General features: G+C 40.9%; 2 protein-coding genes and 1 long non-coding RNA gene across 5 annotated transcripts in view; 2 read left to right on the forward strand and 1 right to left on the reverse strand.

The window, feature by feature from the left end:
* The window catches only part of LOC136312286 (uncharacterized), a 23,307-nt gene extending 5,816 nt beyond the window's left edge, over positions 1-17,491 (reverse strand). The window contains exons 1-3 of one of the 2 annotated variants that reach the window (XR_010726918.1): positions 17,360-17,491; positions 7,857-7,934; positions 1,441-1,586 (exon numbers count right to left, since the gene is read on the reverse strand). This is a non-coding gene — a long non-coding RNA (uncharacterized lncRNA). Of the gene's footprint in view, positions 1-1,440; positions 1,587-7,856; positions 7,935-17,359 lie in introns of those variants that run through there. The other variant, XR_010726919.1, reaches the window with a different exon arrangement.
* Positions 17,492-36,902: 19,411 nt separating this feature from the next.
* Positions 36,903-178,871, forward strand: SAMSN1 (SAM domain, SH3 domain and nuclear localization signals 1). 2 transcript variants are annotated; one of them, XM_066241572.1, is made up of 13 exons: positions 36,903-36,961; positions 43,953-44,084; positions 62,763-62,800; positions 65,526-65,563; positions 69,142-69,228; positions 98,958-99,310; positions 148,537-148,608; positions 152,605-152,754; positions 157,375-157,504; positions 159,983-160,134; positions 163,205-163,411; positions 165,319-165,469; positions 178,013-178,871. In XM_066241572.1, the coding sequence occupies exons 1-13, from the start codon at positions 36,938-36,940 to the stop codon at positions 178,213-178,215; spliced, it is 1,737 nt and encodes a 578-aa protein (XP_066097669.1). In that variant the 5' UTR covers positions 36,903-36,937; the 3' UTR covers positions 178,216-178,871. The 2 variants fall into 2 exon arrangements, with proteins under 2 accessions (XP_066097669.1, XP_066097670.1); XM_066241573.1 differs by lacking the exons at positions 36,903-36,961; positions 43,953-44,084; positions 62,763-62,800; ... (1 more) ...; positions 69,142-69,228; positions 98,958-99,310 and adding an exon at positions 128,082-128,201.
* Positions 178,872-268,485: 89,614 nt separating this feature from the next.
* HSPA13 (heat shock protein family A (Hsp70) member 13) lies at positions 268,486-283,667 on the forward strand. The gene is made up of 5 exons (XM_066241072.1): positions 268,486-268,607; positions 272,964-273,304; positions 275,711-275,924; positions 279,501-279,668; positions 280,662-283,667. The coding sequence occupies exons 1-5, from the start codon at positions 268,583-268,585 to the stop codon at positions 281,327-281,329; spliced, it is 1,416 nt and encodes a 471-aa protein (XP_066097169.1). The 5' UTR covers positions 268,486-268,582; the 3' UTR covers positions 281,330-283,667.
* Positions 283,668-288,358: the final 4,691 nt, after the last annotated feature.

Here is a 288,358-nt window from a genome sequence, read left to right on the forward strand (position 1 = left end):
CAAGATTGCGCTCAAACGGGATGAGCCTACGCTCAAGCCAGCGACCTTGAGGTTTCCAACCTGCGACCTCAGCATCCCAGGTCAACACTCTATCCACTGAGCCACACTAGTCAGGGTGAGACATGTAATCCTTAACACCTAAGGTAAGTGTGGATAGCAAGAGGAACATAAGTCTTAGGAAATTATATTCATTTTCTCTTTCCATTATATATCTCATGTTTCAATTGTTTTTTCACCATGGTCAAATTTTAAGATTCATGTTCTATTGGTCAAGATGAAGGCTAGGTGCGGTGGGGTGGGGTGGTCATCTTCTGTTTTATGTCAGGCTTATATCTCTACTTGGACAGATTTCAAGCCCATTGGTTTGGATGCTCGGCCTATAGATTTATTTGACCTTAAATAATAGTTTGAGAAACTCTAATGTTGCTGACGAGGCTTACAATGATGACTCAAAGAAAAACCTATTTGTTTCTCTCTATTTGCTTCTTTGCTCATCATTCCTTCTGTTGGATTAGTGAGCAGAAGAAATGGTAGAACTACAAGGGAATAGTTTAATGGGGATAATGCAGACATTAGAGAATGATTAACAGTCATTTCACCTACGTGGAAGCTAAGCTGCTTATTTTGGTAGAATGAAACAAATGATTTTGGAATGATGAACAAAATAAGACAGGAAAAAAAATAGAAAAAGGCAGAGACTTGATTCTCTTTGGGTTACAAACCACATGAGATATAAATGTAAATTCTCCCCCAAATTTACATACTTACCATTATTAAATGTTAAACCTCAGCTAGGCTCTGGCAGACAACTGGCTCAGAACATAAAAACCATAGTGCTTAAACGCCAGCCATCCTACTCGGTTAAAAGGCAGTTTATGTGATGTGTACTTTTCTTGAATTATTCTATCCTACAACTCAGTGCTTAACAATAGCATTTCAGTAAAGCTCAAACTATCTTCCATAACTAATATATCAGACAAGTCACTTTAAATTCTGAAAGCTTCAAATTACAATGTAAAATAAAGAAAATTTATTTGTTCATTCATTCATTCATTCCGCGTATATTTAACTTCTATATCGAGCCGCCATCTTCGATGTTGTGAGACGTGCAAAGGGATTTTGTTCCACAGCAGCTAGGCAAGGACACATCTATTCAAAATAAGTTTGTTACTACCCAGGGGCTTTGGCTTTTTCACCACTTAAGCTAAGTTGAGACCTGCCTTACTTTCTGGACAGTAACTACGGTAGCTTTCTGAAAGAACTTCCAATATTATCCAACTACCTTTCCCTATATGCTTTGTGGGAGAAGGGGAACCCCCCTTCCATCCTTTGTTATTTTGGGGGTAGGCTGATTGAATAAGCAAATCTACAGATTAACAAGAGAAAATCAAGTTTAATTTTGTGCACATGGGAATTCTGCATACATGAGAATTTGGAGACTCTATATACATAAAAGATATGAAGACAAGAGAGAAAATACGGTATATATGACATTCTGAGCTAAGGATGAGGGGAGGCGCCTTCAGCTTCAGATGATCATCACAGGACCCCAAGAAGAGCAGATGTTCCGTAATTAGTTGCTTGCCCTGCCATATAGATTAAGTAAAAAAAAAAAAGTCATCTCCATTAATCTCTTACTAATTCAAATTCTTCTAATTCAGTTTCCTTAGGTAGTTAAAGGGGAGGAGCAGAGGTTTTCCTGAGCCCACAGCACCTTGAGCAGATCTTGGTTGTCTTTACCACAGTATGCTCAGCACACCACAGAGGGACATCTTGGGGTGACTCATTCTGAACTCTATGGCTTCCTTGCCTCCGATTAGGGCTAGACCAGTGGTAGTCAACCTGGTCCCTACCGCCCACTAGTGGGCGTTCCAGCTTTCATGGTGGGGGGTAGCGGAGCAACCAAAGTATAAATAAAAAGATAGATTTAACTACAGTAAGTTGTTTTATAAAGATTTATTCTGCCAAACTTAGCGAAAATCCTACATAAAGTATTTGTTACGTAATTATTATTATATGCTTTAACTTGCTGTAACTCTGCTTTATAAATTTTATAAAGTAAAGTTACTTCCCTACTTTATAAATCACCATTACTGTGGAACCGGTGGGCAGTTAGAAAATTTTACTACTAACATATACAAAAGTGGGCGGTAGGTATAAAAAAGTTGACTCCCCCTGGGCTAGATGGACTTTGAGAACTTCTTTGACAGCACTGTAGACCTCCCTAACACAGCAGTCCACTTGGTTAGCTCTGCTCCATGTTTACCCCACTCTGACCTGTGGTTTTGAAGAACACAAAGAGGATGCTCTAGAACGTTGGTAATATGAGAGATGTTCCTTTCTAGGAAGGTTCAAGGTTGTTCTTGAACTTTAAACCATTGTTGAAAACAAACAAACAACTGTGGCCCATGGACTAGTACCATGGGCATCACTTGAAAGTCTCTCAGAAAAGCAAGATCTCAGGTGCACATTAGATGTGATGAATCAGCATCTGCATTCACAAGCACAGTGAGGTTTGAGAAGCACTATAATAAACTACTGAAAGCAAAATGCACTGAAGGAGTCCAATATTTTTAATTTGAGTTCAGATTAATTAAGGCAAAGTTGATCAGAGGCTGGTTTAATGAAGTCCTATGTTCAATAGCATACAAGCAATTTAGGATAGGAATTATATTTCTCAACAATGTATTCCAAATGACCAGAAGAGTTCTGACACGCACTAAATAGGGTATGTTGGATGACTTTACGTGTGCTGCCTAGCACCAACCTTAGCATTCTCTCTACACTCACTAGGATATGCTTGTGAACCAGAGATCTGCAGATAGAAATTTTGTATTTCAACCTCCATTTCTCAATGCCTAAAGATCTATTACTTTCAATCTGCTAAGTTCTTATATACATGCATTCCATTCAGTCAACCTGTAATATGTATTGAGCTCTACAACTATTTCTGTTGCCAGCAAGTTAAAATTAAAGAATGAAAAGAGATTTTCCTTGTCCCCAGGCCATTTATAGACTAGTTCACTAATATATATATATATGATATATATATAAAAGAAGGATATTTAAAGTACAATAGGAATGTCGAAAAATAAATTTTTTCTGAAATATATCAAGAATGGCTTCACAGAAGCAATGTTTAAATTGAGACTTGATGAATGAGTATGGGGACATTTAAGGGAATTCTCGGTAAAGAAATTGAGGTATAAAAGGTCTTACAAATTAACTTATTTTTGGTATTTATGCAGAACGGATCATGGACAAATCCTTGCATGGCTTACCAACGGGTTTGTTGTATATCATTGAGCAGACTATGGAAGTCATTGAAAAATTTTAAGCAGAATGAGCTATCATCAGATGTATATTTTAGAAAGTGTGGGGAGTGAGGATTAATGATTACAACTAGAATCAGGGAGACTGATTAGCATATGGCAATAATCGACATCAGAAATAATGAAAACACAGACTATGCCAGTGACAATTGGAATGGAAAAAAGAAAAAGAGGAGGAATATTCTCAGGGCAGTCTAAGGCTGAGTAAGATTGTGATGTTGCCTATATTCATTCATCTTGGGCAAAGTGAGAGTGAACTGTTATTGGCAGAATTATTTTCACTGGTGTAATAAATAATTATTTGTCAGAACCAATGGCCTTCTGAAGATCAGAGCTCTGTTTGGTTTAAGAATATAGAAGATAATTTAATCAAGAATTTTAGAGTCAACACAAAATAGAGAGAGGCCTCTGCTAACCTCGATGAAAATCTAGATAGAGAAGTGATCCTGAAATGTACTGTTAGGCTAGCCAATAACGTGAGAATTGGCGTTGAGTTGTGACTGCTTTATTTTCTTTTATGAGAAGAGTAAATATGAACAAGACTTTCCTTACATATAAGTGGCTTTCAGGGGTAGTCAAACTTTTTATAAAAACTGCCCACTTTTGCAGTGCTGGTCAACCTGGTCCCTACTGCCCACTAGTGGGCGTTCCAGCTTTCATGGTGGGCCAGTCGTGGCGCCATTTGGTTGCTCTGCTACCACCCACCATGAAAGCTGAAACGCCCACTAGTGGGCGGTAGGGACCAGGTTGACCAGCACTGCAAAAGTGGGCGGTTTTTATAAAAAGTTTGACTACCCCTGGAAGGAATGACTTCAAAATCATCTCGTCCCTGTTCTTACTGGTGTCAAAAATTCTCATCGTTGTAGAAGAGGCGTGCATTTGTGGGGGAAATAATTGCCTGTGTCAGGAGAAGGCAGTAATGATAATCTTGGATTGTTGAGACACAACAGAGTCAGGGAAGGTGAGGTCAGATCTCACTCAGAATTAACAAAATGTACATGATTATGAGGAACTCTTTCTCTGTATTTCTAATGAGACAGTGTTTAATTAGAGGGTAGTTAGTCACATTAAGGCTTAATGGAGGTTTAATTCGGAGCTTCTCAAATGTTAATGGTCTTATAGGAGTCAGGTGATTTTATTAAAATTCAGATTCCGATTCAGTAGGTTTGAAATGGAACTCATCTCAACGAGAGCTATATTGCTAACAACTTCCAGGTGATGTCATGCTGCAACACTGGTTTAAAACAAAACACTAGAAAGTGAAGAGTATAGTGACCAGAAGTTATCAAATGAATTACTTCTCAGGTCTCTGCAGGATTAAACACTGGGCAGGTAACTTGGGGTGAGACTGGGGGTGGTGTGGGTAGAAATATTTATTTGCCTTTCTATTTCCTTTACATAAGGGATGCCTCTGATGCCATCCATCCACATGGCAAAGAGAAACTGTTTCCTTTGAGCGATGCTTTGTTTCTATGACCATTGCCAACGGGTTATGTAGGGCAGACTTGTCATCGTGCCCTCACAGAAGCCTTCCGTGTTCTGAGAGCGGGGTCTAGTCTAATGGCACAGTTAGCTAATCTTACTGTGCATACTGGTGTGTAAACACCGTGCCTCAGGGTGGTTTTAAAAGGATCTGCAGCCACAGAGATGCACGATTCCACCTAAGTGTAAGAGAATAAAAACCGAGAGAAACTATTTACAAAAGTAAGATAAAGACCCGGAGGGTGATTTAATAGCATTTCCATCTCAGAAATACCTCGTTCTACCTCGTTTAATAGCACACTACCACATATATAAGAAGACTAATCACATGTATAGCACTGCGTTTTATAAGCATACGTTCATATTCAAAGACATGGAACCAACACCCTAGAATGTGGGAGAGGATGGCGTGAAGGAAGAGAGAGAAGCCATGAAACCAGAGAAGCCTTGCATGGTCTATAATCTGAGATCCCAATTGAAAAGGCTCCGTGGGGTCGATTATGCCTTCAATAATGTGTGTGCATCGGGACGGGGCTCTAAAAGGTCCTGGGGTGAGTTAGACACCCAAGGCTGAGAGCCTTTCCAAGCCTTTAGCAGAGGAACCCACTGTCTAAAGAACAAAGCTGAAGACATTATGTACAGGCAACAGGACACTTTGAGGTACAATTAGATAATTGGCACTGGCTGTATTTATCATTGTCTCTTCTTGTATAAAAAAAATAGTGGTTTATTTTAAATGAAAGATTAAAATTTTACTAAATGTTAAAAACACTTGGCACAACCACCGTGCTAACAAGTGAAAATTTCGTCTGGCTTGAATTCAACCTATAAAAACTCTCTTACTTATTGTTTCGGTAGAACAGTTTATCTGGATCACCCTTAATTAGTTATTTTCTATTCTAAATAGATTAAAAATATGTGACCACATTATATGACTTGGCTTGGAAAATTAAGCCCATGGCTCTGTTCCCACTCTATAGAAAGTCCCTGAACTTGTTCCACAGACAGACAAGACTGGTATAAAAAGAGGATTAAAACTGTTTCTGTATCCTCAACTTTATCAGGGATAACACAGAAGTCTCCATTATTCATAGAGCCCAGAGAGTTCTAAAGCATTAATAATTCTTCTGGCTTCTATGTTACAAAAGCTAGAAAAAATATATTTCAAAACCAATCACCAAATCCAACCATGATGCAAAACACTGTATTGCAGTTTTTCTTGGTACGGTCTGTGCTGAATGAATAAAATGGGATGTGCCCCTGGCAGGCTGGTGTCCAACAAGCTTCATAATAGAATTGTATCCAAAGGGGTTAAACTAAGCTTTTGGAGAAACACATTGCTTTGCAAGAAAGGAAGGATCTATCTTTGATGTGTAAATATATTTTTTTCTTTTGTATTTGTTAGGATGATTAAGTTAAGGCATTAGCTTTTGCAAGAAAAAAGTTGTTAGCTGCTGCTTCCATCCTATGTGTGTATGGTTTTGTTTGTTTGCCTGCAATGTTCCTGGAGTTATTTCGCCATCCCTTGTCGTTCATCCAGAACTGCTTTTAAGAGCTGAGTTCAAACAGGGCTTACGGCTTTGCAGCTGGCCCCAGGCAGCCTGTCAAGAAGGAAAATTTATTGTTCACTCACCTGCAATCCCCCCCCCCACATTTTCCTTCTCATTCCTTCCATTCTAGCCTTCAGGGCATAGCTGGGGTAAAGGGTCTACTCTCCCTTATTTTCTATGCGAAATCAAAGGTTTATTATAAGGGGAAAAAAAGCTATTTCTATCAGCATCCATATAATAAGCTAGTTAACACACAGCATCTCCTAAAATGAAGTTAATACTTGGCAAATCTACTATATTTTCTTCAGAGATACTTATGCCTATTGTATAATAGTGGATTGCAATCATGCTTTATATATTATCAGTAAATTAATAGTGTAAGAAATCTGCCAAAAAAACCCAGGTTAAAACAAGTATTCAATGCAAACACTAAAAAATCAATATGCAAGATGAAAATAAAACATCATCATTTGTAGAATACAGAAAATGTGATGACAGCCTGACCAGATGGTGATACAGTGGATGAAGCATCAGCCGGGGATGCTCAGGACCCAGATTCAAAACCCCAAGGTTGCTGGCTTGAGTGCAGGCTCACCCAGCTTGAGCGCAGACTCACTGGCTTGAGCATGGGATCATAGATACAATCCCATGGTCGCTAGCTTGAGCCCAAAGGTCACTCACTGGCTTGAGCCCAAAGTCACTGGCTCGAGCAAGGGGTCACCACTAGCTTGGCTGCAGCTACCCCTGAGCCATCAAGGCACATATGAGAAAGCCATCAATGAACAACTAAGGTGTTGCATTGAAGAATTGATGCTTCTCCTCTTCCTCCCTTCCTGACTGTCTGTCCTATCTGTTTCTCTCTCTCTCTCTCTCTCTAAAAATAATGTGATAACAGAAAATTAAAGTGGGTAACATGAATATCTTTCCTCCCTCCATGTCTCTCTCTCTCTCCCTCTTTCCCTCCATTCTTTTTGAAATCCTCAAAGTATCAAAGAGAAAAGAACAGCCAGAGTAATACAAAAAGGATCAAAAGAAGTTGAGTTTTAGATCCAGTAGTCACGGAGGGAATTGACCAGTGGCAGAACTGGTTTTAGGTGACTGGACTTTGGATACTGTCCTGGATTCTAAGAGCCTGGTCAGAGACCCTCTTGTCTTAGAATCACTTGCCAACTTCTGTGATGTAGAGATGCCTGAGCCCGGCCACAGACTTCCGAATCAGAGTAGCTGGATGTTGGGTATTTATCGAGTTTCAACCAGGATCCTTATGTACGTCATAGTTTAAAACCCTTTTCGTGATTGACTCCAGAATCAATTGGCCTTGTGTGATTGGCAGCGTGTAAGGCTAACGGTCTTCCTTTTTTTTTTTTTTTTGCATTGTTATGTTCAGAAAATGTCGTGTTGCTTTACAAAATATCAGACCACTGTTCACCTGTTCTTAAGTTATGTTCACGAAAACTTTTCAAGAACTAGAGAGGTGCAATTTAGCTCTTACCGTAGGGTTCTTAATTTTATAAATTCGTCCCCATTTTTTTTTGTCATAGTCCTTAAGTCAGCTATCAAGTATCAGCTCCTAAAAAACAAATACAAAATATGTTGACAAACAAAGCTAAGTTTATTCATCTAATAGAGTAAGGGAGGACACTGCTTTAGTGCATCTTACTAGTGCGTCAGGAAGGCAGGTGTTAGAAGAGGATATTTATTTATAGGGTTTGGAGTCTGGGTTTTAGGGGACCTTAAGGTCAGTGGTTCAAGGTGCGAAACTGATTGGGTCTGTGCAACATTGATGACACAATAATATTGGTGGGCTTAAGAGGTCAGGGTCTTTTAGTGAATCTTTATACATAAACTGAAGTTTGAAAAGTGAGGTGTTTGCCCACATGAGCTATTTATTGTCCTGATAGGAGAGGAATGTATTTGCCTAGACAGGTTGGTCTGCAGGATTTTTTTTCTAAAGCAAACAGTAAAGTTATTTACTGATTTGTAATTTTATCTGCTTAGGCAAAAATTTCCTGCAAGAGATAGCTAACTTACATTAATATGGATAGCTTCAGTTTGCAATAGTAATTGCTAGACTCTGTTACAAGAGGTGGTCTTAGTTTTCAAAACAAGGAGAATAAGAGAGACTGTTCCTAGGATCTTTTTGATCCTAATTCTTGAATAAATCCATTCAAAATGTATTAATTAAACATGCAGCAAAATAGAAATGTGTCAGGCACATGTACTGTATTGCCACACACTATGCATGGCAAAAGTTAATAATTAATCACAACATTCCTTCCCAATCATTTTTTCTTTTAAGTGAGAGTAGGTGAGACAGACTCCCACATGTGCCCTGACTGGGATCTACCTGGAAACCCCTGTCCAGGGCTGCTATTTTTTTTAGCACCTGAGGTGGAGGTTCCACAGAGCCATCCTCAGTGAGCAGGACTGATGCGCTCTAATCAATCAAGCTATGGCTGTGGGAGGGAAGAGATGGCCACATTCCCTGTGCACCATGACTGAGAATTGAACCCAGGACTTCCATACATTAGGCTGATGCTGTACCACTGAGCCAACTGGCCAGAGCCCCCACTCATTCTTAACTCAGCCTCATGATCTTTTTCAAAGTAGCACGTAAGACAATCATTTTTAGTGCATCAGAGCAGTCACTCAGATTGCACCCTGAGGGACTGTGCATTTGGGGCATAGGAAGGTGAATAAGGCATACCTTATGTTGAAGGAGTACCCTGGGAACGTTGCTATGTGTTTGTTTCATGCAAATTGTACATGAATATGAGTAGTATAAAGTAAGCCCAAATGGGGAGCTGGTGGCTTTTGTAAGTAATCTTCAAGGTGAGAACAAAGTATATGACACTTATGTGACAGTCAGTGGGGAATGACTGAACCAAGAGAAGCTGCGAATGAAAGAATTACGACTGCGGAATATGAAGATGACTCCTCTAGAAGTAGACAAGAGGTTCTGTCAAGGCAGAAAAGTATATCAGAGACTATTACAGGAATTTTGTGAAGAACGTAATTTAAAATGGATTAGGTCAGTGATAGGTAGATGGACAGGAAGGGGTGGGCAAGAAGAACATGGTACAGACATGGAATTGAGGAGGTGTGACCCAAGTGGTTGGTTGTAGGGAAGCCATCAGGGGAGAGGAAAGACATGAGTTTAAAACATACACATTTTGTACTTTGAACAACAAAACTTTTAAACAGCAAAGATTGTTAAACTTTGAACAACAAAGATGAACAGTGTTAGTCAAAATGCAATACTCATGAGGAGGGAGATTTGAGAGAGAGTCAACCTTTGCAGTGACTATCTTATTCCTGTCCACTTAATTTATCTTCCTTTGGGAAGTTCCTTGGTCTTTTCTCCATGTGACTTTTCATGGAACAAAACTTCAGACCCCGTCCCTCTTGACCACAGTGACGGCACATATCCCACACTAGACCAATTATTGGTACTCCACTGGGAATTCGATTCTTCCTATGGAACACGCAGGAGTGAAAGCTGGTAGGGACTGAGTCTTCAGACAGCAATGTGTGCCTGGAGGGACTTAGTATGCGTTAATGCCATCACGTCCTCTGAGATACTCTGGGTCTTATTCTTCTGCGATGTGGTTGTTCCTTTGAATCCGTGAACGCTTTCATGAGAACGAAAGCTAACACAGTTCCCGGTACCAGTGCTAGGGAATTCTGAGAGCCAGCCAATGTGGCCTACTAGCTGTTCTGGGACATACTGTGCCTGAAGATAAAGATTGTGAACCAATTAAATTCAGGACTAACATTTTGCTCATCAAGATTCATTTCAAAGCCCGTGCTTCACTGTGCTGACTTCATCTAAACTATTATGCTATAAATCCTGCCAAAATAGTTCCCTGCCTTGCTAACTTGCTTTACAATCCCTATATCCGGGCCTTAAAATCCTATCAATGTAGACCTTCTCTAGCACAGTAGGTCTAATAAACTTAGCTTTGTTTGACCAACATGTCTTTCTGGTAGTCTTTTTGGGGAGCCAAAAGTCAACATTAGTAAAAAACCAACAAATCTAGTTTAATTGTTTGAATAAATTAGATAGAACGAAATTCTGTTGCCTGCAAGTAAAAGTTGCTAATTACATCATGCATTATCATAGATGCTCAATTTGTTTACGACCTGTCTCATAACATTAGACTGTCAATTTCTGGAAGGCAAACATTTGTCCTATTGGGGGGCTGATGCTCAGTAATGTAAAATGTAAAGAAAGAAACTCTTTGTTCCATCCCTTGTCTCTGGGTCTCTACCAGATTGCCTTAACGAAAGCAGATCTCCAATATGTGTTTTTTGACAATAGTTGTATCTAGTGTGTTAATTCTATAAGGATCAGGAACTTTCAGATAAAATGCTGCAGTAGAGATTGTTGGGGCATCATCCATTTTTCTCTTGGATCCTCTTTTCATTTCAGCAGAAGGCAGGCCAACTCCTAAATCACACCCTTATCATCTTTGCTGTAGGACTGCCCTTGGGAAACGGTTGCAGAGACAGCCCTTAACTGATAACTAGCGAACATCGAACATCGAAGACTGACTGGCCAGGGGAATTCCGTGTGTCTCAGGGGGTGAAATTGTAGCCACCCACCATAGCCACTGGCTTAATAATGCACCCTTTATTGGTAGCCTTTTTTTCTATCACCTCTCCACCTCCCTCCAATAAGGGGCAGGTTATACACAAAAATGACTTTCCTCAGACGTGCATGATCATGGCCATGATTTAGTTGTAACCTTTTTACATGCGGGTGATAGAAATTGATTTTGCTCCAAGTATCTAAATATGAGAGATTTATTGGTGAGTTGTTGGTGATGACTCTCTCTAAGTTTGCATGTAACCCTTGCCTCAAGGTCTACTTTTAGAGAGAACACAAACCCTAATGACACCATGGACTTCTTATGAAAGCACGTTATGTTCATCCTCTCATTGGTAGAATAGTTCCCAGAGTTGGACTAAGGATAACTTTTGGTGAAGTTTTCTCTCCCAGATTGTGCACTCCTGGCAAGAATGGTGTCTGATTTGTCTTTGTCTGTGGAGTATTTAGTACGGTGCATGTCACACTAAGTGTCTGCTGAATGAATCACAATGGTCTAAGTATGCTGGTGGTAGGGCCTGAGAATGTCAGACTATGACAGTGCTAGCAGACTAAACTTGAACCGCCATGCTGAGGGATGAGAGAGGTATTTGTTCAGTCAGTGTTCTAGCCAATCCTTACCTCGAAGCCGTGACTGACACTCAGGCAACACGCACTAGGATGGCGAGACGACCAGTTGTCCATGGTTCTTGTTCATTCTAATGCTCGTTTTCTTTGTTCTGAATGATATCTACCCATCAGATACATCTCCTACCTGTTAAATATTTTCATATCATCCTCTTTACAACCATTGTTATTGATCAACTTTTTTATTTCAGATGTGCTTGAACCTTACTGTTGGAATCTAAAGAGAAAGTTCTCATATTCTTTCATGTTTCTTACTGAAATGCTTCAGTTCTTTAGCATTTCAATGAGATAGTCTTGGCCCAAATCAATCCCTATAGCGTATGAACTATATTTGTTTTCCTTCTCAAGAATTACATTTCTTATCCTCTACTGATTGTCCTGGCCTACTGCCAGGCTACTCTGTGCCCTGGGTAACACAGCAATAAATTTTAGTTTTGGTTGATGCTGTAGAATGTTACTTATGATAAACTGGGAAGTTCTAAGTCAGTGATTAAAACCAATCAAATTAGAAAATAATGTTTTATTTATCTACTATATGTAAAGCACTGTAAAGGTAGCCCAGGGGATATACAAGAATTTCAACAATAATCTCTGCCTTCTAAATATGTATGATTCCGAGTCCATTATGGTACATAGTATTTATAGAGAGCCTCAAGTAAGAAATGTAACCTTTGTGCCTCATTTACTCATATGTAAAACAAGGAGAGTGACTACTATGCAGGTTTGATGTAAAATTTTAAACACACAAATGCTCCCTAACATATAATAGGCATTCAAAAAATGGCAACTGTAATAATCAGAAATCTAATTGCAAGGCTGAAATGTAAAAGGCACCTACTAGATAGCAAAAGGCAGTATAAATTTTTCACATGGACAGGTTATTGTGAATTCAGGGGAGGTAGCCATTCTGGGCTAGAGAAATCTAGGGAAGCTTTTTGGAGTAAGTGGGATTAGAATTGTATCTTGAGAAAGGAGTAGACTTTGAACAACCCGCTCACTGTCTTAAGATAAGGCAGTGCACACTGTACTGGTATGACCCGGACAGGTGTCCTGATCACACGGTATTAGGCTTCAGGGCTCCCGGCCTAGGGCCCAGGGCTAAGACAATCGATGACTTCTCTCCCTGACCATGAAGAGATCAGATGGAGGAGGTTCAACTTTGGTTGTGATTATAGTGCCATGAAGGTTAAAAATGAGATTGTAATGTTCTAACTTTAACAGGAAGGGTAGGGGCAGAGTCTGAGAACTTTGCTGATGGGGACATGGCTTATTCAAAGGTGAGATGAATATGTTCAACCTCTACTTTTTGAGTATCTACATTTCTCTCTTTCCACTCCTCCTTAGAATGAGCATACAGAGAGTTGTCAAAATGAATGTTAAACATCCCTTGCTTTCTTATTTTAAAATAAGGTATGATATCATACCTATTATACAGATGAAGAATTGCTTTCCAACATTTCTGCCCATTTAATGCAGGACTCTCATTTTCTCCTGCCTTGATGGTAGTTATTAGTTAAAAAATGGTACGCTATGTCATTCTTTAATGGAACGGAAAAAATAATTTCTATTTTCTATGCTTTATTTGTCTTAAAATTTACCATATTTTTAAGCAACTACGTTCATAGCGTCAACTCTGTGAGAGAAAATTAGAAATGAGGGTAATGTAAAAGAAATTTTTTTAGAGTTATTCTTAAAATCATCATGTGCTATGTAGAGATGAAGGTGTTCACTGCAGTCCCCGGGCTCATTTTTGTTCCCGGGCGAAACCAATGCCTTCCTTGAGTTATAGGTATAAAGCCATTATCTCCCCGGAGCACCTTGGAAAGGAGATGTCTAATCTCAATAATGTGACTTTCCACATTAAATAAATCCCCCCTGTTCAGTGGTTCTGCATTCTTAAGAAATGTCTTATGCTTCCCCCACATTCACCTTTTCTAATCTCAAAAAAGAGTCTCAAAGAAATGTGAATTTTTACTAACCAGAATTGATTTTGTTGGTTTCTACTTGGTATTGGTATTCTTCATCCCATTGTGTGTGTGTGTGTGTGTGTGTGTGTGTGTGTGTGTGTGTAATGATTGAGTAACTTCGAGAGAATCAGTTGACTTGCCGAAGGTTTACTGTAGAAACATAGAGACTTCACTCCCCATCTCTTTCCTTTTTTTTAAACTCTCCATTTCCTATACTAATGTACATGCTTTTTAAAAAGAAGCTCAATAACCTGGTGAACAAAGTAGAAGCAGATGCACGGACACGGAACAGAGGGGCAGCTGTCAGAGGGGAGGGGCGTGATTAGACGGGATGGAAGAAGGTGAAGGAATTAGCCAAGCACTTATATACACAACGCACAGACACAGACAACAGGGTGCAGGCCAGGGGAGCAGGGGTGGAGCAGGGGGAGCAGGGGTGGAGCAGGGGGAGCAGGGGTGGAGGTCGGGGGGAGCAGGGGTGGAGCAGGGGGAGCAGGGGTGGAGGTCGGGGAGCAGAGGTGGAAGTCAGGGGGAGCAGGGGTGGAGGTGGGGGGAGCAGGGGTGGAGGTCAGGGGGAGCAGGGGTGGAGCAGGGGTGGAGGTCGGGGGAGCAGGGGAGGAGGCCGGGGGAGCAGGGGTGGAGCAGGGGGAGCAGGGATAAAGGTCGAGGGAGCAGGGGTGGAGGTCGGGGGAAGCAGGGGTGAAGGTCGGGGGAGCAGGGGTAAAGGTCGAGGGAGCAGGGGTGGAAGTCGGGGGAGCAGGGGTGGAGGTCGGGGGAAGCAGGGGTGAAGGTCGGGGGAGCAGGGGTAAAGGTCGAGGGAGCAGGGGTGGAGGTCGGGGGAGAGGGGTGGAGGCCGAGGGAGCAGGGGTGGAGGTCGGGGGGAGCAGGGGTGAAGGTCGGGGGAGCAGGGGTGGAGCAGGGGGAGCAGGGGTGGAGGTCAGGGGGAGCAGGGGTGGAGGTCTGGGAGAGCAGGGGTGGAGGCAGGGGGAGCAGGGGTGCAGGTCGGGGGAGCGGGGTGGAGGCAGGGGGAGCAGGGGTGGAGGTCTGGGGAGCAGGGGTGGAGGCAGGGGGAGCAGGGGTGAAGGTCGGGGGAGCGGGGTGGAGGCAGGGGGAGCAGGGGTGGAGGTCGAGGGAGCAGGGGTGGAAGTTGGGGGGAGCAGGGGTGAAGGTCGGGGGAGCAGGGATGGGGCAGGGGGAGCAGGGGTGGAGGTCGGGGGGAGCAGGGGTGGAGGTCGGGGGAGCAGGGATGGAGCAGGGGGAGCAGGGGTGGAGCAGGGGGAGCAGGGGAGGAGGCCGGTGGAGCATGGGTGGAGGTCGGGGGGAGCAGGGGTGAAGGCCGGGGGGAGCAGGGGTGGAGGTCGGGGTAGGGGGCAGAGGCGGGAAATAGGGGTAGAGTGAGACTTTGCTCGGGGTGCAGGGTGCACCACGCGGTCTGTAGATGCTGTTCTGTTGAATGGCACACGTGAAACCCGTACGGTTTGATGAACTGTGTCATCCCGAGCAGTTAAAAATAAATTCAAAATATTAAAAAGATATTAATAAATAAAGCCAATTAGCCTAATACACCTTCTGTAATCAACACACCTCTGAGGCACACGGCTCAGTCGACGCCTGAGAGGGTATTTAACTAGGATTTTGCCTCTGCTTCTCGGATGAGCGATGCTAGAGGAGCATCCTGCCGAGGCTTATTGACCGTTCCAGATCTGTTCTACGGCTTTCCACTAGTTCTACGCTAATAACGATGTGTCGCCTGGCGTGCGCAGGAAAATTTCTGACGAAAATCTGTTCAATTTCTGCATCAACCTTGCATCTCTTCCCTTATACTTGAGTGAGACGTAGACCAAGGACTACAGGGAATGCTCGCTTAGGCAGGCAGGAAGTAAAGAGACAATTGTTTTGTTTTTTCTGTAAATGTCACTCCGGGTGACTTTTGCTCTCTTCACCCAGTACGTACACCCCTCCCCACTCCCGGAGCATACTACATCTTCAATGGAACAAATAAATATTGATTGGGGAAAAAAGGAAAACTACACGTTCACATTAGTGCCCTCAAACAATTCTTGCTTTATTAAATGACAGTAAGTTTTATTTTTATTTTACTTATGAACCTCTTTCTTGTTACGGAGAGGCATATCATTCACACACGTAGACACATAGAAATAATATAAGAAATAAAATATTCTTAAATATTTAAATTTGGATTTTTTTTAGACACAAGTCTTGTATAAATGTCGTACACCTTATTTCATATTTTAACTGAGATATGAAATTATCCAGAGACAAAGTTCCTGAGAGTCAGAATTTCAGAGCCAGAAGTGATCATCAATATTATTTAGTCTAACTCTCTGAATCAGGACGAAGGACTCTAGTTACAACCAGCACTTCTAAAGCCCGTATTTTCAGTAAACTATAAAACAATCATTCTCTCCCTTTAATCACTGTCAAAATAATACCCTCCATAAACACAGCTTTACAAAGCATTAAACGTTTAACACTGAAGGGCTTTAACCAATTGGCATGATCATTTTTTGCCCACACATCACTCTGGTGCTTACTAGCTGCATGTCAGCTCTGCTTGGGAACTATTAATGCAGATTTCTTCATGTTTCCTGACATGCTGTTCTTCTATGGATACAGCTAAAAATTGTGCTTCTCTTAGCTACCGTGCCAGGTTTCCGGAGGGGTCAGCTGTGACCTCACACGCCTCCCTGGCTTAGACACATCAGTCTAGCTCTGTCTGCATACTTTCTATTTTCTTACCTAATTGATGTGAGCGGCACCTGGCACTCTGGTTTTACCTCGTCCTCTTTAGACCCACAGGCTATTTCAGCTTATAAAGGTCATGTCTTATTTTAGGTGGTTTCAGCTAATTCAGAGCCATCAGAAAATGCATTAGAGAGCAGATTCCCTCAAGATGGTACCTGCATCGTGACTAGACTTCCCATGGATTCAGTCACATTGGTGAGAAGTCAGTCCACTCAGTTGTTGGGCTTTCTTTTTTTTTTTAAATGAAACATTATTTTTTGTGTGTGTCACTTTTCAATAATTGTGCTGAACTGTTATTGAAAAAAAATAATATTGTAGAAAGGTCTGACATAGGTGAAATGACACCAGAATTTTGACTGCTAGGGTCAGAAATAGCCACGAGAAGAACCTCGCCTTGGGAATGACTGCGAGCAGTTTTACAATCCCCTGCTAGTGTTGATTGAAATCACATTTCTTCAGTCTGTTGGTGAGCACCATAAGCCATGTTGAACAGGATGAAAAGATGTATATATTTTGGTCACGATATTGTGTCTGTTTCCTCCTCCAACCCAGCAAGTTTGTTGTCGTAATAGAAAAAGAATATTTTTATAGCTCTTAGAACTTGGTGTTTGAAAGCTTTTCTTAATTAGGTTCAATCGTTTTTAATAGAAGCCACATGGTCCACAGAAAACTGTAGTGACTAACTTAAGCATGAGAGAAAGTAACATTCTTTTCAATAATGAACAGCTACCTACAGGTCCCATGCATTATGGAGGGCGGGGGGGGGGGGGGAGAAGACCAGATTTAATCAGAGGATTCAGGAAGGAGGGTTGATGAGAGAGATTAATCAAAGTAGAGCATGGTCATAAGGGACAAGATCAGATGATTCAGTCCCAGAAGTGAGTAAGAGAAAAGGAAGCAGAGGTTGGGGGGGCAGGGTGACATGGTGGAGAAAGTCACACACACACGGTGGTAGTCAGATGTCAAACCTCATTTAAAAAGTTGTCCAAAACATCTCTAATGAGCTGGAAACAATGTGCAACTCACCTGGGTAAGAGGTTCTTTTGCATAAATTCAAACCCAGGCCAGGCCGCTCCACGGGTCTTCAGAGAAATGACAGCCACTGGGGTGAGTCCTCGCCAAGGCGAGCTGTGTTCACAGACTCGCCTCCACCACGCAACTTCAGCAGTCGGGACTCAGATGCGGTTACCCTGCTTCTTTGAGATAACACCGAATTGGCGTCATCTCCATATTGCCACTAATAACTGCTGCAGAAGATATTCGAATTACAGAAAGAATGAAATGAAAACGACACTGAACAATGCAGCACAGTTTATTTTTATTTTTTATTTTTTTAAGTGTCAGGATCCAGCAAGGCTGGGGGCCAGAATCAGCGAGCAGGGAAAGGATTTGATGGAAATCTGTATTTCTCTGCCAAAGGAGTTAACCACACTGAGCCTCCGAAGCCATCTGTATATGTGGAATGACCTTGGCAGAAGTAGAGCACATTATTTGTTCCCGGGGAGGAAGAGTTTTTCCTTTTCTCTTCTTTGTGTGTGTGTTTAAATCAGGTGACACGATCTCCTGCAGAGGGGGCGGGGCCTCACGTTTCCTGCCAAGAGCTCTTGGGCATCTGATAAAACGTTGTAAACGTCTTTCAAATTTTTGATGTAAGTTTGTTCTCCGTGGCTGCTTTAAATTTAATGGGTTAATAAAACAGGTCATTAGACCTCAACTGTTTTTTTGTTTTGTTTTGTTTTTTAGTTTTCTTTCTCCAATTGAAAGTGGCAGGAGTGATCTTCTGCAATAATTGTTTTGATTATGTCACTCTCTTTAAATAACTTTAAAAGAACTCCTTGTTTTAATTTGCTTCGAAATAAAGCGTCCTGAGCCTCCCTTCCGCGCGTCCTGTGCCTGGTCCTCCCGTTCTGTTCCGCACTGTGCTCTCCTCCCTTCTGCAGAGGACGCGACCTCTGCCCTCGCCCTTCCCTCCTTGTTTCCTGCTGGGACATTTCTTCCCGTCCTCGCTCACACCCCTTCCCACTAAACTGGGTCACTGACTTCTGTCCCAGCTTTGTTTAAGTTTTAGAACTTTATAGCCACTGCCTTCTGTCGTGTGTGTGCACCTGTTCCTGATACTATCTTTAATTCCTATGCAGCTGTGGTTTCCTCTTCTCCACCAATAGTTTATAAGTTGCTTAAGGAATGGAAAACTGTTCTCTCTCTCTCTCTCTCCCTCTCTCTCTCTCTCTCTATCACCTCAGTGCAAAGCTTATCAATGTCAGCTGATCACCGGTTGCATTTACATACCAGTAAACCTCATGCCCCTGCTCTACATGCTCCAACTTGGGCCAGCTGTATTACTTTGTTCACAGATTAATCTTTGCCCTTTTCTATTTCTTCAAGTTTTTATCTCAAGTCTTAACATGTCTCCCTTGGCAATAACAACGCGAGCGACTCCTCTGAGTACGCAGGAGGTGGTGCAAGTGCGTCAGGGCCTGGCCGGACAGCCTGAGGGTGTTAGATACCAGCAAAAACCACAACTCTCCTGTCTTCCATCCGCCCAGTGGTCACCTGGCTCTGTGTTGACGTGCGTGGTAGATTCTTACATCCTCATCGGTAGCCCGTGTGTCGGTTACATTCTTTATAAAATAAACTTCCAGAAGTATCAGTTTTCTCGTGCTTTATTTGTATTGTGCAATTTCTAGGGTAGTGCCATCTTCTCAGTCTCTCTTAGTGACTTACTGATGAAAGATCAACCACCTAACACATTTTCTTTAACAAGTGTTTCCAAGGCGAGCAAGCAAACAATCAAACAAACAAAAACCGCATCGTCAATGATGGCGTTCTGCACGACCTCACTGGGGCCTTGGCCACCATCTCGGTTCTCGCGGAGAGAGCCAGGTTTACTGGCGCAAGGTCCCCTGAGAGCAGAGGCGGGAGCCCACGAGGCCCTTCCTTTAAAAAAGAACGATTTCAGCTCAAATGTGGATCTGTGGGCACGCGGAATAGCCACTTCTGGTCTGACTTGTCCCAGGCTGACCCCACACGACCCTTTGTTGGAAGCCCGCCCCTCCAGGACCCGCACAGGCCATGTGGTTTCTCTGCGGCCACCCTGTCCCTTGGGGCGTGAGCCTCACTCTGATATCCCCGGGCTCGGTTCAGATATTTGGAAACAAGCGAATTACAGACTTAAAGATGTATTGACTGACTGCCTATTCCAAGAGGCCACAGATTTTTCATTGTGCTGGAAATGTCTAATTGGGATTTCTCTAACACACCTCCTAACAGCAAAAATAGCCGATACTTGAGAGAGCGAGGATGGCCCATCAGACTCCTGCTCGGAAGTCGGACGATGATTCTCACTAAGAAATTAAAGTTACAGTGCTGGAGGGGTCCCCGTGGCGTGTGAGTTAGAGAGCACTCGGAAGAGAGCTCTGTGAGGTGTGTGCGGGAGTGGGTGGGGAGTGTGGGGGACATCATGAAAAAAGATGACAAATGGATCTAGACTAGTATTTATATATTTTTTTTAATTTTTAAAAATGTTATTTTATTTTTCTTCAATTTTTAAAATTTTTATTTAGACAAATTTAACAGGGTTTTTTCTTTCATTTTTATGTATTGAATTGTGTGTGTGTGAGAGAGACAGACAAGAACATTAATCTGTCCCTGTATGTGCCCGGACCAGGAACCAAACCAATGACCTCCGTGGTTTGGACAGTGCTCTAACCAGCCCAGCTATCAGGCCAGGGCAGTATTGATATTTTTACTGTGAGCAGCATGTGCAGCTGCCTCCCTCGGATTCAGCGGGGCTGGGGCAGCCCCCTCAGGGGCTTGCAGTCAGGGACCCGCCCTCTTAGCAAGCTGGCAGCCCTGATTCTCAGGCTCCGCGAGGTAGGAGGGGCCTGTCTCCTCATACTCCCTGCCCAGATGTAGGAGTAAGTAAGCCGGACCTCTTCCAGAATTCCCAGTTATAACAACAAAGAGAGCGAACAGTCACGCATTCCTACAGCGTTCCTTCTACCTGTGAAACCTGAGGACTGCGTTTTTATGGTGGTCACTTTTAGCTACTTTCAATAGAAACACAATTTCTTATCAATCAAATTATTCTAAATAATTGATTTAAAATGCTGTAGCTCTCGCCGTCAGAAAGTTTTGAAAAGTTACTTGCTTAAGCCAGTCTAGGATGCGTTGGCAGAACCTGTGGGCAAAGCTGTGTCCTGATGTTTATTTAAGGGTCCCCGGACCTCCCAGCCCTGCCTCTGCTCTTGTGTCAAAACTCCTCTAATGAGGGACACAAAGGAGGATGCTAAGCTCGTAGTCAAGAGAAATGGGTTTACTCTGTGGCTCCAATACCAAATCAATTATGTGGCTGAATCAAGCTCCTTAAACTCTCATTGAGTTTCTTTATCTGAAAAAAAAATTGATAGATATAGATGATAGGAGGATTTTAGGAGCTCTGATAGTTTTTCCAGTCCTCTTTCCATAATTCACTTAATTCTCTGTGAATTGCGCTTCAAGATGGGAACGGAGGTGTTCGTTGGCAGAAAGAGAGAGCGAATGGGAGCGGTCTTGGATGAGTTGCTCATGAGTGTTGGAGCAGGGGTCTGAGCAGCGCCCCTTAGATCTAGCGAGATGTCCATTTAGGGTTGAGGAAACGAAAGCTTGGAGAATGTCAGCACCTACTCATAGTCAAGCCTGTAGTAAGTGCGCAATGCCAGTTTGGAATCTGTGTCTGAATTATATAAATCCTTGTGCTTTGAAATGGCTTTTTCTTCCCTTTTCACGAATGGCTCCTCTATTGACCTCAGGATGAGTATAAGTTGAGGAGTAGTATTTTGTGTGATGCTGTTTCTGTGGCAGGATAGATCCCAGCTTAACAAAAACTCTGGATAAAAAAAAAAAAAATCAGTAGAAATAAACAGGGGTCCTAAAAGTTTTGCCTGCGTTAGTCATTTTGAGGGTCTGTTGAAATACAAATTTCTGGACCCAACCCACAGAATTTCAGTTTTAGTTCTGTCTAGGGTGGTGAGAGGATTTGCATTTTAAACAAGTTTTCGGGTGATGCCACGCTGCTGGTCAGTGATTTTCAGAGCCAGAGGCACATTGGAATCACCTGTAGGAGATTTCAAACTTCTTGGGTCCAGTGTGTTTTCATTAGTCTTGGCTGGGTCCGAGCCTCTCCCGGCTCTAACACCCCCCTGCCCCAGGTCATGCTAAGGCACAGAGAGGATCCGGTGGCACTGCTCGGCACTCTCCCTGTGCAATATCAATATTCTCCTTAGTCAACGTCCAGTATTTGATCTGGTTAGCATGGAGACAGGAGACTGATTAAATACAAGTTAAAATTAAGATCTTGGCCAGTTCCTAAAACAGCAGGTATGATGCTGTTTATCGACAGGGGATGCCAGCCAAGTGGGCGCCAGTGTCTTCTACTGCAGGTTCTCTGTCCTTTCTGTTACACCTCAAAGGGCCTGAGAGTCCATACACTAGCTCAAAGGAGGCTTCCCAACATGCAAATGAGGTCACTCATTGAAAAAATTTATTTTTACTTCATGGGCCAGTTTTTGTCAAATTGATGGTTTTGACTTCCAGAGGTTATGCTGACCCCTGTGCTCTGACAGTAGTAATAAGTGGACAAGTTTATCACTCCCAGAGACTCTTCCTTAATACGATCCCAGAGCCCCTTGCTATGGTGGCATTCGATGTTTGCAGAACCTTCACTCTCATGCATTTAACAGGGTGCCCCTAATCCATCTTCCTCTTGACAGATACAGACTGCTGCCATCATCAGCGAAAGGCTACGGTCAGCCCCCGGTAGGTGGCGCTGCCCCGGACTCATGAGTCCCATTTGGGCTGTGACTATTATGTTGTAGGAGTGTGGGGGTGGGAGGTGGGGAGAGGGCTGGTTAGTTTTTTTTTCCAACATTTTCTATTGTTGCAATTTTCTTAATATGTTTATAAAAGCGAGTGCTTCCAAAAGACAAAGTTATAATTTGAGGCTCTATACAATGTTTTAACTCTTTCAATGAAACTCTTCTCATAACGTCTCATAAGCCCAGCGCTTGGCTTTCATACCTTTGGATTTTACTCGTATATGCGGGAGCTCACTTCGTTCAACAAGGTAAATCTGTACAGCAGACAACTTCATTACCCATGACTGTAGAAGGCCTTAGTCGCTTAAAATAAACTGCTTTACATTTGTGGTGGTGTGACCTGGATTGACTCCTCTGGTTCAAACAGCTTATTTAGTAGCATAGACAAGCGTGCACCCCGCAGGAAGGTGTCCACGGTTGTAGGATCCATCGGCATACAGCTCACAGTGGGGACTCAAGGGAAGGGTTGGTTATTACCTATGGGCATGTCTGGATGGGCGCAAATCACCAGCAAAGAGGAGAAGGGCATTCCAGAGGCGCCTAGACCCGAAGTGCACAATACATATCACACAAGATAAAAGTTTTTCATGATGGTGTGAGCCTCATGTTCAAGAGAACGGCGAGGTGGGAAGCCACGGAAGCCAGGGTGGACAGCTGTGCAGTACAGAGAGCAAACGGCATCCGTGCGCCGTGTGTAGCAGGTGCTGTCAGGATCTCACCCACATCGCTGGTACCTTCACCAGCTCACTGTGCTCCAGTGCCAACTTCGGGGTGTGCCCGGGAGCCTCGTGGGGTATGTAGGTCATTCTGGCCACTTGCAGCAGGCAGGCCAGAAGTGCCAAGGGGAGTGAGACCACCCCTACCTCCCAGGAGCAGACCGACTGGACACACAGCAGATGCACACACACACCGGCAAACTTTCCCCTCCTGTGGGAGAAGATGCCAGTTTTCCGGCACTGCCCGAGTATCCCAGTAGGATTAAGCTCCAGTCACCTCGTGCTCCTGTGTCTGTATCAGTTGCCCACTCCCTCTCTCACTGTTTGCTATTCCTTGTCCTCCCAACTAAGCAATGAGGGCCTGCTCCCGGGAAATGTAAGCTAGAACAACATGCTATGGAGCGCTAGGAAGGAGTTCAAAGGTTCTAGACCAGGGGTCAGGAACTTATGGCTCATGAGCTCTTTGGATGGCTGCATCTGGCTCGCAGACAAATCTTTAATAAAAAAAAAATGTTAAAAATATAAAACATTCTCATGTATTACAATCCATTCATTTCCTACCACTCATGTTCATGGTTGCGGGTGGCTGGAGCCAATCACAGCTGTCCTCCGGGACAACACCAAATTTTTATTGGATAATGCGTAACATACACGGGTCGTTGTATGGCTCTCACAAAATTACATTTTAAAATATGTGGCGTTCATGGCTCTCTCAGCCAGATATTTCCAGACCCCTGTTCTAGACGGAAGTAATTTTGAGAGGTCACACTGACCGCAGATGGCTAGGTGAAGTGCAGGTGGACGAGAGGAGACCAGTGAGGAGAGAACAGACGGAGCCTAGGGAGACACTGAGGACCGAATGGGGACGGGGGCGTGAGGGTGGCATGAAGGGGCACCAGAGAGCGGTGAGGGCGGTCGACCAGGAGCTGGAGAGTTGAGGCCCCAGGGAAGGTGGAGAGGGAGTGGTCAGAGGAAGAGCTGCAGACCAGGAGAAGGGGTCATCCATTCCTGCAGGGGGGCAGCTGTCAACTGTGGTAACAGCCACAGAGAGGTGACATCGCTGTGGCTACTGGATTGAGAAACTCTGAGTCATGAATAACCTTCCACACTTTCTTTAGAATGATAGGGACAATTTTTTTTATCATTATATCAATATATATATTTTTTTAATTTTTAAATTTTGTTTAGAAAATTTTGGCCATAGAGAACAATTTAGGAATTTGACACCAACGGCAAGAAATGTAAAAGCAGAAGTAAACGAATGGGACTGTATCAAACTAAAAAGCTTCTGCACAGCAGAAGAAACTGGCAACAAAACAAACAGGCAGCCAACTAAATGGGAGATGATACTTGCAAACAACAGCTCCAATAAGGGGTTAATATCTAACACACATAAAGAACACACAAAGCTCAGCAACAAACAAAATTCTGACTGTGGCAGATTGCAGAAAAAAAATTGAAGGGACCAAGTTATTATAAACCAAGCTTTGGGAGAACTTGACTGTGAAAGAAAGAAAAAGAGAGTGATGCTGAGTGGAAATCAGACTTAAAGATAGAGAGAGGTTGTTCTTTTTATTTATTTTTAATGTTTTAATTAAATTTATTGGGGTGATATTGATTAATAAAATTATACAGGTTTAAGGTGCACAACTCTACAATACATGGTCTGTGGATTGTGTTGTGTGCTCAGCACCCCAAGTCACGTCTCTTTTCATCACCGTCCATCCCCTCCCCCTCCCCCCTCCTCATCTCCACCTACCCTTTCCCTCCTGCAGTCCTCACACTGTTGTCTGTCTATAGGGTTTTTTTTTCGTTGCTTAATCCTTTTACCTTTCTCAGCCATCCCCCCACCCCCTTCCCCTCTGACAGCTGCCAGTCTGTCCTCTGAATCCATGACTCTGTTTCTATTTTGTTTTCTCATTTATTTTGTTCATTAGATTCTACAGATAAGGGAAATCATATGGAACTTGCTATCGCCGACCGCCTTATTTCACTTAGAATAATGCTGCTCTCCAGATCCATCCATGCTGTTGCAAAAGGTAAGGTTTCCTTCTTTTTTATGGCCAAGTAGCATTCCATCGGGTAGATGGACCACAGCGTTTTTATCCACTCATCCACTGATGGCGCCTTCCGCTGTTTCCCAATGTTGACTATTGTGACTAATGCTGCAATGAACATATGGGCGCATATATTCTTTTGAATTAGTGCTTCTGGAGTGCGTTTCTGAAAGCAGGATTGGTGTGACTTGATGTATAGACCACTGCTCACGTAGAGTGAAATGGCTGGAAATGCATCGGTTCGTAGTGTGAGGTCGTGGCTCTACCAGAGATGCCGGGAGGGGGTGAAGTCATGAGCAAAGCCAGGAGTTGATCCTGACATTGTCAAGTTAAAGAGAAATTGTTCCCACACTAGAGGAATGGAGGGGTGAAGGAAGTCAGGAAGTTAGGGAGAAGGATGTAGTATCCAATGTTTTTTCTTTGTTGTGAGAGGCATTCTTGAAAAGTCAGGTTTGCGAAGAAAAAGCGTTTGCTGCAGATACAACCCTGCCTCTCAGCTGTGTGTTCCAGCAACGGAAGGGGGTAAATATAACCGAGGACTGGGAGAGAGAAAAATGGGAGGGGAGGGAGGGGAGCCAGTTTGGGAAGTGGATCTCTAAAGTTTATGCTGCTATTGATTTTCAAGCATTTTTTGGAAGCAAATGGGTAAAAGAACACAAAGAAAACGAGCTTATTTTCTAAAATGCAATTTTTATTCTGTTTTGCAGTTTCCCCTTGCTAACGTCATCTAAATTGTACGAGTTTCTATTTTGAAAATACAAAGACTGCATCATGTGTGTGAATTACTACTCATCCTCCTAGCAGTAAACAAGTCAATAAATGCTCTGGGTTTTAGTGAAGCAGATTACTACTTCTTCACACCAATTTACTAACGTCTCTAAGTCCTACCTAAGATCTGTCTACTGATCAGTCTAACACCGGCCCCTTCCCTGCAGAAAAAAACAAAAACAAAAAACCCCAGATCCCTCGACACCAATCCTAAAAACAGCTCTGCCTGACCTCTGTCTGCTCTGTACAGACTTCGCAGGCGTTAGGTTTTCAGATCTTCTTTTTTTTTGGTTTCTAATTTCCTAACGTCCAAGAGACAGCTGTCTGAGGCCCAAGGACTAAGACAATGAGCATGCAGACCTCAAGGAAATGGTTTTCTCACGGCCACAGCCCCGTTTAGTTCTGAGCATTTCCTCATTCTTGTCTGACCGTGGAACCTCATAAGCTTCAATGCGTGCTAAATTCAGACGTGTTTTCATGGGGGGTGGGGGGTGGTCAGGGTTACGTTCTTCAGCCTGCTTCAAGCAAAGCAAGATCTAATCTAAGAATCTTTAGATTCTAGTAGTTGGACATTTCAACTGTGTATTCTATAGGAAAAAACAAACAAACAAACACAAAGCTTACTGAATTTGTAAACAGAACCAATAGAAAATAGCTCCCCTCCTTCCTAGAAGACTTATTCTTATTTCTGGGCAACAGCACTTTGTATTTTAGCCATTGTTTCCTCATCAGTCTGAGCAGTTCCTCATCAGTCTGCGGTTGGGGGTTCTAACATGAGTGTGCTACTTCTCTGCCTGTTGAGACAGGAAGCGCCTTTGACTGGTTGACGGACCTCTTTTCTTAGAATCTGCTTGGCTAAAGTTTGGGCTTGATAAAATCAATTGAATCTTTATGGTCCAAGTGAAATAGAAGATGAAGCAATTAACCACTTAATTTAAACTATGTTAACAGTCAATCCAAGTAATTTGAACATTGGGCACTTTCACACCCTGAATTATTGATGAAGACAGATCTATAAAGTAGAACGTTGGTGCTGAGCCAACACCACGCTGGGTCATTTAGGACATAAAATGGACAGTTCAGTTGCTAACATTTGTATTTTTAATCTCTCCGGATGGCTTATATTAGTGTTGTCAAATAGCTAAACTAGCCATTTTCAATCTTTTCTGACTTGCAATACTACGATGTTTAATTTTATGACATCCTCTTTCCCTTCTGTATTCTATACAGCACCTTTGCCCTTTAATAAGTGACTTTATACTTAGCTAAGCAACTGCCTGCCGATTTTCTTGTACATTTCTTTTTCTTGAGTTACCTAAAACCCCTCCAACGTTGCCTGAAAGGCAGTTTTGGAAATCATTGCATTAGCAGAAGCGGATTGGAAAGAGTCCCAGGAAATAGCTGGTCCTAGCCCTTATTTTAGAAATAAGGAAACTGAGGTCAAGAGAGGTGAACTGACTTGCCTAAAGTCATACTGGTTACCGTTAAAAAATAGTTACAATCGTACTTGCCACTTGTGTCTGTGTCTCCTGCAAAGTGACTTTGAAGCCTCTCTTATTAAAAGCCAGCATGGACTTCCTCGCCCCTTGAATCTGGGCTTCCCTGGTGACCTCATTTGGCTGATAGAACGCAGGAGACATCAGGGGCCGGTCCTGCAGCAATAGATAACTAATAAATAATTTATGTTACTACACTTAAAAAAAAAACAAAACACTCCCTCGCCTGACCTGTGGTGGCACAGTGGATAAAACGTTGACCTGGAACGCCGAGGTGGTCAGTTCAAAGCCCCGGGCTTGCCCGGTCAAGGCATATATGACAAGCAAGCAATGAACAACTAAAAGTGCAGCAGCTATGAGCTGAGACTTCTCACCCCCCACCCCCACCCCCTCCCTCTGTAAAATCAATAAATAAAATCTTAAAAATAAAAAGCTCTCAAGAATGTTCTAGAAAATCAGTAGTACTCAGAGGTTTGCTTTCTCCCTCAACTCCTGTTCCAGCTATTTGGTAGATTTTCAAATATTTTCTTTCTTTGCTTGTATCATGTGTCATTTCTTTTACGTCTTCTTCCTCACAGAGCTTCCTGAACGTGTTGTTTCCACTCCCGTTTTTGAGTTGTTAGGAACGTCTTCAGCCGAAGTGGAATTTTTTTACATAGTAAAATATGTTACTTTGTGCCACAAAGTTTTAATCCACTTAACAGCTTCCAGCAGGATTGTTTGGCAGGCAGGGGTGCTCTCAGCTGTTCGGCTCTGTCCCTACCAGCAGGCAGGTTGCAGCAAGCCAGTTACTCTTGGAAAGAATTTCTAAAGAAGCTTTAACCAAGAGCGAGGTCCGCTTTGCTGTGCTCGATAAATCTCCGGTTTTTGTCACCTAAGCCGTGCACGTTAGCTTATGATATTATCATATTTGTGGCCTGAAAAGAAGAATATTATCTGAAATTTTCTATTTGTTTTGGATATCTGCTCATTCTTAGCGAAGGGGAAGTAGGATGTAATAAAATGTGTGCTGCATTTTATAATTGGAGGCCTGAGTTCAAATTCTAGATCATCTACCCTTTAGTTGTATCACCTCGGGTAATTCACTTACCTCCTCTTAAGCCCAATTTCCTAATCACTTAGGTTTTTTTTTTTCTTTTTGGGGGGAAGGGTAAGACGAAGCAGGTAAAGCATTTTGTAAGCTACAGACTCCAACGAGCTCTACACATTTTCAGTTGCCTGTTGGACATTCTCTGCTGGGTGCCCCGTGTCCAAACCCATCTCAACATGCAGCACCTAAGCTTTTGTTTTTCTCCTGACTTCCCGAATTCTGTTAAATAGTACTACTGTTTTGCCAGTAGTTTGGGTTTCAAATTTCCGAATAAGTTTTTGATGGCTTTCTCTCGTTTATTCTAACAAGCCACTCATTTATTTACTAATGTATGCATTCAGCCAAAGCTTATCAAACACCGGTTCTCTTCCTGGCTGTCGCACACCCTCCCTTAGCGGTCCCGGTCCTGTCTCCAACCAGACTGTGCTCCGTCTTCTCTCTGTTTCAAGTTCTGCTCTTCTGGTGTAGAGATCCATCTTGCTCTGTCCGCCTAGAGACCTTGACCGGATCTTATCACTTCTCTCCTGTCTTCTCTGCAGCCCCGGACCCTCTCGTCTGGTGAGAAGACCACCTTATTCCTACTCTGGGCCCCTTAGGACCTCCCCCCGTCACCTTCTAGGAAACAGCTGGGCCACTAAGCCAAATTGTCCCGTCTCCATCTCCCCGGTGGAAGAAGAGACTCAGATGCTCTGAGGGACACTGAGAGTGTTATAAACATGGCTTCCTCATTTATAAAATGACAGGGATACTGACCACCTCTCCAGGTCATGATGACACTAGATAACAAACAGGACCGGCATAGAGGGAGAGAAACCCCCAACCTGAGAGATCGTCCGGGAGACCTGGTCACAGTTCCCTGACACTGGGCACAACACGCCTCACGTGGCAATTCAAAATAACAGCAGCTTAGACTCTAATTAGAGAGATGAGAGTAGTGTTTAATAAAATGTGTGTCTATGGATGAAATATGCAACGCAGTGCAGGTGACTGACTACAAAGGTGAAGACTATGAAATAGAGTTCCTCGTGGAAGATGAGCAGAATAGCGTCCTTTAAAGAAACACATAAAATTGGCAGGAAGAGGGCAGGAGAAGATTTTGAATGTGGAGGATCACGTAGAAAAATACCTGGGAACAAAATGAAGTGTGACACTGTGGTTCTAGTCTGATACACGGAGAGGGTGTGTTTTAGGGTAAGAGGGTCTGTTTAGAGAAGAAAAGTGGTGTCAGTTACTGTGGGTTTTTAAAAAATTATTGGGATGACATTGATCAGTGACTGCAGACTTTTACATTTTAACCAAACAGAAATATTCATACGAGTCAACGTTTCTAATATCATCCAGATGTTATTTGCAATAAAAGCTAGGCATTCTGTTGTGTCGTTCTTAAATAAAGTTAGGAACTTAATGAATTTGTAAAGCCTTGATAGTATATGAAATACATGGTGTCTAAACCCACTTTCAATGACATTATTTTAAATCTAAAACAGTATTTGTGGAGGGGAAATTTGGCTGCGTTTAGCCACCATCCTCCCAGGGAGGTTCCCTGGGCTTTATTTATGAACATGGATCGCACTCCCTCTCTGGGTGGTTCGAGACAGAAAATCTCAAATGCGAAATCTTCGGGTCTGTCTCATCCACGGCCAGCAGTTTTTACAAATGAGGAGTGGAGAGAGGGTGGTCAAATGTCTTTCACAAGGTCTTATTTAGCCAGCGCTAGCATGAGACAAACTTCTCCCCAGGTTTTCAGTCTCATGCTTGAAAAAGCGCACATCCCGAAGGACCTGGAATAGCCATTACGGACAAAGAGCAAAGCTGGAGTGCGTCCACCACCAGAGAGCCAGGCTTGCACTCAAGCCATGGTAATTAAGGAAGTGTAACCCTGGCACAGAGCTAGGCTGGTGAGACGTGGTAGAGATCCCAGAAACCCGCCCACACTGAAACCGTGCATGTGCAGGGCTGCCGCTGCACTTCGGAAGAGAGTCCATGGTCTTCTCAATAAATAGTGCTGGGTCTACTGGATAGAGAGATGAAAAAAAAAAAAAAAAGATCCTTGACTCCTACCTCACACCAAAACCAGAAATTAATTTGAGATGACTCACAGACCTTGCATATAACAGCTAAGTCAATTGAGCTTCTAGAATAAAACATGGAGAATATATTCATTTGAAATAAGTAAAGAGTTGGCTCTGGCTGGTGGTTCAGTGGATAGAGTGTCGGTCTGGTGTACAGACACCCTGGGTTGGATTATTGGTCAGGGCACACGGGAGAAGCAACCATCTGCTTCTTCCTCCTACCCTATCCCCCTTCACTACATCTTTCTCTCCCACAGCCAGTGGCTTGATGGGTTAAAGTGTGGCTCAGGTGCTGAGAATAGCTTGGTTGGTCCAAGTATGTCAGCCTCAGATGCTAAAAACAGCTCAGTACTCGAGCATCAGCCCCAGATGGGTTGCCAAGAGGATCCTGGTCAGCACTATCTCCCCTCTTCTCACCTAAAAGAATAAAATTAAAATTAAATTTAAAAAAATTAGATTTACCTCTAGCTAACTTAAAAGGCTTTTCCTCTTCACAACCCTAATTGCATTTTCTGGGCTCTGAGGTACCCGTTATGAGTATCATGAGCTACTAGAGGATTAGATATCCTCCAGACTAGAACTTCCCATGTGGTGCATGGTGACATTCTTATACGCAAGGAACAGTTATATCATCTCCTTGGAGCTCAAAGAAGGGAGGGAAACGTGGAAGGGCCTCAGGAAAATAATTCCATAGGTATTTTTCCTGCCGCTGTGTGAAAACTGCTGAGAAAGACTGTTATGGGGATGAAGAAGCTGAAAACTTTCTGAGTTAGAAAGTTCCTTAGTTCTGAGGCGAGGTATAGGGTCCAGACCTTGCGGTTTTTGTTCTGATGCACTTTGGCCACGACACACTTCCTTCCTTCTTTTCAAGACAGACAGTAAAATTTAATGGCTGCTCTTGGTATGCACTTTAATTGGAACAAATGACCAAACTAATTTATAATAACAGTTTGCTAAATTCTCCTTGCAATTATTTTTTTTACGTACATTGGTATCAATTTAAACAAAAAGGCTTTTGTTTTTGTTTTTGTTTCCAGGTGAGAGGAGGAGAGATAGTGAGGCAGACTCCCACATGCACCCTGACCAGGTTCCACCCAGCAACCCTGTCTGGGGCTGATGCCTGAGTACCAAACTATTTTTAGTGCCTGAGGCTGATGTGCTCCAACTGAGCTATCCTCAGCACCTGAGGCCATGCTCAAATCAATTGAGCTACTGGCTGAAGGAGGGGAAGAGAGAGAGAAGAGAAAGAGGAAGGTGATTGGAGAGAAGCAAATGGTCACTTCTCCTGTGTGCCCTGACTGGGAACCAAACCCAGGACGTCCATATGCCAGGCTGACACTCCATCCATTGAGCCACCGACTAGGGCATAAAAAGCCTTTAACATAGATTCAATCATCACTTTTTTTTAATATAGAAGTAGAAATTGGCAAGCATAAAAGTTAAGTGACTTGTCAAAATTTCATAGTAAGTTGTTGAATTAAAATGCAGGTCGCCCTGGCTCAAAGTGTATGCTCTTTGTACACTAGCATAATAACTACTTATTGGAATGACAAGTAGTGGTCAGCTTACCACGTACAGAAATTCTGTCTGCAGAAAAAATAGACATTCTCAACATTTGAGAAGAGAAGCAAACGAGGGGAGGCCCTTGGGAAATTCTCCGTGCTGGCCAGGGCCTGTTCTCGTCTTTGTATCAGCAAAGGCTTGGAGGAGTGGGTGTCTGGGTGTAATGTAAACCCCCAAGAGACCTTCACAAAAAAGAATCTTAGGATATTTGCTTGTTTATATTCCTTGTACCAGACACAGGAGTCAGAAAACCTTCATGGTGAAGAATAAAGACACATTTTTACAAGGATTTTAAAGTTAGATACTGAGTATTATCTTTAGATTCCCCCAGTAGCCACCTCCTCCCTAATGGAAGGAGTCCTTGTAACAAAAGTATCCCTGACCCCAATTGGACTACTGGTAGGAGAAATAAATTCTTAAATCGTTACACATACACAGGGCTGGATATGTAAGAAATAACTGGTTTCCTAAAACAAGCAAACGAGAAAGAACAGTTGGCATACCATGGCCCATAGATCTGGCCTTTCAGAAACTATTGAAATAAGTTGGGTTTCCGTAGACGAATGGCTGATTCTGCATCCGAGGAGAAAAATACACCAGATGAGCCATGGACATCCTGTTGTGCTAGAATTCAAACAGCTCAGAGGACAATAACCTGTTCTTTGCTAGAACACATTTACTGAAAGTCTCTTAATAGCCAAGACAGGACACATTGTGCATCGAAAAGAATATGAAAGAATTCACCGAAGTATATTGTATATATAAAAATCTATGAACTTATAATGTCATAAAAAAAGAGAAAGAAAAAGAAGAGGAATAGGGAGGGAAAAAAGAGGAGAAGTGGGAAGAAAAGTGATAATTCATTAGATAGCATTGAAAAAATAACGAGAGCACTAACTCCTGACCCTGAAATTGTCACGTGTCCTTGTCTTTTCCTCGCTGTACTGTCCTTTAGGTTAACCACAGCGCTACTTGATGAGAAAATTTTTTACTTTTCAAAATTCTCCTACTAATTAATGTGGAATGACCTACCATCAAAAACTATTTTGTAGCTTTTAATGAAATATTTAGTTTAAGTAATCAATAGACGAAACTATCTTGATATCAGCAAAACTGAGAAATATTGACTGCCCCCTGATAGGATACCACAGAGTATCCAGCATCACCTATAAAATGCTCTTGTAAAAAGTTGACTCAGAACCTAATCAATTTTTGTTTGTAGAAAGAAAGCTGATTTCCATTTATAGCAAACACCAGACATAGAAGAGTAAGTTAACACCGAAAGAAGCCACCGAAAATTCTGAATGTGATACACTCTTACAGGACTTAATATCTGCAATAAGTTAGTGGCAAGGAAGAAAATGAAAGAGAGATAGGGGAGAGAGAGAGAAAGTAAGTCTAGACTAGAAAGACTTAAGAGCCACAGTAACCAAATGTGACATGTCCTTTTTTCTTTAGATGGTGATTCAAATGGAGCAAACAAAAAGACACTATTTTATAAAGATCATTGGGGAATTTAATTACAGAAAGTTCTTCCACTATTGTATCTTGTCACGTAACAAAGCACTCCAGAACTTAGTCCCTTAAAACAACAGTAGTTTATTTTTTCACCATTTCACCATGAGGCCAGGCCTCTTGGGGACAGCATTCTGCTCCGTCGGCATAACCAAGGAGGCTCGCCCGAGACCTGAGCATTGATTTCTGCCATGGCCTCACCCGAGTGGACACACTGGTGCCGGCCGTCGATGTGGGGAGCAGCTGGCACTGTCCCAGGAGCCCTCAGATGTTTTTAATTAGGACTTTTCATGTGCTGTTTGGGCTTCCTCACAACGGGACGGTTGGGTTCCCAGTAGGAGGAAATAGAAGCTGCCAGTCCTCTGAGAAGCTAAGCTTGTATCTACCACAATAATTCTTCTGCCATAGTCCATTCACCGGTGTAGTCACAGCTTCTGCCCACATTCCAGGGACTGCAAGCTCGGCTCTGTCTCCCATCGGGGAGTGAAGGGGGGTATTTGACGTTATCAAGGAATTAATTATAAGTGTTATAATTAGTGGTTATCTAAGCAAATGTGAAAAATGTTAGAGATAAAAAGTGAAGTGTGTAAGACAGAAGTGATATGATATCGGGGGTTTAAAGTCCTTAAGTCGTAAAGAAACATAAAGATAAAATGAGGTAGATGAAGCAAACTGTGCAATATCTTGATAACATTTGAATATAGGTGATGGTAATGTGGAGGGATTATGGATTCTATTTTTGAGTATGTATAAAAATTTACTTGATTTTTTTAAAAAATATTAGGATTTAAGCCAATAATATAGCTTCTAAAAAAGGTTATAAGGAAGAGATTTGAAGTTTTTAGTTCATTTGGTTTTGATTTTGATCAAGTTTTAATATTACATCTTCTCAAAATATATCTTAACTAATAGTCCCTGAAAGTACTAAGTTGGGGAAGTATGCAGAAATAGAGGAAGGTACAGGGCTGCTAAAGTTGGTGGGAGGAATCACAGAAAGGCAGGCAAATATGAGGGCTGTGTGACATCGGTCATGACATCGGTCATGACATTGGTGGGAACCTAAGGCATTGAGCCTCTGGGCCCCCTTTCTGACCACGGAGGGAAGGGGAGGCCACTGCAGACAGTGATCGTGACTCTGCCTTGACTGGCCCTCTGCAGCGGTGCCAACAATCAGCAGCCCACAAACCAAATTCGTACGTGAGCAGAAGAACTCTTCTGGAGTAAACACTCTCAGTCTTGTCTGTTACCTGGAAACCAAAGCATTCTTAACTGAGGACACTCTCAAAGCAGAAGTTGTCTCTGTTAACTCCCCAGGTTTTTAACAAAATTTTTTTTTTGTTTTATTTGTCTTAATGTGTCTTGAATTTATTGGAGTGACATTAGCTAATAAAATTATATAGGTTTCAGGTATACAATTCTATAACACATCCTCTGTACATTGTATAGTGTGTTCACCACCCCAAGTCAAGTCTCCTTCCATCACCGTTTATCCATCCTTAATTTTCGTCTACTTCCTCCCACCCCCTTCCCTTCTGCTAATCATCCTACTCTTGTCTGTGTCTATGAGTTTTCTTTTTTGTCTAACCCCTTCTTTGTTTTCACCCAGACCCCAAACCCATGCCCCAGCAGCTGTCAGTCTGTTCTCTGTATCTATAAGTTCTTTTTTTATTTTGTTCATTAGATTTCACATATGAGTGGAATCGTATGGTACTTGTCTTTCTCTGACTGGCTTATTTCACTTAGCATAATGCTCCCCAGGTCCATCCGTGCTGTCGCAAAGCGTAAGAACACTTTCTTTTTTTTTTATAACTGAGTAGTATTCCATTGTGTAAATGTATCATGGCTTTTTTTTCTTATCCACTCATCTACTGATGGATACTGGGCTGCTTCAAATTTTGGCGATTGTAAATAATGCTGCAGTGAACAGAGGGGTGCATACAATCTTTCGAATTAGTGTTTTGGGTTTCTTTGGCTATATTCCCAGAAGTAGAATATATAATTAAAGAACAAAGGACAACTGTAGATGCCCTTTCCAAGGGAAATAGAAATCAATGTTATTTAAAGGAAAAATAAAGCCAGGACTGGCTGAAGGAGAAACAGATTTGCAAGATCTAAGTTTAATTATCCAGCAACTCCATTTTGAGATATGTACTCAAAAGAATAAAGAGCAGAGACACAAATAGATTATTTGTATACACGGATTCATGGCAGCATTAATCAAAATAGCTAAAAGGCAGAAGGAACCCAAATGTTTCTCATCATAATGAAGAGATAAACAAAATGAAACAAAATGCAGTATTTATACATACAATAAATATCATTCAGCTTTAAACAGAAGGAAATTCTAACACAGTCTATAACATGGGTGAAGGCATTATCTTAAGTAAAATAAGCAAACCCCAAAGGGCAAGTATAATATGATTCCATTTACATGAAGTACCTGTGATAGTGAAATTCAGGGACACAGAAAGTAGAGTGGTTGTTGCCAGGGGATGGGGAAGGGAGGAATGGGGAGTTAGTGTTCAATAGTTATAGTGTTTCAGTTTTGCAAGATGAAAAAGTTCTGGGGATGGGTGGTAGTGACAGTGACGGCTGGGCAACAGGATGAATACACTCAATGCCGCAAAACTGTATAGTGAGAAATGGTTAAATGGTAAATTTTATGTTACATATACTTTACCACCATAAAAAATGTGCTTATTGCACAGTATCTTGCTATATAAAAGATTCAACATTTGCATTTTGTTTCCCTTTTTACTGAATTTGTTGGGGTGATGCTGGTGAACACAATTGTGCAGGTTTCAGGCGTCTGTTTCTACAACACACCTCTGTGCACCGTATTGTGTGTCCTCCCCTCCCCAAGTCCAGTCTTCGCACATCACTGTTTATCTCCACATACCACGTGCAGATACGCCAGTACTTTCATTCTCACCAATGAAATCAAAGTTGGTTTTGCATCTCATTTGCATAATAAAACAACTTTCTTGGACTTGTCATTTGCTTTTCTGATGCTTTTTAATAAAAAGATGAAATACTTTTTTTCCATCATTTTATATTCATTTTGAAATATCCCCTAATTTTTGTGAGCAATATATGTATATATATAGCATATATATATATATATGGTTTGCTTTATATTTCTAATTTAGTTAGCTAAGTCTATAGTTATGCAGTTTTCACTGCATTTTCCGTCCAGATTTTGGGAATATTTTCACCACCTTTGAATCTGTCTCCACAGATCATGGTAAGTCCCATTCTTTCATTCTATTAGTCAGGGTTTCTCATTGATTTAGGAAACTGTTCAGTAAAGACCGACCTTATTCGATAATGGCTTTGGAATCCCCCGGATTATGGTGGGATTTTGCTTTGTAATAATCTCCCAGGAGAACTGTCCAGACAGCTGTGAAGACCAGGGAGAGCTACGAGGGACGATCATATTTTTCAAAGCAGCAACGGACTGAAGTGGACCAAAATGAATCTCTTCTGCTTTTCACTGGTAAGTTTCCTTACATGCACCATTTACAGTCTCAGTTTTTGAAACTCTTAATTACTTGAATAGATTAAATTCTATAAAGGATTGCAGTCCCCACTTCCTGTCATGCATATGCCTGTGTAGAAGCAAATCAGGACAGTTTTAAAGAATAGCATTCTTCAGTCACTTATACCATTAAAAATATTGCGTCAACTAAAAGGAACAAAATTAGGGCATATCTTCAACTTCCTATGTGGCGATATTAATACATTCAGGGTCTGGTAAGAAAGTCCAAAAAAGAAAAAGGAAAAAGGATAAAAGTGCATAAGCCAACACTATGCAGAGGCAAGTAATTTACAAAAAAGAAAAAATTATGTTTATCTATAACAATTACTGGTTGTTTAACATTTTGATGCTGGATTTGTATCATAAGTAAACAGCGTTTTTGAGTATTTTTTTTGTTATGACTACAAGAACAATTGTTGCAAAATATGCTGCATTTGGGTTGCTCGCCTTGCTTTGAGGCATCCTAAGAATCAAAGTTTTTTCTTTATTATTTGAGTAATGAATTCCATTCAATGCTGGCTTGCTTAAACCACCTTGGAGGCAGCTGTCTGAGTTTCACAACACTGTCAGTGCGAGGTACAGCAGATTACTCCAGACCCGCAGATGTGCTCACTCAAGGGTAGAAGCACCTCTCAACTATTTTACATTTTTTACATTATCACTCTTTTATTTTTCCCCCCATTTAGCCTGAAGTCGATCAGTGAGGGTTAGCCGGTAGTCAGACCTGGAGATGCTTTGTTATTCTAACCGGCCATTGTGACCATCTGCTAAAAGCTAGAAATGGGTTTCAAAAATAATTTTATTCATTTCTATCTGTGTCTACAGCGGGGCCTTATGCCTCTTCATCGGGATTTTCAAGATGTTGGTGGAGGATCCCTGTCATTTGGGGAAATAAAATGGTTGAAGTTAATGTTCGTTTTCTTTCCAAATTGCAAACAAGATTAACATGCAGGGCTGGAGATGGTGCCGACATAGGTTGTAATGCCTAAGCAGGAGGCATTTTTAAGCCAAGCGGGATTCGACTTTAGCACATTTTGAAGAAGAAAAAGATGCGATTGTGCATGGTGTCAGGCTGAATCCAGCTCAGGGCACCTCTACTGCCCCAATTTAATTTACGAAACAACTGCCAGGGCTCCACTCTGCTTTGTGTCAGATACGTCCGCCTGGAGAAATCCCGTTGTGACTCTGGTGGTGGTGTGCATTCTTCTCTCGTTGATCTAAGAGCACTGTACGGGGTTGTGTATGAATGTACTTCCCAAGGAAAAAGAGTAGCAGCAGAGGCGGGGGCGTCCTGAAGTCGCCCTGAATGCTACTGTCATCAGTGTGCTAATGTTTCTATAACAGAGTGCTGCTCGGCATAGCGTGGCCTATGTCTGTCATCCACTACCAAAGACATATAACCGTGTAATGAGCATGGCTGTCTTTGTAATATAAGGACAGGAACAAATACTCCAAAAAGGACTGCTTCAAAGCCATGCCTCGTAGACTTCATTTGACTGTAACTCTTTTCTTTCTTCTAAAATTATCCTTAAAAAAATTACTTGCTCAGAAATGGATTGGATTGGATTAAACCATCATGAGCACTGAATTCATTTGTTCAAGCATCCCAAAATGTATATATTAGCCAAATCACATTTTTTCAAATAAGAAAATGTCTATAAGGGCCTTGAAAACAACCATCTCGGGTGCTATTTACTCCTTCCTGTAGACTAAATGAATCAAGTCACTTGGTGCGTGGGTCCTCAGCCAGGGTGTTATGACACCCCACTGTGAGAAGAGGGTGGGATTACAGCTTTTCCCAGAAATTGTGCATAATCCAAAGCATGTTTTATTGTTGCCTGGATGAATGTGAAAAATATGGGACTGCATTTTAAAAAAGAGATTAAAAATCACCGATTTAGTGGAAAGAAGGATTGTGGAACTATAAAGTGGAGGTATATATAAATATATTGACCTTTACATCGTCAGGAAGGAGGTGATTTTAGATATTAAGTGTCACATAAAGATTATCACTAAGGAAAGCCAGGGAAAGAGTTGAACGGTCTTCTATTTAAGTGTAGTGGGGAATTGTAAATCTTTTAGTAAATGTGGTTTTTAAGAGAAATATAAGGCAAACTTAATGAACTATTCATTCCAAACCAAGAATCCTATAAATAATCCATTAAAAGTGATTGCTATTATTTTGGATCTATAACCTCGAAATGGGCACTATCTTTCGAAAGGGAAGCAAGAATGTCCTTTTATGTATGCCATTCTGACTCCAGAATTGTTCTCAGAGTCTCACATGGTGATAAGGCTCTTAGAAAGCCTGTTCATTAGAAGCAAGAGGGTTTTCTTGTTGAGATCACCATATCGTTCTTGAGTTGAAGGTTACCCATCAATTATCTCTGCACCATTTCTTCAGCAATTTGCGATGCTGCCCCTCTCTTTATTTGAACTCTCTGTCACTGCCCCACTGGGTTAGCTCTGCCCCTGTCCTCGTACCCGCTCTCTTCCACACCTATTATGATCATTCCAGTGCCAAGTAGATGCCTCACTCAGAAGAATACTTCTCCTTGCCCTTCTTCAAAATTTTGACTGTTCAAGTCTTCTATGCAAATTTAGGATCATCTGGTCAAGTGATGGAAAAATCTTTGATGGGATTTTGATTAAGACAGATTTGATTTTTTTTTATATCTTCTTTACTAAAAATCAGTTTCATCATGGGGTGTAGTTCTTCTACCCCAAACATGTGTAGCTCGTCATTTCATATTTTTCATAGCCTTTAATGATGTTTTTATATGTTCTCTATAAAATTTTTGCACACCTTTTGCTAAATTTATTGGTAGGGCGGGTCTAAGAATTTTAGTGACTGTAGTGATTATTGTTTTCTTGATTAGTTTTGCTGACTTAAAGGTACATTATTAATATTCAGATATTGGCATTATAAGTAGTTTTACAGAATTTTAAGAATGCTGGTGTCAGTGGTTGTTTGTTTTTCAGTTTTTATTTGTAGATAATCTGTTTTACTCTTCTTTAGCAACTTTTCAACTTCTCCCTCTGTTCTATAACATTGATAAAAGAATACTATATTGGCAGGCACCCTAGTCTTCTTTCTAATGTTCCTGTAATCACTTCTGCTTGAGTCTTCCAGAGCTTTTTATTTTTCTAATATAATTGTTTTAGATTTTATTGATTTGAGAGAGGAGAGAGAGAGAGAGAGAGAGAGAGAGAGAAAGAGAGTCGGGAGGGAGGAGCAGGAAGCATTAGCTCTCATATGTGCCTTGACCGGGCAAGCTCAGTGTCCTAGGTTGATGTTTTATCCACTGTGTCAACACAGGTCAGGCCCAGAGGTTTTTGATAAATAAATCTACTGAGGTTAAGGAAGTCCTGTCTTTACAATTCACTAAGATTTTTATCATAAACAATAAAGTTTTCAGATGCTTTAGACCAGTGGTCGGCAAACCGGGGCTCGTGAGCCACAGGCGGCTCTTTGGCCCCTTGAGTGTGGCTCTTCCACGAAATACCACGTGCCGGCGGGCAGGTAGGCGCTGGGGTGTCCGTAGGTCAGGCCACGGGGAGACTCCAGGCAGGATACACAGAGCGGGGGAGGTGCGCGATTCATGCAGGAGTTGAGTGAGCATGTGGAACACACCAGCCCAGGTTTGCCGACCACTGCCTTAGACTACGTATTAAAACATTAAACTTTCTCTCTTATATTTTAATGTGTATTTAACCGTTGAAGCATCTCTATATTCATAGATTAAATACTGCTTGACTATGGTCTATTTTTTGACATACACTATTAAATTTAATTTTGTTATCATTATATTTAGGATTTTAAAAAATTGTGTTATAAATAAATTTGGTCTATAGCTTTCTTGAATTGACAAGGAAATTCTGTCATTTGATTTTTCTAGAACTCCTCGTAATCCTCCTTTTAGTATTTCCATAGGCCCTCCACACTTCTACCTGAATGTTCCGTGTGTTTTCTATTTACTGTCCTTGTATTCCACACCTGTAATGAAAACTCAGCATTTTCTAATTCTTTTGAGCAGTCTACAGTTTATCCCAGGTTTTAATTAGTTCTATCAATTTCTTTCTTTTTTTTTTTTACTGAGATGACGTTGATTAATAAAATGACGTAGGTGTCTGGCGTGACTTTCCATAATCACCATCTAGACACGGCACTAAGTGTTCACCGTCCGTCACCATTTATTCCCGTTACTCTCTTCCACCCCACCCCACCCCTTCCCTCCCGTAATCACCGCACTGTAGTCCCTGGCAACGAGCCCTTCGGTCCTTTGTTTAATCTCTTCACCCAGCCCTCCACCTCCGACCGACAGCTGTCAGTCTGTTCTCTGTATCCATGAGTCTGTTCCACTTTTATAAAGTTCATTTTGTTCATTTTAAAGACTTTTTACATTGTTTTTTGGGTTTTTTTTTTTTTACAATTTTATGGTTCTTGTTCTATTTTTGCTTATTTTGTTTTCATTATAGATGATTTATTCTTAATTGGAGTTTGTTTTTCATTTGGCTCTGTGAAGATAAATATTCTTAAAGTATTTCTCCATCCAGTTGAGGATTTTAACTTCATCTGGAATAAGATGGCTCATTTTTAATTTTTTTTTCTTTTTATTTATTCATTTTAGAGAGGGGGGAGAGAGAGAGAGAGAAAGAAAGAGAGAAGGGGAGAGGAGCAGGAAGCATCAACTCCCATGTGTGCCTTGACCAGGCAAGTGCAGGGTTTCAAACCGGCGACCTCAGCGTTCCAGGTCGACGCTTTATCCACTGCACTACCACAGGTTAGGCAGATGGCTCGTTTTTAGACTGTCAATTCTTCTGGCTCTCATTCTTTCATTTGATCCTTTCATGTGTCTTGGCTAATGTTGCATGATAGCGATTTTTCTCTTCTCTCTCTTTCTTCTGGTGTCTCTGACCCTCCTCTCCCTCTCTTCCCCCAAGCTCCACTCTCTCTCACTCTCTTTTTCTCTCCCTTCTGACCTTTTCCTGTTCCTCCATCCAGTTGGGAGGCAAAATCTCAGGTCTGCCTGTGGCTTCAGTGTAGAATCAAGGCTTGTACTGCTGGTCCAGAGAGCTCACCCCTTGGGGATATTTGGCGTCTTACTCATCTAATCCTGGAACCAGCTGAGTTTGTTCAGATTCTGATGTGCTGGCTGATATGTTTAATTTTGCTTTTCTGATCTGCAGTTTCTTAAAAGCAAGGGCCTCAACAATTACTGGAGGGAGCTTTTTATCAGCGTCCTTTCATCATGAGTGCTGTTGTAGCCCCTGGAATTCAGCAGGAAGTTTGCTTCATGTGGAGGATGTGCATCTAATGCATGTTACCCACAAGGCCCCAGTCAGGTCCGTGTTTCCTGTGTGAGAGAGGGCGTCTCACAGGTCCAAAGCTCACCTCTCCTCACCACTTTTTGTTAGGTTTTTGGGTTCTCTACATTTTTATGTATTTTAGAAGGCTCATGTTTTAGGTCTTAACTGGATCTTTTTAATTGTCCTAATAAGTTGCCATGTGTTTGGAGCAAGTTACTTAAGATTGCTGATTGTAGAGTATATTTGTTGAAACTTCTAAAGGTAGACAATGCAAAAGCAATTAATCTTCACTTTGTATTTTAAAATGGTCTCATTTTTTAAAAGTATATTCTAAGTGCAGCACTATAGTTTTTTTTTTACTCATTGTTTCAAGCAAGAACACTTTTTCATAATCCAAGAAGCATTTGTATTGATGACAGCATTATCAGCATCACCAGTTACCATGCCTAGAAACTTTCTATATACTTAGTATCTATGTCTCTCCCTGAAGGCTGTTTCTAGATGATGCCATAATTTTCATCTCAAAACAATAAAATTTAACAATTCAATTCAGTTAATAAGTTTGCTTTCCAAATACAATGATTCACAATATAGTTCACAATGGTTTTAGATACATTTTAAAACCAGGAGCAGCACGGTCCTTTGCAGAAATGACTACATTAGGTTATTTGGGAATAGCGGTGCTTGCAGCGCTGGTGGACAGTCCATTCCTGTGAGCGAACTCGTCGCGAGGGCCCAAGGCAATGTGTATCATCTTAAGTGTTTTACATGCTCTACCTGCCGGAATCGCCTGGTCCCGGGAGATCGGTTTCACTACATCAATGGCAGTTTATTTTGTGAACATGATAGACCTACAGCTCTCATCAATGACCATTTGAATTCACTTCAGAGCCATCCACTACTGTCAGACCAGAAGGTCCACTAAAAGGTCAGAGTCATGCAGAATGCATGCCTTCATCTCAGATTTTGTTCATCACAGGTGGGTCCCATGTGTCCTCAGTAGACAAGTCACCGTTGTAGCTAGCACCAGTGCCGGCCAGCTCCATGCCATTGCACCTTATAAAATTCATTGTTTCATAAAAGATTAAAAAATAAATAAAAAACATTATATTTAATATGAAAACTGTAAACCTTAATATTAATGCCTTCAGTGGACTTGTGAACCACTTTTGCTGTTCCAAGTACCTATGGTGCTCATTTGACCCTGACAGTTCCTCTGCCGGGTGAGAAACTGCTAAGGACAACAGAGTGTGTTTCTCCTAGAAGGGCAGAGCACTGACTAGAAGGATCTATGTATCTGAGACCTGACACCCAACACAATTGGTATCCAAATAGACCTTTATTTAGTATCTTAAACTTGATGTCTTCATTATGCTTCTTGAGAGATTGCCTCATTTTGTGCATGACTCTCCAACACTTAAGAGTCTGGTGTGAATTTCTGGCTCTGAAATAAGTGTTGAGAATACGATTCTTCACTGTCTTGTTCACTGTTGAAAAGTGGCATGCCATAAGCTCTTAATCTCTATGCCTTGGATAATTTAGATTGGGTACTATATAGAGGTAAGTCAATAGGTTAAGTGACTTTTCAAGGAAAATTATAATTTTGTTAGTTCTTGACTCATATATCGCTTTCTTGCAGGAGGGCTCTATGGACAGCTTGTATGAGCCAGTCCCAGAGCAACATGCTGACCAAGAAAGCAGCTCTGGTAGAACCGGTTCGTTCATCTCGTCGTTGAAAGAGAGTAGAAGAGCACCCGACAATCCCTTCATGGTGAGTGAAGCCGAGCTGAGGAGCTCGCCTTGTCTGTTATAGATTTAGAATCACTTGCTTGGTGATAGCTGTTCATGCAGCAGAAATTCATTGTTTTTGCAAGTCTCTATTTACTTTTAGTTTCTGGTTTTCTCTTTGCTGTCTCTTTCGTGAATTTGGCTTATTGATATAAACTACTGTGTATAGAGTATGCATTAATTACATAAGATAACTCAATCTTCAAAAACGATGTTATTACAAAGAAATAATTAGAATCTTTTCTCAATGAGGGAATTGCAGGAGAGAAAAGCAAAATAACTTGCTAAAGGCTATAAACTACTGAGTGTTAAAGCCGGTAATTAAATATATGTATATATCTGCATCAGTAGTTTATTAGTAGTTTACAGGCAAGCCAGGTCTTCGGGGTGGGTACTGCCTGGGATTTGTAGCACTTGCCAATTGCCGTGGTGTAAAAGCTCCTATCATGCTCAATTTCAAGCTCCCACTGATTTAATAACAGGCTTACAGCATCTGAATATTTAATTGTTCATTATCTCTGGTGCTGACTCCAGCACAGCACTAGCTGCTTTAAAGTCTGTGCTAACCACTTACTGAGCTGCTTACTAAACTTATGAACACACACAATCAACTTACAAAACGTGAGTGTTGCTAGAAGGCAACAATGCAAATAGTTCTTATAAGTTATCTTTATAATTACTAGATAGAGTTCTTCGTGCTCTGCAAAACTGGCCTTGTCTTTATTGAACAGTACTTGCTGCCTTCTCAGTCAGTTGTGCCATACTTACATTAACCCCGTACTGTTAACTTATTTTGCTTTGATTGTGGTTAGGAAAATTCAAAGCATCCTACGTCTGCTGCAAATAATGAATTTCTCTATAGTTATAGATTTAGATGTCAGCTTCTACCCTTCTAATCACACTGCCTTAATAAGAGCACAAAAATGAATATTGACTATCATTTATTCAGTGCCGCTTTTTGTAAGGCACTGTACTAGGTGATGCTATATATGAAATTATTTATATTGATCTTTACAAGAACTTTAAAAAGATTTAAAAAATATGGCCCTGGCTGGTTGACTCAGCGGTACAGCATCAGCCTAGTGTGTGGAAGTCCCAGGTTCGATTCCCGGCCAGGGCACACAGGAGAAGTAACCATCTGCTTCTCCAACCTTCCCCCTCTCCTTTCTCTCTATCTCTTTCTTTCCCTCCCACAGCCAAGACTCCATTGGAGCAAGGGTGACCCGGGCACTGAGGATGGCTCCATGGCCTCTGCTTTAGGCGCTAAAATGGCTCTGGTTGCAACCTAGCAACCCTCAGAAGGGCAGAGCATCGCCCCCTGGTGGGCTTGCTGGGTGGATGTGGGTTGGGCGCATGTGGGAGTCTGTCTCTCTTCCTCTTGCTTCTCACTTTAGAAAAATAATAAAAAAAAGATTTGAAAATATTAAGAAAGGTTAAGGTAAGGTAATTTCCAGTTAAATAAAAAAGACCTAGATTCAAACCTGCATCTTTTTTTTTTTAATCCAGAGAAAGGGTTATAGTAATATAGCTTTGAGTTTTATACCTACCTCATACCTACCTATTTTACTTTTTGGAGACTTTCAACACTTCTTATTTACATATAGCTTACAGAACATTTCAGTTTCCCAGAAAATTAGATAAACTAAAAAGCACCGTAATGTTAGAAAATGAGTTCAATCTTAAGTCTCAGTAAGTAAAACTAATCTAAAAAGATTTTTAGTGCAGTAGAAAGTCTTCCCTTAATTTGATACCCTTTTCAATATCCATTAAGGTGTTGATGTTGATAGAAACGCTTAAGAGAAAGCAACAATCTATTTTACATATTAATGTGAGATAGAGAGATAATATTCATTTACATAGAGACTGTCAATTGACATTGCAAAATATTTATAAGCATTTTTAGTCTATAATTAAAGAGAAAAATGGAATAAACTGAAGAGCCTGAAGATAGCTCTTTAAATGTGTGAGTTTAATAACGATGCATGAAATGTAAACAAATTCATGGCCAACTAGTCTGCTAGAATTTTCATCAGACTATACTTATATTGCAAAAGTAGATGAGAATAATAAAAACATATTTTAAATTGCTACAGCTATCTTTTTCTATATATAGATAAATATATGTATATATTTCACTATACATACCTCATTACAAATCTCATGTATATAGATGTCTCAATATTTAATTAAAACTATATGCACATATACAACATAAATGCATGTGTGTGTGTATTTTTGTCTTTTATATCTTTCACCTTTTTCACTCGGCCTCCCATCCTCTTTGATAGCTGTCAGTCTGTTCTCTGTATCTATGATTTATATATAAATATATAATTACTACAACCATGATTCCACTGTTTAATTTTTTAATTATATCAACCTTATCATATTATCATTAGTACTTATTTTATTATTAATAAAAGTGATTCTAGGCCCTGGCCGGTTGGCTCAGCGGTGGAGCGTTGGCCTGGCGTGCGGGGGCACCCGGGTTCGATTTCCGGCCAGGGCACATAGGAGAAGCGCCCATTTGCTTCTCCACCCCCCCTCCTTCCTCTCTGTCTCTCTCTTCCCCTCCCGCAGCCAAGGCTCCACTGGAGCGGGGATGGCCCAGGCGCTGGGGATGGCTCCTTGGCCTCTGCCCCAGGCGCTAGAGTGGCTCTGGTCGCGGCAGAGCGACGCCCCAGAGGGGCAGAGCATCGCCCCCTGGTGGGCAGAGCGTCGCCCCTGGTGGGCGTGCCAGGTGGATCCCGGTCGGGCGCATGCGGGAGTCTGTCTGACTGTCTCTCTCCGTTTCCAGCTTTAGAAGAATACAAAAAAAAAGTGATTCTACAATTTGGATAAAATAAATTCTATCTTTTCATAATGAGATTTATTGATTTAGAACTTTCCTGACTTTCCCTCTAAGCTTTTGAAGAATGAATGCTTCTTTTTTCTCTGAGTATTTTCACCTTTTTTTTTCTAATTCAAGGACAGAATGTTTTGAACCAGTTTTTACCATATCAGAAAATGCTTATTTTTTTTTTAGATTTATAATGTGGAAATACTATAAAGAGACCCCTAGAGTTAACAAAATTATGCCTCGTAGTCTCAGTCCTCTACCTGAAAGTACTTGTAACCTGCCCTGAGCGGAGAAGTGCTCCCAATCTCAAACTCTTTGGAATCAGTCTGCCAGCCTGTCCAGTTGTTACACCAGAAATTACACTGCAGACTCAGAAATTACACTGCAGACTGAAAATAATGTCATTTGCTACATCATGCATTGAAAAGAAAAATCAAAATGAGGAAAGTGCCCTAGGTTTCTTGGCATCCCTTAAACATATTTTATTTTTGCGTATTTTGGGGAGTTTTACTGTATGAAAGACACTCTTCTAAGCAAGGAGGGAAGTTACATAGAAAAGCATAAGCTGATTCAGTGTAGACCGATGGGCACAATCAAAGGCAGAAGAGGTATTGACAGAAAGTTTATTGGGGTATTTTAAATAAGGAACGTCAGAAACACCCAGCTTGCTTTTTTTTTTTTTTTTTTTTATTTTTATTAAGCTGGAAACGGGGAGAGACAGCCAGACAGACTCCCGCATGCGTCCAACCGGGATCCACCCAGCACGCCCACCAGGGGCGAAGCTCTGCCCACCAGGGGGCAATGCTCTGCCCCTCCGGGGTGTCGCTCTGCCGCGACCAGAGCCACTCTAGCGCCTGGGGCAGAGGCCAAGGAGCCATCCCCAGCACCCGGGCCATCTTTGCTCCAATGGAGCCTTGGCTGAGGGAGGGGAAGAGAGAGACAGAGAGGAAGGAGGGGGCGGGTGGAGAAGCAGATGGGCGCTTCTCCTATGTGCCCTGACCGGGAATCGAACCCGGGTCCCCCGCACGCCAGGCTGACGCTCTACCGCTGAGCCAACCGGCCAGGGCCTCCAGCTTGCTTTTTAACTGCAGTTCCAGGAAGGCAGGTAATGGAAGAGAGGTCCAAAGAGAAATCTATTCAAAATACAAGACTTGTTCACATTTTGTAAAGAGGAATAATAAGTGATCCACTTGTAGTATATAGTATATAGCAAAGCCAGAGAATTTTGGAGGACTAGAATGAAAAGACAAAAAAAAAAAAAAAAGTTAACGTTTTATAGAGTGAACAATCTCACGAGTAAACAAATATGCTGAAAGAAAATGTACTAATATACTAGCCTAAGCAACGATTGGCTGCTTCCTTATTGTATTATTAAAATGTAGGCTGTTATGCCTGACCAGATGGTGGCGTAGTGGATAGAGTGTCGGACTGGGACGCGGAGGACCCAGGTTTGAGACCCCGAGGTTGCCAGCTTGAGCGCGGGCTCATCTGGTTTGAGCACAAGCTCACCAGCTTGGTCCCAAGGTCACTGGCTTGAGCAAGAGGTTACTCGGTCTGCTGAAGGCTCTCAGTCAAGACACATATGAGAAAGCAATCAATGAACAACTAAGGTGCCGCAACAAAAAACTGATGATTGATGCTTCTCATCTCTCTCTGTTCTTGTCTGTCTGTCCCTATCTGTCCCTTGCTCTGACTCTCTCTCTCTGTCTCTGAAAAAAATAAAAATAAAAAAATAAAATAAAATATAGGCTGTTATTAGTTGGTTCTATATCTGTGTTAGTACCCCTTTATAATGGCTGAAGCTCATAAGAGATCTTGACTTCGAAATAGAGTGAGAACATAAACTGTTTGCACCTGTGCCAATTTGGGGTTAACTAGATCATTCCTGAATGATCTGGTCTGTCGTCTATAATGATTGAAGCAAGCAAATAATTGTCAATTTTCCACTTCATTTTGTGTCTCATAAATTAAACGGATAAGAAAGTTGAGTCTTAGCCCTGGCCGGTTGGCTCAGCGGTAGAGCGTCGGCCTAGCGTGCGGAGGACCCGGGTTTGATTCCCGGCCAGGGCACACAGGAGAAGCGCCCATTTGCTTCTCCACCCTTCCGCCGCGCTTTCCCTCTCTGTCTCTCTCTTCCCCTCCCGCAGCCAAGGCTCCATTGGAGCAAAGATGGCCCGGGCGCTGGGGATGGCTCTGTGGCCTCTGCCCCAGGTGCTAGATTGGCTCTGGTCGCAACATGGCGACGCCCAGGATGGGCAGAGCATCGCCCCCTGGTGGGCAGAGCGTCACCCCTGGTGGGCGTGCCAAGTGGATCCCGGTCAGGTGCATGCGGGAGTCTGTCTGACTGTCTCTCCCTGTTTCCAGCTTCAGAAAAATGAAAAAAAAAAAAGAAAAAAGAAAGTTGAGTCTTTTCAAAAATGAGCTGAAATGTGGGCATGGTCAGTGTCCCTATTACGTATGTGTTGCGCATGTGATTTATAATATTGCACAAATATTTATTCAGCAAGTATTTGTAAGCTAGTGAATGGATCAGTGAAGTTTCCTTAATCAAGCTAAAGAAATGGAGAATGTACGACGAGGTGTCTAAAAGCATGAGCTCTGGAGTTGAGCGTTAGATATGAATTCTTATTTTAGCTCTGCCACTTACCAGCTATTTGACCTGGGAAATTTGCTCAAATTCTCTAGGCCTTAGTGTTCTCTGTGGAATGGGGAGAACAGTAGTCTGTGTGAGTTCAGCCAGTTTCGATGGCAGGGGAGAGACCGTCGCCTTGCTAGCCTAGGCAGGGAAGATAGACAGAACTTATGGACCCGCAGGAGGATAGTGTATCACACTTGTACTGAGACTCCAGCCTGCAGCCTGAGGCAGCCTGTATCTGTCCGGCCCAAGAGGTCAGAACAGGTAACTACAACTTTTGCACTTAAAAAACTTGTTTAAAAACAAAAACAAAAATAAACATACAGTGCCATAGAAACTGTAGGTGACCCTACAGAGCCTGAAATATTTTCACCTGGCTTTTCACAGAAAATGTTTCCTGACCCCTGCTCTAAGCTGTGTCACACAAAGGCGCCAGTCAAATTCTTGAAAAGTGACCAGTCAAAAACGCAGATGGCAATAAGGGTAAAATATGAGCCATATTTTAAAGGACTTGGTGTGAATAAAAGAGTATAAAACAGGTTCATAAATATTTTTATATTACTTGTTTAAGTAGTAATGTTTGAGAGGTATTAGTTTAAATGGAATTTCACCCGCCCTTTCACATGGACGGGACTGTGGCCTCCAGATGTTGTGTGGAGGCCTGTGATCTCCTAACCTGCGATGTGTCTGTTATCCAGGCTTCAGGATGGTGGCAGGGGGGTCAGCCTTTCGGCCTCCAATAGAGAGTGGCACACCAAGAAGAAATGAGGATATGTTAAGTGTTAACCTGCGATGTCCACCATCCTTTCCTCTCAGGGTCTTTTCACCCATGGTGTCAATTTTTTTCTAGGAAAAAAAAAAAAAGAGGAGAGAGAGAGCAGCAGCTTTGCACCTCGGAGCTTTTCTACAGTGATCAGAGAGGCAAGCTGGCTTTCTGAAGGTGGCCCGTCTTTGTCTCTATACAAAATAATTTGTATCAACTCGACCTCAGGCTTACAGTTTTATGGTAGCATTTAAACTGAGTTAGCCTGTCTGGTGGTGGCTAACACCACCATCACAGTAGATAGCGCAACCCACCCAGGGAGGACACGGAGGGCCCCCAGCTGGAAACCCTGAGGTCACCAGCGAGAGCGTGGGCTTGTCGGTTTGAATGAGGGGTTGGCAGCTTGAGTGCAGGGTCGCCGGCTTGAGTGCTGAATCATCGACGTGGTCCCAAGGTCACTGGCTTGAGCCCAAGGTTACTGGCTTGAAGCCCAAGGTCATTGGCTTGAGTTCAAGGTCGCTGGCTTGAGTAAGGAGTCACTGCACCCCCCCCATCAAGGCACATATAAGAAGCAATCAACACACAACTAAAGTGAAGCAACTCTGAGTTGATGCTTCTTATCTCTTTCCTCCCCCCCTTTCTTCCTGTTTCTCTTTCTAAAAATCAAAAAAGAATTAAACAACATGAATATGTAAAATGGGCTTATTATAAGAAGTTTTCTGCAATATTTGGGCCTTATAAAGTGATGATAAATAAAAACTTTTAATTTTTTTTCCAGTTGAGATGGAGACAAATGACAAAAGAAATATTCTAACACTGTTAGTTAGAAAATGAATCACATGCAAACAGGTTGTTATAAAAAGACTTGGCTGTAACCTCTGACAGTCATTCTCAAAAGTGGCTGGACTTGAGGCTCTCCTAAAGGTACAGATATCCAGACCCACTGTGGACCTCCTCCCTCAGCAAGGAGGAGCTAAGGTACCCCTGTCCTGTAGAAATACAATGCCATCCACAGGTGCAATTATACATTTTCTAGTGATCACAAAGAAATGCTTATAAAAGAGGAACAGGTGAAATGATTTTTAATAACATCTTGCATTTAAGCCAGTTCATCCAGAATATTATCATATCGACATATAATGCATATAAAACATCAAGGAGATATTAGATTTTTTAAAATATTTTTGTTTTTAAACAAAGATTTTGAAATCTGCTGTGGGTTGCATACATCTCAATTCAGATGCTAAAGTTTCAGTGATTAAAGTAAAATGCAGTCGTAGTGAAACAATAAAAATTGTGTATTGTTTTACTCAACTTGAGTTTTTGATTAAATTAAATTAAAATTTAGTTCCTCGGTCACACCAGCCATATGCCAGTTGTTCCATAGCCACGGAAGGGCTAGTGAAGGATTCTGTACCGGACCGTGTAGGATGAGAGGCTTGGGGTTACCTGTGAGGTGGAGCCATCAACAATCCAGACAACATTACACTGCACTTGCCATGGAAGTATAGATATTGAGGCATAAAAATACTTGATAAACATAGAGATGCATACTTTTAGAAAGAAACAAGGCCATAGGGAACAATGTCTTAACCAATGAGGAAGCTGAGATTAGTGACTCATCAGAGGAGCCAGATGGAGTCAAGACAGGAGATCTTGTTTTCCAAATGCAATCTGGCTTCTTGGTTATTGTTGTGTTTTGCCTCTCTGCCATAGCACGTGTACGTTTGTGTTTGTGAGTTGTGTGCATGTGTGTGTAGGTAAGAGTTCAAGAGAGTAGGACAGAGGTACGTTTATTGAGAGATTAGAAGTGAGGAGGGAAAGACCGGAGAATCAAGATTTTGTCTTTATAATAGATACACTAAAATACAATCTGCTGATACAGGGGACACAGTGAAAAGCACCACGGAGACGGGCAATGCACTTCATAGACTCGAGTCTTCTCTCCTGTTCCCCAGGCAGCTGAGGACTGTGTGTCCTTGAGGATGGGACTCAATGTCTCTGACCCTAAGTTTTCTGAGAACTAGAATAGAGATAGAAACGACTGTCTCTTGGTTTGTAGTGAGGATCAAATGTTATCACACAAGTTAAGTACCTGGCATAAGACATGTTCATGTTGACTTTCCTGCCTTCTGCAACCTATCACACCAGAGCAGAGTGGAGAGTGGTCCTTTAACTTAACAGCCTCCATTGAATGACTTTACGTCAAATGCTCATGGAGCTTGGATATAGTTTTAAAATCACTGCTCAAAATCATTTGTAAGCAACGTTCCTTACCTAAAAAACGTTGATTTTCATTGAGTTGGACAAGAAGAAGTAACAGGATTTATTGTTGATGTGCATTAAAAAACTCAAGTGGTTAATGTACACAAATTGCCTCAAACCATGAACACCCCGGCTGAGTGCCATTTTTGACATTAGCCCTATATTCCTGCCATGTGTAGACAGCAGTAACAAGAAAATCTACCACAGTGGCTCTTATTTGCCTAATTCACGTTTGAGGGTATTTTCTGGGTCCAATTTAACTGAAACTGTTTTAAAATACTCGTTTAATTATTTTATATACTCACTCATCGACCTTCTGCACTGATTAGAAGCACCAGGAGAAATCAATGACATTGTTTCCAGCTACCAGATGCAGTGAGAGAGGAAGATCGCAGATCTAGGCATAGCTATAAAGACAGGTGATCCTCTATGTGTCTAACAGCTGGTTTGAGCTCAGTACCAACGAGGCCGAGGTCAGGGCTTTAATCCCTTCATGGCCAGTTATGTTTGCTGTGTTCCACCACCACCGGCGGCGGCCGTGACCCCAGCCCACTGCCTTGGTTCTGCCTATTCTTGATCATTACGGAATCTGGGCTGGAGGAGAAGGAGGCACCAGCACAGAACTATTTATTACCCACGGTAAAAAGAGCAACTCCAGGGAAGGGCAGCCCTGTTTGCCAGTGGTTCACGCCCGTGAAGATTTTCCTTTGCTACGAGCACACTTCGGGCCACCAGCACGATTCTCAGCTTTCAACTTAGGATAACTCACGGGGCGGAGGAAGAGCACTAAGAGCAAAAGCTGAGCGTCTGCCCCAGCTTTGCTCCTAAACAGTGCTGACGAAGCGACTACCCTGGTCTGTACCTCGGTTCCCACCTTTCTGAGACAACAGGGTTAGACGAGGTGATCTCTTAAATGGTTCCGGTAATACAGTTTAAAGTATTTGGAATGAGAGTGTTGTCTAATGTACAAGAATACTATTATTCCTTTCTGAGTTACAGAAGACAGTCCTGTCGGATGGCCTCTCGTGGACCGTGCTCTGCTAGTCAGGGTTCTTTAGAGACGGAACTGAGAGGCTGCGGACCCACAGAGAGAGAAATGAGAGGAAGGTGCTCACGCGGTGATGGAGGCTAGGACGTCTGAGACTGGCAGGGCAGGCCAGTGGTCTGGAGACCCAGCGAAGGGTGATGTTGTAACTCGAGTCCAAAGGCAGACTAAAGGCAGTGCTCCCTCTCCCTGGGGGACTCCAGTCTTCTTGTTTTAAGACCTTCAACTGATAGGATAAAACCATCCCCGTTATGGATGGCAATCTGCTTCTCTCAGAGTCTACCAATGTGAGTGTTCACCTCATCTCAAAAACACCTGTACAGCCACATCTAGGCTGCCGTTTGGCCAAATATCTGGGCACCGTGGCCTAGCCAAGTCGACACACATCTAGCTATCACGTCGGCCTCCTGGCATGTATGTCCTTGTGCAGTTCCCAGCTTTGTGTGCCGCTTGGTTCCTGTAGGATCTGGCAGAAGTGGTAGAAAGTGACTTCCGTAATTAGTCTACAAAAGCCTGTGACTTCTGTCTTGCTAACACAGTCTGTCCGTCGTCTTTCTGGCTTGAACATCATGATGAAACAAGAGCCCATCTAGACAAGCCCGTGTGGCAGAGAGCAGAGAGCAGCTCTCAGCTGACAGACAGCAAGGATCTGAGGCCTTCATTCCCACAGCCTGCAAAACACGTCTCCTAACAGCCACTGGCTGAGCTCAGAAGGGGACCCTCTCCCCGGCCCCAGCAAGCCTTGGATGGGGCCGCCCACCTTTCCACGGACAGCTGGGTTGCAACTCTGTGAGAGACTCATCTGAGTCCTGCCCGTATGCTTGACCCACAGTAACCGTGAAGTCATAAATGTGCATTGCTTTAAGATACTACATCTTGGAGTAATTTGTTGTACAGCAACAGATAACTAATCTAGGAACTAAAATTAATTAGACAAGTTATCGACTGGGCTATCTGCAGGTAACCAAATCCATGCTTGCTAATTTAAGCAGAAAGGATATATTACAGGTTAAATAGAGCTCAGAGTTGTTGTGAGGATGAAGTCAGATACTGCAGCTAAGCTTGCAGGGATCGCTCTGAGAAAGCACGCCACAGAACTGGCACCCGGGGAGCTGCTGCTCCTGTCCCACTCAGGTAGTGGCCAAGGCTGTGAGCCGTCATCAGAACAGCAGATTCCAGAGCCATGCGGTCTCTGCTGAGACTTGTTACATTAAAGAATGGATACCCATCCCTTGTCTTTTCCTATAGGTTAGTAAGTTTTGTATTAATCAATGTCTTCAGTTGGTGCATGTGATGGATAGGACCTAAACCACACATCTTATTCTAGTAACAAGGAAAGTCCACCTCTCTCTCTCTCTCTCTCTCTCTCTCTCTCTCTCCCCCCTTCCTTTCCCTTCCCTTCCCTTCCCTTCCCTTCCCTTCCCTTCCCTTCCCTTCCCTTCCCTTCTTTCCCTTCTCTTTCCTTCCTTTCTTCCATCCATCCATCTTTCCTTCCTTCCTTTCTTCCTTCCCCCTTCTTTCTTCTTTCCCTTCCCTTCCCTTCTTTCCCTTCCCTTTCCTTCCTTCTTTCCATCCATCCATCTTTCCTTCCTTCCTTTCTTCCTTCCCCCTTCTTTCTTCTTTCCCTTCCCTTCCCTCCCCTCCCTGCCCCTCCCTCTCCCTTTTCTTCTCTACCTTTTTCCTTACTCTCTTTCCTTGCTTTCTTTGTCCTTCTCTTTCTCCCTTCTTCTAAGCATTCATTTTAGGACCAGTGAATTACAGATGTTGGGTACAACAAGAAATATGAATACCCAAAATGTGTATAGAGTAACATAGGTAACTATAAAATTAAATACTATATTATAAGTGTCAACCTCAACCTCCATAAGAATTCTCAGGAGAAACTTCAAAACAATAGTGTACTAGTCAGGAACACACTATAAAGATTCCAGCTTTGAAATTTACCAGTGATGTGATTTTGGACAAGTTCCTCAAAGTCTTCCAGCTGTTATCTCTTCTCCTATAAAAGACAAAAAAACAGTCTGTTAGTCTTCTTTATAATTTGAGAATAAAAGTTGACAATGTAATTAACATTATTAGGACAATGCTAACACAACATGAACAATCACTAATAGGTGTTCTCTCTAAGAACATAACTGTGGTTTGTGGGTTAACGGTGTAAGTTCCATGGAAAAGATAAGATTTAGGCTGCTCTTGAAGAGGAAGAAGTAGAGATATTTGCATTGCTCACTGTCCTAGCATCTTTCACAAAAGCCCTTAAAAAGCACTTAGAGCCAAATGTCTTATAAATGGACAAAGGAGTACATTGAAAGGTGATAAGTCATCTTAGAATAGGTGAGTAATAATAAAAAAGGCAAGGCAGGTGGCTCCCAGGTTGATATTCTAACCACTCACCTGCATTTCTTACTTGTCTCCAAACTATTAAAATTGGGATTTTTTTTTTTGTTCTGTCTCCACATTCGCGTCAGCATCGACATAGCCATTAATAACAGAGACACTAAAGGGAGAAAAGGAGATTAACCATGGCCCCCCATCAGCTAGGTCTTCATCAAACAATGAACTACAAGAGTCCGTGTCAGAACAGTGCGGGTAATCTTTACCTTGACTTCTAGATGGTAAAATGTCTCATAACAAGCTGACATATAAAACATAGATTACCTTCATTAAAAGGACTGTGCTTTCCTTTCATTCTTTTTTTTTTTTTTCTTTTTGCCCATTAGAGCCATGATTGCTCATAGCTGTTCTTCTGCCACCAAGTCATATGTGAACATTCTCTGGTGGTCTTAATTAGTTTCCTCCCATAAATAGAGACGTACATTAAAGCAAAATGAAAGCAATAAAGATTAAGGTTAGCTGTGTCCCGTTGTCTTGGTTGTTCCCTAAACTTATGACACAATTACTCACTGACCCTAACGAAAGCCATGGTTATCTCTTTCATCACGTTGTAAAGAAAAAGCTGTAAAAGCCCAAAAGCCCGTTCCCATTCGAATCTTCTCTTGAAAGCTTTCGTCATTCCTACGGACTTTGGATCGAAACATTGTGTGGATAAGGACCACTGATTGTTTCTACTGGAAGAGAGTGTAAGGTATTTGTTCAACAACCTTTATTCTATAAATGTAGAGAGTGAGGTTCTGAGACGGTTCTTGGATTTTCCCCAGTTTTGTTGCAGACTCGGGAAAGCAAGCCAGTTTCTGGAGGGCCAGTTCGGTGTCGTTCCATTGTAAGGTTGGGATTTCATGTTTTTATCCATCCTATTTCCTATCGTGCTTCTTGCAAGTCTGTTTGGCTCATGTTCCATTTGAAGCTATGAGGATTCAGTAAGATAATGATATAAGTGGTAGGAAACATGACATTTAATAAAGATTAGTTGTCATTCCCCATTCTAAAGCCTGGTGTAATTGTAATTTAATAAATCACAACACACTTAAGGATATTTAAGAAAGTTCTCTATTTCAAGAAATCTGGAAGGAGCATTTTTGAAAAGGAAGAATCTTTTACAGTGCAAAAAGACATCCCCTAGGTAACTTGTTTCGTCATCCTGGATATTTATAGTGTTGTGAGAAGAGTGTGTTAGTTCAGGATTGATAGAAAACTCATCCTACTCATAGTCAAATGGCAAAGTTACATGCTGCTTACCAGCTCTGACCCTGATGGATTAGATACGGTATCTGTGCCTTCTCCAGGCGCTTACAAGCAATACAATCTGCCATGAGATGATGAGGTGTGTGGGGATGCCAAAAACCACCTGCTTCTCTTGCAGAAACCAGAATGCATTAGCTGTATAGGGCTGTTACTCTTTGACAGGAGCTGGGCAGGCTGGCCAGAAAGTCTACCCTTCCCATCGGGATGAGTCAATCAATGTTGCTTCTTCTTCTTTGCTGCATTCTCATGGGAGAGAGGACGGATGAAATCTGTTTTCCCTGAGAACCATAGCATCATTACTATAATATACGAGGGTCCTCCAATGTGCAGACTGTCATCTAAATTCAATGATTCTTGAAGTGCCCATTCTAATTAAATGGGATTTCATAAATTACTGGGCAGGCTTTGATGATGCTGATGGCATCCACAAAATGATTCACATTTTTAAAACACAGCGATGCACTGGTATACACTTGTCTTCAAATGATGCTAAGTTGTTAGTGCTCTGATCAGGCTGTGCTTTCTGAGTTGTTGGGTTAGCAACGGCGTACCATGTTACACTTGCTCTGCACGTTCGTAGCCACTCTGTCTTCTGGCCAAGAAGGCTCGCATGGGAGATCTCTGACCCAGAAGGCAGATTTTTTTTCTGCACCTGCGTTATCAAGTATAGAAGGAGTGTTCTGTACTAGTTAAGATCTCAGGCGTAAAAGCCCAATGTGACCACTTGCTAGTAATAAGACTTTAGGCAAGAATCTCGACGTTCTGTGCCACAGTGTGCTCATCGGAAAGTGAATGATGACTGTAATTATCAACCATATGGAATTGTTGTGAGGTTTAAATTATTTAGCACATGCAAAAGAACTTAGAACTGTATCTGATAATGCCAGGATGCTTTGTCATTGTTACCGTGCAAATGTGTTCAATCAAAAAATTAGAAAAGCTGTGCCCTGGCTGGTTGGTTCAGTGGTAGAGTGTTGGTCCAGCATGTGGATGTCCTGGGTTCGATTCCCTGTCAGGGCACACAAGAGAAGCGACCATCTGCTTCTCCACTCTCTCCTCCCTCTCCTTTCTCTTGTATTTCTCTATCTCTCTCTTCCCCTCCTGCAACCAAGGCTCACTGGAGCAAGTTGGCCTGGGTGCTGAAGATGGCTCCATGGCCTCCATCTCAGGTGCTAAAACGGCTCCAGTTGCAATGGAGTAACACGTCAAATGGGCAGAGCATCTTTCCCTAGTGGGCTTACTGGATGGACCCCAGTCGGAGCAAATGTGGGGGTCCGTCTCTCTGCCTCCTTGCTTCTCACTTAAGAAAAATACAAAAAAAATTTGAGAAAAACTGTAAGTTTTAAAGTCTTGTCATTTTTAGCAACTTGCTTTTATCAGTTGGGCTCAGACTAGCTATCTTTATTAATATTTCTCTTGCTGTGTGATCTGTTTGATAACTCAGGAGACTTATTCCCAGGCTTTTTCCTCCACACAACCAGGTGTAGGGGCAGGGTAGAACTCATGGGTGGTGGGACTCTTTTACAAGGGTGGTGTGACTCTTTTACAAGGGTGATGTTTCATTATCCAACTACATAAACTTCCTCCATGTTTTCAGTGCACAGCTGATGGGTGTGTGCATAACTTTTCATCTCTCTGGTGGCTTTCGTAATTAAGTAAAGTAGACACTGAAAACTGAGTCTATTAACTTTGAAGTGTGATAATCAATGTTCTTGCCAGATGTCCATTACAATTGTTTTTACAAAAGGACCTCAACTCCCATGTCTTTGTCGGATATCTGGGGCAGGGGAACCTAACTGAAGCCTAGGAATCTAAGAAACGTTGAGCACAGGCTCATTCAGCTTGGAGGCGGCATTCTTAGAACCAGTGGACTTTAATATTAGTAACGCCATTTTAGTTATGAAAGAAATATTTATTCTTGCAAATGAATAGAATTCAATATCAGAATTCTATGTACTATTAATGAATAAAAAGTAATCAAATGAGGCCCTGGCTGGTTGGCTCAGCGGTAGAGTGTCGGCCTGGCGTGCGGGGGACCTGGGTTCGATTCCCGGCCAGGGCACATAGGAGAAGCGCCCATTTGCTTCTCCACCCCCCCCTCCTTCTTCTCTGTCTCTCTCTTCCCCTCCCACAGCCAAGGCTCCATTGGAGCAAAGATGCCCAGGCGCTGGGGATGGCTCCTTGGCCTCTGCCCCAGGTGCTAGAGTGGCTCTGGTCACGGCAGAGCGACGCCTTGGAGGGGCAGAGCATCGCCCCCTGGTGGGCAGAGCGTAGCCCCTGGTGGGCGTGCCGGGTGGATCCCGGTCGGGCGCATGCGGGAGTCTGTCTGTCTCTCCCCGTTTCTAGCTTCAGAAAAATACAAAAAAAAGAAAGAAAAAAAGTAATCAAATGAAAAATACCATCTATTATTATCTTCAATGTATTTGGAATCACATAAGGATTTTATAAAGCTCATTTCATCTTCAGAGTTAAGAAAATAACGCAGACCAGAAGGATCCTAAGATCAGCAGTCATTGATGATAGATACTTGAGGGGAAAGGTTGCTTGTCATTCTTCTTTGCATGTGAACAGCGTCTTAATAGTAGATACTCAGCAAATCTTTGTTGAATGAACTGTGAGTGCATGAAAGAATGAATCATATAATTCTGAAGGAATAGATTAGAATGAATAAAATGACTAGCATTTAGTAAAGCACTCTACACGTGACCTTAGACAAGTCAGTTTACTAGTTGGGACCTTGGATTATTCATTTGCAACTCAAAGGTCAGATCCCATGGGTTCTACTGTCTTAAAAATTCACCATGGGATTTACAGCATAATTTCCTGCCAATCAATTTTCTCTGGCACAAAAATACCTTTCATGTTTCCATTAGCACGGCAACGACGTCTGACATGCTCACGTCATTTTTCCTTTTGACTTTGTGAATGGAAAGTAAGATTTAAAAACCAATAACACATTGAGGTGGTGAACACATCATACATTATATAGATGATGTATTAGGGAATTGTATATCTGAAACTGATATAAATTTTTTATTTTTTTATTTATTTTTTTCCTGAAGCTGGAAACGGAGAGAGACAGTCAGACAGACTCCCGCATGCGCCCGACTGGGGTCCACCCGGCACGCCCACCAGGGGCTATGCTCTGCCCACCAGGGGGCAATGCTCTGCCCCTTCCGGGTGTCGCTCTGCCGTGACCAGAGCCACTCTAGCGCCTAGGGCAGAGGCCAAGGAGCCATCCCCAGCGCCCGGGCCATCTTTGCTCCAATGGAGCCTTGGCTGCGGGAGGGGAAGAGAGAGACAGAGAGGAAGGAGGTGGGGGTGGAGAAGCAAATGGGCGCTTCTCCTATGTGCCCTGGCCGGGAATTGAACCCGAGTCCCCCGCACGCCAGGCTGACGCTCTACCGCTGAGCCAACCGGCCAGGGCCTGAAACTGATATAATTTTATTAACCAATGTCACTGCAATAAATTCAATAAAAATTTTAAATTAATTGATTAATTTAATAAAACCAATAATGCAGGAAACAGGTACATATTAGACTCAATCCCAAAAGAGAGTCAACTGCAACCACTGCATGAAAAGAGGCGGCATTTAGCATCCAACACTGCTCTCTTATTTAAATGTCATCTTCTTTCTTTGTTTCTAATTGCTTTTTAATTTGACCTTGTTTCGTGATTATGTGAAAATGCTTTGTTCCTAGAGCTTGCTCTTATCTACTTGAAAAGTAACGCAGGTTGGGCATACTCGTTAGTTTCTCTTGGCCCATTCATAATAATTTGCCTACATTTCATTTTTTATTTTGCTAATAATTGCCGGGGGTTAAAATTAAATTAAGTCACCAACTCCCTAGTGAATGAAAGGTAAGACTAATGATTAGTGCTTGATTTAGGAGATAATGAAACGAAGGCTAACAGGAGCAAGTTTTGCCTGGTATTTATGGCAAGTGTCAAGTTAATGGACTAGGCAGAATTATTTCATTGCCTATTTCAAATGGGAATCTTCTTTTTGGAGTTCAGAATAACACACACACACACATATACACACAGATGTGGTCCTAAAAAAAAGAAGCTATAGATAGTCTTTCTTTGACTTGCGCCCCGCCCTATAAACAAATAACCTAGGGTCTGACGTCTAAACGACCTCCTACTCTACTTATGGAAGCAGAAGTCAGAATTTAAAAGCAAGTACTTGAATTCTGGTACAAACAGTACTAAAAATTGCTTAACCAGTTCCGTAGTAATCTACAACTTGGAGCAACGCCCAAGGAGCAGACCTATATTATTCTAGTTAAGTCAATCTTGCCGTTTGAGTAACCCTTTCCCTCCACAGAGTCACACTTCAGACAAGCGTCTCATAGGCTTGCCTCCTCCTTCCCTCTTGCCGGAAGCAGGTGGTCCACAGGTATTTTAATTTTACAAAGCTGATTTCTCAAGTTCTGGAATTGATTGCTTCAGCCTATGGGGTTTTCAGTGATGCTCCTGAACTAGAGAATTCAAATTGTCCTTGAGAGTCAAACCTTGATGAAAAGCACTATTCAGGTGAGAGAATTGACCCTGTCCATTGTCATACAAAGGAAAAGTTGTCCTGAGTTTGACAAGGCTAATCCTGTAAAACATTAGAATAATAAAATCAATTTTCTTTTTTTCTGATTTTCATTCACCATTCCTCCCAGGTTTTACAGTATGTTTTTCTCCCTATGCAGAATTTTGGCCTCAATATTTTTTACAATAAAAATTCCTGCCATGCCAATAAACTTCTCCAGAACATGGTCTGTTGACTATCATATGGTGGATGTTCAAAAAGCACTTTGAACATCAAAAACAGAAGTGGTTTTTAAATGAAGGAGTAAATAAATGATAACTGGAGAATCTGAAACTTTTAAAGGTGCCAAGAAAGAGCGTAAGTTCCTTTAGAGATGGTGAGAGAGGCAACATATTCTTCCCCCCAAAATATAGGTTATTTTATGCAATGGTCAGTGCTCTGAATAAAAAGACCAGGAGAATCACTGGTGTATTTTAACACATCTGGGATATTGTGATATTCCATCTTCCTCAAAGGAAGGTACTTTATAATGTAATTAACTTATTTGATATGCATCTCTCCCCTTGGTTTTGATGGGTTGATGGGAGTTGGAAAGTTGTAATTATGAGGATTTAATTGCATAATTTTTTATTTAAAAGACTTGTTTTATTAACTGGCCAGGACTTAGAATAAAGCAAACCCCTAGTGAATGAAAGAAGCATTCTACAGTTCCCACCATTACCAAGAGAAAAGGAGAAAAAATAAAAACTTGAACCAAGATTCTATGATCTATTACTAGAACACAAGGCGAAACACTTGACATTTTACTAAGAGGAGGCGGCACAAAAAACTACATTTGGATTATATATCTGAAGATGAACTAAACTAGAATTCCTTTTCCGCTCTTTTGAGGTAGTATTGTTTTATTACTTTTTATTTTATTTTATAGGAAGTTTCTAATTTGGAGAATGCAACACCAAAAAGAAAGTAAGTACTAATTGCTTTGAAATATTTATGTTCTCTTCACTCTATAATGTTGAAAGGAATATTTTAGTGGTTTTTCTGTCAAAGTGGTTTTTTTTTTAATAGTCACGTATAAATCTAGGGATATTTTACCCTGTTCCCCTTTATCTGTTTACGCCGATGCATGAGAAACCTGTGTTGTGACATTTCCGTAGTCCAGGATGTAGAAGTTGTACGAGTTAAATTTTCTGAAAAAGAACCGTGTTTAAACGAGCCTCAGATTAAAGTAGGAGCCTACTTGGAAACGTGGGTTTTATCAGCGACCGATTAATCTTCTGAAGCGTTCTTCTCATCCAAATAAAAATGTGTTTGCAAAGAGATTTGGGTTATTTAGGTCAGCCCTGGCTTTCTGTGCCTGCAGATGGGGCTCTCAGGGGACGTGACCCACACATGTAACGAAGGTAACAAGATTTTAAATGGCCAGTCGGAAATCCGTAGGGGCAAAACGTTGGTTTATGGGGAAATTTCCAGCGTGGGTGCTGATGATATGAAAGAATGGCTTCCTCACCCTCGAGATCGGTCTGAGACCAAGTTGTTAATATGTTAAGTTCCCTTTGGATGCTGTCAGCCACCCCCTCTCTCCACCTTCCCCCCAAAGCCCTTGCTTCCTCGCCCCCCCACCCCAGCATTCTTTCCCCCCTTTCCTGCGCAAAGCTTTCTATACCCCAGTAAGGATAGAAAATGGATCCATAGTAAGTTGGTAACTGCGTGATTAACGACGTAGAGCACCTGCCAGGCAAAGGCAGTTGTATTTTCAGCCACAGTTAACTACTGAAACTACAGCGGCATTTCAAACCTGCGCTGGAGTAAAAGAAACTGCCCCACTCCCCACTCCAGGGCTCTTCTCAGTCTTAAAAATCACTCCAATTATGTAGCTGTTGATTCTGCCGACAGAGAAGGAACTCACTGATCCCCCATGAAAAGCTTAAACAAAACGCACAGGTGTTGGTTTATGGTCGATGTTTCTACAGATTGGAGAATGCCACACACGGAGAGGAGAGGCCGAGGAGAGTGGGTGAGAGGGGAAGTGCCTGGTGCTGACCCAATTAGGATTTTTCCAACATAAACCAAATCCATTACTGCTCCAGATCCCAACTAATTTCAGAAAATGAATTCTTTTGAGTTTCTCGTTTTTTTTAATGCTCACTACTCCTTTGAAGGGAATAGCATTTCCGGTTGTTAGGCACCCACCTCACTTTACAATGTTGCAAGTAGCTTTTGTGAGAACACTTGATATTGGCCGAGAAAGGTCCTAAACATTTTGCATTAAAAATTTCTTTTAATCCAAATAAAATGATTAAGAAAAGAAGAAACATTATTGATGCAGGGGGTTTGCTTGCAACCCTAAACTTAAACAGATTAAAAAAAAAAACTGAGCTTGGCTTTAACTTAGTGACTACTAAGATTATAAAAATAATAGAAACCTCTTAAGCTATAACAAAGTTAATTATAGGTACAGGAGATGTGAGTGTTCACCCAACACCTAAACTGATTAACAGAGTCAAGCCAGCATAGTCCTGCCTTCTGGTTTTCAGACCTTCTATTGTGGAAAACTTCAGCGTTACACAGAGGAGATCATTCCGAACTCACATCGCCAAGCTTGAATACATATCAACTTATAGTCAATCTTACTCCATCTCTACCCCTTTCATTCCCCACTCCCCCAGCCCACACTAGGTTTTTTAAAAGCAGATCCTAGACCTATATTCTTATGTTTCAATATATATCTTTAAAACACAAGAATTTTTTTAAAAAGTGACCACAGTACCACTAACTGCACTAGCACAAAATAAGAAAAATCGCTTCATATCACCAAAAATATAGTCAATGTTAAAATATCTCTGATAGCCTCAAGTAATTTTTCATAGTTAATTTGAATCAAAATCCAAACAAGTTATATACATTGTATTTGGTTCGTGTTTCTTAATTTGCATATCTCTTTTTCTGTTTATTGGAAACTGGATTGTTTGTTCTGAGGAACTTTTCGTGTTTTAAAATTGTGCTGATTGCATTCTTGTATTTTTTTTTAAAGTGTGTTCTTTTAATCTCCCCATTTCCTGTAAATTTTTAGTTAGATCTCAAGGCTTGATAAGATTCAAGTTTACATGTCTATATAAATAGGTCATCAGTGACTATGTACTTCCTGTTGCATTACACTGAAAGCCCTATATCTTGTCGTCTCTATTTTTATGACTGAAATTGCTTAGTGGGTTCAGATGGTATCAGATTGAATCATTCGGCTCAAAGTCACACATCAGCTTTTCAGTTAAAAGCTTTGATAGAAATTGGTGATTTTTTTTCTAGATCTACTGTGCAATAGTATTAAATTTGCATCAGTCTGTATTTATTGAACATAATTATTTGAAGAAGAGCTTTTCCTAACTGTTTGATTTCTTGAGATATATTCATGTAGAAATGGCCCATTTGGGGGGAGAGGGTGGTGTTTAATGAATGTTAGTTTCTTCATATAGCACAGAAATTTCCAAGCCGAGATTAAATTTGTATTAATTGTGCTTTGTCAATTTGGGTCAGAAATATACAGGACCATATGTAGACCTTAGTTAGAAATGGAATTTATTTCTCTTCTTAAAGATTTTGCACATGTGTCTATATGATTTAGTTTCTGCTTTATTAAAATACTACTATTTATTAACTATAGACTTAAATATTGTTTATTTTATTCTTCTAGGTCAATCCGGAGATCTGTATCTGAAAACAAAGGATTCGGTTAGTAATTTATAAGATTACTAATGCAGATGATACGGTCTGTTTCCATGGAAGTTCTTTTCGCATGTACTGCTGTAAGCAACAATAAGTGATTCATGAAAATTAAATTGAGTTTTGTCTTTGAATTTTATAGAAAAAAAATCTCTAAAAGGGGAATGTGATTCCATTCTTACTTTAAATGGCTAAGTAAATAAATCATTGATTTATTCAGAATAATTTTCTTTTATATTAAAAAATCATTCTCTTTGGTGGTTCCCAACCGTAGATTGGTTGATCATGGTCAAGATGACCTCTTAGATGTCTTTTCAGATTTTTAAATCTAGGAGTGAATTTAAAAAAAACTACTTAAATTATGAAAGACTCTTATAGAGCATTTCAAACATCAAAACTTTTCTTTTTTTAAACTATGTCTTGGTTTCAGGTGTACAGCTTAGTGATTAGATAATCATAAGTTTACATAGTGTTTCCCTTGATATTTCTAGTGCCCCAACTGACACCATACATAGTCGTCAAAGTATTACTGACTATATTTCCTATGCTTAACTCACTTCCAAGTGTCTGTATTGTCACTACCAATCTGTGCTTCCTACTTCCCCCACCTCTTTCCTCCGCGTCCCCCACCCCTCTCCCCTCTGGCAATGGCCAGTTTGCTCTCTGTATCTCTGTTTAAATTTTGCTTATTTCTTTAGATTCCACATGTAAGTGAAACCACATAGTATTTGTCTTTTTTTTTGACTGACTTATTACACTAAGTAAAATACTTTCTAGATCCACCCCATGCTATTGCATGTTAAGATTTTGCTCTGGCCGGTTGGCTCAGTGGTAGAGCGTCGGCCTGGCATACAGGAGTCCCGGGTTCGATTCCCAGCCAGGGCACACAGGAGAAGCGCCCGTCTGCTTCTCCACCCCTCCCCCTCTCCTTCCTCTCTATCTCTCTTCCACTCCCGCAGCCAAGGCTCCACTGGAGCAAAGTTTGCCCGGGCGCTGGGGATGGCTCTGTGGCCTCTGCCTCAGGCGCTAGAATGGCTCTGGTTGCAACAGAGCGACACCAGATGCGCAGAGCATCGCCCCCCGGTGGGCATGCCGGGTGGATCCCCGTTGGGTGTATGCGGGAGTGTCTGACTGCCTCCCCATTTCCAGCTTCAGAAAAATACAAAAAAAGAAAAAAGAAAAGAAAAAGAAAAAGAAAAAGAATTTGTTCATTGTTATGGCCGAGAAATATTCCCTTGTGTAAATGTACCACAGCTTTATTATCCACTCATCTATAGATGGACACTTGGGTTGGTTGTTATTGTAAATAATGCTGCAATAAACATAGGGATGTCTATATTCTTTCAAATTAGAATTTTGGATTTCTTTGGATAAATTCCTAGAAGTGGAATCACTGAGCTGTAAGGCAGGCCCATTATTATTGTTTTGAGGAAACTCTATACTGCTTTCCACAGTGGCTGCCCCAATCTGCATTCCCACCAACAAGGCACGAGGGTTCCTCTTTCTCTACACCCTCCCCAACACTTGTTTTTTGTAAATTTATTGATGGTAGTCATTCTGACAGGTGTGAGGTGATAACTTATTTCGGCTTAATTTGCATCTCTCTGAGGATTAGTGACGTTGAAGATTGTTTCATATATCTATTGGCCTTCCATATGTTATGTTTGGAGAAGTGTCTATTGACATCCTTTGCTCATTTTTAAATTACATTGTTTGGTTTTTGGAGTTGTATAGTATGAATTTTTTATAAATCTTGGATATTAACTCCTTGTCAGATATATCACTGGCACATATGTTCTCTAATTTAGTAGGTTATTTCCATGTTTTTGATGGTTCCCTTTTGCTGTGAAAAAACTTTTTTTTTAATGTAATCTTATCTATTTTTTCTTTTGTTTCCCTTGCTTGAAGAGACATATCAGAAAAAAATATTGCTTTAAGAAATGTCTAAGATTTTACTGCCTATGTTTTTATTTTCCCTAAGATAATTATGGTTTCAAGTCTTACCTTTAAGTCTCTAATCCATTTGAGTTTATTCTTGTATAAGGTATAAGGAGGAATACTTTCATTTTTTAGTACATATCTGTCCAATTTTCCCAGCCCCATTCATTAAATAGACTGTCTGAATCTCTTTGTATGTTTTTTGCCTTCTTTGTCAAATATTAATTGACCATATATAATGTATATGTGAGATTATTTCTGGACTCTGTATTCTGTTTCATTGATATATGTGTCTCTTTTAATGTCAGTACCATGCCATTTTGATTACTATGGCTCTGAAGTATAGTTTAAGTTTTTGTAATTACAGTACCCATAGTAGTAATAAAGGTAATTGATTTATATTTTAAATCTGAAGTAAATCTCTAATTATACTAATTACTTTTGAAAGCTAATGGATGTCTAACCTTCCTTTACAGAATATAAAGTGACAGTAATTATAAAACATTCATAGCAAAACATCTAAATTATTCAGTCAATAATTCATTATTTTATGCAGTTTGTCAAACTTGGGGATATCCTTTTTCCTTTCTTTCTTCCATACAGAGCTTAGGAGCCAGAGGTTCAAACTATGTCCCTTCTTTTAAAAACCGGTCTCCAGGATATTGATGAAAAGCTTATTTAGAGCAAGGTGATGATTAGCAATTGAGGCATCTTCCAAGGGTGTCTGCATGTAGTCAGGTCTGGTATTCTGCCAGTGGTTACATCGATAAGGGCTGGGTCCAAGCTCATTAGTGAAGGACCTGTGGGAAATTACTTGTTAAATATTTTAAGTACCAGCCCTGATTTGAACACCGTGTACTCCTAAAGAACTAAGGCAGCATTTTATTTTCCATCTAGGTCCATTCTCATAACATGCTATTCAGTCTGTGCACAAAATGGTGTAGATGTTTCCACCCTAACATAATTTTCGATGATCAGCTACTTTTTCTATAACCAAATAGAGTAAATAGTAACTTTAAAAATAGCACAGCACACTGAGTTTGTTTCCCTTTGATTGCATTATTTAAAATTTACTTATCAGTGTTATGATATATGCAAAATGATTAGTCTTTGCTTAAGTAGATTGGAAGTGAAACCAAATTCTTCATTTCTGTGCAGTTCTGTTCCTCACGACATGTCCAGGGCCTGCGTTGGGTGTTGGGAAGACAAGACAGAAGAGCCAACCCTGGTTCTTCCATTCAAGGGTCTTGAATCTGTCACAGCTCCATGTTTTTTCAACGCAATCATATTGTTAAAAACAATAAGGAATGTGGAGGTGGAGGGTGAGGGTACTTAAACTTTTTGCATAAAAATAAATGTTTATTGACTCAATAAAAATACTCTAAAGAATAAGGTAGTTGTAAGCTATCAAAATTTCTTCCAGTAGCATCACTCTGCCATATATACTTGGGTGCTTATGTAGTTTATGCAAATAAATGGGAGCCCAGAGGACACCTGGGGGTGTTCACCAGGGACTAGAACTCCCTGGAATGAACTACAGACCTCCCGTGTCATATCACCAAGTTACCACAATGTGCTGAACTTGCTTTGATTTGAAATTTCTTACGCTTATTGTGAATTCTGCTAACCAATCTTCTACTTTGCTGTAGAAAGGAAAACAGTCAATGACACAACCTGGCAAGAATCCAGCAAGCTTGAGACTGATTCCCACATCAGAAGGCTCTGTCAGCTAAAAGGTAATTGCTAAATTTAGTTCCGCTGACTTTGCATTTTCCCGAAGTAGTTTAAAGGGCAGGTAAGAAAATTTACATCTTTCTCCACTAAAATGAGCAGGGTATTGTGGTCTACTTAAAAAGAAAGCCAAATAGATAGAATTGTATATTATTAATAGGGTGTATACGTGTATGTGTAGATACACAGACATGCAGAAAGGAAGTGGAATCTAATTCAGTTACCTGTTGAGACAAAGACTCAAGTGCAAATAATATTTGAAAGTCTTTAATGCCTAAAATAATTTAAAAATGTGTTAAAGAGAAAAAAGCTCTAAAAATAACATGTATATTAAAGTTGTTGTAGTTCAATTTTCTTTAAACATTTAAGAGAAATAACATTGATCACCAATGCAAAATTACATACCATTTTATACTTTTAAATTTTCCCAAAGCAAATTAGCAAGCAGATGTAAAATATTCGTTCATAACAAACAACTTTAAAATTAAAATTACTTAACAAATGACTTTAAAATTAAAATTACTTAAGAGTTCACAAAGATGCACAACAAAATAAGAAATTGATTTAATTAGTAGTTTCTCTTCAATTTTACTCAAACAGGAAATATTTGTTTATATCAGTTATTGAATATTTAAGAGTTTCTGATTTTTAATCAAGAAAGGTATTTTAGTATCTTGCGACAAAGGGAATTATGGTATATATTTATATCTGTTCATATTTTGCCTTCTGTTTGGTTGTTTTTTGTTGGGCTTTTTTTTGGCAGACCTCTTCGCTTTACAGAGTATTTATTAAAATAATCCTTTTCCCTTGGAATAAATTTATTTTATCTTAGATTATATAATATTTTGATGAATAGTTTTAACTGAATTTTAAAATAGTTATAATTTTCACTATTATAACAATAAATAATGAAACAACTTGAGAATTGTTTCAGATACTTTTTTTTATTACAATATGAGAAATGTTCTAATAAGGTCATGTTTTAATTTGGCTCTCCCTTCTCCTCATGTGTGTCAGCTGTCTTCACTCACACCCTCAGTGAGTGAGTCAGACATCCGTCCGTCCATTCCTTTAATAAACATACCAGTTTTAGATTATTGTATATTGATCTATGGATAAAGGATGTATCATTTATTATAGATTATTTTTAGTTATAAGTTTGGTGACAAATCTCTTCGAGGACTCTAATTACTAAAACTGCTTTTCTGTGGACTATGTTTAAAAAGTTATACATAATAAGCAAGTAATTCTATTATAAGTAGTCTGATGAAATGGTGTAAAATCTTGAACCTCAGGTGCGGCGTTTAGGATCCGGAGCCTCTGTTTTATCAAAGAAGGAAGAAAGTCTTTACAGAATCCTTGTCAGCTCTGGTGTTTCTCAGATTCTTGAGTGACCCTGTGTTTGCTCTGTGTGTGTGTGTGTGTGTGTGCGCGCGCGCGCGCGCATAGCTAACATTTCGGCAGTAACAGCTGAGTCACAGACAATTCCTAAGGATTAATGCTATGCTAGGAACAGTCGATGGCTCGAGACCCAAGCCCTGTTGCCACTGTAAATTATAGGGAGACAATTAGCCAGGGAGGGGAGGCCACAAGCAGTGGACTGGAATTTTATGGGTATAATAGCTTTATTTGGAAAGCTCAGAGTATTTCTAAGCAATTAGTGCCCTACATATCAACCCACAATATTTCTTTCTCATTTTAAACAGTTTTTTTTTTTAGCTGTTAATTGCATAATTCCTTAAGAGTGGTTTTCTATGCCTGCAGATAGGCAGTCTAAGAAGTTCAGTGAGATGAAGGGCGGAAGGGGCATTATTGCTGTCATCCACCCCCCTATTTAGGGGAATGAATGGAAGGAGAGACATATACTCCTAAGGAATCCGCTGCCATCTCTGAGACCAAAACAAAAACAAAAACAAAAAACAAAACAAAATGTTTCTTTCAATTTCAAATTCAAAATGGTATTTCCCCATGACGCCTATTATACTAACAACACTGAGGTCCTAAAGAATACTGGAGCCTGATGAAAGACATTTCCACAGGCTATGCTTAGACAAGGATTCGCGCCTAGGTCTTTTAATTAATGGAGAAATTCACGGAGTTTGGCAACATGACTGGGTTTTATCAGATAAGACAAAATTCATCAAACAGGTTGAGTGCCAGACCCGTAACATATGTAGTTTATGTAGTCCATTTCCTTCTAAACATTTTTAATCTCAAATTATATCTTTGCTATTAAAAAAGACAACATCTGTCAGATAAATGTAAGGTAAATCGTGTGTTTTGGAATGTATAACTGGAAAATTGGCATCATTTAAGATTTAAGGGAAATTAATCTGTAATCCATATTCATCGTATTTTCAGCATATAAGCAGGAAAAATACGCATAATATTCATCTTAGTAGATTGAAATCAATTTAAAAATATTGACATTTATTTTGGCCTTCATTTTATGGAAAATAAAGCCTGAACACAACAGTCTTTGAGCCTGTAAATTGGAATATACCTAAGATCAAGTTATGATTTAAGTAAACATAGCTTTAAAAACAGGGTTTTCATATTTTATAACAGAAAATACAAGGAATAGAAACAAAGCAAAATTTTTAAAAAAAAAATTAAAAAGGAAACAGAACATGTTTGGAGATGGAGAGAGTCTTCAAACAATGTGACTGCAAGAGACTGTTCATAAACTCTAAAATATGCAAAAACATCAACCTGTTAACGAAGGCAACAGGGTCTGAACGAGGTCAGGAAACATGTTAGTAATGAAAAGCGTATTAACTTCAGCCATACTGCTGCAAAATAAATCTTCTTTACGTGAGGTTTTGATGAGATTCATTACAGTACACTAGTAGAGAAGAAAAGTTGTTAGGATTTTCCAGTTCAACATTGAAAGTGTCAATGGTTCGAAGCCTTCTTTCCTGTATTCTACTCAATATTATTATTTGGCTAACTTCGTCAGAGTGAGCATATACATATTTGTGCTAAATTTTTCCAGACATTATTCTTTTACATTATTGGATTTATATCCTCACTTTCAAGATGACCGATGTATAAAGTCACAAGTTTACTTACTATTCTGCTTTGTTTTAATAATTGTTTCCCAAAAGCACGTGACTTAACGTCTTGTTAGACTGGCTAATGCAGAGAGGAGTCCTGTTTCACACCTGAAGTCTGCTCCAGACCTGGGAATGAGCCCCCCCACCACCACTCCCCGGGGCAGAAGCAGCCACTGAGCAGGCCTCTTTTATTTCCAAGGGAAGCTTTCAGAATCGAATGAGGACACTCAGAGCTCTAGTGTTTCATACAAATGAATCTTGGGATTAGTTCCATTCATTAGGGGCATCCTTACTAGGAATATAGTCACCTGAGTATGGTCAGAAGTATCTCTGTTAGTATAACCTAGAAACTGCTTAGAAATATCGTTTTTTGTTTGTTTGTTTGTTTTTGTGTGGATGTTGGTTGTTTTTTGTTGTTGTTGTTTTGTTTACTTAATTTCATTCTTTCCTGCATCTGCTTTCGAAGGGCAGTTGGAGTCTAAATGTCTCTGTGATGTGGTGTATTTGGATGTCCACTCTTATTTGTGACCAGTTGTGCCTTTTATGAACGTTCTGACAATCTATCACTATAAGCAAATCACCCCCAAACCTAATGACATCCAACAACGTTTTATTCCCCTCGTGGATGTGGGGCATCGGGAATTCAAACAGGGCAGTGCTTCACGATGTCTGCGGCTTCCTCTGGGAAGACTTGAATGGCTGAGGAGGACTTCAATGCCTGTTGGCTGGAATCACCTAGAGGCTTCTTCGCCTACACCTTTTGTCTTGTACTCATTCTGGGAAAATTAAAGGCTATGCTCAGCTAGGACTGTCCACTGGAGAACATGTTCCTTCTCCATTTGACTTAAACTCCCCTCAGGCTGAGGGCTAGGTTTGAAGAGGGAGGGAGAAGAGAGGGAGCCTCACACATCACACAGGGAGGTGGCTGAAGAGGACCACCCCAAAACATCAAGGAGAAGATGAAGGCTTCGTGTCACCTAGACTTGGAGTTCACAACTTCTCCTGTGACCAGCGAGTCACTAGGCCAGCTGCATGTAATAAGAGGAGAGTTGAACTCCATTTCTTGATGGAAGAGTGCCAAGGTCACATTGCAGAATACGGGGTGTGAGACGTCTTTAAAAAGTACTATTGCGTATTATCTAATTCAGCCGTTCCAACTTTGTTGCTACTTGGTAGCAAACTGTTTCTGCCTTTAAAAATGTTCTCTTGTAAGATAATATTTGGGAGACTACAGATTAATAAAAATGTTATAAGAGCACAAAATAAGTCGGTAATCGTTGTAAAATGTCATTTTCCTGGTGGCCCTTCCTTAGTCCAAAACCCTCAAAGCTTCTTTGTTTGTTATAGAAGATGCCTCAACAAGAGAAGTGAAGGCAAAATTTAATGAATGGGACTACATCAGACTAAGAAGTTTTTGCTCAGCAAGAGAAACTGATAACAAAATAAACAGAAAGCCAACTAAATGGGAAATGATATTTTCAAACAACAGCTCAGATAAGGGCCTAATATCCAAAATAAACAAAGAACTCATAAAACTCAACAACAAACAAACAAACAATCCAATAAAAAAATGGGAAGAGGACATGAACAGACACTTCTCCCAGGAAGAAATACAAATGGCCAACAGATATATGAAAAGATGCTCATCTTCTTTAGTTATTAGGGAAATGCAAATCAAAACGGCAATGAGATACCACCTCACACCTGTTAGATTAGCTATTATTAACAAGACAGGTAATAGCAAATGTTGGAGAGGCTGTGGAGAAAAAGGAACCCTCATACACTGTTGGTGGGAATGTAAAGTAGTACAACCATTATGGAAGAAAGTATGGTGGTTCCTCAAAAAACTGAAAATAGAACTACCTTATGACCCAGCAATCCCTCTACTGGGTATATACCCCAAAAACTCAGAAACATTGATACATAAAGACACATGCAGCCCCATGTTCATTGCAGCATTGTTCACAGTGGCCAGGACATGGAAACAACCAAAAAACCCATCAATAGATGACTGGATAAAGAAGATGTGGCACATATACACTATGGAATACTACTCAGCCATAAGAAATGATGACATCAGATCATTTACAGCAAAATGGTGGGATCTTGATAACATTATACGAAGTGAAATAAGTAAATCAGAAAAAACCAGGAACTGCATTATTCCATACGTAGGTGGGACATAAAAGTGAAACTAAGAGACATTAATAAGAGTGTGGTGGTTACGGGGGGAGGAGGGAGAGGGAGAGGGAAAGGGGGAGGGGGAGGGGCACAAAGAAAACTAGATAGAAGGTGACAGAGGACAATCTGACTTTGGGTGATGGGTATGCAACATAATTGAACAACAAGATAACCTGGACTTGTTATCTTTGAATATATGTATCCTGATTTATTGATGTCGCCCCATTAAAAAAATAAAATTATTTAAAAAAAAAAAAAGAAGATGCCTCAAATTGGTAGCTCTATAATGGAATTTATTCTGAGAAAAAGCTTATTTAGCCCGTTCATATTTTTAAAATTAGGAAATTCTACACTAAAATACATATATTTACACTCTTTTGGAAAAGAAGCAAGAGGGATGTGGACAGTCCTAGACTCAAAGTCTGAGGTGATGTCAGGAGAGAGAGCCGGAAGCTGGGCTGCCCCTTCACAGCGGCTGTCCTTCACCTCGCCATCAGCCTCCCTAGTCTCCCTGACAGAATTCCCCACATTGGTTTAGCGGGTGATGTCCAAATTTCACCTAGCACTCAAGGCCCGTCTTTCCTTCCTCTTCCAGCCCTACCCCCTCCTATGCTATCTTCCGAATTGCCTGCTGCAGGCCCACCTCGATCTCTAAACCTAATTACACACGTTCTACTAATTCCACACCAGAGGCCACTGTTCATGGCACTGCCATGATGTGTACTTTTACTTTTTCTCCAACCTTTGCCAATCATATCTATTTTTCAAGTGTCCATCAATCGGGTCCTGACTCTTCCACTGGTGCTCTGGGTCATAGTGACCCCTCCCCACAATAACACCTGAATTCCGCATTTCACTGCCTTGCATTGTTGTGTACGGGGCATGAATGCATTGTGCATATCCCTCAACTGCTTCCAGGTTGTAGAGAAGAAGGGACCACTTCACTGATTTATTTTCTGGTGCCCAGAAGAATAATTAGAGAGGAAGCTCTCTAAGACTCATGTTCAAGGAATCAAAAAAGAAAAGAGATGGAAAGGAATAAAGAAATGGAGGAAATAGTTGTGTTTTTTTTTGAATATAGTAAATAATAATAATAATAATAAATCTATAAAACTCTGCTTTTATCATCCTGTCACTGTGATGGAAGTTATTACTTCAAAGAGCCAGTTCACAAAGCTAGCTCATTTTAAAATTTAATTATTTTTTAGAATTCTTTAATGGGTTGTTCTGTTTTTAAATATTAAGTAATTAATGTAAATAACTCTGAGGCTGAGCTGTGGATTTTTTTTATTTATTAAATTTAATGCAGTGACATTGATAAATCAGGGTACATATGTTGAGAGAAAACATCTCTAGATTATTTTGACATTTGATTGTGCTGTATACCCCTCCCCCTGAGCTGTGGATTTAACATATCTTTTTTTTTTTTTTTTTTGTATTTTTCTGAAGTGGGAAGCAGGGGTGGGGGACAGACAGACAGACTTCCACATGCACCCAACTGGGATCCACCCAGCATGTCCACCAGGGGCTATGCTCTGTCCCTCTGGGGCGTTGCTCCATTGCAACTGGAGCCACTCTAGCACCTGAGTCAGAGGCTATGTAGAACCGTCCTTAGCAGCTGGGCCAACTTTGCTTCAATGGAGCTTTGGCTGCGGGAGGAGAAGAGAGAGACAGAGAGAAAGGAGAGGGGGAAGGGGGAAGAAGCAGCTGGGTGCTTCTCCTGTGTGCCCTGGCTGGGGCCAACCGGCCAAGGCCTTAACATATCTTTTAATCATTAGCTATGATGGGGATTTGGAGAAAAACTCGCACTTATTTTTTTTTACTGAACATGAAAGGTAGACTTTACCAACCCCTTCCTCCCCGACAGTGTGTGAGAATAAGGAATAGTGAAAAACTGAAGTAACAACTGCAAGTAAAAAGTTGTCAAGGTGAAAGGGGAAAACAAAGGCCTGATGGCTGAGTGATTGTGTGGTTTCCTCACCTATCGACTCTGCTGTGTGGATTGAGTGACCCTTCCAGCCCCACCCTCTTGGAGCATGCTCTGCCTTCAAGACTTAAATACATAAAGCCCCTTTCACAGGGCTTGTGAGGGTAATGCTACTACTACCTTGTGAAAGTTTTCATTTAGCTGCAGGTAACTAGATGCCACATCCCAAAGCTCTGACTGAGGCACAGACAGAACAAACTTCAGCATGCATAATTCGTGCTGAGAAGACGTGAACCAGCAAAGCTCAATATGATGTAAGGGGTTGGAAGGTGGTTTAGCAGAAACTGGTGAGGTGGTAACTTCAGGGAATGATAGCGTTGTGGAGTTAGAGGAGGCTGTCGTATGTATGTGCTACTCTTTTATTATCTACAGGGAAACTGAGTCCCAGAGAGGTTCCCTGGCTATGGTAGGTACACAGCTGATCAGTGGCATCCTTCATTTTTATTTTGTTTAATTTCTATTTTACAATTATATATTTGCAAGAATAACATTTTAATGAATACGAACACTTACGACGATCTAGCCAATAGAGTATCTTAATAGACTATGAATATTAAATTACACTCATACTTCTTCAATCCTATAATTTCTTATAACCCATATATAACATTAATCTATTTTAGATCTAAATGAAGATGATTTGCTTTTGAGTAACAATATACATACTCTTCAAGGAGAAAAACTAAAAGGCATTTCCTGTGAGGCAATGTGAATCATCAACATTTACCTGGTGTTTTGTGAAAGCCTTCTTTCCATTGAGCTGTGTCGTATGCTAGAGTCCTGTACAATAATACTTTCGCAATCTTGTAGCTGTTTTGTATTTAGTGACTGGGTTCTTTTGTAATTGACATGCTTATGTCCCTGTGGATTGGAATATAAATGAAATAATCAAATGATGACTTGAGTTAGTAAACCACTTTGATTATGCAAAACATCCCGCGAGATAGCCTTTTGATAAGTAACGCTGAGCCTGTTAGATTCATACACTGGGATTTTCCCTGACAAGACCTATGCTAAGTGCTTTAGAGCTATCCGGAAATTTGGGGAGAGGTGGCGTATGAAAACATACAGTGTGATTTCTGACATATTCCCTTTAAAATCGCCTTAATCGGCCCAGAAGTTCAAGCAATTAGGAGTGTCTGAACTGTGGGTCCCCCTAAGAATAATAAATAATAAAAATAATAATAGCAATATAACATTAATAGCCAAATAGTTCTGTTCACCCTGCAACAAAATATAGCGTAGGCTCAACTCAGGCATTATACTGATTTTTGATATTTTTCTGACACCTATAGGGTTCTCTTAATCATTCTGATGGTTTTATTGGACAGTTTAGAACTGACCTTCATTGGTGCCATACACGGGCTAACAGATAGGGTATATAGCGAACGAATTGTGAGGGGCTGATGTGGTGGGGGAGGGAGCTCAATGCAGCCTGGTTTCTGAGGCTGTCAAAGACCCCCACGAATTAAACAGTGGGCCACAACTTTTGATCCACCAGTTTCTGCTGGCCTTCCTGCAACATCCGGAGTGACAGAACAGGGCTGTGAAGCTGGCTACACCTGGCTGAATATCCCCTGATCACCGCAGCCGGGGGGTTCTCTGGCCGAGCACGGTTCAGAACTCTGTGGACAGACAGCTCCACCTGAACCTTAGCTTGCCCCTTAGTAGCTATGTGGCTTCCGGCAATTTCCTTCATCTCTCTCTCTGCCTCCATTAACATCAGCTGCAAAACCAGCATATAACGAATGTACATCTCTTGACTGTCATGAGAACTAAGGGAGATTCTTGATTTAAAGCAGTCGGCATTGAGGAAATGCTTTAAAAAATTCAATTGTACACTATTTCAAAAGAATATATGCACCCCCTGCCATGTTCATTACAGTGTTATTTACAATAGCCAAGATCTAGAAATAGCCCAAGTGCCCATTAATAGAGGGGTGGATTAAAAAAAACCCCACAAAACTGTGGTACATTTACACAATGGAATATTACTTGGCTATAGAAAAGAAGGAGATCTCACCCTTTGTGACAGCATTACGCTAGTGAAATAAGTCAGTCAGAGAAAGAAAAATACCGTGAGATCTCACCTATACGTGGAATCTAATGAACACAATAAACTGACGAACAAAGTGGAAACTGAGGCACAGACACATGGAGTAGACGGACGGCTGTCAGAGGGGAAGGAGACTGGATGAAAGAAGGTAAAGAGATTAGCCCAAACACATTTATACAGAACACACAGACACGGGCAACAGGACGGCACCAGCCGAAGGGAAGGGGGGGAGGGGCGGAGGGAAGTGGGAAGAGGGTCAGGGAGACACGTGACAGACAGAGGCTTTGCCCGGGGCAGAGGGTGCATGCTGCAGTGTGTAGATGGTGTTATATTGAGTTGTGCACCGGAAACCTTTATAGTTTGGCGAACCAGGTCGTCCAATAAATTAAAAATAAATTTGAAAAAAATCAATTGTTCTCTCTTCTCTTCCCCTCCCCTCCCCCTTCTTCCTTCTCTTAACTCTTTGTAAGGCCTTGTGACACTTTCTCAAGCACAGCTGGTAACCTACCTGGGAAATATGCAGTCTCATTTTCTTAAACTCAGATGAGGCCTCAGATAGAGTATCTCAGCGAAACCCTGTCTGGCAGCCAGGGGAAAATAACAGCTGGTTCATAGGGAGAGCCCCCCAGACATACGTTTTACCAAGAGAAACCCTTCTATAGGCTTTCCGTAGAAAAATAGGACAATCTCTTAAAAGTAAGAAAAAAAATATGGAAAGTTCTTAGAAGAAAAGGATTAAAGACCAATCTTGCCTCTAACACCAATCTTTCTGGACATTTTAATTGGCCAAGGAATGATCCTTCTAGAATGGTAATCGTTCAGTTGAGCTATGTAGTTTGTCACTAAAGACGAGCTGAAGAAGTTCATACTCGCTGACAGATAGGCAGGCGCTCTCTAATCTGGAAATCTTTATTTGGAAGTAGGGGGTGCTTTCATCTATTTTAATTTCTTCCTTTTTCATTCATGGGAGGCATTCAGTTGAACTTAGCTACTTAACAAACACTTTTTCTGTACGACAGAATACTTGGGTGTAAGTGTTATTTAGTAGTAGGAAGTGCTACGCAAATTATTAACATGAACTCCCCGTGACCGAGGAAAAGTAGAAGCAGAGAACCCCTGGAGAGGTGGGACGCAGAGGGAATCATTGCTCAGAGGAGCCAATCCGATCGGAACGGGAAGCAGGCCTGTCAAACGCGTCACAGCGGACCTACGCGCTGACTGGGGCCTCGCTCACCACGTGAGCACAGGACTCATCAGAGCGGCGTCTCTCCCCGTGTGACCCGGGCTCCTTCCGTATGAGAATCCATCGGAAGGCTTATCAAAAACGCAGACTTCTGAGCCACGCTTCTGTCCAACTCAACTGTCATGACTGCAGCCCAGGAACTGGTATTGTTGTAAAAGTTTCCGGGAGATGCTGAGTTATAGGAACCATGAGACTGTTCGGGATCAGACGTGTAGTGGACATTTGTCTTACAGGCACGACACCCCCTGCGTCTCACTCGACGAGCCTGGTACGTCTCAAGTCTGTTCTGGAAGGACAACAGCCTCCTGGAAAAACTGACCTTGACGTTTGTTCCATATCGTTCATTCCTTATTGAACTTTTAAAAACAGTGTGAAGGTAGAAAGAGTTAAAATAAAGAAAAACATAATGACAGTAAATATTTTCACATGGCTGACCATTGTACTGAAAATTATTAACATGGAGTCAAGTTCCTAAGATGGAAAACATGTTACTACCATGTGGCCATACCTACAAAACAGATTTGGAATAATAAAAAACATTTAGCATAAAAAATTAGTTATCGACTCAATTCCCAGTCAGAAACACTCAGCCTGTTTCCTTCATGTTCCCGAAAGGGGAAGAGAGATCTTAGGCACAGGAGAAGGTACGGGGACACAGTGGCAGAGGCGGTCGGAGATGTTGGTGGGATGCTTTCTCACATACCAGCTTTGCTCCGTGAGTATTTCTGACCCCTTATCCAGGAATAATCTTGTGGAAAATCAGGCTCGCGGGAGAAGGGCTGGGTGGGGGGGGGGGGGAGCTTGCGGCAAAGCGGACTGTGGGTACCGTAATCGTCATACCGACCACACACAGCGTCGCAGGGTAACTGGACGCTCACCACCGATTTCTGTATCCTTGTTCGCGTTTGTTCTCCCTGGCGGCACTCGGCTGATGGCTCAGACCTTGTGTAGCGTCTTGAAAAGGGTATAAAATATGCAGTCATACAGACTTTGCGCTGATGTATTTTCAAAAGCGGTGCATGCCTCATTTCTCGCGTAAATTTTTAGGTTGCTTTCAGCCTTCAGAGCGTCATCCATATTCATGAGAGAAAAGAGGGAGAACATTTATTACTCTCAGTGCTGGTGGTACGGAGCGCTGTCAAACACGCCCACCCACAGCTGCACCAACGTTTTCTCTCCGAGCGGCCTCTTCCCGGTGGGAGGAAGTGTTGCAGAGTGACCATTTTAAAAAATGTATATATGTATGCATTTTTATATCCTTATATATATTACATTTATACACACATGCGTATATATCATATAGATACATACATACATACATACATACAAAATAAGCCTACGTTCCCTTCCATGGCAGATATTAAAGTCCTAAGGATTAGATCACTCCACACCCATTTCAATCAATTTCTTTTTTGGTGCTTTTTTCTGTGGGAATTGTCATTTATGAATCTGAATTCTCAGCCTCTACTATTGTTTGGGGTAGTCAAGTGAGCCAGTTCTGACCAATAAAGTGTCAAAAATGTCTACTGGGAACTTTGTCCTCTGAAAACAAAAACCAAACTGAAAGAAAACACAAAGAATTATGAGGAGAAAGCTTTGTGCTTTGTCCTTCCTGCCTGAAGCTGGGACGTGATGCCCGGAGAGGTAGCAGCTCTCTTGTCACCATAAGGATGACAGGCACGTGTTGAGGACAGCAGAACTGGCCAACGCGGGCCGCCCGATTCCTCCATGACATGCTTGAGTAACTGCTCCAGCATCAAGCTGCCTGTTCCTGGAATTCGCACTGTGGGGAAATGGAAGCCTTTACCTGTTTCACCCACTGTTGTTGGGGTTCTCTGTTTCTCAAAGCCGAACGTCGTAACCGATAACTGTATTTTTAGTTCCTTTTGTTAATGCTGACCTCTAACTGCTGCAAGACGGGCATACACCACACCAGGCTCACAGAGTTGGATGGTGTCTAGACGCAGCTCTGGCTGTGAAACCTAGGTTAGCCCCCTTCGGTTCTTATGCGGTGGAATCAGCATCAGGAGCTGAGAGTTAGTCATTCGGTCCTTAAGCTGAGAACCAGATTAATAACGAATAAGCTATGGGCTCCAGGCGTAGTTAATGTCGTCTCCACAACACACCGTGCTGGGACAGGTGTGCAGAGCGGATCGCAGTGGGGACTTCCTGCTGTTTATGCGATTACCTGAGGTCATGATACCAGGTGACCGGGGAAGAACTCCAAGGTCAGTCTGGGATCTGTCAACAAGCAGGAAAGGCAGGACCCTTATAGGTTTCATCAAATTTTGGGTGGTCCTAAATAATCTATAAGGCAGGGGGGGGAAAGAAGGTTACAATGATGGATTGTCCACCAAAACATAATATAAAGATGAACTGATAATAGTGTGCATTGTTCTTATTTTCCAGTACTTTCGTATCCATTATGTAACTTTAGCTACTGTTTTAGTTACCTCTGGCTGCATGACAAATTACTCCCAAGTGGAGGGGCGTAAGACAACAAACTCGTACTGTCTCACAGCTTCTCTGAGTTAGGAGTCTGGGAGCGGTGTAGCCGAGGGTCCCATCTCAGTGTTAGGCTGCAATCAAAATGTCATCGAGAGGCTACCTACGCCTGAAGTATCTGTTTCCAAACTCGCTCTCATGGTTGTAGGCAGGAGGCCCCACAGCTTGGTGGGAGCTGGTCGGCAGCATCAGTCTCCTCATTACGTTGGTCCTTTCTGGGGTCACTTGAGTGTCCATATCACAGGGCATTTGGCTACCCCCAGAGTGCGAGATTCAAGACAGAATAAGAAGCAAACCATAGTGCCTTTAAGATCAATTCTCAGAAGTCCTACACCATTACTTCCACCATATTTTATTTGTTAGAAGCAAGTTATTAAATCCAGCTTATATAAGGGGAGGGGCACAATGGCCCACCTTTTGAAGAGAGCAGGATATAACAATTTGTGGATATATTTTAAAAACCACCAGAGCTACCTAATTTTGAGGTTATAGATGGAGGAGTTTTCCTACAAAAACAGGATTATAAGTCATTTTACAGGGAGACAGAATATAGAGTTCTATTTGTGAGATAGAAGAAGAATGTAATATCTCTCTCTCTCTCTACTTTTTTTTAACATAAGACTTTAAAGAATGGCTTTAGTTGGTGTTAAAAGAACACTGAATGGCAGTATGAGTACTTTTTCTTTGGCTCTGGTTAAAATGAAATTAAAATCAGACTAGACTTTCTGATTTCAGTGTACAAAGTCTCTCTCTCTCTCTCCTTTTCAAGCAAGCAAAAGAGATTAAACAACATTCTATTTTAACCTTTAGTTATTTCACAGAAAAGGAAATGTCTGATGTCAATGAATACATTTTGTAAATAAGTTAGAGACTGACTAGCCAAATTATAACTCCAAACACAAGGAGATATTTCTCCTTCTTGATTGCCTTAAAAGGCTGATAGGAATTATTTGGGTATTTAGCATTATTCTGGTTTTTAAAGAAATTATAGAATATTTTTAAATGTCTAGTAAACATGTTATGGAAACTCATACTATGCCAGGCGTCTTTAAAACATAACACACACCTGAAAATGTATTTTAAGAATCCACGTCTTATACCCAGCGGTCAGATAGAACCCAGTCACTCAGTACTAGCCTTAGTCACGTCAGCTGCTTGATCCCTGTCTACTTCCTGCCACTCGGTCTGTCGCTGGAACTTGTGGGACTTCTTGGCTTTGGACTCTATAGTGACCAAACCTGCTTTACCTTCATGTGAGTCATCTCCTGATCTCAAACTTATTATTTTATACTCTCTGAGCCTTACCTTCCTTATGTATAAAATAATGATAAAAACTCATGATTGGGGCACAGAGAACTAGATAGAGGGTGACGGAGGACAATCTGACTTTGGGTGAGGGGTTTGCAACATAATTTGATGACAAAATAACCTAGACATGTTTTCTTTGAATATATGTACCCTGATTTATTAATGTCATCCCATTACCATTAATAAAAATTTATTAAAAAAAAAAACAAAAACTCATGATTGTTATAAATATTAAATGAAACAGTACACACACACACACACAACTCCCAGAAGATGTTCAATGAACATTCATGTTCTTTCTCTAAACTCCTCTTAATTCCATTGTAGGCCTTTCCCACAACAGTAAAAAATTAAATTTCCTTCATTTCTCTGCTCTGAGTTCCATCAAATACCCTTTGCTATAGTCTTGGAATTCCCTTAGAAATGGAATTGGATGCCAGGGACAGGGATTTTTCAAAAGAAGTGGAAGTTGACAGTAAGAAGCTTACACTGATGGATATCAAATGTTATGAAAAGTGTCCTATGCTGAGACTAGAGATATTACCCAACGCCAATGTATATTTGATTTGAGTTTAAATATACATTTGATGGTCAGGGCTTCAAAAATGGATGCCCATTATATATCCAATAATGAAGGCTACGAGGGACTAAGAAATAGACTGTTTCCCAAACCATTTCCAGACTCTAAATCTCCTTCTGCCAAACTTCTGCTGAGATTTGGACCGAGAGTTGGGATTGAGGTAAGGAGGGATGGGGAATGAGTCACCACATATATATAGTTTATATATGTACATACATGTAAGCATATACTTGTCTTTGTATACAAAGGTGAAGTCACTCATGAAAATAAGTGTACTTTTATAATGTGATATTATTATAATTGAGAAAATGGATCTCTTCCCAATTATTTTGGTAGCTTTGTGGAGGTTTAGTGTTTTTTTTTTATTGTATTTTAATGTTAACATCAATTATTTCTTTTCCTTTTCTAATGTTTGAATGTAGGAGTCTATCTCACTGGCAAAGACATGGTAAGCCTACTGCCCAAGACACAGAAGGAAGTTTCTCCCCAGATACTTCTATATTGAAGAGGATTTCCATTTCTTTCCCAATGATTTGGATGCCATGAGCATTGTTTTCTACAGTTCTCCATTACCCTTGTGGTCATTTACCACACAGAAGTGTTTCTAAAGAACATAAGGACTTTCGCTTATTGAGACATTTCCTGACCTAAGAGCAGCATATATCATTTCCTTCAAAAAAAGGATGAGTTTTTATGTAATTTTTTTTAAAAATAACATTTTCCCCTGAGATACGGAAAACTTTATACTGCTTAAAGTGTACCTTCCTTGTGTGTCCACTCTTTAGTGGTATTAAAATCCTGAGATCACATTAATTACTCTCCTTTCTTGTTGAGCTGTTGCTAAACAGAGGTTCACGGGATAGACGTGTTTTAGAAGGAAGGGAAAATTCCCAGGACAATGATGCACTTCAGTAAGTAATCGTATTAGGGGCTTGAAGAACCCATGGGCCCTCTTTGCCATTTTTTTTTTTTACACTGGCTTTTCGAGCCGTGAAAGCTACATTGCACACCTTTTTTGGATTATTTTTCAAAACAAAATATTAATGGGCAGATTTTGTGGCAAATAACTACCTTTAACAAACTATGTTTCTTTATGTAGGCAGTCTATTTCTTATTCCCTAGCACCCTCCATTATTGGGTGTGTAATGGGCATCCATTTTTGAAGCCCTGAGCATCACTGAGAGAGCTCCATTCATGGCCTTCTCATTCCAAAGATAATTAGCATGCTAATATCTAAGTTTCTGTAATAGTCTTCTGAACAGTAGTTTTTTTTTTATTTATTTGTTTGTTTTGCTTAAGAGATAATAGCTATGCTAGAGAAGAAGAGGAAATAGAAAGGTACTATTTAAATGTTAGTTCTCGTCCCTGAAAAATGATTGCACTCTATCCTGGCTGTTTCCCGTGCCTTCTCAGGTTTAATAACTAGTTAAGTATCAAAAAGCTGTGGGAAAACCAGCTGAATCTCAATGAATGCCAAAGAGACTTCCAGTTCAAAATAAAGCTATGCATTTGGGAGTACCAGCAAAGAACTTCATTAAGAACAGAAGTCAGAGAAATAAATTGAGAGACCTGTAGCCACCTCTGACTCTGCCCTGGCGCTACTAAATTCACAGTCTCGTGTCTCAGTTTCTTCGTTTTTAAAAAAGTAAGATATCGGACGAGTTGATTACAAAGACTTCCTTAAACTCTAATACTCTGTGATGAAGAGCAGCTCATTCCCACTTTTTCCGGTATACTTTGCTGAGGCCCGAGAGCTTATGTAAAGTAATAAAAGGCTATCTTTACTAAGTTCAATGCCCTTACGTTTAGTTAGGAAACAATGGTATCGCGTGCTTCAACTCCTTGTTTTATAGACGTGTAGAGCAATGAAGTGCCTCGTTCAAGTTCACGTGACTAATCATAGATCAGAGCATCACAACCTCACAGTCACTGGTCTGCAGACTAGGGCTGGTTTATTAAACCAGATGTTCCTGACACTTTCGGTTGATTTCTTGTGTAGATTAAATTATCATTCCAAGATACAATGGTTATATATCTTTCTGTGTGATTTCTTATACCCATAGTTCCTTGTATTGCTAGGAATCTAATAGGTACTTCAGAAAAGTTGTTTTTCGGGTGTTTTTTTTTTTTTTTTTTACCAGCTCTTTAAGTTCCTATCGTTTAATGTTTTGGTCAGCTGGAAGTGTGCCCAAAGAAAGAAATGTTCTAACTGGTTCTAGAAACCTCAGAAATTCAGAGCCGAGGATCTCACACAAGAAGTCAGAACGATGTTGCTTCTGTGGCCTTTCCCCCTTAAACCAACACGGTCCCGTCTGCATCGCTGACTTGAGTCATCGTGGCAGCTTCCGACTGGTCTGGCAGGGTCTCTGCCTTAAAGGACTGGCCCCAATGGATTCGGACCAGTGAGCAAAGAACGTTCTTGGCTCTCCACACAGAAGTGGAGAGAGATGGCTGCTGATTTGCAAGCTCTTGTGCCGTGGGAAATAGACCCTGTTTGGCACGTTGTTTCAAGACCAGAATCACGTATCCCCAAATCTGCTTGGGAAGAAGGAGAAAGAGCTAGGAACTTGTATCAGGACTCGAGTGCGTGACTTGCATTTATATAGTGGGATAAGACCGTCATAACAAGCTTTGTTAGACATGCTACATCACACTGCATAGCTGTTCGAATGCCAGCTAGGCCCCTGGGTGGGTGCATTTTCTTTCCTCACCTGACCTGATGCAGTCTTTCTCTCATGTGAATAATATTTTATTTGTACTTCTTATATGACATATGTTAACCTTATCCTCCAAGGGTATTTTTGACCAACTGTCCAGATCACATGTATTTATTGATTATATTAGAGAACAGGTTTGCGATGTGCAAAACACCACTGAAAGCCCAAAGAGCTCAATTGTTTTTTTAAGTAGAGAAGGGGAGATAAGAGAGACTGACTCCTGCATGCACCCCGACTAGGATCCACCTGGCAATGCCCGTCTGGGGCCCATGTTCGAATCGACCGAGCATCCTCAGTGCCTGGGCCGACTCTGGGACCAACCGAGCCACTGGTAAGGGAGGGGAAAGGAGAGGGCCGGGGAGAGGGAGGGGGAGAGAAGTAGATGGTCGCTTCTCGTGTGTGCCCTGACCAGGGATCGAACCTGGGACCTCTGCACACTGGACCGATGCTTTATCCACTGAACCAAATGGCCAGGGCCAAAGTTCATTTACTAGTGGAGGTGGTAAGCACAGAAATAGATTACTATTTATTTATTTAATTAATTTTTTTTTTTTTTTTTTTTTGCGACAGAGACAGAGAGAGGAATAGCTAGGGACAGACAGGCAAGAAGGGAGAGAGATGAGAAGAGAGTCTTCGTTATGACACCTTAGTTGTTCACTGATTGCTTTCTCATATGTGCCTTGACCGGGCAGCTACAGCAGAGCGAGTGACCCCCTGCTCAAGCCAGTGACCTTGCCTATGATCTATGGTCAAGCCAGTGACCCCGCCCTCCAGCTGGTGAGCCCATGCTTAAGCTGGATGAGCCCGTGCTCAAGCTGGCAACCTCAGGGTTTCGAACCTGGGGCCTCCACATCCCAGTCGGATGCTCTATCCACTGAGCAACTGCCTGGTCAGGCAAGATTACTATTTTTTTTTAATCACTCATATTAAGCAATGAGTATCACTACAAGGCAGATAAAGTATCTTATTCTTCTTGCATCTCCCACAAATTAGTTGCTGCTAAAATGGAAGTTGAATAAATAAATAAATAAATATAAGTCTTCTAGGAGAATATAGTCTATTTCATTAATTAATTCACTCAATTGCCTGTTCATTTCATAACAGTTTTATTGTGCCCAGCCCTATTTTAAGTGCAGGTCCAGCCTTAGTTAACTTTCGATTTCTATCACTGAAAAGAAAATTTGTAATTATATATAAAAATATTTAATATATCAACATGGAGCTTTTCCACCAATTATTTCTACAATCAATATTTTATTTTCGTGAGTTACTTTCTTTTTTTTTTTTTAATAAATTTTTATTAATGGTAATGGGATGACATTAATAAATCAGGGTACATATATTCAAAGAAAACATGTCTAGGTTATTTTATCATCAAATTATGTTGCAAACCCCTCGCCCAAAGTCAGATTGTCCTCCGCCACCCTCTATCTAGTTCTCTGTGCCCCTCCCCCTCCCCCTAACTCTCTCCCTCCCTCCCATGTCCTCCCTCCCCCCCCACCCTTGGTAACCACCACACTCTTGTCCATGTCTCTTAGTCTCATTTTTATGTTCCACCAATGTATGGAATCATGTAGTTCTTGTTTTTTTCTGATTTGCTTATTTCACTCCTTATAATGTTATCAAGATCCCACCATTTTGCTGTAAATGATCTGATGTCATCATTTCTTATGGCTGAGTAGTATTCCATAGTGTATATGTGCCACATCTTCTTTATCCAGTCTTCTATTGAAGGGCTTTTTGGTTGTTTCCATGTCTTGGCCACTGTGAACAGTGCTGCAATGAACATGGGGCTACATGTGTCTTCACGTATCAATGTTTCTGAGGTTTTGGGGTATATACCCAGTAGAGGGATTGCTGGGTCATAAGGTAGTTCTATTTTCAGTTTTTTGAGGAACCACCATACTTTCCTCCATAATGGTTGTACTACTTTACAGTCCCACCAACAGTGAATGAGGGTTCCTTTTTCTCCACAGCCTCTCCAACATTTGCTATTACCCGTCTTGTTGATAATAGCTAATCTAACAGGAGTGAGGTGGTATCTCATTGTAGTTTTGATTTGCATTTCTCTAATAACTAATGAAACTGAGCATCTTTTCGTGAGTTACTTTCAAAGTGTCTTTTTAGTTGTAGTTCCAAGGAAACCATACAAGAAACTTCTGACATGAAGCCTTTTTGTTTTTATGTCTTCTCATTGATCGGTCTGGTTCATAATCCTCTTGGTTTTACTACTGTCCATTGAGTTACTAAATGTGGATTGGTGATTGTGACCTCCTAAATTATTTTTTTAGAATACATTTAGGGTCATGAATAGAGAGCAGTCTCTTACATTGAAGAGAATGGAAATGCAGTTTGGGGGGTTTCATCTCACCATTTAGAGCTAATTATTTTTGTTTTAACCATGAAAATAAGTTTCTCTATTTTATACAGTCTCTAGGATACTTTTTATTTAAACCAATTTACAGTAGAAACACTGGGTATATTGGTCCTCTTTGCCAGAAATAGATTTTAAAACAACCACCTGTATTTTAAACACATTTTTTTTAAATTATAGAATTTCTCCCGATTATAAGAATAACATAACTTCATTGGAGAAAACTTGTAAAATGCAGAGAGAATGTACAGAAATTCAAGAAAACTTAAGAGTGATGTTTACATATTTTATAAACTTATATTCTGATTTTCACTTAATAGTGTATTTTGAGCATAAAAATATATTTCTAAAGCCCCAAGAATTGGTAAATTTTCAGTAACTAATTGAAGAGTCATAAAAATGAGGGAGCTCAGAGAAAACTATCAATGCAAAACACATGAAACCATCTGCAGTTTCACTTAATGGTGTTCATGATAGCTTTCTTTGAAAATAAACCAAGCTATTAATTTTTTTAAAATCTTCATTTCCTCTGTTGAAGAAATGATGTAAATAGGCATCAGGTGATCACACTTTTCCTATTTGAGTACTTGTTAAAAGGTCACCAGAGAAGAAACTTTCCTAAGTCAGAAATCAGGAACCAGAAAAGGGGAAATTATTTTACTAACTCTATCACATTTCTTGCCAACTTCCATTTCATTAGTGGGAGAAAAAGAACGCGATACAAAAAGTTAGGTAGTCTGAATTTAGTTTCCGTAGCTTAGGTTTTCCCCACGGAAAGGGAAAGGATAAAACTGAAAGAGATTTAAATTCCCTTGCAATGAAATCTATATATATGTATGTATGTACTAAAAATGATATATATGACGATTCCCGGCCAGGGCACACAGGAGAAGCGTCCATTTGCTTCTCCACCCCTCCGCCGCGCCTTCCTCTCTGTCTCTCTCTTCCCCTCTCGCAGCCGAGGCTCCATTGGAGCAAAGATGGCCGGGGCGCTGGGGATGGCTCTGTGGCCTCTGCCCCAGGCGCTAGAGTAGCTCTGGTGGCAACATGGCGACGCCCAGGATGGGCAGAGCATCGCCCCCTGGTGGGCAGAGCATCGCCCCCTGGTGGGCGTGCTGGGTGGATCCCGGAGGGGCGCATGCGGGAGTCTGACTGTCTCTCCCTGTTTCCAGCTTCAGAAAAAAAAATGCAAAAAAAATTTAAAAAATGATATATATGTATGTATATTATAAATATATTACTTAGATATAAAGAAAATATATATAAAATCATATAACGGACACACATATTCCTATGAATGTGAGCATGTCCACCTGATGCCTATCTTCTCTTGTAAGAACCATATTTGACTGACAAACCGAAACCCTGAGTTTGATTGGTCTTGATATTCCTGACACTTGAAGATAACTAGTAACTATGCTGGCGTCTAGAAATCTTACGAGACAGAACATTGGATTGGATTAATAGTCAGAATACTTGATTCTCATCTTAGCTCTGTTATTAATGAATTTTCTTTTCTTGAATAAGCCGCTTAGCTTCTCTGTATTTTTTTTCATTTTTATAATAGGCTAGTAGACTAGATGTCCAGTAAGTTTTATCCCAGCATATAAAATATGATTGTAGGACTAATTTAGTTCAATCATTCATTGATACTGTTTTTCAAAAATTATTCTATGACCTTAATAGTCAGGCAAAGTGTCAGAACATGAAATGTATTTACCCAACACTTTCAAAAAAAATTTTTATATTATTTAAGGAATGCGAGCAAAATGAACTAAAAGATATGTATAGATATATATAAAATATATATATTACAGACACATAAAATATTTAATTTGTATTCATATATTATATCATTATTTATATGGAGAAAAGTATTCTAAATACAATAATGTTATCCCATCTCATTTCTCAATTTCTAATCTCACTTTTTAGCATTATTACATTTCAAAGATTTAGAAAGATTTTTACCAAATCAATTCCTCATTTATTTATTCATATATTAATTACATATCACAATTTCCAGTCATTCCTATGGAGTACCAGATTTTAACAATGTTGTAGGTGATCATGACACCTATTATAGAAGAAGGACATTAACCAATGATGACACAGAGATATCAATCTGAAATTGGGGTAAAAGCCAAGAAGGCAAAGAAGCAGGACCTAATTTGAATTTAGGAGTCACGAAGTAATCTCTCTGAAAAAATAACGACATTCAGGTTAAAGCTCCAGGGTCATGTAGAAATTAACCAGGTCAGGAAAATGAGAATTAGGGTTCCAAGCAGGGGAATAGCATACACAAAGCCACTGAGAAAGGAAAGAGCTCCAGAAATTGGGAATCTAAAAGTCTGCACCTTGTGTGCCTGAGGAGAGCCTCATAGACCCAGCTACGCAGTTTGGATTTTACTTAAAGAACCCAGGGAAATTTTGCAGCAGCTTACGGGAAAGAGTCCCATCACCAGCTTACATCTTTTAGAGAAAATTCTGACAATATATTGTCAATCAACTGATGAAGAGCAAAGGGAAAAGAAAACCAATAAAGAAGAGAGACTTGGCAATACTTTCACTAACAATGGAAATGGAGAAAGAGAAACAGAGACCGACTTAAAATACATTTTGGAGAATAAGCCCAACTCAATAATGGCATAAATATAAGTAAACAAAGGAGAGGTAGGCGGCAAAGGTGGTAATCTAACTTATGGGTTGAGCATTGGGAGGAAGAAGATGGCATTCATGAATTGAAGAAGACCAGGTGAGAATCATTTCTATTTAGTCTCTATTTCTTTTTTTGAGAGAGACAGGAACATCAAGCTGTTCTTGTATGTGGCTTGACCAGGGCTCGAATCAGCAACCTCTGTGCTCTGGGACAATGTTCTAACCAACTGAGCTATCAAATCAAGGCTTAGTTTTATTTTATTTTTAGAACCAAAGAGAGGAAGAGAGGGAGAGGAGAGGGGGAAGGGAAGCACTCATTTGTTGTTCCACTCTGTCATACATTCATTGGTTGCTTCCCGTGTGTGTCCTGACCAGATCTAACTGCAACCTTGTCATTTCTGGACAACACTCTTAACCAACGGAGCTAATGAGCAAGCGCCGAGTTCAGTCTTGATGGTTCTTCTAAATCATTTTAAATACAAAGCTGGGTATGTGAGTTTGAAGCTCTGAAGAGAGCCTTGGATAAATAATTAGCAATCATCATCATCTAAGTCAGGGGTCCCCAAACTTTTTACACAGGGGGCCAGTTCACTGTCCCTCAGACCGTTGGAGGGCCAGACTATAAAAAGAACTATGCACAAATCCCCATGCACACTGCACATATCTTATGTTAAAGTAAAAAACAAAACGGGAACAAATACAATATTTAAAATAAAGAACAAGTAAATTTAAATCAACAAACTGACCAGTATTTCAATGGGAACTATGCTCCTCTCACTGACCACCAATGAAAGAGGTGCCCCTTCCGGAAGTGCGGCGGGGGCCGGATAAATGGCCTCAGGGGGCCGCATGTGGCCCGCAGGCAGTAGTTTGGGGACCCCTGATCTAAGTGATATTAAAGCCAGTGTGTGTGTGTGTGGGGAGGGTGAGATACTGTGTGGAGATGAGAACTATGGTGATATTAGACAAGGGTCCACAGCTAGTCCTATAGGAATTTAAACGTTCTACTTGGAGAGACAAAGAGGTGTCAGTCAGCATATAGAAGTTAGAGAAAGACAGTCAGAAAAGATGAAAGGAAACCCAGGAACGTGGCATCACAGAAGCCAAGAAAAGGAAGTTTCCTGAAGGTCATTATGGTCAATATTGCCAGGTGGTAACAGAGTTTAGAAATGGTTCAATGGGTCACAAAAGCAATTTAAACGGAATAGTAGAGACAAAGCTGATTGATGAGTAAATGAGGTGGGTTGAAAGGATGAGAAATTAAAGGAATTAAATGAAAAGGAGCATACTATAGAGTTAACTTTTTAGAGACCCATGCTTAGGAAAGGGAATAGAAAGAGTGGTAAATGGTGGAAAAGATGGATGAGATTAGAGCTTGGCGAATGCTATTGGGAAAAGTCTTTTAAAAAGGAAGATGATCAAAATGCAATAAAGCCTAACAAGGTGGTGGCACAGTGGGTAGAGCATCGGACTGAAACGCACAGGACCCAGCTTCGAAACCGCAAGGTTGTTGGCTTGAGAGTAGGCTCACCAGCTTGAGCGTGAGGTTGCTGGCTTGAGTGTGGGATCATAGACATGACCCCATGGTCACTGGCTTGACCCCAAAGGTTGCTGGCTTGAGCAAGGAAATGCGGAAATGCTTGCTCTGCTGTAGTCCCCAACCCCCGTCAAGGCACATATGAGAAAGCAATCAATAAACAACTAAGGAGGCCGCAATGAAGAATTGATGCTTCTCATCTCTCTCCCTTCCTGCTGGTCTGTCCCTCTCTCTCACTAAAAAATAAAATAAAATAAAATAAAATAAAATAAAATAAAATAAAATAAAATAAAGAAGGAAGATGAATAAGAATATAGAGCACGTTGTGTCATTCCTCTGATTGAAATAAAACGCATATTCCTCAGCCTGCATTACAACTTTTGTACCAGCCCCTGTCTTCTTCCAGGGCTTTTCTTCCCTCTGCTATTCCCCTGGATAACTCTTTTCTGACAATCCTGTCTCAGGTGCAATGTCCTTCCTGACCAACCATATACTGACCAAACCACCTCCTAATGTCCACAGGTCTGGTTCCTTCTTATCATTCCGTCCTCAGTTTCAGTATCCTCAGTGACACCCGAGATCACCCTCCGTAAATTAGCTACATCACCCCCACATTCCTACCCAGTTACCCTGCTGATTCTTAGCATCGCACTTCTCATGTCTCATTTTCTTATTTATGTACTTGTTTACATGTTTATGATATGTTAATCCCTCTAGAATGTAGACTCTATGAAAGCAGAAATCTCATTTTACTTACCAATGCCATTTCCCCAGAATGTTGGAGAGTGATTGGCATATAGTACATGCTCAATAAAAGTTTGTTGCTTGGTTGAATTAAAAGCTTAATTTATATGTCACTCTTCTTTCCAAGAAGATTATTGAATGTCTAGACATTAACGTCTCAATCTAGACATGAAAAGGGACATTATTATAAATTTTAATCGAATTCAATATAAATATACAAGTAACAAACTGTAAATAAAATTATTATTTAAAAATATTCTGGAGGAGTTCTCTTCAATAGATAATGATTTTATATCTCTTATAATAATATTTACCTCTGTCATCCCTGGTAAATAATACCTAATAGCAAGAGAAGATTACCCAGAAAGTACCAAATCTAGTATCAAAGTTAACTCTGAACATCCCACTTAGTAAATAAAACACATGTGTGAAATCCAGACTGTGTTCACATTCAGCAAACATTTATTAAGCTATTCATTACCATTAGACACATGGGATTCGAAAATTAATAAAATACAGTAGACTGATATCTATGAATTCAGAGAAAGTAAATGAAGATACAAAAGTTAACAATACGGTGCTTTAAATAAAGCTATTATAGAGTTTAAACAATAATGGGTCAGTTTGTTTGAACATCTCTGGGACATCAGGTCTCACTCATCTGAATTTAAACAGTATACAAGCGCTTCTATCTCTCCGAGAAACAAATCATTAATATGAAGTTCAGTTGCCTGGACTATAACCCCTTTCCTTAAATCAAGTGAGAGTCTTCTTCACTAAAAAACAGAGAAAGAGAGGCTATATTTTGTGGCAATGCTTCAATGAAGCAGTTAAGTTTTTACTGTAACAAGAGGAGGTTGTCCTACGGAGAGAGGCATAGCAAAGAAAAATATCGTCTTCAATGATTATGCAACGTCAGCTTATTCTTTCAGGAAGGCACTAAAGATTAGAAAATGGCTTTTCCTCAGCTTATGGGGTGTATAAAACCAAGTAACTCAGAAAGCACTGAAAAGGAATGCTGGAGAAAATACTACAAAAATAAACAGCAATAGAAATCGTATTGAACCTAGCATGACCTTTGGAAAGGGAAAGAGAATTTTGCATATTTAGGAATATCTTACGGTCCTTTCTGAAAGATTAAAGTGATCGCAACATTTTCTCATTTACTTAATGCAAACAGGCATGGCTTGCTCTGACAAAACATCACATTTCCTACTTACAGGCTATTATGGAGAGATAGAAGAACATCAGGTCTATACTGGTCCCTCAAAGTCCTTCTTCAAGACCAGGAATAAGAGTTAGAAACAAGGATTGGAAATGTTCGCACACCAGAGATCTTTTTCTCTCCAAACGTTTCTTTGGGCGAATAGGCTCCCTTAAAGGACTGTAAAACACTACTATAAACATGTCTCACTCAAACGTTAATGAGGAAACAAATCACTCGCCTTTTGAAAATTGCTATGTCTATCTGGATGTTATCTGTCAGCTGTTCGGCAGAACGAATGAGGCAGAAGCAGGTGGAGAAATATTTGTGTCCAGAGCTTTCTGGCTGAAAAAGAAGCATCCCTCTATATATTATTACTTCACATACAACAGAATAGAACTATTTTTTACCAATTAGTATAAAATTTAACACATAAAATATCAATATCCAAACTATTTTGCAATCATCAAGATTGAGATTTTTAAAAAATAAGTAAATAACACTATAATGAACATAAGGATGCATATATTCTTTTGAGTTAGTGTTTTGGGATGCTTAAGATATAATCCCAGGAGCAGGGTTGCTGAGTCAAAAGGCAGTTTCATTTTTTTTTTCTCTTACATTTTTTTTTTAATTTTTATTTTATTTATTCATTTTAGAGAGGAGAGAGAGAGGGGGAGAGAGAGAGAGAGAGAAGAGAGAGACAGGGGGAGGAACTGGGAAGCGTCAACTCCCATATGTGCCTTGACCAGGCAAGCCCAGGGTTTCGAACCGGCGACCTCAGCATTTCCAGGTCGATGCTTTATCCACTGCGCCACCACAAGTCAGGCCTCTCTTCTTTTTTTTTTTTTTTTTTTTTTGAGGTAGCTCCATACTGCTTCCCACAATGGCTGCAGCAGTCTGCATCCCACCCACAGTGCAGCGTTATTTACAATAGTCAAGATCAGAAAGCGGCCCGAGTGCCCATCAGTAGATGAACTAGAATACAACTGTGGCTGCATCTTGCTTTGCTCACTGTGTATCTTCTAGAGGGCAAGTGGCTACGTAATTAAAATATATTGAAAAATGAGACCTCGTGTTGTTATTTTTTTATACTATTTCACAGTGAACAGGAGTAAATTATTTATAGATGGTGTGGCATTAAACCCATTTTGCTGCATTTTGAGGTAAAAAAAAAATGGTGAAAACTTCCCAGCCTTAGTATGACCAGCAAGTTATAATCTATTTTATAAGTCTGAACGCCCTAAATTGTGGTGTGCCTTCAAGATATTGTTTAAGTTGCCTGAGGGTCCAGGTTTTAAGGGTACATGATTAATTTCCCCCTATTTATGACCTCTAACCATTTTACATTTAATCTTTTGTGAAGAATAGTTTGTCTTTACCTTGAGCTGTGTTTGGACTAGGTCATAAACTCAAGTGGTGACCCTGTGGAATCAATGGGGACATTAAAGAGACTCCAAAAACTGGTTTGGACCAAAAAAACCCAGAGTTCCGAGTCTGGATGAGATGAAACCTCCATTAGTAAATCTCTGTAATCAAATACTCAATGAGCTGCTGAACATTCTTTGGGGTAGAATTGGGGTAGCATCTATTAATGAAGGCCATTATTATAAGGCCTTAAAATAACCATTAAACATTGAGTTTACTTTTAATGGTCACGTTATATGTGAAAGATAGCATCATCCTATTTCTAAATTTCACCTTTTCCTAGACCCTACCCCATTTCTCCTTCCCTTCGGACCAGAGGGGTAGAGAGAGAAAGCTCTTGGGGGGTGACCAGCGAGAGGGGTGGGTCAGCAGTGACCACTCGTGGGTCAGCAGTGACCACCCTTTCTAGTTGTTGGCCATAGAAAACAGTCTTTTCTGTTTTCATGTGAGTGAGGCAAATTGAAATATCATGATATGCACCTTTGATTTTAATTTATTAATAATTCCCTATTAATCATACTCTTTACACTAGTTAAACATCTGAATATAAAAAAAATCAATGACACGGTGCAATGCACTTTGAGTAATATATATTTTTATTTCCTGTAACTGTTTTACATGTTACTAGAATTTTCATAAGACCTTTTACCACATGTAAATATAGGCCTCATTAATCAACCTTATAGCATTAAAGAAATATCTTTTCCTTTTGTTTTCTCAGTCTTGTTCTTACTTTTCCAAAATATTTCATTGTGAGACATACTACATGCATAAATCTCTTTGCAGATTAATATACTAAAATAGAAAATTTGAGAATACAATAGGATTTCAGTCTATAGCCACTGAGATTTCATTCTTTTAATTAAGGAAAAGATTTCATTTGCTTCTTTGTGTTGCTCTTTTTCACACATGACCTCTAAAAATAAAAATATTTAAGAACAGAAGCACACCATATGATGCTTAAAAAATGTAGGGAATTTTTGAAACTGTAATGTTTCTCAAATATCATTCAGCATACTATTTGCATGTGGCTTTCAGTCATGCTAATCAAACTTACTTTAATCATTAAATATGGTTTAAACCCTGACCTGTAATGGCACAGTAGATAAAGTGTCGACCTGGAATGCTGAGGTCGCTGGTTCAAAACCCTGGGCTTGCCTGGTCAAGGCATCTACGAGAAGCAACGATGAGTTGATGCTTCCCGCTCCACCTCACCATTCCTGCCTTCCTCTCTCCCTCTCCCTCTCCCCTCTTTCTACATCAATAAATAAAATCTTAAAAAATACATGGTTTAAGCCTTGGCCAGTTGGCTCAGTGGTAGAGCGTCGGCCTGGCGTGCAGGAGTCCTGGGTTCGATTCCCGGCCAGGGCACACAGGAGAAGTGCCCATCTGCTTCTCCACCCCTCCCCCTCTCCTTCCTCTCTGTCTCTCTCTTCCCCTCCCATAGCAAGGCTCCATTGGAGCAAAGATGGCCCGGGCACTGGGGATGGCTCTGTGGCCTCTGCCTCAGGCGCTAGAATGGCTCTGATTGCGGCAGAGCGACGCCCTGGATGGGCAGAGCATCGCCCCCTGGTAGGTATGCCGGGTGGATCCTGGTCGGGCACATGCAGAAGTCTGTCTGACTGCCTCCCCGTTTCCAGCTTCAGAAAAATGGAAAACAAAAACAAAAAACAAAAACTGTAAGGTAAATCTGTTTTTACAAAACAATTCATTTAATATACAAAATACTTACTCTTTAAAAAATATTATTGTAAATTATTTTCTTGAATTAAATGACTTTCTGGCTTATCCCCTGGTGTTCATTTATTTCTATTAACCCTTTGAGCAGTAGGAACATTCATCCATGTCCTCATGCCTCCTGACCATCAAGAGTATGACCATACATGTGTAAGGCAATATTAAAAAAAAAAGGCAAATATATATTCTTCTTGTTTCCCTAAATTGGTTATCAAACAAACATGATTTTAAGTTAATAAAACTGGAACTGGAACTAATTTCATTTTTTGAAGAAAAAAAAAAAACTCACTCCCAGGGGTCAGCAAGCATGAAATCAACTCACTATTCAAAAGGTTATATAAAAGAAAGTATAATATTTATAATTCGTACATATATAAAATAATTACTGGCTTATTTTTTCACTTTTCTTTATCACACAGAAGATGAAGATACAACATTGATTTCTTGTATGAAATTAGTCACATCTCAAGAAAAGAAAGTCAGTAATGTTCGCACAAGGAAGAAGGAGGGAACGGAGGATATTCTGGATGCGCTTTCTGCATCCCTGGGTAGAGACAATACTTCACCTGGCTGCACGTTGGCAGAAACGTGGTCTCACAATGAAGGCGCAGCTCAAACGTGCAACAGTTGGAAGCCTTTTCCAGAAAACACAGTCTGGACATGTGTTGATTTTGAAATCGCCCAAGTTGGACCCTGGGACAAGTGTTTACGCTGTAATCACTACCCACGCCTCTACTCTTCTCCTATAGATATGGATCTCCCTCATTCGTGGGTAAGTTCGTCAACTGCGGAAATGTACCGTCTTATCTGCAGGTCTGTACTGGCAGGAAAGGAACAGATAACGAAAGTGCTAATCAGTCAAGTGGATCAGTGTCAGGAAAGCTCGCAGAGCTCAAGTTGTCTTTCCAAAGAGCAATGCCACTCGTGTGATGTTTGCTATCATGTTATTATTGCGTGTAATCCTCTGTGTTCCAGGAAACTACTGCCTAATATTTTCCAACCATGTCTTTTTTTTAATTGAAGGAAGTCTTTGGATGCTGATTCAGATTTTTTTTTAAAAAGAAATGCATTGAATTGTCTAAATTACTACTGTGGTCATAACGTTTCACTAACAAATAATTAATAATTTATTTTTTAAAAGTTTAATACTTTACTAATTTAAATGAGCATTTTCTTTGGGCTGCCAGTCTTTTAAGCACTTTACATATATGATATTATTTCATTTAAATCTCACAACAACCCTGTCAGGTACATAGTGTTCTTCTAATATTAATTTCCCCCTGTTTTACAATGAAGAAGAAATGAGGCACAGAAATGTTAGTAACAGGTTCGAGGTTACAGAACTCACACGAAGTGAAGCTAAGATCTAGAACCTACAGTCTTATGCTAGGCGTCTTGCTTTTAGCTAACACATTGTGCTGCTTCCCATATACTAAGCTGGGCCCTATGGCCCTGATGGTACAAGAGAAAGAATATAAACTCTAAAGTTAAGCAAATTTGGGTTGTGTCCAAACTATGCTATCGAAACCTTTCCATCTTAATTTTCTCAATTGTAAAATGGAAATAGGAATATTAAACTCAAGAGGTAATTAAGAAACTAAAATAAAAGAATCCAACTATGCTGGGACTTGCCTGCCTAATTATTCTTTAGTTTGATTGTCAGTTACGGAAAGCCGCATTGTTACCTTTATTTTTTCTACAGTCTATGATCTTTTGTGATTGTGGTTACCACAATAAATGGAACAACCCTGTGTATGCAGGAACCTGACTCCACGCCATTTCGCTTTAAGAATCAGCGTCTCATTAGACAAAGGCTGTGTTTCATGGTGCATTTGAGATCTCTGAAGAGGCTCATTCTCTCTTGGAGTCGTTTTAAGATTTGTGTCCTAAGTTAGGTCTTTGCAGACCAGAGCTAAAGGGATCTGTGTTCGACGTGCCACATTGAAGATAGCAGGTATTTAGCAGCATCCCTGGCACTGATGAAACTATCTGACATCCATTATTTTTAGAAACGTCTGGTCCCCCGCTTTCTTAGTCTCATCTTCTCTTCTGGGGCTGCGGGCTTCGCAGCTTCTGGGGGCAGGTTCGTAGAGAGCAGCTGCTAATGGAATTGGGAACTACTGAAGACCCTCGCTGACGGCTTCAGAATCAGGATCAGGGCTAATGACTCCTTGGAAAGTGGCAAAGAAAGTGTGTAACAATCTAAACACAAATATTTAGACTTTATTTCAAGAATAAAAATCTGGACCCCTTGACTGAGCCCATCTGGATTTCAGCGGTCTGGTCTCAGTCTAGCTGTTCCACTGAATTCACTACTTGTTCTTGTAGCTTCCTTTGCTGGACTGCCAAACTGAAAGATTTGCTCTCCTTAATGACTGTGTTGCACTTTTCTGCCTCTCTGTGTTGGCCTCTGCTTGGTATCGTCTTCTCTCCTTTAAAACCAATACCCCTATTCCTTGAGACTCAGATAGAGTATTCTGTCCCCCAGAAAGCCTTCCTGGATCGTGCCAGAGAGTAGCAATATCTCCTTCCTTTAAACTTCTCGATCACTTACGGGCATGATTCTCTCTCTATATTAGGCACCGTGTGCCAGTCACAATATTAGGCACTGGGGATACAGAGTTAGACAGTACGTACGCTGCCCCTGTCTTCATGGGGCTCCGTGAACTTCACCTTGGAATTGAATGAGTTGAACATTTGTTGATTTGCCATGAGTAATTTATCTTCACATCCTCTATAATCCCTAGAACGTTCAGGGCTTTTCCTAAATATATATATTCGAGTAACATCTGCTGACAAAAGGAGTGGAATTTTAAAAATCAATAGATTTTGTTTTCACAGGTCTAGATAAAACATTTCTTGTCATCCTTCTCACTGTTCTTATATTAACCCAATCCTACATAAACTCAGCTATTATGTGTATGTGTTTGTCTTGAATGTATATATTTAGGAATATATATAATAGTTATGCTTTTCTTTAGGTAGTTCTGTCTACTTTAATATATAACTCAATAATTGAGTTTTATCTGCAGATGGTCAAACATATCTGCAGAATGCAAAGAATTTCAGAGGATAATGTTCGGTGTCTGTGACTGAAAAACCTCAGTGGATTTGGAGAGAGGGTTCAAGAGCATGTTAGAATTAGGTTGGTTTTATAAACATCATGAGGCCACTTACACTGAGGGATTTGAAACATTGAGCAAAAAGAGTTGAGTGAATACAAATAATTATTTTTATATTCTACACATATGTTCTATAATAATAAGTGAAAATATCCAGTTTCATTTTTAGCATAACTGTTTTTTTGTGTGTGTACGTGTGGCAACTGCAGAGTTATTGTTCGGGTTATACTTTAACTTTCATCCTAAAGAAGGTAGAGAGGGCAGATAGTGTTGAAGGAAAAATGTGCTTCTAAATGAGTGTTACTTACTTACTCTCAATGACAGGTAGTCAGAGGTGATGTTTTTCCTATTTTAAAGGGTAAAAGTGTGACTAGACTGTTTAAAAAAAATGTACTAACATATGCAGATATGTTGGAGCTGGTCTGAAAACCCACATTTCAGGGAAATAAAACCAATCTACAGACACACTCATTTCCCCTTGGCATCAGGAATTTCAGCACTAGTAGGTCCCAGTGCCTTTAACCCCACTGCCAGATCAGGGTTCTGAACCTTGTCTTCCAGGAAGTCCTCACTTGCGTAGATATGGCTGCACGCTGAGCCCACTATGGACCCACACTCTCGAGGCTGGTCCTAAGTGGGCCACACTAACACCAGCTCTGACATTACCAGCAGAACTCACTGGAGCAATCTCTTCACCCTCTTTAACCCACTAATTCCAATTCTGCACATGGGTTTCACACCCTACCCGTCCTTTTTCCTCTGAATGACTTTGCATACTGAAAACACTGCATATGTTAAAAAGCTTCTCAATACCTACCATGCAGGGCTGTTGGGAAAATTAAATAAAATGGGGTCAGGACTCACTCGGTAGCAGGTAATAATTATACTAAAATCAAAGAAGCCAGAGGCTTGTGCTGGGCTTGGAAAGAAGCGATATTTTATTCACTTGAGATACACCATAAACAAACTGAATCCAGACGGAGAAACGATTTATTTGTGAAGGGTTCTTCACAGAAGTCAACAGGGGAGGAACGAGACACACACAGATGTTTAATGTGTGGTTTAGTTGTTTAAAAGGTCTATGGGGTTTAGAGAGTGGGGAAAGACATGTGGCTGTGGAAATGATATAAATTGAAAATGCAGAAAGTGAGATTTATGAAAGGATATACTCCACAACAGAAATGTGAGAGAAAAAGCTACTTAAGGACATGGGTCTTTTCTAATGTCCGTTGAGTGGTGTTGAGAGGGGATTTCAGATGTATTCTTAAGAAAATGTAACATTGGAGGTAACCAAAAATAATATTTGAAGCCAAGTGTTTAGAACCAATTTACAAGAGTAATTCAAGTGTACTTACGAAGCTCTGCATGCTAAGAGCTTGAAACACCTTAACAAAAAGAAGAATGTGAACCACAGGTTCGGCTGGGAGAAAAGGCAAGAATGAAGAAAGTTTGTGTGCTGCACCGATGAGGCCTTCCTTTAATACAATATCATGATATAGTATGATGATAAACATATTTTTCAAAATCTAGAACAAGTTTTCAGATTTGTAAATAGGATAAACAAATTGTCTTTATAATGTTAAAAAGTACAGATAATCTTGGCATGCAAAAAAAGAACAACTATCCATTTCTCCCTTTAAATGTCTAGGATATTTTAAAATCTATTTTATAAAAAGTAGTGTGATATATTTATAAAGTGATAATAACAAAAGTCTTTCAGGAAGATGGAAAGTCAAAGGCCTGAGAGAACAAAACAGAGACCCAAGTGTATATAAGAATTCAATTGCAGGAGAGATAGAAAATTGATGAGAATAAAAAACCAAGTTACATTTAAAAAATCAAAGAAAAACGAATCACAAAGTGAGAAAATAAACAAAGCTCCACTTAATGCATTTTAAAGGGCATAAGATAAGGATACTAAGAGTGAAAATTGAAGGTCTTATTGGGGGATTTACATGAACTTGTCAAAATTGTGCCTAAAGAGAAAGTGTGGAGGATGAAAACTTTCTTTACGGAACTATTTCAGTGAGAGGGACAGGATATGTGCTAATGTCAACCAAGAAATGAAGGAACAAAGATTTTACAATCAATCTTTCAATGCAAATGGGGAGTAGTTGATGCTCTACTTGTTAACGTAGGTCTTGGGACAAGTAGTCCCAAGTAGACCCACTTCTAAGTGGTATAAGAAGTTTAGCTCCGCCCAGGAAAACTACCGATCTATGGGAGAGAGAGAGGCGGCAAAACCAGGATAAGCTATTGGTGCCTGTTGTCTATTTTGTGTCTTGATTGTCAACCTTGGCAATCTCTCCCAGATTCTCTGACCCCCGTCTATGTCCTTCAGTCAACATGACACGTCGTTATCAAATTAAGCTTCCATATTAATTTACTTGACTAATCTACCTGATTAATGCTGCTTGATTCAATGATTCCAAAGCTCAAACCTAATAATGTTACTGCTCTGCTCACAAACCTTTTCAACGTCTCCCCATCACTTACGGCACCAAATGCACACACTCACATAATCTGTCCTCTTGCTACATAGATGCCCCCAAGTCTCTTTTACACACGCGCTGCTGTCGGCGAACTGATCCCATCCTTCCGCCAAACATGGTGAGTTTCTCCCACGTTCATCGCTTTGTTTTCACTGTTTCCTCATTTTAACCTTTCATTTTCTCTACGTATATGACAGACGAGAATTTAAAAGTGTAGACAAATGAGTAAGAATTCATATTATACACTTTGAAGAAATATATGAAAGAAATGAGGATTGAGAGAACCAGTGAAAAGAGTGAGAAGACACATGATTTAGAAAAAAGAACGAAATTAATTTCATAGATTGAATTGTCATTTTCTTTGTATATTGGTGATGTTATACACCCGCTAAGAAACTTCTGTGGTCCCATTGATGGAGGTATTTATTTCTGGCCTACTGAATAAGACATACCAAGATGACTGTTACATAACCACCCAAAGGAAGATGTACTGGGAACCATCAATCAATAATTCTTCATAATTTAACATGTTCTTATTCAACTTGGACAACAAAATCCATTTGTTAGAAGAGCTTAAAATTTTATCTACTTACATTGGAATTATGGTGAGATAGAAAGAAAACAAGTTTGAATGAACAGATTTGGACAACTTGTGAAAAGAATGGCAGAGTGAATAATAATCTGGACTGAGAAATTCAAAAAAGAAAATGAAAATGGGATAGAAAAATATCAAAATAAATCTCTACTTACTAAACTCTGTACTGAAATTAGTGAACTTTAGAATAATATTCTAAAGATGATTTTAAGAGCCTGAATGAGAACAAGTAGGAATATTTTACGTGACAAATGTTTAATTTTATCCAGTATGTTTGACGAAAGAAGAATTAACGATGCAATAGAAGAATTTGAAAATAGCAGATGCTGCAATAGTTCATTCATTCTTTCATCCACTCATTCATCAACTCATTAGCAAATTCATGTCCAGTGCCACATGAACCACCCAATCTATTATTGTGGGAGCTTATAGGTATTTGTGTGAGCAGATAGACAATCTACCATTTTACACTTATAATAAGAATGTATGAGGTCTTATTACAAAGAAAAGGTAAAAAGAACAAATAACCAATTCTTAGTATAAAATTTTATTAGGATGAAAAACACATTGCACTTGTATACAAAATAACCCAAGAAAAGATCTGGCTAGATATACAAAAGTATTTTATAGTTAAAATAAAAAGCTTATAGAAGAAACAATTATAAGAGATATTAGTGTAAAATAGCAGATTTTTGGAAATTGCTTAGGATGAGCATGAGGAAAGGAAGTTGTAAATGTGTATAAAATGTTTAAATATACTTCCTAATAAAATCTTTAAAGATAAAATGAAAGAAATGTAATTTCTCTGTGTAAATTAGTATTCTGAAAGCCTAGGATTAAAGAGTATTATTCAATTAGACTTTTGAGGCAGAGAAATGTAGAATGCAAACCATTCTAATACTTGGGTTGGTGTTTGACTTTTCCTAATTACAGAAATCATATGTATATCAGTGAGAAGAATAGATTGTGATCTAGTGCTAGAATTGCTACAGAAACTAAGAATCCCTTGCCTTTATGAATTGCCCTAAACCTTTTGCTCCTCTTCTCTCTGTACTTTTTGTTTTTGTTTTGTTTTATCTGTACTTGTTTATTCAAGGGCATCAAATTAAGGGGGAAGTTGAATTGGTACTCTACAACAAAATCCTTCTAAAGCCATTATAAATAGTTGTTATTTAGAATAGTTCTCGTGATAACGATAAGACTCAGGATAATCAATTATAACTACATTTTGGCTCGCACAAGAAAGTTGAAATTTGTTTCACTGGGTCTTTCAGTGGAAGGAGGAAGACAATGAATGTCAATCTGAAAGGGGTTTATCTATGCTCATTGATCATGGGAGAACTAAAGCTTCTACTGACTTAAAGCCTGATTCTTTTGCATGATTCTACAAAATAAAGCAAATCACCAAAGCTGAACATAGACCTTTGGAAGGAGGAAATTCTTTTTAAATATATTTTTTATAGATTTTTATTTATTCATTTTTAGAGAGACAGGAGAGAGAGAGAGAGAAGGGGAGGAGCAAGAAGCATCAACTTCCATATGTGCCTTGACCAGGCAAGTCCCGGGTTTCGAACTGGCAACCTCAGTGTTCCAGGTTGACGCTTTATTTCACTGCGCCACCACAGGTCAGGTGAATGAGAGAATTTTGAATGTTACAACATTTTGTGTAATGAGGCTTAGAGAAAAAAGTGTTGGTAAAAATTTTATTTTGGTGGCAGAAAAATAGCTCATAATTCAAGTAATGCTAAGTGTGTTAAAAACAAAGTCATATTTGAGTGTGTAGCATGGTGTGTCAGAGGTTGTGTTATACAACAAAGGAGCATCAATCAGAGCCAGGAGAGTCAATCAAGTGCGAGCTCAACTGTCGTCACTTACTAAGATCTCTTTGGGTCAGGTTGCTTAATCATCACAGTCTTTTGTAGCCTCATCTTTAGAATGAGGGACAGCTACCAATGATATTTAAGGTTCTTTGTCTCTTCAATACTTTGGGCTATAAAAACACACGGAGGAAGAAAAATTCCATGAGCAAATAAAGATTAGTACATAAAGATTTTCGTTCAGCATTTCCAAAGCATCTCTTTTCTCACTCTTCAGTAGACCGTGTTGACCTTATTCTTCATTACTTTCTTTACATGAGCTATTTTTAGGTTTGGGGTTTGTTTTTTTCCTGACCAGTTGCACTTCCTTTATCCTGCCTACTTTCTCTCTTCCTCGTCTTCTGAATCAGCAATGATACAGCTAAATACAGTTTGGCTTTGAATACAGCTAGGTCTTCTGGCCATAAAAAATTTCCCCTTGAATCAAAACATTTCCAATTCCTATCTCAGGCACCAAGAAATTCCCTGTCACTCAAAAAGAAGTACTGAAAAATCATTTGAATGCCATTTCAGAGGACTAAACTTTGCTTTGCAAAATGGGCGGGTAAAGTTTAAGATTGTAGAAGAAGGCAGGAGAAGAGAGGCTGAGGCGTGTGAAGAAGTCTGGGTTGGAGAGAGACATCCTCTCTTGCTGCTTGCTGTCACCCACCACACACACACACACACACACACACACACACACACACACACACACTAGGTGCCACCCTGAATGGTTCAGACCTTTGGCATCTTGTTCTGATCATGCAGAGATGCTGATATAATGATAATCATGGCCTCCTTTGACTTAACACTAGCTCTATTTTAGTTGCTGCCCTTGTGCTACAATTCAGAAAGGTAGTATTACTTTCCTCATTTTAATGATAAAAATCTGAAGCTCTGAGAGGTTACATAATTTATGCAACAGAAGTGGTGAGCTAGATTTTTAAGTCCAAATCTACGAGTCCAGAATTTTCCCGTAAAAATCATAGCTTTGTCACTTGTGAGACTAGGCTAGTAGCGTATCTGTACTTTTCTTATCTGTAAAAAATAAAGACATTCAGTTCCTAATTTGAAATGAGAAATGAAATGATGCCTGGGACAGTGTCAACTCAAGATACAGACTCAATAGTTCAATAAATGGAGTCCCTGACTTCTCGGTGCAATGTATCCTGTCTCACATTTTATCTTATACTAGCTCTGTAAGTTGGTCAGAACATTACTGACATTTTAAAAACGGAGAAATTGAAGCATAAGAAGATTAAGCGGTATAATACGTCACTTAATTCCTGAGGTCTCACTACAGATGATGGCAGAGATGGTATTCAATATTAGCCTCCTAACTCTTTGCCCAGACTTTTTTCTATCACTAAAGTGTCTTTAAATTTTTCACCTAAAAGATAAACACAACAGTATAGAAGTGAGATGCAGGGTAGAAACTACGTGAGTGTTGGAGCCAAATGAGCCTGATCTTCAATGGTAGCCTCACCGCTTACTCTCTGAGTGACTATTGGATTACTCGATTTCTCTGAGTTTCAGTTTCTTGCCTACTAGGTGGACATAATAAGGATTCTATTGTGGAGTTCTTGTAAGAATTGGATATAAAGTATTTAACCGACACCCAGTTGGAACTTAATGAAGAAGAGCTACTGTTTCTGGTAGCAAAATTACTATTGAATTCCAATTTATCATGACTTAGTCCTTATTCAGTGAACAACAGCATAGTGTCTATCGTATATCAGGTGTGGTGCTGGGCTTTGGGGGCCAAAAAGATGATTAAGACACCTACTTGTCATTAGGGTGCCCCCATCAACAATTCTCAGCATCTCTGTATTGTCTGAGATATTGCATTAAATGCACATCACTGGTTTTCACAAATTTTTAAGAATTAAAAAATATAGGTTGCCGGCCCTGGCCAGTTTGCTCAGTGATAGATCGTCGGTCTGGAGTGCGGGAGTCCCAGGTTTTATTCCCAGCCAGGGCACACAGGAGAAGCGCCCATCTGCTTCTCCACCCCTCCCCCTCTCCTTCCTCTCTGTCTCTCTCTTCCCCTTCTGCAGCCAAGGCTCCATTGGAGCAAAGTTAGCCCGGGTGCTGAGGATGGCTCCATGGCCTCTGCCTCAGGCACTAGAATGGCTCTGGTTGCAACGGAGAGACGCCCCAGATGGGCAGAACATCGCCCCCTGGTGGACATGCCAGGTGGATCCTGGTCGGGCGCATGCGGGAGTCTGTCTGACTGCCTCCCCATTTCCAACTTCAGAAAAATACAAAAATAAAAATAAAAATTATATATATATAATATATATATATAATTTTATCATATATATATATTATATATATATGATGCCTAATTTTCTTCCTGGAGATTTAAAAAAAACAATTAGAACTAACTAGGTCAAATATTCATAGTTAGGATAGGATAAGATACTGCTCTTAGCTTCCTGGATGCATGCTAGTGACCCCACACCTGTGCATCTCTGAGCCATGTGGAGAGAAAGAAGGTGGCACTAGGGGACCCTGTGCTGGGCTCACCGTCGCCCTCTGTAAGCTTCCAATTTATCATAATGATTACTTCCCAAGTTAGCGGAGTCTTACCTATGTAAAATGATTTTATCTTTTTAAAACTCCTTTCATATATTTCATCATAGACAGATCAAATATTAATTTTATAATATTTTATTTCAGAGTCAGAGTATATAACTCTCAGGCATAACACAGCTTTTTCAGAAGAGAACAAAAACATTAAAGAAAGAAATTCATGTTTCCTCTTCTTCCTGGGAAGTAGTAAAGCAACTAGTTGAATTTCCCCTAAAAACACTTATCAATATTTAGTATAAGATCTTTATGCATTTCACAGTTCCCCGCTGTTAAATACAACCAATCGCACCAATGAATAACTGAATTGGTGATATACCTAAGACCTCACTGCAGCTCACCACAAGCCCAAGTCAAACTGAAGACCACGTCTCACCCACAGAAAAAGATGTTTAGCCGAGGCACAAAATGGATTAAATTCAGGAACTCATTTATTCATTCACTTAACAATTTTTTGGGGGGTATTTACAATGTTCCAGTGAAGGAGGATAAAATATCGGGCAGAAACAGAGACTGTGAATCTCGTAGCCCAAGGAGGGACAAAGATAGAAATAACCACACAAATAAACATGAAATGATACTTTAGTAAGAGCTGTGAAAGCTACGTGGTTCCAGGAGGGCCTATAATAGGCAGATCTGATTTCGTCAGGAAACACTTTCAGGTGTGAGGATGTCTGAGCTCAAGTCTGATTTAAAAGTAGGAGTAAGCAGCCAAAGCTAGGTCAGAATGGCTGGAGGAGAATGCAGGGAGATGGAGTATAAGGAAGGTCTGAGGAAGGAGTCAGACCACGGTGGCCTCATAGGTTATGCAAAGTTGTATTGTGTGTCTCCTAGAAGCGGTGGGAAGCTATATAATTGTTGTGAGCCAATGGCTTGGGTTTTTTTTTGTTTGATGTGGGTATTTGATACATGCTTACATTTAAATTTTCAAAAGATCATTTTCCATACAGGGACGAGACTAGATCAGAGGGGACAGATCGATGCAAGGTGGCTTGAAGTATGGTAGGAGAAAGTTGAATGAATTAATTAAAACCTCTGAGGCTCAGAGACTTCTGTCCTCAACATGCACATTTCTTCAAATGAAATAAATGTCAGTTCTGAAGTCATCTTTTGTGATGTAAACCAAAAAAAGTCCCGTTCCCTTTAAGATATATAGTCACTGACGACAGCAGAAAGTGACACAATGACCTGACTTCACATTCCAGGTCTGTCCTTTAATTTTTAAAACTTCGAAGCTCACAGCCCCCACAGTGGCTTAATGGAATCATTACCAGTGGATAAGGACATGTCATCCATTTGCCTCCCCTGACTCCACTTGGACATAGGCCACTGTTTCGACAAAGAGTGGCTTGGAGCCATGCAAGGTTTCAAAGGAAATTGGCCTTTCAGAGGGGATACGAACAGATAATGCATATTGCCACCATAAAAATCTCTAATGAATATTAAGGGTGGCTTTCATTTGTGATGATTGAAATGAACTCATAAATTCTCTCTCTAGGATGCGGGAATCTTTTCCTCCCCGCAGAGGGATTTAATGGATTTTGCGGCATTCTGAATGATTTGGCAAGAAATCAGAGGTACCCGCGCAGTCATCCGCAAAGGGCACTTCGTTTCTTGCGTGTGGTAGTCACCACCACAAAATATTTTCTCTAAGAAGCCGGAGTGATTGATGCAACCCGCTGCCAGTCATGACAAGGCGTCAACTGAAAACCTAGAAAAAGAAGTGGTTAAAGACACCGCAGCTTTAAAAACACATTTGGCTTTTAGAGTAGGGTTATTTCCTTTTAGAAAATGAGATCGGCCCGCCACCTGCAAGAAATTTAGATCAGTTGTTTGTGGCAAAGGGACATCATATTTTGAGGCCACTGGGAGCTCCTACTGCTCTCTGTACGGAGTGGATTAAATTGTTCCCACACAGTGATAAATATATCACAAAGAGCCATAACAGGAATACAGTATGTTGTAGCAGTTAATGGTAGAACTTCCAGTTAAAACAGTATTCTTCGAGTTTCTTTGGCCGGTTCTCATTTTATGTGTGCTATTTTTGATAAGTTAAGTTTTCACATCATTTGAATCAATACCTCCCAACGCTCTATAGGATTGAAGAGGAAAATTATAGGCAAGAGTTCCAGGGAGCTTTGCTAGCTGTGTGGGCCTGGTTAACATTCTGAAAAGTGCAAAAATAATCTATGAACACAGCAGATGAGGATTAAGATGAAAAAACACACTGTCAGCTCTAAACATTTTCTATACTTGGAAGGAAAATGAAGAAATAACCCAAAGCAGCAATTACCCCAAAAGCATTCCGATTCTTCAATAGAATGTGGCAAAGAAATCTTTTCAGAGAAGGTAATTCTTAATGATAGACATTTAACACGAAGTATAAAGAGTTGTGGTTAATTCTGCATTGTTGGGGGAGTGTGTTCCTTTTTGGAATGAATCCATGAGACTGCTACTTATTTTATGAGTTTGACACTCTGAAGCAAGTTAGCTCAAATGTTTTGCATCCTTTTTATATGAAGATATTATTACTATAATTTTAGACACTGAATTCTTCTTTGACACTGGACAGCAGAACCTGATTCAGTGGGGAAATTTCTCTGAGTGTAGACTTGGCCCTCAATGGGGTTTCCCTTGGATGGGAAACTTCTTTGTTCCTGAAGATGCTGGGTTGGAGGACAAACCAGATGGTATAGGTTAAATTTCCTTAGCTGTAGAATAAATAGATAAGACTAGATGAGCATGAGACCCTTTTCCGGGATAAATATTCAAGTGTGAAAGAATAAAAAGCAGTTGCAGATTATATTAAACCATCTTCTGGAGGGATAGGAGGACCTGATTCCCATGAAAACATTTCCAAACTCAGAGCCTTACATTTTAAACTATAAAATGGTGAACACCTTTCATTACCTGCTTGTAAGGCCGGGGCACAGCCCTCGTGGCCGTGCACAGGCAGGTTTGGGTTCTCATTGGATCCGGGCAGATGGCAAAGAAACAGTGGAGCCATAAAATGGTGGACCATTCCTTTATTAAAGTCTCACACTGGCCGACGAGCAAACACGCAGGGCTCCCAAAGCCACTGACACATATGTGGAACTCTGGTTCCACAACCAGGAGAATTTTCTCCGGTTCCTCCTAGAATCAGAGGCCCCACCAGTCTCAGTAGGGCTCCCAAAGCCCCTCAGCTCTGGTTCCCCATCTGCACACCTTCTCCCTTCTTTGCCCAAACTGCCTTCTTCAACACCTTGCATTCTCTCTGATCTCCCTGCAAAATGTGGCTTCTTTTTTCTTCTCTTCTCTCTTTTCAAAGGTTTCTGGCCTGAACACCTCTCCTCCAGCACACATTAGCAAAACAATGGCCCTTCCCAAGCAGGAAGGTAATTTGCACTTTCACAGACCACATATACCTGGTGCTGCCCAGCCCTCAATGCAAACAGTAAGCGAGCAAACATAAAAATCATATTTTACAAACTTACTTGACCAACACTGCCTTTATCATAATTAGACGAGAGGCAATGTGCCGTGTTCTGGCTTGGTGTCTTGTCATTGCACACTTACCAAAGCACGGTGCTGCTTGGGTGTGCAATGCCAACATGGTTCTATTAGTGCAAAGCCAACATGGTTCTATTAATGAGGGGTAACTAGGGAGTTCATTCACTCTAGATGAGAGTCAGAGGCCTTCAGAAGACTGCAAATGTGAAGGAAAGCAATGACATTGGAAGACGGAATTCCAACACACCTGATGACCCCAGATAAAACAACCTTTGTTTCACAATTTTGTTAGAATATTATGTTCTAAAACTGTACTTGTCAATTTGTGGACTCCACGAGCCAACTCCAATGTAATCATCTAAGGCACTTGTTACTAAGGGCTGCCTGCTCCAGACGTACCCAATCAGAATTTCTAGAACGGACGTTCTTTTATAAGCTCCTTAGGCAATTTTTTTATGCTCACTAAAGTTTGAGAATCACCTGTGAACCAAAGGAAACAATTCATTATTCCCTGATTTTTCAATTTTACCTCCAGCTATCCAGAAGTCTTCTTGAGAACCTCCGATATTAAATAACTTGTGAAAGTGATATATATATATATACACACACACACAGATATACACACACATACATATATACATGTATATATATGTATATATCACTTTCACAAGTTATTTAATCCAACAAATACAGCAACCATATAAAGTAGATAATTCAATTTTCCAAATGTAGCCACAAAGCTTTGGGGATTGACAAAACTGCCCAAGCTGGGATTTTAGTCAGTCTTGTGAATTTCATTTCAATAAGACAGTCAACCACCTGAAGGACCTGACGCTGACCACATAGCAGGGGGATGCACTGGGCAGCCCTCGGGAATTCTCAGGACTCACGGCCCTTACCGTCAGCCTGTATGACAGTGGACAGAGCTGCGAATGGGAGCCGCTGAGGACAAATCCCCAGAGGTAGTTTTGTGCTTTCCAACCTGACTTGGTTAAAACACTCTTCACAGAGTGCTTGGGGCTTTTAATAAATTATGGACTAGAAAAATCCCCAAACTGCTAGACCACTTACCATACATCTTCCAGACTTTCCCAAATGCGTTTGAATATAAATAGCTCCGAGGATTATAATAACATAATCATTATTTTTTATAGTAACTGTGGAAATGGAATTTGATTTTCTTTTGTGGGCCATTGTTGAGTTCTTTCAAGCTTAACATCCAAGCTGGATTAAAATCCATTCATTTGATGCATTTGTTCAACTTTCTCCAATTTATGGGTGCCTCCTTTATTGTCTACGGGGCCATTTTCCAACCCTCTCTTTTGCTAACTCTTTGTTAGTAAGGATAGTTTACTGGATTGTCTTCCTGTAGTTCTAGCAGCCCTGGACCTCTCTGACAACACTCTGTGAGAACTGAGGGCCTTAATATAGTGTTCTACCCAATCACTGAGGAGCGAAAGACAACCCTTCTGTCAAAGAGTCAATGAAAATGCACGGTTTTGATAATTATGCAGCCCAATTACTTTAGTAAGAGTTTCCAAGAGTTCCATGGTCATAAACACTGTATCTTAACATATTTGAGCCAAACTCATGTGTTTGAAAGGGACCTCAAAGGAAAGTGAGTGTGTGTGTGTGCGCAAACACATTTCTTTGAATCAGATAACATTAAAGTAACTCAAAAAAAATGTAAAAAGGGTTTCATTTTATTTTCCATGGCCAAACTTCCTCTATCTTTATTCTAAATCAGTAATTTTTAAGTGGCTTTATGTGGTGGTAGCCATATATGATGAAATAGATTTCTAAAAGTATTCCTTTAAGTGTCAGAATAGGTTGTGGGAAATAAAGATCATTGGTGTTAAATGGTAAAAAACAAACAAACAAATAAATAAATAAGAAAGAAAGAAAACTGATGATTTTGAAGTATTTTTGTTAAAAGGCTCTTGGAAATTGCGTACTTCCCTCCTGCAATGTGCTCTTCCTAACAAGCCGCACACCTGGGATGTCCTCATTCGCCACACCCAGGAAATTGGATGGGTGCGTTGATTGGGCATAAACTTAGTTCAGATGAAAGTGATGAAGAGTCTCCTTTAAACAAAACACAACTGAATCGAAACTTAAATTCAGGTGTGGGAAGTGCAGTGCAAATGTGGTTACCACCCTTGTCAACCAAAGCACCAGCTTGGCCTGTGTACCTGTGCAAACTGTTTAAAAGAGAAGGTTGAGTCTTCACCAGTAACACAAACAGAACTAATGAGAAAGTCAGTCTGCATATGTGAAATTGGATGTGCATAAACTATGACATATGTCTCTTTTCTTCCCACTGTCTACACACATACCCCTCTCCCACACCACCCCCCCGGCAAGAAAACACAGTGCATTGGCTTGCCTTTTGAAATTGTGCAAAATTACCAATTACCAATATGTAGTCATCAACTATAAATATATAGTAAATCCCTAGTGTTCACAGGACATTAGAGCATTTTTAGTGTGGCTAGCACCGTGCTTACCCTGATATTTAGAAGTTGATGCAGCACGGTATAAAGAGAAGGCCACTGGACTTTTAAGGAATAAAATCCCGAGTTTAAATTTGGAATCATGGGATACATAGTCACATTATTGTCTGATCCACAGTTGTTTTCTCTGTGTGGCAGGGAAAACAGAGCCTTTCTCCTAGTCTTGGTGTGAGGAGGGTAGGAGATCTCTTATGAAAGTTCCTTAGCTCTCCACCTGGCACATCGAGCTGGTGGCCAGGAACCCCAAGGACCAATGTTAAAAAGGAAGCAACGCTCATATTTTAGAAGGCTGCATCTCAAAACCCACATGGCACTTCCATAGTCGGCTGTAAATGCAGCATTGTTTTGAGCTCATTGACTTGCTTTCTGAACTTGAAGACCGTCGCTAACATTCTCAGTGTAGCTCCTAAATGTCGTTATCAGTAGAGTCATGAGAATAGATATTTTCCATACCCCTTTGAGAAGTTCTGCATGATAAGTCACAAATCGAAAGGTGCTTTCCTCTCCTCTTTACACGCCCTCTGGTGTGTCCTTTCTGTTTTTCTCGCCCTCCTTTCCACTCAGTTTCAATTACTTCTCCAGTGGCTTTCAAATTCCTTCCAAGTCTGCACCCTGTCTGGGAAGTGTGTGCTACAACTTCTCCAGGGTTAGTTCTGAGTTAGCCTCCTCTGCCTTCAGTTTCCTTATCTGACTGCTACTGAAAAAGCCTCTTGTTGGGGTCTTAGAAGGAAGTGACATGTGTTGAGACCTTGGAAAAGAAGGACAAAATACCTAGAAAGTGGGTGGGGGGGGAAGGGAAGAAACCAACAGAAAGGGAGGGGGCGATGGTGAGAAGGTGGTGTATTCTCTAGTGATCAAAAATTTATATGTACAACTGACTGCTAAAGAAAATGAGTGAGAGTGCTTTTGGTTTGCAGTTCTCTGCCTAATTTGCTTGTGAGTTCTGTTCTGCACAGAGGGTTTGATCGCGCGGTACGGTTGAGTCAGACAAGACTGGGCTCAACTCTTGACAACTTGTTAGTTTTCTCACTTTAGACAAACTTAGCTGTTTTGTGCCTCTATTTCCTCTTTGTAGAACAAGAGACAGTCATGTTTTATTCAATTGTGAAGGGAATTAAGTGAGATGCAGTTATCATAAGTGAGATAGCAGGTTATCAATAAATGTTTGCTCATTTTCCTCTTCCAAGAGATCGCTCTTCCTGTCTCATTCTATACTAGTGAACTAGACTGAGGATGAGAGTGTGGGCAATGCTGACTCTTAACGTATACGCTCTCTTCTCTGTCTATATATCCACATAACTCCTCCTTCAGTCAAGGTTTTGGAAATATCTAAGTTTTTCTCTTAGGTTATCTGATTTGAAACCGATTGCATGGGTTTAGAGCTAGCCCTCTTCTTCTTTCTGAAGTCTAGATCGTTACTGCAAGTCAGACATGTTTTAAATGGAGATATATTTTAATGCTAGGCACCTAGAAAAACCTTAAGACGGTGTTTGGAAGAAAGAGTGGGACAATGAATGTATGCCAATAGGGAAGGATACCTAACTCGGCCACCCGGTGTGAATCTAGGGCATTTTGGGGGGTATTTTTGCTATTATTCCACATTGTGCCTATACTACTTGTTCAGTCTTTTCCTATTTTGGAAATTCTGCCATTACTGACACACAAATGTGAGCTGCAGAGAGACAAGGTGCCCCTCTGTCAATGTCCACGTCCATGACCTCTCCCAAATATTTCACACCTGTCCTTCCTCGTAGAAAGTGTGTTTTGCAGGGTAAAAATTACCATACAATGCTGATGAAGGCCTCTCATGGGTCACTTTGTAGGAATCACTAAATACAGAACCCTGGTTGTGTGTGTAACCGCAGCTCAGTCACTGTGGAAGAAGTTCCCAGGACACAGTGTGACGCTACCCGTGCACACAGACCAAGGGGTGCAGGCTCTCCTCGGCTGCCCTTCGCATCTCGGCTCTCTTACAGCAAGCCTCTTCCACGCTCTGAGCCTTAACTCTCCCCAACCAATGTTATGACTTTATAGATCTGTGTCTGAGACATCTGAATACTGAGTGGTAGACACAAGTGTTTCCTTTTTATTTAGGAATAATCCTAACTTAATAATCTCATTAACTTTTTAATTTGTTATACTGTGTACTTTATGTTTAAAACAAAGGGAAGTCATTTTAATTTCTTCTTCAACCTAATATGATTTTTAGAAACATCACACTCTCAGAGTTATGCCATAAAATGAACATTCTTGTAACATTGTCAGTTATGATTTTCAGTAAACTAGATGAAGGAGGTACTGAGACATGTTTCAGGTTCATTAAATTATTTACTCACACATGCAAGCATATGTGTGTCAGGAGGTTCTGATGAAATGCAGAATAGGAAGCCAATGTCTGAATGGTGTCTTCTCGCTCCCTAGTGAATTCTGTCACTTTAGTAAAGATACATCACTTGTAAAGTGTGTGCATTTGTGTTGCTTGAAATACTGAAAACGTACTCATCGTCTGTATATATAATAGGATCTGTTTAAACTATTTAAGATTAGAAACATCCAAAGAGTCTGCAGCCTTAGAGTGTCAGAGGCTTGAACGCTGCCTACCCCAATTAGAATGAAGCCATTTGCTTGCATGAAAGCTGCCAATTATCATCACAATTCATGACATTTCTAGGAAATACACTTAACCAAAGTAACAGCTGTCCCCTCGTGTCCTTCGTATTGATCGAAGTAATAGTTTGTTGCTTAACAAGTTTTTCACTTGTCTGGGAATAGATATTTCAAGATACAGATATAAACCTGTTTTTCAAATTAAGATAAAAAGATCAAGGAAAAATATTCTGGGAACTCAAATGGTTTGCTACTGGAAAATTAATTTTATTCATTTCATGACTCTGAGACTTTCAATTTATTTTTCTTAATTAATATCAGAATATCAATATCAAAAACATTTAAATTGCTTGTATCTTATTAGTACTGCCTTTTTTTTTTTTTGACATTCCCATCACTAAATAAGGTAGTCTGGCCAGATTAAAATCGAAAGGTCTGCCCCTTCTTTATCCAGGAAGCATGCAGCAGGAGAGCTCTGATAGAATGTTCTGGACCAAACTGAGAGGAAGGGATGAGTGATCTTTTCTCCATCCTTTCTGTTTGTTTCATAGACGAGGAGAGACTGAGGAGTGGGCAGGAAGTCTTGGAAGTTTTACAGATTCTCTCCACTCGCCCTCTGCAGCCACAGCCTTTTATCTAACACGCCAATCTGGTCTTGCTGCTCTTTTTTTCTTTTTTGTGACAGAGACAGAGAGAGGGACAGACAGGAAGAGAGAGATGAGAAGCGTCAATTTTTTGTTGTGGCACCTTAGTTGTTCATTGATTGCTTTTTCATATGTGCCTTGACCAGGGGTCTACAGCAGAGTAAGTGACCCTTTGCTCAAGCCAGCGACCTTGGACTCAAGCTGGAGAGCTGTGCTCAAATCAGATGAGCCTGTGTGTAAGCTGGCGACCTTAAAGTTTTGAACCTGGGTCCTCCGCATCCCAGTCCAAAGCTCTATCCACTGCACGACTGTCTGGTCAGGCTGTTCTTGCTGCTCTCTTGCTCTGGCAACCGTCCTTCCATAGTCCCCATTCCACACAAATGTCTACTCCCATTTCGTTTAAACCCACTCTACTGAGCAGGGTGTATTTGTTTACTAGGGCAACCATAATAAAGCACATAAACAAGGGGCTTAAACAACAGATATTGAATATCTCATATTTCTGGAGGTTAGAAGTCCAAAATCAAAGTGATCACAGGGTCATACTATATAGCTGGAGCCTTTCGAGAAAGATTCTTCCTTGGTTTTTTCAGTTTCTGGGAACTCCAGGTTTATCTTGGCTTCTGACAGCATGACTCAAATTTCTTCTACCATCTTCACATGGTTATCTCCTTGGGAGCTTCTAGTCTTCCCTCTGTGCATGTGTGGAGTTTCTAGTCTTCCCTCTGTGCATGTGTGGAGTTTCTAGTCTTCCCTCTGTGCATGGGTGGAGTTTCTAGTCTTCCCTCTGTGCATGGGTGGAGTTTCTAGTCTTCCCTCTGTCATGGGTGGAGTTTCTAGTCTTCCCTCTGTCATGGGTGGAGTTTCTAGTCTTCCCTCTGTGCATGGGTGGAGTTTCTAGTCTTCCCTCTGTGCATGGGTGGAGTTTCTCATCTTCCCTCTGTGCATGGGTGGGCCCAAATTTTCTTTATTTAAGGATACCAGTCCTATTGGATTTAGGACTCACCCCAATCCAGGACAATCTTATCTTAACTAATTACATCAGCAACAGCCCTATTTCCAAATAAGGTCACATTCTGAGGTACTGGGGGTGAAGACTTTCAACCCTTACTCATGGCCTCCAAATTCCTCACAGTCTGGCCTTAAACCAGCTGTCATCCCAGCCGGCTGTCTTTCTCCTTGTTTACATACACACTTGCTGTCGGGAATTACTGCTCACTCCCACACTCTCATGTCTCCAATCTTATTGTAAACTCTTCTCATGGCCGGAATGCCCCAATCTTTTCCCTTGTCTGCCTGGCCAACTTCCACCTGGCTCACAATGACCTCGAGCGTAGCCTCCTTTATCACATTTTTAAAATATTTTTCCAGACCAATCATCAGTTTGCCCTCTATGCCTCTCCTGTTCATGCACCTTGGATTGATACAGAGCACATCACGCTGTATTCTTATTGTCTGTTGATTTGCCTGTCTTCCCACTTAATTATTAACTCTTAGAAGGTATGACCCCTGCCTTCCCATCTTTGGATACCTGGTAGAATGAGAGGCCCACAGTAGACAGACAGACAGTTCATTAGTGTTTGTTGAACAAATAAGCGAGGGCTCCTCCTTCATATATTGGCCGATGACCAGAATGATGAGAGACCCAGAAGCCAGTATCTTGTGCCTGTGTGGGTGTTCGAGCCTCTTCTCGCTGTGTGACTAACAGAGAGATTCTGCCAAGTCCCCCTCACCAGTGCAAAACAGTCATGGGAGTAGTCTTAAAGCATTTGAAGGTTTCCCAGTCTGGTGGCCGGAGCTGTGATGACTTAAAGACCAACAACAGACTTCTACAGTTTCCAAATCGGTCCCTTCTCAAGAGGATAGGGAGTGGATTCTGTGTGCCTACTAAATGCTAGCAGAGGCATGACCTTTGCTGGCTGAAATAAAGAAACCAGCTTTGCATGAAGCATATGACATTCTTACGGATTTTACCAAGAACTACAAAAAAAAAATCCACGTTATTCCCCTAAGTATTTATCTTTTTGCAAAGAAAGTTTCTTTTCCCTTAGAAAGGAGAAGTGTTCGTGTTCTCGAGTGCCATCTTCACATAGATGAGCTGGAAAGTTCAAGTCGAGCTCTGATACTCAGAGAATTATATGGCCAGGGTTTCAGTGGAGAAGGGACCAATGTACTTTCTTTCAGTGAGGGAGGAGATAATTCATTTCAATGACCAATTTTCAGGAAAGCTCACAGGCTTAGAATTTGAAGTCCTGGAATCAGGACCTGATTTTGTAGAAGAGTAAATTCAGATAGTTTCCCATATGGGTAAAATCATGGTAAATACCTCATAGAGAGTTGTTAGGGTAAAATAATTTATGTTAAAAGGTGTTCAACGCCTTGAGAAAGAATGTTGTATAAATCAATACGAGATCATTATCATCATTAGGAACATATGTGGATATATCTTATGGATTTCTCCATAAAAAAAGAAAGTATTTTTTTAAGTGGTTTATGGTATCTCAAAATTTTTAAAAGATTTTTTTATAGTGTCTAGTTAAATATTCATCCTGCCTGCCATATCCTTTTCAGTTTTGAAGGTTATGAATTCTAAGATTTTTGATCCGGATGCTTTTTAACTCAAGGAGACGATGTGCAAACCTAGAGAGTTGAGTTTATTCCTCCATTCAACCAACGCTCTCTGGGTTTCTCTTTATGCCACGGTCTATGGCAGTGCCAGCAACAGGCCTGGCCTCTGCGTCCCAGGTAACCACACCTGTCAACCAGACCCGGGCGGTAGAGACTGTTGAGTGCCTCTGCTGCTTGGAGAAGGCGCTCCGTGCAGGTGGCAAGGAGGCTGCCGCCGGAAGGAGGACGTGGAGATGGCCACGTGAAAAGGGGAAAGCAGAGCACTTCAAGCAGAACAGAGAGCTTGGCCAAAAGCCCAGGACAGGAAAGCACTGAATGCTGTCCAAGCACCAAGAAAAAGACCAGCAAGCTCAGAGCAGAGAAAGAAAGGAGGAGAGGAGCAAGGCCGGCAAAGGGCAGAGCTTCGGGCCCTCCTGGTCATGGGGCAGAGGAGAGAGCGTGGAGTCTGTCTCAAGGGCAGTTGCAAATCCACAGTTAAATGAGGATCACCAAATCTGGGTGAAAGCAGAACTGAGTTTCCCCGTAGAAATTTCCCCTAGCTGATGTCTGAGGAATAAACAGCATATTCAAATGTCATTCTAACTTATGACAGTGGTCTATGCACAGGCCCTTAGAAATCAGGGGCTGGACAGGCTACCAGGAAGTCGAAGCTGCACTATGACCTCCTCTTCAATGAGAGTGGGTTTTGCTTGATCCCTGGGAACCTCAGACTTTTCTACCTTTGTACATGAGGGAGGAGAGTGGATGAAACCAGCGCTGGTTAAGACCTTCTCTGTGTTAGGAACCTTTTACTTCGGGTCTCATTTATTCCCAACAGCAATCGTATGAGGCAATTATTACCTCCCCCCTCGCCAATGAGGAAATTTAAAGTCAGAGAGGTCAAATGCTGGACCTATGTTTACACAGCTTGCCTGAACTCAAACCTCTGTCAGTCCTCCAAAATCCTCACACTCTAATCCCACCGCAGGGCCTCCAAGGGTGGGTGGCAGGAGAAAAAGGAGACCCCAAGTCAGGCTTGCTCAGCGGGGACTAGTCACCAGAATGCATTAACTGCTGTGGGGACCACTTTGAGCAGTTAGAATTCCATGCCCTTAAAAATGAGAGAGGGAATTTGGTTTCTCTCCTACTAGATATTAGTGTTCAGTTCATCAGTGTCTTTAAGCTTCTGGAGACTGACGTAAACATGGCTATTTGGTTTACCACACTACTTGATTGACTAAGAAGAACCGGCTTTTCTTTCATTCTTGTGGTAGAGCTGCAAAGGTTATAAGAATGTTTTCTTATTAGAGAGGAAAACAGAATTGAGCTGCAGGCAACATACTTGTACAATGCTGTAAATGATCACCTGAGTTTCCCTTCCCAGAAATGACACAAATTAGAACGCACGAGTGTTTTTGAGAAGCGGTGCCACCCTCTGGCTTCACGCTTTATGTGGAAACCTCCCTTTGTGTGTATTGGGTTGGGGAGGGCAATGTGACCCTATTCACAGCAGACCCGGACTCCGAGACGCTCTCCAGTGCCCCTTGTACGAAAAGAGAAAGATGGCATTCCGTCTGAATAAACACAAACATACAACACATGCCTGAACATGCATGTATATGTATGCACAAATACATGCATAGATGTGAGATGGGTGTGTGTATATCACATTATTAAATTCGATTTTTCTGTGGTAAATATTTTTATATTAAAAACCCGCCCCAATAATATTCTATTCATTTCTTTGTTTATTGCTTCAAGTCATTAAACTGATACGCAGTTAGAGTGTTTCATTTTATAATTGTATTGTAGTCAAAGTTGAAGGGGTGAAGATAACATAAAGGCTTTGATTGTTTAAATCAATAGGCTATCCAATTACTATCTCTTATAGCTTTTCGGCGTTAGCATAGTTTCAAATGGAAAGGTCTGAGAAATCATTTGGTCACTCTTGAATGTGCTATAAATTTTTCTGATGAGTGAAGTTAGAAAGGATATAGAAGTAATTTTGTTCTTCCGTGTTAAGAATAGCGTTTCTGAGGAAAGAAGGTTCGTATATATCTCTTTAGCAGGATGTTAGTAATTAATTTTTCTCCAGTAGGCAAAGGCAGGAATCACGGTCTATTGATCAGCACAGTCTGTCTTCCTCTTCTGTTTCTGGGGAAATAGGTATGAATTAAGCAGGGGGTTTAAATAGTACATATGAAGCAGACTGTGTTCAGAGAATAGTTAACTGAAAAAAACCTTTTTGTGCAAAGTTAGTTCAATTTGTTCTGTCGGTATTGTACTGTGGTAGGAATTTTCCTTCCGCCTAACGAAATGGGATTCATGCATGGTTCAGGTGGCACTGAGCTGCATTCTTAATTTTAAAAAATAACTTGAAGATTTTTAATACAAAGTAAGTATTTTATTATTTTATACCATCTATTAAAAAAATGAAAAGGCAAACTATTTCACAGGAGACTGTATTTCCGGGCTCGTGAGAAGAATGTGAAAATGTGGAGAGAGCGCCCTCACTTAATGGGAGAACAAGCTTCCCCAGAAATGCTTCATGCTTGTGTCCTGCCTTCTCTCTCCGGTGTCAGGCCAGGAGCCATGTCCTACACCCATCTTAAAAATTCTAAGGTAGAAATAGTGGTGGCAGAGATCACCTTTATGTAATTAGCTACACATTCCACCTACATAATGAAGAGTTCAGCAAATAAGATGAAGAGACGCAAATATTTTAAAGGGCAGAGTGGAGAAAGAGAGTCAGAGGTGATAAAAATGTGAAGAACTCTAGCTGGGCTAACTAAGCCTTTGTTTAAATATTGTATGTTTGCCACGTACACTTACCAGACGCAAACCCACAGCGCAAAAGACATACGATGAAAGGGCCGGAGAAGAGACGCCAGCTAGGGTTTGGGATGATGGAAGGAGAATGAGGACCGGAGCCAGGGGCAACCTCAGGATCTGCAGAAAAGGATGCTGCAATGAAGCGAGTCGGTGTGGGCACAGATCCCCTGAGAACTTCAGCATTTCACGGCTGCACAGGCCTGGGGGGATTGTGACCTGCAGAGCCTGCATGGTCTCGGAGGACAGACCTCCAGAAACTGCCATTGGAGGGTCTGTTCACAGAACGAGTTCCTTGTGGCTGAGGACCCAACAAGCCTACCCGTTTCCATAGAGCAGGGGTCGGGAAACTTTTACGCTGAGAGAGCCATGAGCGCCACGTATTTTAAAATGTAATTCCGTGAGAGCCATACAATGACCCGTGTACTTTACGCATTATCCAATAAAAATGTGGTGTTGTCCCGGAGGACAGCCGTGATTGGCTTCAACCACCCACAACCAGGAACATGAGTGGTAGGAAATGAATGGATTGTAACACATGAGAATGTTTTATATTTTTAACATTATTATATTTTTTTATTAAAGATTTGTCTGTGAGCCAGATGCAGCCATCAAAAGAGCCACATCTGGCTCACGAGCCATAGGTTCCCGACCCCTGGGATAGAGCTTGCCATCAGGATTGCCATCCTGTGTTCTGGGTGATGTATCAACAGCCAACAATCACTAGACATTTGAAGAAAGCCTCAAAAATGGAAGAGATCAAAACAAACAGAAAAAAAAGATGTCAGAAAGAAACAAAGGCAATGCAGGGGACAGAGGGAAAATTATAAAGTAAGAACTAATAACCTCAGAAAGAGAACAGATTTATCTAATTATTTTGTTCTTAGTGTTTAATATATACTATGCACTTTTTAAGTAAGAGTAGCTTATTTAATCTTCATAGAAATCCATTTAAGATATTTAATAATGACAATTTTAATATCTTAAGATTTTTTTCATTTTTAAGTTTTATTTCATTTATTATTTTTAAATTTTATTATTATTTATTAAGATATTTAATATCTTAAAATACATTGGCATTTTTGAGTAAAGAACAAGATAGAGTTTTATTAGACCCCAGTGTATATTTGCTTCTAGAAATCCTGAGTAAGGTTAAAACAGGCAAAAATGCAATAACCCCCACTGAAAATTTCCTTTCCCATTGTGTAGAAAGAAGCGTGCTCAGAGGGGCCAGAAAAGAAAGAGGAATTATCAAGGTTAAGTTGCTTTTATAACTTACTCTCTCTTTTCTTTATCATAACTGACTAAATCTGTAGGTCTGAATGAAATACAATCTATTCTTTTTCTCCAAGGTAATTATTCTGTCTTACATTAAATGTTGCTTTTAAAATTGTATTCCATGATAACAATATTATTTCTCTTATTTTTCAAGTTCTTGGAAGATGTCTTTCTGTTTTCCTCCTCCAACAATATATTTGAGGTGACATCAGAAGTATTTTAAGTTTATAGTTACTAAAGTAGATTTTTCATTATGGATGTCCCAGAAATATATGGAAGGATTAGATTTATTGTGACCAAGTCTACATATTGAGAAGATATAAAAAATCAAGGCAGTGTGGGCCAGGGCCAGTTAGCTCAGTCAGTTAAGAGCATTGTCCTAAAACAACAAAGTTGCAAGTTCAATCCCCAGTTAGGGCACACACAGGAAACAACCAAACAATGCAGGAAGGAGTGGTATAACAAATCTTTCCCTTTCACCTTCCTTTTCCCTCTCTTCCTCTTTTTGTCTCTCTAAAAACCAATAAAAACTACAATAAAAACTAAGCCCTCGCTGGATAGCTCAGTTGGAGCATTGTCCTGGAGTGTGGAGGTTGCTGGTTCGAGTCCCTGGTCAGGGCATATACAGGATCAACTTTATGTTCCTGTTTCTCTCTCTCTCTCTCTCTCTCTCTCTCTCTCTCTCTCTCTATCTCTCTCCTCTCTCAAAAATGGAAATTAAGGCAGTGTGGAGATCTTAATCTCATTTTTAAAGGCATAATTTGAAAACCCTCCATCCACTGAACAAATGTTTCTTGAAATAACACATAGATTAAGGTTAACCCAAACATTGTTTCCTAAATTTGTTATTCAACTTGATGGCAGAGAGCAGAGATATAGCTAGATATCATCAGGCGATCAGCCAGATGTCAGAATCAAAGACATCAGACAGAATTTTCTCATAACTATGTTTTTCTGATACCTATGATTTGAATTTGATTATTTGTTTTAGCAATCTACCAATAAATATTTGTTAGACCGCTGAAACAACTCTTTTATATCTCGTTTTACTTTCTCATAAAACGCACCCAATAACTATCATTGAACTGCAATTTCTTTGAAGTTTTGACTCATCCTGTATGACACAGAAGTAGTAGCCAATATGTACATCACAAAGTACCGACCCTGTTTGACTCTGCCTAGGTAATAGGACCATCGAGGTAATGTGTGAAAGCAGTGCACTGGGGCTTTGTGCTCTTGCAATTTCTTGGTTTCGGAACATGCCTTAAGCAATATGTGACTTAGTGGTTGAATCATGATAAGAAGTTAAGTGTGCTCAATACTGTCTACCCCATTCATATTGTCTGCTTTAGTCTTTTGAATTTGCTAGACCACTATAGGTCACTGACTTACGTATCTTGGTGGACTCACAATTTCATAAAAGAGACAATTGATTAAAACCAGTTTTTACCGTGTCATGTGAGCTTCTTTGAGGACCAAGATGTTTAAATACAGAATGTAATAAGACTTCAAATGTCACATGTTTTTTAATCTCCAGAAAATATAAATATTTCTCTTGAGTAGAAGATTGGAACATTCTTCTCTCATCTGTAATTCTGAAAGAAAAGATTCCAGTTTTGTTTATATTTTCAATATTCTTTACAGTGTTAATGATAATAAAGTACCTAAAATCATAAATTGAGATTTTATTTTAAAATGCTTCGGTGTAACATTTTTAAAACTGCATATAGTCCAGTTACAGTATCTATTCTTTAGTTATCATTATAGACATATACTCTATAGCAAACACCAATCCAAACATAACTATTTAAATTTCATGTTTCTGTAAGATCTACAAACATTTCTTGACATAAAACATTATTTAAATGATGTCATATAATAAGTACATGTTTTATTGGTATTTTATTCTCACTAAAACCCTCTCTGTAATAAGTGCATTATCATTTCCATATTATTATTGAACTCACATTTAAATTAAATTGCTATTTACAGATGAAGAAATGGGGGACACAGAAGGTGCAGCTATTTCAGTTAAGAAATATATTTCTTCATGACTTTCCATTTCTGAAAATGAAACAAAAAATTTACTTAGACCACTGACTTAACCTAAACCCAAACAGAAAGTTTGAAAGAAGGCATACTTTTAGGAAATTACCCAACCTCAAAGTCCTGAGATTTTTTTTTTTAGTGTTACCCCTTTTGTCATTAATTTGCAAATACCAGCCTTATAATTCTGGAAAAATAATTCAGTTATTGATACTTAGTTTGTAGCAGAAAGACATCTGGTTATTGAGAGCTCTGTCTCATTGATTTCTATTCCAACCAGGGCTTTACAACACAGCAAAATGTTTAAAATGTAACAATATGCATAATCATTTACTTCTAGAGTCAGATGCCCATTCATATTTATACAAATTTCATACATACTCTATTTTTTAAACACATTTATACATGCCTTAAATAGGATTAGTATTGTATAAAGTCTAATTTATTTTATCCTCAAACATTGTTTACTTAGAAATGCAAAAATGTCTTCCTTATTAATTTTTTATATACAGAATAGCCCACATCTCCAGTTTAATTGATTGGCTCAGATGTTCTCTTCCCTCTACCCAGAGATGGTGATACAGATTTTTATTTTATGTACACTTAAAATGTGAGTTTTATTTTGAAATCCTTATGATTCTTATAATGGTAGGCATGTCAAAATGTGAAATTTAGGAATTTACATCACAGACTATATAAGAAACAGAACATTAAGAACATTAGAGAGTTACCAAAGAACAACTGTAAAAAAAAAAAAAAAGCCAAAAAATTTCACCCGTGTAAACGTGAAGTCATATCCTGACCAAAGGAGGAAGTGGCAGGTCACAGGACTCCCAACTCCGTTACTGATGTATATCATAGACAGCACACTGCCGTCTCTATCATTTCTGTAACGACAGCAAGTGCACTCACCTGGAGCAGTCTCAATTCAAAATGCTGAAGAGAAAGCCATCCAATGTTTCAGAGAAGGAGAAACACCAAAAGCCAAAGGTAAGACAATTTGCACATAGACAAAACTAAACCATTTAATAGCACACACACACACTCACACAGAGTTCTTATCTGTCAGTCATAAATAAATTCAGTCATAGGGCTGAATGCCTCTTGGTAAATATGGAAAAAAATCAAATTACAAAGTTAGGTGTTAAATAATACTTGACAATCATTGTCTTTGTAATTTTATCTTATAGTGGGTATTTGATCATTTACATCTGTAACAACTTTGAGCTCAGATAACCAACTTGATGGAAATCAATTTGATGGTCTCTGTTTGAAAGGCTGATATTATAAAAAGTTCTTGCACATTTTTAATGGCAATAAAGTTGTCAATGTCTATTTAACAATCTATTGAATGCAATTAAGTGCTCCACTCTTCACAATACATTTAATTATGAGAAGGTTTTAAAATAGATATTTTGGTTAAATATTTGATTTTTCATTGCCAATATTAAAATATGACAGCTTGTTGTAGATTACTTTTGTATTCTGTCGCTTGAACTAAGAGGATTGGGTTGTATTTGGGGAAGCATCAAACCCTATAAACTAATACATTTGTGAAATTAGTTGTATTTAGCATGTTGTTCTATTCTTTGTCTTGACAGTAATTACCACTTTAAAAACCTAGGGCATGAGATAGCAAAGTTTAGATTCTATTGTAAACATCTAAACTAGGAATGAATCAATACATTCATGAAATACTAGTAAAGCGGCTTTTTCTAATACTTTTACATTCTTGAGTTTCTTACATAAATAATATTTTAAATCTGTTTGCGAATAAACGATAAGTTCAAATGTCTTTTTGAAGGACTGATTTATTACTTATTATTGATCTTTATATGCTTGATATTGACAACCATTCTGAGTGAAAGGAACTGGAAATTGTGAACTTTTGAATTGATGTGGAATTGAACAATTGTCAATATTTTAAAACCCTTTACAAGTTACACATAACCTTTCCAAAAAAAACTATAAATAAATTATTTCAATTTTGGAAACCAAGAATAAAATATTATTTTTTTCTGGCACAAAGATCTGATAAAGGATAGACAGGCATCTTTACTGAAAAACAGCTGAATAACATATCATGACTTCTGTGTTTTTATCTAATGCAATAAAAATTCAAGGTAATATTTTCCCAGAGAGTACAAAAAAGTTTCTAAAAGCATCACTTACTTTTCTATTTAAGATAAATTTCATATAAAATTTACTTGATTACATTCAATAATATTTAGTTTGTAATAATAGATTTAGGAAGATCACAAAAGTTAATGTGAAGTGGTGGTTTTCCTCCAAGTATTTAAAATCTGAAGCTAGAATATTTCACACCAACTGTAATATGTAGTGAGTTCCTATGTCATCAAATATTTTCAAAATGATACCTTAGTCTATTATTGTTTGCCTCAATAGCTGGAACTATTATAATACAAATGAAGTATTGTTCATCTTACTGACTTCCTTATTTATAAAAGTAAAAATATACTGAAAAAAGACACATCGGAGGACAAAATATATCACGGGATATAATCATATTGAAAACATTAATTTTTGTTGCAAATGAACTTCCATTTTCTTGAAATAAATGATTTTACTCTATTTAAATTTTTAAATTGATTTATTTTTCAATTACAATTGATACATGATATTATGTGTCAGATATACAACATAGTGATTAGACATTTATATATCTTATGAAATGATCATCTCAATAATTCTAGTGGCCATCTGGCATCATACACAGTTATTACAATATTACTGACTGTATTCCTTAGGTGGTCCTTCAGTTTACTGGGACAGTTTTCATCACTCACCATTTTTACTTAATCCCTTTCACCTTTTATACCTATCTCTTCACTCCCCTCCCTTCCAGTGACCATCAGTTTCTTCTCTGTCTCTCTGACTTTGTTTCTGTTTTGTTTGTTCATTTATTTCGGGGGTTTTTATTCCACATATAAGTGAAATCATATGGTATTTTTCAGACATTTCATTTAGCATAATACCCTCTAGGTCCACTCACATTGTCCAAAATGATGAGATTTCATTCTTTTTATGCCTGAGTAATATTTTATTGTATATATGCACCACCCCTTCTTTCTCCATTCTGTATAAATTTCAAGTTTTATGAGTATGTATGTGTAAATATGTTTTTTCTACATTCCAACACAACTGTATCCTTTCCTTTTAATATGGAAGTAGTATTTTTCCAATTATTATAATTGTGCCTTAAGAACAGTATTTTCATGGGTAATTTTCTTTGTGTATTATATGGAAAAAGACCAGAATCCATAAGAAACTATCAAACAAATAGTCTGAAATATAGAGACTCACTATCTACACTGATTAACCACATACCAAATAATTGTTCACATCTCCTGACTCAGAAACATACACAACTTGTGCTATACTATTTCAGAATTTTTGAGATAGATGTTCTTATTTTACTGTAAATACTAAAGTAGGTAATGAGCAACACTAAAAATGACAGAAATATCATTTAATCATCTAGCTCATGCTAACTCTTATGGGTTCTATTTCAGGTGGCCTTCAGTGTAGTAGGCTCTTAATAAATATTTGTAAACTAAATTCAGTTTCTTGATCTCCTGTATGTAGCTTGGTTGTAGTACAAATGTTCACTAGTGTTATATACTTTCATTATTCTTGGTAGCAAGTCTGTTAGTATAGACATAAGAAAGATTGTATTGTATACGTGCAAATATAACTAATTTATTTTAAAGTTTTGTTTTTAAGAGCGGGGGACAGACAGGGACAGACAGACAGGAAGGGAGAGAGATGAGAAGCATCAACTCATAGTTGCGGCACTTTAGTTGCTCAATTGTTTGCTTTCTCACATGTGTCCTGACGGGGGGGGGGGGGGGGGGGGGGAGCAGCTCCAGTCACACCAGTGATGCCTTGCTCAAGCCAGCGATCTTGGGCTCAAGCCAGCAAACATGGGGTCATGTCTATGATCCTACACTCAAGCCGGTGACCTCAGGGTTTCAAACCTGGGTCCTCAGCATCTCAGGACAATGCTCTATCCATTGCGCCACCGCCTGGTCAGGCTGAAGTTTTATTTTAAAAAGAACACCAATACCACTACTGTTGTGCAAAATCCCTTAAAGAGGCCTTTCACAGTAGACCTTTGTTCCGGGTCAGAGAATATGGAAAAAAACCTTAAAAATAAAAAAAGAAATAGATCCCACAAATAAAACTCTGCCACTGAATCAACTGGCCTTTATTTAGCTGGGATTAAAGATTTGTATTAATGCATTTTAACTGAGGTTTTTCTTTGAGTAAAAGAGATTCAAATTCCACTGTTATTTTAAAAGAAAACATTGAAAGGATAGTAGTTCTGGAAATAGCTTTTTTTTTTTTTTACTATTTTAAAAAATCCAAAGTGCTTAGTAAATGAGACACCATTAGTGTCACAGATGCTAATTTTCACCAGCTATAACTGAAGTGGCGTTCCTTCCCATTTGCATTTGATCCCAGCCCTGATAAGAGGCCATGAGTTGATTATGAGCTATTCTCACCGCACTGCCCGCTGTGCGAATTTATGCTCCTAGACAAGGATGACACAGAGTTGTGACATTAAAGAGCTTTTTGCATGGTTTTTCTTATCAAAACTGCTAAGATACATTTTAACTCTTACCTAACCAAGTGTAAGAAAAAAGAAGTGTGTACGCAGCCCAGTGCTTCCTTTAGGGAAGGTGTTGGCACAGGGGCGCATGGCTGTACACGTCCCTCAAATTTACAGAGAAAATAGTCTTGTGAGCAATATTTTGTCCGAGATATTATAGCTAGTGAAAAAAAATGGATATGGGATTGTATGGGACAGCCTTACTTTTTCTCAACCTGTGGGTTTCTACCCTACTACCTCTTTCGGCTTCCTCTAAGAGTATATACTTTTCAGACTTTAACTGATACGAATTCAGTAGAATGCTTTGGGTTTTTCAACAAAGTGATCTCAGATAAGGAATGTGATGTACAATGTAGGGGCTCTTTTAAATTCAGTTTTCCCATTAAAAAAATGGTGGGTATAAATAAAAGTTTATTTTTACATTTGTTTATGAATCCCTCTCTGCAGCCAAAATCCCTCTCAAGAGGCTCTCTTTATTTATGCATTCAGTCGGTATTTATGTCATACTTGTTCTCCAAGAAATTGTTTAAAGTAAATTATAATGCAAATCTAAAGCTAAATAAGACAAGTCAGGAGAAAACAAAATGTACGCCACAAAAAAAAAAAAAAAAAAGGTGTCACTGGACCATCGAGGTCAAGTTAAATGGAGGTGGAAGGACTTGTCCCTCTGTGGGGTTCTAGCAGCATCGGTTCACACCAGGAGTTTGTTAGAAATGCAGACCCTCGGGTCTAACCCTGGCCTATTAAATCACAATATATGTTTGTGAGCACCCTGAAGAGCGGCAATAATGTTCATAGTTCTCCACCTAGGTTGCACATGTGAGTCTCTGAAGAGCATTAAATACTGATGACTGGGTTCTATCTTCAAACATCCTGATGGAATGGATATTCTCCTCACAAAAAATATGCCTGAGCACCAGGGATTTTTCAAGTTTCCCAATCTGAAGCTATGCTTTTTCCTACTAATCTTTTCAGAAGACTTAGAAGTTAATTCATTAATGCATGCATCCATCCATTCATTCTTCAAAGTGGCCCCTATCTACTGAGTGTTTATTTGAACAGTATAGATCACAGGCTGAGAATACAGTGGTTAATATAACAAAGATCCTGGCCCTCAGAGGATTTACATTTACTGGGGATGCCAGACAATAAACAAGATAAATATGTTAACTGTATATAGCATGCTGGATAATGATAACTGTTAAGAAGGGAGGGAGGGATATAAAAATACGATGGACCGAGGAAGACTTGGTGAGACTGGGACATCTGAAAAAAGACTGGAAGGAAGTGGAGGAGCCGGCTATGAGACTGGCAGAGGAAATCTGATTCCAGCAGAAAGAAGGGCAAGTCCAAAAGCCTTGAGGTGGGTGTGTCCCGGGGGTGTGTGAGTATCAGTGAAGCAGACCGCACAAGGGGAGGAGCAATCAGTCAGAAAGAGCCTGACCATGGAGGCCCTTGCGGGTCATTGTAAGGATATCGAGTAGTATTGAAAGATTTTGAGAAGAGACAAGAAGGTTCTGGCTTACATTTTTGGGGGAGTTCATTCTGTCTTTCACTTTCTGAATACACTGAAGGGAGTGGAGGAGGAAGTTGGGAGATGAGACCCATGAGGAGACTATCACAGGAACTGGGAAAGGTGATGGTGGCTCAGACAAGGGGAGTGGCAGGTGAATGTCAAGAGAAGTTAGATTTGGGATGTTTCTGTACATATTGTCACACTTGGACGGTGGTGAATAGGAAGGCTGCCACTGCCCCGTATGGTCCTTGCTACCAGTTCCTGCTCACATTCTCAGGAGGAATACCAGCAGAGCTTCACTGCCAAAATGACAGGCCACTTCCTGAAGGTTTCTGCTATTTCCTTCAAAATACGGTTTTTTATTGGATTAAATTTTCACTTCTTAGGGCACCTCCAAACAGAAGAGATGAACTACTAATATTTTCCTTTCACTGTTTAATTATTGGAAAGTTAAGTGATTTTAACCTTGAAAGCTTCTCTCCAATAAAAAAAAATCACGAATTTATTTAGCCTTCCCATTGTACAGAATACGAATCTATAGTCAAGATTTTTTTTGCAAGCAAGTAGCAAAAGGTTTGGGGCCAAACAGATCGGTTAACCTTGAAAAAAACACAGTGCCACACGATATACAAAAATTTCAGGGAAAAAAAATGATTGAGAGAAATGACGGAAGTGTACATACTCTCATTCAGAAATTTGAGTAATATATCCTGTAGGAAGAATGTAAAGTCACTACTTTGACCACCTATACACTGGGTTTGTTAAAAATCTGTTTAATGAGACACTTATCTTCTTAATCTTTGCTTGCCTTGCTTTGGAGATAAATGGCTTCATTATCCCTGCAGATTATTTTTTTTATAGAATTAAGTCCGTACACTACATATCTAAGTTTCCAAATTTAGCATTACCAAACCGATCCATTTTTCTTCTTTTGAGTGTTAAGGATTTAGGTGAACTTCTAGAAACAAGGCATTTCATAATGAGCTTCTTAGTAGAGAACAAAAATGTCTTCCATTAAGAATTGATTAATAAGGATAGAAGAGGGTTTTAAGCTGTCTCTGGTGGTAGATGAAGTGATTCTTTAATAGATAAAGCCATTTGTCAACGCAGCTGGTGATGTCCCCTTTCTTCCCTTATAGAAAGAACATTGGAATTTTTTACCTAGTCTGTATTATTTTTCTGCTTCCGTAACAGAATGCCACAGACTGGGTGGCTTAAAGGCAGAACTTAATTTTATCACAGGCCTGGAGGTTCGAAGTCCAAGATCAAGGTGCTGGCAGGGTTGGTTGCCCCTGAGAGCCGTGGGGGACAGATAGGTGCCAGGCTTCTCTCCTGGGCTGGCAGATGGGCACCGCTTCCTGCCTCTTCACTTGGCTGGTCCTCTGTGCCATGAGTGCTCCTGCTGCCCCTCTCTGCGAACACAGATCTCATCTGCGCGTGGCTCCGACCACTTTCATCTTTCCTGTCTGTGTTTCCCCTAGCTTAGAATGCCTTAGACCCTTTTCTCCAACTCATGAACTCATATCTACCTTCTCGTACCTTGCTGGACTCTCACTCCCTCCAGAAAGCTTCCACTAGGTAGCCAGGGCAGTGCAGTAGAGGGTATGCACAAGCGTCTTGCAGACATGGTTTTAAGGTCCTATTTTGGTATGTTCTAACATGTTCTAACAAGGGGATGTTGAACGTTTTATTAAACCTCCCCTGAGGTTCGTTGTGTGTGTCTCAAGAAGGGACCGTGTGAAACATGTCGCATAGGACTGATGTGAGAATGAAATGAATGACCGCCTGAACACTTACCTGCACATAGTGCACATTTGAATAATAATCTCTCCCTCCTTTCTATCTGCAGTAGCACTTGATCCATACCTGTATTGCTTCTCTTACCATAGTTTATTCCCAGTATGTCCTTCCAATTGGACTAACCATCAAGAACAGGGGATGCATCTTATTCGTCTTTGTACCCCTGTAATTTTTTGTTGAAAAACAAGGGGAATTGAACTCGGGCTTTCAGACTCTATGTGCTTTCTATTAGACTTTGCTTACCATCAACACCATTTGTAATACGGAACATTGCCGTGACTTCTCAATACATGCACCCTAAGTGTGGAATGACTAATGGACAATATTAGTCACCTTAAAGAAGTAATCTATTTACTTCAAGACAGTTTTTAAGTGGGTCGCTGATAACAACCTGGAAAACACCCACATAAAACGAAGTAACCATTCTTAAGAGTCAGAATGAAATGAAACAACATAATAATCAAAATTTGTAGCGTAATTCGCCTGAAGGGGAGAAAAAGCATGTGCCAGGGCGTTACCCTCAGGGACCCTACAAAGGAGTGGAAGAGGATGAATTTGTCACTGTGTCTGAAGAACCATCGGCTCAGCAGAAGCCAATATTCCATTTGGCTCAGCAGACCTGCTCACTTTGGTGAGATGGGTACTTTGGGCTATTTTAACTTTGTCTTTCTAGCCCTTAATATCACACAATTCACTCTACAGTGGCTTCACTGTCCTAAATACAAATGCCTAACAATGGCTTTGTGTCTGTATAGTATGCATTTCTTCCAGGGCAGACAAATCTCTGATCAGTCAACAAGAATATATATTTTTCTTGGCAGGTGAATTTCTCATACCTAATCAATACTCAGTAATGTCACCTTTGGTATCTTATCGGTTGTTCATGAGTTTGTTTATTTCTACAAACGTGAAGAAGAGAGTTTGTATACTTGTCAAAATGAGGGCCAGATGTTGGGCATGGAGACCAGGCCAGGGACCTGGTTTCCCAGAAGGACCGGCTGGAGTTGCCAATTCTCCACCGTTTCTCGATATGCAGAATATGAAGACAAATAATAATAATAATAATAAACTTTCTCCTCTACATTTTTTCATAATAATTTAAATTCTGGGAATAAGATTTAAGCTAGATTTACTTTGTTTCAAATTTTATTTTATAATTCATAGTGATATGACAGTCTGGATATTTGGTTAAATTTTTTCCCGACTATTGCACATGATAATAGCTATGCCATGTTAATTCTTTTTTTTTTTTGTATTTTTCTGAAGCTGGAAACAGGGAGAGACAGTCAGACAGACTCCCACATGCGCCCGACCAGGATCCACCCGGCACACCCACCAGGGGGCGACGCTCTGCCCACCAGGGGGCGATGCTCTGCCCCTCTGGGGCATCGCTCTGTGGCGACCAGAGCCACTCCAGCGCCTGGGGCAGAGGCCAAGGAGCCATCCCCAGCACCCGGGCCATCTTTGCTCCAATGGAGCCTTGGCTGCGGGAGGGGAAGAGAGAGACAGAGAGGAAGGAGAGGGGGAGGGGTGGAGAAGCAGATGGGCGCCTCTCCTGTTTTCCCTGGCCAGGAATCGAACCCGAGACTCCTGCACGCCAGGCTGACGATCTACCACTGAGCCAACCAGCCAGGGCCCATGTTAATTTTTTTAATTAAGTAAAAATAATAAACACATAATTACACAAATTAAACAAAATGACATCACTTTTGTAATTCTTACACCTACATATTCTTTATATTGTTAGTTATTATAGACCCACTCTCCTCTTTTCTAAATTAGGCTATGTACAAATTTAAATTACTTGAAGATTGTGACTCTCTCACTATAAGTACTTGTCAATTTTATAGCAGCCAAATAAAAAAATGTTTATGATTTTGAACGTATAATTCCTTCAAAGATAAATATTCTACAGTTATTGGAGATGATGTGGTTGGTGTAGGAACTGTCATAAATTGAGTTCATCCCTATTACTACAATTACATTTTAATATCACTCGTAAGCCCTCAACAGACTGAAATATTCCTAATAGCCCAATCCAAATTTACTGAAAGGAAAAGAAATGGAATCAAGAGGAAGGAAGCTAGAGAACCCACACGTCTCATATATATATATATATATATATATATATATATATATATATATATATATATATCCTACCACGGACTCCCTAGTTTCTCTCCACCTGGCCCCTCCCTGGTTGGGATTACATATCGTCTATTCACCCCTCATAAACGTGTCGGTTCTCACCAAGAAAAAAAATAAAACCATTGAAATTCCCAAGCATGGTGGCAGCGGGTCCTGCCTGAGATGGGAATGTTTATAAGCTTTATGATATTAACTGCAGCACTCACCTCAGGTGGCATAAAGCATGCAAAAAAAGAACTTTCTGTCAGTTTTATTATTTCTAAAAAGGTTCCCCTTGAAGCAGAAGTGTGACCTTGCTCCGCTGGGCTGACACATGCCGCTGGATTAATGGTCGAGCTCTGCTGGAGGGAAGCGCGCGGAGACATCACCGGTCCAGACACTGGGCTGTCCGGGACCATTCATCAGGGGCGCCAAATCATGCATCAAACACACTCATTTAAAAGCAGTAAAAATGACTTTAAAAAAAACACTTTTTGAGAATTAGCTTATTGTTTGTCATTACTTGTGTTCAAGGAGATTACTGCACGGCTGAGATATCACTTAGGGAGAACTTGAGAAAGGTGATTATGGACCCAGAGGCCGAGGGAATGCAGAGGACGTTTAAGACAAATGAAGGCAACGAAGGTGGAGGTTTTTCTAGAAAATTGGAAGGGAAAGTTTATTAAGTGGACTCAATTTTTTATACTTCACTTTTACTCCCTTATTTATAACCATGATTGCCAAGCAGCAATCACTATGAATGTTTGCTCCTTGGGCATAATTTAATTTTTCATTTTTAAAAGCAGTGCAATTGGATTTAATGATATAAACATTTGGTACACTTGTTAAGATGTTTCAACTAGTAAATGTATTAAAAAGTATCTTAAGGAAGTTTAAGAGTATTTCATCATGTGTTAGCTAATGAAAAATTCTCCAGACTTACTCCCTCTGATTCCTGAGAAGGAAAAGAGGCCTCAGCCTAAGATACTTAAAGAGACTATTAGGTTTAATTGATTTGATAATAAGTTCCTCTTGCTTTTTAAAAATCACTTTGATAAAATTGAATAGACATAATTTTTATATTTTTACTAATTTGTCTTTTAGATTAAGGATACTCTACATAATACAAATGATATAATTTATTGTTAAGTAGAACAAATAGTAGAATCGGGACTTTATTAAGAAACTCAGAATATCTGAGACTGAGATTATGGTCAACGTTGTAAGGCCTGTTGCCATTAGTCCTTCAAAATTACTCTTCTAAGCCCTGGCCGGTTGGCTCAGTGGTAGAGCGTCGGCCTGGCGTGCAGAAGTCCCGGGTTCGATTCCCGGCCAGGGCACACAGGAGAAGCGCCCATTTGCTTCCACACCCCTCCCCCTCTCCTTCTTCTCTGTCTCTCTCTTCCCTTCCCGCAGCCAAGGCTCCATTGGAGCAAAGATGGCCCGGGCGCTGGGGATGGCTCCTTGGCCTCTGCCCCAGGCGCTAGAGTGGCTCTGGTCGCAACAGAGCGACGGCCCGGAGGGGCAGAGCATCGCCCCCTGGTGGGCAGAGCGTCGCCCCCTGGTGGGCATGCCGGGTGGATCCCGGTCGGGCGCATGCGGGAGTCTGTCTGACTGTCTCTCCCAGTTTCCAGCTTCAGAAAAAGAAAAAAAAAAATTACTCTTCTAAATTGCTGTTGCTTTCTTTCATCATAAAGTTTAATACTATCTTCTTTAGTTAATTATTTATGCAGAATTATTTACTGTTTCTGAAGTTTAGCTATAGGATTAAAATAGCTGATAGGCTCTGGCTGGGTGGCTCAGTGGATAGAAGGTCGTCCTGGTGTGCCAAGGCCGTAAGTTTGATCCCCGGTCAAGGCACCTATGAGAAGCAGCCAATGAGCGCACAACTAAATAGAACAAATAAGTGTGACAATGGATTGATGATTCTCTCTCTCTTTTTTTTCTCATCCCCCTCCTCCTCTTCTCTCTTAAATCAATGAAAAAATTTAAAACATAAAATAAAATAATTGATAATAATGTGACCACAGTTAAAAAGTATTTAATATTTGGTTATAAGCCAGATCAAATCTAATATGCACACAATAAAGAGTTAATTTCTAAATCCGTGGGAAGATAATACATATTTCTTGTAAGTAGAAATTTTAATTATTCATCTTTGGTATTGCATTTTCCTTATCAAAGTGCCTAGAAAACAAAATTGTAATGAAACTTTGCTCAGGGAAATAACATATCTTAGATAGTAAATGCTTGAAATATGTTTACTTGTAATTTCTCATTCCTCTCTCCACCGCTTCCCCTAAAACACACACTATCTTCTGTAACCATGATGGACGCGGTTAATAATGACCTATTTAACTCTTAGCCTGGAAGTGGTTTCACAATACTTTAATACATAGCACTCCATGAAGGTGTTAACAAATTAACCATGTCGTGCAAGAACTGAAAACTTCTTGCCAGTTTTGGTTTTGAGAACTAGACCATCTAGACAGTAGATAGATAATCCTTGTGAAATATTCTTGTACCAAATACACACATACAAAAAAATGATTTTGCTCACTAGAGATGATCTTTCTTTTTCTCCCTTGAAGAGTTCAAGAGATAATTATATCAGACCCATTTCTGTAATCCAGTGCTCCTTTTAATATACAGTGTGGGTGCATTATCTTTTTCTACGTGGCCACTATTGTAGCAATCACCATCTTTGGATTTGGTAGCTTCTAGAGTCCCTCAGTCAATAAATTCATAAACTCTTAGAGGAAATAATTTTTGAAGATGGGTAAGCAAATTCAAATTGTATTGATTTTAACTAATTTCACTTCTAAAATCTGTGCCCATTTTAACGAGCCTTTCAATCGACAATAAATTATGTAGGTACAGGCATATAAACACAAAATATCTTTCATATACTAAGTAGTCAATACAAATTAGTATTTTTAAATGGAAGAATATAAATTTCTATATTGACATCTATTATACATAATTACCTTCATTATTTTCTGTATAAATATAATCTGCTTTTAGCAATTGCTTCTATGTTTGTATACCGTTCATTTGAATATAGCTCTGTTTAGCTCTTCTATATTATTGTTATTTGGTTGATGGCACCAATAAAGTATAAATTTCTCCAGGATAGATTCTTGCCTGATCATGTTTTTAAAAACTTTTTATTTCCTTCACATTCTAGAAGATTCTGTAAGAATCAGTGATATCAAGGGACTAAACTTTTGCCATATTATGTATTTTACCTGAAAAAGAAAAAAATATTTAAGACATATCAATACTACTTATTGTAAAAATTCTTTAACTAAAAATGAATATCTTAATTTCTATTCAGTTCCTAAAAGTGCAGCATGATTTACAGTCTATGGAAGAAATGTAAATCATGAGATACAGTAATAAATCACACAGAAGGACGATTGAGGATTTTAAATATTTGAGTCTGTTTTACTCGTAAAACTTGTTTTTGTTACATTAAATAGGCTGATATGAATAACCACTTTTCCACTTCTACAGGCTATGGATCGTTCTCCATTGATTTTTTTTTTTAGCTCTAGTTTCTTTGCTTTGGGTAATTTTCTTTGAGACAGTTTCAATTTGCAGTGACACATTAACTTCTGAAAGTAAAGCTTTAACATGGAAATGTTGACACAAGTTTAAAATACTACAGTGGAGTCTGAATCTGTACTTCCTTTAGATATTTTGTAACTGATAGAAATGATAGAGGGGGAGGGGTTGGGGGAAGGATGTAAAGAGGGACAAATATAAGGTGAGGGAAAATGATTTGACTTTGGGTGATGGGTACACAACATAATCAACAGTTCCAATGCTATAGAAATGCTTACCCGAAACCTGTGTTCTCTTGTTGATCAATGTCACCCTGTTAAATTTAATTTTCTAAATAAAATTTTTTAAAAAAGAAATGATACTTAACCAGACAGATCAAGTAACTAACTTGTCCTAAGAATCCAGATGCACATTAAAATATTTAGAGCACTGATCTATACTTGAGCATTGGGTTCCCTTCACCAACGTTAAAGTGTGCTGAAGGCCATGTTTCAGTTCTGGTTGTTTATCAGCCTTCCACCCCATCGACGCCCCACACACCCTTGCCTTCCATTGCCACCACACGATAGTGTAATTATTTGACACTGAGGTAATCCTAACAGACTATTTCAAGTGAGTTGAATTTGTTTCACACTTTTCAAAACATTTTTGCAGCTGAGTTTGTTAGAACAATTACAGCCTCAAATATATTTGGATAAAAACTGACAAACTTATTGAGATTTAAAATACTATTATTATAGAACATTCATTCAAGCACATAGAGAAACAGAATTTCTATCTCTCTGGACATATTCTTAACCAATGCTCTCTGTGCAATATTGAAATGATGTGAGAACACACCGGCAGAGTGTGTGCAATTTTTAATTAGCCAGTATTTTCAAAATACTGTGGATGTCTGACTCACGTATGCAAATGTTTTATCTAAAATGGGCTGTGAAACTCTTCCACCAGTGCCCTGTCCAAATATACAGTCATACTGGATGCAAGACCTTACTGAGGACCCCAAAGTTGGTGGGTGGTTAAGAAATAAAAATAAAAATCAAGTTTGTTTGCTTAGGTCAAAAGGGTGATTTACATTTCCAAAAAGAGACTTTCTGGCCCTGGCCGGTTGGCTCAGTGGTAGAGCTTCGGCCTGGAGTGCAGGAGTCCCGGGTTCGATTCCCAGCCAGGGCACACAGGAGAGGTGCCCATCTGCTTCTCTACCCCTCCCCCTCTCCTTCCTCTCTGTCTCTCTCTTCCCCTCCAGCAGCCGAGGCTCCATTGGAGCAAAGTTGGCCCAGGCGCTGAGGATGGCTCTGTGGCCTCTGCCTCAGGTGCTAGAATGGCTCTGGTTGCAACAGAGCAATGCCCCAGATAGGCAGAGCATCGCCCCCTGGTGGGCATGCTGGGTGGATCCCGGTCGGGCACACGCGGGAGTCTGTCTGACTGCCTCCCCGTTTCCAGCTTCAGAAAAATACAAAAAAAAAAAAAAAGAGAGAGAGACTTTTTAATTCTCCTTCATGTTGACAACTTTGGGCTGGTCATTGTTCTAAGAAACTTATTCAGTTTCATTCTTTCTTTCAAGCCAACTTTCCACACTTTCCATCCTGTTCAGATAGCAGCTGCTCTGAAAATAGAAGGATGAAAACTTTGTGATAGAATGGCATGGTGGAGAGTACATCAGGGTGGAGAATTGAAGAAAAAAGGATTTTTTTTTTTTTTGGCAAGTGCTGGTTCCTAGAACAGTTCTCTCATTGAGAAGGATTAGATTATTTCTAAGAACACTGCCAGCTTCATATTATCTGTAATAATTAGAATTGTTACTAAACAAGAAAAGAAAGTGACTAACAAAAAACATTCTCCTAAGTTCTTTTAACTATACATTCACTGTATTGTGTAAGGACATAGACACACATGCACACAGAGCATTCACACATTCTAAATGACTTGTTTAGCCCTATTTTTGTGGAAACCAAGTTAACTATATGAAAGATGATAATCTTCACTAGGTAGTCTTCAAAAAACAATACAATAGCATACATTTATATTAGAAAGTGAGTTGTACTAAAACAAATTTGGAAAGCAACACTTTATTTCTCCTTAAATATGTCAGTGCTTCTAAACAACTATGACCTAAGCAGAACTAATGATTTTTCACAAACTGGTTTTGGAGAAACTTAAGCTACCATCAACTCTCTCTCTCTCTCTCTCTCTCTCTCTCATTTTGTTAGTTGGTTTTTTGTTTTTGGTGGAGACACATGGATTAACTCTTATTTTCACTGTTTTTTAGAGCAACTTTGAGGTTATTAGGAAAATTGAGAAGTTACAGAGTTTTTCCATATATTTTATTCCCACACATAATTAACTCCTTGTCAATTATTTTTTAGCTATTATATAGGTACATTTCTTTTTTTTATAACCCAACATTTTATTATGAAAACTTTCAAGCATATGTAAAGGAGAGAATAGTATAATCTACTCCATCTATCCCTCTCAGTTAATCTTTAAATAATGATCAGTCATGTTTCTTCTTTATGCCCATACATTTCACATACTTGCTGTTCCTCACAAGATTATTTTGAATTACAAAGAAAAAATAACTAGTCATTTTTTTCCAGTTTCTTCTGTTGTTTCCTGAATGTTTTAGTCACAGCTGTTTATTGGATCTATAGCTAATCAAGATCCATGGACTGTATTTGGCTGATACTACTCTTACAGGTTCTTAATCTATAGTTTCCTATTCTCTTTTCTTTCTTTCTGTTGATTAGCTTAAAAATCCAGTTATTTGTCCGGTCTAGATGTTTATGATAGACTACATTCTCTTGGTGTCATTTAACATGCTCCATTGTTTCTGTATTTAATCGGTAATGAGACACAGAAGCTTGATGTGATAATTTTAAGAATATTTCATTCATGTTATTAGGTAATTCTACTATGAAGTATATATTCTGGTTTCTTTCTTCCTGTGATTTTAGTAACCATTGATAATCATTTCCTGGATCCAGTATTACATTAGGTGTTTTCAAAATGGTAATTTTAAAATTTCATCATCCTTAATTGATTAGCTCGAATACACACACACACACACACACACACAGAGAGAGAGAAAGAGAGAGAGAGAGAGAGAAATGAATTCCCATATCAGTGTAATTACTCTGAAATATATTTCATACAAGGACAGATTAAATGTTTAAGTCTTTCCTTTACCTGTCAGCTCTAAAAATATAACTGTAATATTTTCAAAGGTAACTATTGGATTTTCTCTTTTTAATATCATTATGAACTCAGGAATTTTGATATGTTAGATATATTTTAGTATAGGTCAGGTCTTATTCTTAATGAAAATAAAATGATCCCATCTTTGGATACAATCTAGTGAAAATATTTTCAGTATGGTCACTGCATTCTTCCGGCTCCAGTCGTCTTTGAGGTTGACTGGCTTTGTGGAATGACAGGGTGAGAACTGTGAGAATTCTGACTGAGAGTCTGACTCCAGATGCCATTGACATCATTACTTGTTTTCATTGTCCCTCAACATTTGACTTGTATATGCCAATATTATTAATAATGTGACTACTAAAAACAGGTTAAAACTTAGTTTGTCATTGTTTTTTGTCCTTTGGATAGTCAAATTACTGTTTTTCTTTCTTAAGTCACTTAAAATAATTTCTTTCTCTAAATATGGACTTAGGTTCATTTGTTTCATTTTAATGTGGAATATTAAGGATGGTTTCTATTTCATTTTGTTTATAAGTGATTAAATATAATATGTGAAACAGGTGCATGGTTTTAAAGTCAAATTTACAGAAACAAATATATTCAGAAAGGCCTGTTTTCTTTCCCATCCCTTTTACTCAGTTTATTTTGCCCCATTTCTCTAAGAGGGAAAATACATAATTAATATATACCTTTATTAAAACATACTTGTATGTTTCTACCTTTAGAAAAATTGCAGCCTGCGACATACACTTATCTCCACTACGCTTTGTTCACTTACACTGTGTCCTGGAGAGTATTCCGTAACAGTATAAAGAGATCTATTTCAATTTCTTACAGCAGCACACAGTTCCTTTACCTCACCATATATAAGTCAATTAGTCCCTTTTTGATGAAAATTGAGGCTTACAGCATTTTGATAATATAAAGTTTTATAATGAACGTGCATGTGTAAGTCAATTTTTACACAAGGGTATCTCTGGTATAGATGTCTAGAAATGGAATTGCTCGGTCAAAGGGCAAGTACAAAGGTAATTTTGCTAGCTTTACCAACTTACCTTCCACAGGTGTTATGCCATTTGACAAGCCTGTTTAATTGGATAATGAAAGATTATAGATTTATACAGAGTCGACTTAAAGACTAAATATAATCTAGTATCAACAGAAAGAAAGATTTGTCTAAAATCTGAATTTCATTTCTATTTAAGTTCTTCTTCTGTTGGTAGCTATAATTGTTCTGTCCGGATGGGAATTTCTGCCCCAAGATAATATTTGCTAAATCTAATACATTGTAACTATGACATGCAAAATTATCCATATGCCAATACATTCTCATTTGTAAAAAACTATTATCTAGGAAGCCAACTCATTTCCACATGATTTACCTTTTCATTAAAAACTTAACAGGAATGGAAACTATAAATTGGTTCATCGTCCATTCCTCATAGTAGATATTAACCCTTTTTCACCAGAAGTCGTAACCTGCACATTAAGAAACCATCTCAGACAGTCACTAACTTTTAGACTGAGAGAATAATGAAAAATCTTCAATGTCTTTTTAAATACATAGACTTGCTTCTTAAGGGTGTCTTAGCACAGGCTGCTATTATACCCCCCCGGCTTAAAACTGCTGAGTGATTCATAATGAGACGACCGGCAAATCTAAAGTAATAGTCCCAAAGCTTCTTAAACCACTGCCCCCTAAACTAAACCTGCTTCTCTTTATCGATAGAATGAGGGGGAATTAATTTTAAAAGGCGGTGACTATTGATTACTTAATGGCAGAAGATAGTGTAGAGAAATGCTGAAGCAAAATATTCTATATTCTCCCGGGCAACACGACCTCACCATCCCATGGTGGAAATCTTGCTGTAACCTGCATTAATATTTATTAGGCAGGATGCAGGCTGGACGTAAGCTACAAATTTGCCTTAAGCGTAGACCCCAATAGTCTATATGAATGTTTTAAGTGTATTAAAAAGAGTAACAGATTTCCCTGTGTTCAGCTAGTTTCATGTATAAGCAGTACAACAATACGTTCGAGTCCGTCTTGTAATCTCTGGGCAATGATGGCCCTGGTAGAACCGCCTAGTAGGCAAGTGGACGTGATGACTGCTTTGGGGAGTCACTCTAGGTTAGTAAGTAAGCTCTGCATGAAAAGCCTTTGCATTTTCCAGTGTATTTTCCAGTTTCTGCCTTTTTCTCTCTCTCCTCTCGAGGCAAGCTGAAGGGCTTGTTCAGCAGAGGTAGCAAGTCAAGCAAAAGGCGTTAATTGTGTCTAACACAGCCATCATCCGTAGGGTGTATATTCCGTATCACACTGTCTACCCAGCCAAGCCGCTGCCACATGTCGGGGACTTTTTACTGCAGCTCATTTAAAAGGGAAACAAAGAGTTTTAAAGATAGCTGTTGCGGAAGAGATGAGTATGAGTGCTTTCAAGGACTGAGAGTCTTTGACACTCACTTGAGTTGAAGTGGGCAGTGATATCTGAAAGGATAATATGACGTTTTATAAATGACTGACTCCTTTTATTAACTTTTCTAATCACTAGGTTATTTTTCAGCACCACAAGCTTATTTTGAAAATATAAAGCTTGAAATGAGATGAAGTTCGTAAGATAGAACATATTCTTGGGATCTGTAGGTATCTAAAGGGTGTCATATCGTATACTAATCTACCCAAACTATGTATAAAATCAAATAGAAGGTGAGGAAAAATTAATTATGTTTTTTACTCAATGACTAAAAATTCTTGAAAATGTGCTTAGGAGGATCGTTTACTTTATAGCATATCAGAAATAGTTTATAATTACCTGCCTAGGACGAGATGCACAGGAATAAACAGTTAGCTTTGCAGGACAAAAAGTAACCAAGGAGACAACTCCTCTGTTCACGTATCGAATTTTATTCTCAAAATCAGTGAACGAAACTGATCCAAGGTCTCATTGCAATTCCATGTTAACTGTGGAAAAATTTAGTTTTACTCCCAGCTTTGGACTGTGCATGCCTAAATGCGGTTCCCAAATTATTAATAGGTCTATGTATACGCCTTCTCTTCCTGACATCAAATAGAGAATTTCAGATTAGCAAGAGTTAGCAGTGGAGAATGGTATTTGTGTTCACTTTTGTTTTTTGTCAAATATCATCTTTATGAGCCATAATGTTGTATCTATCCAGATGCTATTTTTTGTGTTTTGTTGTTTGTTTATTAACTGGTTGGTGGGTTAGTAATACATGCTATTCACATGAGCAAAAGTAACACTATAAAAAATAATAATAGATTTTTTTCAAGATGTCTAACATTATAACATAAACCATATGAAGACACTTTATCAACAGTAAAATTAAAACATTAATAATAGTTAAACGGGCCTAGCTGGCTAGCTTAGCGATTAAACAGTTTCATCCCAAAACAAGGTTGCCGATTGGATTCCCAGTCAGGACACATACGGGAAGCAGCCAATGAGTGCATGACAGAGTGGAACAACAAATGAATGCTTCCCTTCTCCCTCCCCTCTCTCTCTTCCTTCCTCTCTCTGTCTCTCTCTAAAATTAAAAAAGAAAAAAGGAAAAGAAATTAAGCCCTGGCCGAGTTACTCCATCAGTTGGAGTGTCATCCTGGAGCACAGAGGTTGCCGATCCTATTCTCTGGTCAGGCCACATACAGGAGCAGCTCCATGTTCCTGTGTCTCTCTCTCTGTTTCTCTCAAAAAGAAATAACCCGGCCCTGCCCTGGCCGGTTGGCTCACTGGTAGAGCGTCGGTCTGGCATGCAAGAGTCCTGGGTTCGATTCCCGGCCAGGGCACACAGGAGAAGCGCCCATCTGCTTCTCCACCCCTCCCCCTCTCCTTCCTCTCTGTCTCTCTCTTCCCCTCCCGCAGCCGAGGCTCCATTGGAGCAAAGATGGCCCAGGCGCTGAGGATGGCTCTGTGGCCTCTGCCTCAGGTGCTAGAATGGCTCTGGTCGCAACAGAGCGACCCCCCGGATGGGCAGAGCATCGCCCCCTGGTGGGCATGCCAGGTGGATCCCGGTCGGGCGCATGCAGGAGTCTATCTGACTGCCTCCCCGTTTACAGCTTCAGAAAAATACAAAAAAAGAGAGAGAGAGAGAGAAAAAAAGAAATAACGTGACCTGTCGTGGCATAGTATGTAAAGCATCAACCTGAAACACTGAGGTCGCCAGTTTGAAACCCCAGGTTTGCCTGGTCAAGGCACATATGGGAGTTAATGCTTCCTGCTCCTCCCCCTCTTCTCTCTCTCTCTCTCTCTCTCTCTCTCTCCTTTCTAATGAATAAAGTCTTAATAATAATAATAATAATAATAATAATAGGTATACCTTCAGAACCTTTAGCTATTCCAGACAGAAAGTTGTTAATACTGTACTTACACGACTGATGCTTATTGAACCCTATTCTGTTTTGCACTTTTAACAACAAAGAACACCAGTTCTAAACTTCCTTTTCTTTTCCTTCCTTTCTTATTTTATAGCGCAGCAGCAGTTTTGGGAATTTTGATCGTTTTAGGAACAATTCCATATCAAAACCAGATGACTCAACAGAGGTTAGTATTTACTATGTTCTTATGACTATAATGCAAACACGTGAAAAATTATAAAGCCAATATCACTTTTTTAAAGTGTAGTAAAAAATAAATACGTTAAAAATCACAGCCTTGCATATATTTTTGTCATAAATAAACAAACAATTCTTTAGTATCTAGTACTAGGCTGGGAGGAAAAAGCTATCCAAAGAACCCAACAGATGTTGGGGGAGGCAGGACACGAACTGAAGAAAAGAATAACAACTAAATGTAATGCACACAATCCCAAATTTTCTGAGCATTTCCACCTCAAAATTATATATAGATTAAATTTTACTTAGGTTGTAATTGCTTTAATTTAGGAGATGATTAAATAACTTAATAGTAAATTTCTTTTTTTTTTTTTTTTCTGAAGCTGGAAACGGGGGAAGCAGTCAGACAGACTCCTGCATGTGCCTGACCGGGATCCACCCACCACACCCACCAGGGGGCGATGCTCTGCCCATCTGGGGCGTTGCTCTATTGCAACCAGAGCCATTCTAGCACCTGAGGCAGAGGCCACAGAGCCATCCTCAGTGCCCGGGCCAACTTTGCTCCAATGGAGCCTCAGCTGCGGGAGGGGAAGAGAGAGACAGAGAGGAAGGAGAGGGGGAGGGGTGGAGAAGCAGATGGGCGCTTCTCCTGTGTGCCCTGGCCGGGAATCGAACCCGGGACTTCTGCACGCCAGGCCGACACTCTACCACTGAGCCAACCAGTCAGGGCCAATAGTAAATTTCTTAAAGAAGCATTTGGCTACTTGATTGCACTCTGACACATCTGCCATCTGCCTTGAAACGTCTCTGTGGTGACCATGCAAACGTATTTGCAAACCGTGAACACTTTATGAGACTGGCTGCCTGCTGCACTAAGAGGGCCGCTAACCACGAACACTTTAAATGTAACTTAAGAAAAGCTTCTTGTGTGTATTGCACATGATATTTTTATTTTAGAGGAATAGGTCTCAGATTTTATTTACTTAGTTATTGATTCTAGTTAGTGTATTTTTATTTTTTTTGTAAAGAATCTCTGCACTTGGCCCTGACCAGTTGGCTCAGAGGTAGAGCGTCCGCAGGGCGTGCGGGGAAACCGGGTTCGATTCCCGGCCAGGGCACATAGGAGAAGCGCCCATTTGCTTCTCCACCACCCCCCCCTCCTTCCTCTCTGTCTCTCTCTTCCTCTCCCGCAGCCAAGGCTCCACTGGAGCAAAGATGGCCCGGGCACTGGGGATAGCTCCTTGGCCTCTGCCCCAGGTGCTAGAGTGGCTCTGGTGGCGGCAGAGTGATGCCCCGGAGGAGCAGAGCATCGCCCCCTGGTGGGCAGAGCATCGCCCCTGGTTGGCGTGCCGGGTGGATCCCGGTCGGGCGCATGCGGGAGTCTGTCTGACTGTCTCTCCCCGTTTCCAGCTTCAGAAAAAATACACACACACACAAAAAAAAGAATCTCTGCACTTATTGGATCTAATTTCTTCAAATACTTTTCAGATTCTTATAGACATCTATCTATAATGTTTTTAAATGTTAATTTTAATAATAAATATTCTAGACAAAAGAGTGAAAGTAAAATGACATCTATTATTACTTTATAAATATCTCCATTAGTACTATATACACATGTGTGTATAACATGCCCTTTACCACATACATTATACCTATCCCTTTTATTCATCTAAATATTTATATACATATGCTTATGAATAAACTTGTTTATAAACACTGACATAATCACAAATATTATAATGTAATATATATGTATATAAACAGTGAGAAGCCTTATATAATTTTATAAACCTTTAACTTTCCATGAGCATGCATAGGTATATTCTATTGTTATTTCATTTGGAATCGTAGAGCTAACCTATAAAGTTTCTCAGGTGCATTCCAGTTCATTGATGAGTAATAGTCATCTAGTATTTGTGAAGGTTTAGTGAACCTGATAAAGTAGTTTGCATATTTTTCAGTAATCTAGCATTCACTCATCCACGTCACAGATATTTATTCGTTCGTTCTTTTAAATTAGTGTATTTTTAATTTATTAGGATGACACGGTTCACAAAAGCATACAGGTTTCAGGTGTGCAACTTGATAGAACAGCATCTACACACGTCACCGTGCACCCTGTGCCCCGAGCAAAGTCTCCTTCTGGCCGTGTCCTCCTCCTTTGCCCTCCTCCCCCGACCTCCACCCCCTTTTCCGTCGGCCGTCCCCACCCTGTGATCTGTATCTGTGGGTTCTCTGTATACATTTTTTGGCTAATCCCATCACCTTCTATCATCCAGTCTCATCACTGCCTTCCTCTCTGACAGCAGCCCGTCTGTCCCATGTGACCCTGCCTCTGTTGCTATTCTGTTCACTTTACTGTGTTCATTAGATTCCACATCTAAGCGAGGTCATATGGTATTTGTCATTCACTTAAAAAAAATAGTCATTCTATGACTGGATTTCCATTGAGCATCAGAGAGTACTGCGACAATAACAGAGGAAAACTTTTACTTCATGAATCCTGGAGTCTGGAGAGAGATAGATTAAAACAATAACAAAATAAACAAAAATTTAAATAAAACCGTGATTCAGGCTATGAAAGAAAATAGCACAGAAAAGTGTTAAAATTAAAAATATGCTGAAGTAGTTTCTTTAAAGCTTCTGAGCAGAGTAACAGAATATATCTGAAATTAGAAATGTCTGTGGAAATTTGTGAAGTTTAGGCAATGGTAAATTAACACAAGTGATAATAAAAAATGCTTTCTTATTTATTTTAATTTATAATTTTACATGAAGTTTAATTAAAGATCAGAGAAAAGGAAAAGGCTAACTCTAAAATTTTGAACTGTATTTATGTTATATTTTAGCCAGGGATTTTTGAACTAAGCAAAGAATCTTTGTTTTTATAACCTTGAATGTAGAAATTAACAAAGTACAGTGAGGGCTTAAATGGACTGCCCATTCATATTTATCACAGGTAATTTGGGGCAAGACATGAAGCAAAACATAGTATTGATTAATAATGATGTTAACTATGCAGTTAAACCTTCATATTAAGATATTCAAGTTCACTAAAGAGAAAGTTTCTCATGATTTTTGATATGCAGGGAGTGACTAGCTGCTCATGTGTTTGGAATGGTGGGTATTACTAGACTAGAGAACCTTCAATGGTCTTGTCTTACCAACCTGAGGTATTAAGGAAATGTAATGCAAATATATCCTCCAAGGAAAAAAATTACTCTAACGTTTTACATGAAGTTTTGTTTATTTGAAATATATTGTAGATCAGTGATATTCCTAAAAGTATTCTAAACACTCAGACGAAATACTATCTTTTGTATTTTGTATGTTCTCTTTTACATCTCTAGTCTCATGCAGCATACATCATAGTGGACGATTCAGGCAGTAATCAAAGGAACAAACAACTATGTTACCAGGGACTGTTAAATGTTCAGAAGAAGAATAAATGAGGGTCAGCATGCAGGGAGTATGGACAAGTGTGAGCTCTCAGGAAATAGGGCGATCGATCGGAAGATTCCTCTCCTACTCCTCAGCATGCTATTGGAAGCAGGGGGAAGGGAGGAATACATTTGTGGACTCCGAGGAAGCCGGTGGCAAATGCAAGTGTGAACCTTGGTGTGACCATGAAGGGCAGCCGCAAGGGGACTAGCATGACAGTTGTTTCCAAATTTTAGTGTGTCTCAAAATCACTTGAAGACTTTATTAAAACACAAATCATCCCCAAGTAATGCCGATGTTGCTGGTCTTGGGAGCACGTTTTGAGAAACCCTGTTATAACGAGCAAAGGACATGGGAGAAGAAGCTGAGAGTGAGGTGGTGAATATATTCTATTTCATATACACTTTGTATAATGTAACTTCATCACATATATTATATTAATTATATTGTCACGTTATTTTATGTTATGTTACAGAGGAGTGTTAAGATTCATGCTTTCTATTGCCTTATTATCTTGTCTTTCATAAATAATTCTAACTAGGTGTGTGAGGGGGAGCCCTTAAATGACAGTGGAGAACAAAACAAAAACCCAAGTCACGGAGGAAGTTTAGGGAAAAAAATGAGAGCCATTTCCTGGACAATGAAGAGAAAAGTGGCTAAAAAGTACATCAAAGCCCTTTCTGAGGAAAAGGTGAGTGAGGGTACTCTGTTCATCACTTGGGTTTTTCTATTCAATTTTCTTAAAATATTTAACATGTTCTTCTAGACAGAGAAATGCTTGTGCTTTATGAACGAGTTCAACACCTCATTCTCCCTCAATAATTGTGCCCAAAAGTTGAGTGGAAGAAAATATTGTTATTCCTTTTCTTTTAAAAAATTTTTATTTTTAGTTTACTGGGTTGACATGGTTTCAATTGTCCCACTCAATATAACACCCTCTCTACACACCACTTCATGACCCCCCATGTCCCATGCAAAGTCTCTTTCCAGCCCCATCACCCCTTTTACCCCCTTCCCTCTCCCTCCTCCTCCCCCTCTCCCTCCCCCTCCCCCTCTCCCTCCTCCTCCCCTTCTCCCTCCCCCTCCCCCTCTCCCTCCCCCTCCCCCTCTCCCTCCCCTTCCCCTCTCCCTCCCCTTCCTCTCTCCCTCCCCCTTCCCTTCTCCCTCCCCCTTCCCCTCTCCCTCCCCCTTCCCTTCTCCCTCCCCCTTCCCTTCTCCCTCCTCCTTCCCCTCTCCCTCCCCCTTCCCTTCTCCCTCCCCCTTCCCCTCTTCCTCCCCCCTTCCCCTCTCCCTCCCCTTCCTCTCTCCCTCCCCCTTCCCTTCTCCCTCCCCCTTCCCCTCTCCCTCCCCCTTCCCCTCTCCCTCCCCCTTCCCCTTTGGCCACTGCTACCCTGTTGTCTGTATCTGTGTGTTATGTATATATGATTTTGGCTAATCCCTTCACCTTCTCTGATCTCGTTCCCTCTTCCCCCTTCCCTCTGACAGCTGCCCATCTGTTCCTTGTGACCCTGCCTCTGTTTCTATATTGTTTCTCTGTTTATTGTGTTCATTAGATTCCATATATAAGTGAGATCATATGATACTTGTCTTTCTCTGCCTGGCTTATTTCACTTAGCATAATAATCTCCAGGTCCATCCATGCTGTTGTGAAAAGTAAAAAAAAAAATTTTATAGAATGCATTCCTATTTTAATAGAGGGAAATCACCTATGTAATATGTGAAGAACATATGTTATTTATGTTGCAGAAAAGATCACTATTTCATTCTTCTTTATTGCCAGCTAATATTCCATTTTATAGATAAATCTCATATTTTATTTCTCTTTTCATCAGTTGATGGACATTTCGATTATCTCCACTCTTTAATTGTTATAAATAATGCTGATATAAATATTTTTGTGCAAATTTTTGAATGGAAATATTTTTTCATTTCCTTAGTTATATGGTAACTGATATTCTGAGGAGCTGACAAACTGTTCCCCAAAGCAATTGCATCGCTTTACACTCCCACTAGCAAAGTGTAAGGTTTCCAATTTCTCACGTGCTTGCCAACATGTGTCTTTTTGATGCTAGCCGCCTTAATGGGTTTGAAGTAGAATCTCAATGTGGTTTTGATTTGCACATTCCTGAAGACTAATAATGTTGAAAATCTTTTCATGTACTTCTTAGCTATTTGTATTATCTTTTTTGGAAGAAGGTTTATTTAAATTTTTTTGCGTACTTTTTATGTGGGCTTGTCTTTTTATTGTTGACTTTTAAGCATTTAAGAAATATATTCTGGATACAAGTCCTTTATCAGATGTATGATTTGTGATAGCATACATTATCTCCTATTCTGCGGGTTTTATTTTCACTTTCTCGATGGTATGATTTGCAGCACAAATGTTTATGATTTTGATGTAGTGCCATGTATCTATTTTTTTCTTTCATCACTTATGCTCTTAGAAGTAAGTGTATCTCAGAAACTATTGCTTAGCTTATGTTTTAAAAGATTCACTCCCATGTTTTCTTCTAGACATTTTATAGTTGTAGTTCTTAAATTTTAGTGTATGACTCATTCATTTTTCTACAGGGCATGTGGTAGGAATCTGATTTTATTCTTTTAAATGTGGATATGCTGTTGTCCCAAAACTATGTTAGAAAGACCATTCTTTCCCCATTACATTTATTGTCTTGGCAATCTTGTTGAAAATCAATTGATTATAAATATATGGGTTTATTTCTGGACTCTACACTCTAATCTATTGAGCTGTATGTTTAATAGTCATTCTTTTTGGAACCCATTTTAATAGGACTTCCATCCCTAATACTTCGTTCAAACAGTTGCCACAATCACTATGGACATCTGTGTGGTCAAATCCAGTGGCCGCTTTTCTTTCTTCTTCCATTACTTTTCAGCTGTAGTTCACATAAATGATGATTCCATTACATAGGAAACACATTCTCTTCTTTAGGCATTCTTCTGGCTTACCTTATTTTTTGTGGTTTCCATTCTTAGCTCTGCTTTCTATCCTGTCCCTCTAAATACTGAGCCTTCCTGGAACTTGCTCCTGGATGCTCTACTCTCTTCTCCTACTCTCTCTCATTCAGTCTCATGTGTTTGTTTTTTGCTACATAAAAGATTGTTTTTGTCCAGTTTTCCCAGTATCAATACACAATACTGTTATAACTTTAGTCCAGGAAGAACAGACAGATAAAGGGATGAATTGAAAAAAGAGAGAAAGAGGAAGAAAAGGAGAAAACCAAGAAATTATCCAAAATTTCTTTTTTCTTCCACTTTTTACACTAATCATCAGCATATTTCCTTGGTTATAACCCCAAAGTTTATCTAAAGCCCCTAATTTCTTCATGTAAACTATTTGCCCTTTAAACTAAATAATCAACCCCTTTTGCCTAGATTACCATAACAATTACCTAATTAATTTCCTTTTTCTGCTCTTTCTGCCATCCTTCACATGAAAGCCAGAATGATCTCTGGAAAAGTAAAATTCAGAACACACCATTCCCCTGGTTAAAATTCTACAGTACCTTCACAATGCATTCCCTTCTATGGTGTGTTCATTCCGGTCCTCTGAGAGGTAGACCCAAACATGAGAATAGACATGTCAAAGATTTGGGGAGAAAAATGCCTGTGAAGATGAAGAAGAGAAAGAAGGAATAGGCAGGGAAAGTCTGACACCAGTAAAATCACAGGAGGAAGGAAGGAGAATTGGTTATAGTCTCAGACTTCAACACTGTTCTGAGAAAGCTTTGGCCAGATTGATGGGAGTTCTTAAACTATCATTTTCCATTTAGAGGATTCTCACAGGATGGACTCAACTAGCACTCTACCGGTACCCCCACTGTTCAGTGAAGGTCAGGGAGCACAGCTCCCATGCAAACATACTTGTGGACACAGAGGGGTGGTAGCTGGGGCTGTCAGTAAAGAAAGGACCCCCAGCAAGAGATCTGAGCGGCACATTCCTATGGCCACCACCCGTGGTCTTTAAAGCTCTGGTGATCTGGCTCTCTTCTATTTAGCATATCCTAACACTCTTCTTTCTTAGTCCTTTCCGCTGCATAACCCAAGTTAATTCTGAGTCTAGTTATTTTGATCTTGTTGTTTCTTTTTTGCAGGAGATCTGTGTCCAAAGCTTCACATAAATTATATCTTCTCAATTGCTCAGGACAAGAATGTAAAGTATTTAATACCTTATGAAGGAGGTCTTTGGAAGCAACTCCATCAAAATTAGCCAAACTTCTTCCAACCTTAATCCCAGCAGCTAATCCCCTCCCATCACCAAGTTTTATGTTCTTCATAGCACTTATTATCCTTGACATGGTCTTGCTTATTTTGTTTATACACACCTCCTCAAACAAAACACACACACGCACATACATACACAGCCCATCACACTAAAATCTACCTCATTAGAGCAAGGATCCTGTTATCTTGTTCACCATAGCAACCCTAGTTCTCAAAATGGTGCCAGGTACTTAGAAAGTGTTCTATAATTGTGCTGAATGACTGAACACATGAATAAAGGAATGGATAAAAACATAGAACCAAACTATGTAAATCTAATATATATTCTAAAGTTTATTAATGTTTAGAAATACTAAAAAACAAGGAATATAAAATTACATTTGGATGAATATTAAGAAATTCATAGGTTTTATCCAAACTAGCTAAATATGGAAAACATTTAGATGTTTTCAAGCAGATGTAATTTGTTTTGAAATTGTCTGTCTTTCTAATTTGATGCAAGATTTGCTTTTCACCTGGCTAGGTGGCAAGCATGGTATGAGATCTGTAAAGCTTCTTAGATAAGCTTTGCTTCAGAATTGCAAAGTGTGCATGTTTTATTCATATCTAATGATCACGTGGGTTGCAAAGATCTGACACGAAACAACTATGGAGAGTTTAAACATGTAATATCAAATCTCAAAAGATTAGTAATGGTGGTAAATAGGTGATAAAGAGAACATGATGGAATTAAAGTGCTTTAACAGAAAGAGCACAGATGTTAATAAACCTAACATTTCTGGTTAAATAGTCTTGATACAATATTCATCCTAATTTACAAAAGGAACCATTACAATTTCAACAGAATTCCATTACATAGACTGTTCTTTCGAAGGAAATTTTCCAAGTATACTATAAAATGTTCTGCTAGACATTGAAACTGAGGTGAATGCTTCTCATGTCATGTTGATGTATTCCTAAGGATTTTGTCACTAAACTAGATCTTGTTTGTTGAATCAGTGCACACAGTGAATGTCTCTATGGAGACCAGTTATGTGACCTTAACCTCTGGTCTGTTTTTCTGAAGGATGTGGAAGAGTCGGAGGATGCTCTCCCATGTCGAAACAGTGACCCCATGATTGGGACCCACACGGAGAAGCTCTCCCTCAAGGCCAGTGACTCCATGGACAGTCTCTACAGTGGGCGGAGCTCATCAAGTAAGGCGATAGACTGAGGAACAAGATCTTAGATGGGAGGGAGGTCCAGGTTAAGTTGACTAAGATCAACAGATTTGCTTCTCTGGGGATTAGTTTGTCTAATTAGCTACAAGGTTCCAGCTCCCTGATAAGATAAATAATGAAAATGTATGATGTGTTGAATTGAAAGAGTTGCTATTTTTTTAAAACGATACCTAATATATTGGATAGAATTCCATATTACGTATTTTGAAATTTCTAACACTGTGGTCAGCAGGAATCTTGAGAATATGCCTCAAATGATTATGGTGGGTAATTAAATCCGCATCCTGAATATAAAAATGTATCCTGGGGTGAGCTAGCATTATCCTGAGTCAACATTTTAAAAATGACTTACAGTACTCAGATAAATAAAATCTTTTCTCTGTCTCTTCTTTCCTTCTTTCCTCTGTCTCTCACTTCTTTCTTTTTCCCTCCTTTCTTCCCTCCCTCCCTCCCTCCTTTCTTTCTTTCTTTCTTTCTTTCTTTCTTTGTTTCTTTCTTTCTCTCTTTCTTTCTCTCTCTCTCTCTCTCTTTCTCTTGCCCCTTTCTTTTCTATCTCTTCTCTTCTCCTTCCTTCTCTCACTCTTTCTTTCATTTCCTTTCTTTTCCTTAAAAAAATTATGGAAAAGGTAAGACATGTACATCAATTCCAACATTTATTTTTTCAGTTTTCATTTAGCATTAGTGAGTAAAGGGTGAAGTAATATGTAAATATTAAAAAGTAGGAATATTACTAATTCGGTGACTAAAAGTAATCAGCACATGTTCAAGAAGTGTTTCTTAGAAACACTGATAGTTTTCTAAGAATACCACTCAGCATTCAGCCAGATATCCTGCTACAATATTTAGATGAAGCTACTGTTATTGCAGGTGCCTTACAGCCTTTTATATGTACATTCTTGTACATCTCTCTGACTCTTAAATTTTTTTTACAAAGCTTATTTTTTTAAATTTTCTTTTAAATCAATTGCTTCTCTTATTTGAAGTTAGATAACAGAGACCAGATATTTCAAATATCTTGAATTTTATTCTTGTTTTATTAGCCACTGAATAGTTATTTTGTGTGTGTGTGTATGTGGGGGCTGCTGCAGAGACATTTGAAGTCTATGTTTTTGCATACGAGAAATTCAAATATCATTAGTATTCATTTCTGCTAGAAGTTTTAAAATTCTAAATTGTGATGCTAAGTGTGGAAGAACTTTATTATTATTTTTTTAATTTTTATTTATTTATTTATTTATTTGTATTTTTCCGAAGCTGGAAACAGGGAGAGACAGTCAGACAGACTCCCGCATGCGCCCGACCGGGATCCACCCGGCACGCCCACCAGGGGCGATGCTCTGCCCACCAGGGGGCGATGCTCTGCCCCTCCGGGGCATCGCTCTGCCCTGACCAGAGCCACTCTAGCGCCTGGGGCAGAGGCCAAGGAGCCATCCCCAGCGCCCAGGCCATCTTTGCTCCAATGGAGCCTTGGCTGCGGGAGGGGAAGAGAGAGACAGAGAGGAAGGAGAGGGGGGTGGAGAAGCAAATGGGCGCTTCTCCTATGTGCCCTGGCGGGGAATCAAACCCGGGTCCCCCGCACGCCAGGCCGACACTCTACCGCTGAGCCAACCGGCCAGGGCCTGGAAGAACTTTATTAACTAAAATGTATCATGGAAGGCCAGGGCCTGGGTGGTCATGGAACGGAGGGTATGAGGAGAAAGGAGCCCACTTAGCTACTACACACAACTTACTTTCTGGAATTCGAAGAAACTCACCTTTCTTTTACACCCATTCATATACAACGGGAGCGTCTCTAAGGATGCTCACCTTGTTTCTCCAGTTATTGTCATGCATGGTAGAGAAACCGAGGCTGTCCCTTCATTGCACGGAGAACCACGGCCACACTGTGGGAGAAAGTGAAGTGGCAACTGAGAGTGATGGGGAAACTGCTTCCCCGGGAGCCATTCCTGCCCCTAGACCAGCCGCAGAATGGACTCACTTTCTTCTTTTTCCCCTGAGGCTCAAAGTCAGAAAGGAAGAGGACAAAAAAAAACAACAACAACAAGGATGTGGAGCAGCTTAAAAATTCCAGTTTAGAACATTTTCCAAAGCCACATGGACAAACTTAATCATCTGGCATACACAGGGAGTCTAGTCTCTACTGTCTGCAACCTTAACAAGTACCCAGCACTGAAAACACGGCCCTACTGTATCAGATCGCAAACCCCAGAGACCCAGGCCACAGGGTGTCCGGGTTAGGAGCTGCGGGAAAAGTGGTAGATGGGCTGGAGATAGGTCAGAAGTGGCTCAGAGGGGGCTGAGTGGGAGGTAAAGTCAGGAAGGGCCCCTTAGAACCCCCTCAGGAGGACGCAGCCAAGGCTTTAGCCTCGTCCCTCCCTAGCTGTGTCCAGGTGATGGTTCGGCATGTCAGGAACCGTCAGTGAACACTGTTCACCCCTGCCTCGCCTTCTCCAGGTGGAATAACCAGCTGCTCAGACGGCACCAGTAACCGGGATAGCTTCCGACTCGACGATGACGTCCCCTACTCCGGACCGTTCTGTGGCCGTGCCCGAGTGCACACTGACTTCACGCCAAGCCCCTATGACAGCGACTCCCTGAAAATCAAGGTGCGAGCACACCACAGCTGCGCTCGGCGTGGTTTGTCCAGGGCTGGCTGCGTGGTCTGTCTCAGGAGTCCAAGCAGTGAGCACTGACAGGGGGAGAGGAGATGCGAGTGCATTCTCCCCAACAGGACTGGGGACCTGTTTTACTGCGGCAAGCGTTTAAATAGAACATGTCGGGTGGGGTCAGGGGGTCAGTCTGCCGAGGCCGTCAGCATATACGTTGCTGTTCTGTAGATATTGCAGCATCTTCTAAGCCTAGCGGCAAAGAAGAGATTATCTGCATTTTTCTGAATGCAGGTGCCTAGCTCTGCCTGATCATTGCTGAAGTAAATATAACAAAGCCAAGGAAAGGGAGAGAAGGAGCAACTATCAGGCAAGAGTCCAGTGGAGCAATGGCCTTCGGAACCAGACTTGGCCCGGGCAGGTTCCGAACCTAAATTGGTTACCCTGTGTAACCGAACATCTTGCTACCAATCCTGTTCCCTCCTGAGTTCCTTCTTCTTCCTCTTCTCCTCCGTATTCATTCTCTGGTGCTGTGTAGCAAGTTCTCACCAGCTCTGGAGCTTCCAACTACACAAATGCATCGTTATCTCCTGGTTCTCTAGGCCATAACTCAGTCACGGCTCCTCCGTTTAAGGTCTCACTGAGCTAAAATCAAGGTGTCAGCAGGAGCTGTGGTCTCCCCTATGGTTCAGAGCCGTCTTCCCAGCTTGCTGGCTGCGGGAAGAATTCAGTTCCTTGTGGTTGCGAGAATGAAGCTCAGGCCTTCATGCTGGATATCAAATGGGGGTTCTTTGCAGCCCCCAGGGGGGTGCCAGCTGTGGTCCCCCTGAACCATGGCCATTTGTCCCCCCAAAGCCTGCAGGAGACAAGCTCACTCAGGCTTCACATCTCTTTATTTCTAAGAGCTCCTACCCGATTAGGTCAGAAACACCCAGATAATTACAGAATTAACTCATCTGGGACATTCGCCACACCTGCACAGTCCCTTCTGTCATATCACACCCCATCATCACACGTGGTTTACCTCGTCCTGTTCACACTCAAGGGCAGGAGCCGGTTACAATTGTACACACAGAAGGTTTAGTGCTAAAATACACTGCACACAGGAATGAGGGGATATTTCAAAATGAATAGGAAGCTATAAAATATCCCAGCAGTATATTTTATTGACATTAAATTATTCCTTTTAGTAACACACAGTGCTATATAGCTAAAAGGACAAAATTTATGAATTTTTTTTTTTTTACTGTCAACACCAAGCCAGTGTTCACCAATAATTAGAAGAAGTTATGAGGTATCGATGCTATTATTTACCATTCGAGCCACTCAGCTCTTCTCCTTATCCATTCTAAGGTATCACATCAGAGTCAGCTCAGCTGGAGTTTAAGGAAAACATTATTCCTGATAGTTAGGCCGTAGTCCCTGTCTTGGGAAAAGGATGCTAGAGGCCTGGTTAACATCATGGAAGGGGGTGGTGAGAGAAGGGACGGAACTGAACACAGTTCGATTTGGGGTAGCTTTCCGCCTCTCCTGCAGTCTCAGGCCGGTTCATGGCCTCTGTCGCTGCCTACGGTGACACTTGTGGAGCTCGTAGAAGGCACCGTGTGAATCACACAGTAACCGCTGAAAACGGAATACTCATGTTTCCATAAAGGGTCTTATCCAAAATGAAGTTGCATCTTTGCTTGGTGACCTTCCCCAGAATGTCCACTTTTCCTAAGTTTAAAGGACGATAAGAAGGAGGCAGCAGAGGGCTGCTGTGCTTAGAAACTTCTAGTACTTCTGGGGATTTTCTGGGTCTGCCTAGCTGATCACGGGGAGCCTAAGTTTGATGCCCTGTAGTTAAAGGCAGAGAAGAACTAGACAAACAGCTCATTGGGTCAGACAGGCAGGCGATTACAAATCGGAAAAACCAGATCTTTTAATCATATTGCAAACGCAATTTGTGTTTTAGATGTTAGAATATACACTTACAGAGGCAGCAAAAAAAAGATATTTTTAGTAGCCAACCTAATACTTTGTTTGAGGGTAGACCGTTAATATGGCAAAACTATCAGAAACTATCATGTCTTCCCTGGGGTAGAAAGTTATAAGTCTCAAGGGAGTAACTATGTCTCTTAAAGGTAGACACTGTATTTGTATGTATATCAGTTTTCTTTACAAATAATTACCCCTTCAACCCTTGCCAATAACTGGCCACCTGTAGCCAAATATAGTCTCAGGTGTGAATAAAGAAAATGACCAAGTGGTTTGTCCGTCCATTTGGGCTTCATTCGTGTGTCTACCTAAACTTTGTTGTGGAGCTCAATCTGAGAATTCTCTTCTCTACAATGATCAAGTAGCATAATTTTCTCTTAGTGCACACATACTTTATCACATATTTGGTGTGTACAAAGTTCTGAACATTTTCATTATGTTAGATGAATAAGATAATTTGATGTGTTTATTTTATATTGCAGATGAATTTTTTAGATAAACTGAAAGCATAGTCACAGACATCTACTCTTTCTCATAAATATATATATGTGTGTATATATGTTATTTATATATATAGCTTTCACAGAATGAATGAAAAGAGCATCATTTTTTAGTTTGGATGACTTAGGCTTGAGTTCTGATTCTGCCACTTTTACAGGCTCTTAGGAAGTAATTTAACATTTGTAGGGTTTTTTTTCTGTGATATTTAGAATAATAATGATATCTTTCTACATATACCTAAAAGGTATATTGTGGCCATAAAATGACTCTAGGTATGCAAACATGTTTTGTGAGTTACACTGTGCCCTACAAATAAAAGATGATGAACTGATATGATAGCAAAAGCAAAGCATGTCATCTAATAGTACATGTGGGAGCTTTTCTTCAAGCATGTTGTTTTCTTTATTATTACAAGTAAATAATTTCTTCAGACTTTTACAATAAATTTTCTCTTAGATTTGTTTCTTTTATCTCAGAGAACCCTTAAGCATAATGTTCTCATTACTCTCTTTTCTATGATTCCATTCTTTCTGCCAACCGTCGCGACACCAGACTTCTCTGAAATCTCCTCTGAATATTTCTTTGTCCTTAGAAAGGAGACATCATAGACATTATCTGCAAAACACCAATGGGGATGTGGACAGGAATGCTAAACAATAAGGTGGGGAACTTCAAATTTATTTATGTGGATGTCATCTCGGAAGAGGAAGCAGCCCCCAAGAAAATCAAGGCGCACCGGAAGAGCGGAAGAGAAACATCTAAGACCCTGAAGGAGTTCCTGGAGATGATTCACCTTCAGGTTAGCCAACTTGTGGACTCTTTAATTCTTGTGACATATGAACAGAATAATTTAGGAGAATAGATCAGTGTTTGTAAGAATTGTTAAAGAAAAAAAGACATGACTTACAGCAAAGGAAAACCTGTTTTTTCCAAGAATAGTTCTTATTTCTTCTTTATCACTTTTATTATGCAAAGACAGGTCTTGATATAACATCCTTCGAACCAAACTCTAATGGTACTTATCGATGACAGTAGAGATTAATGTTGGGAAAGTGCAGTGAAAAATGAAAAATACCTTGGAGGATACATAGCCCAGAGAAATCATGTAAATGAGAAGGATAAATAGAGTATGAAGAGTGAGGATAAAAATCCAGAGAATTGAAAGAAAAAAAATTTAAAATTGCATTTTCTACAGAGTGGAGAGCAAAAGCAAGTCAAGTGAAAATAATATAATTGTTTTCAAGGTAATTTGCTGGAACACAGTGACTATTAAGCCTGCATAACCATTGTGTTAAGAACGCTGTGTTGTCTATATTCACAATTCAGTTATTTTCTAATTGCATTAGCAAACTACCTTGTTAGATGGTGTGGTGTGTACATACAGTATACCTAGACTCACTCAATTTACTGAGTTGCAATCCAGTTTAAAAATAAACACAGTAGTGCTCTGATAGCTTTCAACATTCTTTAAGGCAGTAGCCAATTCAATTCAACTTGCCTTCATTGTTTGTCCTGAATCACCTAGTTATGCTGCTGTTGTCTGTAGATGCATTATCTGGGTCTTCCGACATGACCACTGGTGCCCCTACATGGGGCACTCCTTGTAAGAAGTACACATTTGAATCCTGCCTCCGCCGCGGGTCCCATGACCAGTGAGAAACGCAAAGTGGGAGGAAGTGACATAAGCTGAGCCCAGAGCCCGCTGTTGGACGGTTATGTCAGAATGGGAATTCTGGTTTTCTCTGTTCTACTTCAGTGTTCCTTCCTGGAGACTTTTAAAAGAATTGCTACTTTTTTCTTTTCATTGTATGTCCACAAAGAGTTGGTAATAAATTCTTCCTGATTATTTAAAACTTCTATACTTCCTCTTATTCGATCTTAATGACTAAAAAATATATATATATTGCAATAATGATTAAGTAAAATGGGAGGAATTTTTGAGGAAGTTGAAAAGCACCCACGTTCACTTTGAATTTTTATCCTGTTAGAGAGAACAGAGGTTACATAAATAAAATACAGACTTTGAAATCAGAAGCCTATGAATGTTAAACTAATATAACTTGATGCAAATGATGGACAATATATACATGGTGAGAAAAGGAAACACTACTTCTCCCAACGTCAGTGCTTTTGTAAAGTTTAATAAAAAGAAAACTTTTAATTAACAGAAAGTCTTGAATTCCTTTGGTTTATAACTGAAATCCTGAGTCTTTTTTATATAACTTGTTTCTGATTCAAATTCACTGTTTAACCTACCCCAAGAAGTTAATGAGGGTAGCCGTTTTTGCAATCAAGCAAACAAGAGACGTAGATTATTATAACAGACTCTATTAGAAGCATTTTGTCGATACATTTAAGGACACTCTAGCTTTGTCAATTTAGCACTTTGAGAGATGAAAAAGCACCAAGTAGAATGAATGACCCAGCTATTTAATTGATCTATTATTTAGCATTGTGTAGCTTACAGTCATTATCTCTTCTTAATGTTTGTCCTTCCAGAAGGTCAGAATTATCCAGCATACTCTTTTAAACGCCCTAAAGTTCCTATGTGAAAAACTAGTACAAGGAAAAGAAAGTTCAGCAAATTTTTATTGGCATCCTTGGTTTCTAGATGCATTTCTACACTTTCTTGAAATCTATAAAGAACTAAAAGTCAAGTATTTGAATCGGACTAGCTTATATTATAAATATTTTTCTCTCACGTAGGAATACACATCAACACTTTTGCTCAATGGTTATGAGACCTCAGAAGATTTAAAGGACATAACAGAAAGTCATCTCATTGAATTAAACATCAAAAACCCGGAAGACAGGATGAGGTTACTATCAGCTGCCGAAAGTCTCCTTGGTGAAGAAAGTAAGTGTGTACACCTACCCTTCTCCCTAGCTGATAATCACAGTTTAATGTCAGTAGTAAAAATCATTCAAAACCGAGTCCCGATTTAATGTGCCGAGAATCATAATGTTTCCTGTAAAATCAGTATTTTCTTATATACTTGCAACCAACAACTCTGGTCACATATATAATTAGGAAGAAGACCTTTATTACTTTATTGGACTCAGAAAAAACAAAAGGAGTTTTCTGAATCCCTCATTTATATTCTACAGAGCTATTAATTTACACACAAGTGCATGTCTGCATTCCCACAAACTGAGAGAGAGAGAGAAAGAGCGAGAGAGAAAGAGAGACAAATATTTAGTGACAGCATGAGCCATTAGTGAAAAATGTCATACGCGACTTCTGTAGAACAGCACAGAGCCTAGCTGCTACACAAGCAAATTCATTTCATTACCATCTAGTCACATCTTGAATGTGTTTATAATATTCTTTCAAAATGTTATAATGGCTTGCAAAAATATTCCGCACTCAATTTGATTATCTGAGATGGCTCTGTGTGTTTGTAAAGTATAAACTGGAGACGGAGGAATACATGCAGATTGACTTCGGGCAGGATAGCGGCTGCACCAACTGGGTTTGTAAAGATAGGACAGCTTTCGCCCGGTCTGATCACTCTTCTGACTAAATCTGCTCTGAGTTCTAGGGAGTTCCAAGCTCTGCAAGGACTATTTTTAACAAAAGGAGAAGTGTCTAATTTTAAAGATGAAGAAGAACTTAGGTCATCTAATTCAATTTCCCCTTTCAAAAGTAATAATAATAATAATAATAATAATAATCACTGACTACTTTTTTGAACATGTTCCCAGAGCTAAACTTTGAGCCACTTTCTCCACATTTATTGTAGTGCTGTCTACAATTCTATGGGTTATGTAGTATATTCTCCATTTTTACAGTGAGAAATGCGGAAGGTGAGTAACTTGTCCAAGCTCACGTACCTGGCAAATTGGAGAGCTCGCGCCAGTGTTTGTGATGCCATACCACACTCCCTAACTCACCAAATACCAGCCCCATTGCAGAGTAAGGAGGAAAGCTGCATTTAGGACCCAGGCCTCCTGAATGTCCTTTTGTGGGCTTCCCTACAGCCTCTCTCTTAGGCCCCACAACAGGGTCATAGTTGCACAACTGAGTTTCTATATACTGACCGTTTATCTAGTAGGAATTACTTTCATTTTTTAGAAACTGCATGGTACCTTTCTTTTTTAACTTGCTGTCTTGAGCTTGCATAGATCTTTGTCTTTTGCAAAAAGCTTTCATATGTATGATAAAATTTGACACCTGCAGAATTGATTCCGTCCTTAGGTCTAGGTGTCTATGTGCGTGCGTTCTTTGAAGTTGTGGAGGCTGAGACAGGACCAAGAGAGGGATGGGGTCACAGACGCAGATGGAGATCAAATTTAAGTATCCACTGTACTCAACAGTACAAACCCAAACAAAACTGATCAGCTTAAATTCAGGTAGCAATATCTTTCAGGGAAATGAGGCAATTTTTTGTTGTTGTTATATCTTGTATTACAAATTATGTCTCCTCACTAAGCAATGTTAGGCTTGAAAAATATTGATTCTGTAGAATTTTTGTAATTGATAATGTTCAGTAGCATTGTCAGTTGTCTCCAAAATAATCTGACACTGAAGTAGAGGGAGAAGACTGAGTATTTTGTGAACACTTGCACATAACTGCTTTTCTTCTGCAGTACCATCTACGTCAGTATTTGTTCCATCTCGAAGATAAGAAAATAGCTCAGGGATGAATTTCAGAGGTCAAACAGCTAGATAAATAGTCAAGCTAGAGTTTTAATCAAAGGCAGTTTGCTATAAAACCCAAATTCTTTCTTCCACACATGCAAACTGGTACATATGAAAAGAACAATAAATATTAGAAAATGTCAACCCTCTGCTACTTTGCCAGTTTTTCTCAGCAGCTTAGGGTCAGTTTTCCATCTCAGAAAGGGGAGGTCAGTATTGAAGTGAGATTGGAAGCCTCGCACCGCCTGACTCCCTGAGAGGTGGAAGGCAGCTATGCAAACATTGCAGCAGGATCTGTGGCCAGAAGAGGCCGTAGAGCCAAGGTGAGCAGGCTCTCTGCTTAAACAGTGTGCAGCAGAGACCCACACAGGGGAGGTCAGTCCAGTGCCAAAGGCTGGGGCCACGTAAGGCAGTCACTTGATTTCTTTCATCCCAACCCCCTCATCACCCATCTACTTTCTATGTGAACAACAAAACAACCAAAATAAACATCTATGAATGATGTCATCTTAGAGTTAGGTATAATTTCTAGAAACCATCTGACTCAAATTGTTCCTCTGAGAGATGGAGAAACTCAGCCTAGAGTAGGGAAGTGTCTCTCTCAAGGTCACATATCTCGAACCTAGTCCCCTAAATCTAGGTACTGGAAACACATATTATACCCTAACCTTTGAAAATGAAACACAGGCCTGACCAGGCAGTGGCACAGTGTATAGAGCATTGGACTGGGACACAGAGGAGCCAGGTTTGAAACCCTGAGGTCACCAGCTTGAGCACGGGCTCATCAGCTTGAGCGCAGGGTTCCTGGGTTGAGTGTGAGATCATAGACATGACCTCGCGGTCACTGGCTTGAAGCCCAAGGTCACTGGCTTGAAGCCCAAGGTTGCTGGCTTGAGCAATGGTTTACTCAGTCTGCTGTAGCCCCTCAGTCAAGGCACATATGAGAAAGCAACCAATGAACAACTAAGGTGCCGCAACAAAGAATTGATGCTTCTCATCTCTCTCCTTTTCTGTCTGTCTGTCCCTATATGTCCTTCTCTCTGTCTTTCTCTGTCTCTGTCACACATACACACACACACACAAAGAAAATGAAACACAGTATCTCTGAAGCATGACGTGAAGTTCAATGTTTGCTGTAGAAAAGTACAAATCTCTCAAACTATTTCCCTTATAAAACTTTAGAAAACAGTACTTGAAGGTCACTTGAAGTTGATCATTTAGTAATAGCCAGGGATGTCTCAGTACACACGCACAGCACCAAATTCTGGGAGATGAAAAATGGAAAAAATGCAGATTCAACTAGTGTTTGCTGTCAACATACGACAGAGGGATTTTTCTTATTTTAATCTTACGGTCTAAAGTACTATTAGAATATACATGTCAAAAAGATGCATATTGCATATTAGGCTATTCTGACTGAAAGCTATTTATCTTTTATAAAACTGCTTTGCTCAAGAAATAAAGAAGAATGACTTCTATTTGTTGATAAGATGTCGAGTTCCGATGATTCGGCACCATGCTGATACATGCTTATTTTTATCTGTTCCCTACTCTGTGAATCACATCTTCCACAACCGTGGTGAAGTTTAAATGCACAACCTTCATGTACCGTGAATGATAAAGACCTTGAATATGTGGTTATATAAGGCTAAGACAAATGCATGTCACAGTTGTAGGTTAAAAATAGTTAAATACATGTCACGATCATAGGTTAAAAATAGTTAGCTTCCTTGGTCTGAGTGTGAAAGAATGAGGTATGCAAATCGACCAGGATTTTATTGTATGTATTTTATTCTGATCATCGAATAATGTCAGTTTGGGAACGTCAATAAATTCCTAGTTCAGAGCTTCATGGTTTCTTAGGTTGGGAACAGGAATATTTTGCTTTGCTCATTATTTAATATAAAGTCCAAGCAAAGCCGAATGGGCACCTGTTCTGAGGGCAAGAATGAAAACTTTGAGATAACGTAGAAAGACCACAGCCCCAGGTGAGCCTTGAATGCAGTAGAGGAACCAAGACTGGGGGGAGGGGGGGCGGGGGGGATGGAACCCAGACGGAAACAGAAACCAAAGACTGAGAGCAAGCAATTTTCTTTTTCTCTTAGGCCGAAGTATAATAGATAGCGTTGTACCCATGTTGACCTTGAAAATGTAAACCAGATTAAACTTTGTAGGTTACTGCTTGACAGGAGGCAAAGATGCTTTCCCCAGCAAGCTGACAGAGGGCTGGCAAGTGCTATTAGAGCAGGCCCCGGGATTCCCTCTGCAGAAGGACCTTGGGGTTCGGCGGTCCCCGAGACCAGTAAGGCCATTCTCAACTTGCCACCCCCCCACCCGTGCTGCATTACAGCTGAGAAGAAGTAGGTCACTGGGAATCCAGATGAGGTTAGAAGGAGAAGAAAAATTGGGGTGAGATTCAGCTCTCGAAGGAGCAAAAGTCCAGAATCTGTTTGTTTTGAACACGTTAGGATGTCTCTGTTTATCATCTGAATTTTAAAGGGTCTGTTTACTTGTAATAAACATTCCCAGCAAGTAAAAAAAAAAAAAAAAAAAAAAGACAGCGAAGAATATATGTGTGCGTGTATGTGTTTGGGTGTGCACTGTTCCATAAACAGGACCTTCCAGACCCCATTGCCTTGCTGAGAAATGTCTCCTTGGAAAAAGTTAACCGCTATTAATAGTAAATATTTTCTCTTTATTCTGAACTTGTTCTTCTTTTCCCACATCCAGGAACACTTTGATGTGCCTTCAAAGTGTGTCTCTGAGAATGTGTATGCACTGTTGTCCTTGGGGGAAACGGGTGCTGAAAATATCTGGCTTTCCCTTTCGCACAGAGATAATTAAATTTTCAATTGGAAGGAAGAAAAAAAAAACAGCTTAGGAAGTGAATAAGCACTCTGTCCTGGCATCTGTCTGTGTTTGAGGAACCTGCAGCCTCTGTCTGCTGCACTCCGTGAGGAGGAAGGGAAGGGTGGGGGGGTGCCAGGCAGTGGGCACCAGCTGCGGCCCCAGCAGCCCCGTCGCTCAGCTGTCCCCGGTTGTGCCTTCACATCTGCCCACCTGCCCAGAACGGTGCCGGGCGAGCGGCAGGGCCATGCCAGGGCCCGGGAGCGCGCCCCGCGGGGCGGGGCGGCGTGCTGTTCTGCCAAGCAGCGGGCCAGCAGTGGGCCGAGCCTGTGCCCGGGTAGCCCAGCCCCGACATGCGTCCCTGCTGTTTCAAACCCTCTTGCCATATGATTGGATTCTAGATTCAAGAAATATACACACAGCTTTAAAAAAAAAAAAAGAAAAGTTACGCTAACCGTCCACATACTCAGAGTACAGAAGACCCATAGGCATTTTACTAGTCCGTCTTTCTAAATAGGCATTTAATACTTATAGCTGTTGGGCCTTAAGAAATTTAATTTTTTCAGATTTTGTTTTTGTTTTACCCCTAAGATTGACACTATCATGGATGCCATATTTTATAGAATACAAAAAAAAAAAAAAAGAACAGTAAAAGGAAATATGAACCTTTTTACTCTGCTACGAGAGAACGTTCTCAGAGATAAGAGTTCATAGACTTTTCGCGTCAGTCGTCTAGGAGATTGGCCCCGTCAGTGTGGGTGCACTTGTGATTAATAATATTGACGGCGGCTGTGTCCTACGCGTGGTTAGTGAGGACTGCCCCCGCCAAGCGAGGCTGGGTCCTCTGTGACCGCGTACTTCCCCAGGACCCTGGGTTCTGCGCTTTGCACTAAGAGGGTTGTTAACAAATGCTTGTAGAATTCAGTTGAGTGTGGGAGTGGAGGGATTTTCAAATAGTAAACAAGACTGGGGTTTTTTTTTGAGGGGGGGGGAATAATACTTAAAGTGTCCTGCAACCCCACCTCACACATAAAAGTTTTTGTCACAGGCAGATAGATGGGTGTTGGTGTGCATTGTCCAGATGTCTTTTATGCAGGTGTTAATCATGTGTCTGTGCTAGAATGTAAAAGAGCACATCTTTAGAGGGCAATAGTGTCAAAAGGATCAAGGTTTAAAATGTGCATAATTTTATATCCAGGAATTCCAGTTCAAGGAATTAGTTTGATTGATTTAACTTCAATATACAAATGCATAAAAATACTAGCTTTAACCTACTTGTAGTTTTAGGTAAAAACTAAAACCAATATGAACCTCCACCATGAATTCACTTAAATAAATTAAGATATATGCAAACAATAAGACAGTAGGAAATGTTAGAATGAAATGCATCCTGACGTGGAAAGATGTTCAAAGCACGTTAAATGGTCAGAGCAAGCTGCACCTCGGTAATAAGCACGGTGATCCTGTTTTTGTCAAATAATAGTAATTTTTAAAACAAAGAAATGAAGGTTAATTTTTACCATGTCAAGTAAATAGGATTCTTTTAACCTGTAAGAAATATGAACTCGGCCCTGGCCGGTTGGCTCAGCGGTAGAGTGTCGGCCTGGCGTGCGGGGAACCCGGGTTCGATTCCCGGCCAGGGCACATAGGAGAAGCGCCCATTTGCTTCTCCACCCCTCCTCCTTCCTTCCTCTCTCTCTCTTCCCCTCCCGCAGCCAAGGCTCCATTGGAGCAAAGATGGCCCGGGCGCTGGGGATGGCTCCTTGGCCTCTGCCCCAGGCGCTAGAGTGGCTCTGGTCGCGGCAGAGCAACACCCCGGAGGGGCAGAGTATCGCCCTCTGGTGGGCAGAGCATCGCCCCTGGTGGGCGTGCCAGGTGGATCCCCGTCGGGCGCATGCAGGAGTCTGTCTGACTGTCTCTCCCCGTTTCCAGCTTCAGAAAAAAAAAAAAAAAGAAAGAAATATGAACTCGATTTCCCAAGGTGCCTCATGAAGCCATATAAAATAATGATTTTAAAAATTATTTGATCGTTATCAAAATAGTCCAATATGATACCTCAGCTGAAGCTGAATATTTTCTGGGACCAAAGCCTTGCACGGAGTGCGTGGCGGGCACAGGGGCAGCCTGAGGCTGCTGTTCAGGTGCTGAGTGACTGATCACGGTGTGTGTGCCTCCGAGCCCTGCTGACGCGGTCGGCACAGTGCACGGGGAGGTTGCTGTGGGTGTGAGTGGATTCACTTCCCGGCGCACCTCTCGCAAGGGGAGGCCGGATACGCTGGGATAAAAGGAGATGATGTGCCAAGAAAAGTAGTCATCTCAGCCCCCTGTGCTCTCCCAGCTGCAGGGAAACAGCAGACACTGGCTGGTTTTCCATAAAGGAAAGGGATTCCTGGTTGTCATTTGTTGATCTTTCAAAGGCTGTAATTAGAAAATTAATGAGTTCCGGTGATTTAAGGGTGTGCTTAAGGTGAAACAGAAATAACTAGGAGGTGAGCCATGTCGTCTACCTCATGTTTCTCCACGGACAGCGCTGCCTCCGGACGAATCAGTGCAGCCAGAGAGACCTCCCTGGGCGACGCCTGGGTGCTGTCAGTTTGAATGACTCAAACAGGGCTCTAGCGTGAGGCTGAGGCTCTGAGCCGCCCTAAGAGGCATAACCCCAGTTTCTCCTCTGGAGAGATGGCCCAGGCGAGGGAAAAGAGCAGTCAGAGCTGGGGGCTCTCTGCCCTTGAGTTCCAACGAGATTCTTCATGTGATCTTCTTTAGTTCATATTTCCTTCCACTAATCTAAACATCACGTTCTCCTTATATTTACTTATTTATTTGCTTGTTTATTTATTTATTTAGAGAGAAGTGGGGGGCGGGGGAGAGAGACAGGAGCATGGAGTTGCTCTGGTATGTGCCCTGACTGGAAAATCGAACTGGCAACCTCCACGCCAGGAGGAAGCTCCAGCCAACCGAGCTATCTGACCAGGGTTTTATTTATTGTTTGATTTTGAGAGAGACAGAAAGAGGAAGGGAGAGAGAAGTGCGGGGCAATGGCAGCATTCCTTTGTTGTTTCACTCAGTCGTGTAATCACTGGTTGCTTCCCGTGTGTGCCCTGACTGGGAATTGAACCTACAACCTTGTTGTTTTGGGACAAAGCTCTGAACTAACTGAGCTAACTAGCCACGGCTACATTCTTTTTATTTAAAAAAATTGTTTGTTGGGCACTTCTGTTGGCCTGGCATTTTCCAAGGATCTCCAGATTACATTATTTCTTAGACTTGCCCCAAAGAAACAGAGACTTTATACCTAAGCCAACCAACACAGTCAAATCAACATCTGGGATTTTTGAGTAAGACACCTGCGAAAGTCAAACAAAAACCAGTAGTTTACATTTGTAATGAATCCGTGACTTTCTTATCTGTGAATATAAAACAGATTTCTCTTGGTAAGGTATGAGAACTTTCTGTCAGAATTAAGATCCGGTTTGATTTCCTTTAAGCTTTCTTCACTTTTAGTATAATTGAGATTGCCTCTACTTAATTAATTAAATGTTACAACTCCAATATAATTACTTTACGAATAATCATTTAGCGTCCTTTGTCTTAATCACCATGCCAAATTTTATCCCACTGATGACTATCTTAAAATATTGAACCACAGGCTTTATACAGTTCTATTAAAAACAGAAAAGAACAAAGTATTTTAATATTCAAATTAGTTCTTCATGAAAAAATATTTTCAAAATAATTTTTTCATATAATTTTTTTTTTTACTTTTATTACATAGCGTACAAAATAGTTTGAGGATGTTTCCATGACTTCTTATTACACCTTCTGTTAACTGGAAGCAAAAAGAGCATCTTTTTAAAATTATTTAATAATCTCCAATATACTCAGATTTGAAAATGTATAGCCTTTAGAATGTTTGCAAACCATTGAGGGGCCCTGATGAAAAATTATACCATTTTAATTTTAATTTTTATTAAAATTGAATATAAAACATTGCAGATGAGCTGAGGGAGACAGAGGAAATCAAGCTAAAATTTTAATACTTTCACTTGTAAATTATATGCATATGTATATATGTTTTTACATAATTTCCGTAATAGAATACAGAAATTAGATACGCTGGTTTTTAAACTGAACATGTCACAAACATTTTGATATAAAAATACACACTCGGACATGCTATAGCAAGTGTGTCATTCTGGAAGCCAACTGTTTCTTATTCTGATGTTACTTGCCTGGTTAGCTCAGATGATTGGACCGTGGGACAAAACTGATGAAGGTTGTAGTTTCAATTTCTAGGTAGGTCAGTTAGCTTTATTCGGTTTCCTGGTCAGATGAAGGGTCTAAATGACTGAGAAAGAAAATGTGGATGCCCTACTCAGAATTCATCCCCTCTGTCCGAAAACCACCCGTAGCAGCACAAGGACGAGGTTTGTGCCAAACCCTAAGTCATTAGTGACAGGACAAAAAAAACCCCAAAAAACTAAATGATAAAAATCTTGGTCTTCAAAATACAATGCTAAATAGCTTTCATTTTCATAATATGACATAAAGACCTGCTTTTTCTTTTTATAGTTACAGCTGAGGGGCTCCAGCTGATCACCTGCCCCAGACCGTTGCCAGCCTGGCAGGAGGCAGAGCAGGACATAGCGGTGCTGGCGTTGCGCTAGGCAACCGTTCAGCCAATGACTGCTGTTCCGTAATTACCGTGCGGCCTGCCTTTCGTGCTGAGAAACAACTTCCTTTCTCCATAAAAACTGCAGATTAAAGGTGTCTACAATAAGTAACCTGTATTTAAAACAAACCAATTCCTGGGATTTAGAGAACGTGTTACGCCATTTCTCAGATGGGACTAAAAACAGATCCATTTTAATTACTAATATTAAAAAATGACGTATTCTCTGTTCCAGTCAGATTTTTCACTTATTTTATTTACTTTGTTAGCCTTTGAGGTGAATCCCTAATGTCTTCTGAGAATAAAATAGCAAGCTAAGTGCTTATCTTTGGAAAGGAGAATCGCTAATTTTGGAAATCACTGTATGTTAAGCCTAAATTCTGTTTCTTGAAGAGAAGCCCACTATCAGTAATCAGCTAAATAGAAAGCACATGGCAGGGCCAGCAGTTTCACCTGTGCTCCGTCCTGTTTAGATGTCAGTCTGAAGGGAACGAACTCAGTAGTTTTAATTGGCGTTGAGGTCATAGGCTTAAATTTAATCTAGGGCAGGGGTCGGGAACCTATGGCTCGTGAGCCAGATGTGGCTCTTTTGATGGCTGCATCTGGCTCGCAGACAAATCTTTAATAAAAAAATAATAATGTTAAAAATATAAAACATTCTCATGTATTACAATCCATTCATTTCCTACCACTCATGTTCATGGTTGCGGGTAGCTTGAGCCAATCACAGCTGTCCTCCAGGACAACACCAAATTTTTATTGGATAATGCGTAAGGTACATGGGTCATTGTATGGCTCTCACGGGATTACATTTTAAAATATGTGGCGTTCATGGCTCTCTCAGCCAAAAAGCTTCCCGACCTGTGATCTAGGAAAATCTGGCCTTCTCCTCACAACCGTTCTAAGAGGATTACCCTCAAATATACAGCAGTCAGCGGTGATACGGCAGGAAGCACACAGAAGTACTCGTTTCTCTGGTCTCTTCCATAGACGACACTTGGATAATGGAGCTCCAACCTGGCTCATTTTATTTCAGTGCAATAAGAAGGACAAGCAGAGGCAGGGGACACAGCTTTTCCTCCGAGAATGAGGTCCCATTTCAGAGCTGCTTTTTCAAAAAATGGGGGGGGGGGGGACCTTGGAAACGAAAGTGAAACGTATACTCATAAAGACTAATGGGTATCAAGTAATTTGCCCAAACCCAAAGGCTATTATGACTAATAAAGAGAAACGTCCCATGGTAGCTAAAATTTTAAAACAACAATGGCAATAGGTGCATCTTACACTCAAAGCTCCCTGTACCTAGAACGAGCAGTAGTATCACGAGATTTAAATATCTGATCATTGAATGCCTGGTTAAATGAAATTGTGGCAAACCTGGAGAAGATTCAGAAAATGGCATCGATGTGGCTTTTCATTGTGCAAATGAAAGCTTTGAGGACAGGGTTGGAAGGACTGCTGTGACTCATTTTGAAGATGAGTTAAGAAATTATTTTTTGTCATTTTTTCCAGCCTTTCCCAACCTGTGTTCCTCATCTAAGCCACAGAACACACAAATAATTTAAGTGACTTTTTTCAGTTCCTCCTCCAAGGATGAAACACATGTAGTACCATTCTAGATACATCAAAGAGAAGTTAGTTCATCGCATAGGAGGATGCCTTAGGCCATCCTCTCGTGTAATGGTGTTGGCTAAGTGGATACACAGTGGACCATAAAATAATGTCGGCAAAATATCTGGAGCCTAGAAAATGCACTTGAAAAGCAGATGTGCAGACAAGCTAAAGGGTGGATTTCCTAAAGATGAATTACTTAGCGTGGTACGAGTCTATTGAGGGAAACAACAGGATTTCCTTCTCCCAAGCATGTTGAAGGCAGGGCTTGTGTTCTTCTGACCAGAATGGGAGGAAGCACACAGCAACTGAAGGCAGAGTCTTGTCCACCCTGAAGAGGATGTGTTTGGGTCCTCCAGTTTGGGCTACTCAAATGACCAAGGCAGGGGATGCCCTGAAATGAGAGGGGAAGAAAACACAACACGCTGATCTACCTAAGTGTGGTAGGCTAAGATCCCTCTCTTCTCTGAGGCGCCCATCCGTCTGATCATGCGGAGAAATACCCATTTACTAGGACCAGAGAGGGGAAAGAGAGAAACCTCACAGTAATAAGAGGAGGGTTGATGCTGAAGAATTCTTGAGAAAAGTAAAACTTTACAGGGCTACTTAGGTTCTTCAGAGTTATCTCTTGTTCAATCTCTAACATAAATTTCTTTCTAAAAAGACACCATTTGAACCTAGAATACTGCTTTGATGACACAGTTGTCAATACGAACGGAAATGGTTGTTATTCAGAACTAGCACAGAGATAGCAAAGGCAAATTAGAGAAGGCAGACTCAGTGGAAATGCTGTTCATTACTGCCTGAGAGCAACCTGATGTCTCTGTCTAGTTTTCTGATGAATACAAACATAGGGAAGTCATAAATACTCTAAGATTCTTTTTTTACTAGTCTAATATTTTTAAATTACAATTTACATTCAGTGTTATATCTACTAGTTTCAGGTGTTCGGCATAAGAGTTAGACAATCATATACTTTACAAAGTGTTCCTTCCCCCTGATATTTTCAGTGCCCAATGGACACTATACATAGTTATTACAGTATCACTAACTATTGTTCTTTTGCTGCCCTTTACATCTCCATGACTCTTTTTGAATGCTCTAATTCCTACTGAGTTAAATTCCAAGAAACTGAACTCCTGTTATACATTGTTGCCCACAGAAATCTTTTATTCATACACATTATGATTCTAGAATTGTCCACAAAGAGCACTATTAATGCAGATTGTACATTGAAACTACAAATGACTTTTTCGAATGTTACTTTAAGAAGGAGTATTTGGACAAGGCGTCAGTCACATTTCGGGCGCAATCTGCTTTTTTCTGGCAACTTATCATTGACGTAAAAGGAGAGTCCATATTGACCTTTGTGTACGTAAGCAGTTCACATGAATTCCGTGAAACTGCAAGTGAGCAACAAAGGGCCAGCTTGGTCTTCTGAGGCAACGGGGACTTGAATAGTTGAGCGTAAACACCTCTTTCACAATGAACAAATATATCGTTTGCTTATGGAAGCTTCGGCTGTAATGCAGTCAAGGTGGGAGCAGTGAGAAGAGCTCTGAGATGCATGAGGACACGATTAAGCTCCTCTCGGCTCCGCCTAACTGCCTTCTCTTTTCCATTCACAGCTACCGAAGAGCAAGAGAGTGGATCTGCGCCCCTGTCCTTCAGCCCAGGCGTCTCCTTAAAGAAGCCACAGCTACATGACTGCCCCAGGGACTCTGGCTGTTATATCTCATCAGAAAATTCAGATAATGGCAAAGAAGATCTGGAGTCTGAACATCTATCTGACATGGTCCAGAAGATTGCGATCACAGAAACAAGTGACTGAACACACATTCTGAACTCTACCGCCGAATTCTATTTTAACTCTTTTTGAGCTAAAAGCTCAAATAGGGAAGGAAGAGAAGTATTTGCAGATATAACCTAAAATGTTTTCATCTGAATGGTTGCACCTAAACGTGTGCATCTTCAATGTTCCAAATTATTGTAAATAGTGTGTATATTTATTATATTATATTCGACATGTTAATATTTCATGTCTGTGTAGTAGAAAGGGCCTAATATAGATCTTTGATATGTGTGATCTAAGTTCTGACTTTATTTTGTAAGTGCAAAATGATAAATTCTGCAAAAAAAAAAAAAAACCCTTTCTTCACACCTGCCAGTTTTGAATTTGTGTCTATTATCTAATGAATAGTAGTGGAGCCCATGTCTATTTAACCAGTTGTCCAACCAGCATTTACACTCATTTTTATATTTACTAAAAAAGTACAAGTTCATATGGGAGACACTTCATCTTGATCCACAGTGGAATTTTAGTAATATTTTGCTGATTTCTTCTCTGTTTTCTGGTATAAAAATATAAGCAATTTATTATCAATTCCGACTTAGTAAAACTAATTGTAATAATTGTACAGATGTTTCACCTTTAAATGTAAATACTTTTAATTGAGAAACGCCTTCATTTTAAAAAATAAAACAACAAATTATATGCATTTGGTATTTTCCAGACTGGTGCTATTTAAGGTATCATATTTTATATTAGACATATAGACAAATTATCTCCTACCAGACACAGTGATATACATCTAAGGGGGGAGCTGGGTTACGACAATCTCAAAATACGATGTTTCAAGCTTATGATGTTTGGTCCCATAAAAACTTTAAAGAATTGAGACATGAGCGTTTTGGCTTCCACTGTTAGCGTCATACTTACAGACTGTGTGCGCAAACCAGTTTGATTGTGTGTGGTGGAAGAATACGCATATCTATTCCCTCCCCCCCCCCCGCCAATCTTCCTCTCTTTAATAGTACCTGTACCAAACTATAGTATTTACCCATAGCAGAAAAACATTTATCCTTTCATTTCACATATACCTTCTTTATACAGATTCAACAAGTAATCAAGCACTGTGGGTCGTACCTCTAGAAATGTCTCCGTCCTTACGGCTTTCTAGCCATCCCCATGGTTGCTGTCTTGCTTTGTAAGCTCATGACTTCACAGGAGAGATGGTACAGTAGCTTTCCAACTGACCTCTGTTCTACAAGTACCTTCCTTCTTAATCCATCGTCCATGAAGCCTCCAGAAAGATCTTTCCTTCTTGCCAACCAAATCATGTACTCCCCAGCTTGAAATTGTTTGATGTTCTTCATTGTCCGTAGTATAATTAAACCTTCCAGGATGCATAAGTCCTTCCCAACCACTTTTGACTTACACTCATGAGTCATATACTTTTCCTCACGCTGCTCAGTTTATACTCTCAAGATATAATGCAACCTAATGCAATTCCCTATATTTCCTACTCCCTTTGTGATTTTTCTTACGCTGTTTATTTTTCTGGAATGGTTCCTGTCATTTTCTACATCTGGAAGCTTCCCTCTGTTTTCCACCTTAAGACTCACAGAAGTCACTGCATCTGTGAAGCCCTTCCAGGATTTCTCTTGGTCTTTTCCTCTTTGTGTTTCCAGAACAACTTTTCTCTTTGTTGAGTAGAGCACTTATATGTTATACTTCATCTATTTGTATGACACATGCCTTTCGATAAGTCTGTGACCTTCATATTTATATTTAAATCAACCTATTTAACCTATTGGGAAATACTTTCCAAAGTGACATATAACTTTTTAAAAAAATAAATAAATAAAACATAAGATCTTAGAATAAATCAAGAAGCACAAAGTGCTGTTTCAAATGCCAGGGAACAATATGACACAGTTACTCTCTCATATGTTTTTCCCAATCCATGAGGTTTAATCCCATAAGCAATGCCCAGCTCGGGAGTAAAGCACGTGGCCACTCCTGCCCTTCCCTGCCCACAGCAGGAAACAGTGTTTCAATATTGAACTTCCCACGTGCTGCCTCCACTGGGCCCCTGCTCCTGCGATGGCTACCACTCCAGAGCATTCTAGGGACTTGTTGGACACGGCACAGCCACTGATCATAATTTTTAAACTTTATTCAACCTGCTGTCTCAAGGAGGTCAAGAGAGAGAGTCCAATTTCTTTATGAAGATGCCAAGAAATTGTAGGTTGGAAAGCATCGAAGGAGTCGCTTGATGATAAAACGGTGGAAGTCTCCCGGGACGCCTCCTCAGCCGCAACTTCAGTCCCTTCCAGATGGAGGTCGGGCGTGCAGCCAAGGCTCCAGGGAAATGTGTTTTGCACGGAGGTGCTGCAGAGGCTTTGAGGAGACTGAAGCAGAGGAGAGAGGTTGGGTTCCTGATAAGAGGGACGGAGGGAGGAAAGTGGAGACGGCATGAGGTTCAAGTTGGCGGAAAGATGGCCGCAACGTGGGTCACGGCACTGCCAGGGACACGTGGGTAGCGAAGGTTCACCGGGTTAAGTAAGGGAGCGCTGCTGCCTTCGCCGCACCTGCTGCTCCGGGCCGCTCCAGCCTCACTTGTTTCAGGTTTTTCTCCTGAGCTTGAAGAGCTGGGTCAGAAGGAGTGGGAAGGTGGGAAAGAGTTCAGCCCAGGTTGTAAAGTAGTTGAAGGACTTAGAGCTTCTTCTGCCTCAGGTTAGGAGAGATGTGAGTCTAGCTTTTTAAGAGTCGGTGTGAAGGTGCCTGAGGGTTGACATTTACAGAAGCTTACTTATATTGGCTTTCTGTGTCTACGCTGAAACCTGGTGAGGGTCCTAGTCTGCGTTTGTTTATTTAGTCACTCAACAATATTTAGACATATGAATATATATGCTGCCCCAGGCTATGCCAAGAAAGGCCCTTTCTTTCTGGATCAGACTACCTGCATTAGGATTTCCCCAATAGCCTCTCCATTTGAAACCAGCTGAGCTTTTCGGTACAGAAAGGCTGCAAAACCATTCTGGGAGGCAATGATTATTCTGAACTCAAGGATAATTTTTAAACTTGATTCAACCTGCTGTCTCAGGGAGGTCAAGAGAGAGAGAGTCCAATTTCTTTATGAAGATGAAGATTTCTATTTACAAATTCAGGTCTTTTGTTGTGGTGAGATGCATAGTTAGAGAAATTATATTTCAAGTAAATATATAAAACTTTCTTGATGAAGCAAAAGCAGACCATTTAAATTCTGCTCCTTTCCCCCATTCTATTGCTGATAAAAGCACAACACTACCTTCACCCTGAAGTATTTTATCATCAGAACCTTTTTTAAAAAAAAAAATCAGTTAAATTGCTAAGAGAATTATTTAAGAAATAAAACTACCTTTAGAACTTCAGAAGCGATAGGCAGCTAAAAAGTATCAGGTTTTAGAGAACACCCAATTCACTGAGGTTACAGTCAAGCGCTTGCAACTTCCTGAGCGAGGCCAAACTGATGACATTTCATGTTGAGAAACTTCCGTTACAAGCGCTAAGTTCTGAGAAAAATAATATGAAGCAATTCTGGATACCCCATCATCCCACACATGCACGCACTTCCATCCCCCCACCATGGGCACAAAAAGGAAAAATTGTAGAACTACTTAGCACTGCAGACTCAAGTATTCCTTCATAAAGTGAGAAGTCAGGCTAAAACTATGCAAAATTTGAGAGCAATATAAATAGGTAATAAATAGAGGCAAAAGGACAACAGTCTGTAAAGTTGACCAGTTTTGGGGGGGGGGGGGTATGGGAATAAGAGGAAAGTAACGCTCTCCACACGCTGTCTCCTCTCTTACCACCGAGTTCATCTGCTCCTTCCCCATTTTGACCTGAGCACATAGATGAGAGGTCCTGCTGGGAGGGCTTTGTGACTTTGGGCAGGTCACAGATGCTCTGAGCTTATGTGGTTTGTTTTTGTTTTTCCTCTACAGAATGTAAATAACGATAGTACCAATATTTCATATGACTGTGTTGATTAAATGAGATCACATGTTCAAAGCACCCAGCACAGTGAGTGCAGGCAGTTCGTGCACGCAGACTGACATCCGAACAGGAAACGGAAGCAGAGCGCATGTGACCACAACACTGCATGGACTTGTAGTTCCCTTAAATTTTTCAGCCACGAATTGTCTGAGGGCTTGGAGCACTGTGCCGTCCAGCGGCAAGGAGAGAGAAGCAGCAGATGTCACAGAACCTTGCAGACGTGTGGCCACTCTGTCCTGACAGCGTATTCCTCTGTCTCCTCCTGGCGGTTTAGGAAGGGGCCACGTTGTGTTTGACTTCGAGTCCTCACCCTTGGCGAGGGCTAGGGATAATCGGTTTTGAAGGCTCGCTGCTGATTGAGTAAATGAATGAATGACTATATTGATGAATGAATGAATAAATAAAAGGTTTGGGGTTGTTCCTGCTAGTACTACCCCTTGGGTCCCGGTCTTTACAATACAGAGTTACCACTGATAGTGCTGTTGCCGACAAACACTTAGGAAGACACCTAGCAGTAGATAGTCACAAATTTGTGAAGCTTATGGGCATGTCGGCCAATGATCTGCCATGGGAAATGAAAGGTCAGAGCGAGGCCACCAGGAAAATCGTGAGTTTTTTCGTATTTCTCCTTCTCTTCTTCATTGTGCAAACTCACATTTGAATTACCAACAGAGTGTTGACATGTCTGCATGGTGTATATTATAAATGAAGAAACCATGACTGAAGGGTCTAAAAAACCACAGTAGGCATTTCAGAGAGCTCTTCTGACCTTCTGGGGTCCTGTGTGTGGAGCACCCTGTCTTCCAAGGGAAGGCGTGGCATCCTGGGGCCCACGGCCCACGGGTTGGTTCTCCTATCTGCATTCTTGGGCACGAGGCCAAGTGAATGGGCAGGAATCATTCCACTGGCAGCACAAAATGGGGCGAAAAGTGCTTCTGGCACACTTTGTCCATATAAATTACACTTGTTTGCAATTCATCAACTCCTTCTCCCTTTTCTATCCACATGGAATGTAAATGGACCGTCTTTCTCTGAAACTCCGTAATAATGCACCACTCAGAAATGCGATGGAATCAGCTAAAAGAGCAGATGGAAGTTTTTCCCCCAATATGCATATTCATAAAAATTAGACAACTCAACAAAAGGAGAGATGCATGTGCTTGTACCCTAGGGCTACATGCATGAACTTGTGTACAAAAAGCAAGTTCATTTTCCGCAGCTACTCGTTCTTGAAACCTTCCCCCATTCATTCCTGCAGCAATCATGAAAAATGCTCTAGAACTTATCTGTCTCTCTGCACAACAACGATTTTCCACCGGAAGACGACTTCAGAGTTCCTTTAGCAATAAAGACTACAAATGTGTAAAAGCATACTGAAAAAAGAAAATCCCAGATAGGGAGAATAATGAACCATCTAGATGGCATTCAGCTATAAATACTTTTTTAAATATCTGATCACTCAGAAGCTAAGGTGGTTCCCGCATATGTCCCGGGGAAGGGATGCTGTTACTAAACATGTTAAGTTAGTGAATAGAGCACCAGGAGATCTTATGAACGAAACTAACCATAAAAAGAAAATGAAATGAAGTGTTTTTAAAAAAAGAAAAGAAAGGAAAATTATTCAAAAGGTGGCTGTAAGCCCTGGCCGGATGGCTCAGCGGTAGAGCATCGGCCTGGCGTGCAGGAGTCCCGGGTTTGATTCCCGGCCAGGGCACACAGGAGAAGCGCCCATCTGCTTCTCCACCCCTCCCCTTCTCCTTCCTCTCTGTCTCTCTCTTCCCCTCCCGCAGCCAGGGTTCCATTGGAGCAAAGTTGGCCCCGGGCACTGAGGATGGCTCCGTGGCCTCTGCCTCAGGTGCTAGACTGGCTCTGGTCGTAACAGAGTGATGCCCCAAGATGGGCACAGCATCGACCCCTGGTGGGGATGCTGGGTGGATCCCGGTCAAGCGCATGTGGGAGTTTGTCTGACTGCCTCCCCATTTCCAACTTCAGAAAAATACAAAAAAAAAAAAAAAAAAAAAAGGTGGCTATAAGTTTTGGTTTCTAGCTCCCAGTGTCTCCCTCCGGGTCACTTTCCACGTGTGAAGCCCTGGTAATCAGAAGGGGAGGCTGACCTCTATGGACTGCATCCCTGGTCTGTGCCCTTGGCTTCCTGTTGGACTCAAAGAATGGGAAGCCCCTTCAGGACAGGGGAGGGGAAGTGCTGAGCAAGGTCAGAATATTAAAGAATGGGAAGCCCCTTCAGGACAGGGGAGGGGAAGTGCTGAGCAAGGTCAGAGTATTTGCCTTGTCCCATGGGACCACCTTGTGCCGGCTTTCTCCCATAAGCCCGGGTCACTGATTCCTTGGGTGACTTTTGTCCACAATTCTCTTTGCTACAGATTCTAATCATTGCTCCTAGATGTAATAACAGTTCCGGGCTCTCACTACCTGCACAGCCCTTCACAGTGCCCCTCCCCTCGGCCCCGCCCATGCCTCTGTGATGTAGTCCCTTTAATAGAAAAGCCTCCCCTGGATTACCCTAACTGTACTGTAAGCCTTCTTCCTGTCGGGAACGGGAGTAGGGCCCTGATCCACCACTCTTCGTGACTTGCCGGTAGTAGGGTCGTGTTCTTGAGTCCAATGGTCCAATGAGCACTGTTGTGTGGCTTCAATATAAGTGCCTTTACAGGGTCTGGGGCCCCTTCTGTCTATTTCATTACCGGCCTCCATCCCTGCTGATAACCCAGCAGCCTTAGGGCAAAATATTGCTCCTAAAACAAGCAAAGCTCATGCCCTTCACCGCTTCCAAGGCCTTGTCCATCTCAGGGGCCCCACCCACATAGTTCTCATTTTTCCAAGCAGTTAAGATTTCCTGAAACTGGACTGACCAGCAGCATATAAATGGAGGTGTTCGCGAGGCAGGGTAGGCCAACCTGAGTGCAACAAACACATGCTTTCTCCTTGACTAACAACCAACCCCACGGTCCTCATTGCTATAAAACACAGAGTCATTTCTGCTGAGATGTTACACCATCTACCAACATGAGTATCTTTCCACCAGCTATGTAATAAAAGAGAATGAAGTAAGTGTGTGTTTTAGCTGCTTTCTACCCAATCAGAAGTTATCTGACATATCATTCTGATACTTTTTTTTTATAAATGTGACAAAACATAGGTACTGGGGTTTCACTAGCAACTTTTTATTTCTAAAATTCTTTAACTCATAGTTACGTTTTATCTATAATAGCAGTCACCAACATAGGTCTCTGTTGGTCAAATAAGTTTGTAAACATGATATATATGTCTGCTCGCGTATAGTTTGCATTGGGTGTGGGGGACAGGCTGTAAGCAGGCAGGGTCATTATAGCCTAAGGCTTAGTTTTAAGACTAAACCTTTCCCGCCCTAAGTGACTTTTATCAGAGACTTCCTTGTTTGTATATTGGATTAAAGGTTTTGATTTCTACGCTATAAAATGGGACGGAGGAGCCCATGCTGGAGGAGAGCAGAGAAAGGCCACGTGGGGGAGAGGAGAAGCAGCCAAGATGGTGGAGTGCTGAAGGAGAAGCCAGTCTGTGCAGAGTTTGTGCAGAGAGAAGGAGATGGGGAACAGAAGTGAATAAGGCTGGTGAGGCAGAAACCTTTGATTCTAGGAAACTCGGATAAGTCAGTGGCTTTGGGAGCCCTGAATGGAAAGGGAAGTGTTTTCCCATTGTGTATATTTCTTGCCCACCGGGTGCAAGCTAGGATTAAAAGCTAATGGCCCACCAGTTCTGGGCTCCGTTGCTTCATTACCATCTGTCCAAATCAAATGTGAACCTGCACAGGCCAGGTGGCTATGATGTTGGCTGTGGCTACTGGCTTTACAGTCTCTCAAACACAAAGCCTTAGGCCACTTAATCTCAAAAGAAGTTATTATAAAATATGGATGCCCAAATAATTTGCATGGCTAACGAAAATACTTTAGAATATTAAACATTGAAGAGGTCAGCATTTAGGAGGCTTTCTGACAGAAGTTAAGGGACTCTTAGAATGACTCATGAATGGCTTCAGTACATCAGCCCTCAAACAGGGAAGGCGATAGAGAACATTTATGTACCTTCTCCGTGTTCTTGGTTTTTTTCCTTCTTTTTTTCTTTTTTTTCACTTCCAAATAAGCTGTCCTTTGGTGACCTTGGTTCAGTAGTAAATGACCAAGAATAGGACTTTGCAAAGTTTTGAAGATAGTAAAAACGTCATGCGGAGTTATAGACGGAGAGAGAAAAAGCATTGCGTGAGCCCGGGCTTCTCACACAGCACTTGGCGGATAGTAGGAGATGACTAAGAACGTGTTGGGGGAACAAAGCCAAGGTTCAGGTGGTCTGTCCTCAATAGAAGGGGAAAAATAAAATAAGAAATTCCTTCCTAGTCAGTTACAGGGTCACTATTCATTAGCAGGGAAGACAGACACTTATTCTTTCCAATTTTAGGAATAGTGTTTCAAAATGAGGCTCCACCTTACTGAGTTCTCTCGAAAGCTTTTTGTCTCTGATTGCTGCCGAGCTGATCACGACCTATTTGCTCATTTATTTCCTCCTGTTGTTACACTTATAGGTGAAATACAGGAGAAAGGGCTGTCACAGAAGTGTTTATTTCCCCACTGGGTGAAAAAGTAAAATACCATTGAAGAGGTAGAACCACAAGAAACGCCAAAATAAATTAAGGTTGGAGCAATAAACTGCTTAATGGCCAGGCTTTGGGTGAGGCAATTAACATTACTTTAATTTATGTCAGGTGTTATCATGAAGTTATAAGCTCTCTTTCTGAGCCCTACTTGCAAAGCCTACTTCTTTAAAGCAAGATTTCCTTTAGAGTGTTACTTAGTTTCCAGTTCTCCAACACACTTACACAGCACCTTTATTCCCCCACCCGTGAGTATCAAGAAAAGTGTGCTATTACACATCATCTAATCCCAGAATTTAGTCTTTAGTGCAAAAGAGGGCCAGGTAAATGTAGTAGGTCAATAATTTCCTCCAGAGACAGAAGGTCCTAACCAGTCAAACTCCGTAAGTGTTACCTGTTTGGGAAAAGGTAATCAAATGAAATCACATTAAGGATCTTGTGATGAGGAGAGTGTCTGGGCAGGCCCTAAATGCAATCACAAGTGTCCTTGTAAGAAAGAGGTAGAGAGAGGGTGGATGTAGAGGGGAGAAGGCAATGTGAAAACTGAGCAGAGAGAGAGAGAGCTGAAGATGCTGGCTGGTTTTGACGACTGGGCTGATATGTCCATAAACCAAAGGATGCCGGGAGCTCCCAGAAGGCAGAAGAGAAAGGGGGTGGCTTCTCCCCTAGAGCCTCTGGAGAAAGTGTGGCCATGCAGACATGCTTTGCATTTTGGCCAGGGGATACTGGTTCTGGACTCCTGGCCTCCAGAAGTAGAAAAGAACATATTTCTGTTGTTTCAAGCCACCAAGTTTGCGATCATGTGTTGTAACAGAAACCGGATACAATAAATAAATCATTTCCAACCTGCTACAAAAGGCTTATGACTGCTATTCATGGCATTTACTAGTAGATCATGGGAAAATTATATTACTAGCAGCACGCTTAATACAAAAAATGTATCAACACATCTGTCCTTTGAAATCAATGTATAGTGCTCTTTGTTGCTTGTACATGTGTTGTGTGACTATGTTCAAGAAACCCAATTTGTTATAACAAGATGAAAACTACTTCAGGAAAAGAATGAGTTTCTGAATATGACAGTTAGTTACACACTAATTTTATCCTGCGGGTGCTTTAAAATTTCACTTAATAAGAATAAGGCTTTCTTTTACCCCCCACTTGGAACATTAGATGTTAGGAGCTAAAGAACAAAATGCAAGTTTAAAATGTTCTTGCAAAACAAAAATGCCCTGCTTGTGAGGTTAGGAAGAGCCAAAGTTTCCCCCAAGGCATGGAAAAAGAGACTTTTCTGAAAGATAAAAGGTATCTTTCTTATGACATTTATTTCTTCATTCCTTCATCAAATAGCTATGGAATGTGGTCTAGGCTCCAGGAAACTGTACTAGGCTGTGAGACTATCAGGACACGTGGTGATGACACCTGTTCTCAAGGAGTTAGAAGCTCGTGTGTTACTTTGACAGGTGTGCAAAAAACTAAATCCCTATGGAATGGGATATGCTACAAGTAGTGATACGGGCAAGGAGTGCAGAAGCAGAACTTAAAAATGAATTCATTTCAGAATCAAATGATTCCTTGAGGCTTGGGAACAGGTGCCTAGGTAATTGTGATAGAAATAGAGTTGAGCACAGTACATTGGGAAAGTTTCTTATTTCATATTTTTGTTGCCAAATATTTGGGATATTCCTAGCTAAAGTTATAGTAGACCAGATTCATCAACACCTTCAAATTCTGGATACCAGAATTAGAAAATTATAGTAGTTTTATCATGGTTTCAAAAATAGGTGCTTGTATAATAAAGGTTGCTTAATTAAAACTTACCCAACTAAAACACCCATTTATGTGGAACAAATGTTTATGCGGTTAATATCAACCAGTTCTTTACCTGAGTAGCTAACAATAAACAATGGAATGATGCTCAATAAATATCAATTAAAGTAAATTGCTCCCAATAATTTTTGTCCTAAAAAATATATTCCTATGTGAGCACATGTTAATGTGTGCATGCACGTGTGCGCACGCATGTGTGTGCACGCCAACACATATACACAAAGCTTTTTCTATTGTAACCTGTCATCTTTAGAAGGTCAGTTAGAATTTACTGCATTTTAAAGACTATCTCTATTTTTTTATCACTGAGCCCAATTTTAGTCTCTTGTAAGGCCTGAGTTTCAGGTAAGCCCAGCAACATAAGGAGAGATGGCCAGAGTGCTTAAAACAGTGGCCCAGGGTAAAACAAAAATGCACAGCTCCTTGTTCAAAATAATCAAGAATTTTAAAAGAACAATAGCAGAGCACGTATCCAGATGTGCAGTCGCATAAGGGCACACCCACAAAGCTAGTGCTGGGGTCAGATGCTCCTTAGCAATGGTCCACATTTGGATTTTCCTCAGGAACACGCTGGTATAGACTAAGAAAATGAAAATAACCTGCCCCAAAAGAACATCATGGTCACACATTCTTCCTGCAGACCTGTATTAACAAAGGTATTGTTGGACATCCATCAAAACTCTTTTAGGATCAGCGTTTCTCTCGCTAACCTGATTTGCTTTTCTCTGCTCCACCCAGTCTTACTCACAGAACCTACGAGGCAGAGAAAATGCTATGTATGGACCCAGCTGTGTCTATTAGCCTTCTGGAAGTATTATCCGCCCTCATGTGTTCTGTTGTATTCAGTTCTGTGGGAAGTTAGGGCGTGGCCAGTAAGGTCTCCTTTGAGGCTCCTGTCCTCCCTCCCTAGGTTTCCTCACTTCCTGTGTGCTTCCCCGTCTTCGTACCTGTATCAACAGCAGCAATGAACTCTGGACGGTGGAGCCCGCTATAGGAAAAGCCCGAGTTCCTGAGTCATTTTTGGAGGAGAGTCATTCAGGAATGCTGCTTGACCACATTCAAGTGCCACATAAAATCAAACGTCATTGCCTTAAGCCATCTATGTTACCCCAATTCTCCATGTTGGAGAGCATGATAGTCTGAGGCAGGGGGCGGAAGGCTCAGAGCTCTGTGCAGCTTACTGAGTGTAAAGCCAGGAGCCACGGCCAGGGCCACTATCACAGCAGCCACCTGGCCTATGCAGGTTCACATTGGATTCGGACAGTCGGTAAAGAAACAACAGAGCCACAAACTGGTGGGCCATAGTCTTTAATTCTAGCTTGCACCCGGCGGGCAAGTAAAAATATACACGGGGCTCCAAAACCCACTCACATTCAGTGCTCACAAAGCCACTGACTTATCCGAGTTTCCTAGAATCAAAGGTTTCTAGCTCACCAGCCTTATTCTCCTCAGTTCCCCATCTCCTTCCTTCTCCCTGCATAAACTGCACACAAACTGGCATCTCACTCAGCACTCCGCCATCTTGGCTGCTTCTCCTGGCCACATGGCCTCTTTCCGCTGCTCTCTGCTCTGCTCCCTCTGCTCTCTCATGCTAATCATCCCAGGAACCAAGAGCGCAAGTTCCTGTTCTGCCCCTATTTTATAGTGTAGATTCAAAACCTTTTAATCCAATATACAAAGTAGGGAAGTCTCTAATACAAAGTCACTTCTCTGAGGCATGATTGGATTGTACCACCCCACATCAGAAAGGGTGGGAAAGGCTTAATCCCAAAACCAAGCCCCAGGCTACAACGATCCCCAACACACATTAATATCACCTGGGCGATGGCCTCACATGGGCAGCGTAATCTTTAACAAAGTGAGCATAATACATTTCATCTGCCCAATACTGAGCGATTCTGATACACCTTCTGAGGACCATTGCCAAAGTCATCTTTTCAGTGGACTATAAACCGATGGTGTTTTCTCATGGGGTTGCTTATATTCTCGTGATAACATGATGCATTTACAATTTTTGAAGCACGCTTTTCTGTGTATTTTCAGAGGGTTCTGGAACATTACATGCCGGTGGAAATGAAGCTCCTTCACGGAGTATAAGGAAAGTATTCCAGGCACTGGCCGCTTGGCTGGCCAGTGGTACAGCGTCATCCTGGCACATGGAAATCCCGGGTTCGATTCCCAGTCAGGGCACACAGGAGAAGCGCCCATCTGCTTCTCTCCACCTCCCTCTCTCTTCTTCTATCTCTCTCTCTTCCCTCTCCCCTCCTAGTCATGACTTGAATGGTTCAAGCAAAGTTGGCTGGAAAGGGCTGAGGATGGCTCCATGGCCTGCCTCAGGCACTAAAATAGCTTGGTTGCTGAGCAACAGAGCAGTTGCCCAGAGGGCAGAGCATCACCTAGTAGGGGACTTGTGGGTAGATACCCAGGCAGTCAGGGCACATGTGGGCGTCTGTCTCTGTCTCCACGCCTCTCACTTTAAAAATAAAAATAAAAAAGCATTCCAGAGACTCACACATGGAGGTGGGGGGGGTGAGCTTCCTGATAAGATATATTAGGGGTTGAAACAAACGGCTATTCAGAGGTTCTCAACGTCTCACCTCCATCTGTCCTACCCTGGGAAAAGTCCAGCCTGGCCTTGATCAGGCCCAATACAAAGACCAGGGTCCAGATATTCTGTGCTGTGATTCAATCCACATCACAGCTTAGAGCAGCCCAGCCTCTGACCTTGTCTGGCTGGCACTGTGTTCTCACATGGCATCCTGGCTGCGAGCCCCGGGCGGCGGCTGCCCCTGAGGGTGCGTGCCACTTGGAAAATGCACGAATGAACAGGGCAAGCTTGTGTTACCACTTGAGAGGCAGGAGAGAGCAAGTTCTTGGCTAGGCTGATCTTTGACTAGATGCTTCTTTAAACTAACCAATCAACTTCTCAATCTTTCATAGGCTGGCTTTGGATCGTCCCCCTAACCAATGCATTTTCTACATCTTTCGCGTTTCGAGTCCCTATCCAATCATTACCCTTCTTTCAGGCTAGACCGGCAGGCACTATGGCCGCCATCTTAGTTCTTACTTGCTCTTGCCTCAAAGTGGAAGCATCTCCCTCTGTGCCATCTTGACCTCTACTAGGCATGTGCCCAGCAGAAGAATTTCTACCGCTGCTTTTATTCCTCCACCGGGTAATGACCAGGAACAATCCTGCCGCTTCAGAGAATTAGGTCCTGATACTGCAGAGGATTCCCTGGGGAGTGTGCCAATTTGTAGTTTCCCAGAGAAGCAAGCAGGCTTTCTAACGTATGATTCACTTTGCTCTCTTCCCTTAATATCTACTTACCTACACAGACAATTATAAAGACTTCAAAATCCATAGCAATGCATTCGCAGGGAAAGACTGACCAATAGCAACAGTGAGACTTTTCCAAAGTATTCCTCGAATCTTACCAGTTGTCACCTGTCTGCTTGCAGGACTTACAGACCTCAAAAATTCACATTGCCCAAGTAAATGACTGATATAAACCTTGCAATGCAGGCTGAGTCTAAGAATCTGGGGACATGTTCTTAGGAAACTCAGGGGCTGGTATTATTGGGAGGGACCAGGGGAGACGGCCAGAGTGCTTAGAATAATGTCAAGTGTTCTTTTCCCTTTGGCTGCAGAATGTCAGCATTTATGGGAAAAAGTAGATCAAGTACTTACTGGATCTGCTTAATCAAGCGTAATTGTCACGTTGTGACGGGCAGTTATTGGAAGCTCCCGCTTGAACAGTGCCAGAACCAGGATGCGAAGAACCACCTATATTTTAGATAGTGAAAGGGAAAATAACTCTTCTTTGGCACAGGAAATCAACACAATGCAATTTAAGAGCATTGGGTTTTTGGACTGGAGGAGATTTGAGATCAGGTTTAGTTTCCACACTTGTTTCCTTCCCGTTCTTAAGCATCCGAGCTCTGGTTTGTTCCAATGTGAGACAGATGTGAATGCCTACGTTGCGGTGTTGTAGCTTAAACAAGTACACTCAGCATGAATTCTGCAACCTCTGTCAGGCTCGTTATTTGTATTAGTGATTATAATGATTGTAACGACAATAACACGTTGAGATTTAAGAATAAAGCATTCCCATCAGGCACTTTCAAATTTATACCGTATAGAATCCCACTAAACATCCTTCTGCCCTCTCTAAAACTTAGACATTCTTTTTCCCAGACACACAGTGTCAAGCCTTTATAATCCTTACTTCCCCACACAGCCAGACAAATAGTCATATTCCAAACAAAGCTTCAGTTGTCCAAACACTCATAAGTTGTAGGAAATAATAATTTATTAAATATTTATGAATTATTGAACTCTCAGAATCACACTAAGGCAGTTTAATGAGAGAAATTATTTCCATAGCCTGAATCTTAAAAAGGACTCCAAGGTCCCTGATTTATATCAACTTTCCTAGAGTGTCCCTTTTATAATGCCTTTATAAATGTTTTATTTACTATGTTTTATGAGGTCTAGGATAGGTTTTTTACCCAAAAAAGCCCCAAATTCTTCCATACCTAGGCAAAGGATATAAATTTAAGGATTCTTTATAAGGGCACTTATGAGCTATGAATCAGACATCACATAAATTTCTATTAATAAAAACCTACTATCTCTTTTATTAGAAATTAGAAAGTTGTTCTACATTTTAATGTGCACTGCAATGTTGATAAAGAAAAAATTGAGTTACCCAGCAGATTTGTTGTTTTAGATTAATTAAAGGCATTTCAAATGTTGAAATATTCTGCATTTATATAAGTGCCTAGACTTAACTCTATGACAGGATATAAGAGACTTAATATATTTTTTGATATAAGGAAAACAGCATAATAAAAAATTTTGAGTACTTAATTTACCATTAAAAATAGCTATTTTTAAAGTAAAGTTGTTTCCTGAATTAAACTTACATTTGCTGATTTTACTGTGAGTTTGCAATGGGCAATATGTCTGTTGACCTACTTACAGGATTCCAACAAATATAAATTGAGCACTTTCTAGATAAGTAATACTCTATTATAAACTTGTAATATAGTATCATAAGATTCATAATATTTTCTCTCAACAAGTTTCAATATAGGTGGAGAGGCAGGACATATACCAAAGACTGTAGTAGCAACACAATCTTGCAACAAAAGACGTATCATAGTTGCCAAACCAACAAGACAAAGGAATAGCTATAGAATTCAGAGAAGAAAGACATCCTTAAATATTGTGAAAAACTGAGATATTCTGGTTCTCAATTTCTAGTTTTAAAAGGTGATAGTGGGAGGAACCAGACAGATACATAGTATGTAATCATCTTCTAGGTAAGCTATTTGTGAAGTAGTATACTCAGCTGTATACAATATGATGTATGAGAGGTATTATCAATTAAAAATCAAATAAACAACTAATTACACTGAGTAGATTTCAGTTTATCACAGTAGACCAAATTATTCATTCCTACATTCCTTTTCCATTGACTGTTGTGGAAAATTCTTTACATTTCAGTGACTAAGAAGAAATCTTTCACCTACATAACTTTTCTATAAATTCTACTTACAAAAAAAATTGTATTACGTATTAAGTGATTAGGGATTAGTTATGCTAACTGGTAAATGGCAAGTATTTGGAATGCATAGAACCTCCAGCTATGCTCCCAGACCTTCAGGGATTTATCATCCAGCTCGAAACCAAGACCTCTGTAATACAGTAAGACCAGCTGGGCCTGTGTTAAAGGCTAAATACATCTATTAGACTTGTGTTCCAGTTCTGCCAACAGCCCCCAAACCGAGAGTTCTCACTGTAACTGTGCGTCTATGACTATAGGGATGACACGGATGCATCCTTCTTTCAATTCAAATTCCCAAATTTCCACTAGCTGCAATAATATGAGACAGGGGTGGGGTGGGGAGGGAGTAAAATCCTGGGAGAAAATAGTTCCTCAATATTAATCACTGAGTGTTAGAAATAAGTGCTTTCACAAAATTACATGCTAAATGCTTGGGTTCTGGTAGTTAATTCATCAAAAGGAGGGATGCCTGACTTCATGGAGCCCTAGCCGTCAGAGATGCAGGAGACCGAGACCGAGAAAGGGTCTAGCCCAGTGGTCGGCAGACTGCAGCTGGTGAGCCACATGCAGCTCTTTGGCTCAAGTGTGGCTCTTCCAGCCATATGTGGGCGTGGGGAGGCGGGGGGTAGTGTAGGTTGGTCAAGCGATGGGAGAGGCACCACAGGATAGCAGATTGGGGTAGGTGTGCACAATTCATGCAGGAGTTGAGTGAGCATGTGACTCCCCTCCCCCCTCCCCCTCCTCCTCCTTTTCCCTCCCCCCTCCCCCTCCCCCTCCTTTTCCCTTTCCCCCTCCCCCTCTCCTCTCTCCCTCCCCCCCTTTCCCTCCTCTTTCCCCTCCCCCTTCCCCCCTCTCCTTTCTAAGGTAATCAGCTTTCACATTCTTCATTTTTCAGGTGGGAAAACAAGGCCCAGAGAGGTTGGGAACCACAAAATACCTTCTGCTTCTTTCCCTGGGGTTGTGGCCGGCAAACCGGGGCTCTTTAGCCCCTTGGGTGCCGCTCTACCGCAAAAGACTATGTGCTGGTGGGCAGGTGTGTGTGCGGAGGTGTCAGTCAGATAAGGGGAGCCGGGCCGCAGGATACACAGCGCGGGGGAGGCTCCCGACTGGTGCACGAGTTGAGTGAGCATGTGGCTCGCCAGCCGCGGTTTGCCGACCACTGGTCTAGCCCAATGCCGACGTATTGCAGAAGCAATGAGAGACCTAGGAATGAAGAGCTCTATCCATGTTCACACCTGTTCGTTCACAAATAAGAAGAGTTCAGATTTGCACTGAGGTCTTGTGGAATCAAGCTCAGGACTCTTTCCTTCCTACCATGCTGCTAAATTCACCATAGGTGGAACATAGCATCGGGTAATGTTGGATATTTAACATATTATTGACTGAAGTTATGGCTCATCAAGGAAAAAAACTTCTCTCATCCTTACATATCCTCTGAAATTGCTGTGTCCTCAATATCATATGGCCCCTTAGAACAGGGGTCCCCAAACTTTTTACACAGGGGGCCAGTTCACTGTCCCTCAGACCATTGGAGGGCCGGACTATAAAAAAAACTATGAACAAATCCCTATGCACACTGCACATATCTTATTTTAAAGTAAAAAAACAAAATGGGAACAAATACAATATTGAAAATAAAGAATAAGTAAATTTAAATCAACAATCTGACCAGTATTTCAACGAGAACTATGCCCCTCTCACTGACCACCAATGAAAGAGGTGCCTCTTCTGGAAGTGCGGCGGGGGCCGGATAAATGGCCTCAGGGGGCCGCATGCAGCCCGCGGGCCATAGTTTGGGGACCCCTGCCTTAGAAGAAAGGAGATTCACTGGTCTAGGTATTATTGATCTTAAGTAACAGCAACACAAATATATAGATATATATATATATATAATCTATCTATCTTAGCAATATGATGTTTGTCTTTCAAAATCCTTGTGAGCATGCTTTCCCAGAATAAGGGAACGTATCAGACAAAGGAGGCTTTACAAATCTTTCCCACCTCTTCATGTGAAATATGGGATCTGCAGCAGCCAACTTAGAGAAATTGTCCCTCTGTAAGGTGTCTTGAGCACCATCAGAGCCCCGAGGAACAACATTTTGATCAGCAGAGTGAAAATGAATCATCATCACTGGCAGAGAGTTTTGCGATGGTTTTGCTCCAACCAAGAACAACTGGTTGAAAAGAGGTGAAACGTCAAGAAGAAAGATCCATTCTACGTGCTGCGTTTTGATCAGGCTCCTGGACTCTCACATGTGAGACCCGTCCTTTTTTCTAGGATTGATTACTGCCCGAGAATAATTACAAAGATATGGTAATCCCGGGCCTTAAATCAAATGTGCCGGGTAGATGTGCTGCCGCGGCAAGAACCAGCTCGTCGCAAGCTGGCAGGGAAGGACGCCCTCGCCTTTCAACTGGCAGAGCCGGCCTCTTAGCTGGCACGGCGACTAGCTCTGCCTTAAATCTTCCCGAGCGATGCCCAGCTAGAATAATTTGGTTAATTGAAAGTGTCTGTCTTTGGAGAAATCTTCCATAATGTTAGTGTCATTTGCAGGTTGCCGAGGGAGGTCCCCAGGGCTGCGGCAACTGTCTAACTGCCTACAAAGCCTCTGCTGACCAAGTCCCTTCCGAAGGGTCCATTTAGACAAGGGGCCATCCAGCGACCTGCCAGGCATCGTTTCTTGCCAAAGTTATAGCTGAGCCAAGTGTCGTGAACGGATACGGAGTCTCCAATAAAGTAGACAATGTAGATGGGAAAATTCCCAGGACACCCTGGCCTCTTCCAATGATCTCAACTAGCGCCGAATTGGATTATCCCCAGTGGAAAATTTGCCGGCCCTCTTTAATTTTAAAAATCAAGTTATGGTATAGGCCGCTTGGGAAGAATAAGACTCAGAGTAGAAATTCTTTCATAGTTCAGGCAGAAACTGTAGTTCAGACACCGGGTGTTAAAAGTTCTGCCGAGAGTGGTTTTTAATAAAATCACAATAAATGCAATATTGTCTTTTATTACTTCTATTTCCTAGTCATTTCATCCCCCTTTATAAATCACAGACCTTATTTGCCTTAACCTTTAAAGCGTTCATCTGCTAACAGAAAAAGAGAGTGTTTTCCACCCTCTCCTGAAATGAGAGGTGAAATCTCATAATACGTCCACCCAAAGAGAATCCTCCCGAGGAACACAATGAATTCAGCAAAGCCAGCTGAGCTCACTGATGGGGACGAGGCTGTGAGGAAGCCTGCTGTCTTCTTTGTTCCTCCTGTTCTAGCTCAGCTCAGCCTGACATGCCCCCCTGTCTCCCCCTTTGCGGTGTCTCTCAGCCCCTCATCTAGTTCTGGTCCCACTAGACCAGGGGTCCCCAAACTACGGCCCGCCGGCCACATGCGGCCCCCTGAGGCCATTTATCCGGCCCCCGCCGCACTTCCGGAAGGGGTACCTCTTTCATTGGTGGTCAGTGAGAGACACAAAGCATGGCATTGCTCACATACAGTACTACTTCCAGTGACGTGGGATGCACGCCTCACGGCTCCGGAAGCACGTCACATCACTTGTTACATCTGTCAGTGACAAATATGGAACCAGACATTGACCATCTCATTAGCCAAAAGCAGGCCCGTAGTTCCCATTGAAATATTGGTCAGTTTATTGATTTAAATTTACTTGTTCTTTACTTTAAATATTGTATTTGTTCCCGTTTTGTTTTTTTACTTTAAAATAAGATATGTGCAGTGTGCATAGGGATTTGTTCATAGTTTTTTTTATAGTCTGGCCTTCCAATGGTCTGAGGGACAGTGAACTGGCCCCCTGTGTAAAAAGTTTGGGGACCCCTGCACTAGACTCTGTTGTTCTCACCCACCCACTTGCACCCATCGATTCACTCTTACTTCACCTCTTCTTGCCTGAACACTAGCTGGCTGGTTTCCATCCTGTCCTTCTTCACGGAGCTTATTGCTTCCAAGTCTGTTCAACCACCCCAGACTTGCAGTGATAAACATTCAGAAGCACAAACAGTTCAGGTAGAACAATCGATCCAAGGGGCCCCCAAAACACAGACCTAATTTTTTTGAGGGGAATATGATAACATACCAGATGTCCCTCTCCTCGAAGGCATTTCCAAAGGGTCTAGAAAGTGCCTCGGGGAGTGTTCTCTCTGTCCTGGGATAAGCTTATCTATTGAAAAGCACAGCAGAATCTATTTTTCAATTTTATTTGTAAGTCAATCCTTAGGAGTTCTGATTGCCTTTTCTAACAGAAACTAAACGATCTTACGCAGAATGGTTTACACCCACCAATTCCAAATATATCTATCGAGTCCACAAAGTACATGAAAAATAGTTCTGAACTAAGAAAGATACTGGAGCCCCACTTGGTAAGAGCCGGAAAAAAGCACAGAGATTATATAATTCAACTCATTTATGTGACAGGTAAAAAAACTGAGATTCAAAGGCCAACTGTTCCACCTTCATGTAGCCTTCTCCTCTGTACTATAAAGCCCCGGCATTATCTCAATTAATCCACTCAAGAATCTTGAGAGATAGGTATTACCATCCATACATAAAAAGCGAGGCTGAGAGAGCCAAGTGATTGGGCTCAGGCCATGCAGCTCGTCCAGCCCCGAGAGCTGGGATAGAGCCTCAGTGTTCTCAGACTTTTTTTTTTTTTTTTTTTTAATTAAAAAAATTTTTTATTTATTCACTTTAGAGAGGAGAGGGAGAGACAGAGAGAGAGAGAGAGAGAGAGAGAGAGAGGAGAGACAGAGAGAGAGAAGGGGGAGGAGCTGGAAGCATCAACTCCCATATGTGCCTTGACCAGGCAAGCCCAGGGTTTCGAACCGGCGACCTCAGCATTTCTAGGTCGATGCTTTATCCACTGCGCCACCACAGGTCAGGCTTTTTTTGTTGTTGTTGTTTTTTTAATAAATTTTTATTAATGGTAATGGGATGACATTAATAAATCAGGGTACATATATTCAAAGAAAACATGTCTAGGTTATTTTGTCATCAAATTATGTTGCAAACCCTTCGCCCAAAGTCAGATTGTCCTCCGTCACCCTCTATCTAGTTCTCTGTGCCCCTCCCCCTCCCCCTAACTCTCTCCCTCCCTCCCTCCCATGTCCTCCCTCCCCCCCCCCCCACCCTTGGTAACCATCACACTCTTGTCCATGTCTCTTAGTCTCATTTTTATGTTCCACCAATGTATGGAATCATGTAGTTCTTGTTTTTTTCTGATTTACTTATTTCACTCCTTATAATGTTATCAAGATCCCACCATTTTGCTGTAAATGATCTGATGTCATCAATTCTTATGGCTGAGTAGTATTCCATAGTGTATATGTGCCACATCTTCTTTATCCAGTCTTCTATTGAAGGGCTTTTTGGTTGTTTCCATGTCTTGGCCACTGTGAACAGTGCTGCAATGAACATGGGGCTACATGTGTCTTCACGTATCAATGTTTCTGAGGTTTTGGGGTATATACCCAGTAGAGGGATTGCTGGGTCATAAGGTAGTTCTATTTGCAGTTTTTTGAGGAACCACCATACTTTCCTCCATAATGGTTGTACTACTTTACAGTCCCACCAACAGTGAATGAGGGTTCCTTTTTCTCCACAGCCTCTCCAACATTTGCTATTACCCGTCTTGTTGATAATAGCTAATCTAACAGGAGTGAGGTGGTATCTCATTGTAGTTTTGATTTGCATTTCTCTAATAACTAATGAAGCTGAGCATCTTTTCATATATCTGTTGGCCATTTGTATCTCTTCCTGGGAGAAGTGTCTGTTCATGTCCTCTTCCCATTTTTTTATTGGATTGTTTTTTTGTTTGTTGTTGAGTTTTATGAGTTCTTTGTAAATTTTGGATATTAGGCCCTTATCTGAGCTGTCGTTTGAAAATATCAGTTCCCATATAGTTGGCTGTCTGTTTATTTTGATATCAGTTTCTCTTGCTGAGCAAAAACTTTTAATTCTGATGTAGTCCCATTCATTTATCTTTGCCTTCACTTCTCTTGCCATTGGAGTCAAGTTCATAAAATGTTCTTTAAAACCCAGGTCCATGATTTTAGTACCTATGTCTTCTTCTATGTACTTTATTGTTTCAGGTCTTATATTTAGGTCTTTGATCCATTTTGAATTAATTTTAGTACACGGGGACAGGCTGTAGTCGAGTTTCATTCTTTTGCATGTGGCTTTCCAGTTTTCCCAACACCATTTGTTGAAGAGGCTTTCTTTTCTCCATTGTGTGTTGTTGGCCCCTTTATCAAAGATTATTTGACCATATATATGTGGTTTTATTTCTGGGCTTTCTATTCTGTTCCATTGGTCTGAGTGTCTATTTTTTTGCCAATACCATGCTGTTTTGATTATCGTGGCCCTATAATATAGTTTAAAGTCAGGTATTGTAATGCCCCCAGCTTCATTCTTTTTCCTTAGGATTGTTTTGGCTATTCGGGGTTTTTTATAGTTCCATATAAATCTGATGATTTTTTGTTCCATTTCTTTAAAAAATCTCATAGGGATTTTGATGGGAATTGCATTAAATTTGTATATTGCTTTGGGTAATACGGCCATTTTGATTATATTTATTCTTCCTATCCAAGAACAAGGAATATTTTTCCATCTCATTGTATCTTTTTCGATTTCCCTTAACAATGCTTTGTAATTTTCATTATATAGGTCCTTTACGTTCTTTGTTATGTTTATTCCTAGGTATTTTATTTTTTTTGTTGCAATCGTGAAGGGGATTATTTTTTTGAGTTCGTTTTCTAATATTTCATTGTTGGCATATAGAAAGGCTATGGACTTTTGTATGTTAATTTTGTATCCTGCGACCTTACTGTATTGGTTTATTGTTTCTAATAATCTTTTTGTGGAGTCCTTCGGGTTTTCGATGTATAGGATCATATCATCAGCAAAAAGTGATAGCTTTACTTCTTCTTTTCCGATATGGATGCCTTTTATTTCTTTGTCTTGTCTGATTGCTCTGGCCAGAACTTCTAGCACCACGTTGAATAAGAGTGGAGAGAGTGGACAACCCTGTCTTGTTCCTCATTTAAGGTAGAAAGTCCTCAGTTTTATGCCGTTTAATAGGATGTTGGCTGATGGTTTATCATATATGGCCTTTATCATGTTGAGATATTTTCCTTCTATACCCATTTTGTTGAGAGTCTTAAACATAAAATTGTGTTGTATTTTATCAAAAGCCTTTTCTGCATCTATTGATAAGATCATGTGGTTTTTGTTCTTTGTTTTGTTGATATGGTGTATTACGTTAACCGTTTTGCGTATGTTGAACCATCCTTGAGATTCTGGGATGAATCCCACTTGATCATGATGTATTATTTTTTTAATATGTTGTTGTATTCGGTTTGCCAGTATTTTGTTTAGTATTTTAGCATCTGTATTCATTAGAGATATTGGTCTGTAGTTTTCTTTCTTTGTGCCATCCTTGCCAGGTTTTGGTATGAGGGCTATGTTGGCCTCATAAAATGTGTTTGGAAGTATTGCTTCTTCTTCAATTTTTTGGAAGACTTTGAGTAGAATAGGAACCAAGTCTTCTTTGAATGTTTGATAGAATTCACTAGTATAACCGTCTGGGCCTGGACTTTTATTTTTGGGGAGATTTTTAATAGTTTTTTCTATTTCCTCCCTGCTGATTGGTCTGTTTAGGCTTTCTGCTTCTTCATGACTCAGTCTAGGAAGGTTGTATTCTTCTAGGAATTTATCCATTTCTTCTAGGTTGTTGTATTTGGTGGCATATAATTTTTCATAGTATTCTACAATAATTCTTTGTATTTCTATGATGTCTGTGGTGATCTCTCCTCTTTCATTTTGGATTTTATTTATTTGAGTCCTGTGTCTTTTTTCCTTGGTGAGTCTTGCCAAGGGTTTGTCAATTTTGTTGATCTTTTCAAAGAACCAGCTCCTTGTTTTATTGATTTTTTCTATAGTTTTTCTGTTCTCTATTTCATTTATTTCTGCTCTGATTTTTATTATCTCCTTTCTTCGGCTGGTTTTGGGTTGTCTTTGTTCTTCTTTTTCTAGTTCCTTAAGGTGTGAAGTTAAGTGGTTTACTTCGGCTCTCTCTTGTTTGTTCATATAGGCCTGAAGTGATATGAACTTTCCTCTTATTACTGCTTTTGCTGCATCCCAGAGATTCTGATATGTCGTATTTTCATTTTCATTTGTCTGTATATATCTTTTGATTTCTGCACTTATTTCTTCTTTGACCCATTCATTTTTTAAAAGTATGTTGTTTAGTTTCCACATTTTTGTGGGTTTTTCCTCTCTTTTTTGCAGTTGAATTCTAGTTTCAGGGCTTTATGATCAGAAAATATGCTTGGTACAATTTCAATTTTTCTAAATTTGCTGATATTGTCTTTGTGGCCCAACATATGGTCAATTCTTGAGAATGTTCCATGTACACTAGAGAAAAATGTATACTCTGTCGCTTTGGGATGAAGTGTCCTGTAGATGTCTATCATATCCAGGTGTTCTAGTATTTCGTTTAAGGCCACTATATCTTTATTGATTCTCTGTTTGGATGACCGATCTAGAGCCGTCAGCGGTGTATTGAGGTCTCCAAGTATGATTGTATTTTTGTTAGTTTTTGTTTTAAGGTCAATAAGTAGCTGTCTTATATATTTTGGTGCTCCTTGGTTTGGTGCATATATATTAAGGATTGTCATGTCTTCTTGATTCAACTTCCCCTTAATCATTATGAAATGACCATTTTTGTCTCTGAGTACTTTTTCTGTCTTGTAGTCAGCATTATTAGATATGAGTATTGCTACACCTGCTTTTTTTTGGGTGTTGTTTGCTTGGAGTATTGTTTTCCAGCCTTTCACTTTGAATTTGTTTTTATCCTTGTTGCTTAGATGTGTTTCTTGTAGGCAGCATATAGTTGGATTTTCTTTTTTAATCCATTCTGCTACTCTGTGTCTTTTTATTGGTAAGTTTAATCCATTTACATTTAGTGTAATTATTGACACTTGTGGGTTCCCTACTGCCATTTTATAAATTGCTTTCTGTTAGTTTTGTATCTAGTTTGATTCTTCTCTTTTGTTTTTCTATCATTTGTTTTTGTTTGTTTGTGTTCCATACTTCTTTCCTCTGTTGCTACCTTTTTTAAGTCAAGTGTTTTTGTGGTGGTTTTTTTAAGGGTGGTTACCATTAAGTAATGAAAAGGGTACCTACCATATTCATTGTAGTACCCTATCTTATAAGTATTTCTGCACATCATCATCCTTTGCTACTGTTAATCTCCATCCTCTCCCCCCTTTTTTTCCTTTGTTGTCACAGTTTAAGTTTGGTTTTATTGTGTTCTTGGTGGAGCTGTTACTCGTGGTGTTGTTTTCTTTTGTTCTTTGAATCTGGTTGGAAAACCCCCCTTAGTATTTCCTGGAGTGGGGGCTTTCTGTTGATAAATTCTCTCATCTTTTCTGTATTTGTGAATGTTTTTATATCTCCTTCATACTTGAAGGATAGCTTTGATGGGTATAGTATTCTTGGCTGAAAGTTCCTCTCTTTCAGGGCTTTAAATATTGGGGTCCACTCTCTTCTAGCTTGTAGAGTTTCTGCTGAGAAATCTGATGATAATCTAATAGGCCTTCCTTTATATGTTGTACTCTTCTTTTCCCTGGCTGCCTTGAGAATTTTTTCTTTGTCATTGGTTTGTGTCATCTTTATTATGATGTGCCTTGGAGTGGGTTTGTTGGGGTTAAGAAAACTTGGTGTTCTGTTTGCTTCTTGAATTTGAGGCTTTAGTTCCTTCCACAGGCTTGGGAAGTTCTCGTCTATTATTTGTTTGAGTATATTCTCCATTCCATTTTCTTTCTCTTCTCCCTCTGATATACCTATTATTCTTATGTTATTCTTTCTGATGGAGTCAGACAATTCCTGTAGGGCTTTCTCATTTTTTATTATTTTTGAGTCTCTTTCTTCTTCTCTCTGTTGTGCCTCAAGTTGTTTGTCTTCTATTTCACTAATCCTATCTTCAATCTGGGCTGTTCTGTTAGCTAAGCTTGTTACCTCATTTTTCAGCTCGTGAATTGAGTTTTTCATTTCTGTTTGATTTGTTTTTATAGTTTCAATTTCCTTGGTAATATATTCTTTGTGTTCATTGAGTTGTTTTCTGATCTCCCTATATTGCCTTTCTGTGTTTTCTTGTATATCTCTGAGTATTTTTAAGATTTCTATTTTAAATTCTCTGTCATTTAGCTCCAAGGCTTCCAATATGTTAAGTCTTTTCTCCATAGATTTTTCCACATCTATTTGTGTTACCTCTCTTTCTTTTGTATCCATAATATTCGATTTCCTCTTTCTTATCGGCATCTGAGGGTGGTCTTATTGATAGCACTAATTAGAATTAATAAAGAGTAAAAAGAAAAAAAAAAGGGTAAAACACCCCACAAAAAAAAAACAGTAATAATTTATTATTTCCCCCTTTTTTTCTCTCTTCTCTTTCCCTCCTCTCCCCTCCTCAGGGAAATATCGTGCCTATAATGGAGGGCCTGATTTTGGGTGAAGAGTTCAAGGGGCAAAAAAAAGGGAGTAGGGACCTACTAAATGCAAAAAAAAAAAAAAAAAGGAAGAAAATCTTAGACAAGCATAAGATGATTTGCTTGTAAGTGATGGTCAACTAAGAGATATAATGAGAGGGATAAGAGGGAATCAGAAAAAAGGACCAAAAAAGAATAATAAAGAAGAAAAAATAAAAATAATAAGTAAAAATCTGTTGTATTAAGTGGAGCGAAGACTAAATACAATGGAGACTTTGGGTTGGGAGGACCCAAAATGCCACAAAAATAAACAAACAAGAGAAAAAAAAAATAAAAACAAAAGCAAAAAAGAGAAATAAAGCCAAAAAAAAGCCTTGAGTCCCAAATTAACTAATTTGTTCGTGATTGAGGATTATATGGGAGGAAAGTAAAATGAGAAAAGAAAAAACGAATAGAAAGGAAAAAATAAGAAAAAGAGAAAAACGAAGGAAGAAATAAAATAGGAGGAGAAAAAAACAAAATAAAGCAAGACAAAAAAAAAAACAAAAGAGGAGAGAGTGAGAGTTAAGTGTTTTGGAGTATAACCTTAAAGGAGGATGAGGATGAAGAAGAAAAATAAAATGCAACACTCATGGGTAGTGTAGTTCAAGAAAGGGGAAGCATAAGATGGGCAGAGAATAGAAGGACCGAGGTGGAGGAAATAAAGGCAAAAAGATAGAAGAAACAAACAACAACAACAACAACAACAAAAGAAAATTAGTGGATCAAGTTGTAAAGTCTGTGGGTTTTTCTTGATTTTGAGAGGTTAACTTCTTCCTTTTTCTTTTCTCTCCCTCTTCCTAGTCGGTGACTCTGTACCCCAGGCTCTGCCCCTGTGTCACTCTTAGGTAGGGATTTGCAGTTGATGGGATTCTATGGCAATGTCATATAATTGGCTTTAGTCTTGCTGGAAGTAAAGGCTTGTTGGCGTTTGCAGGGTCCAACGATGAGAGAGTTTGCTTTCCTGGATTCTCTCTCCTAGTCCCCCCTTTCTGAATTAGCAGCCTGGTGATCCAGCTATAAGGCTGCAACTGCTTCTGCCTGGGGAGTAAGAGGCTCAAAGAGCTGGGAAATCCCCACTCTATCCCCACTCAGTGCAAGGCTTTGGGAAAGGCTCTGAGAGTCAGGGCCTCCAGTGTAATCAGGCGGGGGTGGGAGTCAATTGTTGTCAAGGTGACTGTTCAGCGCCTATCATTTAGTTGGACCTCTCAACCCAGGCTTTCCACACTTTGTAGCCTGTTTTTGCAGGGAAGAAGAGGCACTAGTCTCTGCTTACGACTAGTGTAGTATAGACCTTATTATCTGCCAAGTCCTTCTTGTTAGTGTTTATCCCTGAATATGGAGGCTCTATCAATCAGAAGTTGCCCCCGCCCCTTTAGTGAGAGGCACTTAAAAAATATCACGCCTCTTGTCTTGGATCGCTGAACTGAGAGAGATCTTATCAATTAGAACCGAGGGTGCGCAGATTTTATGGGTTAAGCTAATTTCAGTGATTGGGTCGCAGCTGTGCTTCCGAAGGTATTTTAGGCTGCCTGCGCGCGCCCCTCCCCCAACGCTTGATTGTTAGCTTGAATGGCTGGGTGAGGTGCCCCGCCCACGGAGAGAATCTCCCAAGCCTCTCCCGCTCGCCCCGCCGCTGGCGGCTGGACCACACCAGGCACAGGATAATGGAGCCCCCTGGGTGTGTGGGCCAGCAGGGCACCCTGGGCACGTGGAATGCCCAAGGCATGCGTGCGAATGGGGCGCTCCGGGCACCGGTGGCCGGTGACCCCCACTCGCAGTGTGCGGGCTGCTGGGAACGTCAGCGGTGCTCAACTGGACCGGGCGCGCGCTCGGCTGCTCGCGGCGGCTCCCAGCGGCGGCTTGTGGTGGCCGCTCGCGGTGGCGGTTCACGGCGCGGCGGCTCGCGGGGGCTAGCGGCAGCTCGCGGTGGTGGCTCGCGTTGGCCGCTCGCCACGGCTCGCGGTTCCCAAGTATATGGGCTGACTCACCGCAGGCGCACTCCCTGGCGGCTTGAATGAGCGTCGCTGCGGTAGCTTCCTCCACACCCTCGTCTCTCAGATTCAAGTGATAACAGTCCTTTTGCTTTCAGTTTGTGTGGAACTCCGGAATGCTCCGAGGATAAATTTTTCTGTTTCTAGTTGATAAATTTGTTGTGATTTAGGGGAGAGCTGTCGGACGCGCTTCTCACGGCGCCATTTCCGTGACGTCACTCCAGTGTTCTCAGACTTTATGCATACTCCAGTCCGCCGCCCCTCGTTGATCTACCATTTCTTCGAGAATCCATTTAGAGGCATAGTTTATCTGTGTAGGGTCAAGTTTCTTTCATGTATAACGGAAGACAATTCCCCCTCTTCATCCCCAAAGCTAAGCCACTATGGTCCATGCTAGAAGCCAAAAGAGAAATTGGGGAATAATGCGTACAGCACTTGAACGGATATCTGGGAGGAAGCAGCTTCCCTGACTCCGTGTTCCGTGACAGCTACCGGCCTGGATTGTCTCTCATTCTCTTCGTCGTCCAGTTTCTACAGCTTTTCTCCTTTTTACCATTGATGTCACGAGGTTCTGCGGTTAGGATTCTCCGCCACCACTCCCCTGCACCTGCTCTAACAAAGACCACAGAGGCCTCTTACTATGTCATTTTCAATCAGTGTTTTTCAACCCATTCTGTAGGCGGCGGTCCTCATGACCGAAATTCTAACTAATCGCCATAACTTTATTGACCTCAAATCTTTCCCCAGAATGCATTCCAAAGTGAAGGCCTGATGACGCCACTCCCAGTTGAAAATCTTCCCCGGCTTCCAAGTACCTGTACTTTCTGAATGAAATTCAAACCTTTAGACCAGTTGTTAATTATCTGCTCTACCTAATTCTCCGCTGTTTCATTTATCACTTCCCCACTCCTCCCTCATTAGCCTAGCCTCTGTTGATAGGAGTTTGCTTTCAATGTCTCCCATAGGCTTTGCTCTCCGACCTTTTGAACTGGTCCACACCCTATCCGTTATCTATACTCTCTCCTTTTCCTAAAACTCCTACTCAGCCTTCCAGCCTTAGCTCAGATGTTAATCTTCTCTAAAAGGACGTCCTGGATACCTTCAGTATGAATCAAATTCCCTGCTGTAAGAGTTTTAATCCCAGGCATTTTCTCTGTGACAGAATTTATCACTCTCACAAAATTGTCTGTTTACTCCCTCCATCAATCTTACTGCTCTCTGAGGCAGAAACTGTACCCTCAGCACTATGAGTAGAGGACCAACACGTCGTAAATGCATAATACCTAAAATATACAACAAAGAAACGGTTAGCGTGTTTTTTTTCAGATTGTATAAAACAACATTGGAATATATAAACCATTTATTATTAATGTATTAAAATTATAAAACAAAATATATAGCTGTATGAATGCATATACGTATGTATATGAAATACATACATATATCAATATATTACATACTGTATGTGTGTATATACAGAAAGAACCTTTACAGAAATTTAAAAGTATGTGTTAATAGTGATTCTTTTGGACATGGAAGTGTCGCTATTTCTTTTCTTGACTTTTCTGTGTTTTTTCTATGTAAACATGTATTATGTTGACAATGAAAATAATTTATAAAAGATTACCTTGTCTGATGTTTTCTCCCTGAGTCTACCTGCCGCAGTTTACGAACCTAACAGAGCAGAATTCGCTGTCTCACGTTTTTTGTTTTCTTGCTCTGAATTAGGCACAAAGCCCATGGGCAGGCTGGGCACGGCCAAGGAAGTCTAGAGCTGTGGGCGCTGGCAGAGGTTTTAGAGGCAGATAGGATGCTTACTGGATTTTATCATTTTCTCCTTCCCCCTTCCCATTGTCCCTAAAGATAATACTAAAATAAAATTTATTTGTGATGGAATGGAAAATTAATGGAGCAGTTTGAGTTTTTCATGTTTCAGATCATTGCGTTCACCATTCGCAATTTTTTAATTGCTCTCTTGTACTATTTTTTTAGCAAGAGACAGAGAAAGAGACAGAAAGAGAGACAGAGAGACAAAGAAAGGAAGGGAGAAAGATGAGAAGCATCCACTCGTAGTTGTGAATAGTTGTTCAATGATTATTTCTCATACATGCCTTGACCAAGGGTTTAAGTTGAGCCAGTAACCCCTTGCTCAAGCCAGTGACCTTGGGTTCAAACCAATGATCTGGGCTTCAAACCAGCTCACCTTTGTGCTCAAGCCAGTGACTATGAGGTCATGGCTATGAACCCACATTCAAGCCAGCAACCCCGCGCTCAAGCCGGTGAGCCTGCGCTGTCATGGCTATGATCCCACACTCAAGCCAGCAGCCCCGCACTCCAGCTGGTGAGCCTGCACTGTCATGGCTCTGATCCCACACTCAAGCCAGCAGCCCCATGTTCAAGTCGGTGAGCCTGCGCTGTCATGGCTCTGATCCCACGCTCAAGCCAGCAGCCCCGCACTCAAGCTGGTGAGCCTGCGCTGTTATGGCTCTGATCCCACGCTCAAGCCAGCGACCCCACACTCAAGCTGGCGAGCCTGTGCTCAAGCAAGTGACCTTGGGGTTTCAAACCTGGGTCCTCAGTCTCCCAGGTTGATGCTCTAACCACTGTGCTGCCACCGATCAGGCACCTGTGCCGTTCTTTACAAAGGAGAAAAAGAGTCTAAGGCGGGGGGTGGGGGTGGGGGGGGATGTTGCACTAAATATAAGAAATCCACACTTAATCAGAATAAAAAGACGTTAAGATTCAAATATGTACTTGAGAATAAGCATTGCACTTTGGTTTAAACATTATTTTCTCAGAAAGTCTTAATGTGTTCTTTACAGCAGCAAAGACTGGAGGGGAAAGCAGTTAAAATGCTGTCTCTGACATGAGACTGAGGTACTACTGTAGACTGAGCCACGTTCTTCGTGTCCAGACAACTTTACTTGATTATGTCGTAAGCCGACTGAAGTGTGTAGGCCAGTGGTTCTCCAACATTTTGAACTTGGGGTGCATTTATAATCCTACAAATAATTGTAAGCACACTATATACAAATTTCTGAGAAATATGTTATAATAATTAAGTCAAATATTAAAGAAAATATATATAAAGTCCAAGCATGTTTTTATGTAATTAAACAAAATAAATAGGACAAAATTCAATTTATTCTGACATTAAAAAACATTTTTACGCTATACTTTTTGTTATGCTTTTTAGAATTCATAAAAAAGAGGGGTTAAAAAATAAAAAAAAGACAAAAAAGTTATCTTTTTATATATATAGATACATTCTTAGTAAGATTTAGTAAATTCGGCAGGTCCCGGCGCGAATGTGTTAAGTTTTTTCATTCTTGTGTTTATTAGAAACATGAGCCTAATGTGTCCTAGCGATTTCTTCAAAGTTTGGGCATATATTTGAAAGGCAAACTCTTATTTCTTCACCAATACATTGAAAAATTCCTCTTTTTACTTTTAATTGTGTTGAGTGCAGAAAACCCCCACCATACATATCATCATAACTTTACACCAAACAAAGGATAGAAGAAACTTGCCTCCAGTCTTTCCGGGGAACATGGGGGGTAGTGTAAACAATCCAGCACCACAGCTTAACAGCCTTTTGCAACCTAATCAGGCAAGTGAGGTGAGGGGTTGGGCAGACTGTCAGCTTACAGCCAATTCCCCACACCTCTGTCCCCCAAAAATCTAAACTCCAAAAACCCTTCTGGTTTTTTGGTCCCCAACAGGCACACATTCCTCTGGATAACCATAGGGCACTCCTGGAAATCTTCTAGGGTGCACCGGTGTGCCCCGGCACACACTTTGAGAACCACTGGTGTAGGCATTGAGACTGAATGTTACAAACTGTATTCTATTTCTATTGAGAAGTCTTCTATGTTTACAAATTTAGAAAGCATTAGAAAACTGTCAGTTTACTTTTCTTTTATAAAACTGATTCTTGAACAACTGTAGGTAAGGTATAGAGCAATGTGAACAGAGCAAGCCAGGGGCTGCCTAGGTGTCTCTGTGTTTTACTGTCTTAAGCATTGCCTAGTTGTCTTCAAGCCCCTCTCTAGAGATTTCCTAGATTAGATATATGATTAAATTCAGGTATCCCTCAAAGAGTCTGGAAAAAATTGTAGCCAGAGCAGGAACATATCAGCCACATGAAGACAATGGCCTGAGAGAATCAAGGACAACTTTAAAGGGAAAAATAAGACACAGAAAAACAGCTTGGAGCTTGAGAAAAGAGAAACTTGGAACAGTTAGAAAAGGACAATGAGCCTTGTTTTCTGCTTTTGAGTTGTTTTTTAAAGAACTTTACATTTTATTTTTTAATATTATTTTGAATTAGTTTCAGGTGTATGGCATAGTCATTCAACAATCATATACTTTACAAAGTGTTTCTCCCAATATTTTTAGTGCCCATCTGACACCATTCATAGTTACTACAACACTATTGACTATATTCCCTATGCTGTACTTTATGTCCCTTTAGGCCTCGCCTTCTGATGTTTTCCTGAGTTACTTGTATGAGTATAAACCTCAGGTTTTTTAAAGTATTATGTGGCCTCCCGGCTTCCTTTTCTCCACCTGCTCTCCCTTTTTGCACCTCCTACACATTCCCAGCCTCATCCCAAATTAAGGCATGTATGCTCTAGGCTCGCTCTCCCTCGTACCTCCTCTTTTCAGGTACTTGAACTTAAATGCACGTTAGAAGATGGTGCTTTGGCCCTGGCTGGTTGGCTCACTGGATAGACTGTTGACCCAACATGCTTACATTTTGGGTTCAGTCCCAGTCAGGGCACACATGAGAAGCAACCATACGCTTCCCTACCTCCCCCTCCCCCAGAGCCAGTGGCTTGATTGGTTGGAGTGTCAGTCTCAAGAGCTGAGGATAGCTCTGTTGATTTGAGCATTGGCTCCAGATGGAGGTTACCGGGTGGATCTAGGTTGGGGCACATGCAGGAGTCTGTCTCTCTGTTGCCCCTCCTCTTATTTAAAGTTAAAAAAAAAAAAACGGGCCCTGGCCGGTTGGCTCAGTGGTAGAGTGTTGGCCTGGCATGCAGAAGTCCCAGGTTCGATTCCTGGCCAGAGCACACAGGAGAAGCACCCATCTGCTTCTCCACCCCTCCCCCTCTCCTTCCTCTCTGTCTCTCTCTTCCCCTCCTGCAGCCAAGGCTCCATTGGAGCAAAGATGGTCCAGGCGCTGGGGATGGCTCCTTGGCCTCTGCCCCAGGCACTAGAGTGGCTCTGGTCGCAAAAGAGCGACGCCCCGGAGGGGCAGAGCATCGCCCCCTGGTGGGCAGAGCATCACCCCCTGGTGGGCGTGCTGGGTGGATCCCGGTCGGACGCATGCAGGAGTCTGTCTGACTGTCTCTCCTGGTTTCCAGCTTCAGAAAAATACAAAAAACAAACAAACAAACAAACAAAAAAAACCTAGGAGAAAAATGCAAGTATTTCCAGAAGTCTATAATAAAAGGTGAAAGAGGCATAGAGAATCCACTGAAGATGGCTTACCACTCTTGAATTCAGCCTCCCTGCTTCTTCAAATTCCTTTTCTAATAATAAAGAAATAAAACGATAAAAATAAATCCCTAACAGCACTTGACAGCTGGGTGGTATGCTACCAGAAACCATTAAACAAATCCCGGAAGATAAAAAGGGAATGACAATGAACCCTCACAAAGCTGGGGGACCGTAAATCCCACGCAGCCAAAAAGGAACTCAACATAGAGTTTCTCAAGCACCGAATCACATAAAGAACAAAAGGAGCAGGAACACGGAGATGATGCGAGCCGAGGAGCTGTCCGGATGATGAACTAACAAATAATAAAACAGGTGGGAAGGAGGGGGGGTCCTCTCCACCTCCAAACCTCTGAATCCCACATGTGCTCCCCAGTACAGGGATGCCCAGACTAACCTGGGCTGGAAAAGCTGAAAAAGGTCAGCCACACTCATTACAAAGGGAAGTCACCTTGCTGTGCAATCATCCCCCAATCAAATCTGGAGGAAAACCAGCAGAAAGAAGTGATCCTTCTGAACCCACTGTGAACAAATAGAGCCGTTTGAGGACCTGCTATTTGTAGGGGAAATAACCCTAAAGCATCGCCGACCCTCACATGCTCCTCCCCTGGTCGTAGGACTTGTCTCTGTACCTAAGGCAACCACGGGACTTCATGTTCCAATCAGGACACTTCTGGCAAAACCGAGGGCACTGTTAACAAATTTGCTCATACAAAAGGCTTCAACCAAAGCTGTCTAAAGTGATCCCAAATACGCGGTCATGATTAGCTGCACCACTTCTCCACCGACATGGGCACAAACAGTGCGGTCGTATTTCCTCGTGCTTAACAACGAGGTCAGCTACACCCGCTGGCTGCTCAGCCAGATACTCAGAAGATTCTGGTCAAAAATATAAAGAACATAAAAGAGTAAAATAAAATAAGAAGATAAGTTTTTGTGATACTCAGAGAGAATTTAACATACATCTGGGCATTAGATTATATTAAGTAATTACTGTTAATTTGGTCGGGTATAATAATTGTTTTTTAAATTATTTTTAAGTCTTTATCTATTAGCTTAACAAGAAAAATATTTATAAATGAAATTATATAAATCCAGGATTTGTTTTACTTTATTCTATGGGGAGCTAGAGTGGTGAGAGAAGGCAGTGAAGAATAGCCGAAATGAAATTGGCAATATATTGTATTGGTTGAAGCTGAGTGATGAGTAAATGGAGGTTTATTGTAAAATTTTACCTAAATTTGTACATTTGAAAATTCCACAATAAAAATTTTTAAGTGTCAAAGATTTTTAAGCGTAAACTCACAAGAAAAATAGTACATAAAAAAATCATAGCTACAGGCCTTGGCCAGTTGGCTCAGTGGTAGAGCATCAGCCAGGCATGTGGAAGTAAGTCCTGAGTTCAATTCCTGACCAGGGCACACAGGCGAAGCGTCCATCTGCTTCTCTACCGTTTCCCCCCTCCTTCCTCTCTGTCTCTCTCTTCCCTTCCCTCAGCCAAGGCCCCATTGGAGCAAAATTGGTCCGGGTGCTGAGGATGGCTCCATGGCCTCTGCCTCAGGTGCTAGAATGCCCCAGATGGGCAGAGCATCACCCCCTGGTGGTTATGCTGGGTGAATCCTGGTCAGGCACATGCAAGAGTCTGTCTGTCTGTCTGACTCCCCACCCCTGCTTCTCACTTCGGAAAAATAAAAAAATAAAATAAAATAAAATCATAGCTGAAAATTTTGGAAAAGCAGAAGGAGTAATAAATGACTTACAGATTCCGGGAAGCTAAATCCTAAGGTAGCACTGAGTAAATCCAGAAAGCATTCAATTTATCCCATCTACTTTCCAAAGCATATAAGCTTGGAGACCATTTACATGTGGAAACACACATCTGTGTGAACCAAGAAGAAGACTGGTTGAAAGTCTATCTGAGGAGCAATTAGATTTCAAGCCTTCGTTCATCATGCTGAGCCAAAGATCTGTGTCGTTTTTACCTCTGCGGAACACCAGAGATTTCACTGGGAGATTCCATCACCGGGCATCTGAATATGGCAGTCTACACTAAACACTGAGGAACTGAGCTCTTAATCCCCAGTTCTTCCTCCCTCTTCTCTATGAGGATGCTGTCAGCCAGGTTTATACGATTCCAACAGGAGGATTTCAGCTGAAGAACTCTGAACTGATCACAAGAAAGAAGATCTAAACATACAGACTTGAGATCCACAAGGGGACAGTCTAAGAACACCTACCTCTTACACTTACACTTGCGGTCAACAAGCCACAAACACACATACACGTGCACACACATAGACCAACATTCCAATAAGTTTTGTTATATACCCAACTTTTATATATGATCATACATCCAAAAATCACCAGACATCTGAAGAGAGTCTCTAACATAAAAGAGAAGCCAACGTTCAAAGGGGCTGAGAGATGTCTATCTTCCCCTCAGCAAGAACTAAATAACAAAAACCAGTGTGCCGCATGAGAAGAAAAATACTAGCTCAGGGAGAGCATGTGCTGTGCCCTCAACCATGTCAGTTCCTGGTCCTTGGAAGCACATCTTCTATGTGTAAATGAATTCAGTCAATTTCATACTGGGAGCCAGAGAGGACTGATTGCTAGAACTCTGCTTATCCACTGGGACCTATAAAGTCAGCTTAATTCTCTCCTTCGCACCTAAGAACACACGTGCCTTGAGAGTTGGAGGGAAAGACCTCCCGCGGAGTGTCTCCTTGGCCCAGACATTTGTGTTATTGCTCTGGTCGCTGTGCACACATGGCAGAACTGGCCTCTGGTCCTTCTTTAAAGGGCACAGAACCCCTTGTCCAAGGAGCGGTGTGAACTAACGAGGGTCAGAATGTTCCCGTTTCCACACCGTGTCTTCTGCCTCCTACCGCACAAAGTTTTATAGGATACGGGGGAGAAAAGAAGCGCCACCCCTCTCTAACATTTATTTATATTTTTTATCAGAGGAGAGGAACACTAATTATCTGTTTCCCCAGCTCCAGAAACCGCTGTTATCCTTTTGCTGACAGTGTCAGTCCGGGATTAGAACATCCCACTCTCCTGGAAAACAGCAGCCAGGTCAAATGCGTTACACGACCAAGAGGACACAAGCTAATAAAGGAAAATGATTAATCGATATTTGCGCGCAACGCATTGAAGGCCAGGGAGCGTCGCACTAGCTTCCGGGAGTCAAGCGTTTTGTAGCCAGAGGACTTCTGAATGCACATCGTCATTCTTGATGTAGCAAACGGGAGCCTTTCTCCTCCTCCTTCTTCTTTTTCCTTCTTCCTTCTTCCTTCTTCTTCTTTCTTCCTTTCTTCTTCCTCCTCCCCCTCCCCCTCCTTTTTCTCCTCCTTCTCCTCCTTCTCCTTCTTCTTCTTCTCCTTCTTCTTTCTCAGCTAACAGCCAAAATAATTAACAGAGTTTACACAAACTGGGAAAGTGCTATGTTAAGAAAAAAAAAAAAGAAAAAGAGAAATTATACAAAGTCTGTGGCCAAGCAGTTTGCTGCCAGAAATCGACCTGTGAACACGACTTGGGTTGGAAACGCTGTCGCGCGCAGTAAAGGTGGCAGAGACGCGGCGTGGGCTCGGCACGCTCCACGTTCACACTCCGTGCACGGTGCTCAGGTTGTTGTCTCCCTCATCGCGGGAAGCGAGGGGTCAGGATCGGCTTTGGTTGGAAATCTCAGATGGAAGAGATGAGTGATTTAAATTAAGGTGCCCAATCGTCCTCCTTCAGGGAGGACAGGCTTTCTTTTGTAAGTTCCATCCTCCTTCAAAAAGTGTCCTCCTACATGTCCTCCTTTTTGATATTGGAATATTAATCTGTAAATGTCTGTATTTGATCAATGTAGAGTCGATCCATGGAATGTGATGTGACATATTTGTATCTAAATGAGTACGTTTTTCTTACAATTATTATTAAAAATTAATAACCGTGTGCCCATAATTACAATATAAAATATTACAAATATTTTTATTAGGCACTTATTGTATTACAGTGTGTTATTGTTGCAATGAGTAAAATGTTTCTTTTGTTTTGTTTTGTTTTTTGTATTTTTCTGAAGTTGGAAACGGGGAGGCAGTCAGACAGACTCCCTCCCACATGCGCCCGACGGGGATCCACCCGGAATGCCCAACAGGGGGCGATGCTTTGCCCATCTGGGGTGTTGCTCTGTTGCAACCAGAGCCATTCTAGCACCTGAGACCGAGGCCACAGAGCCATTTTCAGCACCCGGGCCAACTTTGCTCCAGTGGAGCCTTGGCTGCAGGAGGGGAAGAGAGAGACAGAGAGGAAGGAGAGAGAGAGGAGTGGAGAAGCAGATGGGCGCTTCTCCTGTGTGCCCTGGGCGGGAATCGAACCTGGGACTCCTGCACGCCAGTCCGACACTCTACTACTGAGCCAACCGGCCAGGGCCTAAAATGTTTCTTTTATTTACGATATTGTTTTCTTCAATTTATCTTTGTCTTCATTTTCATTGTAAAAAAAGTTGGTCACCTTATAAATCAACATTAGGGAGTACCTTAAAACAACAAGAACAACAAAAACAAAAATTCAAAGTGTTCCATTTGACACCGCCCATTCCCAATTCACACCACACGTTAAGCTTGTTGTAACTCTGTGTGCCTTTTGAACTGCCAGGGTTCTGAGACATCACGTAGTTCCTCATTCCTGCTTTAAATGGCAGAGAAAGAGGCCGATCAGGAAGGTTAAGTGCAGGTCCAATTATGCAGCTCTGGAGACAGCAGAAGAGAGGATCGAAGCTTGTCCTCCTGGCTCTTAATTAGTGCTCTCTCCACCACGCTGTGCTTCAGGTAGAATCTGCAAGAGTGCGGCATGATAATGGGAATAATGTCACACAGGAGAGACCGGTGGCCTCCAGAAAATATCAACTTCCCACTTGTTAGAAGACAATTTTTCTCTTTCAAAGAAGGAATGAGGGCCTTACCTTTAAACCTATCGAAAGGTGCAAATGTGCTAGCTTGAGTGTAATGCCTAAACCAGGGGTCCCCAAACTACGGCCAGTGGGCTGCATGCAGCCCCCTGAGGCCATTTATCTGGCCCCTGCCGCACTTCCGGAAGGGGCACCTTTTTCATTGGCAGTCAGTGAGAGGAGCACATTGACCATCTCATTAGCCAAAAGCAAGCCCATAGTTCCCATTGAAATACTGGTCAGTTTGTTGATTTAAATTTACTTGTTCTTTATTTTAAATATTGTATTTGTTCCCGTTTTGTTTTTTTACTTTAAAATAAGATATGTGCAGTGTGCATAGGGATTTGTTCATAGCTTTTTTTTTTTTTTATAGTCTGGCCCTCCAACGGTCTGAGGGACAGTGAACTGGCCCCTGTGTAAAAAGTTTGGGGACCCCTGACCTAAACAGTTAAAAAAAAAAAAGGCACAAGTAAAATCAGGTGATGTCATGTACAAATTGTCTTCTCTAGAGCCTAAATGGTTTGATGATCCTTAAAGAGAAAAAGAAAATCAGTCTTCTTGTCACCACAACTGAACTGCAACTCCATTACCGAATCGATACCCTCGCTAGCAAACGCCCCTCTTCAAGCAGCCTGGCTACATCATTAAAACGGTTTTTGGAAGAGGAAGTGATCATTCTGGGAAACTTGGGGAAACAAGGATCTCAAAACAGAATTTACTTAATGGGCAGAACTGAGGCTGGGGGTGTGGCCGAAGGGGGTGGGAATGGCTTACATCATGATCATTTTAAAAATGAAAACAGGATAGAGACATTTTGGTTTTAAAATGGGAGAGGCAGATGACCAAATGTGTCCTTATTTCCAAAAAAAAAAAAATAGTTACGCTCCATTTTCACGGTCAATAGCGCTCTGTTTGTAGGTGGCCCTTTTCTCAAAAACCAATTTAGCTTATCTGTTTTCTCCCCCTCACAGGGATCTCGAGAGCTGTAACAGACTTGGGGAAATAGACGACCCAGTCACGAGTGTTCACTTCTCCAGGGACCTGCCTGTAAATTGACCTTGACCTTCACAAACCAAAAAGAGCGTTTGTGTACCCGCGGGCAGTATTAAATGTGGAAAAATTAAATAAAAAGGAAGGCAGGATAGGAAGAGTTGGCCAAAGCAAATAAAGACTCCGACAGCCAAACCAATAGATAAGAACGCAGAGCCGCTCGGAAACGCTGATTTGTTACGGGGCAGCTGTGGTTACGGGAAATGTCTGTCTAGGTTAATGCCACACACCCATTCGTCGTTTACAAGAAATTTTTAAATGTGCACTTGTGTCACTCGTTTTTGTGGCTTCTTGTTTCTGCACTATAAATTTGGAAGGTTTTGTTGGGTTTGGGGAGAGAAAGAAGAGCCCAAGTCAGTCAAGCAGATCAAGCGTCCCAGAAAATTTCCTTGTTTACTAATGAATTTTAATGCCTTCAGAGATCACCTTTCTTCTAAGTCTGTGGCCTCTGGTGAGGAAACACAACAACGGTGTGGTGCTATGAGTAGGATTATGGGCTACAAAGAACAAACTGAAACTGAGTTCTTGTGGCATAAATTAAAACCGTCGCTACCAAGGGGGGAAGTTCCCACATCAGTGGTGAGTGGCCTGTGTGGTCTACACCAGTTTTTAAATCTCCAGCCGCCCCTACTGATGATGCCTATTGAAGTATAGAAAGGCAAAGAAAAAAACAAGGCTAAAGTTTGTTTTAGTGATGAGAATCTGAAATAAAAGTACAATGAGAATGTTTGAAAGGTGTAACATCATCGAATAATCACGACCTAGATTTACCTTACATTTTCTAGATGCTACGCATGGTGTAGCAGGCTAACGGTGGCCACAAATCCTTTGATATGTCTCCTATGGAAACATGGTGTCTGGGACTCCTTCTTGAATCAGTACTGCTTTTATGATAGCTTTTAACACATTGGATATAGCCACAGTCTCTATTGGTTTCTGGGCCCCACCCTTAAGAAACTGTTAGCTTCCATTTTCTGCTTCTCAGCACACTGTCTATGGAAGCCCTGAGTCTTCACGTTAGAAAAGCTGATTATTCTGGGAGAACCCACGGAAAAAAGTCACGTGAGAGAGCTCTGGTCTACAGTTCCGGCCTCCCAGTTAGCTCGACCACAGGGCAGATGTGTGAATGAAGCCTCTTGACAACACCGCCCACACATACACACTCACACACACAACTACACGACTCTTCCGCCTGCTTAGAAACTACCCAGCGACTTCAGCTGATGAGGCAGAAGGATTTCCCCATGGAGATCTGCCCGTGCTCTTGACCCACAAAACTGGAAATGTCATAAAATGGTGGTTTCTTTCAAAGCCACTGTCTTCTGGGATGGACGTCAGAAGATGAAATATGCAAGCAACCTCTTTCCATTATTAACCTATTTCGTCCTCATAACAGTCTAATTTGCCCCATTTTAGAGCTAAGCCTGAAAAAAAAACTGAAGCTTAATGAGCTGAAGCAGCTTTGCCACAACCATACTGCTGGTTAAAGGTGGAGTGAGCACAGGCTCAAGCCCAGGAGCTCTGATGCCAGAATCTATACTCTTCCACATCACACTCTCTCCGTATGACCTGAGAAAAATTAAAGAAAATTACCTGTCAATAAACACCCGTGAAATGCTCTGACATGTGATTAAAGCACCCGGATAGGTATAATGTAGCAGAGGAGGCAGGCAGAGTCACAGATATTAGGATGGCATCCCAACTAATAAAAGACACATCGTCTAACGCCCCACCCAGGTAAGCAGCCTTCCTCACCCTACCCGCCTCCTCTCCGCCCGCTCCTATGGCCGAGTACCCCTTTCACAGCACTGCGTCCCCCTGCATCCAGGCTAACACGTGGAAATATTGAGGGAGACAGCCCTCAAGACATCTCTAAACCCATTTCTTCCCTTCCCCGGGGAAAACGTGCCGTCAGAGTTAGATCATGTGCTCTTGAGACCAGCAGGTGACATGCATATGGTCTAGAAGCCCTTCAAAATGGTACCAAAAACATAGATATAGGAATATACAGATTTGTCTTTGGAAAAGGCCTCTAGCCTTTATATTATCAAAAGAATTCTTAATTCAAAAATACAGAGAGCTGGTTGTTTTGTTTCCCAACCGTTGATCAAGAAATACATTTATTTTAAGGATCCAGTGTGTGAGCTCACACACAGAGGAATAATGGAAGCAGAGGTCTCAGGAAACACTGTTTCCTCTCATTTCATGCAGTACACTCTGATGGTTTCCATTTTATTTTATTCTCATTCATATATGAAATGATGGTTTGGACCCACAAGATTTATTTCACAATTCGCTAGGGAAAAACATGATTATTTTGACAGTTAAGTCACTTTTTAAAACCAATTCTAGCTCTCCTTACTGATGAGGCATTCAGATCAGTTCAGGGGAGCAAGTATGGCATCTTGGCAGACAGGTAAAGACAGAATCTGAGGACAGATGTGAGCTTGTGAACCTCTCGGTCATACTGGGTAACGGTGAGTTGTCAACACCCCTCCGGTAAGTTGCACTTTCAGAAAATAGATTCCAGGACTTGGCGAGCACAGAGGTGCCTATCCACTGGTGTGGCCACAGGCGTCGGGGGTGTGGAGAGAAGAGGATGAGGAGTGTGATAGTTTGATCTTTCACAAAGGAAGTTCTCTGAGAGCACATCCTGCGGTGAATCTACGAATTACCCGCAGAACTTCACGGGGCGTCCTGTGGGCACACTGAATAGGGAGGCAGCCAGGGCAGAGAAAGACCACTGCACTCTGAGTCCAAAGAAGTGGGTTGGAGTCCTAGTTCCACCACTTGCAAAAGCTAGACAAACTCTTTGAGCTTCAATTGCTTATTCTCTAAAATCATAATAATGAATGCATAAATAAAAGTACTCTCTTCACCTAACAGGGTGTTGGTCAGGCACAAAGGAAACAAAGACTAGGTAGACCTTAGTGTTCTCTGCTATTTTCTCCTCAAACTAGTCCCCCTCCCCCACCCAGTGGAGAATAATTTTAGTTAGTCTAGCATTCATTTGCAACACAACCCATATACATTCAATAAACGTCTTTTTTCAGACATAACTGTACAATCTCCTGAATCTATACTTCAAGCATTTCACTCCGTGACGGCTGCCTCTTCTCCTTACAGTTCACACCATCTTCCTTCTCAAGAGAAGAAGGATTTGAATTTTCTTAAAATCTTACCGGAAACTAGCAGCGCCTTGAAATGGTAGGACGGCAAGGTGCTCAGAGCGGTGGTAGCAAGGCCATGCAGAAGAGAATGGAAGGCCCAGAGGCAGCGTGGGTGTGGGAGAAAAATGCGGGCTTTGGAGTCAGAAAATCCACAGTTTAAACCTCAGATCCTTAACTTACTACATGTGCATTATGGGCTGACTGGAGGCCTCCCCTTCCCAAATTCAAACGTTGAAGTCTTATATGACTCCATTTAGAGATAGGGTCTTTGAAGAGGTAATTAAAATGAGGCCGTGAGGGTAGGCCCTCATCCGGTATGAGCGGGGTCCTCATGAGAAAAGGGGATTAGGACACATGAAGATGCAGGGAGAGCGCGGTGGCTACAAACCAGGAAGAAAGGTGTCAGAGGAGCTAACACTACCAGTATCTTAACCTTCGACTTCCATCCTCCAGAACCGCGAGAACACTGATTTCTGTTGCTCTAGCCACGCTGTCTGCAGTCCTTTGTTCTGACAGTCCGAGCAATCTAACGTACTATGGAACATTAGGTATGACATAAGAATTAAATTTGAGGGAGTGTTTTTTAAAAATTATTATGGGCATTTCTTTTGTTTTTATTTTCTCAGGATAGAAGGAAAAGGACGTTGTTGTAAGGAACATCCGGCAAAGCCATGATCGATTTTTGGAAGTGTAAGTTGTATCCCCGCACTCAGAAAACGAGTAGTGTCTTCCTATCGGTTGCTCCATAGCAGTTTCTTTGTTTGGAAATGTTTGTTAAGAATATATCTTTGAATAACTAAGGGAGGATCTTGTCACTGACTGCAGAATAATGGCAAAGGCGAATTATTACGTAATTTTGTAAATGAGCTCATGATCTTGACCCAAAGGAAAGTAACAAAGAACTGTAACAGCTCCACTAACCTGGTAGTTCCTAGTAACTCAACCCTAAGCAAGACTCCTCCGACATCACCTCTCTCCCCAGGCGAAGCCAGCAGCTTTGAGGCAGAGCACCACTCCCTTCAATGAAAGGTCCCTCCATCCAATGGAGGAGCAGAAGAGTCAAGTCGTTTCTGAGTGGAGATTGAGTGTTGCTCTTGATAGGGAATAAAAGGCATGCAAAACTTTTTGTCCTGGTAATCTAAAATGTCTTTCTATATATGTTCTACAGAAGAGGGCAGCCCCATTCATTTTATATTTTATAGTAGGAGTATGTGCAAACCATGAAATGCATGTGTCCTTACACGCAGACACACCCCAAAATATAATTGTGAAGATTCATAGGTTTGGATATCTTAAAATAATTTTTCCAGTACTTACCAAGTATTCTAAAAAATCATATATTAAATTTCTAACCAGGCCATGGCCGGTTGGCTCAGTGGTAGAGCGTCGGCCTGGCGTGCAGGAGTCCCGGGTTCAATTCCCAGCCAGGGCACACAGGAGAAGCGCCCATCTGCTTCTCCATCCCTCCCCCTCTCCTTCCTCTCTGTCTCTCTCTTCCCCTCCTGCAGCCAAGGCTCCATTGGAGCAAAGTTGGCCCCGGTGCTGAGGATGGCTCTATGGCTTCTGCCTCAGGTGCTAGAATGGCTCTGGTTGCAACAGAGCAAGGCCCCAGATGGGCAGAGCATCGCCCCCTGGTGGGCATGCCGGGTGGATCCTGGTCAGGTACATGCGGGAGTCTGTTTGCCTCCCTGTTTCCAACTTCAGAAAAATAGAAAAAGAATTTAAAAATTTTTTTTTTTAATTTTTCTAACCAAAACCATTAAACTGTTGGACAAATATACCTTAAAATGTGTTACTTTTGATTTAGTAAACGATGTTGGGAATCATCGTGAATAGACAACAATAAATGTAGGAATTATCATCGATAAATTGATAACAAAAGCTCATTTTAAAAAATGACTGCTCTCTCTTTTGTGCAATGGATGAACTGGCCTATTCAGAAAGCACCAGGAGAGCTTTCTAAAGCATGCTTCTTTGCAGTGGCTGGGTCAGGGCATTGCCATATGTTACCCTGTTATGGCTCATTCACAAATCCTTCTGATATAATAATGGAACACAAACATTGAAGGTCGTACAGCATCCTGAACAGTTTGCATAAGTACATCTTTAAATCTATCCTTGCTATGGCAGGAAGTTGCCATTCAATTCTTTGAAAAAGAAACTTTATTGAGCATTATTATATCTATGATGCCAGGGATTTCTTTCCACACTTTAGATTTGGCATTTAAAATTTTTTTTTTATTATTTATTGATTTTAGAGAAAGGAAAGAGAGAGAGAGAGAGAGAGAGAGAGAAGGGGGGAGGAGCAGGAAGCATCAACTCACAGTAGTTGCTTCTTGCATGTGCCTTGAGTCCTGACCGAGCAAGCCTAGGGTTTTGAACTTGTGACCTCAGCATTCCAGGTCAACGCTTTGTACAATGTGTCACCACAGGTCAGATCTCCACACTTTTTAGTTTTTGAAAACATGGTTAGAGGAGGCAGATGGTAGGATTGTAAGATCAGTAGTTCCCTTTTAGGGAAAACACAAGTTAGAACCACATCAGGTCTCCTGATGGTCTGTCTCTCGTGCTCACATCTCTTAGACATCAGTGAATTTAAAGCCGTATCACAAGATAGAGCATACAAATCCTTGCTCGACAAAGACAAATCAAGTGTTTCTCGTTTGCACACCCACTACAATTTAATTGCATTAATCACGGCTTTTGTAACATTGTTTTAAAAAAAAATACATGGCCTTTGAAATCAGATGTATATCTGGATACAAATTTTAGCTCCATATCAACTGTGTGTGTGTGTGTGACCTCGTGCAAGTTATTCCCCTCATTCAAGAGCTATTTAGTGATTGAGTTTCATGCACCAGGCACTGAGCTGGGTGCAGGGGGTGTCACCAGGGCATAATAGCCGTGGTCTCTGCTGTTACGCTTGGTCTAGTGAGGAGCCAGGAATATAAAAAGAAACCATCACAGAAATAAATGTAACAAAACAAAAATCTAGTAAGTTACACACACACACACACCCCAACACACACGCACAGCTTTTTAAACGGTTTTAATGGCGGAATTGCCTGTGTCAACCGAGGTGTAACTGGTGGGTGTTTGTGGGTAGAGGCAGGACCAGAGGGAACTGTTCTGCGTTTTGAAGTCGTTGCAGATCTGCTGCTGCCTCAGGGAGTCGGAGGCAGGGGCTCTCCTGCGCCGGTGTCGGTTGGGTCCTGCCTGGTGTCAGGCCCAGGTGCGGGAGGACAATCAGAGTTTTCAAGAGAAGCGCTCACAGAACCTTGCCGCCAGGACTGTAGAATAAAATGTTATGGCACAATGGCACGTTGTTCCTTCTTTTGGCCTCCAAATCTTATGAAGTGCCCCCCAAAGTGTTTTGTTCTGTAGTGAATAAAGATTAAGGATTTTGGACTTAAGAGGGAGACACTGTGACAGGATTCGGCCTACGTGAGAACCAGCCGGGGCCCTGGGACCCCATCTGTCCGTGCAGATGAACGCGCGGTGCGTTGACATAGATACGGACACAGATCCACCTGTAGGTGAAGATAACACGGTGAAGGGAGCAGAGAGCGAAAGGACTGCGTGTCGATGAACCAGTGGAGGAGACCTTGAGGAGCAGTGTCTTCGCAGAGACCCAAGCAAGGAGCAGGGGTCGTCAGGCAGACTCGGAGGGCGCGCTTCAGGCCACCTGGCGGAACCCGCACGTGTGGAGGCGAGGCAGGGACGCACGTTCCGGAAGGAGAAGCCCAGCATGAGCCTGAAGGGACCGGGGCCAAGAGACGGTGTAACGATGAGGCTGGAGAAGCAGGCGGGCTCAGCGCAGGCCGGATGTGGTGGGTCAGCTTCCACAGACCCTCACAGGCCGAGACTTGACAGCGAGGAGCAATGTCAATCAATATGCATTTTTAAAGGGTTTTCTAGCCATTACGTAGATTGAATGGGAGCCAGAATGGGAAGGCGGACCCTTATTGCAGGAGGCTCAGCGGAGGGTGATTGTGTCTTGATCTAGCCTAGCAAGTTGGCCCTGAATGGGAAGCTAAGAGGACTGAGATGTCTCCTGGGAGCAGCATCACTAGGGCCGGTGATGACGTGTGTAGGAGGTGGAGGGATGGCCAACCTACCAGTACCATAAGCAATAAATAAGATCCAGCAGTCGTGTCACAGTGAGCTTTAACTAAGACAGTGCCTATCGTGTACACAAAGGAAGTATTATATGCATGCATGTTGTTATTATGACAGAGTCAGATAAAGTAATACACATTCAAAAACAATTTGCAGTCGTTTAAAAATGCCCAGAAAGACCTCATGATCGCTGGCCTGAGCCCAAAAGTCACTGGCTTGAAGCCCAAGGTCGCTGGCTTGAGCAAAGGGTCCCTCACTCTGCTGTACTCGCCCCCCATAAGGCACATATGAGAAAGCAATCACTGACCACCTACGGTGCTGCAACGAAGACAGGATGCTTCTCATCTCTCTCTCTTCCTGTCTGTCTGTCCCTATCTGTTCCTCTCTCTGACTCTCTATCTCTGCCCAAAAAAATAAAGAAATGCTCGGAAAGTATTTTTTTATTCCAGTTGGGAGTTGAAGAAAATGGAGGGGCAGTAATTGGCTAATTTTGAATCATCATCTTCCCCTAGATGCCCAGGTCTTTGAAGGCACTATCATTTTTCACTTGTTTGGAATAGCTGCCTCTTAACTCCACCAGGTCCTGTAAACAACTTCAAGCAGGAAGAGAGCTGAGGCCTCTGAACGCCCACTAAGAAACTGAGGGTCGACAGAGTGAAGAAGAATGAGAAATGTCATTCAAGACTGGCCTCCACAGAAGTAATTCAAAAGCATCTCTAAAGTGGATTTATCCCATCGCTCAAATAAATAAACTCAGTTTGAAGGATTTGGTAACCTAACTCTTTGCCTCTGTATCTTCAGATCATAATTCTGAGAAAGAATAATGTAGACTTCTCACATGACAAATACGTGACCTTTTGTACAGATGTCATTTTCTCAACAGGACTGTCGGAATGACGGGAGAGAGGAAGGGTCAGAGAAGCCAACGACTGCTATTTGCATCTTGAGAAAAGCAAAATGCAAATTGCAGAAGTGCTTCGCAGGAGTCAGAAAAAGACAGCCCCCCTGTCCGCTCTTGCAAACAAACAGACTCTCCCGTCCTGATCATCCAGACCTTTGGTTGTTTGCTCAAACGAAATAAACATGAAAGGGTAATTCTTTTCCCCTGAGGGTTGCTACAGGTGTCTTTCTACTTGTCAGCTTGTTGTTTCTAAGGTCTCATCAATGAGCAGAGAAGGAAGCACAGGTATTTCAAAGCGTCAGCGTTCGGGTCACAGTAGTGAGATAAAATTGCTCAATTGGCTTCAGGCAGGAAAAGCTGCAAATATGCCATTAAACCTAGCTACAACCTAGCTAGGGAGGGCTCAGTAGGACTATCTAAACATCCGAACAGACTCATCAGATCACCCAGATCTGTCTCCCTGATTTCTATTGATTATTTTTCAACGTTTCTGCAACAATTAATGAGTCATTACTTATATATCCTTCTGGAGTGAATCAATGCTATTATCCCTGGTGTAGTTTAATACTACATTATTTCAGTAACTTCTCAGTCTACTGAGTGTGTTCCCTCATCTGCGAGGACATCTTGTTGCCATGACAGCTTGACTGCTTTTAATGCAGGTTTGCTTCTTGTATTTTTTTTTTTTTTTTTAGAGAGAGAGAGACAGACAGACAGGAAGGGAGAGAGATGAGAAGCATAAACTCATAGTGCAGCACCTTAGTTGCTCATTGATGGCTTTCTCATATGTGCCTTGACTGGGGAGCTCCAGCCGAGCCAGTGACCCCTTACTCACTCCAGTGATCTTGGGCTTAAGCCAACAACCTTGGGCTTCAAGCCTGCAACCATGGGGTCATGTTTATGATCACACGCTCAAGCCAGCAACCTCAGCGTCCTGGGTCCTCAGCATCCCAGGCTGATGCTCTATCCACTGTGCCACACTGCCTGGTCAGGTTGTTTCTTGAATTTTTTACACAGTTTTCGTGCTACCGGGTTTCTGTACTAACTAGTAAAATGGCGCCCTGCCAATCCACAACTTAAGAGGGTTAGAATTATAATACCTTTATGACTTTTTTTATTTCTATTGATTTTTAGACAGGAAAAGTATTCATTTGTTGTTCCACTCAGTCGTGCACTCATTGGTCACTTCCTGTATGTGCCCTGACTAGGGATCAAACCCATAACCTTGATATTTCCTAACTATGAGCTAACCAGTCAGGGCAGACCTTTAACACCCTTAATGCCATTGGCTGTCAGCCACTCCGAGAATGTGAAACTGTTAGAACAGCCCACCATTCCAATCCCCCCCCCCGGGATGTGCTGGTGCCCCGTGCAGCTACAGAGAGCACACGGAGTCTCACACCACCTTCTGACACAGACACGGGGCTGACAGGTCTAATGTGGATAGATACGGGATCCTCTCATTGATGTGACAAATGCTTCCCTGGCACTTCTCCTTATTTGGACACACAGCTGCAACTGCCCCAGATCACGACACATTGCAGGCACCTGCCTCATCTGAGGCAGACCGCCCCTCACTTTTGTGTGCCTTGTGCCCGTCACAGAGCGTGCTTCCAAAAATACATGATGGATTAATCTGCATGCAAGTTTAAATCAGGAATGCTCTGCCCGCTTGGCTTTCTTCTTTTCCCAGGTCAATAAAGTGGCAGCTAAACTGGTAGTGATTTTTCAGGTGTTCTCCTAGGAGAGTGTCACCGAGCCAGGTAAGTGCAGGGAAGGCTGGTAGCATATTTCTCCTGTTTCCAGGCTTCTGGGTCTTTGGCACAGGAGAGCCTGGCCGAGAGCCAGAGACAGAAGCCAACACAACACGGGAGCCTGAGTCTCTGTCTCACACTGCCGAGACCCGTAAGTATAACTTACTCACAGCGAGACTGCGAGCGCTGAAGGATCGGATAAGGCGCATGCATGAGCAGTTCTGGAATATTCCAACGGAATCGTCATAGGATCAGAAGTAAAACAGACATGAGAGAAAAATTAAAACACCCGGAATTTCTGTTTTCTGCACTTGACAACTTACCTCTAGGAAAATCCCTGAATTTTTCATTCAGCTCTTTAGACACTTTTAAAAAATAAAAATGATGCTTGATTTGAGTCATGATTATTTTCGATCCAAGTTTGTGGCACATCTGTACTGACAAAAGAAGGTTGAAAGACTGTGGGGAGGAGGGCGGGGACTGTGGGGAGGAGGGCGGGGCGGGGAGGAGGGCGGGGCGGGGAGGCCGGGCTGCCTATCACACAGCGATAAAGTCCCGGACGAAGAGTGCAGCTGCAGAATAGCACCCATGTCAATCCCAAAGGAAGAAACAGGTCTCCTGGTGGCAGCAAGGTGAGTGTGAGCCTTCTGAGAAGGGAAGAGAAGTGGTTTCCTGAGGTCTGGGTTTCAGAGTAACAGATTTGGTAAACCACTGGTTAATTTTGTTATTGTTACAAACACAAGCGTAAATCACACACATGCAAACTGGGAATATTAATTCCACAAGTAACAGCTCTCTGCAGATGCCCTCGTTGGCATCATATACATAATTAGTACTAAATGGCTCAGATGGATTTAAAAATTAAATTTGAATTGGTGTTCGATGACAGCTGTCCCACGGAGTGCACACAGACAATTGGTGTGACACGATTCCCTCCGCCTCTTCCTTTGACTTACTTGATTCCTGCCTTCTCAGCTTCTGTGACCCGTATTCATTCCCGCTGCCTTTGAGAGCTGCCATTGATGTGTGGACATAGTCTAAGTTCAGTGATGAGACAGAGGTAAAATAATAGCTAGACTTTTTTTTGTAGTGTTAGTACTTGAACAAGCAATTGGCCAGGAGTCAAAGGACTTAGGTCATAGACCACGTTCTACTAATGAGTAACCATGTGACTAGTCATGTTCGCTAATCAGTGGTCCCCAACCTTCATTGGGCCACGGACCGGTTTAATGTCAGAAAATATTTTCACAGACCAGCCTGTACGGTGGGACGGATAAATGCTTCACATGACCAAGATAAGCGTCAAGAGTGAGTCTTAGACGGACGTAACAGAGGGAATCTGGTCATTTTTTTAAAATAAAACATCGTTCAGACTTAAATATAAATAAACTGGAAATAATGTAAGTTATTTATTCTTTCTCTGCGGACTGTTACCAAATGGCCCACAGACCGTTACTGGTCCGCGGCCCCGGAGTTGGGGACCACTGCGCTAAATCATTAGACTCTTTCTCAAGTAGTTTGAGCCTTGATTTTCCACGTGTAAAATGGAGCTAAGAATTTATTTTCTGACCACCCAATAAGGCTATAGGATCAAGTGAGATTATAGACATGAACGCTCTTTACAAACTGTCAAGGGCTATGACATATGCTTGAAACCATATTTACGGTCAAGAAGTAAAGACATTCGTCTCCAGTAGGAGGTGATTGGTTGGAAGTGTAAAAATAAAAGCTAGAAAACTGTCTGCAGAAACTAAATCAACATTATGATAACACCAGTAATAAGAATGTCTAATGTGATTCAATTTCCATTGCTGCTGAAGTCTGGAAGAGGCAAGGGGCGGGGACTTCTGAATTTTGTATAATTGTCAATATACTGTTGATTTCATACCCAAAGTTTGCCTAGCAAACATCACAAAGGCTCGGCTAATTCCGAGACACCATAATACCAACTTCCTCTGCCCCTCCCCCAAAACCTGCCCCAGATTTCAAGTTTCATTTTCACTTTATTACTTACTGCCCTCAAGGTTGTAAGAAAAATAATAAGAAAGATTAATAAATAACGAACATTCTTGCCAGAAAAACAAAGACTGAATGGGACTGTTGTGAATATGAGGATCAATATAAAAACAGATCAGCTAGTTTTTCTGCCCTACTTGTCATTCAAAAGCCCTGGGCGTCAGGCTCCGACGAGTTTTCTTGGTTAAAGTACTCCCCCAAACTGGAAGAAATTCAGAGGACAGCAACCAAATTAAAAAAGAATAGTAAACAAAGAAGGGTTGAAAGAATGAGCAGGCTTAGTTATGCAAAAAACAAAACAAAAAAAAAGCACGGTTGTTGGGCAAATAAGTTTGTAAAATCTGTATTTTTTTTTTTTTTTTTTAGTTTGCTCACTTTTAGTGTTAATAAAATGGTGCTGGGCAGTGCCAGGTATGTGATCTGTGAAATTGTAAATTCCCTCCCTGCTTGGAAAGGGCTATTGTCTTGCTACTGGTGCTGGAGGAGAGAGAAGGCAGAGTGGTGAAGGTGAGCTGGGGCACCAGAGGTGAGGGGTTTTGGGGACTGGTGGGGCCTCTGATTCTAGGAGGAACCGGAGAAGATTCTCCTGGTTGTGGAACTGGAGAATGTGTCAGTAGCTCTGTGAGCTCTGAGTGAAAGGGAAGTGTTTTCCCTGTGTGTTTGCTCGTGGGTCGGTATGAGACTGGAATGAAACAACGGCCCACCATTTCTTGGCTCCATTGTTTCTTTACCATCTGTCTGAATCTGATGTGAACCTGCATGTACAGGGCCACGATGGTGGCAGCCCCTGGAGGTATAACGGTAAAAGGTCGAAAGAAGAATGGTAGTAAATTTAGAGGCATTTTACACAGTTAGCAAAAGATAAGCCTATCATGTATTAAAGTTCCTACTAGTAGGACCTTCTGTTACAAAACACACAGCCACACGTGAGTTATCCAGTTTTATTTGAGTGCCAGAGGTCTCATTTTAAAAAATTAACTTGAGGATCAAACTGTAACCATCTATAATGTCAGCCTGCTTGACATGCCCAAGGCACTTATATTCTGTCTTTTTCTCCATGAATGGCAGAAATAAATGCGCAGATAACCTAGACACCATCCTTCAATGCTAATAAGTGCTAAAGTGCAAACCGTGTAAAATAAAGATAGACATCACAGAATAAACAATTGGTGTTTTATTGCTAAATTATTCAAAATCTTATGAAAATGTAACTTCTGTTGTATTATAGAACAATAACTCCCTGAAACCGTGACTGCCAGGAGAACATTTAAAAATGTTCCTACAGGAGCCCTGGCCAGTTGGCTCAGTGGTAGAGTGTCAGCCTGGCGTGCAGGAGTCCTGGGTTCGATTCCCAGCCAGGGCACACAGGAGAAGCGCCCATTTGCTTCTCCACCCCTCCCCCTCTCCTTCCTCTCTGTCTCTCTCTTCTCCTCCTGCAGCCAAGGCTCCCCTGGAGCAAAGTTGGCCCGGGCACTGAGGATGGCTCTATGGCCTCTGCCTCAGGCACTAGAATGGCTCTGGTTGCAACAGAGCAACGCCCCTGATGGGCAGAGCATTGCCCCCTGGTGGGCATGCCAGATGGATCCCGGTCGGGCGCATGTGGGAGTCTGACTGCCTCCCTGTTTCCAACTTCAGAAAAATACAAAAAAAAAAATGTTCCTACAGGAATATCATGACTTCCATTTTTCTGCACAATGGGCATTTGTTTTCACTGTGGACACCAGGCAGGAAGTGAAGTGTTTATTCTTTCCTGTCGAGGAAGTTGTAAAAGGGCCCCCTCTTCCATTGCCACTGAAGTTGCTGCTGCCACAGAGTCACCAAAGAGAACATAGACCCCAGTGGTCCACTGAGGCACCAGAGAAGGCAGTCACAGAATCACATGGCCACAGAGAGCGCTTGGGGAGATAGAGATGAATTTGGGTCTTCCCAAAAAAAAAAATCAGTTGAGAAAGATTCAGGATATCATGCACTCTGATTAAATACATATGCACAAAATAAAAGGTAATGATAAAAAAGTAAGCAGACATTTCCCTGACGATCATAGTGGGGCAAGAGAAATACCAGGCTCACAGAAAAAGGACCGAGGTCAGGCCAGATGTAGCTCCACCGTTGTTAGAAGGTTATGACTCGTCCCTCAGAGAGAAAGCCTGATCAAATGTGGCATATATGTCTCATTTAAAAAAAATGCTTCTAGTATAAAAATAGAAAAAGACAACTTCTGAAATATCATACACAGTATTTATTAGAAACCACCAGAAGATATTAAAAGGTGACATACAAAAAGCACCCCCAATAAAGGCAGGGACAAGACAGGAATGACAGAAAGTCAACAACAGTGTGGAGACTGTAGTTCATGCAACAAAATCAGGAAAGTGTTTGCTAATTGATTAAATTTTAGAAAAAAAAGAGACAAAACTATTATTGTTTACAAATGATGTAATTTAATGCCGTGGGGATCCAAAACAAATAGCTAAAAATGTTGTTATTATTTTTTTAGAAAAAATCATGTATGAGAAAATGAAAAGGTTGGAACCTAGCCCTGGCTGGATAGATAGCTCAGTTGGTTAGTGCATCATCCCAAAGCACTTTAAAGGTTGCTGGTTTGATCCCTGGTCAGGGCACATACAAGAACAGATGTTCCTGTCTCTCTCCTCCTCTCTATCTTCCTCTCTCTAAACTAAAAAAAAATAAATAAACATTGTTAAAAAAGGTTGGAACCTATCAGACTTAATAATTGATTGCATATTGGTAGCAAAAGTAAAGGAGATATCCAAGTTCAGCGTTTTCGCTTGGATGGTGAGTGTACTTCCACTTCCAGCACAAACACTAGACTGCAGACCACAGTCATCCCCGTCCTGGGCTACTGCAACGCCATTCTTTCTCATCCAGTCAGTTATCCTCACAGCTGATGGACTGATTCTTTTTTTAATTGCAATGTAATTGACATATAACATTATCTTAGTTTCAGGAATACAATACAATTATTCATGTATTTGTATATATTGCAACATGATCATCACCACAATAAGTCTAGTTAATACCCATCACTCCACATAGTTAGACATTTTTTCTTGTAATGAGAACTTTAAAGATCTACTCTCTTTGCAACATTTAAATATACAATATAGTATTATTCACTATAATTACTATATTATAACACTATGACTTACGTATTTTATAACCGAAGTCTATACCTTTTTACATCCTTTGTCCATTTCACCCACCCTCTGCCTCCCACCTCTGGCAACCACCAGTCTGTTCTAACTATGAGATTAGTTTGTTTTTAATTTTTGAGTTTAGTTTTATGAGGGGTCTTAGACTGTCTGTATAAGAGCAATCATACAATATTTGTCTTTCTTTGCCAGATTTAGTTTACTTAGCATAATCTCCTCAAGGTCCATCCATATTATCACAAATGGCAAGATTTCATTTTTTATGGCCAAATAATATTCCATTGTATATGTGCATGTGTATGTATATATACATATATATCTAATATATATGTCATATTTTATGCATTCATTCATCCATTCACGCACACTTAGGTTGCCTCCATATCTTGGCTATTGTAAATAATGCTACAATAGGCCCTAGCCGGTTGGCTCAGTGGTGGAGCGTCAGCCTGGCGTGCGGGGGACCCGGGTTCGATTCCCGGCCAGGGCACATAGGAGAGGCGCCCATTTGCTTCTCCACCCCCCCCCATCCTTCCTCTCTCTCTCTCTCTTCCCCTCCCGCAGCCAAGGCTCCATTGGGGCAAAGATGGCCCGGGCGCTGGGGATGGCTCCTTGGCCTCTGCCCCAGGCGCTAAAGTGGCTCTGGTCATGGCAGAGCGACGCCCCCTGGTGGGCAGAGCGTCGCCCCTGGTGGGCGTGCAGGGTGGATCCCCGTCGGGTGCATACGGGAGTCTGTCTGACTGTCTCTCCCTGTTTCCAGCTTCAGAAAAATACAAAAAAAAAAATAATAATAATAATGCTACAATAGACATGGGGGTGCACATATCTTTTTGGTCTCCTCTGAATAAATACTAAGAAGTGGAATTGTTGTATCATATGGTAGTTCTATTTATAATATGTTGAGGAATCTCCATACTGTTTTCCACAGTGGCTGCACCAACTCACATTCCCACCAGCAGTGTGCAAGCATCCCCTTCCTTCCCATCCTCACCAACACTTGTTATTTCTCATCTTTTTGATAACAACAGTTCTGATGGGTGTGAAGTGATATTGTGGTTTTTATTTGCATTTCCCTGATGCTTAGTGATTTTGAACACGTTTTCGTGTACCTGTTGGCCATTTGTCAATCTTCTTTGGAAAAATGTCTCTTCAGATCTTTTGCCAATAATTAATTGAATTATTTGTTTATTTATTTTTTAGTATTGAGTTGTATGAATTCTTTATAAATTTTGTATAATAATCCCTTATCCACTAATGTGCTTTGTAGCTATTTTCTCCTATGAAAAGTTACCTTTTCATTTTGTTGATAGTTTCCTTTGTTGTGCTAAAATAATTTTACAACTAATAAGTGATTTTAATAAGTACTTCCATTTTGAAAACACACAACAATCTGTAGTTTTCCTTTATGAATAAAAAAATTTTAAGTTGTAAAATAAAATAGAAAAATAGATCAAGTTTAGGCCCTGGCCGATTGGCTCAGTGGTTGAGCATTGGCCCTGTGTGTGGAAGTTCCAGGTTTGATTCCCGGCCAGGGCACACAGGAGAAGTGCCCAGCTGTGTCTCCACCCTTCTCCCTCTCCTTTTTCTCTGTCTCTCTCTTCCCCTCCCACAACCAAGGCTCCATTGGAGCCAAGTTGGCCCAGGTGCTGAGGATGGCTCCATGGCCTTTGCCTCAAGTGCTAGAATGGCTCCAATTGCAACTGAGCAACACCCCAGATGGGCAGAGCATCACTCCCTGGTGGGCATGCCGGGTGGATCCCAGTCGGATGCATGCAAATCTGTCTCTCTGTCTCTCCGCTTCTTACTTCAGAAAAATAAAAAATAAAATAGATCAAGTTTATTTGAGCAAAAAAATTGATAACCCAGCAAAGTATGGATTTAACAAGAAAGTAATAAAAAATATATAAGAAGAAACCTATATAGCCTTTCTAAAGAACATACTGGAAGAAACACACCATTTTCCTAGATGAAAAGACTTAACCCCATTCATATATAAAGTATTATAATTATATTATTAAATAAATTTAATACTATTTCAAACAGAAGCTTGCTTTTTTGTTTGTTTGTTTGTTTGTTTCTGAAACCTGACAAGTAAAAGCTAAAACAATTTTGAAAAAAATACAGTTAGACCTGATGTGGGACACCAGATATGAAAATATATTTCCTTGTTATTATAAATATAAAGTCTAACGCAAATACAAGAATAAAGAAATACATTAGTAGGTTTATAGTTGTGAATGTGTGAAACAGTTTATTTTTTTGAGTTAATAAAGTTATTATAATATTCATAACTTGAATGTCTTCACCATATAAACAACTATAAACCTACTCTTGCCACCCCTGTATATGTTCAAATCTCTAAATACTATGTTACATTTCACAGCAGTAGGGAAAGTAGATTTTATTCAATAAGTAGAATTGAGACAATTAGTTGTCACAAGAAAAAGAATAGATGAATTCTTCCACCACACATTCCATGGTAAATGACAAATCATTAAAGATGCAAACATGAAAATGACAAAACTGTAATCAGATTAGAAAGAAATAGAGAAAAAAAATTGTAATGGAAGCAGTCCAAGTCAAAATAAGTCAGATGCCATTATTCATGCATCAGCTTGGCAAAATGAAAAAAAGATTAGATTTGATTTAAAAGTGGAGAAACAGACACTCTATAATGTAATATTTCTGATGGGAATGGGAATATAAATTATATATTAAAAGTTCCATAAACTATGACCCAGCAATCACACTTACAACAATGTATTCTTTAAAAATAATAGCAAGAATATCCAGTCAAAAATTTATTTAGAATACAAATCACTAAAAACAACTTTAAAATCCACAAGGGAGTAATTTTAAAAAATTATAATATGTCTGTAGGATGAAATGCTGTCCAGTCATTAAAAAGAATGAGATGCATAACTTGGAACTATGTCTTGAATATGTTATTAAAAAACAATCGACTATCGTGTAGACTAGAGTATGGCTCTCCTGCCCAGATCAGCTGATCACTGCAAGGAGAGTGTGGAGACCGGCTGGCTCCGTCACCCTCCACCCCGGGGTAACCAGCCTCTGAGGTTATTGTACGGTTGTCTCTAGGAATGAACAGCATTTGGGTCAAAGAGACATGGTAGCAACCCAAATAGGTGATGGTGCCCTGGAGGACTAGGCAGATGGTAGGGCCAGGAAACTAGTCGCTGAAACATTTACTCCAGCTGAAAACAGGTGAGGAAGAAGCCCTTGGCAAATGAGTCCACCCTTCCATCCAGGCTGGCTACCGATCAGTCAGTTGGAATTCTCTAGCAGTGCCATGAGAAAACACACACACACACACACACACACACACACACACATACAGAATCAATACATGAGTAAAAATAACTACTTATACTGTCAGGAAAGATATTTAAAATAAAATTTAATCATGCTTAAAGTGTGCTGGCAGGGGGTATTTCATCTAGGAAGTATCAGTAGGAGATTATGAAAAAAGAAATTAAACAAAATTAAAACCTTGATATAGAGCTTGAATAGCCACATCTGAAGAAAACATCAGTGAGTTGGAAGAAAAGATGAAAGAATTTTTCGCAAAACACAACAAATGCATGAGATTTAAAAAAATCAAAAAAAAAGAATAATTATGAAAAGAAAGGAAGAAAAATTCCCAGGAAGCCAACATCCATCTAGTGGTTTCCAGAAGAAAAGTCCGGAGAGAATGAAAAAAGAACCCACTGAATAAAAAGTCTGGAAGAATATAATTACAAAATAATTTACAGCGATTAGAGTCAAGTGGAATTGAAGAGAGATAGGAATAAAGGGAAAAATTAATAATCAAAAGAGCCGACAGATTTTAAAATGTTGTGTGTAACAAAATGCTGTATATATATAAAGGGTGGGCTCAGTTATTCACAGAAACATATTTATTATAATAAAATCTGAAGAGTAACAGTCTTTACACTCACCTTGCTAGCTATTAAAAATCACTATTCTATCATCCAAAGAAAGCAAAAAGCCAAGTAAGCAGAACGCCTTACAAAATTCTGTCTTAGTGAGATTTATTTTACCTTATTAAGTATCAGCTAAATAAACTTACACTATAATTCTACCCTTTCTGAGTGTAGTTACAGGTGACGATTGTAACACAAAGAATTTGCTTCGCTCGATTATAATCACTCTTGTGCCCATGCTGTTTAGTTTGGTGGTGGTCTCAAATGGTTGTAATGTGAGAGCCCAAGTCATCCTACCGAGAAGTGGAATCTTGAAGAGATGATCTGTTTGTAAAACCCTACTTATCACCTTGGGCATTTATTCCAAGTGATTGATTTGTTCATAGACTATAACTATTTCCTACTTCTTTTCCGTTCTTAGAGCTGAGCTGTAGCCTTATCTTAAATGAAGGATGAGGAGCTCATCGTCTTTTTTGATAACCACCAGTCACACCAGACAAAGAAATAGTGAAGAGATTTCCCCTCTGATCTGACTGATAAAAGGATGGGGGTTTGTATGGTCTATTTGTTGAAAGGGGCAACAGTAAGGGCTCCGAGTAATTTACCTGCCACGTTCACCGCTATCAATCTTGGCTTCAAAATTGTATGTTGGAGCCATAAATGAAATATAAACATTTTCATCTCATGCCAAAATATGGGAAGAGCGCCATTTCCCGTACGTACTTATTGAGCAAGAACACAAATCTACTTGAGAATGGCCCCTGAGATGGACTCCGGGCCAGGACAAGGGCCAGAGCAGAGAGGAGCAAGAGCCTGACCAGGCGGTGGCGCAGAGGATAGAGTGTCAGCCTGGGACGCGGAAGACTCAGGTCTGAAACCCCGAGATCTCTCGCTTGAGCGCAGGCTCATCTGGTTTGAGCAAGGCTTACGAGCTTGAGACCAAGGTTGCTGGATTGAGCAAGGGGTCACTCGTTCTGCTGTAGACACCCCTCCCCCCCTCCCGTTCAAGGCACATGTGAGAAAGCAATCAATGAACAACTAAGGTGCCGCAAGAAAAATTGATGATTCTCTCTCTCCTTCCTGTCTGTCTGTCCTTCTCTCTGTCTCTGTCACACACACACACACACACACACACACATACACACACACACACACACACACACACACGGGTAACAACATAATCAACAGTTCAAATGCTATAGAAATGTTTACCTGAAACCTATTGATCAATGTCACCCTGTTAAATTTAATTTTCTAAATGATTTTTTTTTTAAAGAAAAAGCTTTTAATCATCGCAAGGCAGTCGTAGTAAGAGCTCAGTCCTGGACTCCCGAAGCACCTCTGTGCCTTCTCCCCAGGCACATTGCTGAGCCACAGAGGACCTGACGTAAGAGGAGACGAGCTCCATCTTCTACAAATAGGCGCTGATGGCATGCTCGTTAGAGGTTCATGCAGATGCCATTCCTGGGGGCAGCTGTGCCCAGATCGCATCAGGGAAGAGCTAGGCTCCCGTTCGAAATATCTAAAAGGAAATTCTTGGGCACTTAAATTCACTTTTATTTTTTTTCATTAATGCAACCCACAATCCAAAACCACACGTTCTGTGACAAGAAGGATAATGGCATAAGAATGTTTGTGAAACCTGAGCGTTCACGGTGTTTGAGCCTAAATATGTACATTGTTCATTTTGAAGGCAACTCACAGCTGAAGTAGAAGCAGCTCTCCACATCAGGCCGCTTCTCTGGCTCTCCCAGCTGGGAACCCAGAGTGAAGCTGTCTGTAGGTCTTCAATCTCGAGCAGCACGTTGTTATGGGTGTGGCTGGGAGACCTTAGATCTGACTGAAAGGCTTTCAAGATGTGGGCACAAATGCCCAGATGTGGGCTCGGTGACTCAACAGGAAGACTTCTAAGAGCTCCAGTCGGGGGCACAAGGTTGGGTGTTGTCCTGTGTTACTACCCGTTAGACGTCTAGTGCTCTTTCCTTCTACTGGCATTTCAAAGACTGATTTTATCTCATCGTTTACACTTTAGCCTGAATGACTTGAATCATTGCAGCTGTTCCTGAGAAATCTGCGTGTAAGCTTGTTTTGTATATCAAAAACATCTTTTGTCCCTCCTTACCTTAAGTCTAGGCATCATACCAAACCTGACAAGCCAGAATTCTCATCGTGTTCCGTGATCTTTTCTCTCGCGTGAAGGCGGGAAACGGCTGAGGGTGGGACTGACCGCGGCAGTGGCCGAGGGGGCCCAGAGCTGGTGGAGAGTGGATACTGCAGCTCAGATGAGGTACCCAGCTCCAGCACCTGGGCCCGCCTGCTCCACCCTCCTGGCCCATGGCTCCCTTTCCTCCAGCCCTATCCATTGGCTCTCTAGATCTATTCTTACTCTCTTTCTCAAGAATCCACTATCTCGGTGATCAGCCCATTTACTCGGAGCTTTCTCTCCCTTCTTTTACGTTCATCTAAACCAGGGGTCCCCAAACTACGGCCCGCAGGCCACATGCGGCCCCCTGAGGCCATTTATCCGGCCCCCGCCGCACTTCCGGAAGGGGCACCTCTTTCATTGGTGGTCAGCGAGAGGAGCATAGTTCCCATTGAAATACTGGTCAGTTTGTTGGTTTAAATTTACTTGTTCTTTATTTTAAATGCTATATTTGTTCCCGTTTTGTTTTTTTAATTTAAAATAAGATATGTGCAGTGTGCAGAAGGACTTGTTCATAGTTTTTTTTTTATAGTCCGGCCTCTTCAATGGTCTGAGGGACAGTGAACTGGCCCCCTGTGTAAAAAGTTTGGGGACCCCTGATCTAAACTCCCAGGTACTTGGAGGGCACCACATACACATGGCCTGGAAGTTCCACTTCTTTAAAACCTTTATGTTACAAAGGATTCCAGTTGAAATTTCTGGGTGTGGAAAGGGCTCAGGAAGATTTCTGAATGACAACAATGAAATGGATAGGAAGAGGGAGATAAAAACATTAATGTTCTCACACCGGAAAAGTGAAATGTCCCGGTCTGTTCCTCCTCCTTTCCTTCCTTCCCAACTCCAAATCGTGAAGAACCGGAGACGACCCGGGGCAGGAGGTGGAAGAGCTCGAGGCAGGGGGAAGAGAGAGAAATCTAACCACCAAGACTTCGCCTCTTCCACGGGTTAGCAGGCTAGAGCTGAGGGTGGTTATTTAGCTATAAATCGAGTAAGGGCTCCTCTTCATACAATGGAGTGAATCTACAGTATTCCTGAGATGAGACTGTTTCAGAGTTGGAACGTGCTCAGAGTTCTTTTATGATCTGAAAGAATAAGAAAGTTTTGAGCCACACCCAGGGAACCAGGTAGGGTGAAGACTAGAACCATCGCACTGAGCCGTGGAAAGGGGCAGCCAGGGAAACATAGTGCCTTCAGCGTGCACCCTGAGGACGGGGCCCCGCACTGCCTTTGACATAAGCTGGATTTCCTGTTTGCACTTAGGAGGAGCAATATTTGAGGCAGGATCATCTAGGAGGCGAGGTGACTACGGCACTTCCGTTTGTCACTGGTTTTCAACAGCGCAGACGCCATCCTAATATGTCAGATACGCTGAATAACAAGGAGCCAGAAAGTGCTCAGAACAATAATGAGTGATACCAGGAATTTATGTTAAAACTTGATGAAAGAGAGAAAAAAAAAGTTTTTATGGTAAAAACCTTATCCCCAGTCCAGACTGGAGCCAGCTTTGAGCTGATGGAAAAAGTGCTGGCCAGCTGCTACCGTCTTAGATGAGAAGAGGGAACGAGTTTTGGGGGAGTCTGAGAATGAGCACCTTGCTTTGTTAATGAGCGATGGGAGAGTACAAGTAGCACTTTTTGTGAGACTGGCCAAAACAAGGCAGCTCTCAGAAGAAAGAAACCCCTAACCCTAACCCTAACCCTAACCCTTCCCTAACCCTTCCCTAACCCTGGTTTCTTTCTCCAAACCAATGGGGTTCTTGGGTAAAGACTTGACCTCATAAAATAAAATTACCAGACTTCAAAGAATCCAGTTTGGGTGATTATAAAACATGTCAGCAAGTTCTTTAACACTGTTCTCATCAAGAGATGAAGTCTCAGTCCCCTCCCTTGGATAGACACCGACTTTGGTGACTTTCTCATAACAGAATCCACAGGGACACAACATGAGTTTTGAGTGTAGGTGATAAAAAGACATAAAACTTCCACCTCATGCTGTCTTAAAACTTGGTCTTGGAGCTCTAAATCCTCAGGTAAGAATCCCAACTACTCGGAAGCCATTGTGCTAAGAGAAAGAAGGAGAGAACACAGAGACAGAGACACCTGGGAGCCTCAGCTGTTTGGGTCTTCTCAGCCCCAGAAGCAACAGGTGGATGGGCAAGCCTTCCATCAGGTGGGTGGGGCCAGTCCCAGTCACTAGCTGACTGTAGCCTGGAGAGAGGCTCTGAGGGAGAACTGCACCACTGAGCCCAGTCATAAAAAAATAATATGAGGCCTTGGCCAATTGCCTCAGCAGTAGAGTGTCCTCCCAGCATGTGGAAGTCCCGGGTTTGGTTTCTGGCCAGAGCACACAGGAGAAGCACCCATCTGCTTCTCCACACTTCCCCCCTCCTTTTTCTCTATCTCTCTCTTCCCCTCCCACAGCCAAGGCCCCATTGGAGCAAAGTTGGCCCGGGCGCTGAGGATGGCCCCATGGCCTCTACCTCAGGTGCTAGAATGGCTCCAGTTGCAATGGAGCAACACCCCAGATGGGCAGAGCATCGGCCCCTAGTGGGCATGCCAGGTGGATCCCTGTCAGGTACATACAGAAATCCATCTGTCTGCCTCCCTGCTTCTCACTTCAGAAAAATACAAAAATAAATAAATATATATATAATAAAATATCAATGCTTTCAAGCCACAATTGTTGTTGTTTTGAGATGGTTTCTTGCACAGCAATAAATAATTGGAGCACTAGTATAGATCAGTACTCTACAAACCAAGCTGTGGAAATAGTCTCCGGGTATGCAGGAAAGAATCACAGGAATTCAACGCATAAGTATTTGTATTGTTACTTAGTTTGAAGGTATACTTTTATACTGTACCCAAAATTAATTTAGCAGTGCATGCATATGATTTATAAACATACAAATAAACATATACTTGAAGGTGCTTCTCAGAATATTATTCTGGTAAGTATGCGCCATAAAGATAGTTGGGGACCAGGGGGACAATGGACTGGACCTGCAGCCAGGCCTGAGGGTGAGCTTCCAGTCTCCGTGCTGTCCTGAGAGCTTTGTGACATGGAGCACAGCTCTACCCCGGTTTCCGCATCTGCAAGTGTGGGTGCAGCGCAGAGCGCATTCCTAGCAGCTGTGGCTGATGCAATGCTGTGAGAACACTCCAATTCCCAGAAGCCTCCTGGGCGCACCCAGGAAGGAAGCTCACCCGCTGTAAGGAAGTGACTTAGTGCCAACCACACAGCTCCCTGATCTTTTCAGCCATTGGCTTTGAGGAACACACTAACACCCTATAGGCTGAACCTGTGTATCTAAGCTAGCTTACTTCCTGAATAAAGTGGATCTGCGTCACTGAACCTGGTCCCCGGAGTCGGGTCTTTGCGTCTCCATCACCCTCACCCCCAGCAGGACTTGTCCACATGCAAATGAGAGTGACTGACACCTGTGCCACATTTCTGAAGGCAAATTCCAAAATCAAAAAGAAAGAAAAAAGTAGTCTAACTAACTTACGTTTTCCCAAATTCTCTGTTTTAGGAAAAAGCTTTGTGATGTATCAGGAAGCAGAGTATGCTTCATCATGAGTTGTTTTTTGTTTTGTTTTTAAGAAAAAAATTAATTTTATTCTGGAAAGCTAATTAAAACACATCAACACATGCTTATATCTTTCCTTATAAAGTTTTAGAAATACGTTAACCTTTTCTGTAGTATTATCATCAGTAATCGTCTCAAAATGTTGTCATAATCCTTAGATTTGAAGTCTTATTTCAGTTTTTTTTTAAATAGGCTTTAGTTTTTAAAATTGATTTAAATTAAGAAGATAGGAGTTCCTGGACACAGTCTCTCCTTTTCTTTTATTAACATCTCCCCTCACTGTGGTGCATTTGTTACAATGAGTGGATCAATACCTAATAGACTGCTCTTCTGTCCCAGGATCCTGTCCAGGATGCCACATTGCATTTGGCTGTTAGCTCTCCTTAGGGTCCTCTTGCTTGTCACAGATTCTTAGATTTTTGTTTGTTTGTTTGTTTGACAGCCTAGACAGCTTTAAGGAGGACTCGTTAGAATTTCCCAGTCTCCCCCTTACTGGCATTTGTCCAATGCTATAGTCATGATTACACTGGGGTTATGTCTGCGGGGAAGAATACCACAGGTAAGAGCCACTTTAATCACAGCGTATCAAGGACACATACTATCGACATGATTCACGACTGTTAGTGCTGTTCTTCTTCTGTTTTTTTTTCCCCCCCAAAAAAATTTACTTCTTGAATTTAGAGAGAGAGAGGCAGGGACAGAGCAAGACAGAAACATGGATCAGGTACTGTACGTGCCCGACCGGAGACTGAACCCACCTCTGCGTACGGGGACGGTGCTCTAACCAGCTGAGCTATCCGGCCAGGGCGGTGTTGCTCTCGATCACCTGGCTGAGTGAGTGTTCACCAGGCTCCTCGCTGTGAAATTACTCTAGTCCCCTCCCCTTTTCCATACCGCCCTCTTTGGAAGGAAGTCGCTGTGTGCAGCCCACACCCGGGGAGCTGAGAGCTATGGTCCCTGTCTTTGAGGGCAAAGTATCTGCACAAATGATTTGCTCTTTTTGTACCCGAGAGTTTCATTTCTGCTCCTGCAATGATTTCTTCAATCATTTATCACACTGATATTATATCAGTTTGGGCTCATGCATATTTACTTTATACTTTGGGTTATAATCCAATACCACTTTATTTTATTGCCTACACTGTTCCCGTTAGGGCCACCGAGAGCTCTTTCAGTCGGCTCCTCCGCCCCTTTGACACGCTGCCATCGACATAGGTTTTGTTTGTGATCATTTCCTTACTTTCGGCTGCGAGAAGAGGATCCAGGCGCATCTTGTATATTTCCCAACCCAGATCTGGAATCAGCTGTTTCTCTAAGGAGTCCTGAGTATCAAAGTGTTTTTATTTATATATCATCGTGAAAAGACACAATATGTTTCCTCATGCATCCTGAAAATATTATTTAACTTGTAATGAAACCAAACACATTAAGATATTAATCATTTATCATAACTTTGTGAAAATGGTCAAATGGGGAGGATCTGATGAAGAAGGCCCTGGGAACCTGAAGAGAAAGAGTAATTTTAGAAACAAAATGTGACATTTGAAGAGTTTAATCATCCAGACTTTATCAATGTTTTAACATTAGAAAGGATAAAGGTCAGAAGAATCCATACTTTAATCCTCAGGCACTGGTTCTGAGCTGAAACACCAATGTACTAATGAATAAATACACACAAAATGCAGTGAGTAAGTTTTGTGATGTATGATATTAGAATTCTACACTGTCAGTTAGTGGGATTCCAACAATATGTGGCAAATATCTACAGATGGAGGAAGAAAGATAAACAAGCAAAATGTAAAAAGTTCCTTAGGACCCTGGCTGGGTTGTTCAGTGGATAAAGCATTGTCCTGGCACGCCATGCCTAGGTCATGGGTTCAATCCCCATCAGTGCACATGCAAGTAGCAATCAATTAGTGCACAACCAAATGGAACAACAAAGTGGAACAATGAGTTGATGTTCCCCTTCCTCTCTCTCTCTTTCTCTCCCCCCCCCCTCTTAAAAACAACAGTAAACCTTCAGGTCTGGAAAGGACATTAGCAGTGATTCAGTCTGTATTAGTTTGCTAGAGCTGCCAAAAACAACAGTAAACCTTCAGGTCTGGAAAGGACATTAGCAGTGATTCAGTCTGTATTAGTTTGATAGAGCTGCCATAACAAAATGCTGCAGACTAGGTTGCTTAAGCAACAGTAATTGAATCTCTCACTGTTCTGGAGACTAAAAGTCCAAGATCAAGGTGCACCTTTCAAGAGACCCCAGAACCAACACATCCTATAGTCAGCTTCAGACCACACCAGAGCACCTCCCAACTACCTCCACAAATAGCACGCTCACAAAGAAGACTTGGCAGACACCAGAACTCCGCTAAGGCAAGTCCTTAGGGTCACCCTCTACACGACAGCTCCTCCACTGCGGCCATACCAGCTCTCACAATCAGCCTGAGAGCCAGCCCTTCCCAACGGCACACCAGCAGCAGGCAAGGCTCAACTACAACAGAAAGGCACACACAAACCACACAAGAGACACACCTGGAGCTAGTGGCTCAGGAGACCAGGAAGATAGCCCCACTGGGCCCCACAGTTACTACAGTGTGTCTGTAAAGTCATGGTGCACTTTTGACCGGTCACAGGAAAGCAACAAAAGATGATAGAAATGTGAAATCTGCACCAAATAAAAGGAAAACCAACCCAGTTTCATACCTATTCAGTGCAGTTCTATGTGGGCTCACACACAGATTTTTTAGGGCTCCTTAGGTAGCTATCCCGTATAGCCTCTACAGACTCGTCACTGACGGCCTACCAGAACGGGGTTTCTCCACCAAACTGCCGGTTTCCTTCAACTGCTTATCCCACCGAGTAATGTTATTCCTATGTGGTGGCGCTTCGTTATAAACGCGCCGATATTCACGTTGCACTTTGGTCATGGATTCGAACTTAGCAAGCCACAGAACAAACTGAACTTTCCTCTGTACTGTCCACATCTCAACTGGCATGGCCGTGGGCTGCTCCGCTGTATACACGGTGTTACGTCATCGTCTGCGCATGTGCACATGCTGCCACATCATCCAACAGAAACTGGGAGGGTTTTCTTTCTATTTGGTGCAGATTTCACATTTCTATCATCTTTTGTTGCTTTCCTGTGACCGGTCAAAAGTGCACCATGACTTTACGGACACACTGTACATATGGCCACTCTAGCAAGACAAGTCAATGTAGCAGTTCTACTTAGGAGGTAGACACAAACACAGGAAAGCAACTAAAATAAAGAGACAAAGAAGCATGTCTCAAATAAAAGAACAACAAAAGTCTAGAAAAAGAACTAAAGAGACTCACTGCAGATTTGAAGGGCACACACGGACCGAAAGTAAAGAAATGAAAAAAGATATTTCATGAAAATAGAAACAGGAAAAAGAATGCTGGGGTACTAACGCTTACGCTATACAAATAAATAGACTTTAAAACAACAGCTATAACTAGAGACAAAAATGGGCCCAGCAATTCCACTTCTGGGTAGTTATTTGAAAAAACCCCAAACACTAATTTTGAAAAGAACTATGCATCCATATGTTCACTGAAATATTACTCACAATAGCCAAGATATGGAAGCACCCTAAGTGTCCATCCATAGATGAATGGATAAAGAAGTGGTGCGTATATACGATGGAATATGACTCAGCCCTAAATAAATGAAAGTTTGCCATCTGCAGCAACATGGATAGACCCAGAGGGTAATCTTTTACTGAGTGAGATAAGTCAGACAGAGAAAGGAACATGCCATATGATTTCACTTACATGTGAACTTTAACAAACAAAATACATGAACAAACAAAACAGAGACAAACTCATAGATACGGAGAACATTTTGATGGCTTCCAGATGGGAGGGTGGTGGGGTGGATGGATGAAAAAGTTGAGGGATGAAAAAGTACAAATTGTAGTTACAAAATAGTCGTGGGGATATAATGTATAGCATACAGAACATAGTAACATTGTAATAACTATGTATGGTGTGAGATGGATACAAAGGAGGTGATTACTCCGTAAGCTCTGTAAATGTCTAATCACTATGTTGTACACCTGAAACTAATATATCAACTCTAATTGAAAATTTAAAAATATTTTTTTAATAAAAGGTGTTGGCAGGTTTGGTTTCTTCTGAGGTCTCTCTCCTTGGCTTGCAGATGGCTGCCTTCGTGCTGGGTCCTCACCTGGTCCTCCTCCAGGGCTAATGTATCCCTGATGACTCTTTTCTGTATGTGCAAATTTCCTCTTCTTGGGAGGACACCAGTCAGATTGGACTAGTGCCTACCAGAATGGTTTCATTATAAATTAATCTTCTCTTTAAAGGCCTATCTCCAAATATAATCTTACATTGAGGTACTGGGAATTAGAGTTTCAACATATTAGTTTTGGGGGAAAGTAATTCAGCCCATCACAGAGTCCAAACTCAGTATTTTACGGGTGAGAAAACCAAGCCAGTGACGTAAACACATTCAACGAGGATGATGAAATGTCTGGATAAGAAGCCAATTCTTTTTCCTGAGCCACAGACTTCTCTTCATTGTCCTGTCTCTAGAAGAATCATTCTAAGATCAGAAAATCTAAAGACAAATGACAGTTTAGGACATGGAAGATTCTGTATGGTAATATTTCCTCATGTTTTATAAAACTGTGATGCAATAAGGAATCAACTCTAAGAGAAAATTATTCAAGAAAATTCAAGGCATACTCTAGGCTTGATTTTTGATTAAATGAAATTTTAAATTATGAAGGAACTCCCAAATACAGAACATAATACAACATTCTTTCCCTGGCCAGACAGCTCAGTTGGCATTGTCCCAAAGCTGCAGAGGTTGCCGGTTCGATCCCTGGTCAGGGCACATACAGGAACAGATCCATGTTTCTGTTTCTCTCTCTTTCCCTTCCCCTTTCATGATGTAAAGAAAATAATACATCATTCTTATACAATTATAACAGATTGGAACATATGGCATAGTCATTTTAGGTCTGCTTTTTTAATTAAAAAATATATAGATACAGTAAAAATTTCACCACCTTCCATTTATCACCTACTATTTATTTCTCATAAATACTTTTATTGTACTACATAGGTACATGCAGATGTATATTAACATACTCTACTGCTTGTATGTTTTAAATGTTTCATAGGTGGTATCACACTATATCTTACTTTTCACTCGTATTTGCAACAAATGTACGTGTTGACATAGGTTGATAGATTCATTTATTTTGATCAAGAAATTGTATTTTTTTGTATCAGTAGAACACAATTAAAGTTTGTTTACATCTCTATTGGATGACAGGTTTTTCTACTCTTTATTATAAACAGGCCATACTTGAATGTTTGTACATGAATATTTAGAGAAATTTTCTAGGTTATAGAAGCAAAGATGTTATGCACCTCTTCAATTTTCCTAGGATTGCCAAATTGCTATCCCAGGTATATCAGTATGGACATCTATCAGGTACCCTCAGAGAGTCTACCAACTGATGTCTTTCTGAGATTTGTTTTACCTGACCAATTATTTTACTCATCTGATGGGTATAAAATATTTCACTTTGATCTAAGCTGTACTTCCCTAATTATTAATTTGCTTGAACATCTTTTCATCTTATTGGCTACTGGCTAATAATTGCTCATTTGTGTACTTTGCTAACTTGTTTCTAAATTATTTGTGATTTTTTTAAATCAGTTTTTTAGAATTCTTTGTAGAGCTTGGATACTAATTCTTTGTTGGTTATATAATTGCAAGTATTGGCACTCTTTTGTCACCTATATTTTCAATCTTTTAGTGACCCCAATGGATAAATGTTTTTCTTTATGTTAAGGTGTAAATTAATATTAAACTGTACAAATCTTAAGTGCACTATCAATAATCATTTCCGTATCTATATAGCTGTATACTCACCACACTCATCAAGGTATGGAACACTTCCAGCGCCCCGACAGGCTTCCTTGTGTTCTTTCCCTGTCCGTACTTACTGGAAAAAGGAATCACTATGCTGACATCTGTCATGACCGATCAATTCTGCCTGTTTTTAAGTATCATCCAAAATAGGAACACAAAATGTCTACTCCTGTGTCCGGTTTCTCTTCCCTCAGCCTTTCATTTGTGAGATCCATCCATGTTGTGAATGGTAGTGGTTCATTCTTTACCACAGTTTATCCATTCTCATGCTGGAGGGCACTTGGGTTACTTCTAGCGATGGGAGCTCTAGAGTTATGAATAAAAGCTCTATAAATATTATAGAATGTGTGCATTTGTTTGGGAACAGGGTAGGCATTTGTTTAGAAATTCATGAGATTGAAAAAAAAACTTTACAAACTACAGTAGTTATCTCAATTTATAGGGTATGAGTGTTCTAAATGCTCCACCAATGCAATGTCAACACTTAGCATGTCACATCTTTTCCATTTTAGTCACTTTGGTGGGAAAATAGAGGTAGCACCTTGTGGTTTTAATGTTTGCTTTCTTTAATGATGTTGAGATCATTTGAATATGTTTACTTGCTATTCCTTTAAAGTTTCTCTGTTTACAAAAGTATTTGTTACTGCAATAAAATAAAGATATTTACTTTTAAAATTCTTAGTTTTGATTTTTATATTCAGTATATAATCTACTGCAAATATATTTTTGCATATGGTGAAAAGTGTCTATTTTTATATTTATATATTCCACAGGTATAGTGACTTATCACAATATCATTTATTAAATAGTCCCTTTTTGTTCTGATTTCGTAATGCCTTCTTTGTCTTGATTACAGTCTCTTAAAATAATGTATCATAATAACACAGTATCGGAGCAAGAAAATTTTAAAAATAGAAAGAAACATTAGAACACAGAGAAATAAACCTAATTAGATCTGAGAACCTGGTATATCACTTATGATAATATTTATTTTTCATTTACTTATATTTTATTTCACTAATTTTCTGACCTTTATTATATCTTTCTCTCTGCTTTCTATTTTTATTCTTTCTTTAATTTCTTTAGTTGAATGCCTCAATAATTATGACTTTGACCTCTCTTTATATGAATTTAAGGCTAACTGTTTTCTTTACTGCTTGAGCAGCATCTGTTAAGTTTTGTTACATAACATGGTCATTATTATCCAGTACTAAATATTTTCAAATTCAAATTTTGATTTCTTCCTGACCTGGCTGGCAGTGGCACAGTGGAAAGAGCCTCAACCTGGAACGCTGAGGACCCAAGTTCAAAACCCCAAGGTCACTGGCTTGAGCACTGGCTCATCCAGCTTGAGCGCGGGGTCGCTGGCTTGAGAGTGAAATCATAGACATGACCCCACGGTCACAGGCTTGGGCCCAAAGGCCACTGGATTGAAGCCTAAGATTGCTGACTTGAACTCAAGGTCGCTAGCTTGATCAAGGGCCACTGGCTCAGATGGAACCTCCCCTCCACCCACACACCTGTCAAGGCACATATAAGAAAGCAGTCAATGAACAACTAAGGAGCTCCAACAAAGAACTGATGCTTCTCATCTCTCTCCCTTCCTGTCTGTCTCTGTCTGTCCTTTTCTCACTAAAAATAAAATTTGATTTCTACTTTAGCCCATTAATTATTTAGAAATGTATTGTGTTTATCTTTTAATGTACAAGGAGTTTTGATTATTTTCTTTATTGTAGATATCAATTTTTATTTATTTCATTATTTTTATCTGTTTCTATGCTCAGAAAATGTCTGCTTAATATTGATTGTTCTCCCTTTTTGAGACTTTTCTCAGGCTGAGAACATAATTACTTCTGGTACATTCCATGTGTTCTTAAAAAGAAGACATGAATTTTATAAATCTTGGATATAGGGTTTACAAAATTCAAAAAAAGGTTTATTGAAATATTCAGGTCTTCTACAGTCTTATTAAATATTTCATTGGCTTAATCTACTGTTAACTGAAGGGGGTTTAAAATTTCTCATTATATTTAAAACAAAAATGGACATAATAAAATAAATGTGTTTCACAGCTCTATTCTTAATGCATATAAGTTCAATATTGTTATAACCTCCTTGGGAATTGTTTCCTTTATCTATCTACTGTTCTTAGAAAAGAGTGGAGCGTTTTTCCCCCTAGAAGTTCTATTTAGTTCTTTTTAAAGAGTGTTTTTTTTCTTATTGTTTCAATTTCTTCTTTTATGACTTCCACCATTTTTTTTTTCAATCCTTGCGGATTGTCCCATTACACATGGCTGCCGAGGTTCTATCCTGTTTGTCATTTCCCCCTGTGTTTGGTGAGAATGTGTGTATGCGTGGGTTCCTGTGTGACTTAGATTTATCCAGTCTAATGACAGCGTGCTTTTGTAAAGGCAGGAAAATCAAAAGAATTCCCAGCTTGGGAAAATTTTTGTATTAGTCTTTAGATCAGCAATAAAGTATACATTTGGCTTTCTAATTTGTAAGATATCAAACTAAGGATTTTGATTTTCCGAAAAGACCTCTGTTGTTGTGCTTCCCTTTTTATTTCTTCTCTGGTTCCAGTTAAGGAAAGTTTCCTTGTTGCTGAAGATGAATTGTTTTCCCCTTCATAGAGTCTTTCTTTCAATGGCATAGCTCTTCAAGGATCTTGGCGTCTGCATTGATCTTGGTTCCAAAGATCAGTCAGATCCCAAGTCTCATATCCAGCCACGGCATGAGTCTTTAAACTGCAACTCCTTGGTTGCCAGGATTCAGAGCTCTATAAACTGTGAATTCATGCATTTAGCACTCCGGGGATCTGGTGCCTCTTCATTTTTGGCACCTTGATATTTCCCGTTCTTTTTTTAAACTCTTCTGTGCATTTAAAAATGATTACATTTTATCCATGTTTGCAGCAGGAGGATAATCACACGTTTGTTTGTTTTCATTAGTCATCCTGCTGGAAGCATCCTTATTATTTTAATTGTTGTATATGGAAATGTAAGAGTGAGACCTATTAATTTCCTATTTCCACATTGATATACAGACTATTATAACTTTGAAAAGTGATTTCACATAGATTCAAAGAAAAAAACAAATTCGGGGAAATCATTTACAAGATATTTTGCAAAAGCTGTAAAACCGAAAAGTATTAAAAATGTGTTTTGTTCAAAATTGCCTTTACATTAAAAGTAGTACAAATATTGGGCTCATCATTTAATGCATTTACACACATATTTATTTCTGCACATGGGATAGAAACTGACCCTGTTCTCCCGCCTAGGTATCTGACAATTGCATGCGGTTAAGGCATTGGGGTTAGGAACACGGCAAATGTAACTGACCAATGAGGCCATCGATCTCCATGGCCTCATTACCATTGTACTCTAACTTCAGAATACACTCAGCTGTGATTTCCAGAACAATTTATGCTGCACTGAGGAGGTCTGTATTAATTAGATCATTCTCAGCTGACCAGAGAGAGCAGGAAGGCTCAACATTACATTTAATCTAAAAAAGGAATTCTTTACTCTAATCAGAAACCTGGACAACTACAAGCCATGTGTCAGTGCAACTGAGGCGCAGTGTTTAAATGATGAGGCATTTCAGTAGTTAATAGTTTGGACTATTTAGAAGAACCATTCAACAAACGTCAGCATAGTCCTGCACGCATTGTTAGATTGTATCTTAAGCTTTTTTCAGAAGTGTTTTCAAGACCAAATGATATTTCAAAAAAAAAAAAAGGCTATAAATTAGATGCTGGAAAATTAACAATCTTTATAAACTGAAATTTATCATTACTATCTACTGGTTCTCAAATAAAATTGGCTTAAAACACTTTTTTCTTTTTTAATTTTTAATTTATTTTATTTACTCATTTTAGATAGGATAGAGAGAGGGAGAGAGAGAGAGAGAGAGAGAGAGAGAAGGGGAGGAGGAGCAGGAAGCATCAACTCCCATATGTGCCTTGACCAGGCAAGCCCAAGGTTTCAAACCAGCGACCTCAGCATTTCCAGGTCGACGCTTTATCCACAGCGCTACCACAGGTCAGGCATTTTTTTTCTTTTTCTTTTATTTTTTTTTAAAACACTTAAGACATTTTACAAATGTTCTTGTTCATTTTCTCACTGCTCCTATAAATTCAGTAAACAACTATGATTGCATTTTCCTCATAAAAATACATAATGTAAATTCATGAAGTAAGCAAAGAGATTAGAACCACCCAAATTTTCTAATTGCTTCAAATCAAATGATGATCATTCTTATTCAGTGATTCTCAGATGATTTCACGACATAGTCCACATGACTTAAATCAGCCTCTACACCTATTTACAGAAGCACATGTACACACAAAACAAATGACAAAAGGGAAAACTGAAGTTCTAGAAGATCACACAAACACACACACCTCACATCACTCCTCTCTCCCCAAAAGAGGAACCGGAACTGATAAGAGATGAGAGACCCAGGAAAGAAGCCATGAAGAAAGGAAGTAACTGTTGAGAAGAAAAGGCTGTCAGGCAATTTTAGGAAAATACTGAGTTCCACTAAGAATTAGCAGAATTAGTGTTTCTTAACTCCTTATAATGGAATGCATGTTTGTGACTTGGTGTGTTTGTGTTTACAAGAAAGGATTCACACATTACGTATTGGTTTTTTTGTGGGGTTTTTTTTTTATAGTTTTTCAAGGTGAGAAGCGGTGGGGGGGGCAGGCAGACAGACTCACGCATTTGCCGGACCCGGATCTAGCCGGCATGTCCAACAGGGGGCGATGCTCTGCCCATCTGGGGCATTGCTCCACTGTAATTGGAGCCATTCTATTGCTTGAGGCGGAGCCATCCTCAGTGCCCGGGCCAACTTTGCTCCAATGGAGCCTTAGCTGAGAGAGGGGAAGAGAGAGACAGAGAGGAAGGAGGAGGGGGGTGGAGAAGCAGACGGGCGCTTCTCCTGTGTGCCCTGGCAGGGAATCGAACCTGGGACTTCCACATGCCAGGCTGATGCTGTACCGCTGAGCCAACCAGCCAGGGCTACATATTGGTTTTATTTTATTTTTATTTTATGACTATATCATGCTCATCTTTCAATGTTAAGAAACTGTTTCTACAATGTGATTTTTAATTATTCATTTGTATTCTGTTAGGTTGATATGACATAATATAATTAATTCGTTAATCCACCATTGCTGGACATACATATTTTAAAGTAGTCTCAGTCATTTGTCCCTTTTTTATCTTTGGTATCTCTAGCTTCATTGCCTCTCTGCAGTAGCACCCCAATTTCCAACTGGGAAACTCACTCTTTTACATTGTTTTAAATTAAGTCTTGGGGGTGAAAAATCCTGGAAGATTGACTTCTATTACAGAAGCCAAAGGGAAGAAATTATCTCTCTTGGCTCAACAGCCAGGCATTGTTACTGTACCTAAATTTGGCCAGTTGGAGGCTCTCCTCTGGGACCTAGAGCCTGGGGCGTGGAATTGAGTAGGGAAGGAAAATGGCAGGAGTTGCGTGTCCCAATGGGAGGCATCTGCTAGTGTTGTGAGGCCACTCAGACCGGATGTGCTAGCTATTGGACAACTTTGCTTCTCTCCTCTTCCTTCTTGATATCTTCATCCTCACTAAGTCAGTGTCCCGTTCCTCCCAAGGACCTTTGTAGTAAACAAACTTTTGTGGAAGTCTGATTCTATAGCATTAACTAAGACTTTCAATGTTATAAAAATCTAACAAAAACCTTGTAGATCTATTTTGCACCTACCCATTATTCTTTAAATCTCAGAGGTGCTAAGCCAAAAATTTTTAATTAAAAAAATATATATAAATATATATATATGCAGACTACCTTATACAAATATGTACAAGAATGTTAAATGACTTCTTACTCTTAACCTTTTGTCACTTATCTCTGAGGTTCACTTTATTCATTTTAGTATGAGATTAATCACAGCACCAATTAGAGCTATGATAAGGAAAAAATGAGAGAATACATTCAATGGTTGGCACATAATAAGCTATCCATAAACATCAGATTTTATTGGAAAGAATGTGCAAATGACCCTCCCACTGGCACTGTCTAGGTGTGCACATCCACTTCTCCTCTGCTGTCATTCAACTTTCCCTGGGCCCCTTATGATTTATAGATAATACTTGGCTGGGGCATTTTGCATAATTGTGGGTTTCATCTTGCCCTTCTCATTATACAACGACAGATTATACGAAAGACAGAGACTAAATTTAGAAAGGCCTTAATATAGATCAGCAAATTCTTTTCTCCAAAATTTTAAGAAAAAAAAAAATTGCCACATTGTTGAAATTATTATTTAATTTTCAGTTAAATTTAAAAAAAAAAAAAACTTTGCCAAACCTCGTTACCACTACTTTACAATTTATCATATTTTATGTAATTAAATATGGGAAGAAGTGATATTACAATCTTTTCAGTTGCTGAGAGCTTCAAAAGATCTTAACCCAGCCCTCGTTCCAAAATAAGAGTGTATCCAAAGATAAAGTCGGAGAAAAAAGGTAGAAGTCAAGCACTAAAAATAATTTGGGATACAGCATTTTAAAGAAAATAAAGAAAAATTAACAACATAAGAGGAATAGGATTTTTTCATATGGCATGCAAAAATAAAAAAGAAAATTTAAATGTAAAAATTGAAGAAAATTGGTTAGATATAAAATAGGGTCAATGCTGGAAAAAGCTTCCAGAATCTCAACTACATTGTGTAACAGAGACACCTGCTGGTCATTATATATTTTACTGTTCAACCCCTCAAAATACATATTTTCTTTCCTTCTGTATTTTGCATCCTGCCCAATAGCCTCTAAACCAGTGGTCCCAACCTTTTTTGGGCCACAGACCGGTTTAATGTCAGAAAATATTTTCACGAACCGGCCTTTAGGGTGGGATGGATAAATGTATCACGTGACTGAGACAAGTGTCAAGAGTGAGTCTTAGATGTAACAGAGGGAATCTGGTCATTTTTTAAAAATAAAACACCGTTCAGACTTAAATATAAATAAAACGGAAATAATGTAAGTTATTTATTCTTTCTCTGTGGACCAGTACCAAATGGTCCATGGACCGGTACCAGTCCGCAACCCGGGGGTTGGGGACCACTGCTCTAAACCACTGAAAATTCACCACATGAATGTGATGAGAAATTCATATCAAAATATAATTAAATTCATGGAGTGTATTTTTCACTTTGAATCTGGGGAAAAATCTGTGCTAGCAAGACAACTTTGCTAATGTCATTCAATAGCATGACTAATATATTTACATTAATGCACGACTAATATGTTTACATTAAGCTTACTTTGTAATGTAATATGTTGTTAGAAGTTAAAGTATATCATACGACTCTCTTTTACCAGGAAAAAATAACTAGTGTTTGTTTGGAGGAAGTAGCTAATAATAGTTTGGTTAATGATAAAGATAAAAAATTGTAAAACAAATATATCTAAGACACCAGGTTATGGTTTTATCTTCAAAAAGGAATGTAAGCCATGATTATGTAGAAATCTTAAGAGTTTATACAGAGTGAGGAAAAGTAAGTTTTTAATTGTGAGTACACAAAACAGAGTTTATTCTTGTATTATATATTAATTATTATATCATTTTTCATACGAACAGTTCTCATTATATCATTCTCTCTGTATAATTCGTTAAAAGAAACTGACTTATTTTTCTTCATGGCTATAAATTCTCAAGATATCAACTACAGTAATACTTAAAAGATGTCAGACATAAACACTAATCAGCTGATTGTGACTGATAATTAGGATTCCTATTCCTAAGATAACTTTGACTTGGTGAGAATATATCTCTTTTTGTTAAATACTCCAGATTAACTAACATATCAATAAACATGCTTTTGGCAAACAAAATACAACTTGCCTTTAGCACCATCAGATTTATGTTTTAACAACAAAGATTTTAAAAATATTTCAAAAACCAAAAATCACAGTCAGCATCTAAAATTGTATGTAGCGGCCCTGGCCTGTTGGCTCAGTGGTAGAGCGTCGGCCTGGTGTGCAGGAGTCCCAGGTTCGATTCCCGGCCAGGGCACACAGGAGAAGAGCCCATCCGCTTCTCCACCCCTCCCCCCTCCTTCCTCTCTGTCTCTCTCTTCCCTTCCCGCAGCAAGGCTCCATTGGAGCAAAGATGGACCGGGCGCTGGGGATGGCTCCTTGGCCTCTGCCCCAGGCGCTAGAGTGGCTCTGGTCGCAGCAAAGCAACGCCCCAGAGGGGCAGAGCATTGCCCCCTGGTGAGCAGAGCGTCGCCCCCTGGTGGGCGTGCCAGGTGGATCCCGGTCGGGCGCATGCGGGAGTCTGTCTGACTGCCTCCCCGTTTCCAACTTCAGAAAAATACAAAAAGAAAAAAAATAAAAATAAAATAAAAATATATAATTGTATATAGCATAAATTAACTCAGTAAGTTAGATATTGTTCATGGCTAAACTTCGTAATATGGGAAAACATAAAAATGCTAATTATAATCAATAAATTAATCAATTGACATTTTAACCCTCTATGTTCAATACTAAAGAGCTCTAGAACTGCAAAACAACCTATTTTTAAGGATACAATATTCTAATTGGATAAACCATTTTATTCCAAGTGAAATGGTATTGTACAATAACAGTCAGCATTGAATTGTGAGCTAAATTAAGTGACGATGACCCAAAGCCAGGTGAACGTTCACGCATGCACATCGGGATAGTTAGAGATTAGTTGGGGAATTAATTGTTCATGGTAGAAATGAGCACTGAGTGGCGGGCAATGTGAATACTAGGTTGGATTTGAGGAGGCAAACGTCTTAGTAAAATTTGTTTCAGGCAAAGAGAGCACCAGGAGTAATGGAAAAGCAGCAAAGCCTGATAAGAATTTGTCCATGGGCAGGGAGGAAGTCTCTACAGGACAGTGGGGCCTCGGCTGCTGCTTAGCCCCGTCGGTTGGAGTGTCCTCCCAAAACAAGGTGTGGGTTCCATCCCCGGTCAGGGCACACATGGGAGGGAACCGGAAAATGCACGACTGAGTGGAACAACAAATGAGTGTTTCTCTTTCCCCTCCCCTTTCTCTCCCTTCTTCTCCATGTCTCTCTAAAATTTAATCAATCAAAAAATAATAATAAATTAAGCCCTGGCCAGATAGCTCAGCTCGCTTGGTTGGAGCCTTGTCCCAAAGCGCACAGGTTGCTGGTTCGATCCCAGGTCAGGGCGCAAACAGGAACAGCTCGATGCTCCTGTATCTCTTTCTCTCTCTCCCTGCTTCTCTCTAAAAGGAAAAGAAGAGTGTAGCAATATTCAGCTTGAAAGTGTAGGGCCAGTGCAGGGAAAAGGCCTAAAAGCTTGGCAGAAAGTTTAGATTTGATGCATCAGGACATAAGAAAGATGAGTTTTGAGAAACTCAAAGAGAGTGACTTGATAAATTCACTATTTAGGGAGGGTTAGCTTGGCAGCACCGTTTCCCATAAGTGATCTAAAATAGATTGGCTCTACTGGAGTTACTTTGCTAATAATATCATATTTGGATTCAAACTTCAGCCACAGGGAAAGTAGTTCGTATGATGATTAACTTATTTACTCTACGTCTATTACAATAAATGAGGAAGAAGGTTAAGCAATCAATTTGATGCATGTAGATGTCCAACCTGGCAAACGAGAACCCTATGGCAGGCCTTTTCCACCTCCCTTACTCCACTACCCCTTTAGAGGGTAAGGATTGCTTAAGAGACTGGAATAATTATAATTCCCTTTTTATTATCCTAGCCTCTTTAGGCAAAAATAGATTTGCCGTGAATTATACAAGAATCTTACATACCGATAATTCTAATAGGGAATATATACTATCATAAATGAATGCCTATTATTTGTCACTCATGAAATACATATTATCTCACTCCATTCCCACAACAGCCCTGGCAAAGGAGGGACTGTGATCTCCACTTTTGCAGTTCAGTGGTCTGACCCTCACAGGGTAGGGAAGGACTTCCCTCAGGTTGTATACCAGATGCGAAGTCAGCTCTGTCTGGCTCTAACACTTGTGTTATTCAGTCTGTCTGGTAAGGACACTTGCTTGAAACGTTGAAATGATCCCAGTCCCTGAATGATTCCCATAAAGCTAAAAGGCAAAGTTACAGACCACCTCAAACTACGTTTAAACTATAGCATGCCAAAATAGTAGTGGACTACTTCTGCAGTGATCGTGAAAGTCTGAGCACAGCGAGCAAGGTCTGGCTAAGAACCCAAGTGGAAGACTTCCAGTGCATAATTTCAAAATTAATTCAAAGTATCCTAGAGTCATAATGAAACCTGACATCGTATAAGAGGTAACAAAATAATCTTCTCGTTTTATTTGTTTCAGATACCTTATTAAAGTTATTGAAATAAATGATTAACATTGAGATTTTCTTAAATGCCTCTCATTTTGGCATGGCTTGTCACTATTATTGATTAGTATATCCTTATTTGAAGAGCAAGTAATCTCTGTTTTTGAAAAAGAGGAAGAAGGGCCCTGGCCAGATTTACTCAGTTGGTTAGAGCGTCTTCCCAATATGCCAAAGTTGCACGTTTGATACCCAGTCGGGGCACATACAAGAATCAACCAATGAATGCATGAATAAGTAGAACAACAAATTGATGGTTTGCTCTCTCTCTCCCTCTCTCCATCAATTTAATAAATTTAAAAGTAATATTTTTAAAAAAATAAAAGAGAAAAAGGTTAACTGCTACTAGCTACCTAGGTATACATACAGTTCTTTCCAACTTCGGTAATAATGTGCAATCATGAAAAAGAAAATGGGTCAGTTGGTTTTAATGGCAGAAGCTAAGGTATGTGAACCCTGGGTGGGGCAGCAGGGGACACACAGGGGAAGGTTCCTACTAAGAAGGACTTTGGTGGCTGACTGGGTTCACATTTTAAAAACCGGAGCCTAGCAGCCATTTCTGTACAAGGTACTATTATGCAAACTGCAGTTCCTGTAGAATTCTTAGCATTGAGCTACCTGTCAGCACCGTGTTTCTGCGGTCTGAACGGGCTCTTACAAAGGTTTCCTGGAATCCTATGTCAACCCACATGCCAGAGACCTTCCCCATCCGGAGCTGTGCAGCTCTGACCAATCACAGCCACACTGCTGCGCCGTATCACACGTGAGCTGTCCCACAGGAGGGCTCTTTTCATCCCGTGTGGTACCATGGTTCAGCCATTCACGCTGAATGAAGTTTCCTTCTTCACTGCACCCCAAATCGGGGGTTGCTGCTGTTGTTGAATTGGTGCCAACAGCCATGGGTTCACTGGTGTTGGTCCACTTTTACTGACCTTAACTAACAAAAATTGCCATTTCAAAGGTCATCAGTCAGTTCCAAACACGACATTTGGCTCCAAGTTTTAGGGTTGTAACGTAAAAAATATGGAGGACTTACATATCTGGAAAAATCATACAGGATTGGGAAAATTTAGGTTTATTGTTGTTAGGATGGAAAATTATACAAGAATTAATAAATAATACAAGAATAAACTCTTTCATGTACTAACAACTCTAAACCTACTTTCGCCCTATCCTGTTTATTAGATATATTTAAAAGCCCACTCACTAGGAAAAAAATAACAGCTTTGGTAAAACATTGTTTTTATTATATGCTAGGCTCCTGAAATTTTGAGAAAAATCTCTAAGGGACTAAAACAATTTTTTTTAAGGTTTGCTGAAACTCAAAAGTAAATTTAAAAAATGAATCCTCTGAAGAAACAGATTCCCTGAAGGAAAATGCCAAGAGTATCACTCTAAATCCTGGACCAGTAGCAAGACAGAGAAAAGGAACCTGCAACTCATGGATTTAACCAGGGGCCTTGGACAGGAAAAAGTGGTCTCACATTGACCGTCTCTCTGGAAGTGTATCATCTCCTAAGTGTTTCTCTATAAAGACGTTATTTTTAGAGCAGTGTTAGGTTCACAGCTAAACTGGGGGAAAGCACAGAGTTCCCATAGAGTCCCTGCCCGCACAGGCCGGGGCTCCTCCATTATCAACAGCTCTCACTAGAGTGGTACATTGTTTTTTTACAATTGATGAAGCTACATTGACACATAATTATCATCCAAAGTTCATAGCTTATTTATTTGTTTGTTTGTTTATTTATTTTGTATTTTTCTGAAGTGAGAAGCAAGGAAGCAGAGAGACAGACTCCCGCATGCACCTGACCAAGATCCACCCGGCATGCCCACCAGGGGGCGATGCTCTGCCCATCTGGGGCGTCGCTCTGTTGCAACCAGAGCCACTCTAGCGCCTGAGGCGGAGGCCATGGAGCCGTCCTCAGCACCTGGGCCTACTTTGCTCCAATGGAGCCTTGACTGCAGGAGGGAAGGAGAGAGAAAGAGAGAAGGGAGAGGGGGAAGAGTGCAGAAGCAGATGGGTGTTTCTCCTGTGTGCCCTGGCTGGGAATTGAACCTGGGACTTGCACACACCTGGCTCACATTCTACGGCTGAGCTAACCAGCCAGGGCCAAAGTTCATAGTTTAATTTCCAGCCCTATGTTTTCTTAGCTCATTTTTGATGTGTATGCTACAGGTTCAGATAAACATATAGCGACATTATGCCCCATCTTAAAAATCCCACTACTTCTCCCGCCGTAAAGATCCTCTGTGCTCTGTCAGTTCACCCACCCCTCCGCGCCAACCCCTAGGACCCTCAAATCTTTTTACTGTCCTCATAATTTTGTATTTTTCAAAATGTCCTATAGTTTGAACCATACAGCATGTAGCCCTTTTATATTGACTGCTTTTATTTAGTCGTACGCATTGAAGGGTTACTCCTTGTATCCATTGTCTGAGAGGGCTGCAGTTTGTTTATCCATTCCTCTACTGAAGAACAGCCTGTATTGTGAATGTTGTAAACATCCCTGTGCAGGTTTCTGTGTGGACTCAACTTTTCAGCTCCTTTAGGTAAACATCAAGGAACACAACTGCTGAATTGGAGGGTAAGAGTATATTCAGCTTTGCCAGAAACTTCCAAGCTGTCTTCCAAAGTGCCTGTACCATTCCGCATTCTGGCAAGCGATAAATGACAGCTCCTGATGCTCTATATCAGGGGTCCCCAAACTTTTTACACAGGGGGCCAGTTCACTGTCCCTCAGACCATTGGAGGGCCAGACTATAAAAAAAAAAAAAACTATGAACAAATCCCTATGCACACTGCACATATCTTATTTTAAAGTAAAAAAACAAAACAGGGCCCTGGCCAGTTGGCTCAGTGGTAGAGAGTCGGCCTGGCGTGCGGGGGACCCGGGTTCAATTCCCGGCCAGGGCACATAGGAGAAGCGCCCATTTGCTTCTCCACACCCCCCCCCTCCTTCCTCTCTGTCTCTCTCTTCCCCTCCCGCAGCCAAGGCTCCATTGGAGCAAAGATGGTCCGGGCGCTGGGGATGGCTCCTTGGCCTCTGCCCCAGGCGCTAGAGTGGCTCTGGTCGCAGCAGAGCGACGTCCCGGAGGGGCAAAGCATCGCCCCTGGTGGGCGTGCCGGGTGGATCCCGGTTGGGCGCATGCGGGAGTCTGTCTGGCTGTCTCTCCCCGTTTCCAGCTTCAGAAATAAAAAAAATAAAAATAAAAAAACAGGAACAAATACAATATTTAAAGTAAAGAACAAGTAAATTTAAATCAATAAACTGACCAGTATTTCAATGGGAACTACGGGCCTGCTTTTGGCTAATGAGATGGTCAATGTCCGGTTCCATATTTGTCACTGCTAGATGTAACAAGTGATGTGACGTGCTTCCGGAGCCGTGAGGCGTGCATCCCACGTCACTGGAAGTAGTACTGTATGTGAGCGATGCCATGCTTTGCGTCTCTCACTGACCACCAATGAAAGAAGTACCCCTTCCGGAAGTGCGGCGGGGGCCGGATAAATGGCCTCAGGGGGCCACATGTGGCCCGCGGGCCGTAGTTTGGGGACCCCTGCTCTACAGCCTCGCCGGCATTTGGTGTTGCCAATGTTCTGGCTTTGGGCCATTATAGTAAGTGTACAGCAATACCCCATGGTTGTTCACTGTGCTCTTCCCTGATGACAGGTGATGTAGAGCACGTTTACAGATGAGTTTTTGGCACTTGTATATCTTCTTTGTTGAGGTGTCTGTTAAGATCTTTGGCCTCCCTTTTTTCCATTGTTTTTCTCCTTATTGTTGGATTTTAAGTATTCTTTGTATATTTTGGATAACAAATAATATATAAAATAAAAAAATAAAAGACTGAAATAAGAAGGGCATGAAAACAAAATAAGAGTTAAGAAAGAAGAAATTCAACAAGAAAGGAATGAATGCAGTGTCCAGAGCAGAAGGTGCACCAATTTTCTGAACCATCCCTAGAGCGACACTATCTTCAGGGGTAGCAGAGGCTGGACCACGAGCAGGCCCCGGAGTAAGCCACAGGGTAGTAGGAATACTATCAGAGCAGAGAGCGCCTCTACAATAAGTGCTCTGGGGACACACCAGAAGGGCTTGTTCCAATGAGCAACAGCTACAGCCAGTGAGGACTCCACTTTGGACAAAGTTGCAGCAGGTCCCTAACTGGAGTTCCCACAGAAGAGAAGCAATGAAGTGATATCTGATATCTACACATAACACTGTTCCACACAACACAAATGAAAAGAAAAATGCTCCCACGTATTTGCAAGGAACTCTTTCACTGCTGTCTTCCTCCACAGCCGATACCAATTATGATTATTTGGTCATGATAGCTACTTAAAAAAAAGTCAGAAATAAACCATGTGAGAATCCATTAAACAGATTAAATAGATCAAAAATCAATAGTTATTGAGAGTTGTTAATTGACGATGTAATTCTAACAAAGGTTACATGAAATACCAACAAAAGTTACAGAATACCTTGAAATAAACTTAACAGGAACTGTGTAAGACCTACGTGAGGAAAACGAAATCTGTGCCGCTGGATGGAATAGTGGCCCTCATTTAATGGGGGGGGGGCATGTTCTTATATTGGAAATCTCATTGCTTTTACGATGTCAGTTTTCCTCAAAAATACATATGATTGGCCCTGGCCGTTTGGCTCAGCGGTAGAGCGTTGGCCTGGCGTGCGGGGGACCTGGGTTTGATTCCCTACCAGGGCACATAGGAGAAGCGCCCATTTGCTTCTCCACCCCCACCCCCTCCTTCCTCTCTGTCTCTCTCTTCCCCTCCTGCAGCCAAGGCTCCATTGGAGCAAAGATGGCCCAGGCGCTGGGGATGGCTCCTTGGCCTCTGCCCCAGGCGCTAGAGTGGCTCTGGTTGCGGCAGAGCGACGCCCAGGAGGGGCAGAGCATCGCCCCCTGGTGGGCAGAGCGTTGCCCCTGGTGGGCGTGCCGGGTGTATCCCGGTCGGGCGCATGCGGGAGTCTGTCTGTCTCTCCCCGTTTCCAGCTTCAGAAAAAAAAAAAATACATATGATTAAAGTTTTAATTAAAATCCTAACAGGATTTTTAAGAGGAAAAGGCACTAAGTTGATTCTTACGTCCATGTGGGAAAAGTCAATGAAAAGAGACCAAAAACTGCCGACGAATAGTAAGTATACGTTTTCTAACAGGATATAAATATTCATGACATAGCTTATGTGATTAAAACAGTAGGCTAGGGACCCTGATAACCAGATTAATCACACACCATAGTCAAGCAAAAGACCCAAGTGCACATGTAAATTCTGTTTGTGGTAAACGAAGCATTCCAAACCAGTGAGGAAAGAACAGCTTACCTGGTAAATATTATTATAATAATTGCCTATATATTTAAGAACACAGTAGGAAATAAATCTCGCAACATGATAGTTTTACAATTTTGAGTACACAAGACAGTTTATTCTTGCATTATTTATTTATTATTTGATTACTTATTAGTATTCTTTGTCTTCCTGTTACTACTATTATTGCTATGATTTCATATCCTTACTTATGATCGCTCTTGTGAGTAACGATGGCTGATAATCGAACGTGCTTTTGCTCACCCCGGTACATTACAATCAATTTCTGCTAACTTAAGGCATGAATATAAAAATACTGCTCACAAATTAGGAGATATTTCAAAATGAATATGAAGCGATAAAATACGTGCTAATTTTTGTGTGAAGTGTCTATAAATATGTAGAAAAAATATTGAGACATTGTTTAAATCTTAATCTGGGGAGGTCTTTCTATTGATGACACCAACCTTAGAAGCCACCAAAGAAAAAATTAGTCAGCATAGGGAATACAGGCAATAACATTGTGATAGCTACTTACAGGGCCAGATGGGTCCTTGAAGCATTGGGGGACCATTCACAGTGTAAAGCATGTGATTTTTTTAACCACACTGCTATACATCCGAAATGAATACAAAGTAATACTGAACGTAAACTGTAATTGAAACATAAAAAATAATAATAATAAAAATTAAAACCTGACTATGTAAAAAATTTAAACTTCTATGTGACTAAAGACAGAAATAAATAAGAAACCAAATGAAATAGTGCTTAAAGTCACTACAACATATAACTGAGAGTTTTGATATGAATATCAATAATTGTCTACATACTAATAAGTTAAATGACCAACTAATGAGTAAAGGAAATAGATAAAATAAGTATATATAAATCACAACCATTAACAAAGAGTTTTAGCCTCGCTGATAAACATATAAGTGCAAATCGAAAGCAACTGTACTGTCGCCCGCCCCTATGAGATTAGCAAATATTGATAATATGCCGCCCTAGCCACGAGGCTAGGAGGGAGAGTGGCTCGTACATATGTATGAGCTCTATAAAGAAAATGTTTCCAGCCGGCCTAAAATTTAGAGAGAAAAAAATTTCACATAAAAAAGGAGAAATCTAGGGCACAGTATATATATATATATTACACCCGGTTCTCTGAGGTCGTCATCTTCATGAATAAAACAATTCATTTCTAACATTTAAAATTCTTAAAGTCGATGGTAGAGAAATAAGGTTAAGTCTATCTCCTAGAACAAAACAAACGATAATTTTTAGGAAAATGGACAGCAAAGTTTTGCTAAAAATATATTTAAAAGAGTTCTAAAGTTAACCTAAAAGAGTCCTAAGCAAGACTGCATTACAAGTATTGTCCTCTCTATAGAAATTTTGGCTGATTATTAATTAAGTATCATTTGAGTACTAAAAGGGCAGGACTGTGAATACTTCCCTTTAATACATGGAAGTGTATATAAATAAAGATAAAATAATATCAAAAAAGCCTACTCTCCACCCAGATAAATCTTTATTTAAAGCATTTTATAACACATAAAATTATATAACTACTGCGGCAACTAGTTACTATTCAATGTCGAGGCTCTGCAAACTGATGGTATTAGGAGGTTGGACCTTTGGGAGGTGACTAGATCCAGAAGGCAGAACTGTCATGAAGGGATTAGTGGCCTTATGAAAGAAACCCCAGAGAGTTCTATGTAAGCTCCTATTTCTTAAAATTTCCATTGTATATGTTACCTATTAACTCCCTGCTGAGAAAAATGAAGAAATCAGTATATCCACATTTCTCTCCATACCCCTGCACTCATCTTTATTTCCCATCTGGTGTTTTTTGTTCTTTATAGCAGTACTGCAACCCTGAGAAACAACTGGAATAGTGTCACCAGCATTCTTATCTAAGTGCACTTCATTGTTTCTCTGAGTGTAGGCAAACAAGAAGGGAGAAGTGACAGTAGCTTCTACCCAATTTAGACAACGTAGATCATGATGTTTAAGACGTTTGAGCTGATGATGAGTTAGATGAGGTTGGTGGACTTTGAGTTGATGCTGTTATAGGATAAGACCATGGAGGATGCTGCATTTTGCACGTGGATGGAAGTAAGAGAGTAAACTGTGGTAGACAGAATAACAGCCTCCCAGTGGGGTTCACATTCTAATTTCTGGCACATGTGAAGATGCTACCTTACACAGTAAAATGGACTTGGCGCATTACTTTAAGGTCCCAGAGCTTGAGATCAGATTATCTTGGATTGTCAGGTGGATCCAGTTTAATCACCTGGTGTCTTCTGAGAAGGAACTGGTCCACTGTTGCTGGCTTTGGAGAGAGAGGAAGACAGTCTCTAAACTGAAGAATGTTGGTGGCCTCTAGAAGCAGGCAATGGCCTTCAGTTTATAGTCACCAAAATAATCCGGACGTCGATCCTACAACCGCATGGACATAAATCCTGCCAGCAAATCAAATGAGCAGGAAACAACTTTCTCCTAGCACCTCCAGAAAGCAATGCAGCCCTGCTGATTTTAGCTCAGTACGACTTGTACCAAATTTGCAATCTATGGAATCGTAGAATACTAAATTTGTGTTGGTCTAAGGCGCTAAATGTTTGAATTATGCATTCTTTATAATTACCCTAAATAGTACTCACTGTCGACACGTCACACCTTTCCTAGTTTATATTATAAAATATTTTAAAAATACAAAAAAAAGTGGCGAGAATATTATAATGAATCCCCTATTAACCCTAATGCAGCTTCAATAATCATTATTTTCTTATACATTTTTAAACCGACTAGTAAACCATGGGCAATTCATGCCCACAGCGGGTTGACCTGTTGTCAACAGGGATTATTTGATTTACAGCGCAGGTGAAGAAATAAATGTCAGTTCTCCGGGTTGACGGTTCTTGTGAATGTGAAAAGCAAAACACTCTCGGAAGGAGCCATTAAGTGTTACCAGTGACCAAGGAGTGAGAAAAGGCAAGTCTTTTATAAACTGGAACCTCAAAAAACACTTCCTCAACGTCCTCTGTGGCCATTATACAAGACTTGGCTATGAAAGCGATTCCTGCCGCGAAGCACTTAATTAAACAGACAGCTGAGGGGCTTCGTTTTCCTTTACGGCCTGCTTCGGCATTAGCAATGGAGAAAACGTGTCTCTGTTCCCTCGGATAAACGCCTTAGCTGAAAACTGCGTGAACTCGTTTATCCCAAAACAAAAACGGAGGGGACTGAGGATCTTTTGCGCAGGGGATACTTTAGGGGCCGCGTTTAAGTGAAACCCCATCTAGAACCCAGATCGCAGGCAAAGGAGCTTGACAGGCCGACTCCGCCGCCGCACAAAGGTTGACACCGGGCCTGGCTGGGACAAAGCCCCCGCGAAGCAATAAACTGACGGTCCCCACGCTCGCTGCCGCGAATCGGATCGGCGGAAACTACATTTCCCAGAAGGCAAAGCGGCGCTAAAGAGACGGCGTGTTTTCAAGTCCAGTAGGCTCCAGGCGCTTCTGGTTTGATGGTAAACTGCGCTCCCTCTTCTTGTCTCCCGCCTCAGCCTCGTGAGCTCGTCAGTTGATGCGTGGAGAGCGTCCCTGGCAGCGGTTGAATGGAGGCCCCCAGCCTCGCGGCCTCACGGTAAATGAAGTCCTCTGTCTGGTAGGAGCTGTAGCTTCTCCGGCCGCGTCGGAGCAGGTGGACTACACTTCCCAGGGTGCCCGAGGCTTCCGGGGGCGGGGGCGCCGTGGGGGCGGAGCCTCACGTCTGGTACAGTCATCCCAAGCCTGCTCGGCGGGACTGTGATGGCCGGAGAGATGACGATCTTAGGTCAGTGACCGCGGGGGTCCCTGTCGCTGTCGTGGGCGCTGGAGCGTGTTGGGCAGGCCGGGATGGGTGCGAGTGGTTGTCACGCGTTCTGGATGCGCTGGCACAGCAGGGCGGGCACGGAAAGGTGATTTCGAGGCTGTTTGGGGCCGTTCGGGGAGCCGGTTGGGAGTCGCCTCTCCAGTGGTCCAGGCCCCAGTGGGCCCAGCAGGTGGGGCCGGCGGAGCCTTCTGCCTGCAAGCCGGGGACATCGGCCCCGGGAACAGTCCTTTACCCTCAGTGCCGGTGCTGGATCGTTGGTTGCTCCGGGGCCTCTGAGGCTGCGAGAACGGCGTCTCCGGCACCCCTTTGTGGGGGAAGGGGAGGAGCCCCGGCGGCCCGAGCCGCGGACGCCGGGGTGCTGGGTCTCCCGCGGGCCTGGCTGGCAGTCACCGCTCGGGACGGGACGGGGCGAAGGGCTTCTGACATGTTGCACGTAGGAAAGTGGCGTTGGCACCTGATGTCACGTGCTTGAGTCCGTGCGCAGGAGGATGTGCTAACCAGGAGTAGAAACGCTCTCCTGCAAACGCTTGAGGTCCTCTGTGTGTAACGGGCGGACGACCCAGGAGCTAACACCGCCCCCTGAAACCGAAGAACCGGTTAATTGTAATATGCGAAGTAACACGTTTCATCACTTACGTTTCCTTTCCAATCTGCGTGGCATTGTTAGTTCATGCTTGTTTTTCTTATGAATTGATAATTACTGAACATCTGCTTTGAGTTGCCAGGCACTATGCTTGGTGTAGCTAATACAACAGTGAACAAAATCTGCCTGCAAAGAGTTGTGTTAGCCCTGGCCGGTTGGCTCAGTGGTAGAGCGTCGGCCTGGCATGCGGTTGTCCCGGTTCGATTCCCGGCCAGGGCACACAGGAGAGGCGCCCGTCTGCTTCTCCACCCCCCTTTCCTTCCTCTCTGTCTCTCTCTTCCCCTCCCGCAGCCGAGGCTCATTGGAGCAAAGATGGCCCGGGCGCTGAGGATGGCTCCATGGCCTCTGCCCCAGGCGCTAGAGTGGCTCTGGTCTCTACAGAGCGATGCCCCGGATGGGCAGAGCGTCGCCTCCTGGTGGGCGTGCCGGGTGGATCCCGGTCAGGCGCATGCGGGAGTCTGTCTGACTGCCTCCCTGTTTCCAGCTTCAGAAAAAATACAAAAAAAAAAAAAAAAAAAAAGAGTTGTGTTGTCATCACGATTACAGGACACGCTTTTTCCCACCTTCCTGTTGTATTTATTGGGGTGACACTGGTTAACAAAATTACACAGGTTTCAGGTGCACGATGCTACAGCACATCATCTGTGCACTGTATTGTGTGCTCACTCCACTCCCCCAAGTCAAGTCTCCGTCCATCGCCATCTATCCCCCCACCCCCTTGTCCAACTCCTCCTCCCCACTTCCCTCCCCCAGCCATCACCACAGTTTGCCATGTTCCTGAGTTTCTCTCTTTCTCTCTCTCTCTCTTTTGCATAATCCTTCAACCTTCCACACAGCTGTCAGCCTGCTCTCTGTCTGTGCGTCTGTTCCTATTTTGCTTTTCCATGTCATTTGTTCATTCGATTCCAAATATGAGTGAAATCACTTGGCACTTGTCTTTCTCTGGCTTATTTCATTTAGCATAATGCTCTCCAGGTCCATCCAGAAAGGTAAGAATTCCTTGTCTTTCTGCAGCCAGGTAGTATCCCATTGTATAAATGGACCACAGCTTTTGTATCTACTCATCTACTGATGGGCACTCGTGCTGTTTCAAACCCTTGGCGATTATAAGTAACGCTGCAGTGAACATGGAACTGCATGTATTCTTTCAGACTAGTGTTCCGGATTTCTTCAGATACATGCGCAGAAGTGGAATTGCTGGGTCCTCAGGCAGTGCGTTAATTCTCTGAGGAAACTCCACACTGCTTTCCTCAGTGGCTGCACCAGTCTGCACTCCCACCAACAGTTCACGGGCTTTCTTTTTCTCCACATCCTCACCAGCACTTGTTGATTTATTGATGACAGCCATTCTGACGTGAGGTGACCATCTCATTGTAAATATGTTTTTATTGAGTTTATTGGGGTGACATTGGTTAATAAAATTACACAGGTTTCAGGTGTACAGTTCTGTAACACACCCTCTGCAAATTGTATCGTGTGTTCACCACCCCAAGTCACGTCTCCTTCCATCATCATTTGTCCCCCTTTCCCCTCGTCTACCTCCCCCCACTCAGCAGTAAAAAAGAATGGAAATCACCATTTGCAACAGCATGGATAGCCTGGAGAGCATTGTGCTAAGTGACATAAGCCAGGCAGAGAAGGATGAACACCATATGATTTCACTTTTGTGTGGAATCTAATAAAGAAGATAAAGTAACAGAAACAGACTCATAGATAGGGAGAACGGACCGACAGCTGTCGGTGGGGAGGGGGCGAAGATGAAGCATTTAAGCAAAGAAAAAAAAGCTCTTTGTGGTTTTAATTTGCCTTTTTCTGATGATTAGTGACACTGAGCATGTTTTCATTTGACTGTTGGCCTTTTGTATGTCCTCTGTGGAGAAGTATCTGTTCAGGCCCTTTGCCCATTTTTTGACTAGGGAAGTTCTGTATCAATTTGGGATGTTAACCCTTTATCAGATGTATCGGTAAAGATATTCTTCCATTCAGTGGGCAGGTATCTGTCCAATATTCCCAACACCATTTACTGAATAGACTCTCTATACCTCATTGTATGTTTTTGCCTTCTTTGTCAAATACTAATTGGCTGTCAAGGCATGGGTTTATTTCTGGGCTCTCTGTTCTGTTCCATTGATCTACATGTCTGTTTTTATGTCAGTACCATGCTGTTTTGATGACTATAGCCTTATAGTATAGTTTGAAATCTGGTAGTATGATTTCTGCAACTTTGTTCTTTTTCAAGATTGCTGTGTCTGATCAGGGGGAGGATCATTTATGGTTTCATAGAAGTTTTTGGAATATTTGCCCTAGTTCTGTGAAATATGTGATTGGTTCATGATTGCGTTGAATCTATAGATTGCTTTGTGTAGTATAGACATCTTATGATGTTCATTCTTCCAATCTATGAACACAGTATGTGTTTCCACTTGTTTCTTCAGCTTTTTTCTTCAGTGTCATATCATTTTCTGAGAGCAGGTCTTTTACAGCCTTGGTTAAATTTATTCCTAGAATTTATTCAATGGGTTTTGTTTGGTTGGTTGGTTGGTTTTTGTTTTGGATGCAATTAATGAACTGTTTTCTCCGCTTTCCTTTCTGATAGTTCATTATTGCTGTACAATGATGAAACTGATTTCTAGGTATTTATTTTGTATCCTGCTACTTTACTAAATTCATTTATCAGTTCTAGCAGTTTTTTGGTGGGATCTTGAGGGTTCTCTATAGACAGTACCATGCCATCTATAAATAATGACAGTTTGACTTCTTCCGTTCCAGTTTAGTTGCCTTTCATTTCTCCTTTTTGTCTGATGGCTGTGTCCAGAACTTCTGGTGCTGTGTTGAATAAGAGTGGTGATGGTGGACACCCTGGTTCGCTCCCAACCTTAAGGGAAACCCTGTAGTTCTTGCCCATTGAATATGTCAGCTGTGGGTCTGTCACATACAACCTTTGTTACAGTGAAGCATGTTCCCTTTTGCCCACTTTGCAGTAAAAGTTTTAATCATATATGACTACTGGATTTCACCAAATACTGTTTCTATATTTATTGATATATCATGTGGTTTTTAGCCTTTGTTTTGTTTATCTGGTGTATCTCAGTGTTTCAGCTGCTGGTCCGTGAGCCAGTGCAGTCTGCTAGAAAGTTCATGCTGGTTTGCAAAAGAGTTAACCACCATGATGTATGACGATTATAGACTCAATGATCATAAGTACCACGTGCTAACTGCACCACTGGAGGCCCTAGACTTAATGATTATAGATTCTGTGATCTTCGTGACATCTCTGTAACCCTACAACATCGGGGTGGTTAACTTTTTTTAATGGACCAGCGTGAACTTTCTGGCAACCCACTGGCGTTGAAAAACACTGGTGTATCATGCTTATTGTTTTGCGGCTATTGTACCATCCTTGGATCCCTGGACTGAATCCCACTTGATCATGGTGTATGACCTTTCTAATGCATTGCTGGATCGGCTTTATTAATATTTTGTTAAAGATTTTAGCATCTGTGTTCATCAGGGATATTAGCCTATAATTTTCACTAATAGTATAAAAGAAAAAATTGGGGGAGTTTCTTTTTAGTCTTGTTTCCAACAGTGGTGTTTAAGGGACTTTGCTAAAGTAATTGAGCATATCGCACTGGTTTGATAAGATGTAATCTTTTAATTTGCCTGTATTTCAGGATCAGCCGTTTTGACTCTCCTGTTGGCTGGCTACTTGTCACAGCAGTACTTACCATTGCCTACTCCGAAAGTGATTGGCATTGACCTTGGCACCACCTACTGCTCTGTTGGGGTCTTTTTCCCTGGCACTGGGAAAGTCAAGGTCATTCCAGATGAAAACGGTCATATCAGCATCCCCAGCATGGTGTCCTTCACTGACCGCGATGTTTACGTGGGGCATGAAAGTTTGGAGCTGGCAGACTCCAATCCTCAGAACACTATATACGATGCCAAAAGGTTCATAGGCAAGATCTTTACCCCAGAGGAGCTGGAGGCTGAAATTGGCAGGTACCCATTCAAGGTAAATCATTTTGCTAAAAATCTGTTGTCATTTCAGTGAATGCTTTGGCTACAAGCTGGAAAACGTTTTATTTCAACTGATCCAATGTGTATAGAAGTTATATATATCCTCTCACATAACAAGCAATTTCACAGCAGGTCCAATGTGAATTAATTCAGTTCTATGAAGTGCTTAGAACCTTATCATATCCTTGCTCCACCATCCTTAAAATATCGCCTAACTCATTGTAGCAGGAAGGCTGCTGAAGCCCAATGGACTATGGATGGATGGATGGATGGATGGATGGATGGATGGATGGATGGATGGGTAGGTGGGTGGATGGATAGGTGGGTAGGTGGGTGGGGGGGTGGCTGGATGGACAGATGGGTAGGTGGGTGGATGGATGGACAGACAAATGGTTATATTCTCTGTATAAGAATATACATATTGAGTGTATACGTATTTGTATACATAAAAATATCAAACTAGGCATGCTGTTTTATGAGTTGTTTGAAACTCAACATGTCATAGACAGTCAATGTAGTCACATTATTCTTCATGGTTTCGTGGAATATTCAACTATTAATTACCCTTCCCTATCAATATATACTTTTATTTTTTCCTTGGTTTCTCAGTAATGGAGCTTCAGTGAATATTCTTGTACATCCATCTTTTTACATTTATTTATTAAATTTGAATTCTAGAAGTAGAATTGGTACGTCAGATTTATGTATGTGTTAAGGCTTTTGATTTATAAATTTGCCAAATTGTGCACTGAAAAGGCTACATGCGTGCTCTTAACTACTTATTTTTAGAGGGCCTGTATGTTCACTAGTTATTGCTTTACTTTTTGCCGGTAGATAAATAACCAGTGGGATCTTGTATCTATCCCCGTTGTATCTAATGAAGTCAGAGTTAAAAATTGCTTTATTGGCATTTTTATTTTCTTTAGTAATCCATTTCTTGTTCTTTGTCCTGTTTGCTTTTGGGCGTGTATCTTTTCCTTGATGACATAAAATACCATTTGTGATATGTTTACGGTAGCTTCTCCTTTTTTTCCTGATGATATATTTCTTTTTGAGTTGTCAAGAGCATCAATATTTTATGTAGAAAGCTCATTCTTAATATTTTTAATTGGTTTTGGTCTCTTATTGTGCGTACGGTGGCCTTTCCAATCCTATCCACTGTATCTCTTTTTCTGGTGCTTTAAATTAGTATTTTATAGGTTTGGGTTTTCCTGGGATTTTTATTTTAAATATATAAATGTTTATTTCATATAGGGTTTTCCTTATAAAATACAAAATGGAATTTTAAATGCTAGGTTTTACAATAGTGTATCAGTGCTGCTTATTGAATCCATTCATAAAAATTTTCAATATTTTTATCTATTTTCAAAGAAAACATTCTCTGTGCATTTCTTTTCTTTTTTCTCTTTTAGCTTCTTTCTTAGGAAGCTTTATTAATTTGTACTCTTTCTTATGTAATGATAAAATAATATAAAGCTATATACATTTTCTTCTAAATCATAGGTTTGGGTACATTACTTATTGATCCAATATGTTGAGGTTTTATTTTTTTTTCCCCCCGTAAGTTTCTGAAGTAATCTGGTCTTTTGTTGTTCTGTTTCCTGGGTCTGATGGTACTGGTGTCTTTGGCACTTATTTTAATAGTGTTTGTCTGTGGTTTGTTTTTGTTGTTGTCATACAGGTGAAATATTTTGGAAGGCCAGGTTTTCTTGATTGAAACCTAATTATGTAGTCTAGAATGACTGGGGTATACTCTTATATGTTCTTAGAACAGGCTAATTCTCTTTACTGTTGATGTTAATGCAGTTTTCTCTCCTGGTGAATCTAGGATAGTATGTTTTAGAATCTAGTTGTTTAAGTGGAAAACTACATTAGCAGGGATAACGAGCTAATACATAATGCATGCTTTCATGGAAACGAGAATGTGAGTGATATTTGATTCTTGGTAAGAACATAATCAGGAACTAAAATTATCCTTGCTAATAATCTGTGCCAGAATGTTCTTTCAGTTACCTATTCCTTTTGGAACAAGTTAATTTTAAGAAAAAAATCTTTAGTCACATGCATGATTTAGCAACTGTTATTCCTTATATTTTATTATTTCTTTTTTCTTTCATTAACAAATATATATTGAGAATCTTTTATGTTCCAGTTACATGCTTGGTGACCAATGTTATTCTGCTGTTATAAAAAACTTGTTTGGATTCATTTTATAGATTTTAAAGTATAACTTTTAATAACCTCTAACCTTAATAAATGTACTTGATGGATTACAAATGAATTTTATGACCTTGTAAAGGTAAAAGTAAGTTTTAATTAAATAAGTCCTGTGTGTGTGTGTGTATATGTGTGTGTATACATACACTTTTACACTTCTTTTCTTTGCAAATCCTATGCACAGGTCTTAAACAAGAACGGAATGGTCGAGTTTTCTGTGACAAGTAATGAGACCATCACCATTTCCCCAGAGTATGTGGGCTCCAGACTGTTACTGAAACTAAAAGAAATGGCGGAGGATTATCTTGGAATGCCAGTCGCCAACGCTGTTATTTCTGTACCGGCAGAATTTGATCTCAGACAGAGAAATTCCACAATTGAAGCTGCTAATCTTGCAGGTACTATTACCCTTGTTACATTTTCATCAAAATTTTCTGAGGTTGAAAGTCTTCAACAGTAAGATATATCCCTTTGTAAAACCAACTAACTAGGGCATATATGGTAGGTAAGTTAGGTGGATTCTGACCCAAGTTTACAAACAATAATTAAGAAAACTCTATAGCGTAATATAAAATGTATATATCCTGGCAACACGGGCACATATTAGAAATTACTTTTCTTCTAAATATTCTTTAACGTTGAAATGAATATAATGTTTTTTATAAGTCTGAGGTGAGGGAGAATTAATTTAACATCATTCAACAAATATTGAATGTCTTTATACCCCTGTTCTCACAGAATTTACCTTGAACAGATAAAAATCCCTTATACAAATGTAGATTTGAACTAATGTAAACAGATAAATGTCATTTCTATTAGAGGAGCACAGAAAATCAGCATTATTGACGGTCTGGCCGAGATTGTTCTTTGTCGTGGAGGGACTGACTGTCCAGTGTACTGCCCGATATTGGGCCGTGCCCCTCGCTACTGCTCACCAGCTAGCAGAACCTTCCCCGTCCAAGTGCTGCAATCTGTTTTTCTCCTGACATTACCAAATGTCCCTGAAGGGGTCAGATGGCCCCTGATTGAGAGTCTTGGTACCCTGTATATCGAAAGGTAGCATACTATGGGGAGAAAGAGCAGAATAAGGGGTCAGGATTACTGGGTGGTCTTGCAGGTTTCAAAGATAAGGGTCAAGTAGGCCTCACTGAGAAGGTGACATTTAGATGTATATAGAAGAAGCAAAGAAGATAGCCTAGACCAGTTATGGCGAGCGAACCTTTTTATAAAAACCGCCCATTTTTGCAGTGCTGGTCAACCTGGTCCCTCCCGCCCACTAGTGGGTGTTCCAGCTTTCATGGTAGCCAATTACAACGCGGTTTGGTTGCTCCGCTACCGCCCACTTTTATAAAAAGGTTCGCCATCACAGGCCTAACAGTGGTCGACTCATTAGTCAGCAGAGCCAAATATCAACAGTACAATGATTGAAATTTCTTTTGAGACCCAAATTTTTTAAACTTAAACTATATAGGTAGGTACATTCCTTATAGATAGCGCCCGCATGTGGTATTTTGTGGAAGAGCCACACTCAAGGGGCCAAAGAGCCGCATGTGGCTCACGAGCAGCAGTTTGCTCACCAGGGACCTAGGAGATATACAGAAGTAGGTTGCAGACCCTGTACGGTTTCAGTGAATAGAGCATCAGCTTGGTGTATAGATGTCCTGGGTTTGATCCCAGGTCAGGGCACACAGGAGAAGCAACCATCTGCTTCTTTCCCTCTCCCTCTCTTCTCTCTCTCTTCCTCTCCTCCAGCCAGTGGCTCTGTTAGTCCAAGTGCATCAGCCTCAGGCACTGAGGATAGCTCAGTTGATTCAAGCATTGGCCCCAGATGGAGGTTGCCAGGTGGATCCCAATCGGGGCATATGCAGGAGTCTGTCCCTCTATCTCCCTTCCTCTCACTGAAAAAGAAAATGAAAAAGAAAAGAAGAAGTAGGCTGCAGGAGAGAGAATGGTCAGCGGGCAGCCACAGAATGGGAACTTACTGTTACATGAAAAGATAGGACATTAGCCATGAGGCCAGGGCACAGTGAATGATAAAGTCAGAGAATGAAGGTGAAGGGTACTAGGATCTTTGAATAAAATCTTAAGAGTTTGAATACTTTTTATGTCTCCTGATACAGACAGCTATGTTCCTTTCCAGACCACTCAGGTGTGGCAGGTATTATAAAGCAGGAATTTTGCTCAAGGAAATCTGGTCTTAGGCCTCCACATATACAACAGATCACAGTCAGATTGGCTATATGCTTCAGATTTCCATTTGAAGGTCTTATATTTTAAATACTTCTTGGGAGTTTTTGTTTTGTTTTGTTTTGCTTTTGGTAATAGACAGAGAGAGGGGACAGACAGGAAGAGAGAGATGAGAAGCATTAATTCTTTGTTGCGACACCTTTATTGATTGCTTTCTCATATGTGCCTTGACCGGGGGCCTTCAGTAGACCGAGTGACCCTTGTTCAAGACAGCGACCTTGGGTCCAAGCTGGTGAGCCTTGCTCAAACCAGATGAGCCCGCGCTCAAGCTGGCGACCTTGGGGTTTTAAACCTGGTCCTCCACATCCCAGTCTTATGCCACTGCCTGGTCAGGCCTTCTTGGGAGTATTAGTGTAGTTATTTGAGCATCTCACCTAAATTTTTCTTTTATTTTCTGTTTATTCATTTTTTTATCAAAAAGTTATTTTTAAAAGAAGAGTGTGGTAAGCTTATCTCATTTCTACAGCAATTTGTTATATAATGATTAAAGTTTTATGGCTCATAAATTCCTCAGTAAAATATGAGAATGAGAAGAGGCTCGAGTATTTCTTTCTAATTTATTTATTGATTTGAGAAAGAAAGAAGGAAACATTGATCTTTTACTGTATGTTCCCTGACCAGGGATCGAACCCACAGTCTTTGCATATCAGGATGTCACTCTGCCCAACCAACCTACTGGACCTGACTCAAACTTTATGTTTTTTTAAATTAAGTACTAAGAATAGAAAGATGTATTCCACTGAATCTAGGCCTTTATTTCATTATATTATAATCATTTTGGATTTTTTTTTTTTTTTTTTTTGACAGAGTCAGAGAGAGGGATAGATAGGGAGAGGAAGGGAGAGATGAGAAGCATCAATTCTTTGTTGCGGCATCCTAGTTGTTTATTGATTACTTGTTCATTGATTGCTTTCTCATATGTGCCTTGACTGGGGGGCTACTGTAGAGCAAGTGACCCCTTGCTCAAGCCAGTGACTTTGGGACCAAGCCAGTGACCTTGGGCTTCAAGCCAACAACCTTTGGGCTCAAGCCGGTGACCATAGGGTCATGTCTATGATCCCACGCTCAAGCTGGTGAGCCTGCGCTCAAGCCGGTGACCTAGGATTCGAACCTGGGTCCTCCACGTCCCAGTCCAATGCTCTGTCCACTGCGCCACCGCCTGGTCAGACTAGAATAATTTCAGTGGTATCATTAGACCAGGGGTAGTCAACCTTTTTATACCTACCGCCCACTTCTGTATCTCTGTTAGTAGTAAAATTTTCTAACCGCCCACTGGTTCCACAGTAATGGTGATTTATAAAGTAGGGAATTAACTTTACTTTATAAAATTTATAAAGCAGAGTTACAGCAAGTTAAAGCATATAATAATAATTACTTACCAAGTACTTTATGTCGGATTTTCACTAAGTTTGGCAGAATAAATCTTTATAAAACAACTTACTATAGTTAAATCTATCTTTTTATTTATACTTTGGTTGCTCCGCTACCGCCCACCATGAAAGCTGGAACGCCCACTAGTGGGCGGTAGGGACCAGGTTGACTACCACTGCTGTAGAGGAACCTATGTTTATCCTTCCCATTTCATTATTTTTATTGGATTTGTGACTATTCTTTCTCATTACTACTCAGTGAAGTTCATGTCATAGAAGACATGTGAAGTTGAGTGGGAAGGAGTTTCTTAATGGTGTTCTCTTGTGAATTATTCTTGCCTCCACCCGACCACACAGGACTGAAGATCCTAAGGGTGATAAACGAGCCCACAGCGGCAGCCATGGCCTACGGCCTCCACAAGGTTGACGTCTTTCATGTCCTGGTGATCGACCTGGGCGGAGGGACTCTGGATGTGTCGCTGCTGAATAAACAGGGAGGAATGTTTCTGACCCGGGCAATGTCTGGTAAGGAAGACGGGGAGGGGGGGGGCAGTCATGGAGGTTCGCACATTAACGTATCTGATGTGTGAAGTGTTTATTTAAAAAATCTTTTCAATGGTCTTTGACTTCATTTTGATAATCTCTGTATGAATGTAATTTTATGTAAATACACACCATTTATGTGTATTTACAGTGAAAAGTTTGGTCTTAAAATGACGGGCATCCTCCTGTAGGTCTAATACATAGACTGCGGGGGGCGCTCAGGAGCCAGTTCTGTTCATGACCGTGGTGGAGGGAACAGAGGGAAGGGCTTCTGAAATGAAAGGTGGTCCGTTTCTTTCATCTGATTATCTGTTGTACAAAATAGAAATGTTCGGTCTTCTCTGGGAGGTAGAAGCATGTTTGAAAAGTGAGCTGTAGCTGTAGACGGTCTGACTTCTGCATAGGTCTCCCTCCTGACTGGACTCGTAGAACCGCGTTCAGTGCTGGGTCTCCCTCCTGCCTGGACTCGTAGAACCGCGTTCAACGCTGGGACTTATATTACATTATATTACATTACTCTTTCCTTTTAAACCATTTTTCTTTTCAGCTCAATCATGCAAGGGATTTTTTTTTTAAAAGATAAAATCCGTACTGGTACTTTTTAATTGTAGGAAAGATTATCTTCTGCTGAATAATGATATTTAGTGTTTCTAAATTAGTATCAATACTTGGAAGCCAGTCTGTGTTCTGAATCTCTATTTTCTGAAAAAAATTAATTGATTATAAAGAACAGAAAGTAACTGAATTACTACTTCTTTTTACATCATTTAAAAAATGTGCCCTGTTTTTTTTTATAGTACACATTTGGGTTAAAATCATTTCAACCCAGCTACTTTGAATTAGTCTTTGAACAAATCTTAATACATTAAATACAGATTTTTATTCCCGGAATATTCTTTTTATACATACATACTACACAGATACATGTACACGTACATATACGAATAACTAATATAAACTCTTATTTTAACTTAGGAAACAATAAACTCGGAGGCCAGGACTTCAATCAGAGATTGCTTCAGTACTTATACAAACAGATCTATCAAACATACGGCTTCCTACCCTCTCGGAAAGAGGAAATTCACAGGTTGAGACAAGCGGTGGAAATGGTCAAATTAAATCTGACTCTTCATCAGTCTGCTCACCTGTCTGTACTACTAACGGTGGAGGAAGAGGACAGGAAGGAACCTCAGAGTGGCGACACGAAGCCGCCAGGGGACAGACTGTCTCCCGCAGATGGCCACCATGTCAACAGCATGTTTGGAGCTGGCCTCTCTGAAAAGAAAAGTGGAGAAAGTCAGGTTTTATTTGAAACGGAAGTCTCACGGAAGCTTTTTGACAGCCTCAACGAAGACCTCTTCCAGAAAATACTGGTGCCCATCCAGCAGGTGTTGAAAGAAGGCCACCTGGACCAGACCGAGATTGACGAGGTGGTGTTGGTCGGGGGCTCCACGCGCATTCCTCGAATCCGCCAAGTCATCCAGGAGTTCTTCGGAAAAGATCCCAACACGTCTGTAGACCCTGACCTGGCAGTGGTGACGGGGGTGGCCATCCAAGCAGGCATTGACGGGGGCTCCTGGCCTCTTCAAGTCAGTGCTTTAGAAATCCCCAACAAGCATTTACAGAAGACCAACTTCAACTGAGTTATGGAGGAGTGAGTCCTATTTGTGATCTTGTCAGATGACCTACTACCTTTGGTCAGACCACCTCCTCCAAAATAAAAGTCTCTAACCTAGCTCAAAAATTGACCTATAAAGGCAACTTCAGATGTACAAAATTTACATAGCATTTGTTTTAGGTTTGAATGTGACCAGATTGATCCTATTTGATTTTGGAGAAATCCCATTCCAAGAAATACTTCTAAAAGGAAAGAGGCAAATGGGAGCACGAGTGGTTCTATTTCCTGGGTTCTGGAAGCAGATAACCATATGCACTTAAAATGATATTCTGTAAACATTGCCTAGTGCCAATAACAGGATTTCCAGTTCTTACTAAATTGTATTAGCAGGAGCTGGTGATTTATTTACTTGGTTATCACATGTAACTAATAACTTGAACTATACTTGAAGGACAGTGTTGATGTCAGGTTTTGACATTGGTCAGGAGAAGCAGTATTATTATAAACGACATGTGTAATATTCAGTAACTACCATATTATATAATAAAATTACTTTCACAAATTCAATATCCCATTTTGTGTCCTATTCATGTAATCTGCCTTCTCCAGGTTTTTAAAATGTATTTATGAATTAATTTCTCTTTCTGAAATAGCAGTAGATTTACTCAAATGTTTCAATACAAGATAGTAGAAATACCCAGTTTGTATATTCTTTTTCTTCGTCTGCTATGCATCATTCTCTGCTTGGGTTGCCATAATTCTGCCTGGTAAGCAAACAGTGGGCAATTTTAATTGTGTTTTAAAATATGTTAATGTCACAATGAAGCTATCATTGCTATCACTTTGTTATTTAAGATTTTTGCAGACTTTGGTAAATAGCTGTAATTAGCTCCAGTATTTATTTTATGTTTTTGTTTATTTGTAGTAAACCGTTAAGAATGTAGCTTGCATTTGATTCGATTTCACTGAGATTTACCCCCATATTTAGTTTTGAATGAGGAAAATATACTCATTTATAAAAATCTTGCTATTGTTTCCTACTGTCATTTTAAAATAATCACACTTGACTGTTTTTAGCCTTAAGGTTAGCAAGTGATGAGAACAAAAAAAATGTCTCTAGAAATAATGTGGAGTTCTAATATGGAAGGGAAGGTGGAAAAAGTTCCACCGATCAGCATTTGTAAGCAGTTTTGTTTTATGTTTCCTTTTAGAAAAGCTACAGGGACCAAGGAGGAAAATACAGCAGTTTTGTTTCTGTGCTACCCAAATTATCTGGAGATTTCTTTTTCCTTCATAGAGGCGTGCTTCACATCGTCATTCAAGAATTACACTCTGGTCAACATTTTTGTTATATTTTGTCTTTATCCACTTTTGAATTTTAAAGGATGTTCAGATGTTCACTGAAAAAGAACTAAGCAAACTATTTCAAAACGTCAGAACATATCAGCTTCTCAGTCAGAAGCTGAATGTTAATATTTTTTGCATATCTAAAAAAACTTTTAGCAATGAAATTGCTATTAAAATGTAATTTCAAACACTTGTGTGTACAGAAAATGTCTGAAGTAGGTAGGTAGAAAAATATAAAATGTTTGTTGACATATTCTATTTTAGAACTAATGGAGAAATGCCAAAGATGAACCCTTCACTGCAATATGAAAATATTCGACTATAATCAAAAGAGATCTTTCTATGAAGGTCGGTCTTTAAAGGTATTCAGTGTATCAAAATCTCCCATCAGCTTTAACATAAAGCATTTTAAGATTTTTTTAAAGCTTGAATTTCTCCAATATCTGAGATAGTTTAGGACAATCTGTTAATACTTTTTAGAAGAAACAATTTGCAAAATAGGGGCTTGAATCTTAAACTCTAAAATTGAAATTTCACGTGTCTGAAAATTCTAATGGCAGTGTTGGGATTGGGGGCAGCAATTAGCATATTCTCTGGTATAGTTAACCCTGAAGAAATGAAGTAATGTCTGTTTAATCATAACTTAGAAGGCTATATATAAATAGACTTGACTTCAGTGTAGTTTATTTAAAAGTAAAAATGCATCCTAAAAGTGATCATTTACGCATAATTGAAGACATTTTTCTTAAAGTAAACTACAGTTTGGTTGTACATCTAGTGAGTGGTTTTTTAGCTACATAACTTAAAATATTAACTGCCTTGTATGATTAGAATATGTAACTGAGTAATTTATTTTGTATCAGGAATGTTTTGGTACTGTGTTTTCATTCATACCACTTAACGTGTCAACAGACACTACTGTGTGTAATAGTATTGTGCATAACAGATTGTGCCTCTTCAATTTGTGTGTCATTCATATATTACTGTAAATAAATATGATTTTGCAGTTTGTTTTACACTGTGTACTTTATTTTTCCACTCAGGACTAGGCCGGAGTACCTTGTCTGAATGTATAGATAGGAAAGGCAGTGGGACAGAGCTGACCTGCTGCTCCTGGCTTGTGGCCTCAGCAGCTGCTGCCTGGTTCCCTGAATCCTGCCCATCACTGGAATTGCTTACTTTCCTGCTTATATCCTTAATTTAGAAGAGACAGTTTGGGCCCTGGCCAGTTGGCTCAGTGGTAGACCGTCAGCCTGGCATGTGAATGTCCCAGATTCGATTCCTGGTCAGAGCACACAGGAGAGGAGCCCATCTGCTTCTCCACCCCTCCCCTTCTCACTTATCTCTCTTCCCTCCTGCAGTGGCTCAATTGGAGTGAGCTGAGTAAGTTGGCTCCAGACTGAGGATGGTTCCATGGCCTCCACCTCGGGTCTAAAAAATGACTCTGATTGCAAGGGCCCCAAATGGGCAGGCATTGCCCCCTAGTGGGCTTGCTGGGTGGTTCCCGGTCGGGGCGCATGTGGGAGTCTGTCTCTGCCTCCCTCTCACTAAAACAAGAAGAAGAGACAGTTTCTGTATTCTATAAACATTGCCTCCAGAATTTCGAACACCAATTTACGGCTTCTGACTGGTAGGACCAACACCTACACCAGATAGTTCATAAATAACCCTGCATAATAAACTGTGGTGATCCTTTAGTTGATAGTTGGTACTTTATAATTTTCTAATAAAGTACATGTTTTTCTTTTACAGAAACCTCAGTCTGGGGTTTTTAGAGAAATTCATTTGATGTAGTCTTTTCAAGTGAGCCTTTAAATAGAGTGCACTTGACTGTCATCAGTGTTGAGTCCTTCATAGTTATCAACTGCCTTTACTGAGGGGCTCGGGCGCATGAGGAAATAGACACTTCTGGAGTTACTTCATTTAAGGAATACCCGGGGTCCTGCTGAGATAAGCAGCCTCCCATGCGCCCTCCAGTGATCCCAACCTCTTGGCATGCACTTCTTGGGGTCATCTCTTCCCTTGAATTTGAGCATAATTTTATGACTCGCTGATAATGAACAGAATAGGACAGAAGTGTTGGGGATGCCATTTTGAAGTTGGGTTTGGATGACTGGCACTGTCTTGGGCGTAGGCACTCTTGCTTGTTGTAAAGGCAACCGGCTGTTCTGCTGGAGGATGAGAGGCTTACGTCGGTGAACAGGCACCCCAGCTGATGGTACCACCTTCCAGCTGTGCCACCTTCTTGAAAGCGAACCCTCTCTCGGGAGACAGGGCTGCAGATGATGCAGCCACCAATGAAATTTGAATGTAATTTCATGAGCAATCTTAAACCAAAATCACCCAGCTAAGTGGCTTCCAGATTCCTGATTTATGAAACAATACATTTTTGTTATTTTAAGCTACTAAATTGGTTATTTGTTTTTCAGCAATAGATAATAGAGTACTTACTATGTATTAACACTGTTCTAAATATATTAGTAATACTAACCAATTTAGTTTTATTCTAGCAAATTAATGAGTAGGTACTCATTACCCATTTTCAGGTAGGGAAATTAAGGCACAGATCTGTTGGGTAATTTCCCCAGGATTATACAACTAATGAGTAGTGTCATGATTAAAAGCCAGTTTCTGCTTAGCCCCAATAGCTGCCGCCTTATCTATCCCATAATACAATCCTGTAGTGCTTTTTCTATTCAGTACTAAATGGATAGTATCCATGAAAGACCTTTTATTTATCAGATACTGTTAAAATGGAAGGTTTGGTGCTATTTAATCCTTTCCATTGCTGACAAGCAAAGATTTTATAAATACAAAATGGAGATAATAGTAGCTACTTCACTGGATTTTTTTGAGTACCTGGCACATGGAAAAGAATAAATATTGTGAATGCATGGATATTTTAGAAAGGGAAATGAACAGCAGCTTGCCAGTTATTCTCGGGATTAAAAGAAAATGCCAGTGGCCCTAGCCAGTTGGCTCAGTGGATAGAGTGTCAGCCCGTGTTCAGACGTCCTGGATTTGATCCCTGGCAGGGCACACATGAGAAGCAACCATCTGCTTCTCATCCACTTCCTCTTCCCTTTCTCTCTTCCCCTCTCATAGCCAGTGGCTCATCTGGTTCAAGCATCCACCCGGGATGCTGAGGATGGCTAAGTTGGTCCAAGCATCAGCCTCAGGTGCTGAGGATAGCTCAGTTGATTCCAGCATCGGCCTCAGACAGGTTGCTGGGTGGATCCTGTTCCAGGTGCATGCCAGAATCTATCTCCCTTTCTCTTACTTAAAAAAGAAGGCCCTGGCCGGTTGGCTCAGCGGTAGAGTGTCGGCCTGGCGTGCAGGGGACCGGGGTTCGATTCCCAGCCAGGGCACATAGGAGAGGCGCCCATTTGCCTCTCCACCCCCCCCCTCCTTCCTCTCTACCTCTCTCTTCCCCTACCGCAGCCAAGGCTCCATTGGAGCAAAGATGGTCCGGGCGCTGGGGATGGCTCCTTGGCCTCTGCCCCAGGCGCTAGAGTGGCTCTGGTCGCGGCAGAGCGACGCCCCAGAGGGGCAGAGCATCGCCCCCTGGTGGACAGAGCATCATCCCTGGTGGGCGTGCCAGGTGGATCCCGGTCGGGCGCATGCAGGAGTCTGTCTGACTGTCTCTCCCTGTTTCCAGCTAAAGAAAAATACAAAAAAAAAAAAAAAAGAAGAAGAAAGAAAATGCCAGAAGAAAATTAGTTCTTATTTTCCCTAATATTCTCAAGATCCTGATAATATGGATCTAAAATTTCTGCCTCCCCTGATAAAACTTGAAAAGAAAATAAATTTGCCTTGGTAAAGCATTTATCTAGTTTTGTAAAGAACTCATAGTTTGCCTCACATGAAGTGACTAGGATGTCAAAGCACAAACAAACGGAGTTTATTTTCACTCATTGAATTAACTCTTAATTGGTTTACCTAAAATATTTCAATTAATATAATACTTGTAACTTTATAACTATTTATTTATATATATAAAACACACAAACACACATTTCTCCTGTTACTAGTTCATCTGACACGTTAAGTTTTCTAACATGGCTCAGAGTATCAGATACTGGAAATTGGATCTGTTATTAGCTGTAATGACTACCCTTCCTTTGTCTCCAAATCACTAATACAACTCTTTTGTGGTAAAAAATAAAAATTAAAAAATAAAAAGACTTTGTGGCCAAAAAAATGAGCGGCAGGTCCTGCTAAATACCATTGCACTATCTTTTCTATTCATTACTCTAGATTCCGGTTTTTTGTTTGGTTGGTTGGTTTTTGGAGCAGCAACATCCACTCCTATTAATCTCTCCCGGGTTGTTGTGCAGCTAAGAACAACTACGTGACATAATTCATTCCACAGAGACATAAGCATAAGTCACTAGGGAGAGACCATAGGCTTTTTTTTTTTTTTTTTAAGTTTACATGTTTGGATTATACACACAGGTTGCTCCTCGCCAGTCCTTTCTTCCTGGAACGCAGACATGGTGCTGGAGATGACGCCGTGAGTTCGCAGACATGCCATGGGGGGTGGGGGGCGGAGCAGCCCAGGGGTGTCGCTGGACCACTCTATCCAACTTCGCCCTCTCAACCTCAGGACTTCGTTCTGCCTGAGAAAAATAAGCCTCTTAATGCTTTACATTTCTTGTTTGTTTCTGTTTCGGTTTTTTTTTTGTTGTTTTTTTTTTTCCCTTGTGCTTTAAACTTCTGACCCTAAGTTTGTGGTTTAACATTCAGTTCAACTGTCATTTGTTGAGCTTCTGCTTCCGGCCAAGATGGAATGAAAAGGAACTGATTCAACTAAAATGTCAGACAATAAACGAAACAAGTTTTCAAGACCCTACACATTTGTGGCCAACATTAATTCCTGCCCGTCACCTCTGTAAGATCATAGATCTGGTAACACAGGCAAAGGAGGAGGCTGCTGTGTAACACCTGGAAATGGCCGCACGGTCGCTCAGAAGAGAGCTCCGGAGCAGGTGTTCGGGGGAAGCAGCGGTGCCTGGGCTCTGACACGTGTGACTCGTTCCCGGCGCAGTTCCCGGCGCAGTCCCCGTCACACATTCCAGATCCTTCATTCAGTCTCACTCCCTGATCTCGTCGCATTTTCTACTATGTATATAGAATTGAGAAGAGCAATAAACGGTTCATCATTCACAGCTGTAATAATTAATGACGGGCTGGGGTTTGTAAACATGAACTCAAAGATTGAGCTAGATCACTTCCCTAGGGACCTAAAAAAAAATGTGTCGGTGTCACTTCTAAATGTTTTGGAGCAAGTCTTTGTCAAGTTATTCACAAATATGTTTCAATTTATGATCTATTTTTACATTTTACCCATATGCCGACTTATTTTGTTCTTTTGTACTACACTCACGAGATAAAAGGTTTCTGTCTTCCATCAACTGTGATAACAGCATGTGCTCAGATGAGTCAGTCTGTAAATAACAGAAGAGCAGCCCTGGTAACCTGGTGGGCAACCATCAGCAAGAGAAGCCAGCCGGCGTCCACTCAGGTCCTGCCGCTGCCTTGGCCTCAGGAGCCAGCAGCACAGCAGCCGCATGAACTCCAACGTAGTCCTTGTTTTCAGAAGAAGATTTGGAGGATGTGGCTCACAGTACAGCCAGCAGTCCTGACTTCTGTATTCTACACAGGTGGTCCACTGCCTTGGAACATGACGGCCAGAAAAGTAGGATCT

The sequence above is a fragment of the Saccopteryx bilineata genome, chromosome 8, assembly GCF_036850765.1.
Source record: "Saccopteryx bilineata isolate mSacBil1 chromosome 8, mSacBil1_pri_phased_curated, whole genome shotgun sequence".
Taxonomy (NCBI): Eukaryota; Metazoa; Chordata; class Mammalia; order Chiroptera; family Emballonuridae; genus Saccopteryx; species Saccopteryx bilineata.

Bases quoted from the DNA above. Each gene is read 5' to 3' on its own strand.
- SAMSN1 (XM_066241572.1), top strand. From the start codon at position 36,938: ATGAATCTCTTCTGCTTTTCACTG. The intron at 99,311-148,536 runs GTAAGTTCGTCA...CTTATTTTATAG, and splicing joins TGGATCTCCCTCATTCGTGG to CGCAGCAGCAGTTTTGGGAA. The intron at 152,755-157,374 runs GTGAGTGAGGGT...GTTTTTCTGAAG, and splicing joins AAGCCCTTTCTGAGGAAAAG to GATGTGGAAGAGTCGGAGGA.
- HSPA13 (XM_066241072.1), top strand. From the start codon at position 268,583: ATGGCCGGAGAGATGACGATCTTAG. The intron at 273,305-275,710 runs GTAAATCATTTT...TCCTATGCACAG, and splicing joins TTGGCAGGTACCCATTCAAG to GTCTTAAACAAGAACGGAAT. The intron at 279,669-280,661 runs GTAAGGAAGACG...ATTTTAACTTAG, and splicing joins TCTGACCCGGGCAATGTCTG to GAAACAATAAACTCGGAGGC.